The sequence below is a fragment of the Thunnus thynnus genome, chromosome 3, assembly GCF_963924715.1.
Source record: "Thunnus thynnus chromosome 3, fThuThy2.1, whole genome shotgun sequence".
In the NCBI taxonomy this organism is placed as follows: domain Eukaryota; kingdom Metazoa; phylum Chordata; class Actinopteri; order Scombriformes; family Scombridae; genus Thunnus; species Thunnus thynnus.
Genome location: NC_089519.1, coordinates 13727867 through 14016224, shown reverse-complemented (window position 1 = coordinate 14016224; position 288358 = coordinate 13727867). Strand labels below are relative to the sequence as shown.

Genomic DNA, 288358 nt, shown 5'->3' with positions numbered 1-288358 from the left:
GAAATGATGGTTATAAAAGAAGCATACCAGTCCTCTTTAGAAGAGCTAAGAGGGGTGCAGAAGTAGGGGATGATAGTGGTGACATAACATTTCCTACCATGTTGCCATGTCATTCCCTCAAGCTAGAGTCCATGTTCTCATACAGCATCTGGGATCCCCTCAGGATGGGCCTCACCCAGAACAGGTCAAAGTCGTTGATGTAGGGGATCCCAGTGGCAGCACAGTTGTCTTTCAGCCAGGTGGGTAGGGCAAACAGTCTGGACCACCTCTCAGTTTCTCTGTTGTGGGTGGGGATAGGGCCTGAGATGATGGTTTTGTAACCAGTGTCCAGCAGTGAACTGAGAAGATCAAGTCAGTTTTATGCATATTGCTCAAAATCACAGGAAGCAAATTTGCCTGAAATGTCTTTACAATTGATTCCTATCAAAAATAATTGTTTATTTAATATTTGAAACTAATATTGTTCAATACCGTGTCATCAGATTATTTAAAATCTCAAATATCAGTATTGGCATTTACCTTAAAATTCCACTGTTGGTCGCTCATTTTTACACTTTGTGAAAGACTGAATGTGTTTGATAATACAAGTCATGTATTTTTGCACAGGACAACACTCTTCTTCTTTCCTCCATGTCAATGTGCTCACACAATCATGTGTCTCTTAACGAGCCAGAGTGTGGCGCAATGCTGCCCGGGCCAATTAAATATGAATGGGCACTCATCTCCTTATACACAACAACGATACAATATTTAGCACATGATGATCTGTGTCAGGAGTACTCTCTTTTCGCTTGCATCTCACATTGAGAGTCTTGAAGAGCAATTAGGGCCCTTTTTTCATGAAGAGAAGGGACGGCTGGGACTTTAAAGCGCTGTGTTTTAGAGGCAGCAATACTCCAGATCAAAGCTTGGCTGTCAGAGCCTTTTATAAACCATTTTTAGACTCAAGCTTGTGTCTTGTCAATAAAATGTAGGCCATTGGGTCATAGTGCTATTGCAGATATAAGTTTCTATATATCTTCCTATGTTAAGGGAAATATATGGGAGTGGCACACTTTTCCATGGCATGCCTAAAGTACAAACAATAAAATGTCTTTTCTCTATGGCAAAAGTTATAAGAATTTTACAGCGTTGGATCAACAAAATTACAAAAAAATCTTACTTATCTGCAGTGGTATCTACCAGTACGAAGTTCAAGGTGTTTTGCTTATATTTAGCAAAGTTTTGAGGTATCTGTTTCTAAGATTTCTGACTCCATCCCAAAACAATGGCGGTAAATGGAATTTAATTTATTGTGCTCACTGCATTAATAAATGATGCTTAAAAAATTCAACTTTCTTCATAAGAAAGTAGTTCCATTACAAACTGTCAAACTGAGGTCTGTGGATTATCCAGAAATACGGCAGTCAGATCTGAAATTTTCCTTTTCACTTCAGTGTTCAGTTGTTTTCATTTTTTAGCCAATTTCTGTTTGGGAGGGGTTGTTATTATTGTGTACAATCACTGGCGAGTGACATATTGTTCTGTCAACGTCATTTACAGTCGACACAGAAGCAGTTAGCAGTTGCCCAGGAACATCTATAATGTCAATCAAAGAAAAATGTTGATTTACAGTTGTTGGCACAACAAGTTCAGACCTTTGTACTGTTTATAGTCATCTCATCCATGCTTGTAACCATTAATGTGACTATTTGTATTGTGTCCCTATTTTTCTGACCCTGGTGGATGACATCCTCATTCCTATTCCTGCCCAGAAAGTTCTGATTGGCTTGGTCTTGGTTGCTTTTCCTACCGTGCAAACAACCACCGATGAGCAGCTGAACACCAGCTGAAACATTCTTGAAAAGAATGGCAGGAACACTGTTTCTAGATTTTGTTGAATTTCTTAAGTGTCATATTTCAGTGTTATGGCCACCACTAACAAAATTATATTTAAATTCATTATATCAGGCTGGAGGCAGAAATCTCAGAGACAGATATCCCAAAATCAGCACAAATAAAACCAAAACTGTCTGCATGGCTAGATACTGTAACTATAAGTAAAGAGGAACATTTGTTGTGTGTGTGTGTTTTTGTTTGTTTTTCTGTACTTTGGGTGTACTGACCCTTTAATAAAGAATTGTCCACAGTGTTAATACAACATTGATACAGAAAAGAGGTGTTTACAAAGGCTTTACTGCATGTAAATTAAATCTATATGTGTTCCCAGGAAACATATTCAATGCCAAGCAGCTGGATGATATGAAATATGACACATGATGTTGTGCGTGAAATAACATGCCAGGTACGTTCTCTTGTAGTGCAACAGTTACATCATGGAGCTGCAGGAGGTGTGACCTTTACACTGAAACAAGAAGGGTCTTCATATGGGCTCAAACGGGAAGAGGTAAATTGAAGTGACATGCTCATATACCTCACACCGCTAACTTCTGTAGCCTGTGGTGAGGCTCATAGCTTATTCAACATGTCTCCTGGGCCTGCTTCTCTGTCAGCCTCGGCTGTACTTTTGGGGGTTCTCGAGCTTACGCAGGGAGAGTGACAGCAAGTATGTATTGTAGTCAAAACAATTTGGCTTGTGACATTTTGATTTCTACTATTTTTCTTGCATGACGAGGAGTGGAGGTTTAATTTAGTAGCAGGATGTGGGCTATGAAATCTGAAAGAAATCTTACAGTAGTGAGAAAAAGCCTATTATTTTTATGTCTAACAGAAAATGATGAGAGTATACATAACACAAACAATACACAAAGAGCAAGAGAGGAAGGATGCAGTTGAAAGAAGGAGAGAGTAAAAAAGTAATCCTGGATAAAAAAGCAAAGAGATCTAAAGTACGACATCAGATAGATCAAAATAAAGAGATAGAAGGCAGTAAGAAAGTGAGAAACAGAGGCAGAAAAAAAACCAAGCAAGTGATCATGTCTTTGAAAGCAAGAGAGAGACCAATGAACATGGCTAAGTGCATACAGTGTCAGAAAGCATGAGCATCTGGGTTGTCATAAGAAATGGGCATTTCGTGTTCTCCCTTTGGTCGCTGTGCAGTGGATCGTGGCTGTTGACCTCCCTGTCAGATCCTGGGCCCCCATCCATCACCTCCAGGAGACATATTAAGGTGGCAGCATGTTTTTAACTCATCCATCATAACATCAGATGGCCCACACAGTACTCAGGTAAGGACACAGTCTAGTCACTCAGACAATTGATTAAACAGACCTCGTCTGACTCTCTTAAAATGAGACCATGTGCTATTTAGATGGTCTCTAAGCAGCCCAAGTAAGTGAAATTGAAATGTGTTTATTTGTTCTTCGTTAGTTGCTGCACCAAAAGGTTATTTTGAATAAGTGCCATAAAGCTTAAGTTTGAGTCTGATAGGACATAGGTACCAACAGGCGATGTACCGAGGCAATGCATAGAGTGCATAGATTGCATAGAAGCGGATTTTTTAAATTAATATGTTTTTTGATTTTTATCTTTTTGTTTTTTCTCTACCTTCAGTCCATTAAGCGCAGAGGTGTTCACAAAAGAGTTGGGTCTATTCTTAAAGATTGAGAGGGACTCTGCAGATCGAACAGAGTTTGGTAACTCATTCCACCACAGGGGAACTACAGAGGAAATGCACCGATCCGATACTGATATCGGATATTGGGTCCGATACTGACTTGAATTGCTGGGTCGAGTATTGATGACATGGGGCTAGAAAGGAAGACACACCGGCAGGGTCCGTGGTGCCATTAGACGCTTTGTTCTCCCACTGGAGCTGGGTTGCTGCTGTTGTTTCAGCATTGTGAAGCGAAAGGCTTACTGTACAAAATGTATGCTAATTTATAAAACTATGTGAACTTGTTTTGAACACTATCTTTACTAAATATCAGCTATACCAAGGACCTGCTGTAGCGTCAATAAGAGCGGCTATTGTAGCTTATCTTGCTAATAGAAAACCAGTCGCGTGTGGCCTAGAATGTAATGGCAAAACACCTCTGCTACTTAAATCCAGTGCAACACATAACTTAACAATATCCTCAACTATCTACTTTATAACCATGGTGGTTATGTCAAAGCAAGTGGCAAGTTTTCGTTTGATCATTTAGCAATGGCTGGCACAGTTAGCATTAGCTCTGCTCCTCAGGCTCACTTCAGGTGCTTTCCCCTCCAGGATTACTTTCCCGTCTCAGTCGCGTCGTCATCACTGCAGCACCACTGAGCCTTAAAGTAAAAAATATAAGGTCTCGGCATTACTGTCATTTGCCTTAAAGTTGGATTTGGTCATGTTTCTGACAGAGAACCTGCTGCGGTTGGTCAACACCGCCTCTCAGTAGGTTCATGTGACTCAATCAGATACAGATTAGCAGTGACACATACACACACACACACACACTCCATTTAGTGAGTGTGTCCTTATAGCTGCCCTCTTTTCAAAACAGTAATGTTATATGTGTGTGTGTGTGTGTGTGTGTGTGTGTGTGTGTGCGCGTGTGCGTGTGTGTGCATGTGCACGCACTGCATGTAGTAATGTTAAATGTTAACCTATCCATTTTATATCAATCTAGATAATGTCATGTATCTGGATTGCAGTCCAAGACCAATGTTGTTGAATCATTGCAGCTAAATGTTCGCAACCCAAATCAGCTGTATATTTGCTGTCTTGAACACACCCCATTCCTCCGGCGGACAAATTTGAACTTGAATCACTCACTCATCATGAGTATATTATATAGTCTTAAACAAATAAATATATTTATGTTACATTTAAAAAGTTAGGAAAGCAATGTTAGGAAAACAAAGTCAAGCCTGATGTTGCCTTACAAATACTGTAAAACAATGATCCCAGTCTCTTACACACATTGAGGCATACAGCTTATTAATTAAACACTGGTATTGGTACTGATCAATACTCAGGTATTGGTATCAGGCACTGAAAAAGTTGGATTGGTACATTCCTAACCAAGACATACTTACAGGGTGTATAAAGATGCTTTTTTGGTCTTTTTGCAGGTATTGAGTGTGAGTGTTTGTCATCTCACTGATCTGGTGCATTTGTTCTGAAAGGCTGATCGGGACCTCGCTAGAATGAGCTTTTGTTTCCACTGATTGACCTACACCAGGTGGAATAAGGCATTGGCTGAGTCATGGTTAGTAAGCAAGAGCTCATATGGGCTCCCGGGCTTCTTGGAGGTAGTTGGCAGACAGTTGCTCAGCGGATCAGCCCTATGCTCCTTTTCTGCGTCTATGACCTGGACATCCTCAAAGGGCTGTTTGATGTGATTCACAGCCTCTTGAGGACAGTGGTCAGACCCATTCAGTAGGGGCCTGATTTGTGGAATCAAGTGTGGACACCCAAAACAAGGTTGGAGGTATGAAAGTTGTTTTCAGTTGTTTGTAAGAAACATAGTCCCTGTTCATCACGTGCCCAACACAGCTGAGGAACTGAGGATCTTAAACATAGACACACAGTCTAGTCCACAGGGAAGATGGTGGGTATCTATGGCATCCAATACTCACAATACTGTTCAAGGTTTCACGAGGAGGACATGTCCCCGGTAATGTCAGTACTTCATTCTTTGTGTGATGGGGCTTTGTTCTTTTGGTAGACCTTTACATAGTCCTTGAAGTTCCACCAGACTCTACTTTGCACATATCCCAGGTTGCGGAAATAGCTGATCTTTAAATTTAAGAAACCCAGCATCAGCATCTCTGCCATGTCCTGCCTGGTGGAAGTCATAATCAGAAGTGCCCTGGTGAAAGTGTAGGACACTGAAAAGGCTGTCCACAGCAAAGTTCTCAGTACTTCCTGACCCCTTTACACCCCCGCCAGGGTTGATGCTTGCGTCCTGGCCAGGAAAATTCATTTCTTTTGAAACAGGTACCCCAGGATGACTCAAATCACCACCACTACCATGGCAGGGCAACACCCAAGGAGAACAAAGGGACACTAGATCGGTGTGTCGTGGAGCAGATCCACATCCTGTGATGAAGGGGTGGAAGCATGATGCCAGCCCTGGTGATCAAGTAAGGCACCTGACCCATGAACCCCAGTTTGAAGGTAACACTGTTTTCATTGGTCGAGCTGGTACCTAGACTGAGGACTAGGAGGCAGGAGACAGCTGAGCTGAGGAAGTGGTCAAAGAAAAAGAAGTTCAGTGCCTGTTTAGCTTGTAGTTTATCTCCCTACCCCCAGGTGGCAGTCAAACAGTCCACATAGGCTGTCCTTCATGTGGCTAAAGACCTCAACAGTCTCTTTCCAAAGCCATGCTTTTTGTAGGGGAGGTTCACCAGATACAAACGCACATGTGCACACACACACACACACACACATATATATATATATATATATATGTATATGTATATGTATATGTGTATGTGTGTGTGTGTGTGTGTATATATATATATATATATATATATATATATATATATATGTATATATATATATAGCTATAGAGCTTAGTCTAAGAAAATAACCTTGATGATGTCATAGTGATGTCATTACAGTTATCCGCTTGGATTTAGGGACTTTTTTTAACAAAAAGCCAGTGGTACAAACTGGGGTTGTAGGATAGAAAGACATGAGTGTTTTGCAGGCAGGGCAACAAAAACACACTATCAAGTTGCATTATAGGAAGTGTAGGATTAAGTGTTCTTGACACTTGACCAATAATAGGCTCTATTCTTCAACCATTTGTCTTTTTATTTGTTTTTCACAAGTCCCCCAGATTAATGGAAGTGCAATACTAAATTCCTGGAGTGCCCTTTTAATCATGACATCACTGGCTGAGCAACCTATTTGAATTTTTTTCTTTTTCCTATCAGATGTCAGAGAAGCTGTTAGTTGTCAAGACACTTGCGGTCATGACAGGGAGGTATGGACAAGGAACAGAGAGGATGTTAATGTTGTATTAGTCAAGTTTTATGTGTGGAGAAAAATGAGCAGATGATAGAAAATTTGGGTTATCACTCACTTTTTTGGTCTCTCTGGTTGTATTTCATGAGCAACCTCCATTTTCAAGAGGATTTTCTCAAGGAAGGATTTTCTCACCTTATTTTTTGATTTTTGTTTCACCATTCTCCCTTCCTACCCCTATCTCTACATTTTCTCTATTTGATCTCTATCTCTCTATCTTTCTCTTTCTCCTTTTCAGAAATTACTACCTCCACTTCACAGGAAATGACAACAATCCTGCGGCAGCATGAAGGGAGCTACTCATGTTAAATCAGAATGCGTGTCATGTGCCAGCACATCAAAAGCACGCTGTGTTGGCATTCTCCTCCGCCTCACAAGAAACATTTAGGATGCTGGGTTGTATAGCTTTCCAGTGGTTGAAGCATCAAAATAAAATTAAAACTTAAATAGCACATTTTTCATGCTTAAGATTACAAAGGATCTCCCATCTCCTGGTAGTGGAATACAAGTGTTCAGCAGATGTGGTTGTTTTCAAGTCCATTACATGATGAACTGTGTCCAAATAGTGCCCTCTTGTGGCAGCATGTGACAGAAACCTCTCCTCTTGTGACAAATTATTCATTGAAGCGTTTAGATATGTTTCCATTCAAAGGAGGAGAAAATCTGATTTTACCTTGTACACATTTAATCTGAGAATCCACTACCACCCTTATTATTTCTACTTAAAGTAAAGATGATGTGATTTAAATATCCTTGCTCCTGAATGTATGGAAAAGAGGACTTCAGAGTACTCCCTCTAGTCATAATTCTAAAATGAGTGCCATAATTTGAAGACAGTATGTTGGACAAATTTAGCTTGGTGTAAATGTAAAATCAATGGAGGTGGGGGTGGTTGGGTGGGGGGCTGAGGACAGTTAAGCTCCAGCTCAGCATGAATCATACCCTAAAGAGCGGTTATTTTAGAGCTATACATGATATGAGTGTACAGTGCAGCATGGGGATGCAACAAAAGCTCAGAATGCCAAAACAAACCACCCTGTTACTGTGCAAGCAGCGTTGCCTCCAGCTCAAGGAGGCTTTTTTTGATGGAGGTGAGATGAGATTTTCCTTAAGAAGAATAACATTAGAAGCCTCTCCACCTTTCCGAAAAGGTCAAATATCATTCAGTTCTTGCCTAGCTGAGGGCTAAAGGAGAAGCAGCACCTAAAAAAGAAATACTGAACTCCCAGGACTGTTTACTTCCTTCTTCTGGCAGCACCCACTTCCACAGCAAGGAGCACTTTGAGATGAGAGCACTGTGTCTCTCTTTCATATGCACACCTACTGTCAGATCTGCCTCTCCTCCTCCTCTTTCTTTCTCAGGCTTTCACATTCATAAACATGGATGTAAAAGCATACATACACAGTGTGGACATACACATTGCACATGCAGACACACACACAGAGAACATCAGACGCCCGGGGGAGCCAAGGTGCTCCTCTGCTGCTCAGGTGTGTAAGTGCGTTGGCGGCAGAGAGTTTACCTTCAGGTCATTTGCTAACTTTCCAGAGAGAGAGCTTCTCATTGGCCAATACACACCTCTTTCTCTGGCATTGTCTGTTGTATACTAGCTGCTCGCTTTTTGGGTAATTCAAGATCTGTCAGATCCAGACAAGGGCTGCAGTGCAGGAAAGAAACAACATGGGACAAGATGAGATGTCTAAATGGCAGGTTTGTACTACTTGTGTAGTACCCGAGTGCAGCAGCAAAGCAAAAAAGAACCATTTTCAGCAGTGAGCTCAGCAGTAGCCATTTGCAAAATGTCACTAAACACTTCAGGCTATGGCAAACCCAAATGTCAACAAGAAAATCAGCTATGGCAAGCTGACTCAGATTTAGAGCAGCCAAACAATAGAGGTAACAGCTGAGCGTTTATCACTCTCCAAGCCAGCAACACATCCGATTGGCACAGTGGGTAAACCTGGCTCTGCTACACATTGCCACAGCCACAGGAACAGAATGGGAGGAGCGAGAAATGGCAAAAAAGAAGAGTGGGAAAGACTGGGAGACAGGAAAGGATAATAAAGTATGTGTTTGATCGCATGAGTCTGATCATGTTTTTATCTGCTCAAAGTAATTTCCTGTGGTAACAATGTTGATGTGGTAAGCAACACACACTTTGTACTTCCCAGTGCCTCATTTGGTATATTGACCTATTGCCAGTTGAGACGGCCTGAAGGGAAATTACAGTATTTGTCAAACTGTCTTATTCTCATATTTTGTCCAACATAACTATCAGTCATGATAACATTTTACTTTATAAAGAGCACAACTCTCCTACGGCTTTGCAAAAAAACATACATTTAACAGAAATCCTCTCAAACACTTCTCTCAGAGTCTGGCCAAAGGTAAGTATGTCACCATAGCAGACAGCACAGCATACTATATCTACTGGGTCAAGTTGCCAGCTCACTTACCTGCTGTTTTCTTGCACCCATGCTAGACCTCTGCTACCTGACCTTTGTTGTGTGAAGCTTTGGGTTTGGTTATTTTGTAAATAGTAAGACATTTCTATGTTTCTCTCCTTGTCTGTGCCAGTTATCTGTGTCATGTGTTGGGAGGGAAAGAGGCGTTTGGCCAGTTAATGGATGAAATAAAGTAAAAATAAGTCTCAGTTCAGGTTAAGGGCTCCATACTAGGTGTGTTCAGCCTCCTCTTAAGCCATCATTATTTGATGTATTTGGCCACTTTGAGGCAGGGCAAAAAGCTGTAAACACTACCCTGATATGTTATCTCTCTCTACCCTGACATATTAGCGAGTTGTTACAGCAAGTGTGGTAGCAAACAGCTGCCTGTTTACACATCCAGCAGACATGGAGCAATAAATGTTGTGTTTATGGTCACTTGGTGAATGTCAGTCCAAAATTCTCTCTCCTTTTAACCCTGTTTTGATCTTCACCAACTCCTGAGGGAAATATCTGTCTCTTTAGCTTCTAAACTCTCCACTATGTTTACCAGCTAGTTGCTAACTTTCCAGCGTTTAGTGCTGGACACGTAACATAAAGTGGGTTTATTAAAGCTTTTTCTATGCTGTTGCTGGAAATAAAACTGGAGGAGCACAGAGAGAGAAACAAAACTGCGACTGATGTGGGCCATAAAACCAGAACAATGAGCTGAAAGATGCTAAAAAGCTGTGTAGAGCTGAGGGGAACTGCAGAGTAGGATCTGCCACTATGAGTAACCCCTTTCACACTATATATAGTCATTATAATCATGTTAATAAAAAATATCTATTAATGCAACCTGGTTAGGGTCCCAGTTTTAGGCCTGTGCCAAACCCTAATGCATGCCAGGTGGTTGTTTTTTAGCTTTTGCTTTAGCCTGCATGTATACTACAGAAGTAGCAGCAAATGTGCGACGATGGTTTGAGTCTGCAAGTTTCTGAATTACAAAAAAAGGAAGATACATGCAGTTTCATCAATGGAAGTGGATCCACTATACTATGCAGTGCCACAACAGCCTCAGGGATTTCCAGGGGGACTACTTTTTGTATTTACTTTCAGTTGTCACAAGTGTTTGAGATGATTTACGTTAGATTGAGGTTGTTTGGAAAGCTGTTGGAAGCATTGGCTAGACATTCTTCTTTCTGGAGTCCATCTCTCTTAAATCTGAGATGGTGAGTAACATGTTATATTGACAGAATCCAGGGTCTAAGGATAGAGAGTGTTGTATGCTGTATATACTGTAAAATGCTTTGAGTTTGTGAATGTTGGGCTATACAAATAAAATGGGTTTGACTTGACTAATGGTCACAATTTCTTTTTAAAGAACACAGGCCCTGAGAGTTGACCCGTGACTTTCTTCAGCAATGCCTGAGTGCTGCCATGTTTAGAGAAATGACCATCCCTGGATCTGTGCATGTCAGTGTCTAAGTATCAGTGTGTTTGTGTGAGTGGGTGCTTGTAAGCTTCTGCCCTCTTGTCCCTCTCCTTTGTTCACCTTCAGCTCCATCACGGGCTGCTCCAGTATCTTGTGCTCCTTTTCGAACCCTCTTGGCCCTGTAGTGTCAGGGCTTTGATTGCTACCGTCGTGCATGGCCTCCATCCCGGCTCACCTCCCTCTCCAGCTTCTCCTACTCCTCAATTTCTCTGGGGATCTGACAGCACTGGAGGTCCTGCTAGAGCTGAATTTGGAAAAACTAAAGAGCGAAAGGGATGAAAAAGATGCCAAGAGCTGGTGTGCTTCAACTTTTGGAGTGCCTGTATATATGCCACTGACAGCCAGTAACACTATCCTGCTGGGACTTTCTACCTTTCTGACTGCATTCTCTCCAAAGCAAAGTATCCTTTATCAATATTCAGCAGTTACTCACATACATTTCCCTTATTGATTGTGAGCATTTCTTTAGCAGAAAGCCCATTGGCTCTTTCTTTTAGCAACATTTTTTAAAAAGACAGCAAAAGCAAAGTAAAAGCTACTGTAGGTGCAGAGGTATGAGCAGAAAATATGCATGTCTGATTTACCACATATAACATGCAGTTCCAAGGGTTGGCTATGCCAGTGATGTCATGATTAAAACGTACAGCTGAGGACAAAGCGTTCAGTCATATTGCAGTTTTAGAATGTTTTGCCTTTTGTGAAATGTTTGACCTTTAGATTCATCTCTCCACAGATGTCAACAGGTGTCTCCTCTTCTATGCCAACATTTAAATATTTTCAGCATATCATCAAAATAAAATTATGATGTAAATAACAGAGCTTGCTGCATCTAAGCAATCATGTCCTAATGAAAAGATTCTAAGGACTCACCTCTGTATCTAAGCTTATACCGATCATTTCTCCTCAAATGCAGAGAAGACGGGTAATGTTGAGAATAACCTGGAATTTGTCCTCCACCTGATCCAAAGTGTCTTTACCAGGTTTCTGCCTCCTGTGAACTGAGAAATGGAGTCACAAAAAGTCACTGCCAGGATATGTAAAGGCTAATTGTGTAGGAACCGAGAGTTAAATCGCAGGCTTTTAGACTTGGTTCTCGTCCAGATGGAGAAAGAATTTCATGTGAATTCATGCACACCTAAAATTACTACACCAGGAATGTACAGGGGGTCACGATTGCAGTCGAATGAAATGTGATGTGCATCATGAAATATTATTCATCTTTCTCTTCAATGCCAGCAACTTAAAAGACAGTTATTTCGCAACCAAATTATATCTGCTGGAATATCTGCAGTAATGTTTATCTTTGAGCCAACTATATTTAGGACTGTGGTAAAACTGTGATTATAGCAAGACTGTGAATGAATAAGGCAACATCCAAAGGAGAAAGAGACTTTTGATTAGATTGTGGATAGAAGGTGGAGCTGGAAATCAAATCCAAACTGTCAGTGGCTTTCTTTGTTTTGTTGTTTATTGTTGATTTACACTAGATGGCAGCTCTGCACAGTTCATGTTCCATGATAAAGCGCTCATTATGCACTTGTGTTTTGCACATGTTTGTAATTTTTAACAGACTGCACCTTATCAGTTTAGTGGAAATGCAGGTAGTCCAAGCAGAGTTGAAGTCACATTTTTAGCTGTTGGATAGCTAGCCATACAGCCCTGCTTATTACTACTTTCTTTTGTGTTATGTCCAGCTTTTTAAATCCGTAACTGATATATATAATAACAAACTCAATTTTTATTAAAAACGGCTTCATATATAAACATGTTTATAGGCATACTGAACCTTTTTTGTTCTTTTTTGTTGGTGTTGTTTTGGCAATTTAATAAAGCAAAGCAAGAGAATTATCTCAGCTGTTGTCTGCACTTTGGAGCATGCTGAAGAGGATTACTCAGTCGCCAAAAAATCTGCTGATGAAAAGCCAAAAGCTCCTTTCAGGATGCCACATCCTCATATTTTCGCTTCACTCTGACTCCTCACCTGTATGCCTGGAGCCTGTTGCCTCTTCCGCTTTTGTCGTCTTGTGATGATTGGAGGACGTCTCTAAACGCACAATACTCCTGTCTACGAAAAGGAGGAGGGGGGGGAAGTGTTTATTTATCTACTTCAGAGGAAATTGTCTCAGCGCCGGCAGCAATCATCAGTCGTATAAACAGAAGTCATTCAAAGCCGCGGTGAATTCCTCTGTCAGCATCTTGTCATGGGCAATAATGTATCGGGGATATCGACGCTGCAAAGAGGACAACAGCAGGGGTTTCAAAGACTTCGAAACTCACAGAAAGGTCAGTTGCCACCATAAATACACGCAAAACACAATTACGCATATCCAGACGCAGAATTTGGCAAAGATTTATAAATGTATGTGGATAAAAATGAGTAGTTTGTAGGATATCCTCAGGTAGAATACTGAACTGAAATACTGTTTTAGAAGAGAGATTAATATGAAAGGTGCTGAAGCCACGTTTTATTCACTTTGTCCTGTTTCTGATGCTGGTGTATCAGTGTGTGGTGGTGCTGAAGAACAGCTCCTCTCAGCGTGGAGGAGGCGGGCCTGTTGCTTATGGAGATTTAAGGTGGTTGTAATGGTTGGTGCATGTAGGTAAGATGTGACCTGTTGCCACTGACTAATTTATCAAAAGGCAAATACACCCCAATAAAAGCATAAATTCTGTGCGGCTAGATAAGAACATTCGTATCATTCTTTTTTTTATTGAACTTTGGTCATCATACAAAAGAAAAAGAACAGGCCTAATCTTAACTTTTTTAATATGTTTTAATTTTCTTATTAAGTATTCTCTGTCTCCTGCCCACAACCCCATGGCCAGATTAACCTGTTAGAGGGCCCTGGGGCAGAAATAATAAAGGAATTAAAATGAGACAGGAATACAGCATTAGGTGATAATGCAGTATCCTTATAGTGGTGTTGTACTTTAATTCTAATCAATTATTCAACCAAAAATAGACAAAAAGCCATATGACACACAGTGAACCTTTTGGGGCCCCTAGGGACATTAGCCAACTTTACCTGGTTATTAATCTAGTAATGCTTAACCGTATCCAGCCCCTCCCCTATACCCACAACCCTGCTCAGAGGGAATGTCCAAAGTCTTCGAACACAAATCAGGAATGTCTGTGTTCCACTTATTGGAATAAAAAATCTGTCCATAATTGACAACCAAAGTCTCCTTACTAGCTGTTCTAGAGCTTTTGATTTTATCATACAAATATCATCAGCAGATGGAGTTTATCAGTTTGTCCTGGAATTGTAGATTTTACAGAGCACTTTAAAGAGTTCTTGTCCGCATCAACTTAAAATCTGAGCTTCAAAGTTTTAGTCTTTTTTAATGGAAAGTTTAGCGCAAAAATACAGCACGGTACATTCAGAAGTGCGTGCTGGCAAGTTGTGAGATTATGCTAAACATCTTCAGCTGTTTTCAAAGTTTTCTTCATGGGTTGTGTAGGTTTGTTGGTTTTCTGTGGGAAGAAATTGCTGAGAGTTGGATCCTTAAAGTAAAACATATGGATTTGTGCTGTTGTGAGGAGCACAAGACTGGAAACATATACCTTAAACACAATCCAGTTAATGATCATAGTCATTAGCCACAATGTGAGGATGATATTTTCAATGCATATGTTGTTTGGGATTACTTTGCTGCATGCTAAAAATACATTTATACACAGAGGAAGCAAAATAATGAAGTTGGGCAGGTGTTTATAAATACAAAGCCCAACACAAGTAACAAAATCAGTCCGAGCTCTCCAATCAAAAGTTAAACAATAAAATGTGCTTCGTACAGCCAAATGTAATATCCTCACATACCCACTCTAAAGCTCTTTCCAAGACCCTTTGATCCAAGTCTCATGTGTAATACAATCATGTAAAGTACAAAAAGTCCACCTCCACATCCCGCCGTCCTGATCCCACTGTTACATCTGGATTACAGAGGGGGAAATGAGCCTGGGGGAACAATTTAAAATGGAGCTGTCATCGGGATAATCACCATAAGTACACAGTTTGCCCTTTCACATCCTCTTTCCCTATCTCACCCTCAAACGCACTCTCTTAGCATGCACTGCTATTTTCACATCGCAGGAACACAGCACAGAACAAGTGAGTCAGACGGAGAGGCAAGGCGGTGCATGAGAGAAGAGGCACCATTATTCAGCCAGGTTTCCTTGACGACCACCCATAACATGTGCAACAGTTCCCATGGTGATGGTTTCTAGAGTGCGTTATCAGCGGGAGATGATGGCTGATTGCAATGAGGACGTCACTGGCTGCCGTTCAGTAATGAAAGAGCAGGGATGTGTTTGTGCTGCTCTGCATCCGAGTTTATTATGCTGGCGTTTGGACAGCGTGCAGTGATTGGTTGGATATGGAACAGAGATATCTGCAGACACCCACACACACACACACATCCCCCCAACTCACATCTCAGAGACACACTAATATCTTCAATACAGACATGCATTCATTTGTTTTCAGCAGGGATACATGGCCTTGTCTTAGCTCTGCTGAATCAGCTTTGTGGTGACAACTCCACATATATTGTCAGAGCAAACTTCATCTCATTTCCTAGTTAATACCTGTCATACCTGTCATATGCATGCTGTATGCCAGTGGCCCTTTATTGTAGGAGAACTCAGTTGCAATAATCAATTCTTAGAGTATAGTTCAGCTATAGCGTGGGCGATACTGATAAAATCTTTTCCCCATGATATATTCTTTGGAAATTAAGCTGCTAATAGATTTAAAAAACTGACGGCAAGTGAATATGTTCATTAAATACCTGAATAATTGAGGTATTTAATCATATTGACAATATTGCCATAAAGAAGTCCTACTCATTCATTTGCAACATTGCCCACGGTGGCCTAATACAATCATGGATATTGTGATTCTGAGCTATATAAATAAACCTGACTTTAAAGGACAGCTAGCTCTATGTTAATGTAATATTTAAAGTCCCTCTCCACTCAAAAATATGTTTTTCTTCTTGTTGGATGTTTGAGCTTCACTGTGTAGAATGATTCATGTGCAGACTTTGACACTAGAAGGCTGTTTTCACATTCATCTGCTGAAAGTAGGAAAGTAAGTAAAGTAAATCTCATTTAAGGGGACGGGCCTACAAGCATGATTTGTGACATCACAACTAGATTGGAGCCAATCTTGGTCCAATATTCAACTTACACAAGTGTGATGTGGAAACTTGAAGCCTCCAGTGCACAAACACTGAGAATGGACTTTATAGTGAAGTAGGAGACATCTTGTTTCCAGCTGTTAAACTTCTGAAATGAAATATATTTACATATTTATAGATTCTGGAATTTTTAATTAGGGAGAAGGAGGAGATGACATTATATTTAAAAGTGGAAAAAGCATATCAGCCACACATTATTGTTCCGAGCAGATTATTTTTATATGTCTTAATACATGTCTGGAGGGGATCTTTAACATAATTATTACTATAAACATAATCTATGATGGTTGACAAATCTATCATCTATCATCTGATAGTAAATATTAGTGGTGGAAGTTTGAATCTTATGTAAGTCCATGCCATGCCCAAGCCGATGACATATTAAATTATTAATTAATAATTATTAATTTCTGTGATAATTGTGTTGATTCTACTTGTCTATTATTTTTCCAGTAAATATAAAGCATGTAAGATTGAAGTATTTAAATCAATATGTAAATCATCAACACTAAAACGCACATGTCTCACTATCAACCAAACTACAGCAATTAGTCTTGCCAAACTCTGCAGGTAGCAGAATAGTATCCACGGGCTAATGAGCACTGACACAGGTACATGAAGCTACTAGCTAGCTGGTAAACATTAAGTCCTTTTTCATTGGCACTTGTAGTCACGCAGAGTCAAACCATGCCACGTTGATTTGCATTTCCATTACCATTTTGAATGCACCAAGTTGTGCTGAGTCCTGCCCAAGATGAACCATCTCTGAAGTTGGGTCAAAGCCTGACCCGCCTCGAAGTGGGTTGCAGTGACATCGGAAGGGTTTTGTCATCATTCAGTGACAATTCAGTGACAATGGTAGCTTCCTCTTCTTGGTCCATTTCCTCATCCCACCTCCATTTTTCAAGCAGTAAGCAGTAGATGCCAAGCAAAATGCTAACAACAGCCTGAAAATCCATGATGACAATTGGCTACCAACAACTGTTGCACAGTGCAGTAGAAAACCACGCTGAAGAATGTGCTGCTAAACATCATCGACTCAAGACAAGGGTGTCATCAGTTAAGACACACCTTCAAGTGGGCTTACATTCATCAGGTGACCAGAAACGCAACTTCAAATGCATGCTAATGTTGCTGCGTAACTGCTGGATGTGTAAATACGTAATACGTCAACATATCAACAGCTTGATTCAAAAAAATCACTTTGTCACAGCACTCAAGTTTTTATCATTGTTTAAGGTTATCATCTGTTAGCTTGGTTCAGCGCAAGGCTGCAGAAGCAGTACTTACCAGCACAGACCTGGTACTTACCCAACTCGAACAAAACTTTTTTTTCAGTTTTTGTTTTCTCTACAGTAAAATATTATCGAATGAACCTGTATTAATCTGTGACGATTCAAGTGCCACTAAGCATAGCTGGTTGTGTAACAAATAGGTAGTGCGACAACGTTTAGACAAGAGTCATCCTCAGTGATCCTGCAACACCAAATGCATTTGAACATAGCGTTCAGTCGCAGCTGCTGACACAAACATAATGTTGGAAAGTACATGCTGCCTTATGCTCACACTAAGCAGACTGACAAGAAACACTGAGACACAAACAGATGAAGAGGACATGTAGTGTGATAATGTGTGTGTGTGTGTGTGTGTGTGTGTGTATTTGTGTGTATCTCCCTGGAAAAACTGAGTGAGTACAAGACAAAAACAGAGGCAGACATGGGAAATGCAAACACACCATGAACAAGATGTAGTAATGTCTCATGGGTAAACAACAGTTTAGTCTAGCCCATTCCGCCATCTTTTTAGAGATGAACCCCCACCTCACTCATAAAGTCCTGCCTGATTAAGATAATAAATGTGTACAAAGACTGAGCAGGCACGTTCAATTATCCTTGTTAAGTAGGTTATATGAACAGACAATAGTGCTGTATTTATTTCATGAACATTTATCCAAACAAAAAAATTGAGTTACGGCTTGGAAGTTAATTTGATTTCTTGCCCTCAAGGACACTTCAACAGCTGTTGTGGAGAGCAAATCCACTTTTGATGCTTTTGAATGGCAGTGACGTCAAAGTTGTGCAGTTGTTTTTCATCCTGATCATTTCATACGATAGCACCTGTGACAGAACTGAAATCATATCTGTGGAAAGTGTTTTGTTGGTCACTGTGGTTTGCTTCATCAAGCCATGCCACAGTCCATTTTCACAGAGACAAGAGTGAGGAGTTAAACAGCCACTCTGAGCTGTACAGCACTGCTTTTATATTACTGACTTGAGCTCAGCCTGTTCTCCTACATGATATTACTGCAAGGGCACCACAAGGGCATGCTGTTACCTCATACACTCTCTCTCTCTCTCTCTCTCTTTTTCTCTCTCTCACACACACACACACACACACACACATATACCCACAGATGTAGTGTTTGATTCACATACAGCCATATACTGCATATATGTAGACTACTGGAAATCAATGTGGTCCTAAGCCAAAGATTAATGATTTAAGACTTGTCTGTCAGTAAACTGATGGGTGTGGGTGCAAACTCTCACATGTGTGCTGTCTTCCACCTATTTTTCCTCATCACGACTCCCTGTTTCCACATATAACTCAGTTACTATAGTGACAGAGCTGATGTGGATTTGGCTCTTTCTTCTTTTCTGAAATGATAATTGTAACCTGTGATATTGGCTATGCATTCTGCTTAACACTACACTACACTAATCAATAATTTTATATTAACAATGGATCAAATGATTATGTGTAATATGAAGGGGGTCACTTGTAGTAGATAATCTGTAGGTAATTATCAACCAACTCTGTAGACTCATTGAGCTCAAAGCCTTAGCCTCTTTTAGCACATTGTTTTTGGTTTTCCAGCACACATCTGGAGTGTTTGCACATTATTCCAAATTATCCCCCACTGCTAGCCTTATAGCAGTATCCTTTACTAAGAAGTAAAAAGGTAAAGGTTCCAATACAGCAATATAAAAATACTCCATTACATGTAAAAGTCCTGCATAAAAAAGCCTACTTAAGTAAAAGTATTATCAGCTTAATGTAGTTAAAGTATTGCAGTAAAAGTGGTCCCTCTGACTGATATATTATTATATATGACATCATTAGATTATTAATACTGAAGCATCAGTGTGTAAGCAGCATGTCACTGTTGTAGCTGCTGGAGGTGGAGCTAGTTTGAACTACTTTATATGCAATTGGATAGTTTAATCCAGTGGTTCCCAACCTAGGGGTCAAGCCCCTCCAAAGGGTCACCAGATAAATCTGAGGGGTCTTGAGATGATTAATGGGAGAGGAAAGAAGAAAAACAAAGTTCTGATACACAAATCTGTTTTCAGTTTCAGTCAAATCAGTTTTTGGACTTTGGACAGCATTTTTGCTTTGTTTTGTGACATATTGGATATTTTTACCTCTTTCGGCATTGAACAGTTATTTGAATGAAACCATGGTTCCACCATTTGGCGGAACTGCTAACAACTCATAGACATCAGAAATGTAACAAGGCACCCCAACTAGACTCTGCTTTTTTGTGAGAGGCAGCAAGCCACAAACATTGGAACCACTGGCTTAATTGTTAAAAATGTGTTGTATTGTATGTTTAGCGTATTTATTTTCCTTTGTGTAAAATCTTAATTTGAAAAGTAACTAGTAACTAAGGCTGTCAAATTAATGTAATGCAGGAAAAAGTTTCCACAGGAATGTAGTGGAGCAGAAGTATAAAGTTACAAAAAATTTGAAAAGTAACTAGTAACTAAGGCTGTCAAATTAATGTAATGCAGGAAAAGGTTTCCACAGGAATGTAGTGGAGCAGAAGTATAAAGTTACAAAAAAATGGAGTACCTCAAAATTGTACTTAAGTACAGTACTTAAATGTACTTACTTAGTTTCTGCCACTGCCTTGTAGTCACACAATTCAATATGCAAAATTAGCTACCAAGTGACACCAGATAAAAACAAACTGTATACAGGTTTTGATACTGCTGCAAGTTCCTTCCACCAAGTCATATTGTTGCTGTTACAAATATCTTAAACTCAAAATTACAGCTAGGAGGCAAACGTGAACTTTTTCTGACTTGGCTGCTGGTAATTACGCTCTGAGCAATATGACATAAATGTGACGTTAACCTACTGCATGCTACTTGTCCAGCACTAGCAGACAAAGTTAGCAACTTGATTGTGAACAAATTTAATGTATTTGATGTTGAAATTTGATGTTGGTGCATGGCGAGGAAAACAGAGATAAAAAAGAGCATGACTATTGAACATAAATTTGTTAAGGCCAGAAACACAATTCCAAATTAATGCTAATGTTGCTCTGTGTCTGCTGGATGTGGAAATAAGCAATTAGCTAATATGTTCACTATAACAACCATATAAGGAAGGTGATAATATGTCAATGTTGTATTTACAGTTTGTTCAACATAAAAAAACGAATGAATGCAGCTTTGAGTGAATTGTGGTCAGCAACACCTATTTTATGCACAGATGAAGCCTGTATCGCTTTTTTTGCTAGAGTTTGTGCTAATTAGCAACTATTTAGCGGATGAATGTACCAGAGTTTTGCTTTAATTTAGCAATTTGTGCTAAAAAGGGAGCTACATAAGTAGAACTAACTCTTTGTTTGATCTTTGTTTGACAGTATTTCATGACGAAATTAAAGACACAAACTTTGGGTGAAATTAATCAGCTTTGGTGTTCACACATAACAGGAAACTGGCCCTGTCTGCTGTTAGTCTTGTGAACTTAAAATAGCCTAATCAGAACTTTGTGTACTTAATCTGACTTACTCTGGGGAGTGGTCATTAAATAAAATTATACTGCATTTGTTTTGTAATTAGGGGACCTTAGACCATATTTCAAGTACTGTACAGCTGAGTGGAGTCATAAAAGACACCAATAATATAACCCAGGAAATATTTGGAAAACATTTCAACCATTTTCTACACTTCTTGCTATAACAGTGACTTCTCTGTTTTCTTTGTGTGACAGTGTGACCTCGCTTATGTAACATGGCACCAACAGTGCAGTTGCCTGCTCAGAGTGTTTTCGAACATCTTTAACACCTGCCTAAATAAGAAACACATACAGAGAGGTGATACAGGCACACTGTCACTCCTGGGAGTATTCAAGCACCTCCGGCACTGTAATGCAGCGTTCACACTTTGTAAACATTAGTTCTAAAAAGAAAAGACTGCCTGTGTTTTCCATCCCAGACAGTTGCCTGTGCTAGATGAGCTCATCAGGTTAGACGATGTGTCATACTTATATAAGACAATGCAAAGGCAAGGAGCAATCACAAAATTGTTATTAATGTATTTTGAATAGCTAAAGAGTGCCTCAGTGAGAATGATTATTTTGCTCTTGGATATACAAACACCTGTTATATTATAGTATATTTGTGTAAAGTACTGAAAGAATTATTTGTTGAAATTGATACAATTATGCATTCTTTTTCTTAGAAACAGTGGTAATGGTGGTAAATCAATGAAAAATGTACTCATGTAGAGGCTTTATTGTTGCTTTAGTAACATGCTTTGGTGTTATTATTTGTCTTCCTGCCATTGCGCTATGGTAACCATGACAGAATCATGGCACTTTGTTAATCACACGCCTTGTAACTGTTATTCAAGCACACAAATGTATTGACTTCCCCCCTATAAAGACGGGAACATTGGCTGCTTGTACACACAGTGACAGATGTGTGTTTTAATGCTACTTTACATTGATGTGGGGACGAGCTGCTTTCCTTGTGTACTTGGCAGCTCCACAGAGTTTAAATAGGTGGATGTGGAATAATTCATCTTAGCTTGACTCACATATCATGTGCATTCTAAATATGTACAGTTAGTTCTGTATAAACTTGGTGAATCATGGAGATCTCAGAATAGATTGTTTTTCTGAAACAGGAAGCTTTATTTTAATTTTAGGTCAAGGATTCATACAGTACAGTCTTTTGAAAGCAGTGATGACTGCTTTTCATCTCATTGTTTTTCAAAAAGCAGGGTCAAGGTTAATTGTAAACTGCACAGGTCAGCAGCACTGTTTGAGATTGAGATCAGTTCTATAGTGTCTTGATTTTTTGCCCTTGGCACATGGTCCGCATTCAGGTGCAGTGGTGATGTTTTTTGGGAATTGAGCCATAAATGTCAACCTCTTAGTTATGTTTGAAGAACTCTGATGCTATAATGCAAACTCTTTTTGATCTATGAATGTTTATACTTTTTAGAAAGAATCTTTGTGGTGAAATATTTGACATGATAGAAAGTATAACAACTCTATCAGATAATATGTTAATGCTCAAAACCTCCAAACAGCACTCCATTCAGATGGAATTATCTTCCATGTTCATAAAATGTTAATTTTCCTCCTTTTTGCATCAAATGACTTAAATGATTTGTGTAATGGAAATATTTTACACATAACATTTCCAATAAATGAATAGTTTTGTGTGGCACTGATAATAGCTTAATTCATGTGAGATCAAATCTTGTTACTCAACTAGGATCAAATGAAATAGAACATAGAGGAATGTTGTGGTGAGCCACTCTGCAGAGTGGAGCCATTGTGGTTGGAAAATGAACTGACTTGGAGAGGCCAAAACATTGTCCTATTGCGACCTAATGCTTAAAATTTCAATAAAGAGTGTTGTTTTTCTTTCCAAGCAGACCACCAGACAAACAGCTTTTTCAATATGGCACCAGATCAAAAGAAGCATATCAACCACACAACTGGGTTTGATTGCACAATTAAAAAAGAGAAGTTGGAATGGGAGTCTGAAATGGGGAAGTAAATGTTGGCAAAATGACAACTCAATCAGGATGTGAAGTGATGCTTTGTGTTTTTGTTGCATGCTAGCCTTGAGAACATTATGACAGGAAGGTGATTATTTTTAAATTAGGGTGAACAACACTTAATTTAAAATATACTTTCTTTTTTGTTTTGTGCTGTAAAAACAATATAATGTGACTATAGAGTGATCATTTTAAAGAGGAAAATATGAGTGTACTAATGTAAAAACATCTACACAGCATTTGCAGCTGAACAATTTCCATTATGCGCAAATGCAATTAAGGTTGACATGAAATGAAGTGAGATGAGATGAAATGAAAAATGCCTTTTTAAATCTTTAAGATCACATCAGTGCAAGATTTGTGGCGCCACAGATGCTCGGAAAATGTTCTCTGCTTTTAACTCACCCCTCAATCCACCTCCTCCTCCGCCATCCACTCTGCTCACTGCAGACATGTTCACCTTGTTTTTTTACTGATATGGTCTCCCATCAGTAACCAGTTCTCTGAGCCTGGACTCTCATCCCACTACCTGTCCACTGGACCCAATACCATCCAACCTTCTACAGACCATTCCTCCCACACTTAACCCCACAGTCACACACATCATCAACTCCTCACTAACAACAGGTGTGTTTCCCAATGCATTTAAGAAAGCTCAGGTCACCCCACTACTCAAAAAACCTACACTCAACCCAGCCCAGGTTGAAAACTACAGACCGGTTTCACTCTTGCCCTTCCCATCAAAAATACTGGAGGGCACAGTCTTTAATTAAGTCTCTGAATTCCTTTCTGTGAACAACCTGTATGACCAAAATCACTCTGGCATTAAGTGGGGTCACTCTACCCAGATGGCACTCCTGTTGGTTATGGAATCCTTGCGTTCAGCTAGAGCTGCTGGTCAGTCCTCAGCTATATTGCTGCTAGATCTGTCAGCTGCCTTTGACACAGTTAACCACCAAATCCTCCTCTCCACACTCACTGAGCTTGGTATCTCAGGATCCGCCTTACGCTGGTTCATGTCCTGCCTCTAAGGAAGATATTTTAGAGTATATTGGAGGGGAGAAGTGTCCAAACTGCACAGCTTATCCACAGGGGTTCCTCAAGTGTCAGTGATCGGTCCTCTTCTCTTCTCAATATACACCACCTGACTTGGCATCATAATTTGCTCCCATGGTTTCTCATACAATTGCTAAGCTGATGATACCCAGCTCTTCCTGTCATTCCCACCAGGAGACCACACAGTCTCGGCTAGAATCTCGTCATGCCTTGCCGATATATTGGCATGGATGAAAGAACGCCACCTTCAACTCAACCTTTCTAAGACCGAGCTCCTTGTCATCCCAGCCAGTCCCTCTATACAACAAGAGATTAGCATCCAGCTCAAATCAACCCAACTCATGCTCACAAAGTTTGCCCGAAACTTGGGTGTCATGATCAATGACGAACTAACCTTTAAGTTTCACATAGCCTCAATTCCTGGTCATGTTGATTTGCCCCGTACAACATCAGGAAGATTAGACCCTTCCTGTCTGAACATGCAGCACAACTCCTGGTACAGGCTCTCGTAATATCACACATTGACTGCTGCAACTCCTTACTGGCAGGCCTCCCTGCATGTACATTCAAACCTCTGCAGATGATCCAGAATATGGCGGCACGTGTGGTCTTCAATCGCCCAAAACAGCACATCACCCCACTGTTCATATCCCTCCACTGGATCCCAGTTCAAAACCCTGACACTTGCTCACAAAACAGCAACTGAAACAGCTCCCACCTACCTGAACTCCCTCATTCAGGTCTACACTCCCTCCTAGTCACTACGCTCTGCTGATGAAAGGCGCCTGTTACCACCACCACAACAGGCTCTAAGTTGCTAGCTAGACTCTTCTCTTCTGTGGTTCCCCAGTGGTGGAACGAGTTGCCAAGCTCTGTTCGATCAGCAGAGCCCCTCTCAGTCTTTAAGAAAAGACTAAAGACCCAGCTCTTCTGCGAACACCTCTGCGTTTGATGACTGAAAGAAAAGTACTTCTATACATTTTATGCACTCTATGCATTGCCTCTGTTGGCATCCACGTCAGACAGACTCAAACTTAGCTTTATGACTTTACTCATTTCCCTGCTTGTGTTGTATCAGCTTTCAGATGTACGTTGCTTTGGATAAAAGCGTCTGCTAAATGAAACTGTAAATTGTAATTGCAAATTGTAAACATCCCCGGTCATATTATGCACCTATTTAACAATATTTTCCAAAAACAACAAACCAAAATATCAATTTCTTTGTATTCTTATATCAAAATCCAATCACGTTTTCTTCCACTAAAACAAAATATGACGTGTGCCTACGTAGGCTTGAACCAACTGAATTTAGACTAATAATATCATAACATCCACCCATCAATTAATTTTCAACTTTTAGTGGTACAGTGCTAAGATCCATTTTGACACCCTCACATTTCAACATTCAAATCAGTGTCCTCCCAACATTATGTCCCGCCATTCTGCCCTGATTTACTCAGAAATACATCATGATGCAAAAGTTAGATACTCTCGCAATGCTGTTTCATCTGGACTTAAGGTTACAATTCCTGTTAGCTATTTGTTCAGTCCATGAGGAGAGGAGAATAATTTTAGACCACTGCTCTCAACTGACATTGTTTTCTGCAGAGAAGCAGATAATATTGCTTGATGTAAGTAAATGTTTTTGTTTAACTCTTAACTGGCTAAACTCTTTAGTTTACTCCTAACTGGTTAAATTTACTGATTGTAAACATAGTAAGACTACAAAATCTGGCAAAAAGAGTCACTGTTGGGTAAGGTTTTATCAAATCACAGTTTAGTTTAATATTTTGACAAACTCTTCATTAATGCGATCAATACAATACCAGTTTTTAATGAGTATATAATAATACTGTTAACCTCAATACAATTAGGCTTTCTTGCAATTTAAGAATTTTGGTTGTTTCTTTTCTAAGTTATGACCATCATTTTTATCAAAAATAACATTGGCACCAGAAGCTAAAAAGCTACAAGCTAAAAAGAAGTCAGTCTAAGAAAGGAGTGGTCAGAAAACAAACTTCCAGGTTAGCCAAATGTATTTAGAAGAGACAAGAGAAGTGATGAGTAGAATTATTACAAATTATTACTAGCTGTCCGTTGTAAACATTCCTCACAGTTTACACTAGAGTAAAGAGTATGGTTCAGACCTGGTCTACATGTAAAGTACCCTGAGATAACTTCTGTTGTGATTTGGCGCTGATTAAATAAAAACTGATTTGAGTTGAATTGAACTTCTTGCTTCAAGTTTGACCTGTTGCAAGGGTATGTGGAAGCACGCAATGACCACATCAGATGACTGTATGTACCACAGCTATTTTTACATTTCAGACATAATGGAGAGCACATAGGATCATATTTACATCGAATAGCTGGAGTTACATGTAGTCTGTGAATAATCTTATATTGGGTCTCATGGGATTTGTTAGAGCATATCATTTTCTTTGCATACATTAAAATGTTTCACCACATCTCATCATCAAAATGGAACCAAAATCTTTCCCCCAGTATGTTTTACTGTTGATAGTACGGATGTTAACAAACATTTGATCATAAATATAACTTATAACGTTCTTCCTTAGAGAAGAAGCTTTCAACAGTATCTTTTCCAAATGATTCATGTACAGACTACTCTTATATATTGGTATGATTGGATGTAACTCCTATATTGCAGATAGTGGAAAAATTGTACTTGAGGAATTAATTCCTAAGTTGTGATAAATGATATATAGGACCTGTGTGTAGGATTTAGTGGTATCTAGTGGTGAGGTTGCAGATTGCAACCAACTTAATACTTCCCCTCCCCTTCCAAGCATGTAGGAGAGCCTACGGTGGCCACGAAACTCGCCAAAAAAAGACAAAAGGCCCTCTCTAGAGCCAGTGTTTGGTTTGTCCATTCTGGGCTACTGTAGAAACATTTTGGTGCAACATGGCAGGCTCTGTGGAAGAGGACCCACTCCCTATGTAGATATAAATTCTACACCAATGAAAACACAGTGATTCTTATTTTCATGAGATTATACACTAATTAAAACATACTTATGAATAATATATTCCGTTCTGCTAGATACCACTAAATTCTACATACTGCACCTTTAAGAGTGCAAAAGATCTTGTATTTTAGAAATACAATAACAGGTTGTTATTCCACTTCTTCTCTCCTTATAAAATCTGTGGAGTTTAAGCTGTTTATCTCCGCATCACAGAATGGTACCATTAACACACATGTGTCACTGGGCATAAAATCAGTTAATGTTCTTATCTTTATGGAGCAGGAGTCAGTACATTTGTGTGCTTGGACAACAGCTGCAAGGATTGTGGTTATAAAAGTGGCATTCTATCCTGTTTGGCATGCAGGTAGGAAATCCCCAAAATAGCACCAAAAGTGAGGAACTAAAGCACGTATAAATCTTTTACATAAATACATGTTATTGGTGTGTGAGTCTGTCTTATGTGCTGATAGATGGGAACTCTTTATTCCACTTATAGTGACATTATAAAAAAAAGTTCTCATATGATTTTTGAATGCATTTCCATCAAATCTAAAATGTGACACAAGCTGATTTGCCTTGCACCACCTCTGTGACTGGAAAAGCACAAGCTGCCATTCGAACACACACAGGCACTGCTTTCCAATAATTTTATGAACACTCACAAAGAGGGATCTCCCCTCCAGCCTGCTCTGCTGAGCTGCAATAGTGTTTCTGATGGGATAATCTGTGCGTTGTGCTACAGCCCATGTGAGGAAGGGATTACATATTTATTTGGGGAGTTTTCATCCAGCCTTTACCATCTGTCACCAGTAGTGTAGCCACGGGACATTTACTAGAGCTTTAAAGTGGAGTGATAAGGCAAGAGTGGGTGTGACAGAGATTGTGTATGAGTAAGTGTGCACGAGTTATAGAAAAAGAGGAAGCAAGGATGGGAACTACTGTACTGACTATAGCCTACTTGAGAAACAAGCATATCCATCACAGGTCTGAGCTGTAAAGCCTTAGAGCATAAAACCACTTGCATGTTCACAAGTGCCCACAATCCCCCTTGACACCTTCTCTGGAGTTATATTCAGTAATGTGAAAAGTTCTGGACATTCCAGTGAAGTCCAGCAGTAGCATCTGAGCCTTTTCCCTTGTTCTCTGTTATAAGAGGGAAGTCTCGCCATAGATCCTCTTTTTACTCCCATGGTGATTAAGAACCAAGTCAGTGCTGATGTCATAATCCCCATCTCAGTCGCTTACATTATAGCTGCAACTTGATGGGTGGTCTGGCTTGCTTGGCTGGGCCTGCTTACCTCGAGAAGGGGTGAGAGGTTCAAAACAACTGAAATAAGGATCACAAAAAAATGTTGTTATGTTAATTTTAAAAGTTGTCAGCCCTTGTAATATTAATTATGTCAAACTCCATTTTTTACCTTTTTATTTTCAGCATTTTTTGAGCAATAGCATTCAATGTATGAATTTAAATTTTATATACAGTATATATATCTAATTAAATTTTTACCCAGCATTTTTTGAGCAATAGCATTCAATGTATGAATTTAAATTTTATATACAGTATACATATCTAATTAAATTTTCACCCATACACACTGATTCACAGGCAATAATGCGTGCTCATACTATTTATTATTGCATATTGCTAAGAGCAGTAAGACTGAACCAAAACAGTAAAGTTTGGGGGCGTAAAAACAAAACAAAAAGTTGAAAGGTGCTAAAAGTCTCCATCGAGTTTAGGGAAACCTCAGAGTTGCTGATAATTCTACTTTTCTTGAAGCTGACCTGTTATGCCAGCAACAATGGCTTCCTCTACTCTTAGATTCTCTGGCTTATGATTTATCTTATTATTTTGATTGTGAATTTGTGGTTTCTGATATCTTTTGACTAAATCTGAGTTGCCTGGTCTTGAGGGTGCTTGCCTGATATCAACTTTGATCATCTGACCATGGGCCTGGAACCTGCTGCTGGTTGGCAGTTAGAACATAAAAACTCCTGTCAAAGTCGATCAAATGCATTGCCCGTGTCACAGTATTACCAAACTTGCCAGGCATGGCTCCTGCTTTTTAATCTACTCAGAGGAGGGTTTTTTATTTATGGCTTGTGCTAGGTTGCTACATGAGGCGCCGGACAGGACCCTGAATGATTCAAGAGCTTGACAGGGGCCCTGAAACATGCCAGGAATTATAGACTTGAGGCGTCCCAGGATGTCTAGGATCGCCCCTTCCCTGCAGTATGTCTTTGTGATTTTGCAGCTCTTGCAGCATGACTTTTTTTCTTTTTAGCTACAGTTCTTTTCTGGTAGCACACAGCATTTTTTCGGTAAGATCGTCTCCGCACAAAATACTTAAGCAATCACATGTTGTTTGCAAATATTGTTCACACAGTTCACACAACCAGATACATCTCACCAGTGTTTTCTGTTTGCTTTCCCACACAGCCTACATCACAATTGCTAGTGTTATACACAAAGTCCATGTGATAAGATACAATAGACCTCAAATACCAGAGAACTCTACACTAAGAAAACCCACTTCATTGGTGGCTATATTACTGCAAGTAGTTCTGCCTCTGGTGTCTCTCAATGCAGGATTATTCATCAATAAAATTTTTAGATTTTCAATAAATAACTTTCTCAATCTTTTGTACTATGTTTGCAAGTTTAAGCAAGTGTCTGAACTCTCTCAGCCAGACTTTAACTTCTTTAGCTTGTGTGTCACCCCCAGCTACAGTCAGGGATAAACTCACATATTTACTATATTTACACAGTTGCCAGTTGCTCCATGACTCAATTTTTAATCTGTAACTTTTTCAACAGTCTAACTGAGAGATGTCTGCTGTCGAGACTTTATTCAAGACTTCTCCGACACACGTTTACAGTAATATTTACTTTTCTCTGCTATTGTGGTAGTTTGATGTGAATATACTTTTGTCAAAAAGGTTTTTGCACTCCATTAACACTAAAAGTGTCAGTTGATTCTCATAGTTTTTCTCAGCACCTACACTACTGACATCCTCTCATAGTCAAAAATCTTTGACTCTGAAGTTCAGACAGACTGACCCAACGCTCACTCACTGCTCAGACATGCAACTTGGTTTCTTTTGGGAAGAGCTGCAGGAAAGCAGCAGGAAAATGGAAAGAAAATAATCTCATGTGTCTTATGACTGTCCTAGAAACCGTCTGATTAAATACCACCAGGCTAGAACAGCAAAAACAGAGCATCACACTAGTAGTGTATTTGTTTTATCTTGAAATAAGATAATGAAATAAGATGTTAAATGGCAAGTGCTCCACCTGACTCTCATGTATACTGCTCTTTCCATCTCTAAAATCGTTATTTTTATCCAGTGTCCTTCAAAAAGTTTCTTTGCTTTAACCACCTACCTTTTCTGAACCAGAAATGTATAGTCTCCATATTACATAATCTGCTTTTTTAGAGATAACAATCGATTAACTGTTGATGGATTGTGTCAATTATGCAATTTTCGCTGATCTTTTTCAACACTGAGGTGGATTTCAAGGAACAGCCCTGGTGTTAAGAATATTGGGAAGGTATCATCCTGTTTGTGCTGCTCTACATCTTGCATAATGTTTATTATATATGCTCCCCCCAGGGCGTATCATTTAGAAACACAATGTCTCCTTTCATTGCTACACTGATGATGATATAACGCGATGACGTTATTTTTTCTGAAGCCTCTTCTTGAGTGCCTAAGTGATTTAAATGCTGGATGGAGTGACATTTTTAAGATGAATAAAAACTCATTATTTAAGTCTTTCAAAAAACCATGGGTTGTTACAGTCTTAAACTGCATGCCAAAATTACAGTGTGATATTTCAACTCCACCCTCAAATTTGATATAGATGTAAGTGTTGTTTTGAAAAGCGGTTTTGAGAACATTCTTTATGTTCACAGATCATGATGGCGTCTTCTCTTCCCTATTGCATTACCAGATCACTTCTGGCTTCCAAGCAAATCTTATTGTTAGTGTGAGTCACAGCTCTACTAAATTCAAAGTCAACTGTGCTTTATTGTTGGTTCCTCTAAAGAATCAGTTCACCCATTTACAGTATGAAAAAGCTTTAATTCACTTGCTACTTAGCTATGCAGTTTTGATTTAATATGTCCAGGTTTTTGTGACTTCTGCCTCCTTCCTAATACAATGAAGGTGAATAAAATAGTTTCTAGGGCTCACAGCACTGAAAAATATAATTGAAAAAACATCTACAGCAGAAACGGTGTTCTTATCATGCTGGACATTCCACTGTCAACATTTTTCTTTGGCACTATGTTTCTGTAGAAAGTGCTTGTTTTTGAAAATTTGAAAACTGTTCACATTGAAGTCTGTTGATGATTATCCTGAGTTGTTTCTGGAAAGATGTTTCTTTTGAACTTTTTCAATACTTTTCACCTCTGCTGTATTGGATTGGGGATATCTCATATCTAGACAAGTAAAGCCAAAACTATCTGTATGGATAGATATCACTAAAGGTAAGTGAGAAAATATGTGTTTTGTTTTTTGTTCTTTGACCTTTTAAATCTCACATGTAATATCACAGCAGCTTTTTTATCATGCAAGAGGTTTGTCTTTTTTAAACCAGACTCATTGGAAAACTCAAAATTAGTAATTCAACCTGTTTTATTTTTCAGGGACTTTTTGATCATTTGAAATCACCTAATTAACCATAGGAAAGCACAATTACAAAGTGACAATTCCAGGTTACAAACTAATTTATTTGTATTTGTGATTGCCCAATCAGGTTTTTTCTGGCCCCAGTCTCAATCTGACTCCTTTAATATTGGGTATCTGCCAATACTGAGTCCACGGCAATACTTATATTTACAAAGCAGAAGAAAGATATGCAATGTTGATTTAATATGTATCTGGTACACTGAAATAACACATATTGCCCTCTGACTTTGGCACATATATTTCTTGAGTCACTTAGTTTGTTAATCCAAATACTGAAGGTCCTGCTTCAAAACTATTCAATTGAAAAGCTTCAGTTATTAATACAAATGAACATTTAACTGAAATTGAGTTGAAGTTGTTGGAACCACAGAAGCACTCAGGTGTTACAGAGTGGGGCTTTATCCCTCACAAATGATCTTTGGCTGAGTAAAGACACCAGCTAGCAGAGAGCACACAGACGGATGATGATCTGCTGTTGTCAACATTTGTCATTTTAACTGACATATGTGACGGTCAGTACTGTCTAAAAATGAGTAGCTGCTAGTTAAATGTTTTTTACACTGCTATGAGACATCTCTAGTTTTCATCATACACACACAGTATTTACATATCAGATCATGGAAAACAAAATATAATTATCAACCATGTGTTGTTATCAAAGTGTGTCTACAACTACATATTCTCTTTTTTACCTCTTGGAACATGCACCTGGGATCCCAAAGCAATTAAATTTCATATACCATTACACCACAACTGGTAATGTAATCTGACTGGTGATTGTTACAATTTACGTCATCAGGTAACTTTAATCTTGTGTCATGGATGTCCCTCTAACCCTGTATACAGTACATACTGCAAAGCACACATTTAACAAGTCCTACAGCATATCTAGCACCCTGCTACTCATGACCTCCTGATTCCTCTGTACCCTTAAGCTACAACATCTCAGCTGAATCCTGTGACTCCTCTTTCCTCTTCAGTCTTCCATCCTTTTCTCATGCAGGCTTGGAGCAAAGCAGGAGACATCTCCATGTGTTTCTCTGTGTTGCTGAAGAGAGACTGATGCTCAGGTCTGAGCTGTGGGAACAAGTGGAAAAGATGCCCTAAAAACAGTACCTCAATCTGCTTATCTCTGTTATGGTCCCAAATGAGAAGAGGAACAGATTAGCCCCAGGTAATATCTTTGGTGGCCTCTCCTGTGTCTAATTAAAAAGGATATTGTTTTAGTGAGTACGTATAAAGAAGTGATTGAGGTGTTTTTTATTAGGAGCTCTGCCAGCTCTATGGGACAATCACAACACTTTCAAGAACTTCATTTTCTTTTGATCTCGTTTAAGCTCAGCCCAGCTCCTCAAGGATCTAAACGCAGCATAAAAACCTGGAGAGAGAGGACTAACACAGGTTGTAAATGTGATAAATGAGAGGAAATATAATGTGAGGGCCACATAAATGGATAAAAGAAAGCTCTGGCAATGTGTCTCTGAGTCTGGAAGTATCCTTTTGCCAAACGTGACATGAGCCAGTGGGTGTCAAGAAGGATACAGTGCACTGATTCACAGAGGGCATGATTTGGAAATCCCGGCAGGGCCACTGATTGATGGCGCCTGAAATCCATGCAAACGCATTCATATGTTTCCCCATGCAGCAGCTGTCCCATATTAATCTAATGTAATGAACAATAAACACCCCATCATGATCGGAATTGCAATTTAAAAGTGATCTGTTCTGGGAGGAATTACAACCACATGTACTCCTGCCTGTAAGAGTGGGGAGAGCTACAGGAAACAATGAGTTTCATTGTAAAATCTTTTTTTTTTTTGACACATGTTTTTGTGTGGCGCGGCTCTAGGCATGGCAATGTTGGTCTGTCTGTTGATCCAGAGTAAAATATCTCTTGGATGGGTAGCCATGAAATTCTGTAATGAGATTCATGGTTCGAGAGGATGAATCCTTTACTGATTTTGATGATCCCTTTAATTTTCACCTTGTGCCACAATGAGGTTGACTTTTTTGTTTTCAGTGAAATGTTTTGACAACTATTGGATGGATTGTCATGAAAGTATTGTCAGTTTAGTGATCAGTTGATTTTTGAAGCCAATGTGGAAGTACCTTAAAGTGCAATGCCACTGATGGCTGGTAGATGCTGGCTCCAACTGACTCCCATTAAAAAAGCAACATCTCCTCTGTAGAAATAGCCAACTAATTCAATCATTTTTTAGGAGTCATTATGTCTCAGTCACTAAACTCAGATCCTCTGACAAGTGTGCTGGTGTTCATTTCGGAAATTGTTGCTCAGTTAAAAAGATTTGAAGACTTATAGTAGCTTTGATGTCTGCCGTGTGGGTGTTGATTGACAGCTGTGATTGACAGTAGGCTCACCTGCTGTTCTCCCGCTGAGTTGGACTACTGTCGCAATATTTCACTAAGTTTGATGTTACTTGATTATGATACCTGTCCTGTGAGCACAATTTATCTAAAATAGCTAACGTAGATGTTCCCAGTAAGCTAATGTTCCCCTCTGTCCGAGGTAGCGGGGCATGTTTCCAGAGCGGGAAAGGCAACACCCTGCACTCCTTATTTGGAAGGTCCTGGTTCCAAACAGAAAAGACATTTATCTTTATTTACAGTCTATGTATACAGACTGTTAAAAAAAATTTCTTACCCCATGCAATATTTCAACATCTATTTTATGGACTAGTGCAAAGTTTTGTACAGGCATTCATGGTTCTAGATGATATATCATTTCCCTTCCCAGACTTTGAGGTTGAGGTCGACATATACTATGCTGAACATAGTAAACATTATAAATATTAAACATAAAAAATTAGCGTTGTCATTGTGAGCATGTCAGCATGCTGATGTTAGCATTTAGCTCAGATTAACCTTGTGCTTAAGAACAGCCTCACAGAGCTGCTAGCATGGCTGTAGAGTCTTACAATCTGACAATACAGAGAAAATATAGTATACTGTATCAGCACCAGAAAACATATAGACCTTATTTAATTACAAGCTTCACTGATAATTAAAATACTTTCATATTCACAGTGATACCCTACTGAAGCCCATCACTCCGCACCAGCAAATTTTGCTGCAGCATATCAGACATGGAAACGGTATTTTCAGTTCCTAAGCGGCAGAGACAATAAGGCATTTCTTTGCAACAATCCAGCCCAGGGCTGAGTGGGTCTGAGAGATATTAAAGCAGAGTGACAGATCTAATTATCGCCTCCCCACTTCTTCTGCTCTAACTCTGATGAAAAGTACTACATTACAACAGACATCCTATGCCCTCAAACTAACTTTCACCTTTGCTAATAACTAAGAGCGTAGTTATCTGGAATACCTGCTGAGGGCATGTCTCAGAATAGGCAGAAGGGGATTTGCAATAAGGCTGGATTTATGAAAGGAGGAGATCATCATTATTCCAATGCTTGCTGCAGTGAATGTGCAAATGCCCCCTACCTGCTATCTCTCACCTTTCCCCCCTCTCTTTTTCCATGTTTCTCATTTTCTGTTCCTCACATTACATAATGATCCAATGTCACTTCTGCAAAAATCTCTCCCGGTGTCACAGTTTCTCTGTAGTTTCTCCACCTTTCCTCCCTGCCCTGTTTCTGTTTCTGTCTGAGGTTCCACTGTTATTCATATTGCAAATGGCCTTGTGATGGGGCTTTAAAGGCTATGCTGAATAGAAGGTTTTGTTTTCATACACGTGCCGAGCCGCACTCTCAGACAGTACCAACAGTAGGAGACCCACTCTGCTGACCTCCCAGCCGCTCAGCATCTGCTGGCAGATTCCCTTTCACTTCCATACAAATCACTTAGAAAGAGGCAGCAGGCCCCATTCAGCTGGCAGGATGTTATATCGCCCCTGTGGATTTGTACCTCACTGTGCTATTACACCACTTAACTGCTACCTGTTGTGTCTTTTTGTCTCACTGTATAGTTACTGCTCATGGACTTTGTGTTTCACTGGACTAATGGACTCTGTGTGTTTTGTGTGCATACATATGCATCCCTTTGAGATGTATGTAATTCCTTACGCACAGTGGTTGTCGTGGAAACCTCGGTCAGGTTTGGTTTCCAGCTGCTGTCCAAGACTGGAGCATACTGGGACATGTGGTGATGAGGGGGGGTTAATCATCAGCCACCATCTCAGATCCACAGCCACATGATGGCTACAATTTGGAAATATTGAAATCGTGATGCAATGAACACAAAAATATGTAATCAAATTCACTTTTGTCCTGTCTTTACTGTGTACAAACTGAAGATGAATGCCGGTGGGTGTGGAAAACAACACATGCCAGCGACTGTTCAAATAGATGGTAATTTTGAGTAAGGCTAGTAATATTGATTAAATACAGTGAGCCATTAGCTGTAAAATAATGATGAACATAAGACATAAAATGATGATTTTAACCCCTTTGTTCCTTTTGATTTGTCTATTTTTTTTTTTTTTTGTCTCATCCCAATTTGCTTTTATTGTTATCATTTTACCTTTTCACATAAAAGAGTCAGGTATCAGAATCATCTTTACTGGCCAAGTAGTAGCTCTCAACACATTTACATACAGTGTGGAGAACAAATGGAAGATACACATAGATATACACCTGGAACAAAGCTAGACACAGATAAGCAAAAGCAAAGAGATAAGTATTATGTGCAAGAAAGTAGATATGGAAATAGATATATACATATATAAATATTTATAAAACAAGAAATAGACAACAACGTGTTTAAATGCAGGTCATTTTGTAACTGTGAGCTGTGTGTACATGGTAACAAGTAGTGCAGAAGTGTGTGGGAGTGCAAAGAAAGTTGAAATAAATATTGTACGGATAGTGTAATATTTTTTGTAGATAGAGTAGGCAGTTTATGCACAATATATAAGTACATACGTGCATATACACGTATGCATACAGTATACACTCATCAATTACTTTATTAGGAACACCTGTGCAATCTTATGCAATCCAATATAATAGCTCTACCATAAATTCTGCTTTTATGAAGCAACATTTTCAGTTTTTGTTGTCAGAAAAGTGATAATTCTACTGTATGTTTATTATTGAGGTTATAGTGGGTGGTGGTGGTGTACTGGAGTGCAAAGCAAAAAGTGTTCCTAATATTTTGTCCGCTCCATTAACATACATGACAATGTCAACATAAACTGAAAATGTATAAGTTTCGTAAAATTAGAATTTATTGCAGTGCTGCTGTATTTGATTGCACTAGATTGCACAGGTTTTCCTGATAAAGTGCTCGGTGAGTGTATACAGCCTGCTTAGGTTGACCTTTGACATGAAATGAGTGAGAACTCTTTAGCATTAACAGGTAAGATTTAGTTACAATAAATTCTAATGTAACAGAGATGGATGAAACATCAATAAATTACATTAAACCAACAAGTCCTCAAAACGAAATGACAAAGATCGCTGTCTTGGTTAAAAGGGATTTAGGGTTAGGCTCAGTGTTGACTGTTAGTAGGAAACTGGATGTGAACAGTGGCTTCCAGTGGCTTCCAAACTCTCTAGATTTTGTCGCACAGTCATTATTTACATGAACACAAGAGGCTGCTTGACAGGAAAATGCAAACATACTGTAGTTTGATTTAAGTGCATTTTGTGAAACCTGTTCATGTATTAAAAGCATATGCACTGTCAGAAATCTACATTAATATATAGTATTCATCCAAATATCTGCAGCCTTTATTCTTGTGTAAACACCAGATAACTCTAAAGGGATTGTCTGAAATCTTATGCATCCATGGTTCAGCAAAAGCACACCAAGCCTTGACAGAACAGAGCGGAAAAACATCTGGTGATGATGTTTATGGCATTAGCCAGGGGTATCCCCATAAGCCAAGAAATATGGGTGGAATTAACCACTCACATAAAACATGTAAACTGTCAGAAAGGCAGTATATCAGCTGAAGTATGCACAGTCCCCTCTGATACCAGTTGAACTGCAGCGAACCATGAGCCATCCCACATTATCTGAGTAAGTTATGTAATGCAATTTTATTTACAGGCTGTCAGAGATGAATCTCAATCATGTTGCAGAGAGGACTGCAGGCCAAAGGAGGCTTTCTTCTTAAAAGGTTAAGGCCGACAAAGTGGTGGCTGCATTATTTAAACAGGAAGTAAAGGGTACTGTACAATGGAAGGATGTTCTAGAAATGCATTTGTGTACTGCACCAACATCAAGCCAAGCGAGGAAGTCCACCTTACTTCAGGCCTTTCCTCTAGTGTGTATCTGCAAGGTTACATGACATGGCTACAGTAAATCTCAAACTGATGTTACTTCCTGAAAGCTGTCTGGCCACTGTCCAGTCAATGCTCTTCTTAGAGCTGTGTCCCTTGCGTGACAAAAAGCTGTTATACCTCAGTGGGATGATGTCATCCCTGGGGACGCTTTTAACTTGACTTGCTGGTGTTACTTTTATCACAACTTTTGTCAGAATGAAAAAACATTTCCTCTTGACTTTCTATGCTGCTACTTATCATCCAAAATAAAATAGTATCTTTTTTTATGAATATAATAGTTTTGTGTCTCACTGAACTGATTTTTTGATACTGGTGTATGCCATCAGGAGGTTAATTTAAGTTTCCGTTGTTTGTGATGCCTGAAAGTAGTCTTGCATTTTCTTAAGTCAACTGGGCTTCTTTAAATCCTGAATCCAGATTTTCTACAATTGTCTGCAGAGGTGATACATGAAACCAAATGTGGTTACGCTGTTTCAGGCTCTCACTGTGCCATGAGCACTTTCCACCAACTGTCTTCACCTCAAATGTGCGCACCATGTGTGTGTCTACAGTGTCTCATTTAGAAAAACCAAACCTTGAGGTTGTGGTCCTGATTTCATTTTGATCAACATCCCAGGCAGGCTGGAGTATTTGTTGTGGTTACTATGGTCGTAATCAATAAAAGTGATGGGGAAATGGGGGACATGTAAATATTATTAGACTATTAGCTGTTTTACACTCATTCAGCCTTCCTGTCCTGTTCACCAAAGAATTTACACCATTTTATACAATAATCATATTTTGAAATGGATGGAGAATCCTAAATACCAATATTGCAGTATACCAACCATAACCTTATCAAAAGTTTTCAAATAAATAATAAATATAATAAAAATAATAATAAATAAAAAATATTATTTTAATTAACTAAACTACTGTAGGGCTGCAGCTAATGCTTATTTTCATTATCAATCCTCAAATTATTATTTTTTCTATAAAATATCAGGAATTGTGAAACATGATCATTATCATTTCCCAAAGCAACTTTATCAGATTGCTTATTTTGTCCAACTAATAGTCCAAAATCCAAAGATATTCAGTTTAGTATCATGTATGACAAAGAAAATCAGCAAATCTTCACATTTGAGGAGCTGGAACCAGAGAATGTTTGGCATTTTTTCTTGAAAAATAAAAATAGTGGCTGGATTATTATTATCTATTATATTATTTCTATCAATCAACTAATCATTCAATTGACTAATCACTTCACCTCTGAACTAAACATGACACACAAGGTGTAGTAAATTCAGTATAATTAATAATTATGTATCCCAAGCTTTCAACCAGTAGACTTTAGTTCATATTCTATTCATTCATATCTAATTACCTCACCCTGTCCTTTCACAGTGCCATTATCTGAGAGCCTGCAGCTTCAGGCCCAGAGTAAACACACTGGTGTCTGAGAGATTGAGAGCCTGGAGGTCACCATGGATATGTGATGACAGCTCAAGTCAGAGGCCTGACTCTTTAGGGGTCACCCAGTTTGTCTGCCAGGGGCCTGAGGCACATAAGGAAGTATGGGAAGGTGAAAGAGTGAGTGCTGAGAGTAAAGAATGTTACCACTTGCTCTCTGAGGTTCTTGATCCATATTTACCCTCAGACCTCTATCTATTTTATTATTCAACAGCAGTTAAATGTGGAAGAGTAGGATATGTTTCATCAGCTATTTAGCATCTAAAAGTGTACCAACACATCTTTTTAGTATAATGTCACATTATTATAACCTTTCCTGGTCACTTCCCCACCACATGTTCCATAAATACTCCTTGCCGTGGCAGCTCAGTGCGGCAGTGACAGTGTTAAAGCGCTCAGCCAGAGTCTCCACCTTTTATGTAAATGTAAGTGTGAGTGAGTGGGACCCGAGGCGGAGACAGCGTTCAGTGAATGGGGGGGGCGGGGGAGGGGGGGAGTTGCCTTCACGGATGTGTCCCTGCGCTCACAAGGAGGAGGTGTGGATCTCTCTCCAGTGTTGTGCATCTATTCGGGGAGAGAGAAGCGATAGGCTACCTTTGAATGCGAACGTGCAATCATGTCACGAGCCCTGTGCTGTGCAACGAGAGCATCTGAATAATCCATACAGGCGATAAGCGTTCTCTAAAGGAATAAAGCAATGGGTGGCCAGATAACACGAAATGCCTTTTACGGTAAGGAATTAATATTTTTTGGAAGGAATGTATATTAATATGTAGGCTGTATTGTTTAGGCCTATATGTCCAGCTTTGTTCATTTGGTGCTAAAGACTAATTTAGGTTTTCATTCACAGACGACTGTTAGCTAGGCAGTGCTGTCAGGTACCACACTGCCACTATAGCCTATTATTCGGTCATAGTTACGTCACTCCGGCAATTAGAATAGTGCTCTCGAGACGCGCCAGCTGTGTTCACATGTATGTCGATTAATGCCACGCAATAAACAGGATGTCACCACCTCCTCGCGCTCTAATGAAGATCTACATCCATATGATAGTGTTTGAAATTGTTTACATTATGTGGGCTCAGCAGCGCGAACATGTCGGTGAAGGATGGAAAGTTGTGGGGTTTCCCTCTGCTCTGTGCTGTGCTGTTGTTTTCCCTCATTAATAAAGAGACGTAGTGTGCAGCTGTGCTCTAGGAAATCAATGCATTGATTTCTTATTGCGTTATTCTGTATGGTGACAGTGAGTCATCCATCTCATCTCACATGATGGTGTTTGTTGCTAAAAGCCAAACAGCTAACTGTATTGCAAAATATTATGTGGCTTGGTTTGACTTGGTCTTGAAGTAGGGTAGTGTTGATTTATAACAATTTATCTTATTGTGTGTGGAGTGGGTTTATTTAAGTGCTCCCAGGGACAATTTCATGGCTTTGCTGTCAGTTAATGAACAGTGGAAGTAAACAGTGTAGCTACTGTGTGGACAACTTGAAGGCCAGCTTCAGTCCTTATGTGCTCCCCCATGGTGACAAACAGCAATATTCATCATGATTTTTGTTTTGTTTATTTACAATAAAAGTAGTCCTCTCTTCCTGTTTATTACCGAAAAATAAGAATATAAAGGTAGCAACATAAGAAATAAATGATGCCAATAGTATGATTCTGAACTCACGTCATCTATCTAATAAGTATAACAATAGATTTTATCGTAATTTTAGTGAGCTTATATGGCAGTTAAGCCAAGTTCCTGCTCCTGCAGCCTCTACTGGTTTAGACCACCTGATCATTCTAATTAAAGCCCCAAGATTAATCCAATTAGTGAAAGAGGGACAGACTAAGACAGCAGGAAGAGGAGGCTATAGGTCCTCACTGGGATCAAGGTCAAACACCTCCATTAAATTACTTTATGCGCTGTGTGTATGTTCAGTACACATTATTAATTGATTTATGACCTGATAGCTCACTGTGTAAACATTACCATTAAACAGGTGAGTTTTTCAGTTTACTGTTCATGTGTAAGTGCACAGAAGTAATGCTGATTTCACACTGTATTGACAGACCCAAATCACAAAGCGAAGGCACAATTTTGATCATCATTTAATTGTAACCTGTGTCTGTTTTCACATTTAGGTCCATTTTGGACACGAAGCTGGACTTTTGGGCTAGCATTTTTGCTTTTTAGGTATTTTCCTGATTTGTAGATCAGTTATATGCTCCCATTATTTTCAAGCATGTTTCTTTGACAAGACAAGAATCTGAGCTATGTCTTTGTTTTTTGACTTGTTTGATAAATGTGCCTGCTCTTTAGTGGGGCAGGTGGAAGTACAAAATACAAAATCAAGGAAGTCTTGCTAAATATTTGTCCTTAAATGGTGCAGACAATCATGGAAAAAAATACTAAGGCACAGATAAGTAGTGTATACTGTGCTTGTGTACATGCATCTTATCCATGTTTGTAAAGCATAAACATGGTAAAGTTATTTTTCCTGTTTACCAACATGGAATAAACTTACGGTAGACTCAAGCTGTTTCCTTGCAGCACTCATCTGATGAAATTGTTTTCCTCAAAATTACCTTGTAAATGAGATTTCACATTTTATAGTTCGCCATTGCAACCGACTGCCAGTCCTTCATGTGGACAAGTTTGGCTATGTTGTTGTTACATTTATTCATTAGTTTCTCTCTATTTTCTTCCACATGCCAGAGGTCCATGATGTAGATATATCCAATCTTTTTAATTTCCTCCTGCTTCACTTGCTGTGTTCTTCAATAGACAATAGTTTTGGTGTTATGTATGCTGGCTCACTGATATGGCTCCTGAGAATTAATGTCATGAGTTCCACCTGTGCTTTAAGCCAAAATTAATGCTTTGTACTGTACCTTGCCTCAGTGGCAGCTTGACCCACACCTGTGAACGCTCTCTTCATTTCCCAGAACTTCTTTTTGAAGAATTCTGTTCCAGGTGTCACATGACATGATGTCGCCATCACTATAATTGTCAAATAACCTAGTCCTACTTATTCTGTTTGAGGAAATAGCATTTTTTACGATGAGCTGGTTATTTTTGGAAAATGATAACCAGCTTTCTGTACATTATTATGCTTATTACATGACTACTTAGGAAATTATAGATAGATAGATAGATAGATAGATAGATAGATAGATAGATAGATAGATAGATAGATAGATAGATAGATGCTGAGTGATGTAACAGGCATTTCTATGCCCAGCTATGTCTAGCTAAAGGTCTGTTGACAAGTGAATGGAAAGAGAGTGTTAATCCCAATTGGAAGAAGAGAGGGTTAATCTGGATTTAATTTTAAAGTACAAGTGTTGCTATGGCAACGCATGGCCATTGATAGAAAGCATTTGATTGCTCTGACTGCTTGTTTCTGGAACTGAGAAGAGAGAGTAAACTTCAAGAAACCAGAGTGTCATGTTTGAAACTGTCCGGTGATGTTTTCGTCAATACGTTAAGGAAAAGCAGCTGTCAAAGAACTTCATCTTGCTAAACTGAAACTCATTATCCAGAAAAGCATTACTCTAATTATGCACTCACTGTTTACATGTTGGTATGAGAAAGGTATGATTTACTAAGGGACAGATTATCCTTCCTTAAGTTGCACCACTGTAGGCTGTTGTTCTCAGGTGTGAGGCACCAGAGCACATCCAAACAGCGTTTGCTGAGTTGGTTGCATAATTGAGTCTGCCGAGTGTGTGGGAGCTCCACTTCTGTGCTCCCGATTGACTGAAAGTAGGCCAGTGTCTGAGGCTGCACAGGCAGATTTGATAGAGCGTCTGGCTCCATTCAAAGTGAACTGAGTTCAGTATCCAAATGCAAAGTCAAGACTGAGCCGAAGAGATGCAACAGAACAAAGTAAAGTTTCTTCTTGTGTGTGTGTGAGTGTGTGTGTGTGTCTATAGACAGCCCTTTCATCCTCATCCTCATGACAGGTCACCTTCAAGGCCTCGCCCACATAATGACTTCCAGCCAGTACTGAATAGCATCTTGCCTGCTTTCAGTCAATACACGCTGCATATCATTACGCCTCTCCACCAGCCTGCTCTCTTTCACTGCCAAAGAAGCATCATTGGATTACATCGCCCTCCACTGTGTGCGGCCTAACGATATTATTACTTATTGATAACTGTTGTGTCATCCTGCTTGTGAGGAGATTACAGTAACAGTAGCAGGCCGTAGTGGATGACGTCAGCCAGACTTCATCATCTCACGCTGTCTCACCTTTGATGAGACAGCAATGTGAATTATTGATAGTGGAGTGTCCATGCAGTGGGGTAAGCAGATAGAGCACTGGAGTATATTCCTCTTGGTTTTAAAGACTCATTTTCTAATATGCACATACATGTATCCATATAGAGGTCAGAGTGGAATATTACAGTAATGTTGAAAGGATTAGATGGTTGATTTACAGAAAAGAGAACAATTTTGATAATCAATTAATTATTTAAGACATTTATTTTAAGGAAAATGGAACATTTGCTGGTTGCAGCCTCTCAGACATGAGGATTTGCTGCTTCTCTCAGTTTTATATGATTGTAAATTGAATATCTTTTGTGCTAGTGGTCAGTCAAAATTTGATGTCATCTTTGACACAGGGAAACTGTGATGGACATTGTTTTTTATATTTCATGGATTAAACAATGAATTAATCAATCAGAAAAAAACATTTAACAGATTATTTGGGATTAAAATGAATACTTATTTGAAGCCCTACATTACAGCAAACAATAGATAATTTAGCCCGGCTCCAGACCTCTGAGTCACCACCAACATCTCTGATTTATTCAGCAAAACAAAAAGGTCTGGTGTTGTTCTCACTGATGACTGTTTCTGCCAGTTACAGAAACAAATCAACCACAGAGCTTTTAAGGCAGGACTAAGCCATACTTACTCAGATGCCAGCTAGATATCTAACTAGCTATATCCATGAAAAATAGTGACAGAAAAATGGCCACAAAAATGGCAACTTCATGGTGATAAGACTCCAGGAAGTAAGAAATAGTCCAGCACATAACCCCTCATAAAACCACAAATGATAGTTTTTCCACTTCAGTTGTTGTACTGATAAAATAAATGAGATATAACATGCTAAATAGTGAGGTTTATTGGTGGTGGTGAGATTTTGTTACCTTTGACAGAACAGTCAGCTAACAATCAGCTGCTGGTGATAGCTTCATATTTACCATACAGAAATGAGAGCAGTATTAATCTTTTCATGTAATTTTCAGCAAAAAAGTGAATAAGCACATTACCCTAAATGTTTTCCTTTAACTGCTCCTAGCCACCACTATTGCAACTTCTGCGATGGCGGCAAATAACATCGACTGGACAGAGTCATCACTCGCTGCTGACTAGTTAGGGCAAACACACAGTTTTGAATTACAGGATCACCTGATGCAGCTCTGACTGTTGTCATTATGTAAACCCCCCACCATGCTGCATTACCATGGGCACGAGCCATCTTATCATTGCATTAACACTGAACCAGCGGATTTGTCCTGATGTTGCCTAGCAGCACGTCAAGCCCTCTGGTTACTACAAACAAAATGAATGATCCGTAATGAGTTCCTGGTACCTGTGTGTCCAGGTAGGATAGCAGCTACAGTTACTGTCACTGCCACAGAAGTAGTCTCCCTGTCACTGAGCCGTGTGCAGCCTATTAGGTTTCACGCTCTCGGCCTGTGTCTGGCATGTAGAAACGCACATGCAAGGAACTTTGGAGATGAGTAAGATCAGGAAATATAATACCCTGTGAACTTCACTGTGAAAGGCGGTGTACATAAGATGTGGGCTTCTGCTAGTGCATATAGCACATAAAGCCATTTTGCCTCAGCTGTATTTTCAAGCATCTCAAATGATAATGTGTGTGATTAATCGCGGCTATTACTGAATGATTCATTTCACAGTTTGTGTTACATCAGGCTGAAATGCCATTTTGTCATGAGTCAGTGGGATTGAATACATCATCCAGACACTGCTATGTAAACATCATTAAGATGTTGTTTGTCATTGCCCTCTAGGCTTGTTGCCAGTGTTATAAATGACATTGTCAACGGATCTACTGAGAGCAAAATCAAATAAGGAACTTCTGGAAGAGTAACATTTTACACAAGTAACGTTTTTTTAAAGACTTACTGTATGCTTTTATCTGTCCTGTATCACTGCTGACTGCAGTTATTCTAAAGCTACAATGATTAGCTGATTAATCGATTAGTTGCCAATTCATCAAGGAAAATAAGCATGTCAAGCATAACATTTGTGTCTTTTAGACCATACTTCTTGATTTGAAACAGTGCAAAACATGTTTTCTTAATAGTTAATTTTGGAGATGGATTAAAAGCACAGGGGTACATTAAGAATAATTAACTGTAATAGGTAAAATAATAAGCTTCACTGGAAATGTAAATATGTAAGAACTTGTAATTTTACATTCCACCCTACTCCTGTCTACATTCATGCACATTCTCATGTTCCAAAATGACTTAAAGACTGAATATTAGAAGGTATCACAGATCCACACAGTTTGTGTTTGTGTATGTGCCTGCTCGAAAGTCTCCTAGGATAAGTGTTAAGCTGGGCTTTTCATAGCAACAAGTACAGGGAGTGGGTTGGTATGTGGGCTACCTGTGCTTGATAAGCACTGATAGGCTGTTGTGACTGAATGCTACAGACTCATCATGTTTCTATGGTGCTAAAATTAGATATAATGGTTATATATGGTAGGGATCTGGGTAAATGGTATCTGTAATTACTAGTTAAGGTTTGTTTCAGCCTACCTAGGAGACACATGGGTGGGGTATACCACTTAGAACAATATATAAAGTTTAAATCACCGCAGAAAAGGATTCTTTACATACTGTTATTTCAATATAATTTACCTGTATATGAATCAGTATATACCTCCAAACTGGGGATTTGGTATTCTTTTATACAGTAACTCACCAAAGTCTGGAAATGTTACTTGAATTGACAAGTTGCAGACCTTTTGGCACACAATGCAAAAGTACTAAGCATTAATTATTTTCAAATAATATTCAATCTAATTTCATATAGTATAATACGGCTTAACTGTTACCTTTTATTAGAACATTTAATTTTAGAATAGCTTTTACAGTTGCTCCCTGGGACCAGGGAGTAATTTCCCTACCAGATACTGAGCAAATATTTGAATAGTATTCACCCACCTATAAAATTCTATTTGCATGGTAAACCACTTAGCTGATGTTTGGTGAGTAACGACAATACAGTTCAACAGATAAAACACACACACACCCGAACACACTCACACAGCTCACCTCTCACTCACCGTCACCAGCCAAATGAAATGGTGAGAGATTAGCTTACTGCTCCACAGAGATGTTCACCAGTCTATGACAGGTATTAGCCGCGCACAAGCCCGTGTATTGTGATGAGGGATTGGAGCTGTCATGTGTGTGTTGTTATTAGTGGGATAAAGACCTCCACTTCGGGGCAAAGGAATACAAGCTTTTCACCCTGTTTGTTCATAATAAGACATCCTTGACCTTTGACAAAATGGCTCCTGTGAGGCTGTTAAAACTGCTTTTTTCCAGATAACACACGCATAAAGCTGTGTGCACAAACAGAGGTTTATAAGAGGGAGTTGTCAGACTGATGTTAGGAGCCATTTTCAAGCCGTTTACATCAAGGGGTCACATCTCAGGCTCTGTGTACATGAGCCTACACTCCAGGATTTGTGTTACTGAGGTAATTGGAGGACTGAGACCAGCCATTAGCCTTGAGGCTGCCTTTCTCTGTCTAATAACTTAAAACTACAACATGGGATTTCAGAGCACTCACTGAATCTTAAACAGTACAACAACTATGTGGGAGAATAGCTTTCTGACACATGAAAAGACTATTTTGCTCAAATTTCTACAAAGTAAATAGAAAGCTTTACTTGTATTTTTGCAGTCATATACTCCTAGGCCATGATCAGACAGACGGAAGCCCTCAGGCAAAACACCATGTGATAGTGTTGGCGTGTTGCTACAGAGTACCTGTGAGAAGATAAAATACAAACCAGGAAGTCCAATTTGAAGGCTTGTCAGTTTATACTGCTCTCACGCAGGAGGTAACCACTCTAGAAAGTTATCATAAAGCAGTCAGTTTTTCTCCATCTTAATGCTTGTGCACAATGCTACAGACAAGTCTTCTACCTGGTGTGTTTGCTTGAAAGAATTAAATTGGCCAACATGGCCCTGCCCTTATATGAATTGCTCCCTCCAACAATTTCAGAGTAGAAAATAATGATCAAAACAGTCAACATTCTTCAGGCTTCAACAAAACAACTTTTCTCTTGTTCTGGGTTGTCTTAAATTCAATGTCCAACAAAAAAATTGTAAGTTAAAGTAAGAGGAGTGGTGATGAGTTGGTGACAAGAAATCATAACTGAAATGCTAATGCTTCAGTAAGGTCTTACATGTGAGTATATCATGTGCACAGAACACTTAAAGGACACTTGACATTTTGGGAAGTAATGGCTTTCTTGACAAAAAATTAGATGAAAGTTTGATACCACTTTCATGTCTGTATGGAAAATATGAAGCTACAGCCAGAGGCCATTTAGCTTAGTTTAGCATTAAGACTGGAAACAGGGGGAAAAAGGTAGCTTGGTTCTGTCCAGCGGTAAGTTAGCTTCATATTTACCATATAGATATGAGTGGTATTGCTCTACTCATCTAACTCTCTGCAAGAAAATGCAATGTCATACTATTTCTTTAACAATCTGAGTATACTGTGTGCCCATTCACTTTTAGAGTGTTCATTAATAAACAAAAATCACACCTGCTCAATTGAAATTGGATTTGTTCACACAGACATGAGAGGATAGTTTTTTCAATTTTTTTTTTTGTATATTTGTGTCAAATCTGCGTTGTTTCACTTTGGAAGGCGATGACCAATGAAAGCCAAGATTAGATGTTTAAAATTGTTTCTGGTGTGACTAAGGTTACTGAAAGTGTAATGGGACCACACACTTCCTCTTCCACACATTAACAGGAGGGGTCAAATTGTCAACAAAGACAGTTGAAGACACTTAAATACCTAACTAATGCAGTGTAGCTGCTCAGTGGTCAATTTAATTGTTACAGTGTATGAATCATGATATCCTTCAATTGAGTGGAGAAACAAAAACCTGCAAAGTTGTTGAGTCACTAAGGATGTATTCTTTGTCTAGATATTTGGTTAAGTGAAAGATTAAAGCATCTATCAGAATGATGCGGTTTTAATTAACATATTTTTTTACCATATACACTGATCTTTGTTTTAATGGACTTCCAGAAAAAGGACACATGAGAGGAGTGGCAAAAATCTAGAACCTGCTATAAATATCATTTCTGTTGTATCCTAGTTGATAGCTGCAGAGTGAAAGAGTGCACCGATCAAGACCTTTAGATACAAGGGGTTGCTAAGGAACATGAATTCACACTTAGCCTGTTTCCCTCTACAGCAGCTGCGCCTCTTTAGAGCCCGGTAATGCATTCAGCTCAATCTGCCTTGGACCATGTGCGCCACATTCAGCAACTGCTCTCCTGTGGCTCTGTCTGAGACAAAAGGCCACAATGATGCTCTTAGGTTGGGGCCATATTGAACAGTAGACACGCTTGCAGGATGAAAAACGGGAAGGGTCATTACTAGATAAACACAGACGAAAGGGAAAAGAGGGAGACAAAGAAAGAGAGAGAACACAAAGCGTTCTACGACTAGCAGCATGGTCTTATCGGGGCTCCACAGGACATCTGCTGCTGGTACTGTATTCACTTTCATCTGCTTGTTACATGAATGATTGTAGGATCCATTAAAATCACACAGTCCTCTGTGGTCCAAAGCACCATAAACCAAATATTAACTTAAGGTTTATCTTGACATTTTCAATTCTAGTCATTTATTTTTTAGATCAGATAGCAACCATAAAGTGGAATTAAATTTCAATATTCCAACAGAAAACTACTCTCTAAAACACTGTAATACTGTTAGAACAGCCAGCACATTGTACTTTTCATCCTGTTGATTGAAGGAGTCCTTTTTCTTATTACCGTAGATAGATGGTGTTGAATGTTTCCAGGATATCTGTGTGGAGTTTGATTGGAAAAAAATATCTACTAACTGAAGCATCAGTTTTTGCTGATTATTACCTTGATGTGGCTTTCAGATTTGAAGAAATGGGCTTTCTCTCTAGCCAGTAATGTAAGGCAGACATACCAATTTCTCCACTGACAGGAGCCTGAATAGTCTATAACACAACACAGCTGTGCTGCAAGACAGGTAGTGCTATGAGTCAGGAATGGGACTCCATATCTAGCATTATTGCTCCCTGGATGCAAAAAGTCTTTAAGCATTGGCATCTTACTCATGTATAAGTAAGAGAAGACGAATTCAGAGAAGGTGAGCACACCAAAATAATAAACCACAAATACTGCAACCTCTGGAAATCATTTAGCATCCCAGAATAATATAACATATTGAAGGAATATCAGATGGCAGAATTTTTAGGATTCCTTGCTGAAGCCAAGGGTTCAGCCTCAGAATACTAATTAGCAATTTTAATCTGGCACTTACCAGCTCTGGAGAATCTATGAAGTTGCTGCAGTACAGTTTCTAGTAGCTGCTCAAGTACTGTGGTCATACCCCCTCAGACACTCTCTCCCTGCCTCATTCAAAAACATTTACTCTCCATGCATCTAATTATCAAGTCAGTCAAGCCTTCCTCTGCAAGTCTTCTTGACTCTTGGCGAGCAGCCATAGACCTTGTTGGGTTTTGGGATAAATCACATGACAGAGTCTCATATGTAATATTAATTCATTTTATGAACTGATGGAATTATTTGGCTCAAAATCACCCAAAGAAATGAATTATGCATGAATGTGAATTACTCCTTCTTTAGTATTAATCTCAGTTTTAAATTAGCAAAATAATGGATCACGTTATTAGTATGTATGGGTTATGAAGTATGTTGCAAAGGCATAGTAGTATCAGCTTCTGCTAGACTTGTGGTGACAGATACCCAAACAAATGGCTCACAGCATACATGGACCATCTCAGCACATTCACTGGCTTTCAAAAAGTCTGTTTTTCTGGGAACCATGCAGTTTGTGAGTAACCAAAGAGCATAATTTCTGCTTTGGACATGTGTTGCAAACTTGACCCGCATGGAGATTTGCTATTCACCCTGCAGGGCCCAATGTGATTATCGCTGATTAGCTTATTACTCAAGTGCTCACAAATAATCAACAAAGACCCAAATACAAGAATTCAGAAATCTTAGATTGTGCAGTAATATCTGATATCTCTTATTTTCTTTTTTTTTCATCAAATTCAAAACAAAAACATCAGACACTAATTATAGTGACTAAACCTAACCTCCTGTTCCTAATTAGGAAATTTTTGTTTCGCAGTGAAGATCATCTCTCTTTTTGTCTCTTTTTGTTTCAGACTCCCTCGGTGGCCCATTCCCGTCCACGTCACACCGATGTCACCACAAACCCAAGAGGTGCCTGCCTATCCAGTATGGCAGTGTTGGTGGGGCCCTTCCCATCAGCCCACTTCTTTTCCATCCTAATGCGAAGGGTTCCCAAATTGTCATGGACCTCGCTCAGAAGACAGTCAAGAGGCAGGCCAGTTTCTGCAACGCTATCACCTTCAGCAACAGGCCCATAGCCCTGTATGAGCAAGTCCGCCTCAAGGTAATTTTTTTTCAGAGTGGAGCACTTGAGCTCCCCAAACTCTGGGAGCTTTATAACTGTAAAAACTAATGTTGAGTCCCAGGATATAGACTCAACTACACTGTCCACATTGGAATGAAAACCATTTACAATCAATTATGGTGTGAAAGTAGGGATTACAGGGGTTATTTACAGAGATCACAGATTGAAGCTTTACATAACCTCTTGTCAGATGGCAGCATTATAAATGCAATAAAACCACATTTGTTTCCCTTCTCCCCAGATTACTAAAAAACAGTGCTGCTGGAGTGGGGCTCTGCGTCTGGGCTTCACCTGCAAAGACCCCTGCAGGATAAACCCAGACAACCTGCCCAAGTATGCCTGCCCCGACCTGGTTTCCCAGAGCGGCTTCTGGGCTAAGGCCCTGCCTGAGGAGTTTGCTAACGAAGGCAACGTTATCGCCTTTTGGGTTGACAAGAAGGGCCGTGTTTTCTACCGCATAAATGAGTCCAGTCCCATGTTGTTCTTCAGTGGAGTCCGCACAGCTGAACCCCTCTGGGCCCTCATTGATGTTTACGGTCTGACCCGTGGAGTGCAGCTGCTAGGTAAGATGGTTATGGAAGCATAAGATGCAGAGCTGAATTACCAACTGGGCAAAGCAAGCAACTGCCTCGGGGACCCAAACCCTTAGGGGCCCCAAAGGCCCCATGTTCCCTGTGCGGCAATCAGTTTGTGGTAATTTGATTAGAGGACCTAAAAACACTCACAGCGTGCCAGCTTGACTCAAGTCATTGCTTGATGTGACTGCCCCCAAAACAATGGAAAAATGCCATAATGTTAGTGGAGTGGAGCAGTGAACTTGTGCGCTGTGTGTGGAGCAGATGAACATATAAAGAAATCTATCAGGAGCCGATGTCAGCTAGGCCTGAAAGTAGAAAAAACTGTTGGAAACCAAGCGTTCAGAGCAGTCTGAAGCTGGTGCTTTTTGCTCACAGGGATTACTGCAACATACATTTACCTCATTATTTCTCACGTCGGCCACTTTTAACATCTACATCCGGCATTGTAACATTATATATATGACTGAAAATAAGGAAAAGCATAATAGTTCCCCTTTAACTTATTAATATAATGAATGAAATTGAAAGGGATTTCAAGCAATAGTATATAATAGTGTATATAATAGAATAAAACAGTGTTATGTACTGGACTATTCCCTGGCAAGCAAGTCATTGCTCCTGGCCAAGAAATAGTCAGGATACATAACCTTCCATAAAACCACAACTTGTTCTTACACTGTAGTTATTGGACAGATCAAACAAACAACATATACAAGTTAATTAGTGAGCTTAAGAGGTGCTGGCAAGCAGATTTTGGACAGAGCTGGGATAGCTATTTCCTCCTGTTTCCATTCCTTATGCTAAACTAAGCTAACTGGCTGCTGGCTGTAGCTTCACATTTAACATAAAGACATGAGAGTGATAACAATCTTGTCATCTAACCCTCAGCAGGACAGCGAAATAATCAAATTTCCCAAAATGTGGAACTATTCCTTCAAGAAGACATTTGAAGCTAATCTTGAGGTCATATCTTGTAGAGGGGCACTGTGTCAAGATTTACTGTTAATATCTTTACTGTTTCATGTTATATTATGCTTACATGTTGAATTCTGTTAACTTAATTTGTATTTAGCAACTATATCAAACTAAGTTTGGGAAATATAAGGGGCTCAGCAGGGGCCCAACGGGCCCACTGGTGTGTTAATCCAGCTCTGCAAAGGTGTATTTGTAGAGCATAGCAACATGGTGTGCTTGCCTATATGAACCTCTGTTGAAGCACTCTGCCAAGAACCAACTAACCTTCAAAAGTCCATGAAAAAAAGTTGTTTTCAGTTTGATTAAAATTTGGAGTGATGGCCATATTGGGTTCATGCATTCTGCACAATCTTCTATCAAAGCATTCACAATTGTTAGGCTACTCTCTATTGTTACTTCATTATTCACTATTATTTCTTTAATGGGTTTTTTGAAAGTGATGAGATGACCTCAGATTTTGGTGCTTTCACTTTCCACATTTCTGTATATGACAAACCAGATTTTTGTGTCCTTGTGTTTACCGTAAACAGGTGTTTTCTAGCGGTTAACCTCCCTGTCCCTGTTTACAGCAAAGCCTTCCATGAAGCAATGGAATCACAATGAACAAAGGCTATCTTTATCTGACCAATATTTGGCCCCATGTTTACACAAATACAGAGCAGAGGGGAAAAACATGCTGTTGAGCATTATCAAGGTATGCTAGGTAGCTTAGCATACATACCACAAAGGCATAGCACAGGATAGTATGGCCCAGGCTTTGATGTGAGAGAATGTATACACATATTTTTTTCCCCTGGAGATTCACTGCCGTCATCCTCTCAGCTGTTAAAAATAGACCAGGGGTCACATGTCCCGTAGATAGCACATTTGATTGTAATTGTGTGCTGTGTTGATTGACACTGCAGTCTCTAGGCGGGTGGGGGTGGGATGTTTAGTGTCTTGAGTATGAGATGACCCATATTTTATGTTTCCCCTCTCTGTGTTTTCCCCTTTTCTTAATGACAAGAGGCACTTATTGGTCATATTTCAAAGTCTGGTTGCCATATTCAACATACTCTGTCTTAATAAATTACTGTTTGCAGAGAGGGAAAAAAACAATGGCCCTATCAGATAAAGGGAAATGCAGAAAATGGTTCAAATATCAAACTGCAGAGGCCCACTCCATTCTACCACCCCAAGGTTTGGTCTGATTGAAGTCTCTGTAATGCATCTTTTCAAGAGATGTCTAGCTCCTTTGAAACACTGCTCCAAGCACCATTTCAATCAAAAACTGGGCTTCTCCTTAGCCCTGCTTACGTCATTTCTACTGTCTTCTTACCATCAGGCCATACGCAGGGCTGCCTACAGAGCAGAGGCTCCTGTTCCTCAGGGGGCCAGCTGATTGACACCTAACCCCCACAAACAGAGGCCTGTTCAGAGGGGTGGAACACTACTGAAGGTTGAGATAGAAATACATCATCTAGACTTGACACGGCCCTTTGTGACGCTCAATGGCCAATTCTGTCAACTCTGTGCATCACATTTCTGTGCGCAACGCTCCATGAACCTTTCCCCATCCATGGATAAGCCCTTAGGCTTTCACATCTGAGGCCTTTCCCTTGCTTTCACTCCTTATTTTATCTGGCATTTGAGAAGCTGCTGTGTTGGTTTTTTCATTCTTGGATTCTCAATTTAGTGACAACAGATGTAGCAATAAAAGGGGTAATGATGCTGCCTTTTTCACTTTAATGTAGATCTTTTGTCACATTCTCACTGAAAATCTCCACTTCTCCCTAACCTGCACCTCTGTTTCTTTGCTGCTGCAATGACCAAATTTAGCCCTTAGGATCAATAACATTTTTTATTTTCACATTTCAGTATTATTAAGTAGCGAGTGAGATTATTCATTGTGCCTCCTTGGAAATACTATAATCCTTGCTATATAAAGATTGAATTAAAATTCTATAGTGGATTAAGTCTCTAGCGCAAAGACAGTTTGTACAGCTTGTGTATGTAGCCCTATCGTAATGTAAATTAGCAGGAGGCCTCTGGCATTGTCTGTAGTGTCTCCATTCAGCTGGGATACACACTAACACACACAAACATGCACACACCTTCAAAAGCAGCTTCCACTGCCAATTCAAATCAGCCATTCCACCTGTCTTCATATCCTTTTATATACTACTGCTTCCAGCTGCTGCATTATGTTTCTCATTTCATGTCACCCATTTTATTTCATGGGTCCTGTATATTTACTGTACTCACTGTCAGTGTATATTTGGATTAGGTTTTTTTATGAACACCTAGTCCTTTGGTTTATCATGACTAATGGTTAGAAAAGTGGAAGGCGGGTCTTGTCACAGGAGCTCACAGGTTGTTATTCTGCCACTCTCAGTGGCACACATTTGAACACAGTGTAAAAGCTTGAACACCTCAAAGCTGTATTAGTTGATGTTATGGCCACTTGGGGGCAGAGGAAACAAGCTGTAAACACAATATTTTATCACTGATTAAGTTGATATGGCGAGCTTGTTAGCATTCAGTTGCCAATTTACACATCCAACAGGCAATTAGCATTCAATTGAAGTCATGTTTGCGTCCACCTGATGAATGTAATCAATAATAACTCTCCTTTTAACTTTGGTTTGGTCATCTCCAACTCCCAAGAGAAATATCTGACTTTTTAGCCTCTAAATGCTCCACTACGTTGACCAGCTAGTTTCTAACTGTGTCCGCTGTTTGGTGCGGAGCAGGTAGTGTTAAGTGGGTTTATCAGAACTGCCTGCTTTAGCTGGGGGCAAGGCTGATGAGAGCGAGTGAATCAAAACAGTAGAAGTGTGAGCGGGAAAACCAAAACAATTGACTGAAATACACTAAAATGTTCCTTGGAGTTAAGGAGAACTGCTTGTAATAATAGATAATTATCTATTCTTCATCACTATGAGCGACACCATTCACATTACACATTCATTCATTATTTATCTTCACCTCCAACATCAAATTTTGCACAAAATATAAGCTGAAATAACAAACAATAACAGAATACTAAACATAAAAATCACTCATTAAGTTCAAATGGTCAAATTATTTGGTTTCCATACATTTTCTTGAACAAACAGTTGCACAACATTTGAAATAATTTTCAGGATAATTCTGAAGTTTGAATCCACTCACAAAAATACACATATTCTTTAATGTAGTACGTCTATATGAAGCGGAAACCTCAGAGATTGAAAAATGAAGCCAACTCGGAAGTGCTAAAAACTGCAGTTCCTCAAATGGCCACTTGAGGTTAGCTCCAAAAGTGAGTCAGTCCCCATAGACCCTCATGTTAAAATGTTGAACCTTACAGCAGAAATAAACATGTTTATAGCCCAGTACAAAAAATGGTTTTGGTCTCTATTGCTAATTTCCCCTTTCGTGACAACTGTATGGGGGGTGATTTTTTTATAACTCACCTGTTTAAATTTTATGAAGCCTTAAAGTTATGCATAATTTAGGACGTGGCCACTTTGAATGACAAGTCGCTAGCTGCTAGGTGGCTTGTTTCAGCAACCAGGCTTCATTCACCCCACCTCAGCTCCACCTCTCTGCCCATTTTGGATCAGCCAGGATGCATTAGTCAGGAGGCCAGGCACTGCCAAGATGGCGATAGCCGGAGCCGCCCACTTTGAGCTTCAAAACCGCTCTTCAGAAACCAATGGGTGACGTCACTGTGGCTACGTTCATATTTTTTACAGTCTGTGGTCTACACTGTTCATTAAAATTAAATTTCTGTCTGTAATCATCATCACCTGATCCTAACAGAAACAACCTCTGCAAATTTTCAAGCATCAGTCTGCTTTTAGCTCTCAGTTTTTTAGTTCATCTAAATCCTTCAGTTTTATTACCCTTGTCTACACAGTCACCAAAATATGGTAATACGTAAGAAAACATAAACCAATTGTTAATATAAAAATATTGGTTGGTGCAGCTTTAATCAGACTGACTGTATATTGAGCATTTAAAATCAGGTAATAACAGCTGAACATGAAAGACCCCTTTAACTCCTGTTTCAGTCATGTGATCTATCTTTAATTTAGAAATATTTATCACAGCCACTTTAATTTTTAACATTTCTTCGCACATTTTCAGAGTGCCATTTTGGGAGCATCTTGCATGTGCCTTTGTGTCTTGAGATGTATCATCTGTTCAGCATCCCCAGGCTGTTCTGAGGTCAGCACAGAAGTAAAGAGCAAAAGATGACCTTGGGCGACATTTTCAACTCCTTTGATGTAGAAAGATCGAAATAGGAGCTGTATCATGTGATAATCCGCCCTGCAGGAATCACCACAGGGATGCATCATACATGACAGGAACAAGGGGGGCAGGGCTGCTTTCGTGGTTTCAAACCTCTGCAAGCATGATGACAGCAATTCAAGATTTTCCCTTCCCACCTTCCACCAAACTAATTAAGCTGAGATGTAAAAAATGATGGGACGGCTACAGTAACTCTTGCTATACCACAAACATTTGCATATTTTTATGCAAATTGTGTAGGTGAGATGCACGAGTGCATAGAGACACACTGAATTCTTTCTGCTGCTGTCTGCTTTGCTGTGATAAAGCTTGCCTTCGTACCAAATATAACCATGAACATATCCACATTTTTATGCTTCTGCTACAGAGAAAAGGTGTCAGATACGGTGACGTCTCTCCTTAGGCGCCTGAGGTAACAGGTGATTGACAGCACCTGGCCTTGAACTGGGCAAAAACAATATTGCAGAGGTTTAGCAGGGTAATTTTGGGGGCAGACTGGGGCAAGCTGTCCCCATAGGCTTGAAATCCAACAAGCCAGAAAGTATATACCCATGTCGTGCTTCCTAGCTGTCACTCTCATATGAACACACACATACACAGACATGCACACAGCAGGACTTTACTTGACATCAGGAAAGAGGTTGAGTAACTGAGTAATTCCAGCTGTTGTAAAGCCAGCAGGACTCAGATTGTATGAGTCAGTCACAGTGGAGCTTTAATCAAGAGGGGCCCTCTGTGGGACTTCCCTGAAGGACAAGAGAATAAAGTCTGATTGCAAAGCCTTGAGGCTGCTAACACCTTTCAACCAGGCTGACTCAAGGAAGGAGTTGGCCAATCTCGCTGTCACCCCGAAAAAGCAAAACAGTTAATTTAGTTCATACAAAACATAGTGTCCTGGTGAAAACACTAAGGAGCTTCTGATATCTATGGTGCTATGAGAGATTGTTCTCAGGTGATGGATTGAATTACACGGTAGCTCTTGACCAGAGAATGGGGTCCAATTGTGCCTTTGGGAAGCAACATCATTTGTTGTCACTCCAAATGATTGACAGAGCAGCAATAGTAATGAAAGAAAATCAGCCATTTTCAACAAATCAAGCAGAAAGTATAATACAGGTTTCTTACAAGCTTGATCTGATACTCAAAGCTACACACTAAAAGCTCCTCTTTCCGTAATGTGTCCTTTGTATATATGATACCACAATCTCCTCGCCTCTTTTATGTAACCACACATTGTTTATTTTGCAGGACAAATGACAAGTGATTGCAAAAATGTGCTTTTGTGTAAAGATGACAGATGTGGGCTAGGTGAACGGAAAACCAATCCTGGAACCGAAGAGCTTCAGTGAGAGTAAAACAATGTGTGAAGGTTTGATGGATGAAGGCGCGACAGGTCTGACTCTTTGTTTACGTCTGTCACATGATGTGACAGAAAAGCTAGCTTATCTCCCTGACAGCGCGTCAGCTTGCGTCGCGGGGTCATCCCATTTGAACCTTTCGCAGCATGTCAGTGTTTGCAAGGCTAAAATGAAGGATGCCATCTCTGATAGAAATGGTACCCCTCGTGTGTTCTCATGTAGCTTTCCAGCTGGTTTGGTTGAAGGCAGGTGGAGGACTGGCTTCTACACCTACACATGCTCTGACATTTTCTTTCAGAGCATTTTATGGGTGTAGGAAATGGTGATAAAGTGCATTTTTTTTGTTAAAATAAAAAGCAGGCCTTGTCTGGCAGCATTCAGAGCTTAATATGTTTAACCCTGGTGCTGATAAATGTAAGTTTCCTCCAGTTGAACAACTCAGTAATAAGGACAAGTAAAGGGGGGAATGTCAAACACTATTATACTGTATACTGTACATGGGCTTTTTGTAGCAAGCAATATTACAACACTCCCTTTACAAACCCTCACTCAGACTTGATTATTATGCGTGATTTGCAACTCAATCAGAACCGGCTGTAGAGCATTATCGTATTAACGTATTAATGACATATGACATTTGGATTAAACCAGTTGGTCTGGTGTTGGCTCACATGTAACTGTGGTGTTAGCCCTGGCCTGCAGGTGTAAAGTAAGATAAAAGTGGAGTGTGTGAATGACGAGAGACAAGAAAGGGAAATTAATTAACACAACCTTCATCAGTGGTATAATTTAGTTTGCTTTTCCCTTCCCACATCAGTTGAGAATGTTTTCTTTTGCCCACAGCCACACAGAGACTTATTACCATGAAAAACTTACTGAACATCTAATGACAATGAGTAGAATTTAGCAAGGGATGAGATGAGACAAATTTTAGACTGAACCCTAATTATGAAAGTCAAAAACTGTTCAGAGAAACAAACACATTTTAAATGTTACAGGATTGTAAAAATATTTAAATATATATTAAAAAATATAGCAGATTTTTCTTGGGGAATGATATAATTAAGATTTGAAAACTTAAATAACCCAGAAAGAACTTGAAATACTTCTGCAATACCTCTGTTTTTGCACTTTTGGTCACTGACTGTGCTTTGGCTCTCTCTGTACTATGCTCTGGCTCCACTCCGAGGACTCCAGTAACATGAAGTCATCTGGACTGACAGAAGTCTATTAGAAACGTTTGTTGTGTTATCCAACTCAGAGAGAGAGACAGACCAAGGTTACCCTACTTCTGGGAGAAACCGATGACTTTCAGTGAAATGATGATTTGATTATTGCGAGCACTTGACTGGCACTGGTGTTTGACTTGGCTGGACTGATCCTCAGAGTTAATAACAGCTCTTCACAAATCCTGATGCTTCAAACAGACCCTTCAACAAAAAATACACAAGGCAGAAAAGATGGTGTAAATCTGACTTTTTTTTTTTACTTGTTTAGGAAATGTAATGGCTTTAGTGTTGTAAAGACCTCTAAACATCAAGCAAGGAAAATTTAACGATGTTGTGTTTCTTGGCATAAGTGTACTACATATAATTGATGATGGTTGTTGGTCAGAGAGCTCAAAAGGCTAAGAAGAATAAACTGAATTTGTATGATTTGGCATTTAGACTCAGTTTTAAATTACTGTACCTTGGCTGGATATTCCAGTACGCTCATTTCCTCTTCAAAGACACAGATAAAAAGATAACTTAATCAGTAGTGAGAAATTCAACAGGGGGTAAACTAGAGGTAACTTGTCAAGATTGATGTGGAGTTTCCAGTGCGCTAAAGAAGTTATTTACCCATAGTTCAATGCATGATGTCCAGTGAAGAGCCTGTGAATCTGCTCGCCCTCTGAAGCATCGCCAGGGGATTTAACACCATATTTATTGTACCCTGCTTATACACTTTTAGACTGAGACAGAATGACAACAGGAGTCACAGGGTTTATGAATGTTCTTTTATGACACAGTTCAAGCAAGTGGGTGACTGTCAGTGTGCCTGATCACGAATACGATTCTAAAATTAGGCAGCCATGTTTGTCATGTGCTGTGATTACAATCTTATTAAAAGGAAAATTCAATTTCATTATATTCTTTTTTTAGCCATCAATAATAATATTGTAATCAACAGGTTAATTGATGAGATCGGGGAATGGCAGTAACATTAACAACAATTTCAATTGTGCAAGAAAAATGAGCAGCCAGAGGACCAGACAGCTTTTATAAACCCCAGGTTAGATGAGGGCGAAGGATAAAATTATTGCCTAAACTGTCCATTGTTTAGGGATGGAAACTGATAAGATTTAATTTCTACCAATGTCATTATCGATTCTGCTTATCGGTCCAATTCTTTATCAATTCCTTTATTGATTCCTGACAAATTTTCTGCGTGGAAAAAAGGCCCACACAGGTTTTCAGCTTCAACGCAATTGATTTATTATCTCTGAATCTGAACACATTTTAGAAACAGAGTAGAAAAAAGGCATGCATGTGACTCAGGTGTGCAAAAGCTCCACTGTTTAACCACTGTTGAATTTGGAACCGGTTCGAACTTTGTGCAGCATTTTATTTTCATTTTCTTAGTCAAAGAAAAAATCTGCCTGCCTGCGTGGCGCTACTGTTGTTATAACATTGGATATTTACCTTCGGTAACGGACACGTTGCTCAGTTGGGAAACAGTAGTGCTTGTGTGCAGAGTGTCAAATACATGGAATTCCTGGAATTTAAGCCCATGTTGCTGGAAAGATGTTTCAGCTGGTGTTTCCACCCTTACTTGAAATTATCATTTTACAGACATTGCAACTAGCACTGTTGTCATCTATCTTCGTGAAATGAAGCCACGCTTTGGACCGTTTCTTCTTCTCCAACATGACTCCTTTTTGCAAGTTTCCAGCAGCGTAGACAAATGAGTTTGATGTCATTGTTTTTCAATGTGCAACTGTCAGAAAAACATGCCAGCATCAATAAACGGAATTGATAAGCTTGGAGGCATACGATTCCAATGTATCTGACATTTTGGAACCGGTTCTCAGCTGGAACCAGTTCTTGATTCCCATCCCTACCATTATGAATGTTCGGTTTACAGACCCACTTCCTGGTTCAGCTTTGATCCACTGAATATTACAGAAATTTCTGTTATGCATACATTTGGTTTTATCTCCAAATAAATTATTCCCAGAACTCAGCAATTACTTTGATGCTTGTGATGTCATTATAACTGATAGAAATGATGGCCAAAGGCAGGAAAATAAAACCAAGGTTGTAATAAACTGGAATTATGCTTTAAAACTGTATTAATTGAGGTTGGTTTTGCCACTGGTGGGCAGTGCAGCCAGCTGTAACTACAACATTGACATATCAAGTACTTGCAGTGAACAAGTTACCAAACAGTTGCCCATTTACACATCCATCATACAGTGGAGCAACTTAGTGTTCATTTGGAGTCATTCTTGTGTCCACCTGACAAATGTCCAATATTCCTTTTCATATAGCCATGATTTGGTTTTTAACAATTCCTTTCTGGCACTATCCAGTTCTTTAGTTGCTAAATGCACCATGTTCACCAGCTAGTTGCCAGTTTTGTGTGTTTGCTGTCTGGTGCTGGACAGGTAGCACACAGTGGGTATATCAGAGCTGAAAACAGCTTCTCGCTGCGGCTACAAAAAGCTAAATGAGAGTGGTGAGAGTGAACAGAAACAGCAAAGTTGCTGGCTGTGAAATCAAAACATTGAGCTGAAATACACCAAACTGCTTTGTAGAGCTGAGCAAACTGCAAAGTCAGGTGATAGTTCTCTGTGGGTTTCATCAGTATAAGCAGTGTTTCCCCTAGGTTGAGTGGTTTGGCCTGGTGGCCGGGCGGGGGTGGGGGGAATTAGCTGGCAGCTACACATTCCTCCATTTTCTATTTATCTGTTTAGCGTCGTCAGGCTAGGCTAACCTTTTGTTGCTAACTTTGGAGCTATCCACTTCACTTTTCCAGCAGTTGGGGAAACAACAGTGACTTTTCTTGGTCTTGACAAGCTGCAGCATTTATTAAATGACACACTGTAGTCTGTACTGTAAGTTACAGTTACTGCCAGACTGACAACTTATTGCTAACCTTTTCCTCTGTTGCGCTCGCATTCACCATTATTTTTCTGATGCTCGCTCTCTCGCTTAACCACTCACTCGCTTAGGCTCTGCCCTATTCCTTAAAAGGAGTTACACTACCTGCAGTTTCCCAGACAATGACACAGACGTTGACTCGCGTTTCGAGACAGCACTGTTCAGAGGCTCCCAAACGCTATTGATTTGCGAATGAATGGATGTTTGGCGTTATTTTTGACATTTAAAAAAATATTTTTTGGCCTGGCAGGGGTTCTCGTTGGCCTGGGGGCCCTTTTATTGCACGCAGTTTCATGACCCATTGTTATTATATACACTGTATATTGTTTAGTGCAGCTTTAAGAGCTGAACCAGTTTTGTGTAAACATGCATGGTAGTGAAAGGGTGTATGTGCATGTGTCAGTCTTCTTCCAGTAATAAATAATAAGCCTTATATCAGCCTTTCTCCATGCTTGAGCACAGGAATAAAACAGGGGGGCTTTAATGTAAGTACCTTATGATGGAGGTTATTAACACTGAGGTCCTGGCATGCTGATTGGCAGAGAAGGGGTGGCACATGCTTAATTCTGCCGATGACCTAAGGGACAGAGCTTTTGTGACTTACCGGGCGTTTTGCCTGGCTCTTTGTTATGGCCATGTGTCGCCCTGGGAGCCTGCTGCTCTTTCCAAAAGCCCCGGGTTCAAAGCCGCCCAGCTCGATCAGGGACCGAGGATTGGGCCAACGCCAGGGACATCCCAAACACATCTAGCACAAAGACCCTTCTGACTCCATACTTCTCTTGCACCCCTCCCCCACTCCCCACCCCCCACCACCACCACCTCCCTCACTCTCTCAGTCGTTTTATATCTCTGTCTCTCACTTGCTTGGCCGGCCAGTCCACATTTCTTAATCCCCGGGTCGGTCACTGAACTTTACGCTGCCTCTTTCTCCCTCAAAGACCCTGTGTTTTCTCCCTCACTCAGTGCTATATCTGTTCATACCAAAATCTCCCTGGATATCCATCTCTACCGTCTTCCTTCTTAGCTGATCCCAGCTGAAGCGTTTCCTTTACATCTACTCTCCTCATGTCCTCTTGTATCCTCATTTCCTCTCCTCTCCCCTTCAAATCTCTCTGAGATCTCTGTTTTCATTTTCTCTTCCTAGTTCCAGCTCTCTCTTCACCTTTGCTGACATCAGATGAAACCCTCCGGAGACTATGGATAAAGATAAGCCCTGTGAGATAGATTGTGTGCGTGAGAGAGAGTAAATCTCCAGCCCCAGCCCCCACCCCTCTTCAACACTGGCTCAAACCCCTGGCACGTTCCGTCTGCTCAGGCTAGCAAAGCCACTAAGCCAGCCTCTCCCTCTATCCACCTCCCCATGCACAGCATTAGCTAACCTGCTTTGCGGCTATTCCCTAATCAAAAACATTTACAGCGTGAGCCAAAGCCTGTGGGCCAAAATAGACACGCTGCCATTCTCCCTCCATCACCCACCACCCTTGTCCATGTATTTGCGATGGATTAGCCCAACAGGTGCTTAATTATTCTAATCAAAAAACACTCTGAAAAAAAAGCCACGCCAAATGGGTTTCAATTTTGAAAATGTCCAATGAAAGAGCTGACCCATAACTCTCACGCTCCCCTGCATGAATTAATAAATGGTTCAGCCCAACAGGTGCTACATTTGGTTTTAAATTCAATCAAAAGTGAAGAATCAGGTGATGAATCGCCCCCTTCCTCAACCCCTCCAGGCTTACAGTGTCAGCAGCTGCATCTTCCATGGCCCCATTACAGTGTCTTCCTACAAGAGAGAGGAGCAAGTACACACACACGCACACACACCCTGTTTAATGCTGCTTTCAAAGTGCAAAATTCTGGCCTCGGCCAATGGAAGAGAGCATCTGTGAGTGGTGGATTTGAAAGGGACCAATAGGACAAAGGGATTGTATCAGCTAAAAACGCAGGTGCACCACGATTAGCGGGCAGCAGCTGGTGAGGTCACAAACGGACGCAGATATACACATGATGAGTGCACAAACACACCACAGGCTTTTTCAAATGCACAGTAAATGTTCTGCTGTCCTTTCAGCCCTCTCTCCATCCCCCAAGCTAACAACAAGCATGAGGAGCGCATACAGTACAGCAGCGCGACTTTCCTGCCTCGGTCTCACTACCCTTTGATGAGTAAAGCAAAGAGAAGAATACATGGCACACAAGCCAATATGGTCTTGAAATGACTACTCTTTGAAAAGGGAGATAGGAAGAGGAAGAGGGAGAGGATATAAAAAGGAACATAAACCTTTGGAGAAGCTTTTGAAAATAGCTGATAAAAAACTATATTTTTTAGAGGAATCAATTTACCATGTGTATGAGTTTGTGTTCACACATTCTGTGTTTGAGTTAGAGTCGGGGTGACACACACAGAGCGAGATGATTTGCGGCTCTTTGGAAAGCCTCCTCCGAATCCCTTCAACATAAATCCAGCATTGTCACAGGCAGCCATCCCTCCCTTCCTGGCTTTACCTCTCTGCTCTGTTCTCTCTCCATCCACTGTTATCCCCCGAGACATTTCATCATCCTCTCCGCAGCTCCAGTCTTCCTGCATGTCCTAGAGGCCTTGCAACAATGTCTGTCCCAACGTAATCCAATTTAGGATGGCGTGATGGGCAGCAGAGAAATGGCCGCAGAAATGGCAGAAGAATATTGATGTCATCCAAATCCCCCAATAATTTGGGAGTGAGTGGGCTGCCATTGCAATAGGTTTCTGGTTGAGCAGTTAGCATATCTACTACTCACTCTGTGGCCAAAACAGAGACCTTCCCTTATCATCAAACTTTGAGGCTTCAGTCACATTAATGTTTCTCTACTTCATTAAAGGTCTCCCTTCAGCAAATGGTTTTCTGCGTGAGGAAATGACAGAAAATCTAGAAATGGCAGATTGAGCTGTGCAATTACAGTTTAACAGCCATACGTTTGTCAGACTCTGTTCATTTACAGCCTGTCCTCTTAAGTTCTTACCAGGGTTTCTTGGAGGCTGCGAGTCCATCAGGGGGAATTGATAGCAGAGGAAATAGATGAAATCCGAGCTGGCATGCTAGTCGTCTTCAGCTAGCCTCAGGGACTCACAGTTAACTGCTACACACTTCTGAGCAGAGAGGTGTTTAATGGTTGATTAGCAGTCTCTGGGAGCTGCCCTGTGGACCAAAGGCACTGTCCTCTTTATTTTATGCCTCTCTGAAAAATCAATTACCGCAATTACAGGGCCTTCGTTCCATTAAACATTAATCACAAAGCTGGGTGCTCTGGGTTAGGAGCTAACATTAATTGACAGCTGACATGACTTTGAGGGAGCTGCGATACCATCTCAGCTTTACAGTGCACAAGGGCTCATCAGACAGCATTTCAGTGATGATGCATAAAATCCGACGCATCACTCACAGCGGATCAAACACTGAAGAGATCTCTGTTGTCTCCAGTTAAGCTTAACACTTAAGTGGTGTCAGCCACTGTCTTTGTAGATGACTAAAGAATAGTTCTGTACTCTTTGGTGAATTTTATTTCATAGACATAGTTTTAGACCATGACTGTGGAGCTGAAATTGAATTCTTTTTGGGTACTAATCAAAATATGTCTTAGCACCAAGTATCGAAAACCCTCAAACAGTTGTGAAGTGGTAAAAGCTTCTAGTACAGGACATATTTTTCAACACTCTAAATTCCCATTTCTCATTTTATTTTAATAATATCCTCAATGTTCCTCACCATCCAAAAGTAACCAAGAATCTGAAAGTGAACTGATATAGGCTGCTGATTGTATTATGAGGTCTCTACAAAGCATAATCTTTAACTTCTTAACACTGTTAGCACCTCTCAGAACAGAATTTTAAGCTCTGTACCTGGAAGAGTTCTTACACAAATCCAGTTTAGGAGACTTCTCTCCTGACATTTTAATGCACAAAACCTTGTAATTTTGACCAGCTGTCATTGCAGAAAATCAATATGACTTTCTTTACACTCTGGTTTTGGTTTTTGTACTGACAGAATACACATTTCAAACTGTTCCTGTTTCAGCCAGCAATATGTCAGCTTCTTTAGGGCGGTTATAAATCTATCTTCCTTTGGCGTGTGCCTCCATTTGTGGGAGGGCATCATAAGAGGCTTGGCTGGTCTGTTTTCACTGCCGCAGTTTACAGTTAGTGGCGAGCAGCCTGTCCCACAGCCCTGGTAATTGAGGCTAAGAGGTTTATCTGGAGTCAGGCTCTCAGGTCCTGGTCAGATAGAGGCGCCCGAAGCTGACCAAGACTGGAGAGACTCTCCAGAGACAGTCAGTGGCTGGTCGCAGTCTTTCATCCTCCATCTGCCCCTCCAGCCTCTTTTTTCCAGCAATTTCTCTCCTCCACTCTTCACTTTGACTGAGGAGGGTCTCTCAGTATCTTCATAACCTCCTCTGGGGGAAGGAGGGGAGGGTCATCATCTCTATCTGTCTCTTGCTTCCTCTGTCTTGCAGTCCTTTAAATACACATCACACACAAACACAGACACACCATTCTCACCCAAAGTCTGTGTAACAGGGGTTTCAGGGCACCAGGCTAATTTTACCTCCACCGCCAGGCCAGGAGGGGGAGGTGGGAGAGAGAGAGGGAAGGGGCACACATTTAGAGGTGTCATTTTGAGCAACCATGTCAGGGCATTGGATGAGACTGTAAGCAACCTTATCAGAGGTGGAGTAATGCATGTGTGTATTTGTGTGCATGTGACCACTACTCTTGCTATTAGAGACATATTGGCAGATATAAATGGCTCTCTGTAGAGTGATACTGTACTATGGATTGCAAGGAATGTAACCAACACACACATAGACATCCATGCTTGTAGTCAATTTAGTTTCTTTCAAAGTAATTTGTTCTTCGTTAATTGACAGTCTTTAAAAAAAAAAAGGATGATTAAGCTTTGCACAGATACTGGAGCAACCAACTACTTAATTTTTTTTTATCTTAAACCACTTTTTCTGACACTCTCATTTGCTACTGCGTCAAGTAATTAGAGCTTTACACTGCATACATGTTGTGCAACTGAAGTTAAATTGCTCTCTCTTTTTTATCATTATCTTGTTGTCAGACTAGCTGCAGATTCAGCCCTTCTTAGAACTGTTCGTTCACAATTGGGATTCAGCTGACTACAAACTTCATCGCCACAGTTCCTCGGGCAAATTGCTAATCAAAGCAAAACACAGTAAGACTGCTATTAACTGCTCTTCTCTCTCCGTCTCATTCCCACTTCCTTTTCTCTCCCTCCCTTTCCAGAGAGTGAGATTGTTCCTCCCGACTGCCTGCGTCCACGCTCTTTCACCACAGTGCGCTCCTCCTCCCTGCGGCGTGAAGCGGACGACTCCCGCCTGTCCGTCAGCCTGTGTGACCTCAACCTGCAGCAAGAGGACAGAGGCCCCAACCACAATCACTCCCATCGCCACACCCTCCACCTGGCCTCAGCCTCCTCCTCCTCCACTTGCCCCATCCCCCAGAACTCCCTCAACTCCCAGCAGTCCTCTCTCCTGCCGTCCGCCCTGGAGAGTGACCTCCACTTCCACCAGCTGCGCGGTGCCCACATTAAGACTCTAGACGAGCAGACGGTAGCGCGCTCAGAGCATGCACGTGAGGAGCGCACGCTGGTCTTTACCAACCGACCTCTACGCACTGGAGAGACTGTGTTCATCAAAGTTACAAAGTCCAGCCCTGCACGCTCGGGCTCCTTGTCCTACGGTGTGACGTCCTGTGACCCGGCGGTGCTGCGCCCCAGCGACCTGCCCTATAATCCTGAGGCTCTGGTGGACAGGAAGGAGTTTTGGGCCGTGTGTCGGGTGCCGACACCTCTCCAAAGTAGTGACATCCTGGGCTTCTTGGTCAACCAGGAAGGAGAGGTCATCCTCAGCCACAATGGCACCAATGTGGGCATGCAGGTGTGTGTGGACAACTCACGCCCACTCTGGATGTTCTTTGGTCTGCATGGGGCTGTGACTCAGCTGAGGATTCTGGGTAAGTAAGCACCATATGCCATCACATTAGATAATCAGAGGTAGACAAAATAATGTGAAAACCATATGAAAGAGGGGGTATTTGCACTTCCACACAGTTGGGGGTCTCACAAGAGACTAATTTTTAGAGAAATGAAGAAGAAATATCCTGACTTTAAGTTTGGAGTATGGGTGAAACTCCAAAAACACTGGATCCCACACTTCCCATAATGTAGCTGGAGAGTGTCTTTGGTAAATATCTGCACCCTTTAAAACTCAACCCTTGTTTGTTTCAGGCTTTCTTTTAAAATTGTCTCACACCCAAACCTGATGACATCATCAGCATTATTTTCTTAGACTTGTGGTCTTCCAGAGCCGCAGAAGATATTATACAACTGTTTTCACAGGCTGAGTAGCACTCCTCATGATGGGTAACCAACCTTAATGTTTAATATTTGCCTTTGCCTCCTTTAATCTGAAGTAACTCAGGCTGCATTCAGAGCACTGTGTCAGAAAAGCAACCTGCTCATTGATTTCCAAGTGACTGGATGAAAAAAAGGTGAATGTGGCTCAACTTTTGTAATCATCCAGCAAGGAAAACACCTTCATTCTACAGTTTACCTCGCATTCGTGAATAGAGGCGGAAGATGAAATTATCATCACCAAGAAAACTTTCCAGGGTTGTAAAATCCTATTTCCTATTTCAGTGTTGTGGTATCTGATTAGCCCTCAAACTAATCAATAATTCAAACTGGATTTCCTGGATCGTATTTATCTTCTCACTGGTACTTTTAGCAGGACGCCCACATCAGCACAGCCCCTTGTGAACTCAGTGCTATTGTCGTTCTAAATGCAACCCTCCAATCATGCAACACAGGCAGGTCAGATCAGGTTGAACAACACTGCAATACAGCACTTAGATACTGTATGAAAGTTGTATATTTCAGAGCAGATTTAGAAAAACGAAGACCAAAAAAAAAGAGAGAACTCAATCACTAAGTCAGGTGAAACAGTCAAAAAAATCATGGTAACCAATGCCAGACACAGATAACTAGGCAGACAAATAGGGATATGATGGACATAACAAGCAACTTAATGTGACCATATGTTCCAGTGCAGTCTTTGCAACGGTTGTTAAGTTGACTAAAACTCACACTTCATTAAGTGTGAACATTATCCTATCTACCACATGTAAGTGTTCTAAGTGGAGTAATGAGCAGTCTTTGTTCTTCGACCACATGCTTTATCTTGTGAAAAATCTCTCTTGAAAGAGTAATTTATGGTGGAAATAACCACCCTTTTAGCTCAGTGATGTGTCCAAGGTCAGGAACTTACAGATCAGGATATTGATCTTCATTTGGCTGGCACACCACTGGTGAGAACTCCGAGATCCATGCTTAATTCACTTACTCCCTGGGGGTGAAATCTATTTGCGCTAAGTGTTGAATGCTCTGACAGTACGCCAATTCAGCCACACCACGTCTCCCACTTTTGAAAATTACAGCCAAGGGTCATGACCAGCACCAAAAGGTCAAGAGTCAGGGGGGAGCACCTTGTTAAGTTGTTTATCACAATATGTACAACAGATGTCGTGAGGCAGGAAGCGTCCATATACAGTCATAGGGTTACCAAGAAAAGAAGAAGCTCTATCACAACCCGGGAAGATGAAAAACAGGAAGCAAGCGAGCAGAGGTGGAGAGAGGCTGCAGGAGGGAGGGCTGTGACCTGCACACAGCAGGGACGACATGATGTCTCAGCAGGGTGGACACTTTGCCTGCCAGTGGTGTGCAAGGACACCTGAAGTTTGTTTATCCTCTCTAAATGCTGATAATGACAAGGGAGTGTGAAAGGTGTGTGACAGTTTAGGCCCGGCACTTCATTTCATCCTGCCAAGCATATTGCCTTACTGCGAGGTGCAGGCAGCTGTGGGGGGTGGGAGGGGCGCACTCAAGAGTATGAAAAGTGGAAGACAGTTCTGTAACAGTTCATGAATGCCATTCTGGATGACATTTATTCCCACTTCTGCCAAAGAAAATCTGTGAAATCCTATTTAAACTACAGCACCAAACACATTTACACACATGCATATAAGACATTACTGTAATTATGATGTATCAGTTTTTATTGTATATATTCATCCAATTATAGCAGAGGGTTCACATTAAAAAAGTAGCACCTCTGTCAGGTGTATAATGCAGATTAGTGTATGCAGCAGTGGAGGTGGCTCACTGCTCTTAACGCAGCAGTTAAGAGGCCCAGCAGCCCAAACAACACCGGCCTTTCAAAGGTGTCGTAAGTCTTTGTCTGTGGAGGAAGAGGCATTTAAAAATATATCCTGCTTTTCTTCCAGTGACAGCAGCGGAAAAGGAAGGAGAGGTTAAAAGATGTTACAGGGGGGCAGCCTTCGCTTTAACAAGACATGCAAGAGAGAGAAATTGAATATAAGTCTTTAAGCTTTCTCTCATCAAAAACCTTAAAATATGTTATAATAATTGCCCTAAATAACCTCTGCATGTTTAACTATGGGCCCACTATGTTCACTGTGGGCTAATGTTGTCTTAATGTTAGCTTGACCCACTTAACATCATTTGACAGCAAAGTAACCATGACAGTCATGTCAATATAAATCACAGTGAGCTTCAATACAGCTCTGATGTGTTGAGAGGATCAATTCAGGAAATGCTGAAATAGCAGCAATTTAGTTGTCATGTACTTTGTTTCTCCCCTCCACCTTCAGTTCATTTTGGTAGATAATTGTGCTCATGTTTCCCATTGCACAAAAGCACAGTCTTGATGTTACAGTAAGCAGTGTTATCACCCAGAGAAATCACCTACTTTACCATTAAATTCAATTTTGTCTTGACAACTGTGCAAAGCAGACCACCTGGTTTCTCTATGTGCATTTCTAACAATAATTTACTGAAAACCAGAGAGCCCTGGCAGCACAACAAAACAGGAACAGCAGAACAATGAAACAAGTCCGAGGCACCTCTCCTTATCAGCTCAAATCTTGGAATTTCCACTCAGGTGTGAATCATCTTTACATTCCAGCTGCTTTGAATTAGGAAGCATCTCTTATCGCACTGTTGCAACACTTGATCTATTGCTTTGTGTTGACTGGAGACCAATTTAGCTTTCAGTCAGGCTGAGTTTGATGCCTTCTGCTCGGAGTGAGAGATGTTAACTTGAAAGCTTGGCTCCCCCAGTGGACTCCGGCTCTTCAGGACGGCAAGATAAAGCATCAGTCATCACAGAGGACTCTCACTTCAAACAAAGCATGAAGTAATGGACCTTTCTAATAGGACCAGGCATACTCAAACAGAAACATGGTAGCTCCAGTCAGCCAAGAGAGCTTGGACAGGGAAATGACACTGTAGATGAAATCAATACTGCATTAGTTGCAGTGGTAGTACTTACTCCCTGTTTTAAATCAAAGAAAGGTATTGCAAACAATCTACATTCATCTGTCTCAGTATCAGAACATACACCATATTTGGTCACAATTATTTAGAAACAGATTCTGAAGAAGACTAAAAGTTAATAGGGGATCTGTGAGGCCGTCATGCTTGTTGGAGGGAGTAAAAATGAAGAAGCTAATAGATTGTTACTAACATTTGTGCAAAAATGTATTTTCTTCTGAATGTGGAGCCAGACTGAGGAATGGCCATGTTGTTATCTGAATCAAAAGGGGCCGTCCTGTGTACAGTGTTCATTTTGTGACATCTTAGCATGTCAGGCTCAGCTCTACTATGTCTAGTATGTACTATAAACACATCAACTTTAATAAGTCTATGAAGTAACTACTTTGTCAGCCTCAGCTATGCTTTGGCTTAGCTTTGCTTTGAGCTGAATGCTAATTTATTATTGCTATATAGCATAAGCATGTTATCATGCAAGTTAAACATTTTATGTCAACATTCTAACTTTTAGCATGTAACATTAATTATGTTATCATGTTAAAATTCATACTGTTAGCATGGCAACATGCTATTTTTAAAGGAGAAGGCAGGCAATTTTCTATATTTTTCTTATTGTCAGCAAATCTCAAGTCCATGAGTTGATCCAACTTACAAGTTATATCGTATTCCTTTGTGCTGTAGGCCTCCGTTGTTGTCCAAAAGCTATTAAAAACACATCAATGAGCCACACCGTTGCACTGGATGATATGTTCCTTTGCAACAGAGGGTTTCGGTACGTAGTTTGTTTAGAAACGGTTCCAAAAACATATAAAAGCTATCCCATTTTTAGTCTCTGGAAAGTAGTTTTGTGTAAGAGCATGTGCAGGAACGCTGTTCTGTTTACAGAGCTTTGTTGTGCTACATTTAACAACCTTTTGACTTTATACTACATTGTACTTTTTTAAGGAATTTGCCAATCATATCTTTTACGCATGTTTATGCAACTAATATTAGCAGTAACCAGTGTTGGGAAGATCAGGTTACAGATTACTAAAATAAATAAATATGTAATGTCACTATTTTAAGTGCTTAATCAAAGTAATGTAACTAATTACATTTGATTATTTTTTGATTACTTACATGATCAGCTGGTCGCAGGCATGGCAGACTCAGGATGCTTAAGGCAATGCGGATTGATTTGATTGACAGACAAGAGGCAGTGCAAATTCATACAAGAGAACCAATCAAAAACAACGCTCAATATTTGAGTACATACTATCAAATGAATGGAGCCTGTCTAGCAATAGAGACAGCTCCTTGTAAGCCATCCTACCCTTTATGGTGTTGCACTCAAATTTGTCCCAACAGCTTTGCTGACCCACGTTGTCTGGAAATTAGCATGGCAAAAAGATGCAAAGCAACAGAATGAATGTTATACTCTACATATAAGCTTTTTAACAACAAGAATATATTCAGATGTAACCCCTTTGTAATCACCAACATTTTGATTAGTAACTAATTTAATTGCATATTTTTTCTCAGTAATTGTAATGGATTACAATTACATTTATTTTGTAATATAATTACATAACACAGTTACATGTAACATGTAGTTACTCCCCAACACCAGCAGTAACAAGCACAGTAACTTACTGGAGTCTTGTTGTTATAGTGAGGTTTCCAGTCAACCAGCAGGGATACCAGGAAGTTGCTGCATCCGGCAAAGAAAAAGTCCAACACATGTCAACAAGTCCCTGTCAACAAGTACTACAAATTAAACAACCACATAGGTCGTTTGTAGCTGCACTCCAGAATGAGCCATTGGAGCATTTTCAGTGTAATATGCTGCATGACAAAACAACAACTTGTCATTTTATGTTTTTGTACAGATAAAACAAACAAGAGATTAAGTGTTAATTAGTGAACTTTGGATGTGCTGGTATTAGGATTTTGTCACATTTGAACAGAGTCAGGATATCTGTTGTCAACTGTTACCAGCTAAGCTAACCAGCTGCTGGCTGCAGATACATATTTACCGTACAGACATGAAAGTAGTGTCAATCTTCTCATCTGAGTGTTTGACTGACAGATGGACTGACTGACCAGCTGCCCTCCCTTGAGACACACCAGTGGCAGGACTAAAACATATCCAGTATGTGGGTGGATTAGTCTGACATACATACAAACTGACAGAATCTATGTTTTTTTTAAGATCTTCATGCCAAAACCTATCACCTACAGTTTCAGCTGCCGGTATACACCAACTTACAGACTGCATGTCACCACAGTATTTTTCTGTATTGTCCAAATATCTCTTATTAATGTGATTATATCAAACAAAGCTCTAAACAGAACAGCTGAGAGTTGAACTTTGAGAGAGAGATATTGAGGAGACCTTGTGCCTTGTGGCGTGGAAATAGGACACCCATCCAGTGACCCACTTCGCATGTATTATAGATTCCATTAAAATGTCAGCGCGCTCATGCTCAAGTGAGGCGTCTTACCACCCACATCCTCATACACTGCAGCTGCCATGCTCCTCTCTCCTCCTCTTCTCATCTTCTGTCATGTCAGCCAGTCTCTTCTCTCCTTTTCAATTTTTGTTGTTGTCCTCATTATTTTGGTAATTTTTGCACTCCTTATCTTGTTCTCTGTATCCCTTCAATTATCACACATGTTCACGCTCACTGTGGTGTCTGACACACAAACATACAGTATATACTGACATTCACACACATACACACACCACAGTCATCTGTAATAAAGTATAAAGGGCAGCATACAATCACATGATCGTATCATTGTGTGCTATTCTAACAATTGCCTATTCTTTCTTATGTGCATGCTCCACTTAACTTTCTCTCAGTCTATGTGTCCACAGAATTGTAACTGATTATTTTGTTACATATTGATTAAAACAGTGGGCTTGTACCGATATTTAATTTCTTTTATAGTGCAGGAAAACAGTGGCTGTCCTTACAGAAGAGACTACTGAACTGTCAGTTGTTGAATTTGTCAATGATGTTCTTTCATTTGTTACTGCAGTAGTTTTTGAGCAGATGCTGCAAGCTGAGCACTTGTTTCTTTTATTAGAAAACCTAGAATATACTGGAAAGGACCTTTGGTCATAAGCTCCCACAATTTATCCACAATGGATGAACACTGCATACATGCATACTGCACACATATATATGTGTGTTTATACACATGTACAAACGCACACACTACACATGATAAAGAGACAAATCACTCAGGGATGTATGACTGTGTCCTCCCTCCAAACAGCTCTTTTTTTCTCTCTGATAATATCTCCACCACAGACAAAGAGACTATTAACATTTATGCAGCAGGGTAAGCCTTGACCTTAAACTACTACCCTCTGAGCTGCTTTCCTTTCATCTGATCTAAACTCATACAAAAAACATAGCTTGAGTGCACATCTTGTCTTGATGGTGCCTCAGTTTGCCTCTGCAATTAAATTAACGGCCACCCATTTGGAAACAGTCTGTTTGAGGATAGCTTTTCACCGAGAAAATGTTAACATAAACTATTTGCAAGGGTCCTTTCCCTCTCTTCTTCTTTCTTCTTCTTTCTTCTTTTCTACTCCCTTCTATTGCTCTTTCTCCTGTAAACACGTCTGAAGAGTTTTTATTTGAACCCCCTCCCTCCTCTCAGGTTGGATTCTAAAATGTGACCAAAAGCTGTGACTCTCACAAGAAGGCTGTCAAGGGTGATCCTTACACACACAAACACATGCTGGCACACTCGCACTTAAGCCCCCAACTCTCGTCCTGCACCCTTCACCCCCAACCCCACCCACCTCCCTCATCACATACTCCGCATACCTCCCATGCTTTAAAGGAAGAGGCTCGCTCCATAGATGTACTCATATGTGCTAAAGACGGATTGATGGATGGTTGGATGATTAGATGGATGGAAGAGGATAGCAGTAGAGAGAGATGTGGACACAGAGCAGCAGCCTGCCTCTCACAGCTGTTCACACAGGTCGCTTTAATCTAGTAGTGAACAGGCGGGATCAGGGATGGGCACCACAGATCCTGCCTCAGCTGCCCTTGATGGGAGGTGCCCGCCTGCCAGGGGGATTAACAGGGGGAGATGGGCAGAGGGAGGGAGGGAGGGACACAGAGAGAAAGAGGATTCCGTCCCACAGGGGAACCACTCGTGCTACAAGGCCTGAGGGTGAGTAATCCGATAAAAGGTGAAACATGATGAGTGCAGCAGCACCTTGTAGGGTTGGCACAGTAGTTTACTGATCAACACTCACCTCACAGCATTATGGTTTTGTTGTCAGCCTATCTAACCCTCCAGGTCAGTCATATTTATTAGGATGAGAAAAAAGGAGTCAAACAGTCAAAGTGTCCATTGTAAACATCCACCACAGTTTACAGCCAGGCTTCCTGGTTTATCTCTGACCTGCCTTACTTGCCATAATTGCGCCCATTCATGGTTTTCCTAAGTAATAACAGATTATTTGCGACATTATAGGTGCACTCACTTCTGGTTTTACCTCCAAATAAAGTAGTAGGCAGGAGTTACTTTTGTGAATACAATGTTATCAAATCCGATATGAAAGTAAAACACAAGTTTTAACACTCAAGTTTTCCTTTAAGCTATAAACATGATACTAAGACAATGGGCCCTATTTTAACCGCGCAAGTGCAACGACAAGCTCAAGGTGGTAGGTGTTAGGCACACGGACAGTCTGGGCGTTTCTATGTGCTGCTGCTATTTTGGTTCATGTCTGTGCAGCAGTGCAACGTGCAAAAGGGCTGGGTGAAGGTGAATATAGATCAGCGGGTGTGGTGATTATTAAATACTCTCTCAGTCAGTCACATCACTGCTCTCATAGCTCTGGAACAGCTGTGCCAATCACAGTTACACGTGATAAGGACGGCTCAGCAAACAGAGAGCTTTTCTTCAGGAAATGTCTGGATGGTTCAGAGCGTCACAACATGAACACACATCACCACAAATCTGCACCCAAAGACAGATGGAGTAGTTTTTCCATAAGTTAGTTACTATAATAGAAGTTTAAAAAAATAAAGAAATTGATTTGGTGAAACAGTTTATATCATTATATCAGTCTGATGCTATTTCAGCAATAATTCTAATATATCTCACTTTGTACATGGTCACATAGTTTAGTAATTAAAGTTACACAACAGCATTTGCGCCGCAATATGTTTCAAGGATAAGACATGAGACGCTACTCTTGTTAAAAAAAAGAGTTGGAAAAAAGAGGCTGATGAGCTACTAACATGACGTCTCTTCATAAAAAAACAGAATATCAAGTTATAAGCAACCAGTCTGATGTGTTTAGAGGTGTGTATGGTTATACTGCAGCAGCCTGGTGTCATCAGGTGATTTAATGAATGTAAACACAGTGAACAGCTGTGCGTAACGGCACTGCGCTCTGGCGCAGCTCTTCTCAGAGGCTGCAGATTTATCAACATATCAACATGCCTTCAGATCCTGCAGGGATTTAATGAACTGAGTTTCTTCATACAGCTTTCATACAGTTTAAAGCAGCTATGGACAGCAGATACAGTAAGAATCACCCACATTCATTTATAGATCAATGCAGACTGATTTACTGACTTTCCTGCTTTAACAACATTAAACGTTATTTTCTGTGCTGATTTTGGTTGGAGAGTGTTTAATTGAAATAAATTATTCATATTTAAAGCATTAATCCGTTGTTGCAACACGTCTACAGCAAGTATTTAGTATGATCGTGTTGATAAAATCACCAAAGCATCAATGGATTGACGTTGCACCACAAGACTAGACGTGGTTCTGAGATGTCTGAGATGTTTTTAGCGCTATGTCCAGGACCAAACTTCAACCAAAATACAACAACTGTCTTTGCACTGCTTCATTTGAATGAACCTCCCACCTGTCTGCACCTCTCCCCCCACCTGTGCACTGTATGGTCTGCGCTGGTCACCAAAATACCAAACAGACGCACAAAGTGAGTTTCAAGGTCAGGAAAAACACCAAACAGTTGGAGCATTGCTTGCTCTGGTCATTGCACATCCACGAAAATACGGCCCATTGTTTTGTCTCGCCAGGTTGCCAGGAGGGTTTAAAATTTTCCAAGACAGGCGAGTTGATGACAATAAATTGTGTTTTTCTTTGATGAAGTAGCAATCTGTCAGTGGTGTTTCCCTGTCTTATGCCCAGTGTATGCTTGCACTTGTGGCTGTTGTCTCGTATCTATACATAGACAGGGTATATCTCAGTGGGTAGAGCATCTCACACTCACTGCCTGGATAAGGAGTGTCATTCTGTCTGGGGCCTCCCTTTCTAAAAATGTATTCACTCACAGTGCTCCAAATGACCCCTTACATCATTTTAAGCACTGTACATACAGTACAAATCACACACACATATACACATCGAGGTACCAAGGGGCTTGGCGGCACCAGGTCAACCCCCGGTATGCAAACAAAAGAGATTCTTTGACGACCCCCCGTGACCCTCACCCACCCCAACATGCCATTTCAAACAGATCCTGATATAGAGTCATGAGCAGCAGTGACATGATTACACACCAGCAGTGACAAACACACTAGTGCAGTTTATGACCTCCCAGTTATGGGACCGTTTCTCTAAATTCTAATGAGCCATTATTGTCTGGGCCCTACACTGAAACATGCCTCTGTCTGTTGCCTTGGGCATCAGTTGGATTGATCAGACTGCTGGTACAGATGGCAACTGATGCAGGCTGGCAGACTGCTGGGACATTCGTTAGTGTGGGGCTGTCATCATGATGTTACTGGTCAGTGTTGACAGTGACTCTGCCACACCAGATGACTCTGGTTTCACATTTTTTCCTGTCAGCTGTCCAGGAGAACAGACACACCATGAAATGTCCTCAGTTAGAGTCATCACAGTGGAGTGATGGTTTTAAAAAACACACCCTGAAATAGGATGGTTAAATATCTAATGTGCACACAGCAGCTGATTTCTGATGCAGTTGTTAGTGTGCTATTTCTTGACAGCAAGCTACAGGGAAGGTAATTAAAGTAATCTGCATTTGCGTTGAGAAGCAGCAAAGCATTTGATGGGAATTCTATGTGGATGATTACATGCTTGCTCTGCAAGACAGCTAATTTGCATCTTAATTTATTGAGTATTTTTATGTCTCTCCAATACCTATTATGGTAAACTATTAAAGTTATTTTAAATTACAGATACCATAAGATTAGTGTGACATCGCCTGTGGGAAACACTTGCTTGTATTTTTTATATATTTATGAAACACCAAGTATTGCATATCCCTGCTGATACTGCCTTTTTTGGGTAGTTTTGGGCAGTTTACGGCCACTTGGGGGGAATGGAACAAGCTGATAACATATTTGATGTTAGCTCCCTGTAAAGCTGCTATGACTAATATGTTAGTAAATTTCTTTCACATCCAACAGAAACTGAGCAACTTTAGCATTCATTTGTTTCTGGTCATCTGACAAATTTAGGTCCAATATTCACTTTTCTTTTAGCTCCATTTTGGTTTCCACCAACTGCTCAACTTTTCTTCACAAGCTAGTCGCTGACTTTTTCTCTCTGCTGTTTTGGTGCACAGCAGGTAACATACAATAGGTTTACCAGAGCTTTTTTTTTTTTTTTTTTTTTACTGAAAACAGCTACCTGTTGCGTCTGGAAATTAATCTGATGAAAGCTGATTTTTTTTACAGCAAAAACAATGCACTTAAAGAGGCTAAAAGGCTCTGTAGAACTGCAGTTATTGCTCTGTGAGTTTGTCACTAAAAGCAACCACATTTCACATAGTCATTTGATCAAATGTTCAGGGCAGTTTCTCGACATCTCTCCATCATAAAACTTTGTTTATACTTTATTCTATAATATTTTTATCTTTTACTGTTTATTCCAACCTCATCTGTCAATCAATATGTTCACATGCACACTAGTTCTTGTTATGTCTTATCATGGTTTCATGTTCAAGATATGATATGGAACTTAACCTGACTATTATAGTAATAGATATGATATGATATAGATGATATACAGCTGAATACAGTGGGTCTGCATCAAAAAAATATAACTTGCTTGGCTTCCGTTAATTTTGTAGAATGTCCTATAGTATTGTATATAATATCCATTTTGACAGACACTAAGTTAATCTAAGCAGTAACCAGATATTGAAATTTTCAACAATCTGCAGCTCTGTAGCAGTTTGGTTCAACTGTAAAACGTCACTGGAACAGACACAAAACAGCTGCTCTGCTTGCATTGTCCACAACTGGAGCTGTCATAAAACTGAAAGTGATGTTTTCATATATTTTGTGACTCAGTGGGTCACTTGCTCTCAACACTGTCAGAGTTCTATCGGAGCATAGTTGGCTCATTTAAAGCCTATACCTATTAATCAAAATTCTTGGGTTTCAGCTCAGGGCGTCCTTATATTCATTCTAATCTCAGGGTGTAATTCTTTATCATTTTTGTTAGACCTACTGACTAACTGGTTACTGACTGGAGTTACCTGCACACATATTATTCATATCCTGGTTATGAGTCTTAGTAAAAAAGGATTGAGAAAATAAGTTTGCAGGGCCTTTAAGGTCTCATGTTCAACTTGTGTGATATTAATGACTTTGAGTCCAGTTTGTCGTGACAATCACACGGGAGCCTCTAAAAGCCTGACCCCTCTTTCTAGGCATTATTGGCATTCCAACATGTGTTCCCTAAACCTGTCCTTGGAATTCCTATTTGTTTCCCCGGCCATCATGTAAAGACAAGACGTGAAAAGAATGGAGGACACCTACTCTCTTTTCAAATACTCTTTTCTAAAAGAGTAGAGAGAGAAGAGCTCTCCTCTTCAGTGATGAATATGTGCACGCTTCCAAAATGACTGTACTATCACAAATTGGAGTGCTCTCTCTGCGCTCTCATGACTATAAATGTAACGCCTGGAAAGTGAAAAAGGAATTGAGGAAATCTACTCTAGTTCATTGTCTGCACTGCTGCAGGCCAAAGAAGAAACATAAGATAAAAGAAAAGGTGAAAAAAAGAACATTCCTCCATGAGAAGACCTATTTGCTGTAATGTCTGGTGCTCTTTTATCTCTGATGCTGTGCTCTAACCATTAAAAGTCATTTTTAAGAGAATGGATTGGATTTTTAATTCATATTTGGTCCACAGTATTCTAGACCAAGGCAGCTTCCTCGTCTTTGCTATTTAATTTAAACTTCTTACTTTTTACACCAGAACATTTATTGTATCTGGCTACCGAAGTAATTCTAGTTCTGACATAAATATCTAATCCCCATCCTTTTTATCTGCTCTGACTAGGCTCCACTCATCTTGGGGATCCACGGGCCACGTCAAACCCCAGTTCGCCCTCCTCCTCGCCACACACCCCCAGTGCCCTGGGCAGCGGCAGCTCTGATCCGGTCCTGAACGGAGGCCTGTGCTCCGCCGCTTACTGCAGCTCAGCAGGGGGTAGGTATACCCAGATAGGGAGCTACCACTACGGAAGCAGAGAATCAATCACCCCACAGGGGATTGAGTGGAAGCCATTATGGGATAGTGAGCAGATGTCATCCTGCAGTAGTTAGAAACAATGGCCAGCACTTCATGGTCTCACCGCTGCTGCATGTGTAGCTGGATGTAGGAAAATGTTTGGCACATGTTATGTCACATAGCGCTGTTATGTAACTGGGCCTGTTGCAACAAGGCGTCTTTTGAGAATTTGCAAAACATAAATCTGATACAAACTTCCTGACTGAAATGCCTTTTCCTTTCAGCTCGATGTCATTTTCATATTAGCCAATTTCTTGCTGGGAGGAGGGTATTTTGTACCTTTTAAATGTACTGACATTGTCCGAGAAATGTAATGAAATTTACTGAAAATGATATTTGTGGAACCAGTTACTCGCAAATGACTATCCTTTGTGCCAACATTATTTTCAATTGATATATTAGCTGACCGCAATGTTAGCTAGCAGCAGTTAACTCTTTGAAAAGCACAGAAATATGTTGATTTAACTTTTGTTATTTGTGTAAGTTAATTTACAACAACCTGCATAGCTGCATCAATCACATCCATGCTTCTTGCCACTTAAGTTGGTATTTTTCTGTCGAATGTAGTTAGGTGGCTAGCTCACCATGTAGAAAGCTTACAGAACTCAGATTGGTCAATTGTTTCCTCAGCCGAAGAAATAGCATCAACAAGCACAACATAGTATCTCTACTCCTGGTTAGAGAGTAATTTATTGAAAAATATATCTTACAGTAGCTGAGATAAAGACCATTTTTCTCTACCATTTCATTTCAAGTGCATCTACCTGTGATATCAAGTTTTTGCTACTTTACTTTTCCCATTTTTCCTTATTTAACATATATATATATATATTTTTTTTTTTTTTTTTAATTTTACAACAGGAACAACCCCGAATTCACCAGTCAGCCTCCCTAAGTCACCTACGTTCCCATCAGGCAGTGGGCCTTGGTCTGACGAGTGCTCCATCTGTTACGAGAACATGGTGGACACAGTCATCTACGCCTGTGGACACATGTGTCTCTGCTACACCTGTGGCCTCAAACTCAAGAAAATGTCCAACGCCTGCTGTCCCATCTGCAGAAGGCAGATCAAAGACATCATCAAGACCTACCGGAGCACGTAAGGGGACCACAGCAAACAGGCGGCCTCCCTATGAACAGCAAAATCCCAGAGTCAAATCCCAAAGTCAGGGAAAGAGATGTCTAAATTCAAGGAATATTCCTCTGGTACTTTGATTTGGTATTTTCGTAGAATTATTGTCGGTTGACCTTTTCCGAAGCTGGTACCGCTTCATTGGGATGGTCTCTTTCACTTTAGAGTTGCTGTCAGAGCCAACCTGCGGAGGCAGCACTTGAAGTGACAATGAGAACTTAATTCTTGCCAGAGGTGTTTGCTCTTTCCTGGGATCTTGGAAGACTTTGAAGGAGAGGGAAAAACTGAACCAATTCGAAAATGATTTCATTTGTTGAGCCATGTTGTACAGTCACCCATTTGCACCGAAGCAAATGAGTCACTTTGGGGCTGAATGTCTCAGTAATAACTTTTTTAGAGGATGACTGAAGCTCTGAAAAATGACGTGTATTTCTGACTTAACCAGTCAAAAAAGCACACCCACAACAGGTAAATATCTCAGTATGTCACAACTTGTGTCTGTGTGTTACTGAGCTGCACTGCGTTGGAAACGAGAAGTCAGCCTGGCGTCGCAAAGATGAAGTGATGGATCTCTGTTATCGTCGTGGTGATTATCAGTGAGTGATGTATTTAGAGATGCAAGTCGGTGAGTATATTAAGTAGGATTGTAACACCTCTTGTACTCGTATAATCTAATGTACCTTTATGGTAGTTCTATTGCAAATGTTGGTGGTAGCTATATTGTTGTGCTAGCTAGCTGCTTGCTCTGCAATGTGGTATGTTGCACTGAAATCTGCATCATCCTCTCAGAAATGCCCCATTACTGACAGAGAGGATGAAGACATTCATTGGTTAAAACAATCAAACCTGCATCCAGCAGACTCAGCAGCTCAGAATTCTCGAAAGGAAACAGGAAGTGTTAAAAAAAAAACAACAGTTATTTGGATTCTCCTCAGGGCCAGCCAGCAATGTTTTTTTTAAGAAGATGTGAACTATTTTCCCAAACTCTACCTATAACCATGCCTAATACACTGTGAGTGCTCATGACGAATTGACAGGTCCTCAAAAATAGCTCCCATAACAACATATAAAGTCAAAGGATTGTTGCCATGGTATCAGAAGCCACCACAGATACAACACAGCCTCCTGCCTTAACCCACAGAAGGTTCATTTGTTACATGCCAATGTATCATATTCTGAGCTTTCTGCCGCTCTCCAAAAAAAAACAAAAAAAACCCTGGCAAATTACCAAATAATGCTGTTGTGTGACACAAATCGTCACAAAATGTTCACTCAGAGGAGAAAAAGCACACAAAATTCAAAATTATTTTTGTAAATCTATGACATTTCTGATATTTAACTATTAAAATGTTTCATAACCTTTGTGACGAGCTTTTCACCAGCAGCAAAGATCCTTTACAGAAATCAGTTCAGGGGCAGGGGTATAAAAAGCTCGTATTTTGAATATCTATATGATTCCTATTTCATTACAATATGCCCTGATATCCCCCCAAATTTCACCTACGATTACAATGACTCAACAATAGCTTATTACAAGAGATACATAAGTTGAGAGGCGGTTTTTTAAATGACATTGTTCTTCATTTTGTAGATAATCAACAAACTGGGCTCAAACCTATGCTGCTGCTATGGTATTTGCCAGCTGTCCTTTACCGGCAAATGCTGACAGTGATGTTTCACACATCCATCCTCCCACATTACAGTTTGATTACGCTACTGCTTGAAGTGTTAACTCACATTGAATGTTAATTTATGTATTTAGAGAGATTAATGATTTTTATCAGTGTGCTTGAATTGAAAAAGAAAACAAAGAAAAAAAGTTTTGTCTGTTTTTTTTGTTTGTTTTTTTAAGTTTGTTTGGATTGATGATTATGATTCTAATATTTGCTTTCTTGTTTATCCAAAACCATGATAATCTAAATTTATTCTTGTTTTCTAATAGACAACTTAAGTCAGAATATAGAGGTTTTCTTGTACCTTGCAGCAATAAGAGATATTGCAGTACACAATCAAAACCTGATTGCTTTGGGGTGCAAGATATAAACTCTTGGTTTTATTACAATCCCTGAATTTCAGGCGTTCTTTTTGTGTAATTTATCTTCTTGTGTGTAAGCCTATGTTAGGGAGCCCTACTACCCACTTCTGTATTTATAGCGCTTATCATTATAGTCTGAAAGCCATCACTGTATGTGTATGGTGATGATAAATGTCACTTTATAAAGCTACTGATTGTAATCTTGTAAATGTTTAGGCCAGCGTTGCTCTCTGAGATTCAACCATGGCATGTTTTATTTTGTGCAGACACTCAGACCAAATCTCAAAATCTTTTTTTTTCTTTTTTAAAATAGATTGTAAAAATGTAATTCCCTTGGTGCAAAACCTTGTATTCAGGTGTTTTTTTGTTTTTTTTAACATTTACATTCATCAATTTTTGGACCACACCAAACATACTAAATCACCGTTCATACTAAGCTAAATAATTGGCTGAAGATTTTCATCTGTTAATTTTATATGCTCCTTTGAACGGACACCATGCCATTTCAATTTTTTGTCTTTTTATTTTTGCATCCAGGATACTCCACAGGCTCCTTGAATGTTATTGATCCTGTAATGTGCTATTTATTTGTCCATCACTGATGTGTGGACTTATTCCTCTGATTCTGCTTTTCTTGTGTGTTTGCTTTCTTCTACATTGCCACTATACCGATATGACTCCTCTGTGTCTGGCCAATCACACAGCAGCACACGTAGAGATTCTTTCTGTAGATCTTACTACTTTTTGTCATGCATGAGTTATCTGTTCACCCTGCGTGAACATCGGGACCAACAGTAGATGAGCATCGGAGTGGAACGCTGTTAGTGTTCATGTAGACTGGAAACAGTGTGTAATGCTAGAAATACTATATAGCGCTCTGTTTGGCTGTTGTGACACAGCAGCTGAAGTACTTTGCAAACCTGTATTTTCTTTCTTTTTGATTTGAAATTATGTGAGCTGTTCAGTGTGAGTCGGATGACTGTGGTTAATAAACTTTCCAGATGTGTTTGAGCAAACATTTCTGTCTCATATTTGAAATAAGAGAAAGGAAAGAGAATATAATACTAAACCACATTTGTAGGTTGTGTACCTTAAAGCTGCATTACTCTTTTTGGCCACTTGGAGGCAGCAAAACAAGCTGTAAACAAAACGGTCATAAAGTTGTTATAGCTGTTATACTTTTTATGTGCAAACCATTAATTTCTCTAATTAAACCTCCAACAGACACAGAGCAACACTGACATTCATTCAAGTCATGTTTCTGGCCACTTGATGAATTTAAGTCCAATATTCACTCTCCGTTTAGCTCTGTTTGGTCTCCTCCAACTCCCTCTTTAGCTTAAATGCTTCAGAATGTTCACTTACTTTGCGAAGGTAGTGTACAGTTTATCAGATTTTTTTTGCAGACAGGAAAACCCACAAAATGAGCTAAAAGAGGCTAAAAGCCCTGTAGCGCTAAGGGGAACTCCAGAGTTAGATGACAGTTACATCACATTACACATCATCATTTCATCCATTAATAACATAAAAATATTGATTAATGCAGCTTTAACTGAAGGTTGTCCATTTATTTTTAAGTCCTAACATCAACCAATAAGGTTTGTGCAATGATTCACTGCAAATTGCCTGTCACTGAAGTGGTCATTAAGTGCAATTGTAGCTAACAAGGTCCAGCTGGAACTAATCAAGTTATCTTTAAAACCATCAATTTAAAGATCAGGTCACTGCAAAAAAAGAATGAAAAAAAATACTGATGGGCTTCTGGTGTTGTTGCACACATGACACTGTGGCGACTGTTGCAAAACTGCTACCAATTTACATTCCTTTACGTTCCATACTCTTTCGTCAGTGCTGGTGTAATACTGGACTTCTCAAATAAAGTGTTTGTGTGCATCTGACCTTTGACACTGAGACTTAAAGAAACTGAAATGTGAGTTAGCCTATGACACAGATGTAGCCAGCCATGCCCTTTGAGGTCCGGGTGAAACACAATGCTAAGTCATCTGGGGGCCCCGGCCCCCCCGTTACATCATGTGCCACAGCCTCTGTCTCAGCCACAGCTGCTGGGGGGCTTCACGGTGACAGGTAGGGGAGAGGGGATCAAGATTACTGGAAATACTCAACAGTACTACTGTATCAACCTTCTTTAAAACTGCTGCTACTAAAATGACTGCATTAGAATGAAGCACCTCATCCAGACATCTCTTGAGAGCTCCTCCATAATCTCATGAAAACCGTAATCCAGACGAGGATATCCAACACTGGTCATTGTTCAACTGAACATCACTTCAGAGTTAAAATCCAATATTATTAGTATGCTGTTTGAAAAGCTAAAAGGACCAATCATAATAGAATTTAATCTCAAGACTCGATGTCAGCGTACATATTGAGTTTGTAATGTGCAGGTCTATTCATATGAAAATTTCTTCCTATTAGCACTGATGCAGTCAGGAGGAGAGCTGCAACCAAGGCTGGTTCAAGAGAGCCATCTAGTGGAGATAAGGTAGTATGGAAGCCTGTATGTTAAATATGTAAGGGGTTTTATTCAAAAATGTTAGTGTTGTCTAAAAACATTGCAACTACCTCTTTCAGAAAAAATCTAAACTAGTAAATTGGGTCCACTTTTTTTAGAAGCTTTAGAACTGCATCTCATGGTCTTCCTCTGTAGATGGAGTTTATACAACTGTCATCACAAATACAAAAAGAACAAAGGCCATCTTTAAACAGAGGTCATGTTTGCCCCACATATGACTACCTGTTATTACATGACCAAATGCTATACTTAAGCCATTATCCCCATGATAACACCTGTTGGAGAACGCTGTGAGAAGTGTCTGAAAGTCCCAAAGAAAGCTAATAAGTGGACCTTTTAAAAAAATCAAACTACTGTTTTTAAGGACAAGAACAAACTTTCATGCTCAGCTATAATAACACAATGTCGCACATAGTGACAAACCCACAGAGAATTATTAACCAACTCATTTACCTTAAGGTCTACAGAAAATTTTAGCATCTCGCTTTTACAGCTCCAACTTTACTGTTTTGGTTCAGTCTCACCACTCTTATCCTTTTTTCCAGCAGCAGGCAGCCATTTCAGTGAAAAAACTCACAATAGACAAAGTTAGCAACTAGCTGGAGAATATAGTGAAGTATTTACCAGCTAAAGAACCAGGTAGTTTTCTCAAGTGGTGGATATCAGGACAGAGCCAAGAGAGTGAATATTAAACTTTACTTAAAGGACCAGTGTGTAGGATTTAGTGGCATCTAGTGGTGAGATCGCAGATTGCAACCAACTGAATACCCCCCCCTCCTCCCAAGTGTGTAGAAGAACCAACGGTGGCTGTGAAACTTGTGAAAAATGCGAAAGGCCCTCTCTAGAGCCAGTGTTTGGTTTGTCCATTCTGGGCTACTGTAGAAACATGGCAGTGCAACTGGTGGGCTCTATGGAAGAGGACCCACTCCCTTTGTACATATAAAGGGCTCATTCCTTAACGATAACGAAAGGTAACAAAAACATGACTCTTATTTCCAGGTGATTATACACTAATGAAAAGATACGTGTGAATATTATATTCCATTTCTGCCAAGTCTGTTCTGCTAGACACTACTTAATTCTACACACTGCACCTTTAATACTAAACAGAAACATGACTCCAAATGAATACTAGTGTTGCTCCGTGTCTGCTGGATGTCTAAATAGGCAATTGTTAGCTAACACCTTCGCCTGAATATCTTTATATTGTGATATGTTAGTGTTAGTATACAAGTAGAAATGTTCAATATTTATGAATTGCAACTGATAAAATCAGCTATAGTTATTTATATATAGAGGGAAATCTGGAAATGTTTATACAGTACACATGGTATTTCTTGTTTCCATATTTTGTATTTCTGTCTCAGAAAAGCATGAATGATAGCACGACCTGCGGAAACCTGAAAAGCTAAAAGGTGAAGATTTGTGGTCCTGCTTGGGGACTGAAGGGTATTCATATATTTTATGTTCCTTTTGACATAAGTGATACATCTCTCCACACAGGTTTGGATACAGGAGAGCAAAAATTCTTGTCTCTCCTCTTTAGTGGAGGAATGGGGCTCCGAGAGCTCGTTCGTCTTCATTCATCGCTCTCAACCTCCTCACACTTTTCTCTCATAACTCATGCCTCCCTATTTATAACCAGCTACATTGTTCTGCTCTTCCACATCTAAACTCACTTAATCTGGCCCGAACAATGAGGTGAATAAAGATAAATGTCTCAATCTGTAATATTACTGTCAAATACTATCTAGATATATCATAGACAGGAAGGGTTTGCTGCTCTTTATCTGCTTTAGAACATGTGACTGGAAGTGTGAGACAAATAAAAAGGAGCCAGTTTAAAACAACAAAGATAATACATTTAATATTGTTTCTCTTTTTTGGGCAATGCGAGATACAATGTAAACATGTACAAGATACAAAAAAAAGGAACAAGACTCGTCAAAATGAAACGGTAGATAAGAAAATGTCCTGTTTTCAAAAGGAATGCACATGTGCAGAATGTTTCCAATCAGAAAGGAATTTGGACAGTATTTTCTTCCTTTGTATTCATCCTTATGTACTAGTGTACAGTGTGAAGATGTTTTGAACAGATTGGTTTGTGTCACTATGTAAGATGTTGTCTGATCAGTCATCACTGGATGATTCACTGACATGTACCGTGGAATAAAGCCTCCTTAGCTTCCTCATGGCATATCTTTTGAAAACAAGGAGTTTGCAAGAGTTCAACACAATTTGCATAACAATGGTAGCCTATTAAAAAAGAAAATTATAAGAGAGAAAAAAAAGTAAGATTAGCACCTCCTTTGGTCCAACGCCAGGCCTGTAGTTGTTGTTGTATTTTTTCATGTGGTTGACATGCTGGTAACGGATTCTTTTTGAAGATGGCGTTATCAGAATTTACACATCAAGAGTTTGATGGCATCGGGCTTCCAAGTTTTTTTGGCACACTGCTCTCCACAGCAGGGTGGTGACAAATTCTGTTCTATAAATGCAACACTGAGGCTAAACAGGCTCCACCTTACAATGAATCTACCTCAGCTGTCACTCAACATCAATCACTTTGACAGCTCGCCTCCACCACAAAAACCATGGCTGAGTGAGCTCCAACCAGCACCAGAGGCAGAAGGCAGTCACAATATCCTTGATTAGGAAGCTGTTAGTGCTGGAATATCATCAGACTGGCTAAGGTTAATTAAGACACACTGTTGTGCTAATTAGAAACGGGGATTCAAACAGAGACAAAGAAAAGAGCAATAGAGACACAGCAGCGTGCCTCGTTCCTCGACACAGCCTCTTTTCTGGAGCTCAGAGACAGCTCCCGCTGATGCCCGCTGCGATTCTGTGAGGAAGTTTTCAGAATGACATAAATAATCAGTATTTCCTGATTCGAAGGCTGGGGATTTTGTTTTCTTTTTCTTTTTTTTTCTTTTTTTGTATCCAACTGCTTGAGAAAAAGCCCCGCAGCTTCACTTGTTCTTTTATTTCTTCTCTCACATTTAAACAACTAGATATTGATTAAAAACCTACAAAATCATCCCCCTAAATACCTCCAACCTGCTACCACACACTTACTGAAACTTTCTTATCAAACCTACCCCTCCTTCTATCAAACAACTCCCTTTATTAACTCAGCAATCCCTCCATTGCAGAGCTGGGTGCTGTTGACTTTTGATTCCATTTCAACACACTTTTTAAAATTTCTTTCCATTATAAATTAAAGCTTGTTTCATTAGACGGGAATAAACCCCTCAACTCATGTTACACTTTCAACAACATTCAATTATTTTCTCAACAAACACACAAAGGAATAAGAGATAACTGACAAGGACTACACCATTTGAAGCCCTTTTGGTCTTATTCCAAAAAAGTTTTTTTGTAATTCAGCACCCAGCTCAACTCTCAACACCCTCAGGGCTACATCTGAAGACATTGACAGTAAAAGCTAAAATCAGATGTAAGATCAGTTGTAAAGTTATTCTATAGACAGAGAATGAGGCTGAGAGGAGCTACTGTAGTGTGAACTCGTTTGTCTCTCTCTGACTTACAGTTTCTTGCGAGCAGCTTCAGACACTTCAAGTGCTGCAATTAAAACATTGTTTGGAGTAATGAGATTTCACAGCTCAGGTTCGGGAGCCGAGTGCTCATTAGGACTGAAGGTGGGTAGAAGAGTTTGATAAAACGGGCTCCCTGTTGGAAGGAATCAGTTTTCATGGTGATGGTTTTTAAGAGCACAGAACAGTACCCACTAACCTTTCATCTCCTCTCAAAGCACGGCTCCTCTCATCTCGTCTCCTCCAATCCACTATCTGATCCATCTTGTGTCTCCCTGCATCCTACTCTCACAAATCTCCTCCTTGACCTCTAACTTCTCTTCTCCAGAGTGCACCTACAAACAATCCATCTCATCATGCAAGACACACACAAATACTCCCCCAAACCCTCCTAGATATCTCAATCATTCTGCAGCGGGAACAGACTACTCGGCCATGTCGAGGAAGAAGAGAGATGGATATATAGGCGCTTTTGGACCAAACAGTTCTGGGGACTCCCTGAGAGGAACTACCCTCTGGGGAGCTCCCCCAAGATCTACATACCTTCAAAGGTATTTTTTTTTTCTTGTTTGCATTTGCACCGCCAATAGGAATGCTGAAGTAACGGAAACCAGCGATTGGTAGCAACGTTACTTCTGCGTGAGATACAACAACAACAACAAAATCATGCTGTATTTCCTCCATCACGTTGTATTTCCTCCATCGCATATAGGCTCAATAAAGCCTGGACTTCATTGTCAGTCCATTTGTCCATGTTTTGTTCCATTTTTTAGGGCTAACATTAGGAGCTGTTATTTACGTGACTAATATTTTACACAGGTTTTTAAAAATGGTTGTTGCCAGTGCTGCATTGGCTCATGTGTTCGACCAATCAACATACACTTACATCACTAAAGGTTTCTCTTGTGCTGGGAGAGTACCTACCATGGTAGGAGCTAAAAAAAGTCCCTTAAAACAGCGGCCTAAGAACTATGATCATTCCCAGATCTTCCAGTGCAGAAACAATAAAAAGGGGGTAGTTCCTCCAACAGTTCTTAGAACTATAAAAAAGTTCCTCTGGTCCGAAAGCGCCTCATGTGGCAAGGGGAGAAAAGAAGAGAACTGGGGAGTAGAAAGGTTGTGTAGCCAGGAGTTATATGCTATGGCAGCAGCAGCTAGTGTTTGGGATTACAGAGTTTAAGGTGCTTCACGCCTGAGAGGTTGCCTGGCCATTTGTTAAAATAAAAAGAGAGCGGGGAGGGACACAGGGTAGAAGTGTAGCGGAGCTGTCTCACCTGGCTGGCCTTCGGGAATATGTCGAGAAACTCATATATTTCCTCTGGCTTGAATGACTATTCCTCATCATAGAGTGTGTGCTGGTATGTGCACACAAACTCCATTGCGCAGGTGGAAAGCAAAAATACTGCCTCCACCAATTCCATTTCCATTCTGCCGTGTGGATGCACACAGGTTCAAGAGCAGTGTAGCTGAGACAGGCTGAACTGGTGGGCCATGATTGAAAAAGGAAACTGTAACTTAAAGGGCAATTCTGTTTTGTTTTGGGTTTATTTTTAACATGGTTCTTATTCTCATAATTGTGATCTGAGGTGGTGAGTGCTAACTTAGCACTCACCACCTCAGTTATAGAGATTTGGGAAACACAATTCCAGCAAAACAACATGTATCTGGACAAGCCGAGAGAGCCTACTAAAACTTTCCAAATAAACTTTAGTTTTACATAAATCATTTAAATACTTGTCTCTGAGTCTGACTGAAATTAGCTCCCTGGATTAGCTTTTGTACTTCAAGGGCAACATGCCGCCTAAAAAGCATACCCCGGTTTGTTTACATGTAAGTCACTCTTGATTAAGCATGAGTTCATGCTAGAGAAGTAGTAGCAAACAAGAGAAGATTTGTTGAAATTCACTTTGGTGGCTGACTATAATTATTCAAATCAAGTGAGGAGCTAAATCAAATGGAGACAAACAATGGAGGCAAATGCGGGATGTCAGCAAGAGTACCATGCCGTAAGACAGCATAACGTAGGAAAATGGAGCTTTAACCCCCTCTATAAAGATGTCAAAGCTTCTCAGGACTTATTTGTAGTATGTGTTTACCTCTGTTGAAATACAATAATGCTATAAATGAAACAATAAGAAAAGTTAGTTTGTTAGTTAGCTAACCAAACAGCTAGCTTGGTTAGCCAGCTGGTTGGAGCTTCAGCACATGCTTGCCCTTGCTATATGTTGTTTTGCTGCAGTCACGTGTCAAACCTTTACAAAGGAGGTGATGAGTACCACGTTAGCATGACCAGTAGTCAGAAACTAGAAGTCACAATCATGAGAATGTGAACCAAGTTGAGAAATATCATAATTTTCCTTTAAGGTGGAGTTTAACTACAAACTATCCAAACAAAATGCACACAAGCCCTCCCTGACAAGACAGAGAACTCTGTGTGTTGTACATACAGGGAGTCTTTAGCACAATGACGTATTCACCTGCAGCTCACACCAATAAGGCCTGCCTGGGGCTCAGGAAAAAAAAAAGGTTTTTCTATTTTTGGCGTACATCCTGGAAGTTGAAGGATTGAACTGATATGGCCTGAAGGAGCGTTCATCTCCCCGGTCTCTTGTTTACTGCCGACACTCTCCTGTTGACGTTTCCTTGCCCGCCGTCACAAATGGTTCCAAATGTCACCTTTTGCTGTGGTGATTCGTGAGGAAAAAGTCTGACTTGGTTTGACAACAGTGGGATAAATGTCAAGAGAGGCATCCACGTAGGTGGAGAGAGGACACACTCCGGAGGGAAAACAAAAAGAAAACAACAACACAAAAACAAGAAACTATCAAAATTCCATTCAGGCACGAATGTGACAGCTCAGAGCAGGGCTGCTGAGGCCCCTGATGATGGGCCCAAGGCTCTCCATCTGTGAAGAAGACCCAGATGGCTGTAATGTCAGTACAGAATGGGTCAGTGGGTTTATGCCATGCCATTCATAAATCACTGTCCACTGTTGATCCGGGGCAGGAGGAGGAGAGATTCTCATGTTGGTTAGTATAAAAGTCCATCACGTTAGGAGATAATGAGGTGTCACATATGACTGCTTTGGTCCAATGACTGTGGTTCATAGTTTTCTGATGCTTTTAGGACCTTTCACATCTGCTCTTTTAGACGGACTGAAATATGACACGCTTGAAATGATGGTAGAAGCTCATGACTGGCAGTTTGATCAGGGATATCTACTCCCAACAGATGTAATGGCATTGTTTATGTTTTGCTAGACCTGCAATATTTTTCCTCTTGTTGAAGCATGTTGCATTTTTTTCTATTGCACATTTCCTCGTGGGTACAGAATTTGACAAAAAGGGCAAAATTAGGTAATAAGAAAAAAGGGAAAAGCATGAATAAAGATAGATGCAACACAGCTAAATAATAGGCTTGACACAAAATGATTCCCTTGCAATTTCAGCCAAGTAAATTTAGCTCAATCAAACAAAGCAACATACAATAATAATATGTGCTGAAGCGAAATGTTAAAGAGTGATTCAACACATTTACATAATGCCTTCGTCTGGATGGGAAGGGGTGGGGGGGGGGGGGTGGGGGGGGTGGCCTTACAGCAAGTATCAGCATCCTAATTGTTTAATTTTCATTAATGTTAACGTAACATATTAAAAATTGTATCTATTAAAATAAATGCGTATACCTCATATTCTCATCAACTAAATGAGGATTTTTTTGTTGTTGTTTTTGACAGCTGAGTCTGCATTTTGCATATTAAGCTGACTGAAGTCCAATTTGTGTAACAATAATAATCTGTATAATGACATACAGTCATATTTTGAAGGGGGAATAAGCTGATTGTCAAACCATAATAAAATATATAACTAATCATAATAAATATACTTAAAATCAGGCATTATGTAAAGCACAATAAAGATGAAGGAAGTGCCCATGATTTGCTAAAGTTGCAGCACACAGCATAGAGAAAAAAAGAAACGTTTTAAATTTTCACAAATAAATTATTGCCCAATACAAAACATGCGCTACAAAAATATTTTTAGCTGCACTGAGATTTTAAAAAATGAAGAAAAAAAAAAAAACATCAAATTTCTGTACAGTTTTTGGGCAGACTCACTGACCAGCAGTGCATTTCTTATTGCACTGAGGTAGGATGGCTGGTAAGCCTTGTGGATGGAATAAATAATCACATAATCATGTCGTAGTACCTTTTAACATCCACAAGAGGTCTCTGTTCCTCCAATTCTACTCAAAGAGACTTTGGTATGTTTATTGTCACTAAGAGAACTCTTGTATTAAAGAGTTAAATTTCTCATTTGAGGTGAGCAAAGAAAGAATTGAGAAATTAAATAATACCAAAAAACAATACCATAAATAATATGCTGGGTATTTACTGCATCTTTACATTAATGCACTATAAAAACAGTTTTAAAGTGCACTAATTCACAAAACAGAACCACTTCATTCCTCATTATTGTCACTGTGCGATCACAGACAATTTAACAAACAAAAAAAAGTCAAATATGATTTTGCTAAAATAGATAACTGCGATCTAGCAGGTACTGTACTTTGTTTAATAATATGATACTGTCCAGCAGAAACATAATGAAAAGTTAAGTGTTCAGTCTCCTATGGAGAGCTCACACTGTTCATTAGAAAATGTATTTCAGCAGTCTTGAACATCAGCCATTTGAATCTTGAAAATTGAAAATGAGCTCTGAATATTTCACTTCTGCATTTTTGGAGTTATTTCTAACTTGTTTTCTACCTCAATTTTTAGATGATTGCTACATTTTATTTATATGATCTTTGTTTTATATTAAATCCCACCTAACTATAAAAAAATGTAAAGAAATATCTAAACAACTTTCGAATAAGATAACAACTCAGTTATCTTACCTTAAATTTAACGGTGTAACTAATACTGCACAGCAATATCTAATGTTAAAATTTGCTTCTTGCTTCAATGGATCTGTAGTTGTTATAAAATGTCTCAAGTGATTCCAGGTATTGATAGGAAAAGGTTTTTTTTCAGTTCAGAAACCTCGTTTTAGGCATTTTGTTGAATACACTGCATTACTTGTACCATAAATAAATAGCAAAATATCAAAAAACAGCCAATGAATGATATTCCTCTTTGGTTTGATCACATTTTGGGCTATGCAAGTATGTCCCTGGGATTCAATTATTTCACCGCATTTCCAGTACTTATTTAATACATCTCCGCAACAGCGGTATTATTATATGAATACAAAACAAAATATATACAAAATCAATTGTTCCTGGAAATAAAAACACTACAGTATACCTAAACATTTGTAAACTAATTGTTTCCAACTTTTGAGTTATTCAGCTACCCAAATAAGGTGGTTTTGTTCTGGAGAGCACTCAAGTTATAAGTTGTTTCTTTGATTTTCCAGAAAAATAAAATATCTGACTGGTATTTTCAAGCTTCACAGGTTATATCATGTATTTGTTATCCCAGATATCTGAGATCAAAAACATGAATATTAATGTTTTCTGTGGGGCTCTGAGAGGACGAATTACAAAAACACTATGCCAATTTATGAAACCTGAGCACCTACAGTATATTTTGCCAATGTCACTTCAGATGGTACAAGACATGAGCCAGGAGCTTTCACTTTTCCAATTCTTGGCTGTCGGTGGAAAATAGATGTCACAAGAAAGCAGAAATAATTCTCTAAGGAAGACTTGCATCAACACAAGACATTATAACATGAACAATGAAACTAAACAAAACCACTAATAAAGAGATTTAAATGTTGGTTTGTTTTCTTGATGACTGTGGCTTAAGATGAGTAAATTCTCTGGTGACTTGAGTCCCTTAAATCTCTATTTTTCTATCTTCTTTAACTGTGTATTGGATCAATTCCAAATCGAAACTTTCCATTTTGTTTGCACTCTATAGTAGAGCACTTAATTGGTTATGGAAATACTCTTGGTGGTGTTCATAGGCCTATGGCACATTTAAAAGATTTGGTTGATTTAATGTTTTGCCATCCACCATTTAGGATTTCCATTTAGGTGATCAAATACAAAAGGCACTTATTGGCCATCATAGTCAGTGATGGGCAGGAATAAGCAAAGCCATTACCCTGCTCAACTTCTGTATTACATGATGCAACACCTCTTTTAGAGGTTATCATACCATTTCATATCTCAAAGACATTGTCCTTCGTAAATGTGGTCAATCCCACATTTGTCTCTCATTCCCAGGCAAAATACTTAAAATCTTTACACTCCTCTTTGTATACATTTTAGTAAACCAGCACTAAAAGTGTCCTTCCTTATCAGATTAAAACATCTTTCTTTTCACACACAGTCTTTTCATAAATGTACATTTTCAAGGACATATTGCTTATGGGAGATTGTGGGTAACATTCTTAAGGAGTGATGCCACCCATGTCCTTGGAGACATCAAAAAGGGGAGCTATGGTGAAGGGTAGGGGAAAGATGTAGATTGGTTTTATTTTTTCCGCTCTAGGTAGTTGGATGGGACCCAGCCCTTGCGGGGAAGCAGGCTGTCCTGCACCTGGCAGTACCACCATCCATTGGGGTTTCTCTCCAAGACCTCTAGACAGGTGCCCTCAGTAAAACCCATAGTCTCCTCATCGCCACGATAGTCAGCAATGGACACGTACACATCCCTGCCAAGGTTGTTGTGGATCAGTTGGTTCTTCTCTATGGGCTTGGGCCGGACTGTGGACACAGGGATACCATTGCGTTGACTAACTCTAAGAGCGTCCTGGACATTGCTTGTGCTGAATCCACTTCCTGAGGACCCCAGGCTAGAGTGCTCAGCAGGCCTTGTCTGACTTTCAACAACCACATGTGGCCGCACGGTGCTGAAGGAGGCATTTCGACGGACACCAAGAGTGGCAGAACCAGAACCGTAGTGATCACTCCTGCCAAGTGAGTCATTTCGCCTAAGGGACCCTGTCATGTAATGTGTGTCCTTAGCTGGCTGTGTTGTGGTCACAAATACAGACTGAGGCCTCACTGCCACCTGGCGTACCCCATTCCTCATCCGTACACCTCCATTAACCATCCCAGATGGCTTTGAGAAGCCACCAGGAGGCTTGGAAGGAATCGGTGGAGTGTTCCTCCTCAAGCCTTGATGCTGTGTGGTCAGACTCTGAATATTGATGTTATTGAGGGCCAAAACATGCTGCTCGTTTTTCTCCAGGCTATTGGACTTACTTCCACTACTCCCATGTCCGTCTGATTCTAAACCACCAGCATCACCCACTTGTCTGACAGGTTCCAGGTAATATGAGGGAGCCCAGCCCTCCTCAGAACCCCAACGGATGTACCACCAACCGCTTTCCTGCTTCTCCAGAACCTCGACCTCAACCCCAGCTGGAAAGCTGACCTCGGAGTCCTGGGCCTTCTTGTAGGCATCAAGGGAGCGGTAGATACTGGGGCCTTCCAAATCGGAGTCACCACGGCTCCCTTTAGAGTAAACAGAGGAGAGATCGGAAGTACTGCGCGAACACATTGAGTCCTCTGACGAGATAACAGAGGCTGTTTCAGAGTCGTCCCCACGAGAAGGTTTGAGGCCATGTCGAAACTGACCTGTGGGCCTCAGCTGGCGTCTCAGAGAACTGATGTCCATCCTCTCAGGACTCTGGGGCTCTGATTTGGTCAGGAGTGGTTTAGGTCTGACAGAGGGCTTGGGCCTGGTAGAGGGGCTCTGACCTATTCTCTGCTCCACATCCCGGCTAAAGCCTGAGCCTTTCTTGGGGCCTCTGTTCAGTTCATCTGATGATGAGTGGGGACTGTTGTCTTGGGACCTGAGGCTGATATCTATGTGCCTGCCCAAAGTCTGGCTTCGCCGATTCATCTCTGGCGTCATGGTTTTCATGGGTCTACCGGCTAAAGGTGAAGATCCAGAGGGTTTGCGCGGGACTGTAGAGGAATGATAGCTCCTTGGGGAGTTGGGCTCACTGGAACCTTTGGCTTTGGTTCCTTCAATGCCACTGCTTGGCCTAAAACCATCGTTCTCATAGATACACTCCTCTTTAGCAACCTCTTCTACAGATCTAAAGGAGGTCCTTCGATGGCTAAAAACTGGAGATGCCTTGCAGACAGGAGGAGAGGCTTTGCTGGAAGGAGGGGAACTGCGGTACTTGTTGCTGACTACACTGCTGATCTTCACATCCAGGGAGCGCTCATCCTTCAGAGAATCTGTGTCCGATTCACCTTCACATCCAATTGCAGGAACATCATACTCGGGTTCTTCGTACACAGGTCTGCTGGGTGACTCTGAGACTTTGGAGGCAGAGTTAGGGGGAGGGGGAGCCTCCTCAGAGTCTTGTTTTTTGACAGGTGGAGCTGGGGGTGGGACTTTGGGTCGGGTCAGGGTACTGGTTCGACGGCTGAGGTTGGGCTTCTTGCGTTTGTCGATGTAGGAACAGGGGGCCCAGCCCTCCATCTCTCCAATCTGCACGTACCACCAGCCTCCGGGGTTCTTCTCTATCACCTGCACAACAAAAGGAAGATAAAAACTATTTAAGGGAATATTTTTCATTTATATTTGTCAAACACTAGAATGGGTTATGGTTAGGGGGTTAGATGATTGGACAATCAAAGACGTGCTGTTCTTACATGTGCTATACATCTACTTGCACAAACGTTAATGACAAAAGTAAACACACTATACAGAATTGTCAGCTCAACATAACTTAGAAAAAAAACCCTGAAGGAATTTATGTCATCTTCATCTTATGCTCTCCGTAGAGCAAATTCTGTCTACATCATCGTATTCCAACACAAATATCAAGGTCGTATCTCTATTGCCTCAGCTTTCCTGTCTATCTGGGGAGCACTCAGTTGACATACATATTCAATGAGCCCTGACTGTCTTCATCTCAGTGACAACAATGTGGCTCTGGCCTCTTACATCAGCCTTTTGTCCTCCACGGAAACTGATGCCATCAGAGATCGAGGACTGGAAATCTGCTATAGTGTAATACTCTGCTTCCACAGCAGGGGGCTCTGGTGGTTTGGGTAACTGGAATCCCTGTACAGCAAAGGGGGAGAGATGTGAGCAGCTGACATATCTAGCCATCATTATATTCTATCTGACAATGACTTTAGAACGAATAGGAATAAAAACTAAACAGTCAATCATTTCAAGATAAGATTTATGACTGCATATTATTATAATATATACATATCACAGTATGTGTAATATTTAAAGTGATCGATTCAGATTATCAAAAACATAGAGGAGCTAATTAATAGTCTTTTTCTTTTCTGTTGTTAGGAAGTAGTAGTTTGTGAAAATATCTTACCAAGTTGGTGTCTCTTCTTGGTGGAGGTTTTTGTCTCAGATTTGGAGACCCTGATAAACAAAGAAACATCTTATTAAATTGTCTTTGCAATGTACTCAACCTTCATCCAACAGGAACACAAGCTAGTAAACATAAACCGTTCTTAGTATGTGAGTAAAATGGAAATCCACACGCCAAACATTTTAAAATCCCATGTTAAGTTAGTGTGACAGACATGTTTTCAGATTACACCAACAGAAATGGCATCCATGAGGCTTACCTATTGCATCAAAGCCTATACAAAAGGAAAATGACAATCTTAATTTCTCATACACACACTACAAATCCTCCTCCACTCAGGTTCAATGCATTTACTGATTTATTCACAGATACAGAAGGCTTGTCTCCTAAAAAACCACAAATACCCACCAATTTCCACTCTATGCGGTGCCACGCGTGCAACAGCTGGGGACCCCGGCTCACCTCTCCCTTTATTTTCATTTAGGGCAGCACTCGCTGCTATTCCCAGACATGGACTGTTGGTGTCACGGCCTGCACTCAGCCTCCTGCCCGTTTCAGCATTGATTTCAGAGTTATAGGGCATGGGCAAGCTGATTTCATTCTTGGAGATGTGGCGCTCCGGTGTGGTGCTACCCTCGCCGTCTGTCTGGATGTCCTTCTCGCTGACTGACTTCTTTTGCAACAGGTTGCTGATCTCCATGATGTTGCCAATGATCTCCACAGGGCCCGTCAAGGTCTTCTTGCGGGGGGAGAAGTCCTCTTTCACCTTTTTCAAGTAGGAGGCAGGGGCCCAGCCCTCTTTCCCTAAATGTCTGGGGGAAGAATACAGAATAAATAAATACAGTCCCCATAGTAGCCATTTAATTGTAGTGAGACCATTTTTTGAAACTTGACCTCAGTATAAAATGACGTATTGTGACCTCTGGGATAATCACAGTCTCATGAAAATTAGGTACATTGACAATATGGGGGTTTCTGAGCAAGTTCCAGAACAAAAAGTGCTCAAAAAATCCCTGAAAAATGCAATTCTTTCAGAAATCTTACAGAAATCTTTGTCAAAAGTTTTTGATGACAAATCATAGCATGGATTTTTCTATGGTGTTCCTCAAGGTCTTGGTGTCTTAATGAGATATTTTGGAGGGATTTTTGACCATTTTTATCAGTTCTCAAGTGGTCAAAATTGCACCAAATCTGTATAACAAATGGTATCAACCCAAAATTGCTGCAACAACTTGTGAGACATGAGCATGGGAATGGCCATCATATACTTCATAACGTTCCAAGTACTTATACATACAATGCTGAGCTGCATCACAAATTAATATTCACATTCCCAGCTTTCAGATGATGTATACCACTTCTATGACACATACTGTTGACCTGCTACCTCCCTAAAGATCCCCTGTCTCCCCCTAAAAAATGGGTCTGTAGTAAAGGGGGGGGGGGGGGGGGTGGAAGAGGTTAAAAAAAGACACAATTTTAATTCTAGTAATGTAGGGGTAGCCAAAGGCTTGTAAACAGCCTACATAATATATGCAAAAAGAGACTGCTTCTCCACATTTCAACATTCATTGTTATGCGAAAAGAGTCATTTTAGAGTGCTTTGTGAAACAATAGGCAATGTTCTTACTTTTAAGTAACTGCTTCCCTGTTGCATGATTCCAACTGCAACCACAAGGAGTCTCCATAACTAAAAAAGCAGCATGCAGCACTGAGAGCAGCATGACTAAGATGTACATCTGGAGGATTATTTCTTATTGGACAACATGCTCTAAAATGACTCGTTGTGCATTGCAATGAGGGCTGAGCAGTGAACAAGCTGTTTGAAGAAGCAGTTTGTGAATACATATTAGCCATATACCACACATATCACACCAGCACACTCGCTACACGCAAGCACTGTTTGTTACAGGGACTCTGTGTGTATGTTTGTGTTGTATATAAGCACGCACACTCTTAACATATATTTGTATGTGTATGTGAGATGCCACAAGGCAGCATGTGATAGTAATCAGCTGTGCAGTGGAGCTCCACTCCAATGCTCTCTGGGATACAAGGAAACAAACAACTGGCAGGAAATACACACTGGCTGAATAAACAACACACACACACTGTATGTGTACACACGCAGACATACACATACAGATTAGGTATCCTGGGCAGGACACCCAGTTGATCTGTGGAGAGCGCCATATGTTAATGGTTTCTCCTCAATACCATTACGCAAATGAGAGCTGCAGGAGACCATTGCCTTGATCACAGCACTAAGCAATGACGACTACCAGAAATCTCATTGCTCTCTGAGGACTCGTTCCTTTTGAGATTGGATGACAATAAACATTTTCGATTGATTGTCTTACAGTTGTTGAAGTTCTCTTAGCTGACGCACAATTTACTCATGATGGGAGGCAGTTCTCACCTGATGTACCACCAGCCCTCCAGGTTTTTTTGGATGACCTCCACGGTGACCCCTTTCTCAAAGCTGACCTCATCCTTTCCTTGACTGGTGTACGGCTGTATCGTCACATATTTCTCCTCTGGAGGTGAAGAGAGGTAAAGGAACGAAGGAAGAGAGAGGAAAAGGAACAAAGTGAGTGAAATGTTATCATTTAACAGTCTTACATTAAGGGGTTAAACCACTGTGTAGTTTAAGTCTTCTCAGAGGGCCTTATGAGGAGGAAAAAAATGGGGAGGGTGACCTACTTAAAATGCTCTGACTATTTCCATACCAACACAAACACAACCCTCTCCCCCCTTGTCCTACACAATAATAACATACGGCTCCCTCTACAGGCTGAACCTACTGTTTCCTATCCATGCTATCTGGACTCTGATACAGTATTTGTTCTCTCTCCATAGGGAGATTCCTGTTCTAGCAGTAGGCCTACATTAGGGCCTCCCTCAAGGAGATAAGATATTTGGACCAACATCTCTCTACTCAGATCCCTATTTGACCGCCACTCCTCTCTCACGCTCTTCTAGGCTTCCAAGACCCTGTAGGGAAGGAAATCTTACAATGGGCTTAGTGGGGAGCAGTATAAGGTTAGGAGATTTATAGACAACAAGGCAAAAGAAGAGAAAAGAGCAGGGGCAAAAGTCTGGCAGATTGCTGGACATCACATTGTTTTTCAGTGGCTAATGAGTTATTATGATATGCAGAGGAAGAAAGGTCACCTAAATATGTAATATGATGACCTCAGTGACAGAAAAGGGTATAAGAAACTAAATATGTATTGAATAAATGAGAGTAATAAATGAATAAATGACAGACAGGAGAGAATACGACCTTAGATGGCTGAGGGGAATCTCAGACGTACGTATGTGTGTGCGTATTCATCTGAATGCATGCTTTTAATAGGTGGGGTATGTCCAGACAGTAGGGATTCATATTCCTCTCCTGCCTGTCATTTCAGAGCAGCTGAGGTCAATAATGTGGAGCAGAGTGGAATGTCTGGCACTGAACTCAGGCATGTTGTGTGTGTGAACGTGTAGAGGTTGGGGTGAGTACTTGCAGATGGACAGGGAATAACAACTGGGGTGGTTTACAGAGCAATCTGGAACATCTACCTGAATGTATGTGCTTGTTATGTGTGTGTTGATGTACTACAAACAAAATCTTTCACACTGCTTGTAACTTTGTGTGTGTGTGTGTGTATGTGTATGTGTTGTGGATTATCATGTCATCACAGTTATAACTTTTAATTCCCCCAAGGATTGGAATGAAAGATGAAAGATTAAATTAATCACATCTATTAATCACATTTGTGTGTGTCTTTCATGAGCTGTACATGTGCCTCAGTGTCCATCTCTATTTGTGTGTGTTGGCGCTGGCGTCACACCGCAGGAACAGAACAGTGAGTTGAGTGGGCGGTCAGCAGAACTCTATAAATCAGATTAGGGACCTGCTGTAAGTGATAGCACTCTCTGAAAGCACAGATGACTGCCAGCAGGGTGAAGGGAGGACGGTTCGTATTGAATCTCGGAGTGCAAGACGCCTCCCCTGCCGAGTACCTGACGAGGTTCACCGTCAATAGCCAATCAACACCCCAAGAGAGGTCAAGACACGCTGACCTGGCTTTGTGTCAGAGCACAGGAGAGTCAACAAAGAGATGTTCGGTAATTTAATTAGAGTCCTGAGCATGCCCTTGTTTTACTGTCAAGATCTGTGGATCATGTCTTCATCTTCGTTATGATGCGTCACATAAAAGGCAAAGAAATCTGTCAGCAAACAGGCAAGAGAGTATACGACTGCTTGCCTCCATTAGCAAATTACACCCTCCAAACACATAAATCCTACATGATTGGTCTTTGTTTTTGTTCTTTGCCAGTGCTACTAAATCAAACTGTATATCAAGTGTCTGTGCAGAGCTGTAAAACCTCATTCACCCGTTTCTTATCGCTTACTCAGCAATGCATTATCAGGCAGGGACAGTGGTGCCTCCACTCACAAAGCAGAGACGGGGAACAGGGATGGTAAGAGAGTTGGGAGGATAAGGATGTCAGAAAGGTGGGACAAATACTAGCTGCAAATACTTCTTATTTTCTTAAATGCACAAGAACATTCGAGAGAACACATGTTTATTTATGAATGTGTTCTACACTTTCTCGTACTTGTCTTAACTTTCTGCTTATCATATTATTCCTCATTGTAAACCCAAAGCCAGCAGTTCAACACAAAATCAAACCACTACCTACACATAGAGTAGTGGTATTTGATCCAGGTCTGGCTAAAGCAGAGTTGAACTGAGTTGAGGCAGAGACAGACAGTGTACAGTAATTGGGCAGCTTGTCGACAGACAGTGATGTAGTTACAAATTGAAGAGAGGTGGTGAATGAATAAGTTAAAATCTAGAAAAACTGAGTTTGACATGACTCCAGTCAGCAGGAGCTGCAGCTTTCATGATGAGGCTATTTTCTATGGTGGAAAAAGAGCTACTGGTCCAGGAGCTATTAGCTTGTTTGCAGTGAAGCCAATAACACTCACTGCCATGTGAAACTCCTCTGTCCTCAGTTTTCCTCAAGTCCTCTGTAACCTTACATGTGGCTTTATCAATATAATGCAATTCTTACAACCAATAAATCATAACAGTCACACAGCAATGCTTCAAATTCTCTATCTAAGTTAAACCAAGGCTGTCTTACTGAATATGTTAGGCAGCAATATACTACAAGAAGAGGTCTGACAAAACTAAGAACTCCAACGCCTGCAGGGTACAGCATTGTCAATCCAACCAACCTTCATATTTTTGGACCAACTGAGAGCCAGTGGTGAACAAATCTGGATAACCAGTGATGTATTTCATATACAGTACAGCTGCCTCTGATTTCAGATCACATGCCTTTCAACTGAAAACATAAAAGCATATGCATCAAACTGTGTATGTGCAGATTAGGCTAAAGGTTTCTGGATTTGATCCCCAGTATTTCACGTTTGGTTGCCTGTAATGAAATCAGTAATGCATTAGTTATAATGTCTTACTAATGGGCAAAGAGAGCAACTGGAAGCACGTCTGGTCTGCATGTTTGCCCTGACATGATGAGAGAGACATTTTTACATGGCAGCATGGCCAGATTAACTTGTCAGTGGACCCTGGGGTAAAAATGAGCTGTTGGTCCCCCATTACCCCCCTGCTCCTCCCACTCTCAGTCTAGTTTGTAAAGGTTCTCGAATGGTGGTCCCAGATCTGATATGTGGTAATATGCAACATATAAGCACAAAACTTTCTTATGATGAGCTTCAGATTTTGAAATCCCATTTCATGTCAGTTAATTCTGTGCTTCAGTGGTGCAATTTTCAGTTAAATCAGCAAAAACCAGTTGATACACAGTAAACCTAGAGTTTAGCTGCCCAGCCCTAAAATTCTGGGGCTGGGCAGCTGGCTACCTTTGAGGAAAGTGATATGTTTCTAAATGTAAGTGTGTGAGTGTACAGAAATGTGGCTTAAAAAACAAAGAGCCATCACACAAGATAGTGTACAAAACAAAATGAAATAGTACCAAGACAGTAAAAAGCTAGGTGTCTAAAAAAGTAAGTGGTCTATGGTGGAATTTAAGAACATGGCCTCCAAAAGTGTTTCATGCCCTCATTCTCTGGTGGCGACAGCTAGCCGGGTGACTCATCTATGCGCTATAGAGGTCTGTGTGATTAAAACCAGTCTGCAGATTGGGCTGCTGTCCCACTTTCACACTTCCTACTGGCTCATTCAGGCCAGGCTTCACTGTTCGGTGAGACATATCCAATCAGGTAACACTCCTGACCAGCTATATGATTCCTATGAGTCCATGATTGATGGTATACTGTAAACGGTAATCCTCTAATATTTCTACTTTAGTCATTTCGACTTGTGAGTAGAATGTTGTAGGTTTCAATCCCTAAATCAGCTGTGAAGTAAAGTAAATGAATCCCTGTCTCTTAACTGCTACCACTATATTCTGCCTAACAAAACCAGAGGATTAACAACATGAGTGCAGTATGTCAGCATGTGTGTAACTTACCCTGTATCAACTGCCTCAAGCTGTTATATAGAATAGAATATTCCCTGTATGTTAGCATGTGTGTTTTTAGGAGAAGCAGGGGCCCGAGCTGTTTTTACACCAAAATATTTCTGTCCTGTACAGTATAAGTCACTTAGCGCTGTCTGGACTAGAAGCACACACCATTTGACCTGAGTTTGCCATGCATTCAATCTCCTCTGAGAATTACTAATCTATGTCTTGTTGCCTGCTGGACTGGGGGAAGGTGGTAACACAAGCCAGTCCAGCCAGGCTATATTATGATAATGGGAAACAATGAGTGTTTTTAAAGGTTTTACGGAGGCTGCGCAGGTCCATGAACAGCTTCCATAAACAAAGTAAAACTACAAGGCGTCTGTTAGAAGCCCTGACTAATCCTGGAACCAGACAAGTGCATAACTGACAGTCTGAGAAAAATTTGGATTAGAAAGTGCCGACTCACACCAAAGAGAGGTGGCTGTGTTTTTTCAGACACGCTCATGTTTCTCTTTCAGCATTAAAAAAATAATGATTCAACAAAACCGCCGGTAACATGCGGAATACAAAAATTAAAAGTGTGTAAGAATATTTTCATGTTGTGTGTTTTGTTTTGTTTTTTTAGAATTAAGAAGAAGAATTAAGAACAGCATTTTAAACCTAAGAGAGCTTGTTTTAATTGAGCAGCAGTCCTGCTATACAATCATTTCACAGAGCTCAGTGGCCGTCAAGGTTGTTGTATCTGTAATGTGGAAGCTGAAGAGCCTTAATCATACAAATCTGTTTGATGCAGTCCAATTATTTTATTGTTTGGTGTGAGATGAAGAGCGTTCCAAGTTTGATGGAGTGAGATTTGAAATTTTACTGTCAGAGCTGACTCATGGCCACCCAATATGCTGCTCCCGCTAGATACTTGAAGCCAGTTGTTGTTGGCAGTCTAATGAGGATGTAAATGAGGTTGTTTACCATGTGGCCACATAATATGTGGAACTACATGAGGAAGGGGCCACTGAAAGGGCTCAGCGGTTGTGCTGTACATTTGTTTCTATAGTGTGTGGGGAGGGTGTGTACGGTATATGTGTTTCAAATGAAGACTCAAAGTCTTCATCAGTGGATGGAATTGGCTCAGGTGTTATTATGTGACCTTATGTTAGGTACTTCGTACGCTAATTCTGTCTTGAAAAATGCAACAATTCTGGAACGGTATGTAAAAGGCACTAACAAATGATTATTATGTTGTTATAATAACATACATCAGAACAATTGTTCTCAATCTTCAGATAAAACTTCTTCAAATTAACTGTCTATTTTAAACTAGAAGCATTTTATCCAGGGCTGCCATCTCACACGCATTGACCATGAGACTCATGCAACTGACACTTTTTACATGCTCTCACACCACACGTCCATTTTCTTACAAAGTGAAAAACAAATTCATAACTGATAACGTTGGGGCACAAAGAGAGGACACTGAGAGCACAGGTACAGATAAGACAGAGCAGCACAGCACAACAGCAGCACCGTGCAGCAGTGAGTTGTTCAACGAGAAATATACACAAATCTCTTATATTGTATTTTATTCCCATGCATGCTGCTCAGAGTAATCTCAGTCAGTGGCTCTTCTGGCAGCAGTACAGCGTCTCTCCCTCTCCCAGTAAGGTCTGCGCCATGCACACGCAGGCAGGAGTGAGCGTGAGTTACTATGGTTACAGGACGCTCTGTGTCTCTGCCACTCTGAAGCTATCTTGTGAGTCCCAAAAATAGGTTTTTAGGTTAGTTGTGAGGCCATTTCATTCATTCAGATTGTTTCTACTTTGTTGCAATTGTTAGACTTTGAAGATGCCTTGTGAGGATTGAGAATATCAACCCTCAGGTTTAACACTGTTTAACCAGGTTTAATTATCCAAATCATATTGTGATGTGTTGTAAGACTATTTCATTTCTATAAATTGTTTGTCCTTGTTTGGCCTTGAAGATGGCCTAGTAGCCTGCGACCTTTTACCATATTACGGTACATAATGTTTTTTATATAAATATAATTTCAAATATGAAATAGCCATTCTTCTGATAATCTTTCTTATAATAATTATTTGTTTTCATAGCAACCTCAATCTTAAAAAGAAAACATCTTATGAAAAAGGTGCTGGTTCATAAGGCCAGAGAGAGGTCGAGTGGGTCAATTAACCATGCTCATTTTATCATGAACTAAAACAAATACTACTAAAGTATCCTCCTGCCGCCCCCAAATCTCACAGATCTCACTCCAAGCTGAAGTCAAAACTTGGCAGCCCTATTTTATCATTAGGTATGCAAACATTTTATTCTGGCAAACCATTAGCTTACCACAGCTGATTGAGTTTTATTAAAATGTGCAACATTTCTGCAAAGTATATAAAGGGCCCTAACAAAAGATAAATTTGTATCAGAGAATAACTGCTATGAATCTTCCGTTAAAATTTCCTCAAATGAGAGGTGTATTTTAAGCTTGCATGCACGCACGCACACGCCTGTCAATTTAGAATGATTCTGATTCATTAACATACACACAGTGGTAAGAACCAAATTGGCCGGTGTGCACGTGTCATGAATCCTATGGTAATTTTGCGCACTTATTTTCTACGCCAAGTAAGAATAGCATATTAGTAAATGAGGCCCATTATCTTTTGTCGACAGAGGACTAAGGAAACAATGATTTGATCATCATGCCAATGAAGCATTTATATACTGAATTAAAAGGGAAAGAAAGATGGAGAGAGACGGAATAAGATACAGTGTGTGTTTGTACAACTGAAAGTGTTTTGAATGCATTTGTTGTAATTGTATACTATGTTGACAATTGTGTATTATGTGTCCACGTCCATGTACGTATGTATACATTTACTCTCACTGTGTATTCTGTGTGTGAGTGTGTGTGTATCAGCTGTTTCCATGTTCACCTCTGCTCTGCTGGCGGTTGACTATACCCCCGAGAGTCCAGCGGCGGTCCAGCCTCTTCAGATGGGCCTTGCGTCTCTTAGTAACTGATGAGGATGAGGAGCAACCAAAAGGGAAAACAAAGAAACAAGCATGGAGTTAGTATAGGAAGCATGAATTAGCAAAATTAACAAAGGCAAAAAAAAGCTGTTGTTGTTAGAACAGAGAAGTTTTCCAAGGGATGATGTCAAATAAACAACTTCTTACTATGAAGCCAGTAGATCATATCTTGCAAGGGTAACAAGAATTTTAGCCAAGTACAGTAAATGTTAAAAAGTTAGCTGCTGTCCCATAAAAACATCCAAACCTTTATTGACATTTCTTCACTGTTTAAGTAAACTGTGAGTTCAGAACTTTTAATTACTGAAAAGTGTGTATAGTCACTGTGTAAACGTAGAAAGAAGCAAAAAACAAAATGGCATATGTGAGATTAACTTGAGGAGAGGGTTAGAGGGAGCACCATCCTGGTTCACAGGCATACAGGGTTCCCCAGACAGAACGGGCAGAATTGGCTGCCCGATTGTATTTTGACCCATTCTATTTATCATTCGGAAATAACACTGTGTCTTTGTGTTTCTGTGGACAGTGTTACCTCGCTGAGTTGCAGTGGTGAGACAGAGACGTAATGGGAATTTTGTAGTAAAAAAAGACTGTAACTTTGTAAGACACCCACTTGACTTGACTAACTCAGAGAGCTGAAGCCTCATGTTAGCCTCAGCTGAACTGAAGAATGCACTTTTGCATTGAAAGAGGACTGTGGATTGTGTCCCTTATATCTTACATTGGAGTTTATTTGGGCAAAAAGCTCTTTCAGTTGTATCAAGATATACATAAAATCCAAACATCCAATACAACAACCCTGCAATAAGTCCTACATTTAGCTTCAGAGGTGTTAATTTAACTCACGTTTAACCCTATTCATATATTTAAACCCCACTTTCAACATCATCATGAATGTGAAACATGCGGACAATGGTCATCAGCAAATCTTTCAATTTTAATATCTGCGCACATACTGTATCATAAGTCAGCTAGTCAGAGAGCATCTTGTTCCAGTGTATTGACCGTATATGAATATGGACAATGCATCTCCACTTCCTACTGCAACAGATTTATGACCTATACTGCAGCCAGCCACCAGGGGACAATCGGTGGTTTTGGATTCGCTTTTGGGGAACTGTCATGACGTCCATATTTATATACAGTCAATGATCCAGTGTTTGGTTTCACTCTGATAGGAAGGTAAGAAGACAGCTACTGTGGAACTATCATGATAAACATCTATGTAAGCACTGAAAACAATAATATTATAATTATTATTTTAATGGTGGTGACATTTTAGTGTCAACAGTGTTGACAGTGTTGGGAGTACCACTGCACATGTAAAACAGACTGTGTAAAGCCTTTTGTGGCTCCAGAGGAAGCTACGTGAAATTTGATCAATTGCCTAGAGTGATGTCACTTGAGTCAGCGTCAGTTGGGGCTGAAAACTACAAGTTTGAAAATGAAACAAATCTAGAGTTGTGGACTTAGAAAGAACGGAGGTTATCAGACCTTTGTACCCTGTTCCTCATCTCTACTTGACGTTTGCAGTTTGAGGCTACATTAGACACAACTAGCATAACACACTCAAATCTTCAACCAAACCATCTGCAGCCAAGTTGCATTGTGGGTAATGTGGGCATTATGTTTTGACAAGGAAGAAGAGTGCGTGGAGTAAAAAAAGATGATATCTCTGGTTCTGCGGAGTTGATTTTGTTAATTTTTTAGACTGTCTATCATGAGTCCAACAATGTTATAGGAGTGCAATGCTACATCAGCAGAGTGCTCTTTTAATTGACTTTCATGCTTTCATGACACCAACATGATGAAAACTGACATGAGATGATGATGATGATAACATTACTATATTCTCCACTCATGAGTTTAGATCATCTGATCGACTAGGAAGAAATTAAAGAGGTCTACATCCAGTGTCTCTATGGGACTGTACACAATCTGTAGCTAATGTGTGCTGAACTCTCAACCTCTTTCACTCCTTGTTAGTTAAAAGCCTGTATGATAAAGCAGCAGTCATAACATGATGGGTCATTTTCCTATCTTCATGCATTCTGTGAGGCCACATGAAGAGCAAACACATTAATTAGGGGAAGGAAAGATGGAAACAGCATTTGTCTTCTATCTGTCTTTCTACTATGGTAATCTAATTCTCTGCCACTCAGTTTCTCCATCTTCTGTCTGTTCATTCGCTTCCTCTCTTCACCTTCTTATCTCTCCATCGTTCCTTCGGCTTGACATCCGTCCTCTCTCCCTTTGTGTGCTTCTGCTACTTGTCATTTCCTCTCCATTTTGATTCCCCTCCACTCTCTGCCTTTCATTCATCCCACTGAGCACCACCCTACTGCTGTTGACCTCCTAATTGAAATATCAGCTATGGGAAGGCACAAAGGGAAATGTTATTTCGAGGTAATTTCACCAGGGCCAGGCTGTGCCTGTCTGTTCCTCACCAGCGAGCTGAGCTGTCAGTGGAATTAGGTTACAGACCACGCAGAGATAATGAGATGTAAGAAACGACAGGAAGCAGGAAGAGGGAGATCAGGAATAAGAAGTGACGATGTGTGCAAACACAAAGACACCAGGTCTAATGGGAAAATGAGGGCCGCTGACAGAGGATGGGGATGGGTGGAGGGGGAGAGTGTGTGTACTTGTGTGTAGCTGTGAGCTCAGGCACTTACTAATAAATTGGTTAAGAGAGAAAGAAGACAGTAAGAAAGTCAAATGTGATGCAACCCACAGGCTTCAAGGAAAATTCAGGTTTATTGCAACTTATTGTGTTGGTTTTGGCATAATTCCTACCAAAAATAAGACAATTTTAATTGCCTTATTGTACCTGCGTTAGTAGTAACCCTGTTGGGCTTTGTTGTAGCAAAGTTTCTGTATTCCAAGATCTCAGCAACTAAGGCCCTTAGTTGCCTTAGACCATATCAGAAATAAGCAGCCAAAAATGCTGGTTATTTCAATAAAGTTCTGCACCATGAAAGGAAGAGATGACAGGTAGACAGTTCAAGCTCTGCATTTGAGAAAAGCTACTCTGACATCAGCTGTGCCTGTTATGGCAGGTAAATTAACTTGTGTCAGTGGACAGGGGAGAGACTAGCCCAGACCCACTGTCAGAGGGCTCTGTAGCCTCTGCCTGCTCAGATGAATCTAGTCTACACTCATAAAATCCACAAAAGGCTGTGATAAACCAACAGCTGTTTCAGTTTTTTATCATATAAATAGTTAAACAACTTGCTGCCATGCCATGTATGTTATTTCATTTATTATCCCTCAAAAGATGGAACTGAATGTAGTTGTTTGATATCCTACTGCACACAAAATTCAACTTTTGTATATCTGAACAATGAAGAAATACAAAAGAAAACAAGAAGGCCAAACCCTAAAAACATTGAATCCATCAGTTTGTTATTTTATCACTTGGATACACAATTGTAAGAGACTTCACAATTACAGGCACTGGCATTATCTATTAAGGCTGTGTCAGTGTGTATGAGGGGGAAGAAATCCATGAAAGGAATGAGAACAGCAAATAACAATGACAGTGTCAGCTGTGCACGAGCTGTCATCATTTTAGCAAAGTGTGTTTTTGTGTGTGTGTGTGTGTGTGTGTGTCTCTCACAGAATGTGCACAGTTCAATGAAGCACAGAGGCTGGCATGTCTTAATGAGAAACAGAAAATGTTTGTCGGATAATCCAGTGGCACACTACAGAACAATTAACTATTGCCCCATCCTTTTTTCATTACCAAACACTACTGCAGATAGAGAACTGTGTGCATGTACCAAAGAGTTTCATAAGCATCTCTGTGCATGCATGTGTGCATACTTGTGTGTTTGCACGTTATTTATCTCTATTGGATTTCCCTTGGTCTAAAAGCAGAAAGGGGCTTATGACAGTGATGAAATGCTCCATCCCGGCATTCAGACTAAACATTAAGGAGGAAAGGGTCACAAAAAAATGAGGCTCCTGCAAGAGTTGCAGCCTCCCGGGGGAGTTGAAAGGAATTTTCTGTGGTGCCAAAATATTGCAAACCCTTTGGCTGCGGTCTGGTACCATTTCACCATGGTGTTGCGACTGTGGTCTTCAAGGTTCCTAATGTGTGACTGGAAGTGTGTAAGTGTATGTGCTTGTGTGTTTAGTAGTAAGCTCTCTATGTTGCTTTCAGTCTTAGATTGAGATGTGAACAAAGAAAAAAACGGCCACAAAAACCATTATTGAGAAATCATGGCCTGTTCCACGCAGACATTTCTCAAATAACAACAGCCAGGATGACGTTTATGTCTTTCTGTGTTTTATGAATCTAATAATGTTTTGTTTGTGTGTGTCTGGGTTAACCTTCTCCAGTCCTGGAAGTGCCCAGATCCAAGTCGTCTCTAGTTCCATTCTGGGAGTCCAGGTATGTGGCCGGCACCCAGCCCTGCTCCTCTGCTGTGCTGACAAACCACCAACCTAGAGAGAAACATAGATGAAAGAGAGATGGAAAAAGACAGAGATGAACATATTAGTTCTGCTAACAATCATTAAGGCCTTCAGGATGGCAGGGAGGATCGTTCCCACATGATGATTTACACCAAACAATGGAAATTACACGTCATTGTTGCCTATCATTCAACTGTAGCACAATTTAGTATGACTGCATTTGAGCCAGCAATGGCACTATGGTGCATTCAGCATGGGTATGGAAGGTAACGTTGGGCTTGTCTGTATCAGAATGACAGACAGATCTGAGGCAGAGTCATGGCGGTTGGAGGTTTCACCTACTTGGAAAGCTGTCTTCATTACTAAACCAGACACTGAAAGAGACGGAGGACACTGGAGAGAGGACAGTTGGAGTGGAGCTTGAAACAAAACAGATCAACACAGGTTCAGAAAGCACTTGTTCTGTTTAAGATGAATCTGGTGAGACCAGTAGGTGCTTTCAGTGATTAAATCACTGCTGCTGCCCAGGCCAGACCTCCCAAACATCCTCAAACTTCAATGGCTCAAAGTTCGACAAATCAAGGTTAAAGTATAAAAAAGGGAAAATAATGCTAGCCAATAATGCTAGATTAAGCACAGTGGTGTTTTGAATGAAATGCTAATGTTAAGATGCTTACAATGACAATGTTAACATGCTGATGTTTACTATGTTCACCATCTTAGTTCAGCATGTTAAATGGTAAATGGACTGTACTTGTATAGTGCCTTTCTAGTCTTCCAACCACTCAAAGTGCTTTTTACACTATGAGTTACATTCACCCATTCACACACATTCATACGCTGAATGGGTACAGGGGCTACCATGCAAGGTCCCAACCTGCCCATCAGACAGACTCTAATCATTTACACACATTCACGCACTGGACTGTAAGAGCCAGGAATTAAAGCACCGATCTTCCGATTAGTGGACAACCCGTTCTACCTCCTGAGCCACAGCTGCCCCTGTTGTAGCATGTTGTAGCCCAAATGTAGCATGCTAACATTTTCTAATTAGCACTTAACACAAAGTACAGCTGAGGTTGCCATAGTTTTGCAGGTATTTGGTCATAAAGTATTTTGACCCAATGATGGTGCTACAGAATAGTCAGGGAATCATCAAAGTAAGTAAGATTATATGGGATTATATGGGAAATATGAACGTCTGTACCAAATTTTGTGCCTATCCATTGAGCAGATGGAGATAAATTTCACCTGCTGGTGGCGCCCAATGAAAAGTCAGGAAAACACCAAAGTCTTCAGGATTCATTCTCTGGGGACCCTGAATATCTGTGCAAAATGGCGACTCATCAAATAGTTGCAACATCGCAGTCTGGAACAAAGTGGTGAACCAACCATCATACATCACGCCTGACCAACATTGCCCTAGAACTGCCCTGCTAGTGTGGCTAAAAATGGCTGGGAGAAGTGCAACTTAGTTACCATGTTGACTTGCTGCAATTACAGATTTTCAAGGTATTCTCAAAGTACAGTGTTCATAAAAGACACAAATCTGACTAATCTTGTGTCTGTAGGGAGTCTGATGGAGCTGGAAAGGTTCAGAAATTGATTGAATATCATGGTCTAATGTCATGGTGTTGCTATGCATTTTAATTAAACTTTACTTTCTTCATTCATAGCCTGACCAAAGTTGTAGAGAGATCATGTACTGAGTACTACTGACTAATGAAAAGTTTGTGGTCACATCCATGCTATTCTGTTACAGTGCTCACAGCGCTAACTTGAAACAAATACAAAAACACATCACTTTGGATGACAACCAAAACCAAAAGAACCGAGAGGCAAGTCATTTTACATCGATCATGTTTTGACAACCAGTGTGTGTGATTCTGTAGTGAATAATGCCTTTACAAAATTCAGAGGTGTGCCGAGTAGTTTGGGATCATACTGTATCTGGTGCTGAAAAAAGCTGAGCATGTCACTTGTGTTCATGTGGGGAGATGTGGCTTCATTAGTGTAGTTGCTCAGACCTCTGGCTAGAAGCCACTGAATGACACATTCTTCCAATATATACAGTACAAGTTGGCATGATGGCTCACCCTGACCAGCAAAAGAGTGAGATTATGAATCACAGCACTTACTTTTTACTGCATAAGGTTTCTATTGACAACAACAGCATGAAAGAACATTTTAAGAGGGCACTGTAGCTCCACTAAAAAAGTGAGTGGTTCAATGCCTTTATTGTGGGCACTTCACAGTTACTGTGTGCTATGCTTTTGCTACACACAGACTGACTTTCACAACCATTCCAGGGAATTAAACTGGCAACCAGCTGGTCCTTTTGTAGGCCAGTGTGATTGAATGTGTAAGTACAGTAGAAGTGACAGAATAAGAGAGATTGGTGGGGATAGACAGAAAAGTAGAACAAAAAAGGCAACAAACTTCTTTTTCATTTCTCCAAAATGAGTCCAACAATTAGGTCATCAGAGTGCTCCAATGTATTTACAGCCATATGGCTCAGCTCTCTAGTGTGGTTGGAGAAGCCTGGGTGAATCAACCCATCACGCCCTTTTTTATTACCCGGCACGACACCAATCACGTTAACACATATTATGAATGATGTGGAAAATATGCCGGTAACATAAAGCAGTATCTCAGGGAAAATAACAGTAATGGTAACAAGGAGAAAATGTGTTCCTACTGTATAAAGCAGCCACAGTATAAGTTATCACTGTATATGTACGGCCTCAAAGAATACAGAATGCTATTTTCAGACAGCTGCATGACATAGCAGCCCCATAGCCAAAAGGCTACTTGTATCAGCTGTTTCTAAGTAAATAGTCAAGCAACATTTATTTCAAGGCAATGTCAATTTCCATCTATTGATAAACAATACTTGAACAATATTTTTGATCGCTGTTGAGAGGCCATATTACCATATTCATGGTATTAGCAGGATAATCCAGTCTGAACAGTGATGTTAATTTCCCCTCATTTCAGGCTGAGGGATTATTTTTTGATAACTGCACAGCCTCTTGTAGATTACACATATTTTACATATTTAGACATACAGCTAATGATTATTTTGATTATTGAATAATTGATTAATTAGTGAAAAATGCCTATCATAAGTTGTCCAAAACCAAAAGATATTCAATTAACAATGAAACAGAGAAAAAAACTGAGAAACTGAAAACACAGAAAAAAGTCAATCTTCATATTTGAGGAGTGGGACCAGTATGTAATTGGCAGTTTTTTGCTTGACAAATGACTTAATTGAATAATTGCTTTTTAAAGTTATTGTTGATTAATTTTATGTTGATCAACTTATTAATTAAATGACTAATTGTTTCAATAATACGTATATTCAAACTTTATTTTGGTGCAATGTTTGACGTGGGGTAAACTTTCTCACCATTCACCAAAAAAAAAGTTAGTTTGATCAGTTGGCTGCAAACTATCCGTTGAAGAAGACGATGAGATGGGGATAAAAGCTCCATAAAAAGATAAGTGGACTGAATTTTTTTTTTCACAAACTATTGCTCAAAGGTCAAGAAATAACATAAATGCTCAATTTCTCTCATGTAAATTTTCTTGACACCAGAATAAAAATTTATTTGCATAATGCGTGAAAATCAAAAATATCAACCTACTCTCTTTTTACAGGTAATTTACAGATAGTTTACAGGTAATTCAAACATATCTAAGGAGCATTTGCAGCTACAGTAGCACTACAGAAAGCTGAATGCTCCTCCTAGAAAAGTAGCGTTGAGCTTCATTAATGTCAGACTATAACAACAACAACTACACTAACAGGCATTAAAATATTGCTGGGTTGACACTTGACAGACCACAGTAGAGGAGCTTGCCCACCCCCCCTGCATGTGACCTCTTCCCTCCTTATACGCATGTAAGCAAAATCAGGCCTGAGCCCCCCTGAATTGACAGTTTATTTGCAGCATAAAAACACACACAAAATCATAGTGAAATACTGTCTAAATTTCACCACGGCGGGTCATGTCTCGCAGTCAACACAGGAGTTAATTCAACCTGAGGGCCTACAGACACATGGGGGCTATGCACAGTAGCTACAGTGTAGCCCATCCTGCCTGAACTTCCTCACAATCACACTAGTTTTCTGTAGACGCTCTGTACTCGCCTGCTTTCGGACTCCTGCAGAGACGTTACAGCACAGTCTGGCTTCAAGAGAGGTCAGTGTAGTTCATTTTGGATCTGTCAGGATCCATTTAGGACCCCTGTTGGCCATGACTAGAGAAGGTATTGGTTTCATAAGAAATTATATTTGACATCCCAATAGTTATACTGTACTAATTAAATCTTACACCATAGCTCCTGGTTTGTGAAGCCCAGTGTTATAATGAACAGTGCTTGCCATAGTTGAGAGCTGTAAAGTGAGGAGGGGTATCTAGAAGGTCTAAAGGTTAGAGAGGCAGGCTATGACCATACAGTGGCTTTAAACTGTGTCAATAAGAATTTATTTCTTTTGTGTCTGTGTGTGTGTGTGTGTTCATATATGAACTGTAGCAGTCTTGTGGGCATCAGACTGCACTTTGAAAACTACTAGTTAAGAGTTTATGTTTTGATTCCTGGAGCTTCCAATCTACTTTCTGTTTTGCTGTAGTGTGAAAGGTCCGCCCAGCAGTAAGAATAGCTGGGACCATATGAAACACATTAGGGCTTTCATAGGCTGATTCATTGCAACTACTCAAAAAGCTAGAGCAGAATTGGAGCCACCTGCATGCAGGAGAGCACTACATCTGCACAGAGATAAATGCAGGAGCTCTTCCTCTCTTCAGCCCACCTGGTACTTGGTGGAAAAACAGAACAATAAATCTGTGCTGATAGAGGCTTGAGGTGACTGTTAGCCATCAACAGTGGCAAGTGTGAACTTCCCAGCTGCAGCATATTTCATCCTACCTTCAGTAGCTAAAACTGATAGGAGTGTGTGTGTTGTACAGAGACTGAGAGACTGTCCTAACAATATTGTTAATGAGTCACTATCTAAAATTTGATAGTTAAGACGTTAAAAAGTGAACATAAGACAAAAGATATGGAGAGTGTAAGAGACAGGACAGCAACTCTACTACATGTTTTTTAAAGGAATCCTAAAGTGGTGGGAGTTCAACACCCGCTAATTTAGAGACATGCATAATCATACTTAACCATGCACAAACTCTAAATCAGGAATGATGTGATTTCATCTGTTTGTGCTGATTAAAATCACAGCTGCGGTACTGACCACAATGAAGACATTGTGGAAAGTTATGATTGATGCCAGAATGATCATGGTTTCAGAAGTCCAAATGTGGAGAATTAAAAGCATGAATGGCTTTCTCCAGACCACTAAATAGTAAAAATTGGATCTGTACTTAGAGTTGTACTTGATTGAAGAAAGACAGACTACATGACTCTTTTTAGCCTTATGTTAATCAAAGCTGTCATCAGAATAAAAGATTATTCAATAGGTGTTTCGGAGGAATACGAAAACTACTTCTGATATTTCATTTCACTTCAGGAGATGCAGAGGTAGATGTAATATGTATTTTGGGTGTAGAAGGATATACAGTACTAGTTGGTACACAGCATAAAACAATTTGCAAGGAATTTTGTGTGAAGAAAAATGAACAATATCACTTGGCCACCCCAAAGTTGGCAGATCATTTTGGGTTTTCTATCTTCTTCACATTTGCACACAGAAACAAAAAATCCCTAAAGTCAGAAACAGTTGAGCAGTCTCTCCATATTATTCACACACGCCAAGCTTCAGGCTCCATCGTGTGCACACATGGTAGTGCGAGGCAAGGTTTTTGACAGGACCCAGTTCCCCTATAAATCCAGCTCTGGAGAAAGTGAGCACAGTAAAAGCAGATAAATGAGGACCAGAAAAATTGCTGGCCCCCCTCAAATCTACACATACACTCCACTCTCGCAGAGGGTAGAATAGACTGTAGGCAAAAGGGGAAAGAAAACAACGTGGAGATGCAGATGCTGATATAAAAAACAGAGACAGATACAGTGAAAGAGATAGGAAAGCACTCAATCTCTCAGTGTAATAGCCAGTTGGCAGCATGGCAAACCTGGGCCCTGAGAGAAGTGGGCTGACCCTCATATGTGTGAAGCCCATGGACAGACTACAGTTTTTACAGAAAATCTGTCCGGTAGAAAGAGATCTGGGCCAAAGATTGGCAGAAGATTGGAGAAGAATTACTCTGAGTCAATTAAAGCAAAGCATAACTTGGCTCAGCATATGCATGGAATGATGCATAAACTGACCAGTGAAGTTGAGTGAGGGCATGTATATACTCACTTGCAAGGAGAATGACTATGGACAGTAACAGATATTTCTATGATATTTTTGTTCTGTTAGTGGAAAGGCCTAATGGCTTGAGCTTGAACCATATTAGCTTGTACAATGTATCATCAGAAGACGCTGTCAAAGAGGTGCAAGACGTGACAATTGTTCAAAGAGGATACTGAAAACAAATGGAACCTGGCAACGTTTTGCACAGTGCAATGCAATGTCATCTAGCAACACATTGTAATGGCCAATCAAATATGTGCAAGTGCACTTTCCTAGTAGATTACTTTGCATCAAGTGATCATCGAGAAGAGGGATAGTGTAACTGTCATTGTAGAACTTTTTAAAGCTGTAAATCCTTCCTCACAGGATTATTAACCTCTGTGCACTGTTTTGGCATCTGGTAAGCCTTCAAACTCATGGATCTACAACTCAAACAGGCATTCTTGGGTTGTATTTCATTATCTTACATGAAGCAACATGCCACAGCCAACACAGCCTGTTTTTTAACGCAGTGCTGTTTAGTTAGTCTTATCTCGCAGTAAGAATGGTGATGTCACTTGGTCACTCAGTGTGCTGCTTCATTTGTCTGTCTCTTCATTGGTCGAGACTAAGATATCTCAACAACTACCAGCCAAATTCTCAAGAAATAAGACATTCATACTCATAAAACCCAATGTTTCTTGTGAAAACAGGGCATAAGGCCAATATTTATACTCAAAAGTATTAAAACTCATAGCTTTTAAAATAAGTTTTAGAGGTATCTCTTTATGTGACAGGTACATTGTTCTGACCTTTGCTAAGCACATTCATGCTCCCAAGAGGATATACCCTTGCATTTACATGGTTACAGGAAAGACAAAATTGCTGGTATTTTGTTCATTCTGCACAGCACTTTTAAAGTGAAGAATGTAAAAAGTATCCGCTAGGAACTGATTACAATGCCTTTTTATGTAAGTAAAAATACAGACAGTACATATATATACCTTGGAGATGAAAGAAATCTTGAACTGTTGCTCTCTAGACTTCCAACATATGATCAAAAAGTGAACCCTTTATGATAATCATGTTTATCATGGACTCTGAGGAGGCTTAAAAAAATCCAGTGTGCCTTGGAGGCTGTTGAAGTTGTGATCAGGGACCTCCTTATATAACAGCAAACATATCACTTTTTCTCTGAGACATGACACATAACTACACATGTACGTGCACATGGCCCGACATGTAAAAACAAGAGTCACACTGGCCAAAGCCAGTTGGTGGGGTGGGTGGTTTAGGCAGCAGTGGCAGCTGTGAAAATGAAGCAGCACAGAACAGAGACAAATAAAAGATGTCCAGGTAATGACGTGCATACTGTGGAGCCATCTGTACATACAGCAGAACAGAGGGGTAGACTGTTGTTTTAACGGGTCGAAATCATCATACCTTGTTATTGGTGGCTGTGTCCACTCTGTGTGTGTGTGTTTGAGTCACACTGATGAGCAAAACAATCCCAGAGCTCTGTGAGTCCTCTCAACTTCAACCAGAGCTATATTGCCTGGAGTTCAATAGGATGAGAACATGAGTGCTCACTTCCCATAACAGTAGGTGTCAGGTCTTTATTAATGTCCAGGCATTTGGTGAAGTGGAACCTGACCTACTTCTTTACCTAAAGCAAACACTAGGATAGAAGCAGTCCAACAATCGTGTTTTTTCTTCTCAATTGATTTACATGCTCCCGCTAGTTTGTCTGACATAACAGACCCAACCGAGCTTGTTTTGGAGGATTTATGAGGCGCTCAACAACTAATGACTAATATTCAGAAAGGTTGTGCAGCAACACCTGCTGCCTCCCACACTTGTACACACATGCACAGCACAAAATATGAATATGTAAGACAGTGGAAGGGCTGTAATTAGCATTTCTTATAGCGTTGAGCTCTAATTGGAGTTTTTAGCTACACCATGTCTTGGCAGGCAATAATTGCCTGCTATCTCCCACAGAGGGAAAGTGGAGGTCACAGTGAGCACAGTAAATGAGCAGAGTGTGCTTATTATTGACCGTCATAAGCCTGGCCCCTTGGGAGAGGTTTGGAGGAATGGGAGATGCATGAAGTGATGTGAGATCTGAAAAGAGAGGGCGATACAAATAAGACAGAGGTGGGAAAGAGAGCAAGACAGTGAGGGGCAGAAACAGATTAAAAGAGCGGTGTGGGGCAAGACAGAAAAAAACAAAGGAGGGAGAGCCAGCAGATGTTTGGCTGGGGCTTAAAAGCCGTAGTATTCCATGCTAATTCCCTGTCCAAAAACAACAACGCACACTTTGCCTTTGGTTTCTCATTTTGGGATCGTCAATGTGGTCATCAGACAGTTTTGACAATGATGTCTGTTAGACACAGGACCCACAAGGTGACTGTCATACTTGTTTCCCCCCTTTAAGCTTCTAATTAGGAACAGATCCCTTGGAAAGCAGCGAGTACTGGAACGCAGTGCTGCTTTTCAGAGCAACGTACTGAATTGCCTGCTTATCTTTCTGCAGAGTAAGCAGAAGGGGAGATTCAAAGAATATGCTTAAAATAGCAGCACAACAATTGTTACTGCCTGTAACCAGCTGTGAAATCAGCCACTGTTTTCACTAACATGAACTGTACCAGCTTCATTAATGGGATTAGATTGCAACTTTCTTCTGACCTAGATCATCATCTAAAAATATGCTTTTGGTCCATCCAGTAAATGCGCTAAAGATGAAAATGTTAGTGACTGAACCACATTCCAACTAAGAACCAGGCACAATCCCCAGCAATTACATCTGTATTTCAACTCTATTTAACCAGCTATAAAGCCTTAAAACACATCATATCTCATGGTGAAAGTACAGCCATGTAAATTGGTTGTGTCAAAAGAAATCCTTTACTTTGATACTCCACATAAAGTCTATAGAGTAGCGAAGTTGGAAAAGTTATTTCAAGTTCTCAAGGTTCATTAAGTGAATGTCTCATTCATTTCCTGCAGTGACAAGAATTGCATTGGCATGAGACTCTCCTGGCTGAATCATCACTGCAAAAGATAAGAAACTTGTGTTAGAAAATACCTGGTCTTTTGATTAAAAAAAGTTAAACATCCTAGTCTCTGTACATTAAAACTTGAGAGAAGTCAACTGTGTCTTCCTATCAGCTTTTTGTAAGATAAATACAACAAATCCTGTTTCCTGCACTGCGAATGGTGAGCTGAAGCTAAATATGACTGATAATAATTCAGTGGTTAAAATAAATTCACTTTTAGACTTCTTACTTCTTAAGACTTCTTACTCAATGTACATTTCATGTTTAGTCATAGCTTGATTGCTATAACTATTTCAGTATTTATAAATGAGCAGCCTTAACTATATTATCCAGGGGCTTCCCATGGGAGTAACATAAAAGTTATCATGATGACTTATAAATGTCAACTTACAGGTAAAAATACTTGAAAAATTGCACCTCCACCCACTTCACTACTCTCTGAGCGTGAGAAGTTTGAATGCACTAAAACTGCTGTGAAAACTTGTCACTGTTCCAATGCACTTAAACTGCTGTGAATCCAAGCTGACCACAACCTCCGTTCACCATGAAGAAGGAACCAAACTTTTATTACAGCCACCTTTCAAACCTACAAAGGGTGAGCGTTCTGTTCTCAAAACATCCATTTTTGTGTGGAGTATCACTTTAAGACACTTCAAAGCTTGTCTCAGAGTTAAAAATAGGGTATATGAGGGGGCACCCAACCCCTTTCATGCTGTTTCTTCCTAGAAAGTCAGAGCCAATTTCAAGGTTCTGGTCTTTATTGACACTGTAAGATGGAGGCATTACATCCCAGTTTGAAGCTCACGTTACCTGGTTGAAGTTTTCATAAAACTAGGGTCTTGTTACTGAGGTACACTTGTTACAAGTGAAAGTGGATAGCCAGCGGTGGGGCTTTCAATAACCAGTGTTGACTAAACATCACGCTCAGCGGGGTAAGGCTAAATCCCTGCATTGATCCTCCATATGGTGTATGTCTCTGTGTTAGCCTGTGCTACAACCCTGTAGCTAAGACTGCTAACACTATCATCATGCTCATTAAAGACAAAAGACTTTTTCTTAACACAGACAGGAGGTCTACAGCAGCCTATCTTGAAGAATCTGTTCACATCTCTTTGCTATGCTTACTGAAATATGCTGTTTTGTACCTGAGCCCCTGCAGGCAACTCTTTGGTCAGCTTTAAGTACAGTCTCCTCCAAGCCTCTGCTATCCCCAGATTTTCTGAGCTCAGCTCTAAGAATGAAATGACTGAAGCAGTTTAGCGCTTTTTTACTGCCTGAGGGCGAAGCTAGCTAACACAGCTACGATAGGATGTTGTGAGAATGATACTAGGCCATCTCTTGGCTCAAGACATAGCACCCTGATTGATGCTGGCTGTCTGTTTTATAGCCTGAAGGAAATGCTAATGCTTGCCTCCAGTCTCCCATGTGAACCATGTCAAAAACAGCCTTCCCTGGTCCAGAGCATTCTTTAAGCTATCCCTCATTACACCTTAATTAAAGACGTAGGCTACATTTGACATCCTAAGCTAGCTTCTTTGTAAAACTTTTTAAAGCTCCCTCCAAACAAGGGAAGAGAAAGAAAGTGTGAGAGAGTGGTGGTCAAGTGAGCTTAGAGAGCGAACTGGCAAGAACAAAGCTGTGAACCAGAGTAATAAAACGTTATTTTCTGATTGTTTCACAGTGGTTATGTTCTACAGCACAAATAAACACACCCACTCTCTGCTCTGCATGTGTGTGTGTCGGTCAAACAGACACACCCACAGCAGAGGAGCAGCACACAGCAGCTCTCTGCACACAACAGAGGAGGGAGATGGAGAAACAGGGGAAACACTGAATCATGTAAAAACACAGTAACCTGGTCACTATGCTACAAGTCCAGACCTCATACCCTATGCATTGTTATTAGCTGGAGGCTACACACCCACTGCCCAAAGGTTGACACCCAGAGGCATCCCAAACATAGCAAAATCATAGGAAAACAAAATACAAGCAGAGGACAGGGTCTTTGCAGATACATACATCTGTATGAGTCCATACATTGTTTTTTAGTAAAATCCTCAAGGGTAGTCTGGTGTGTTGGTAATTATAGAAAAACTGAATTCATCAATGCTGGGATACAGAGTATTTTCTTAATTTTCCAGCAACTACAGCCGACAAAAGCTACAATTATTTCATAGCCTTAAGGTAAGACTTACCCTAAGCTAACTGGAGCTTGTAGTGCAAATGGCCTAATACAATGCAAGGTTCTGACATAAAGTTTTAGCTCAATGCTTTCTGGTTATGAAACTGGTCTGCACAGGAAACAGTCTCGAGCCAGACCAAGTAAAACACTGAGGACAAACGTTTGGAAAGGTGTTGTGGGTTAGATTGAGTGCTGCCAGCCTCACCAGATCCCCTGGGTACTGGGAGAGGTGTGGTGGGAAAATGTTGCCAAAACTCTTGGCATTGACTCTTCCTCAAACAGCAGTTTACCTGCTGACAAAAATGACACGTACAGTAACTGATTTATTTTCCATGTAGCAATTATGGCTGAAGTCCACAAAAACATAACTATTATCATTTTCCAAAGTAGAGAATTAGTTTAATATGGCAACACAGCAGGAGGTGGTGGACTGTATGCTAGGTGTAGAGTCAAGTCCGGTGAGGAGTAGGCAAATCTGTCTAATCTCTTTAAATCAACTGTGACAAAATGCCCCTGAAACCTGGCAGCAAGGCGGGCCAAGATATTTGGGCAAATGGCTTCTCCGGCTGGTGTTGTGGCTTGGGCGGCACACTAACCCAAAGGATCCTGTTTGTAGTTTAAAGTGAAGGTCCTCCTGGCAGATCCATTAGTCTCGGCTGATGAAACAAGGAAAAAGGGGGTATTATCCCCCCTCCTCTGTCAAAGACTAAAGTAGTTTCTTAAATTTACCATTCATTGTCTTATGTGATATCAGATATCAAAAAAGAAAACATCTGTTGGATCACAACTCATGAGTGTTCTTCAAACATTAATGGACATTACAGATTTGTGAAGTAATTGTTTGGGTTTTTGTGCCTTTATCAGGTAGCAGACAGTAGAGAGCTAAAAGAAAATGAAGGGAAAAAATAGGTATGACATGCAGCAAACATACCTTGCTGAACTCAAACTGGGGACATTGCAAATACAAGGTCAAAGTTTTAGACCCCAAGGTCACCTGAACACCTAAAAGTTACCAAATTTAATATAAATACATGTATCCAAGTGCACCACTTACTGTCAGTGCTCACTCTGCTTGCAAGATTAGTTAATCCTGGCAGTAGAGGTCCTGAGCTTGAACAGAAGCATAAATTATTATTTGACACCAGATCCAAAAGAGATCCGAGGGTAGTCAGACCTGATCCAAACAGATCCAACGATAATTAGACCTGACCTTAGACCTCGCAGCTGAAGACTTTTCTGTTTGCCGCTGCCTTTCATTAAACCACATTAAGGGTTAATATTCTACACTGCACTGTTACTTTTATTCTCTTGTTTTATCTGTCTTATTCCCTTTTTAGCTTCTTTTTTATTTCCAAATTTAACACTTTTTAATTGTTTTTATATGTCTTTTTACATGTGTTGCTTTTATATCCTGTTTTAATGCCTTTTATGCTCTATGTAAAGCACTTTGAATTGCCTTGTTGTTGAAATGTGCTATACAAATAAACTTGCCATGCCTTGCCTTGCCTTGCCTTGCCTGATTAGGCCTAATTACGCCTAATTACGCCTGAAAATATGGACAACCTGTAGACTGACAAGACATAGTAATTGCTTTTTCTATATAATGCATAAAATTGACCATAACAGGACAAATCCAGATTTTATCCGGTGAACTGTCAATCACAGAAAATAAAATAAATATGCATTCAAAAAGCTTTCGCCCCATCTGGCTCTCCAAGAGGGATCTCAAAATTCTCATCAAGTACTATCTGACACAGGTCTGTGACTTTTGAACTCCTTCACATCGCTGCCTCCCCTTAGCCTGAAACACAATATCATTTAACTAGTCACATTATGCAGATTTATTTTCTCCAGCTGGGACATTCCTCTCACCAGACACTCTATGGTTCCCATGTCCGAGGAGGAACCAGAGGGAGAAAACCAGGACAGTGTCCCAGATGAGGCCCCTGCTCCTCTCTGAGGAACGATTCCAGCCTGTCCAACCCCCCACTCCCTGGGTGCTTCATAAATCTTTACTTTACTAAATAGCAACTCCTAAATTGTAAGATGCTTGTGCAACAATACGTAGACACAGAATTCCCACACACACACAGGGGGATAACCACCCACGCATATCCATCCACATATCCAGCAACCCCTCGGTCTCACACAGTGCTTATGATTTAACCAGTTTTCATGATGATATTGGGTCTTGTTGACACAGTACAGTGAAACAGCTGGGACTAGACTCGCAAGGCCAATAACTTCTCACAACAACAACATCCGACTCCAGAGCTGAACCCATAATTATATCAGGTTAAGCCTGCAGACACTGGTTGGAATATTCTGTGCTAGGAATAGGGAACAGTGTATTAATGCATGATACCGTCTGTGCTCAATATGTGGATTACAGAAAAATGCATTTAAAGAAAAGCAGGTAAAACATTGGTTTCAGCACTGCCTGAAGAAGATTAAAAGATATTATGGTACTCCAATGACACATGGTGACTAGATGCTAAAGAAAATAATCTCTAACTAACGGCTGGACTGTCAGTGTCTCTGCATTGAAAACTTCAAAGGAAATAAGCACGCGCAGACCAGGAGGCTACAGTAAAGCCTTGAAAGCGGGAAGGGGGTTGTGGGATATTATACGAGTTCTCAGATGTGTTTGTCTTGGCATCGGCTTCCAGTGATGTCATCATCATCGTCGTCATGGCAGTTGCTCCACTTCTTTGGCCTAGTAAATGACGACAGCACTAACATCCAGTTCTTGGGCAAGAGTTCCTCAGAGTTCAGAATTTGCAGTTGATGCCTGTAAGTGCTTCAATTGATGTTCAATGTTAACATTCAGAATGGAGCTCTCAAATGTGTCTGGCGAGCAGATGCTGTGAGGCCGGATATAAAGAAATGGGATCACTGGAGAAAATTACTGCACGCCTAGGCACACTTATGAATATTCATTAAACAAAAACATTCAATGATGTATGCACCTAACTCCAAAGAGATTCTGGCAATCAAAGTTGCATGAGTAAAATGAATTTCCTCTCAAGTCAAGAGTTAACGGGAACACTTGACATTTCAAAATCTCACAAGCCGGAAATTAAGACATTCACATCCTTGAAGTCATTCTTGAGAAGACATCAACTTCTTTGAGTACAAGTTTGACCAAAAGCCACATCACACAAGAGATCGCTTCCCATGCATCTGCTTTGCTCTGTCAAAACTTCATTCCACAATTATCTCATTTATGCTGAGTGGGTGATGGGTAGTGCGATAAAATGCTATTTGACTCATACTCAGAGATGTAGAAATGACAAGCCGGTTTGACGCTAAAACTGACTAATTAAGGCACATAATCACTCAAAGATGTGCTAGCACAAACACTGAATTCACATGTGTAATCAGTGTATAGATAAGAACGGAAGGAATGACGGGACATGGTGTGTTTGTGCCAAACTTTCTGCTGAGTTCTCCTGAGTTGTGCAAGCTGCTGGCTGTCAGTGTATGGAAAATGAGAGCCAGCTCTGGGACTGCTTAACAGTGCTAAAAAAGTGCTACATCTCTAGGTGATGAAAACACTACCAGTGTTCAAATATTGTCACTATAATTCTCTGCATGCATAGTACATATGACTTTATTTTCTTCATTTGCAGCCCAATTCAACCAATCAAATAATCACTTTTAGAAGGCTGGACAATTATTTTTGAATTTACTTGACATTCTTGTTTTAAAAGTCAAGAGACTGGCCTCTAGCTGTAATACTGCAATACTGCCTTCCATCCTCACACCCACAACACACACATACACACACACACACACACACACACACACACCGCTGCCAGCCAAACAGCACCTCCAGGTGGTGCCAAGCCCCAGCTAGGAGATTGGGAGACGAGAGGAGAGACTGACAGAGAGCGGAGCAGCGGGAGGAAGGCTGGAGGGGGGGGGGGGACTCTTGTGGACAAAGGAGTTAGAGAAAGAGAGAGTAAACTGAGGAGAGGAAAGAGAGAGAGGTGCTGAGTGAAAATGCTTCTCTGTGTATATGAGGAGTTTGTTTATGCTACTAATGTGTACTCAGAGGGAGAGAGATACAAACAGGAAGAAACAAACAAAATGTCAGGCAGTTCTGAAAACATGCCATTTTAAGAAATCCACTACTTTTCAAAACAACATGTGTTAATAATAATGTTCTGTTATGGATCAAAACCTACATTCTTATGTGTGCAGATGGTGGTCAGAGTTCAACACACAGAAACTTGGCATATAAACAAAGACAAAAAAAAGAAACACTCACCACTTTCACTCTTCTCGATCACGTCCACCGTCTCGCCAGCCTTGAGACTGATCTCCGAGTTCTCCTGCCTCTCGTAGTTGGCCACCGCCACGTACTGCTCCAGCACCATAGGTTCCAAGTTGTCAATCCCTGAGGGGAAGAAACAGGCTGTCAGCCACCTGCCTGCCGTGGCACCCCGCGAACGCCCGCTGCAACCAACTACACCACTGCTGCTGTGCACCCGGTGCGCTGCCATCGGCCGACCCCCGCACCCCGCCGCCGCTGTTCCTCCCTGAATCAGAACGCAAGCTCACGACTTGGCTGCATAGTCCCAAACTTCTGGCCATATAGCTGAGGAGACCCCCGGCCCACAGTGAAGGACTGAGGACCATCGGAAGGGATCAAAACAAAAAAAGGGGACGTGTAGAATTTGTTTGTAGGGGCTGCATTTCGCGCCTAAAGTAGATCCATGACCTGAAGCAAACTTTAAGGAAAAGATAGAGGGGGTAAAAGAAAGGAGGAGAACTACAGGAGCTGCTGACGGTTTAAGGGGAAGACGGGGGAGCGAATGAGTGGAAGAATGGTGAAGTTTCCCTGTGGAAAATCAACAGTGCGGTTGAGAGGAAAGGCCTCCCCTCCACTGCCTTTGGGAGCCAGCCGTTGGACAGGGAGTCAGGAAGGGGGGGTGAACACACCAATCATGGTAGTCGGCACTGCTGGCCTTAAATAGAAACATATGAGTGGACTAGAGGAGAGAGAGCGAGAGAGAGAGAGAAACAGGGCAGGAGGCTGAGTCCATGTTTATGTGAAACAAAAGAAGAAAGCATTTCAGTTGGGTTAGGCCACTCTGTTTTCTCTCTCTCCTTCTCTCTCTGATGTTTTAACCTTTTCAATGCCAGCAGTCCTTTCATTCACCAAGTTCACATCTGATCGAATTGCAGACATGCTTATTTGCTTGTTTGGCCACAGAGAGATGGTCCAAGCAGATTCAGAGGGAGTCTTCGGCAGATTACGATTCACATCCTGTTGTGTTCTCTGTTGTTTAAGTATCTCAGTATGTCTGTATCAGTGATGTGGTCAGGAACAGAAAAAGTCAGGGATGAAATGGTAATATAGCAATAATGAAAAAAAAAAAGTCCTGAGTGTGTTTGTTAAAAGTGTGAATCCACCTTTAAATATAATTCATGACATGAGGCAGGTCAGAGAGGTGTGACCCAAAGCTGACAACAAATTATTAACTGATTGCAGCCTATTCAGTAAATTGAACATTGATATCAGACAGTTTTGCAAAAAGCTTTAATCCTGCAACTCAATGATGATATTATTGAACATCCAATGACAACAGTTTTCTTAATTACTCTTACTACATCCATGCATGACAGCTACCGTATAGTTAGGGCATGGTTAAGTTTTGGCAATTAAAAGGTGGTTAGGGACAAGATTATCATCAATCTTAAATTAAAGACTGTTAGAGCTGCATTGATTGGTCAATTAATCAATTACTTGGTTAGCAGAAAATTAATTGGAAACTATTTTGATAACTGATTAGTCCATTAAGTCATTTTCCATGCAAAAATGTGAAAACTTTGGCAGTTCCAGCTTCTCAAATCAGAGAATTGGCTGCTTTTCCTTGTCTTGAATCATAGAAAAATTCAATAAACCAAGCCCTAACCCTGATGTTTTACAGACAATTGATTAATTCATTAATTGTTTAAATAATTGGCAGATTAATCAATTAGTCTGAGTCACGATGTGAATCCAGTCGGCTTGTGCCAATTGGCAATCGGATCATATATGAAGGATCATGAAGGGATGAGTGTTTTTTCCTTGCCGAGGCTATCGTCAGAACCAGAAAAAGGAGAAATGAGCTGCGGTAGCACATGGAGAGGGAAGAGACCAAGTTTTTAATTGAAATATGGTCCAACAACGTTATAAAATGTAAACTGGGAAAAACTAAAAATGCTGACACTTCCAGGTATTTTCAGAGAGGATGAGAGAGAGAGGATATGAGCAGACAGGATGAAGATAAAGAAACTGTATAATAATATAATATAGTGGCAATACAATGAATCTGTTAATTAATTTTTCTCTATTTAATCAATTGGCGATAGAAGGCTACCCACTGAAATGACAACACCCCGACGTCAGACGCACGCCTGTCTACAAACCAATCAATGTCAAGTATAGGGAGATGCAGCCCACGTAGGTGATGACGACAGGACGTAGGTATGTCATGTAACGTTCTTCTGGCATCGGGCATGGCGATTTCACAGGGTGACGATCCACTAGCTGGACCCCAAAAATCTTTAAGGATAGGTTCTCATTTTTGCCTCACCTGCCAAGACTGGTAGATGAAAGAATCCACCGGCCAAAATAATAAATTGCCTTTTTGTGTCACATATACATTTGTTTCAGTATTTTTCATTGAAATAATAAGATATTATGTTGAAGCAATATTTCCAAAAAAATTACCTAATAAACATGCATTATCAAAGCATGTTAGTACAGTCCAGTATTTTATATTTATCAATGTGGTACACAATGTTGTATGAAGAGATTTTGTTTTTGGTATAATAAAGACAGATTTCATGATGCCAAAATGAGCAACAAAAATATTAGTTACAAAAAACTCAATATGCAAGACAGTTTGTATATATTACAGGTGAATCAGGGGAGTTAGCCAACAAAAACAAACATCTGCAGGGATTAAAGTTCTCTGTCACTACGACAGATTGCTGTTATTTGGGTTGAGAGAGAGAGAAAGAGAGGTCACTTCCAGTTCATTCTCTATTTTGTTTGTGGACTTAGATGTTGTGTTACAGTGTGTGTGCGTGTGACACAGACCAGCGTCGAATATCTAAACACAGAGAATCGCTGAACTTGGAGGTTTTCAAGTTGTATGAAATTTGCACCTTCGATAATTATGGTCATTTTTTTGTCTGCTCAAAGGCACTTGTCTTTGTTGTTCTTAACTTGTACTGACACATTGATAGTACTAATGGAAGGAAACAACATATCTGTGTCTTTCCTCAGCAATGTCTCAATTACAGTTAAACGTTTCAAAGAACATTTGCTAAATGTTCACCAGATGGGCAAAGCTGTGATTGTATTTGTGTTAAAATGTCTGTTTATTTCTGCAGGAAAAAAAATATCTTTGCTGAGATGTTTATTTGCAGAAGAGACTTTGATTCCAGTTCTTCTTTCTTGACTCATCACTTTTATACACCAAAAGTTGAATGGGGTCACAGCCAGCCATCTGAAGCCATGTGGAAGTGTAATGTTAATGTAAAGAACCTGGCTTGACACCTCATTTAAGTCTAAGCTGCTTCACCACATGCAGACCACATTCTGGCCCTCATGGCTCTGTGCCCAGCTGATGTGTTGGCCAAGCAGATCTGCAGAGATGGATGGATAGATTGCAGAGGGAGAGAGGCTGAATATGACCAGATGGATGGAAGGAGAGGCTGGTGACAGTGCATGCAAAGCAGGTGTCAAGAGAAAGCTAAAGTGTGAAAAGAAATAAACTGAAAAACCAAAAGGGATGCAGCTGGCACGTCTCTCTCACACGAGCACAGTAGTGCATGCATATTAACATGTTGACGTAGACACACAAGGCTACCTGAGGCCTCTTTCCTCGGGCTGTCTGTAAAGCCGTACATCCATACTGCAGACATAGAGAAGGAAAGAGAGAAGCAGAGGAAGATTATTCAGTTTGACAGCATGCAGAAAGCAACAGTATGGCAGAGCACACCTTTATCACACCCACTGAAGACAGAGATAGAGTCCTGCAAATTTAGTTTGGGCCTTCTCATCTTGGAATGATACTCAAGAGATGGAAGGCACAAACTCCAAGTCAAAGAGCACAAGCCTGTGTTCTTAATTCCAGTGTTTTCTTCATGCTGAAGTGAATAAATTGCATCTGATGGCACGAAAAAATCCAAAGTAATTGGCCAATGTTGTGGTGCTGTATATCACCAACACCCCATTCTTAATCCGTTACTCAACCCCTCTCTCACTCAGACTGCAAGATACTCGCTCCACCCTTCCCATGATCCCATTTCCTCCATCTCTTCATATCTTTCTCTATTTCTTCCATCCCTATGTCTGGACATCCTGGAATACCTGAGATAGGCGTCATCTACTTCTGAAGTGATTCCTTACTCCCCACCTCCATTCTTCAAAAAACATCTCAGCCTCCAACAAGGAAATTAAACGCCATGCATCAGAGAAGACAGGGACAGAGGAGGTGATGACCAAGAGTGGAATGCTGATTATTAAGCAGGAAAGCCCTGATCTAAAAGCATGATTTAAGATTTTCAGACCAAAAGAATCACTTTAGTGTATGGACCTGTCATCTCTTCCTGGAAGTGATCCAGCATTAGGGCTGCCGGTCTCCTAGAGAAACAGGCCATAACAATATTAAGGAACTGTAACCAGGATTGGGGCCGGGCAAGCTACTGACAATAAGCAGATATGTCCTCTAAAAATACTATAAGCAATGTCCATCCTCATGTATGCTTGTTTTTTGTCTTAAAATTGTGTAGTTTTCTTCAAGTAATAATACTTCACATTTCAAAGCAACTGTTGTCTGAAATTATGAAAGAGCATTGTTTTAAGAAGAATTCAACTTTATTTCATGTATGGAAATCAGTGACAATGTCTCAGCCCACTAGCATTTAAATGTAAGAGAAATAAGAGCAGGAGCTTAAATGTCTGCAGATGTATATGGACTTTTGTAGTATAAACAAGCCAAATGGGAAGTTCTCTTTCAAATAAGTTTCAAACTGAATGCCCCAGAGGCAGCCAGGCTAAATACACGAAAACTACCTCATCTCAAAATATTTATTTGTAAAATACTGTAGAATTTAAGAACCCATTAATGCTGCAGCTGCAGAGTAGCATTAAACTAAAAGTAATTACATGAAAAAAGGGTCAATTTCAAGAAAATTAAGTGTCATGCAACCCTCTATTTCACTGTCACCCCCAGATATACAGTATTCACCCTCACATCATACTCTAATGCCATTTATTTTCTGCAATATATGGAGCAGCGAAGGTTCATACCATAGCAGTGAATTTTAGTAGATTTTGCATGCTGACTGAAAATGTGTCCCTAGCGCTGCATATGGAAAAGTGTCAAGTAATCAAAGTTGGCATTGAATGCTTGGTAAGATTCTTAGGCTTGTGAACTTATTCTTGGATCATATATTTTCTGATTTAAATTGTGAAACATTTCTAACTTTAGATTTTAGCAGTTTGACATTATTTGTAGGATTAAAGCAGGCTGTATTTAGGCACAATGGTGCTTTGAGCCAAATGCTAACTTAGCATTCTAACATGCTCACAATGACAATGCTAACGTGTTAATGTTTACCAAATACAGCATAATGTACACCATGTTCACCATCTTAGTATGGCAATGAAAACAGCTGAGGCTGAAGGAAATGTCATTAGCTTTGCAGGTGTATTTGGTAGGAAACCAAAATATTCGACAAAGTAAAGTTTTGACCTGATGATGGTGCTAGAAGAGAGAAGTCAGAACATCATGAATTCATTAGGATTCATCCTCCGAGGATCATGAATGAGTGTATAAAATCTCATGGCAATCTGGCATCCAGTGATTGTTGAGATATTACAGTCTGGAAGTGGAGGACCGTTTGACATGTCCATTCCTAGAGCCACACTTCCAGCAAAGCTTTAAATTCCTCAAACTAGGGTATCAAAAAAGTCATGTTTTGGTATGAGTATTGAGGTATTATATTAACACCAGTATTTACAAATGACTTTGCAAATGAGGAAAAAGCCAGCTTTCCTAAAATATATAAATATCTTAAATGGTAACAAAAAGCCTTTTGGTCAACTTTTATTTTCTTTTGTTTAACTCCAGGTTCTTTTTGCCTTTGCTTTTTTTTGGTTTATGCACTGAGAACACATGTATCATTCTGAACAAACATATCTTCTTTTTTCTCCCCAGATTATTGCTCTTGTTCCATTATTGCCCACTTCAAAATATCACAATGACATCTTTACTAAGTGTAACTGAATGTTGTCTACAACAACTTTTCTCTGCACCTACCATGAGCCTTAACTAAACACATCTATGTACTGTACAGTACATAATAATATCGACACAGTCAAACAGATGTGGTTGAGGCGTATACATAATGTTTCTGATAAGTTTTGTTTTCACTCAGATTGAACATTTATGGCCTTTAACAAGCACATCTCGTTGTATCCCTCTAGGGTCTTTGCAAACATTCAAAACCCATTTTTAACCTCAAAGTACAGCTGTTCCCTAAATAATCAAATACGCTTTTTTTATAGTTCATGAGCAGAATGTTGTACTGGATCCTGGTGAGTGCTGCCCCTGTTGCGAAGCCAACAGCTCCTCTCCTTTGACTCACGTGAGATAATAAAAGCCAAATCCCCTCTCGCTATCCACCAGAGCCTCAGGAGCTTTGGTGGATTGATGTTGGCCCCAAAGGGAGGGATATGGGCTGGTCCCAGGTCAGCCAGGGTCAAATCCCACTCACTAACGCCCTACCGTGATTATTACCCACCCGGCTGCTCTCAATGTAGTGCTCAACATCTGACTGATATTAACTCTCCCCCACCGACCATACAAATACACACACATAGATGCTTAATTCCTTTCAGGTTGGGTGATGACGCCACAAACCAGCAGAGCCCAGTGTTTTCTCTGTCCCTTTGCTGCTGTGGGTAATTTTCCTAGAATTCTGACCCCAAACGTCTGCATTACCCTGCAATTAAGGGCCTAGGGACAGTGAAAAATGGATGAAAAAAAATCTCTGAAGTCCTTGTTTCTAGGTTTGGATTGGAGGGCCTTATTAGCCATCTATCTTGTTTTTCTGTCGACTTAGTAGATTGTGTTTTGAATGAAAAGCTCCTGTTGCTGACATCACCACACATCCCCCACCCTGACAAACCACAGTCCACTAATAGGCTTAAAACTGTGGCCTAACGACTACAAAGAGTAGAGCATCTGTCCAGACTTTACAGCAAAGTGTCTATATGGCCTTTCTAATAGGATATCTCATAAACTAATTGATGCAGAAACCTTGAAGATACGCTCTCCGATTTTGTTACAAATGTTCTCAAATCCCACAAACTTCTTCCAGCTCGGTGTTGATGTTTTGAAAACTAACTGTGAGTTGCATTGAGTCTCTACTAAGCCTAGGTTGTTCCTTAAAGTTAATAATTCAAGTCGTAAATCGCTAAATTGTGCTCTCAAGCTTTTCCCCCCCAACATTCTTTCATGTGAATGGTAGCAAAACACCTTCACCATGTTTAGTCAAGGGATGTTTAAGTGATGTCAAAGATAACACTACATTGTGTTTAACAGCCCAAACCTGACATATTTTCATATCTCAGAGCAAATTAAAAAACAAAAATATATATAAATGTATTAAATATAGGCGAATCAGAGCAATGAAGGTGAAAGCTTAATGCTATCAATTTTAGGGAATTAGCAGTTTGAAAGAATGTTGTATTAATTCAAGAAGTGCACAAATAACTAATCTGAGGAAACAATCAAAGTAATTTAAAGGTGCAGCATGTAGTATTTTGTGGCATCTAGCGGAATGGACTTGGCAGAAATGGAATATAATATTCATAAGTATGTTTTCATTAGTGTATAATCACCTGAAAATAAGAATCATTGTGTTTTCATTACCTTAGAATGAGCCCTTTATATCTATATAGGGAGCGGGTCCTCTTCCATGGAGCCCACCATGTTTCTACAGTAGCCAAGAACAGACAAACTAAACATGTTTTCAAGGGGACCTTTCACATTTTTCGTGAGATTCGCAGCCACTGTAGGTTCTCCTACATGCATGGAAGGGGAGGGGGGGGGGCGATATCAGTTATCTGCAACCTAACCCCTAGATGCAGCCAAAGGGTGCATCATAAATAATGAAAGTGTGGAAATTTGTCACATCATACAAATATTTAGTGTCTATTTTTGATGAGCATCTCAAATTTGACACAGAGAATATTGTGAAGCGGGGGCAACAGGGAATTCACCTTCTCCGCAAACTAAATTCCTTTTCTGTCAGGCCTGTCAACCTTTGTCGTTTTTATCATTCTTTTATTGAGAGTCTTCTAAGTTTTTCTTTTATCTGCTGGTTTCACAGCCTCACAGTAAAGGATAGAAACAGCCTGAACAGCAATGTTAAAATCTGTTCTAAAATCATCGGAGTTAAATAAAGAGACCTGAATTCTTTCTGCAATCAACAAATCCTCCGGAAAGCAACAAGTATTTTGGCTTCTTCTGGACATGTTCTTGCAAGTGAATTTTCTGTTACCATCAGGGTGTCGTTATGTTTTACCTGCTTGCAAAACTAACCGCCATTTAAAATTGTTTATCCCCTCTGCAATCCAACTTTTAAATGCTACGTAGGTTTGATCTGATCTTTTATTGTGTTTATCAAGTTTATTTATCATTTACAGATCTCATTTCCACATTTTAGCTCCTTGGTGTATTTATTTGTTTGTATGTTGTTGTATGTTACTGTGTTTTTTTCTTCTGTATACAACAAACTGCCCGTAACTAACTGCCCCTTGTGGGATTAATAAAGTTGTTTTGAGTTCGAGTTAAATCCTACACACCACTCCTTTAAGAGCACAAATAAGTGTTTTGAGGGAGCGCTTTGCAATTTGAGGGCACAAATGACTGACTGTAGCTAAAGATTTGTTAGAGTCTACAGCCACTCTAGCAGCTCTCTGAGGCTGTACTTATGCTGTCAACATGCTAACATGCTCACAATGACAATGTCAACACCCTGAAGTTTAATAGATATAATGTTGATGGTTAATCATTATTTCCTTATTTCACCATGTTAGTATGCTAACATTTTCTAATAAGCACTGAACAGTACGGCTGAGTCTGATGGGAAAGTCATTCGTTTTGTAGGTATTTGGTCATAACTAATTAGACATTTAATATGATGATGCTACTAGGGAAGCAGTCAGGGATCACAAAAGTCATAACAATGGATATCTGAACTATTTTTGTCACCCACATAGTTGTGTCAAATGAAAATCAGGGGTCTGACCAAAGTCATTAAGATTCATCTGGGAACCAAGAATGTCTGAACCAAATTTCACAATAATTAATATCTGTTGAGACCGAAATGGTGAAAAGAAAGATAAACAGTGTAAGAAAAAAGGACCAGAGACGTCTGTCAGTCCAAACTTCTAATTAAACGGTTTAATCTGGGTGGAGTACATTTATGCGATATTAAGAATCAACATAATGTACTTTCTGTGTACTTTTAAATATTTAATCTCAGAGCCTTCTCTATAAAAAAAGAAGATTCTAACCTTATAAATAGGTAAACAAAGTCAATTATAGAAAAGTCAGACTGAACCTCCAACCTTATGCAGACAGTTAGCTATAGCTGCTGCTATCACACAGTAAGACACACAGACAGGAGCTTAAATGATAGAACCTTGTCACCTGACACCAAGACAAAGGCAACCAATGACAAATTACAGCTAACCAGTATTGATCCAACACTTGTGAAAAAGCACAGCCGCCGAGAGTGACACCAACGCTAACAATGTCAAACCACAGACAGAAGCGAACCAGTATTGATACAATGTTTAGCAGGAAGGAGAACGAAACCAGCGACAAAACAATGTATCCCTGACTGTGACACAAATGTTTGCAGTGACAAATAACATCTGAGGTGCAAACAGAGGGGGCAGGCGGAGTGACGGCTGACTGGCTCTCTGCGTTAGACACTAACAATGACAGACTCCCAGCTGGAAGAGTGACACAGTGTGGGTGCTCGCTTCAGGGTGAGGTCAAATCACATCACAGGCTACATCTGTTCAACAGAGAGCACTGTCACTTCTGGGCTGAACAAACTCTCTTCTTCCTGTTCTCTCGCTCTGTGCTTCACTCTTTACTCTGACTCATCTCGCTCACTAGTTTTTTTTTTTGTTTTAAACACCACCTCCTTCAGATTTAATGGAGAGGAGCTGCTGAGATACAACACACATGCTCAATGCCGTCACTCCCCGGGGAATAACTCATGCTGCTCTGTGATATTGAGATTGCTAAGCCTCGTGGCTAAAAAGCTGGAAAAGACAATTATCTTTTTTTTTCTGCCTAAATCAATACTCATTTTACTGTATCTTCAACATTGGTGTTAAATGTGTGCTGGCATTATTATTGTTGTAATTAAGTGCTCAATGTGATGTTAAATGTGCAAATGTCAACACAGAGAACTGTTTTATTCTTATGGGTTCTTATATAGAGGCAGGAAATGAAGGGTGTAAATGTCATATAAATGTGTCTGTTGACAGAAGAGGTCCTGATGGTACAAACAACAGCCTGGTCCTAACATCCTAATTAGCACTGACAGCTTAACAGATATGTGCACACACACAAACTACCCCCCTGTCCACTAAACCTACACTTGTAAAAACACAATCACACATATAAACATGCGGATGAAGACACAACCCTCCTCCCTCCTCCGAGTAAATAGGACTGGCCATTCCAACCTCAGTCTGCAATCATATCCACTGTGCCACGTAAACAAACTAGCGCCTGACTGACAACCTCAGCCTCTCTAGCCCAAACAGCACCCTCCTCCTTTCCCGCTGAATCTGGCCCTCACATGGAGGAATACGAGCTCCATCTGCACTCTGCGAGCAGGGGAGGAGCACAGAGTCGTGACCCCAGAAACTCTCTGGACCTGACCCTACTTTTAAAAAAACATGTCTGACATCTATGCCCCCCATTAACACAAGGTAAGATGAATCAGTGTTTGGATTCTATTGAGATGAACTGAAAAAAAAAAAGTAATTTAATCTATTGGGTGAACTGATCCCAATTTTTTTTAACTGCACAGGGTTCAACATTACTGATGGCCCAATGGCCCAGGGACAGTAACAGTTTATGCAGGGCAAATTGATTGGCCAGGGCCCGTGATAGCCAATCAAAGTAATGGGTAAGTCCCTTGTAAAAAACAAACAGTAACCCAGCCACAGAGAAGCACCAACAGCATGTCACAGAATGCATGGCAGAGAAGCGTTGTGGGCAGCTCAAGCCTCAGCCCAGTGGAGGAAGAGGTAGCTCACATGCCTGCTAACGTTAGCCTGCCCACTCTGGGGGATAACAAAAAATATAGTTGGTGTATGTAACATAACCGACACTATATGGTCACCTCAGCTTGTGTTATTTTCTGTTGCTGTATCAGCTGTGAGAGCTACTGTACTATGCGCATAATAGCAATTTAATTGCTGTGTGTAGCTCTGTGTAGCTTTCTGTTGCTGCTCTGAATAACTCCATCGAATTTTGGAAAGTAACGGCGCTTTTTGTCCCCAGCTCATATACACTCAGCTAGATTTAACCTTTTCTTATTACCTATACCTACCTATTCTTGCATTACCTTATCTGTCTGTGTTGCCACTGGACAGCAAGCTGTGAGGCTGTTTGAAAACACTTGTGCTAAAAACACAAGTTTTTAGCTCATGTCAAGCCCGTTGTTTTTGTCCCTCTATTGTTTTTTCAAACACAATGTCTCTGCCTTAGTGCATTTCAAATGCTTTTTACAGTATTGACAGATTTACTGAAATGTAATTCCTTGTTGATGCAGTTATAACAAGCAGCAACCTCCAGGGCCGAAAAATGAAGCCAGCACGGAAGTGCCAAAAACTGCAGTTCCTTGAATGGCCACTTGAGGCTGACTCCAAAAGCGAGTCATTCCCCATAGACCCCCATGTTAAAATGCCCAACTTTACAGCAGAAATAAACATGTTTACAGCCTGGTATGAAAAGTAGTTTTGGTCTTTATAGGCAATTTCCCTGCCCATGACAACTGTAAGGGGGTGAATTTTTATATAACTCACCCATTAATTTTATTAAGGCTTAAGTTATGCATAATTAAGGGATTGACAGGGTATAGCCGTAGCCGTCGCTATTTCAGTGTGTTTTCAGTTCATGAAAATTAATTGTAACATTTTGGTGGCCTTAAAAATTCTTCTTCATTTACTGATCCAATATGTGCCTAATTTTATATTTTGCACATTTGTGTAAATGGTAAATGGACTGTACTTGTATAGTGCCTTTCTAGTCTTCCGACCATTCAAAGCGCTTTTTACACTACGAATCACATTCACCCATTCACACACATTCATACACTGAATGGGTACAGCTACCATGCAAGGTCCCAACCTGCCCATCAGAGAAAGCTAACCATTCACACACATTCATGCACTGATGGTACAGCCATCAGGAGCAATTTGGGGTTAAGTGTCTTGCCCAAGGACACATCGGCATGTGGACTGGAGGAGCCGGGAATCGAACCGCCGATCTTCCGATTAGTGGACGACCCGCTCTACCTCCTGAGCCACAGCCGCTGTAATATATAAACATTGCATATCCATAACTTAAGGAAAACAACTAAATCTAAAGGGAACTTCACCGTTGTACATATTATGTATACAATGAATAAATCCCCAAAATAATGGAAAAAAAAGTTATTTTAATATTTTTGGCTGCTGGGCCAGTGAAAATATACAGTAAAACTCTGATCTACTGGCCAAGTGGGCCAGTGGGGAAAAAATGGAACAGAAATGGAAATGGAACAAAACATTGGACTCTGCTGCAGCTCCAATGTGATGCAAATCATCATGCCACTACATGTGAAATGGCCTGCAACAGAGATTACTTGCAACAAATGACCCTGGAAGGACTTGAACCAGAAACACTGCAGTAACATGGCGTGCATATCGGACTGCTCATCCACCAAGACATACCACTTCACTTCAATAGCACTTCAGTAATCTCTTTTACTGATCTAATATTGCACAATAGTCAATACAGTTTACATTTGCTTTTCAAAACACCCTCTGTTTCTTGAGAAAAATAGTCTAGTGCTGAGGAGGCATGATGCATTTAACATCTCCAGCAACAACAACAATTTCTTTAGAAGAAATCAGCAGGGTAGCTGTTGAAATGAGTAGTAACAAAGATCACTGCTCCCAATTAAGAGTGGTTGGGAAATAGTTTTCTTACTGAGAATTGGATGGGAAGATTGATATCAACCTCATGTCTGTGCATGAGCCAGCTTGAGCCAGATGGGGTCAAGATATATTTAGCCTAGCTTAGCATAGAGACCGCTAACCTGGCTCTGTCTAAACTTCAAAACTATACCTAACAACTCCTAAAAAGCTCACTAAGAAACAAGTTGTCCCTCATCTGCCTAATCCATACACAGATATCTAAAAACAACAGTTTGTGGTTTTAGAAGGAGTTCAATCTTTCGTGACAAACAGCAGTTACCTGTCCAGCCAGCATTCTGTGCAGCACTTCTGGCTACAGCAAGGGTCGACAGATACGGTCTATGAGCACACAATTTGGTTTTGGGCTCTCTACCGGTACAATGATACCAAACCTGACAACCTCATTGTAATGTCAAGACTCTGGGAGAGTCCCTGCACCTGGATGTTGTTTGTTCAATACAGCATGCAACTCCAAAAGTCACAAATTGTAATTTTTAGATTACAGTTTACAACATATACAGATTAAACAAGCATGTAAATGAGTGATGGTTGTAGGTACCGCTAGGCAAGGTTTTTTTTAACTTTGAACAGAGCCAAGCTAGCTAGTATTTCCTATAAAATTGAACTATTCCTTTAAACTTCAAAAAGGACAGCAATATAAAGTATATATAGAAAGTATAGAGAAGTATATAGAGGAGATGCCACAGTACTGGAGTCGGCACACAGTTTGAAGAACAGTGAAAAGTGAAAGGAAAAAGATTGATCTCTGCACTTACAATTATGATTATATGGTAGCAAATGAAAAGGAGCAACCACAACTAGTGTATATTCTATTTTCTGTGAATAGTGAAACTTTTTGTAACAGTCATCACCACTGAATGTATATAAAAAACACTGACATATCTGGGGTATGAAAAATTTAGATATGGATCTTAATGTTCATATGCTGTAAGCGATTTCAAGCTCTTCATATTAAACTACCTACAGGAGAAATAAAGTGCAGAGAGCATATCACTGAGAGAATGTGACACCTTCCCTTAATTAAGGGAACAGACCTGATTCAGTTTCCAGAGCACAGACACACTGCAGATGTTATGTAACTGTCTAAAGGTCTAAAAATAGACATTCAGACAACCTCTTGACACACAGACTGACTTCATGTCACTTGAGGTCGTAGCAGAGATCACTGGGTCAGTGGAATGGCCTCCAACCAGGCAACAGCCCAAACATTTAGGTTGGCTGACAAAAAGGGTATGAAAGCCTACTGTTGCAAAGCATAATGTGACACACTAAGGGGATGTAGAAAAAAAAAAAACACAAGCCTGCTTATCTGCAGAAGCAATCAGCTTCCAAGAAATCAAATCACTTTGAGGAATGTGGATGTAATTGAATTGGTAGTGAGCTCTCTCTGGGGCTACAACAAACCGATTCGTTGCAGGGTGGTTGTAGAGTTCCTGTGCTTTTAGTCCAAAAATAAAACACTATCGTTTTCAAGAGTGGTTTACTTGGAGGAGATGAGATGACATGAACTTACGATGCAACATGTGAACTACTGTTTTTGCATCGCTGTACGCCTAGTCATTACAAAGCTATCTCAGGATATTTCCATTCACAAACACATGCTTTAAGCTACTCAAATATCAAGACAAAGTAGACTTTAATGGCATCTCTAGCAATAGTCATATTCTCCATTAACCACAAACTATTTCCTGCATTTTGTCTTCAATAAGTCATAAGAGGTATGACTGATATTTCCCAACATTACCTCACTCTACCTTGCCTTAAACACACAGGGATTCCAAGATGCATATATATTAGCGACTCACATGTACCAATGCTTTCTGTAAGCAGCTATACTGTAGCTAATACCCTCTAAGAGCCATACATTTGCTAAGACGGCTAATGAGGCTAAAAATCCTTGACAGTAAAGAATGGATGAATAGTCTTATAGTCAAACAAGCCAGTTGTTTTGTGTTTCATTGGCCTGTGTCACGGAATTCACATGTTTGACAGAGTGGAACAAGTCCAGGATCTTTCAATGATTGGATGTTTTATACTATTTCCTCTACTGAATTGCATGTGTGTCATCCAAAAGAAGTATTACAGCTTTTGTTTACCTCTTGAAACCCAAGAAATTCACCATACAAAAGACCTTCTGTTATTGAATTATTAAGAATACTAGACACAGAAGGGGAATGCTCTGGGCCTTCAAGGTATTCAGTGAAGGCCTAAGAAAAAATACTGAAAGAATATTTGTACTCCTAATAATTATTTTTTTTCACTGAAATAATAATAATAATTTCTAGATCATTGTTAGGAGCGTCACTACTTTCTGTATCCGTTGTTTCAACTTTAAATCCCTCTAGCGTTTCATATAGGGTTATGGTTGTAATTTGTAGTCGTACAGTGTGCAAGTAAATTAATTCTCCACTTCACACATATCTATTTTTAGGGGCAAATGAGAGTGAAATACTCACACTGTAGAGCCCAGTGACAGTACACATTTCAATCAAACTTTGACCAGATCATGTGGGTGAAAAGTGTTTACTTTTCTAAAAATAGACGATGAAATATAGAAAATTAATTTGTTTTACACACAAACTCATCAAGACTTTTCAATTTACTAATTGAAATTCCTGTGATCAGGCTCAAAACTTGCACAATTTTGATGACACAGCCTTAAATGACAAACATCATCTGAGAAATTTTCAAGGTGTGCTCTACAGTTGATATACAGCGACATGATGTTCACTTAATGGGTGTTTTCTAGCACCATATAGTGGACTCAGGAGATGATATTTAACTCCTTCATGCAATGTTAGATAACAGTGAAAAACTAAAGTTACACGTCTTTGTCCAGCAAGTACTCGTAACAATGTACAATTAAACGTACGCTACTTAGAAGTGCAATCAAACTGGCTGAATAGCGCCCCCTTCAACTGCGCCGCAGCCCGACGTGCGCAAAGGCACAAGGGCCCGTTCAATGCTGCTTGCAGCTTTAATTTTTTTAAATTTTTTTTATTCACTGAAATAATAATAATAATTTCTAGATCATTGTTAGAAGCCTGGACTAATATTTCTTGGCAAACAGTGGGTTAATATAACAGGACAGGAAATGAACCAATCACAATTTTTCTTCTGATGGTATCTGGGTGAATCAGCAACTCCTCCCTGCCAGGACCTTCAGTAGCTGTAACTAATGCCTGTGTAATTCAAGTCAATGTGGGTATGAATTTGATTTTGACAGTTGTCTTAACCAATAATATTTTGTTGAGTTGTAGGCGGGACAATATTCCGACATCTTCCGGGCATTCGTGAATACCCACAAAGTAGTCAGTGAGTGAGCGAGGGAAAAAAGAGACGACAGAACAACAACGAACGTTAACTCACTAACCCATTTCTCTGCTGAATGGGGGCAAAATTGGACAAGAACACTGCAGCATATGTTTCTGAAAATATGTGCTAACTCCAAACTTTCCATTATAGCTTCACTTGCCATAAGGAGGCAGAAAGTTGTTGATTGCTTCATGGGCACAGGTTGCTGGTTGTTAACTGGTCTCACTGTGAGCTTTATCAATCTGGGGGCATTTATTTTCATAGTTAAAACTTCTGATTTTAGCTTGACTTTTATTCTATTTCGTGTCTTAATTTTTGCTGTGTTTGAATTTATGCTAGGTATTGCAGTGTCCAGGCACAGAAGTCAGTATGAAATGTATAAATTCATCACTTTCATATAACCAGCCTGTAGTCAAGTAACAGTTTAGTGAAAATAAACAAATTCGTTTCTTTTATCATTTTTATCATTTGATAATCACAGTTTTCTATGCAAGTTGTAAGAAGTATACTATAAGCCTACAATTTGCATCTCTAGTTTTATTGCCATGGACATGAAATAGCAATAAATGGTTTCATTCAGGATAGTGAAAAATGGCTGAGCATAGCGTACAAAGAGCTTGTGCCTTTTCCCATTTCACCTCAGGAGGTGTTGGCTGGTCAGTATGAGACATTTGATATCTGCATGTAACTGTTTGTATGGCATTGCTGCCTTTACTTCTGGCAGAGAGATATTAAATCTACATTGAAATTCAAGTACGTCTAAGCCCAAACAAACAAAAACATTGGATTAGCATTGGATCCATCTTTAGTTGTTGAACAGTAGCTAATGAGTATTCTAGATGTTTTACTTTCATTCCAGCTAAACAAATAAATGAAATAAGTCAATGCAATTTGCTTGTTTCATTTATTTTCACAAAATAAAATGGGCTTAGTCATTTACATGTCATATTTAAATTTAGTGATGTCATGATGGTTTTCCAGAATCACCTTTGTGTGTTGTGATGCCAGTTAGGGCAAAGAAACCTTTAATATGCTGAGCTTCCATGTGACAGGGCTCTGGCTATTATTTTTATTGCTATATTTGTTTTTTTATTTCCACATGTGGTCCTATTGAAGGTCCAGGGTCACAGTTCGCCACTGCTAGACATGTCATAGAAAAAGCTCTGCCTTGGACTTCAGCTGGAGGCAAAGAATCCTTTTAAATGTCCCGACTGCCACAACAGAGAATAACGCTTTCCCGACAAGATGTGCGTTAATGACTATTTTGACATCTCAAGGAACTAGCAGGAAATTCTCAAACCCCACCCTGGGCTGCAAATAAATTAACCACCTGAAGGAGAGAGCTTGACAGCTTTTTGAACCCACCCCAATACACAGCTGACAGTAAGTCAGCGTCCCGCAGCAGGACAAATACACAAACCACACACTGACATCACATGGATAACAGAGAAGTCACACAGAGGGTTTCAGAGTCATCCGTCACAAAGCATAACGTCCCCCCTTAGATCTTAAGGAGCAGTTTTATTAAGAGCAACAAGTTGAGGCAGTAAGGAGGGTGAAGTTAGCTTTAGGGAAGGATAGTGAAGAAAAACAGGTGACTTACCCGACTTGCGCTTGGAGCCATAGTCCCTGAGGGAAAAGCAACACAAGAGGGACATGGTTAGTGACAGAAGATGCCGCTCAGTCAACAACAAAGCATACAGTCACCGCTTATGGATCCTGGTACTCCCAAGCAGCAAAAACTGGCAACTGCACTCACGCATTAATGCGTGCATGCAATCGGCTTTAGCACGCTAACAAATGCATGTGTTGAGGGAGAAAGAGAGAAAGACAGAGAGCGAAGGATGGAGAGAGAGGGAGGGATGACTTTGGCCAGCTGCCCGTACTCCCTGCAACAGACACAAATTAGTCATGTGACTCCAAAGCGGCACCACCATCCTCTTCCTATACTCCTTCTCTTCCTCCCTCCCTCCCTCCCTCCCTTTTGCCCCGTCAGAGAAGTCAACCTCTCTCCACATTTGAAAGAAGGAGGATCAGTTTAAGATGCCTTGCTTAATGGATTGTAATGGGATTATGCCACAAGGCTAAGCTATACATGGAGGAGGGGTTGGGGCAAAAGAGCATGTGTGAGGTTTGTTGTGCTGATTGTGTCTGCCCTTGTCAATAGTGACTCTCGGACTCAGGCAGCGTGGCGATTGGTTTAAGAGAGATAGACGGAGCTGCTAGAGATCAGGTAGAGACAGAATGTGCTATTTATAGAAATGCAGACCTGACAACCTGTCCATCGTCACTCTGCATTCTCCCTCCGTTTCTTCCTTCATCCTCCTGTTCTTTTTCTCTCTTGCTACTTCAAAATCAATTTGTCCTTCCAGTTTTCCCAAGGGCTAATCAAAACCCTCATCTCACCTCAAATTTAGCTTCGTCATCCCACTGCAGTACAGTTGAAAATCAGACACAGGGTGAGTAATGAAACTGAAGCCAAATGATTGTGTAGCGAAGATGTGAATACCACTAAAACCTGCAGTCCCATGTGAAATACTCACTCACATTTAAAAATATCTCCACCATATAGGCACTAATATCAACCCCCAGACAGCATCAAGGGATATAGAGACCAGAAGGTGAAGTGGTTTGTGGATGACTGATTACAACATGACTCTCGTTTCAAGAGGAGCACCAGATTGCAGCTGATAGCTGTCGGTACATCTCTGTATAGCAGAGGGATGTGTGTGAGGTATGTAGGTGTATGTAGGCATGATTGAGTGGATGTAAAGTCAGTGAATGATGCCCACCAGTGGGCCTTGTCTGTAAATGATCCTGGTTGTTCCCCTAAGATTCAGAGCATCCTTGATTGGGACAGTTGACCCGGCTGGCCCCTGTGAAACAGCCCATTTCATTAATGAGCGACCTCTCATCTTGTCAGTTATGATGCAGAGCAAATAGGCCCGTAATATTACACTGCAGTGCCAGAAGAGCAGAAAACTGCTCAGGACAGCATGGTCGGCAGTCAGGGTAGTGCCCTTTCTCTGCATGAGGTTAATGAAAAACCTCCTCTTGGATCTCACTGCAGCTGCACTCAAGCTAATAAAGGGACATGCCGGTGCGTATGCTGACAGTTCAGCAGTCCAAATGAACACACAGAAACACATGTGCTCGAAAGTGAGAGGGCAGGCAGACAAGATATCACATGCATGAACACAAGCCATGTTTCATTTGCAATACAACAGCTCAGGCTTCTTTAGTGTCACTATTCTTGTCCTCGCTCTCTTTATCTCTTTCCCTTCATCCATCCCCGTGTGATCTGATGTATCTATCTGTGACTGGCTACAGCAGATGAATGAAGCCTTTATACCGATCTCTCCACCAAGATCCCTGTGTGCTAGCAACCAGAATATGCTTCATTGTCATCAAAGTGGGACAGAGAGAGAGCAGGACTTGACCCCTCGCCTCATCCCATCCATCTCAAGCCATGCTGGACAACGACTTTAAATGAGTTGTACTAAAAGTATCTAGATGTGTTTCGATGGAAAGTATGCTGTGGACAGACTGAGCCTCAGAGTTGGCAAGATATTTGCCAGGATGTTTGCCCTTTTCGCTCTAGGCTTGCCACAGTGGGATTACAGATGCTGATATCCTCTGTTCGAATACAAGGGAATGGTTTATATTTCCAGGGAATGTTAACTGCTGTGTTCACATTTCCATTTGCCCAATACTCTTCTCTTACCAAACGATTGCTAGCTGCAATGCATTGTCAAACATATGCAAGACCACTCAACATTTGCTTGGTTTCTACTGTCAAAAAGTATTATATAAGAATGTTAGGAATTACCATAAATCTAACACAAAGCAACTCTTACTTTCATGCCAAAACACAAATACTTATTTTAGATGCTGGAGGTCTAATTTTGAAGCATAACACAATGGTTCTTGGGTCAGAAAAGCCTCCCATAACCAGAAAACTCTATTCTATTTCATTTGTTTCATTCCTCAATATAAAAAATAATACTGTGCATTGTAGCCTTCATCCTTTTGTCCTGGTTGACTCCATCTAAAACTTCACAGGGCAGCAGATATTCAGGTAAGCTGGTCAAGAGGCCTCTGACACAGCCTTTACAGCTGCTAGTAGACTCAGCAGCTAGGACCATTTGTCCCTTTATAAACCTGGCTGTCTGGTTTACTAACACCAAAAAGGCAAAAGTTGTATGTTCGTTTTTTCAACGTTACAGAAGTGGTACAGAATCTGGTAAAGAGTTCAGCAACCTGACAGTAAACCTGACAGTGTTGCCCACTGATAAGCGGGAAGAGAGACAGAGCGTAGCCAATGTGTTGTATTAGCCTAGTGAGCTAGCGGTCAGTAATGGATGAAATAAAGCAAAAGGTTGCAAAAATTGAACTTTATTTTGACCTTGTTGTGACAATAGATAAAAATCTCCAACCTTCCTTTACAACTCTCTCTCTTAGACAGCATTGCGATTGTGTCTCTACAAAGTTCTGTTCTGGATTATACCAGTTTGGACTGTTGATTCAGATGGGAAAGATGTTTTGAGTTTACCAACCATGTGGCTCATATTGGGAAAAGTCAAAGTTGATCTACTAGCCAGCAAGGCAGATAATTCATTATTTTGAGATGCTATAGTCCTATATGCTGGTGGTTGACTTCAATTTGTTTATTGTGACCAAACCTATGGCTAATCAGATACTAGAAGTTATAATGTTATATGTTTTGTGCTGGTGGGCCACCATGTCGTGACCTATTTACATTGTCATTACATTGTCAGATTTGTTATTTTTTTATGTGTGAGAAAGCCTTTCCAAAGCAAGCGTATGACTTTGTTTTTGAAGAAGAAGTAACAAAAATAAAGCCTTTGTCCTAGGTTGGGTTCTGGTCTCAAATTCAGCAATACCAGACGGGTCTCAGTTTTAGGCCTATGCAGAACTCTAAAAATGGAAAAGCCTGCTCAGAGTGACCTTAATATGTAAAATGATTGCCCCTCCGTCAGCCAAACTGCAATTGTACTTTAATATGCATGCCAGATTCCTGCTGGGTTAATTGAACAAGCTAACGGTAAATGATCTACGCAGAGTGACAATACAATAGGTGTAAGTGTGGGACCTGGAAACTGCTGGTTGTAACTTATCAAGGAGGTGAGGACAGGGGCCAATGAATGAGTTTTGTTTGGTGGAAAACAGCAGCAGCATGAAAAGTACTTTGCTGTAGCCAACTCCCAGAGAGCCTGTTAAGCTATTCATGCTGTGCATGGTTTGAAAGGCAAACACGACCTCGAAGCTCTATAAACAAGTCCCAATCAGGAGAAAGGCAGAGGCGTAAGCAGTTTCTGGTCCAGCTGTAGATGTCTGCACAAATCACTCAGCCTTGAGGTGCAGGCCTAAACTGAAGCTGAGATGTATTTGATTCCATAGGGTTAATTCTTCTTGATAAATGATCAGATGCAGTCACAAAAGGTACAGCTGCTGAAGCCCTTTGTTAATCCTAACGCATAGAATGACTACTGATTGGATCAATAGCATGTTTGTTTCACTGTTGTCATGGAGAGCAGGTCAAAGTAAAGGTTAGATTGTATCACATGTAAGTGGTTGTTGGCATTAAACATTCACAAAGGGCTTTAGAAAAACGTGACTGCATGACATCCAAGCATTAGCCTACTAACACAGCCCAGAGAGAAGGTTTTAGTAAACACAAAGGCACATTAGCCATGCTAGCAACTAGCAGCTAATTAGCATCAAAATTAACCTAGTTTTGAGCAAGAGGAGATGTAATTTCTGTAACAAAGTTAAGGCAAAGAAAGATGTTTAGCTTGTAAGCTAAGCAGCTAACATTCAACATTACATTATCACATGCCAGTGGGAGTGCAGCTGGCTGTTTTTGGCTTTATTTTTAGAGGTATGGTTTTGGAGGCATCTGCAAAGCATTAGGGCACAAATGAGGGGCAGAGTGGGGCAAAATACAGAGGGAAGGTGGGAGGAGGTGGGAGGATGAAGAGGGAGTGCAGAAACACGGGGTCCAGACTCTATCCAGTGACCCGAGTCCCTGAGGCTGAAAACAAACTCTTCCCTTGAGAACTGAGCAACCAGCTCCGGCTGCCAGTTCTTTCCCTACGTCTCCTAGAGATATGGAAAGGAGGAAGCAAGGGGTGAAAGGCGACATACAGAATACATACTGCAGTGGTGGAGAAAGGGGTGTTTTATGTGGCTAGGTGGAATCTGAAGGACATTTTTTGCAGCCAGTAAAGAAAAAATTGTGATTCTTGTGACAGTATGTATTTGCTGAAAAAGCACAAAGATGTTTATAAGTATACTCTACAATGCATGAAGAAAATAGATTTGCTGTTAGAGAAGTAAGACATTCATCAGTACCATCCAATTCAAGATCTGGTGAACTACTAACAGTCCAGGTATCTGCAGCAATGCTACAAACATTGATAAATTGACATTAAAGTAAAAAAATATATATACCTCAGACAGAGGAGTACTTTTTTTTGCAAATCAGAAATAAAGTGAAGAAGTATTTGTGCTGACAAATTATTACATGACAGGTCTTGATGTTGACTATTCATGTAAAAACAAAGGAAATTAAAAATGGATGTTATTTTGACAACTCAGTCTAAAGGCTGTACTAAGTGACGTGTGTGTACGAAGCTGTCAGACATAGTAAAGAAGGCATGCATATCCTGAGCAAAAACATCAACAGATGGGCCTGTTGCATACATAAACACACACACACACGTACACGTTTCGTCACACTTTTCATCACATACTGACATTTCGTCACAGTGTATTCACGGACCACAGTTCCATGAAGAAGGGGCACTTCCATGTACGTCTTATCAGTTCCAGAGCTCCAAATTCTAGACATTGATTGTCAAGTCAAAACAGATGTGAGTGGGTATCCTGAGGTAGACCATGTGGTGTAAGGGTCAGACAAGTCAGCTCAGTGGTCAACTGACTACATGAATGTTCTGAACTGTTTGTATACAGCACACTTAGGAATCTGTGTATTCCAGCAAATTCTTCAAATTTACACAATTACATACATTTAGACAATGAGTAAATCCTGTCTTTCATACTGTCTAGATTCACCTATTCCACTCCCATATGTCTACAGCACATAGGAGTGCTGCTGAACTAGGATAAAATTGGATTTTAAGTCTGAACAAAATGAGGTTGTTAGCAATATTAAGCCTCTTGAAGAAAATCACTGACCCTGATTAAATGGTACACAATTCTGTTCCTATCCACATACAGAAATGTGTTGTGTTGTGTTTTCACACATATCCCTTTTGTAAAGTGAAATTCCTTAGATCTGCTTGGATGGGAAACATCTCTACAAAGAATTTTGAGAGACCCATCTTCTTGAAAAAAGAAAAGCCATGAACATTACAAATATTTAATAGTGCAAAATGATGATAAAAACTAATTACTTCGCTTCTGAAGGATTTAGAGACACCAACATGAGTAGCATTAATAATATTATCAATATCAGTTTTGTTCTGTAGACAATTGTAATGTTTTTTTTGACTATATTCTTTATATAAATGTCTTTCAGTGGCTTAAAATTATGAATGGAACACTGGTCTATGTCCATGAAAGCAATGGATTTATTCATTAAGAGTATATGAGTGGGTTGGTAGATAAAGGGCTAATCAATGTGTTTACAAGTATTAGCATAATGGCTGCAAGTTAATGACTCTCAATGGCCCCCTGCTAGGCCAGCCTGCAAGACCGGTAAATAAATACTTCCTTAGATTATTGCCTTAGTCTCTCTCTCTCTCTCTAACTCCCTCCCTTCCTCCCTCCCTCAGCTTGTCGCTGCACCTCACATCCCAGTTCATCCCTAAGCGTTGCCAAATCCAGACCTTAGCCCTAACCTTCCCATCCATAGGCCCACCTCCTCTAAGCCCCTCAGGAGCCCCAAATTCCCCTTAGCCTTCCCCTATCTGTTAGTCCTCATGGCCGTGACAAGGCTAAAGCCCATTGTGGGCATTAACGCTCCAGATGGGGTTCAAAGAATCAATTAACCTCCGCACTATGCTGTACACATAAGTGCAAACACACTTCTTGTACATACAGAGGCACATACAGGTTTCAGATAAGAAAAAGAAATTGCAGATGAATGTTTACATATTACTTTTGTCTTAGCCAATTACAAAATTAACTTAAATATAAGTGAGCAGTTGAAAAATGTACCTGTACCCTACCTCAAAGGTGCAGGGAAAAGCATTTTGTAACATAGAGGAAGATGAAGACGCGATAATCATTTAAATGTAGTGTCGTTTCTTAGTGTTGCATTCGTTTGTACACACAAAAAGGGGCAGAAGTAATTGCATAAAGAATGAAAAGACAGAGCTTGAGTTTAAGTTCAAATCCTGGATACACTTTCTCACCTCCAAACACCTTGCCAATTGCTGCATAAAATGGTTGTGAATGTTGGATTGTCAGTTTTGAAAATTCCAAAAATTGTCGGATTTGGCCCCCAAATTCCAATATCCAAATGGTGTGGGTTGTTTCAGACACTGCATGATGATCCAAGAGCACTTTGTTTGAAGCATACTTACCTCTTAAACCTACATGCAGATCCTTATACATATACTAACGTACTGTTCAGCTCTAGATGACATCACTGGGTAATTAAAATAGGTGAATGTAGCCTTTCTCATACAGTACTGACAAATGTAAGTGGTTTGTAAAGGCACGTCAACATATAATACGTACAAAAAGATAAAGGTTTTAAATGGTTTTTAAAGGTGAAATATAGGCCTTTTGTCAATATCAGTGACAGAAGTGGACACACTTATGCTCCCGTACTCGCAACACAAACACATTATCACCCACTTATTCCTAATTAGCCCAAAAACACCAAATCTGTCTTCATCCCATCACCAGGGACGACCCCGCTACTTAAGCAATCTCCTGTCGAGAGCCCAAAAGCTGACCAATCACACAAGTTCACAACTTATCCTGGTAATAATCTGATAATCTTACAGCATCTCTCTCCTCGAGGCACAAGCCAAGGTCGATCCCTATTGTTATTCATGGCGAGGGTTGTGAGGGGGCATGATGAATGATGATAACATCACCCGTATCTAACAGTACGGTAGCCTATGGGGGGGCAGTGGCCACTATTTTCATCACGGCTGAAATGCGGTATGTGCATATTAATGGAGAAATTTGTCAATGTTATGGTCTGCAGAGGAAAGATAATGCCATTTAGGCTGATAGTTATATGATTGCCTACCACAGGCCCAGACAGATAAAACAAATCACGGCCCACATGCTGTGCAAATTGACTCAATAAAAATGCAAGATGCCAGAAAAAATGCTAAGAGAAGAAAAAAACTGTGTCTCACAAAAAGAGACAAGACGGGGAGGAGGGGGGGGGGAGAAGGGGGGCTGTCTAGTAAGCTTTGGAGAGGCGAGAAATTCCATCCAGTGGAAATACATCTCACACAGGAAGAGAGAGGGGCCAAAATGGTCATAAATACAGTAAGAAAGAAAGAAAAAGAGACAGAGAAAAGCCTGAGTATGTGACCAGACAGTGGATATTTTTATAGAGGAAGGGAAGCCCTGGGGAGGGGGACAAGAGATCGCACCAGTGGATGAGGTGGATACAGCAGCTGAGGGTAAACTGAGAGAAAGCCTGAACTCCATTTGTATCTGTTTGTATTGTGAAGTACGCCACCATGTGGAGACTTATTACAGAATGACATAAGAGCTCATGTAGCTGGGCGGAAAACTGTGATTGCTTATATTTCTGTCTTTAGTTTGATACAGATATTCCTACCTTTTTTTCCTTGAGGCTCTTTAAAGGATAGGATTCACATTTTTTTCAAGTCTGTCTTTAAACAACACTCACGTGACGATATGCACACTGAAAGAGTTATTGGTTGCTGTAACTGGCTTTGAAAGATAGTGACTCCAATGTAAAAGACAGGGTACAAACATACTGTGCTAAAATATGAGGCTTCAGCAGTCTGAGTTACCCAAATCAAGTGGGAATGTTCCAAAGTTACAGTCTTTTTAGTATGAAATTCCCTTTTTGGGTGTACCCGAAGAGCCAAAACTACACAGTTTTTCAAAAGAAAGAAGCTAAGATTAGAGAAAAGTCTTAAAAAATACACACAGTGGAGCTTTTTTTTTATTTATTTTACACCATGCAGTTATCATCCTGTGACCCCTTAGTTTCATCTCGCGACCTCTTTTAGGGGCCCCATCCCATGGATTGAGAACCACTGATCTAGATAGTATGACACCCAAAGTTAGCTGCATTTTTACTGAAGGGTTCCCTTGTGTGTGAATGTGCCTTAAACATCTATAAACTGGAGGGCTCTGGTAACTGAATGATTACGGTGCATGCCATTCAACTGCAACCTCCCTGGTTCAACTCCAGCTTGGGACCCTTATTGCATGTCTCTCTCTCTCCCCTTGTTTCCTGTCTGCTTCTCCACCATCAGCTCTCCATTAAAGGCAAAAAATGCCCAAAAATATATCTTCAAAAAAAACCAAAACTCTACAAGCTGTTTAAATGTGTGCGCAGTGAGTACATGTTTTGACACATGTCATGTCTTGACAAATGTCCTAACACTTTTTATGATCAAGTCTGTTCTTTCATGTCAGACTCGTGTGCCCCAGGAGAGAAATATCCATGTTTTTGTAGTTTTTATTCTGCAGGACATTTGAACGCATCAAAAGGCAAACAAAAAGACCAGGGATCCGGCTGAAGGTACATTTAAAATACATCAAACATCAAGGGCACTTGGCTTCAAAAAGGACCAAAGTGATTGCACAAGAGTGACATCAGCTTGGAGTCCCACTTCCCCCTGAGCTGTAGGACTTCTCTCTGCAGACAGGGGTCGGTATCACTCAAACATGGGCAGAGAGAAGAGGAAACTGTGGCTGCTGAAGGGATCTGTGTGCTTTTCTGCGATTTGATTGGCATGGGATTGAGTCCTGTGCTGCTCTGCGAGGCACGTGACTCCTTTTTCTAATCAGATCACAGTCAGAAAATTCAATATTACATTCCAGGGTAGGAGACGGCTGGCTGTTGTCAAAGCATGACTCCTTTAATAAGATTTTATGGACAGAGTATAAAAAAATAAGAGTTCAATCTGGTCATAAAAATGTCTCTGAGGTCAGAAAGTACACATCTTTTCACCTAAACGCCAATATATCCTTGTATATTGCTAATTTTCAAGTCAGTGCACTGTTGGCCTTGCACTCCCCTGTTTTTGACCTCCTCACCTCCCTAGGGATCCACTTCCTCCTCCTCTCCTTCCTCCTTCTCCAGGAAGTGATGAAGTGGACACATTTCATCACCCTGGTAGCTACAGCTGTCCCGGCCTGCTCTATTCATCACGCTCATGTACAGTCTGGCCCTCCCAAAGCTATTACTGTAGCAGGCCGAGCCCCCCTACACACCCCACCTCGACAACACCCTGTGAGTAAGTATGTGAGAGTACAAGTGAGTCAGACGCCGCATCTGGTGGGTGGGTGAATGAGTGCATCCATGTAAGATGGTGAGAGAAAAAATAGCACCGAAATAACCTGACAACAACAAACAAAACCGCACACAACAGCTCAACTGCACAGCTGCAACACCGAGGGAGACCAATTTAGTCCTCTTTCTCTTTGGGTATGAACACAAACAAAACCATTTTGAAATATAACTGCGTGAAACGTACAACTGCTCTCTTTGAGATGGATCGATAAATGCTAACACATGAGCGCACATACATGCATACATACACACACACACACATGCACAAAACCTCCCAAAGGCCGCATGCCCAACTGACCACTCCTCAAAACTCTGACACGCTTTAAGTGTTTAACCCCATCCGCACCATGCTGTACACTCCTCGTGTTGTGCTGTGTGGCCTCCAGTGAGTGCTATTGATCCTTATTGTGAAAGGAATGGAGTGGCTTATCCATTAAGGTTGAGTGAGTCTGTCGCCTGTCTCCTTCTAGCAGCAGACGGAGTGGAACGGACAGATGACTGGGAGGAGAAAGAAGGAGGTGGGAGACTGGAGGAGGGAAGGAGCAGAGAGGGAGAGATGCTTCAAAGCTGCTGGATAATAGAGAGGAGAGGATGAGTGCAAGGTGAGAAGAGAAAGGAAAAAGTCAGGAGAGAGAAAGGAGAGAAATTGAAGGAGGCAGTAGCAGAGGAGAGGATGCAGGTTTACAGAAGGAAGATTCTCATATTCTGTTACTTATTCAAATTGCGGGTAACACAATCAAGTCACCAAAGTCCATTCATTTCTTACGGAGTTGAACAATCCGGCAAAGTAGACAGTCAAGACGATGAGAATACTTAGCCACAGCTGGACTTTTTACACTTACTAGCAATTTTCCACACTTTCTTGCTCTGCTTGCAGGAACTGAAAGTGGATGAGAATTTGATGTCATTCCACTGCTTTCTAATTAGCACTTGCCAGCAAATGATGTTGACTCATCAAAATGATGCTCCATTATGTGGGGTAAGAGGAAAAGCTTTGATAAAGGACAGACTTTGACTGTTTAGAATATTCAGATATTATCAGCATCTGTTGGCAGCATGTCATACATTTTTAACAAGCAGCTAGAGCTACATTGTCTGCTGTGTGAAATCATTTCAATTTGGATAAGGAAAGCGGAGCATCAAGCACTTTTAATGTCGGAAAAGTCTTTCCAAAAAGGGGGTAGTGACAGCTACTTTCAACAAAAGGAAAATTATGAAAAGACACTACTTTTAGGGGAATCGTGACCTCATCTCGTCTTCATCACACTGTCTTTTCACTCTCTGGTGAGTGTTTATGATTTGTGCGCCCAATTTATGATCTACAATTTTTGCATTGAAAATTGTTTGCATTGATATTTTCAGAAAAACTAATTGAGGCAGTGATTAAAGCTATTTTGATTAAAAGGTGAAGCTGTGATTAAGGCTATTTTTTCTTTAAAGGTACCCTGTGGAGTTTTCGTGTCAACGCAGAGTAAAGGTGGCTGTATAGTCCTTCAGAAATGCTTGTCGGACGGTGGAAAAGCCCATTAAAATCCCTCCCCTCACACCTTCCAACAGCAAGGGACTGTGCACGGCCATTTCTGTAAACGGACAAGCCAACATTCTCACCCACTTCAGGCAGTGATTGGCCAGCTGTGTGGACTTGAGACAGGAATCAGGGTTTCAACTTCTCTCTCTAGCTCTCTGTTTTCATGGCCAACTATATCTGTCACTTTTCATGTGGAGAGAGAGGAGGAGAGACTGTCTGAAAATATGCGCCGTTATCGCCATACTTGAAACAACATTGCATCTCTCCTCTGCTCCGCTCTACTCTCTGTGTCATGGATGTATAAAGAGCTGCGAGTCAGTGTGTCTGCTTGACTGAGGGCGGGGCTGAGCTACACACAGGCAGAGCGGAAAGGCCAAAGCTCAGTGTGGCACCTTCCCACAGGGTTGTGTGGAGGTGTGGGCGTGTTTATTTGTGCTTTAGAACGTAACCGCCGTGAAACAATCAGAAAATAATGTTTTATTTATCTGATTCACGGCTTTGTTCTCGCCAATGTCGCTGGATCTTCTCAGTCACTCTCTAGATCACTTGACCACCACTTCTCTAGTATACTTTTAATGTTTACATTCAGTGTTGTGTGTATCCTTGGCGTATTGCTAGGTTTCTTGGTGCGTTACTGCCACCAATTGTAAATCAGTGGAATACATTGGCTTGTGCAGTTGTGATACAAAAGTCTGTCAACTATAGAATTTTGTCACCACTGTGTGTACATACATGTGCATCCTAAAGGTTGTGCTAGTGGAGCACGAGATGCAAACATAATGGGGACCCACTCATCAAAATATTAGCACCACTAGTGGTCAAAAACTTAACAGTGTACCTTTAATGCAAGATATTCCATTGAAAATTTTGCAGCTGTATAATGTAGGGATCAAAATTAAATAACTCCTTTGGAGGTTAAAATACGTGATCTCTACACACACACACACACACACACACAAAGTTCTACTTACAGTTTTACACATAAAACACATAAGGAGAAAACAGGAGATATTAGGGAAGAAGTCAATATCAGATCACTTGGATGTAATAGATGGTCTGACAGGACACACATGCACACACACACACACACACACAAACACCATGATGGATTAATATTATTCTCCAGCAGTCCATCCTTCTCAAGGTTTCAAATCACTTTTCTTCCCCCACAGCACTTATGCACACGTGTGCTTGAACATTAAGAAACCCACACACGACTATAACACACACTCTCTAATTATGGCTTTAAATCAATGGCCAATCTCATTCTTGAACACATTCCCCCATGATTCATTTTCATTAAGCAGATGCATTATGGGTAAGGAATGAAGGCAACCGATCCAATTTAGCCCTGACACAAGTCGAGTCCTCTGGATCATGACATCTTACTAACCATTAACTGAGCTTTTTTCTTTTTTTTTTTTTTTTAAACAGAGAGCGGGCACTTCACCCCCCTGAGTATTTTCTCCTTTTATTGAGACAGAGTGAAAGCCTGCAGGGATACAGTGAAGCCAGAAAAAAGTTCTGCTCCAGTCGGCTCCATTTCATCTGAAGGCGACTGGGGTACAGTGCTTCCTGAGGATGAGGTCTCCACGACTACTCCATCTGTGGCTTCAAATTACAACTGCTACACTGCTTTAAGGTGGAGAACAGCTTTAGTGTATTCTTTGTGTCTTTTTATGATTTAGTTAGAAAAGCACTTGACAAATATGAGCATCAGGAATGAGAATTTGTCATTTTAAGTGTAGTGAATAATAGTGGAAGACAACTGACTGCTACTAGCATGTCAAAGGATTTTTGCCTTCTCTCACCTAGTCTGATAATGTTTACAATATGCTCCTTAATGCTACAGTTTGTTTCTAGTCCTTTGCACAACATGCGTTTGTGGAAGACTGCATGATGTGATTGGTTGGGGTTCAGTGCATAGTGTCAAACTTATAGTCTTCACCCTAACCAATGCTGCCTCAAGTTCACCTCTAAATATGTTGTTTATTTTCAACTGAAGCATTTCCGATTAATGCAAAGCTAATTTGGTCTCTTCAGAACTCTGTTACTTGTCTCATGTTGTTGTGAAAACTCATATCAATGTGCCAGATTTGTCACTATTTTGCACTCAACCTAATATGACCCAATGGTTTTGCAGTATTTCTAATTGCAATGGTGTAAGAAAAAACATACTCATTAGGCAGAACAATGCCTTTCATATATAAATATACATTGCATTTTATTATTACTGATGCATTAAAGTGTAAATTTCTTTAATACTGCAGCTTGTCAAGATGGTGCTAGTTGTATCTACTTTACATATTTCTGTGCATATTAGTCTACATTTATAGCAGACCAGTATCTATTCCCATTTATTTTGATGTCTCTCAAGTTGCAAGTTAAAAGTTGCCTCTTTTAAAAAATCCTCAAATTTGTGTTTAATTTCTAAAATTTTAGAATTAGCTTTCCAGATGTTACTTTTTGAACTTGTAGAGAAAATGCACTTATTTGATAAATTCCTCTCCTTATAACATCCTACTGCAGTTCGATTGTAGCAGTTTTTAAAGTTGTAGTTTGGTTCTTCTGGATTAAAAGTGCTACTTAATTCAAGTGCAGCTAGTCTGAGGGAGTGGGTTCGGATATCTGGTATAGCACTTGAAATGTTTTCCTCCAATTTATCCAAACACAAGTTCTTCGTATCCCTTGGTGACAAAGTATTTGATGGTGCTCCTGTGTGGAGTTCCTCAGGGGTCAAACCTTGGACCTGTCTTATTCGGTGGCTGTGCCTCTTTTCATTTTCATGTAGTGATCCCTCAACATCCTGAACTTCTGAGTAAACATCAGTGTAATTTCAGTGGATGAAAATAAAGTGCATAAAATGAGCGTGTGCACTACTGTGTGTGTCACAGATGGGGGCTAACAGACTGAATAGTGAGAGCAGCGTGTGCACACATTATTGATGCTCTACATATATAGTTTCATCTCCCACAACTCCTGACAACAAAACATTAATGCAATTTCTTTATGCACCAAAATACACTGGCATATACAAGACAGAGAGAAGGAGAAAGAAAAGAGAAAATGATGTTCATAGAGAGAAAGAAAAAAAGGATTGGAAGAGATGAAGGCTGTATGTCAAATGCCCGGCAGAAAGACAGTGAAAGAGGGATGTGAATGAAGCAAGATGGAGAGCTGTATGGACAGCGAGGAAATGAAAGCTGTTGATCAAAGAATGATTGCATGGCGGTGGGGTTTGTAACCTTGAGCTGTCGCATCAATTAAACGTACTTGAATTTATGAGGCTGAGTTAGATACAAAGAATTAAGATGGGGGAGGAAGATGGGGAGAGATATGTGCTGAAAAACACCGGCAGGCAGAGGTCACTAAATCCTGCCTGGCTCGCTTCTTTCCTCTCATTCAAGAGACAGAGGCGAGGACAAAACTCTAAACTACAGATGAGAGAGGAGAGGAGAGGAGAGGAGAGGAGAGGAGAGGAGAGGAGAGGGGAGGAGAGGAGAGGGGAGGAGAGGAGAGGAGAGGAGAGGAGAAAGGCAGAGAAAAGTAATTAAAATACAAAAAAAAAGACATAGCCTGGGTCAAACAAGAGTATCGGTTGCAGCACCCCGGGTGCAGCTATCTTGGTGCATACAGGAACGCATTACAAATGAACAGTGCGATACTGGCATTTGAGGTTTGGAGAGGAGAGTGTGTTCTCTAATTAAAAACTACCCAAAGGGGCTATCTCCTGCTATGAAACAAGTCATTCTCCTCCTCCCGCGCTCACAACTCACAACTCCTCTCTCTCTGCCGCCCCCTCCCCCCACAACCCCTTCGCCTGGCCAGGCCTAGCATGGTAGGAGGTTTTAACGAACTCGGAGAGAAAAAGCTGATTTGGGAATAGACTAGAAAGTGAGAACAGAAAGAGAGTTACTGAGCTTAGCTGCTGTACAATCATGCAGCATTTTTGGAGGCTCAACATGACACAATGACATGTGAGAGATGCTGAAATTCATGAGATGATGCACAGGTGCATAGGTGTGGGTGCTGCAAGTTTGCGTGTATTTGTGTGTGCTTTCATAAGCCTGTATAACCTAATCTAGGTCATAGGCAGAGGTAAACAAGCCTCCATTACTGCAGAGGCATCTCACACATTAGTGCTGCTGTATTTGTAAAGGATTTCACTTTTTAACCACTTTTGCACAGCTTTTGACAAGAAACAAAACGGAATCCTGTCAAACCTTGCTACATGTTGAAATATATCAAAATGCTGTTGAAACAATGTTTATAGATAGATATCTAAAATACTTTTCAACCAAATTGATTCCAATTTTGTTGAACACCTAGAAGTCTTTTCACCTGCAAATCACCAAAATGTACTTCCTAAGCACTGCTGCTACCAGCTGCTCAAACACAAAACGTCCCCTTTGGAAAAGATTCAAAGCAAAATCCACTAGCCTCTGCTCCATGAAGTCCTTTTCATTTTAATGCATCTCCATGAAATCCATACAATTCACCAGACTTCTTGCACCTTTTCTGGTCGCTTCTACAAATTCATGTTTTAGTGTTTTAATGAATTGTATATTTCTTCTGATTAAGATGTACAAAATCATGGATTTCAGGTTTGTTTGTTTATAATCACAAGCTAGCAAATCCTGAAAAGTAATGCCGGCTAGGGCTTAAAGCGTGTGATAAAGAGAGTATTGAATTGAGCATTGGTGCATTTTATTGCTCATGAATTTAACCTTTTCATTTGTAAGAGGAAGATCATTTCCTCTTACAAAAGAAAAAAAAGAAAGAAAGTTGTGTAGGCTCACTTTAATTACAAGAAAGCACTTTCATTTCCACCTTGTGGAGGTCAGATAAAGGTGGTATCATTCATTTTATTTTTCTCCCAATGCTGATGTCAAAACCAATTTCAGTCTAGTGTTTTGAGACTGAGTAACACCCAAATTTACATTGGCTTATCCGTCAGAGGGGGCAGCCACAATCAAGCCAGCATCCATACTTTCAGAGCCGGTGAAGATGCATTCAGTTCTACTGTGCCACCACAGTAATAACAGTCTCACTAGACAGTGCCAGGTATAAACTTTTTCAAAGTGTGTCCAAACTTTTGACTGATACTGTATATATACGTGTGTGGTGTTTGTGTGAATGTACAGCATGTGACACTCACTCCACTGGGGGGTTGATGTCCTCAGTTTTCGTCTCAAAGAAGCGCAGCACCTCCTCGCTCTGAGAAATCTGAGGGGGGAGTCGCACCAGCGCCTAGACAGAGACAGAGTAGGAACTTAAAAAGATGACAGACTTTGATGAAATAAGTCATCCTTATTACTTGAATATATCATTATGTGAATGTCTAACTTCCAAGTATCTTAAAGCTGCAGTCATAAATATTTTTGTACTCTCTACTCAGTTTTTTGGCCTCTTTTAGCTCATTGTTTTGGTTTTCTGTTCTAATCAAAACCATTTCACCTGTCAAAAAAAAGCTCTGAAACCTATGATGCACTACCTGTGACATGTATTAAGACATATAAAAATATTCTGCTTGGAACAATAATGTGTGTCTGATATGGTTTTTCCACAAAAAGGATAATTACCATGTTAAAATCCTTAAAATGATATCTACTCCTTTTCCTTCATTAAAAATTCCAGAATCTATGAATATGCAAATATATTTTATTTCAGAAGTTTAACTGCTGGACACAAGGTCTCCCCCTTCACTGTTAAGTCCATTCACAGTGTTTGTGCATTGGAGGCTCATCATACTTGTGTAAGTTGAATATTGGAGCTGTGATGTCACAAATCAAGCTCGTAGGTCCACCCCTTAAGATTGGATTTTCAATGAACACAAAGAAACTTTCCACTCTCAGCAGGTGAATGTGAAAACAGCCTTCTAGTGTCAAACTCTGCACATCCATCATTCTACACAGCGAAGCTCCAACATCCAACGGTAGGAACAAGAAGAAACATATTTTTGAGTGGAGGGGGACTTGGTTTTATTCTTGGTTGTATGCGCATTGGGAATTGTATGATGCCCAATATACTAATTAAGGTAAATCAAACAAATGTACAGGTTTTTGGGAGAATAATTGCTCCTTTGTGTGTATAATTTGTTTAATATCTGCCATGTAAAAATTAATCACAAAAAATAGGTTTTTCACACCTTTTCAGCCATCCTCCCTCCACTGTTCTCTCCCTGTATGTTCATTGACAAAGCCACACTACGGTCAAAGACCGTATCAGACCGGATCATATGTCTGACTAACCATCTATATTTGATGATCTGGCCGGCTCCCACCAAAGGCATAGCTCATGTACGGGGGTGCCGGACCATGAAGCTATGCAATGACATATGTACAGTGTAGGCCTTTCATTTAAATTTGCACAGTCCCAGCTACCTTCATATTTCATTCATCAGATGCTATATTATAGAAAGAGCCTTGTGGTTGTGATTGAAGAGGCCATATCTCACTGGGTGCCCACAGCTGGCTGGACGCAGCATCCCACGATCTCTAGAGAGCAGATCCTTTGAGAATGCTGGGTAATTACTTTTCCTCTCTGTTGTTTTCCTCCTAAACAGGATGTAGGAAGTAAACAGTGCGGCACACTCCAGTGCTGGGCAAAAAAAAAACCGGCTTGCTAAAGCAACTGTAAACACTAGAGCGCTTCAGGATATTTGGGTAATGAGGAAGCCAGTTCTCTCTTAATAAGGCTTTGCTCGTGTTGAGCTAAGGATCAGGTTCATTTCAGATTTGGTTTTTTAAATTCTTTCGGTCCCAATTACTGAGCTGTTACTATGACTAACCTTTTCTAATGCAGGCCAATGATACTGCTCCCTAATTGTGTGTATAGGGAAAAAATCTCAAGAGCCCAAATCTGGTGTAATGTACCCACTCTCTACTGCTAATGTGGCTATGTGCCAAGAGGAAGGAAGGAAAAGGGGAGGGCATGATGGAGGAAAGGATCTAAATATGGGATACATTTTAAAAAACGAATAAGAAGAGGAACAGGAAGGAACATTAGGCAAGTCTCAAACGACAAAAGGCCATCACTCTCACAGTTTCTTCTGTCTTTTGGAGAAAGGGCATGGTAATTTGGAGAACTTCTTTCTTTCCTAGTGAGATGTGCATTAAATGATGGGATGCGCTTGTTAGTGAGTGAGACTTTGAAATAAAGTGATGTAAAGTCTGTTTCATGTAGTGCAGTGACTGAGAAGTTTCGTGCACAACTACGTCGCCCCACTTTACTGACTGTAGCACACGTGCAAATAAATAACCCTTCATCTGTAGTAACAAAAGATCATAACATCTCCCCACCAAGAGAAGTCCTTCATAGACTCGGAAAAGTGCAGCAGAATAGCACTGATAAGTTGTTCATTGTGAACACTCTCTGTAAATTTTTCAATGTCTACAACTGTATCTGCGCCATATGTCCCATGTCTAAAGCATGTGAGAGGACAGTATAGGCCGTGACCTTTGACCCCTCACAGGCTGGGGACATTCTCCAGAGTCAGATGGGGAACTGAAGGATGTTTACAATAAGGCCTCTTTACCCTGCAGTAGTCGTCGATGAAACGCAGCCGCTTCATGGCCACGTCTCGAACATGACTCCTCCGGAACAAGATTTTGCCTGCAGAGGAGGAGTGGAAGAATGAAAAAAAAAAATTAAATTGGAGGAGAGTGAGAAGATGAAAGAAAACAGAAAAAAGGTGTGATGATAAATAGAAAGGAGGAGGCAGAAAAGAGTAAATATTACACACATGCACATACAGCTCACCCCAAAACACAGCAAATTTATGCTGATTTTGCAGAGCAGCCAGTGCAGACTGCTGCATGTAATACCCCAGCCCACCAGGAGATGTCAGTAATACATGACAGTGATCCTTCATGGCCAAAGCACTCTCAGTCCCACACTCAAGGCTCCAGCTGTCCCCCTATGGATTTCATGACCTCAACCTGTGACATGACTTTCTAAATAACAAATAGGATTTGTGCACACATGGGTCTCACATTTTAGCCCTCCTCTCATCTCACTCATAGTGAACACTAAAGTCACAGACCCCATCCCCCACAATCATGCTATGTGCCCTGCATCCTGTTAGAGAAGTGTAAAATAATGAGCGATTATTGCATAATCATCTCTTCTGGAGGCACTATTTAGAGAGATGTACTTGTGCAAAAATAATAATTTTACATACGATACATACAAAATGGTTTCCAAAATATTCATTTTTAACGACCATCAGGGCTTCCAGACAAGCACAAGTCTGCATTATATCACCCATGCTCCATTATTAGCACATTAGCATCACTGCTCCTCACTACTACTGCTGCACACTTCTCTCTTTTGACTAAAGATGTAGAGTAGAATCAAAGTCAGACAGGGCGGAAACATTTGGCTGAAAGAGACGGCTCAATCGCTCGGTTTAAAGGTCAACTTATGGGAAGCGGTGCTTACGACATCCACTGACCAATTTGCTGTGGGAACCTTAAATATTGTCCTGCAGTTTGTTGTAGCCTGTAAGAGTCATGCAACAAGGGCAGAGGACTTTATCCTGAAACAAACATCCTCAAACAGATAGTCAATATTGTTTGCATTGGGCCACTGGCTTCATAGAAAAGAGGTAGGTGGAAGTTTGGTTGGATTCCAAATTGGTTTTGTTTGTAAGTGTGTGTCAACAAGAGAAAAAGATTCACAGAAGGAGGAGGGCTTGAGGGGAGACAGAAAGCATTTACAGTTGATGCTCGGGACCATGTGCTGGCCGCGTGGGCTTAAACAGAGAGTTTACCAAAATAAACTAAACAGACAGAAGCATTTCATTCCCTCAACACAAATTCATCTACAGAAATCAACATGACAAACATACAGGTGTACACAGAGACCCATAACAAAAAGAGAGAGAGAGACACACACACACACACATCAGTATGATTAGCAGAATAACTGTCAGCTCTTCTGCCCCGGACACTGAACTGCCACAAACACCATCATCGATCACTGCCACTGCTCTGTAGGTCGCCATGAGCCTGAATGTCAGGCGACGACTTACAGCAGGAGAGACGAGCATGCATGGCATGACTCCAGTCAATACCAGGACACGCACACACACATACCCATGTAATAAAACACATGCATAACCATGACCTTAGTTAGAATCCCATTCAACCTAAATGAATCAAAAACTGTCTCACCACCCAAAAAAGGTCAGACATACAGGCATGCACAGTTAAGATGTGAAAGTCACAGATAGCGCCTTGTCAGCAGTACTACGGTGACACATACATCTATACATCATACATACACACACATGCACACACATGCAGCACAGGCAGGCATCAGTAACCAGCTCATATTGACGCCCTGCGAGTGCCAGTCATACATTATTAATATGGAAGCCTGTTCAGATAACTGGAGCTCAGGGGCAGGCTATTACCTGGGAGAAACGGGATGATCCTCTTCTTTGGGTCTTTCTGCCCTCCCTCAATTGGGAACTTGTCAAGTATCTGCATCTATGGTAGCAAGAGGAGAAAAAGACAGTTTTAGTGTTATACTGTAGCATTTTGGGAAAGAAAGTTACCTGCTTTGTTTCCAAGAGTGAGATAAGAAGTTTGTAGCAATCTCATGCCTTTGTGTTAAGTATAGAGCTAAAGCCAAGAGGCAATCAGCTTAGTTCAGCATGAGCACAGCTAGCCTGGCTCACTACAAAGGTAAAAAAAATATGCCTACCAGCACTTCTAAAGTTCACATTACATAAATATGCTAATAATATGTTATTTGTTTAATGCGTACACAAAGGGAAATATAAAGCAACAATTTGTTGTTAATTTTTTGTTAGTTACCACCTGTAACAATTTCTTTAACTTTGGCGGGAGCCAGGCTAGCTGTTTCCTTCTGCTTCCAGTTTGTAGCTAAGCTAAATGCCTCCAGGCTTCAGAACCATACTTAACGTACAGACATGAGAGTGGTATCGATCTTTTCATCTGATTCTCTGCAAGAAAGAGAAGGTGTTTTCCCATAATGTTGAAATATTCATTTCAAACGTAGAAATAAAAAGTGAGACATTGTGGTTTAACAAGCTGGTAGCCTACGGTTTGGAGGCAGACTATTTACTGACCATCGACAGCTAGCTTAGTCTCAGCACAGTCCTCAGAGTAAAGCCACAGGGTTTACACAAGCTCCAACTCTGAACAAAACCATGTGATAACAGAACGTAGGCTTTCAAGTGGCTAGGTACCCAGCTAAGAGGACACAAAATATAAATAAACAACAACTTAGCAGTTAAGAGAGGCACACTTCTTCTCACTTGGAAGAGACTTGCCACCTCCCCTCACCTAGTTAGCTTGGTGCTATCACGTCCTGGACCAGTCTATCCACTGAATGCACAAAGACGAAATTGATACATACCCCCTTTCAAAGACAGCAAACATGCCATGTATTTTTTCTTTCTGTCTAACATATTCCAGTTGGTTTAACAAACAAAGGAGCTTTGGCAAAGGAGGCTTGACTTTTTATTTTGACTAGGAGACATCAGGTAACATATTTTCCATTCAGAGTGGATGTGCAGCATTTTGGGGGTGAGCCCCTTCATATCCGCTTAATCCCAGACCGTCATGACTATATCACACATATTCTGAAAATCAAAGCCTGTCAACATGTCTTTGGTCCCAAGGGCACAGAGCAGCGGTGGCACAGTGAGCTGCTGGGGTTTGCGGGAGTCAAACAAGCTCCGATTTATTCATAAAGCATGGCAACACGAACATGGTGGGAGGAGAAGTGCTGACACTGGTGCTGGAGGTACAGGCATGAAGAGAGAGAGAATGAGGGAGGATGGAGAGAAACAGAGAAACTGAGAGAAGGTAGAATCAAAGCAGGGAAAGAGGCACAGAGAGAAAGAGAGAGATGCAGCAGAGGTCAGGGGGTGGAGATGAGTGTGTCAGCCCTATTGTGTTTACCCAGTTTCACCCTTCAAATAAATCATTCAAGAGAGGGATTAGAGAGAAAGTAAAAGCAAAGCAGAGAGACACAGACGTACTGTACAGCACTGCAGCAAACAGTTTCCGACAGTAATCAGAGATGGAGAGAAGGTGAAGAAGAGCGTGAATGCATGCTTTTGTATGTATGTGTGTGTGTGTGTGCAGAATGCATGCGTAGGGGGATGGAAGGGTTTCTGAAGTCCAGTAGGAAATATAATTTAAAAGGAGAAGAGAAGAGAAGAAAAGAGAGGAGAAGAGCAGATACGTCAGTTGTGTTTGTATCTGATGGTCAAGGGCTGTTAAATAAAAACACGGGCTCTAAGTGAACAAACAGCCTATAGGGGACCAGTATATGTGGAGACATCTACACACACACACACAGTCCCCTTGAGACACATCCGACCCGGATCCAGTTCTCTCTGTCCATCTGTCAATACACTTCCATGATGTCATTGAACTCTTGTCTTTCTTTTACCAGGTTCCACTTGGTCAGAGAGTTAGAGGACACCAGGAAAGAGAGAGTCAATGCTACAAACCTCATGATCCAGATCTATTGTCTGTATCTTACCCCATCCCCACTCCCCCCTTGTTGTATTCTCTGCATTTTATCAAATGTTTCTCTAAAGCTGCTGGGTTACTGCATCCATACTATAACTTCTACTAATGCGACATTTGCAGCAGACCGAGCTGTTTGGACCCCCCCACCGATGCTGCTAGGCACAAAAAAAAAAAATGCTGCTGAATCTCCAACCCGCTCTGAGAGACACACAGGCATGGATGGATAATGGACCAGTTAGCAGAGGAGCGGGTGCTGAATTTGCAAGCCGAAGTTTAAAATGAGACTGTACCTTTTTTTTTTCCTGCTGTCTTAACAAAAGTGAATGATGAGGTGGAATGTGAGGTTAGGAAAAGCCAAAGAGTGTGTGTAGTGTGTAAGAAGCATATATGTGTCTGTGTGTTTGTGGGAGTGCAGGTGCAAGAGCTGAAAAGGACAGAAGCACCTCCAAGGCCTGACATGTCAGCTCACAGCCCATGTCATCTTTACTCAGCTGACTTTTTCATCGGCTTCCTTTTTCCTGGAGTTCACAGGGTTTCCTCATTCAACGATTTGAGCGAGTCCAGCCCTCCCCCTCACCCCTTTTCCTGTGTTTCTTATAAAAGTATTGCTCCAGCCCGGACTGGCCCACTTGGATCAAGGTCAACTCATTATTAAGCTCGCTCCAAAATGCACGCTTTCCTGTCGCTGCTGACAGATTCCTGGCAAGAGCAAGCGTGCTCACATCCCGCCAGGAATTGTGGGATCACAGAGAGAGAAAATGGTGAGAACAGGTGGGCCGATGGGGATCAGGTGACGGAGGCTGTAACACAACTGCTCTTTTACATGCATGGATACATACTGTACACTTTATAGGAAGCACACAGCACTTGTGTCTTGCTTCCTTAACTTGTGACCTGACGCACACAATTATTAGTCCAGATGGTAATATACCATTCCTAAGATCGGGCCAGAGAAAGAAAAGAAATATATAATGAAAAATAAAAAATAAAACACTCATGCCAAACCATTGCTCCACTTCCCAGACTTCACTTCACTGTCTCCTTGGTAACCAGCACAGAGAGAGTGTGAAGAAGAGTTGTGAAGGGACGTGATTGGATGATGCTGTGCAGTTCTGGACCACTGGTGTAAATGTTGGGAGTCAGGTAAAAAAAAGAAAAAAAAGCAAGAGCATGATGATGTAATATTTACTCTACTGTCAAATTCATACTTTACCTTTCCTGCAATGCTCTTGCACATTATGCCTTCTTAGTATTTTTGTTTGCTTTTTCTTTTAACATTTCATTTAAGATGATTCAAATTCTTACTCTAAAAACTGTTAATGTAAGATTGCAAGGGTCAAATAGTAATTCATAAAAGGAAGTAAAATCGCTCTTCTTTTGTGTGAATGACTGATACTAATTGACTCTAAAATCATTTAGACATGTAGTAATCATAAATCTGGTCACAGTCAAGGGTCTAAGGTAGTGGTCTTTACATTTCGGACTGTCAACTGGTCAGAGGATATTTATCACCATGGACAACGAGGGGTTCATTTTGGAAGTGTAAAATCACAAGATTTTATATGACACCACTGCTGCCATGACTGCCCCGGTCCCTGGCTTCCTCTCCAGGTACAAAGGTGGCTCTCTTCTTTCTGGCACTCCCAGTGGGGTATGACGCTGTGCGGAGGATGGAACAAAACTGCATTGCAGCCAGAACACATCACAGCTGTGCCTGGTGGAATCAAGGCATTAATCAGTAAGTCCGCTCAGATCCATTCAGGTATTGACAAAAACCTGAGATCCGTGGCAATAAAAAATGACCCTATATGACCCAGTTAGACTAAATATGATCTGGACTCAACCTGTCTTGAAAGGAACCAAGTAGACCCCTGAAGAACTCTAGACTTGGGCAATTGCAACTAAAAATAGTCTATTTTCAATCTGTTGGCAAATTTTCAGATTAATCAATTACTTCTTTGGTTTATAAAAGTCAGAGCAACAGTCCACAACCCAAAGGTATTCATTTTATAATGATGTAAAACAAAGAAAAGCAGCAAATCTTCAAAAGCTGGAACCAGAAAACAGCATTTTGCTTCACAAATGACTTCAATTCTCTTTTCTCTAGATGTAAACCTATTCTGAATAGACCAAGCCATCAAGATCCAATGCTCATTTCCAAAATGAAACATTAATTAACATAACATCCATTTGAGGAAGAATGTTTCTCTCTTGAAACTACAATATACAGTAAGTACAGTATACTTGAACAGAGCCTTTGGGCACAGACAGAGGAACAACTGACAACAGGGCCAGTGTTGGATAGTGCTCAGAATGACACTAACAGCAGCTCCTTCTTCAACTCATGCACATGTGCTAAGAATAGAGCCACCATATAAGGAACGGCGAGAGTCAGTTGGCATAAACTTCAGGGATGCCATACTGTTATTGTGCAGTGGATTGATGCCTCACTTCCTGTTGGTGGTCATGTGACGACGAGGGTTTACCCTGGGCTTAGCAGTAGTGGAACAGAATGGAATGGAAATAAACACACACATTCAACCTCTGGAACAACTCATGACCGGCATGACAAGACAGCCATGTGATCTTCGCGCCATTTCCACAGCAACGTGGTGATAGTGAGCGAGGCCACAGACTCAGCATGCTTGTTCTCACCGGTCTCAGGGCATGATATGATAAGGTCAATGCTCTTGCTGTTCCGCTCATTTCAGTGAGCAAACATACAATTAATGATAAAGCCTGCGATTATCCTGTCTCCATGATGTAAACATGTTGTTTCCTCTCACTTTTACACCCGAAATCAATCAAACCCCTTTTTCTTTTGAGGGAATACAGGTTCCAAGAAGGACAATTAGCTCAAATTTTTGACATGTGAGGAGATGCCAGAAATCAATCTAGACCAACCTTTACTTCAAAGTACAGCCTCAGTTCCTAGAGACAGAAGGATAGAAACTAATGGAGCACATGAATCACAAGTCTGAACATGCATTAGCGCCCGGCAGTATTCAGTTTCAGAGAGACAGATGTCTGAGATGGGCTTGAGGGGGGGACGGCGTTCCTTTCCAGCTACAATCACTCACAGTTGTGCCTCTAAATATAAACTGGCACCCTGGCACCAGATCTGGACAAATCACTGCCCATGACTGGCACATTATATTAGGATGGAACATGATACCCTGGTATTCTGCATGCTTTTATGCCGTGAATGAATAAAATGTGAATGGCTGAATGAATGTGGGAGTGACGCGGGGGTTGGATTTGTCTAAAAAATTTGAGCTCCGTTCTAGAGATGTCAACACTGCGGGTGTTATTCCCCATGTGGAAACTCAGGCTCCCCTTAGTTTCAATGAGACAACAGGTGCAGAGATGTGGTAAGTTCTGTCTGTCTGCAGTCCCTCATTCGTCACCCCCCCAATCTCAACCTGTAGAGCCTGCTGTGGCCTTTGGAGCAAGGATTGGGGATGGGCTTTAACTGGGAGAGACCCTTCATGGGATCCTGTTTTCTCCAGGGGCTGAAATCCAGTTTGTCAAAACCTGGTGGCATCTGTAGCCTTATGGGTGATAAGAATTGGACAGGTTTGTATTACAGTGATAGGAACACCTCCTTTCAGAGTTGTAGTGAAGACGGTTGGGGTTGTTTGATTGTTTTTCACACAATTATTTTCATTATTGATTAATGTAACAATTATTTTATGACAAATCAAACCATTTAATCTACAAATTGCGTGAAAAAGGCTCAATACAATTTCCCTGAATCCAAAGTGAGTTGGACATGCTCTTCAAATTGTTTTTTTTGTCCAACCAACAATCCAAAACCGCCCAAGAATTTAATTTACAAAGATATGAAACAAAGAAAAGCAGACTTCACATTTGAGAAACTGTGAACCAGAAAATGTTTTGCTTGATAAATGAAAATTGCTTCACTCATTAAATACATGGCCTTTGCTGTATGATGTAGCACCTCTGCTTGTTTTCCCTGAAGCCAAATATGCCTGATATTGTACGACGTTATTATTCTGAAATTAAGGGAGGTGCTCTTTATTTCAGGCAAGGCAGGTCACCTCCGCTATGATGCTACAGGAAAACCTTGAATTTATTTCTTCATTATTTAATGGGCTAATCTTTTCAGCATCATTATTTTTTATTACCAATTTGATATTACACTTCTATCTTTAGGATAAGAGTGAGAAATGGCAGTGGAAGGTGTTGATTAATGATTTTCTGAGAAACTGCATAATCCAATTTCATCCAAGCGCTCACACTAAAACAAATTAAAGACTTGTGAGCCAGTTTGCCAGTTGTATGAACTGTGTTAACACTGTGCCTAAGCAAAACATCGCCTGCTGGAGGAGAACCATGGCAATGAAATGCAGAGATTTCAAACCACTGAAACAATCCCTACATATCTCTGTGTCTCCATCTCCAGGTTCAGCAGGGGCAGTGGTGGTGAAGTTCAGACAACCGGGTGTTTTACGCACACACAGTCGTTAAAAATACATTAATCAAAGAGATAAAACAGCATAAGCTGTGAGAAAACCTTGAAGACACAACTAAGTCCAGTGTGCAAACATGGGTAAAAGAGAATGTGAAAGGCGCAGGCGTTTGCTTTTCAACTCACATACTGTAATTTACTGGCATTAGGCCAGAGATGACTATTTATTTTTAGTTCAAAGTAAATTGCAGTATTGAAGGGATGAGAAACAAGAACAGGGTCAACCACGATTAATTTAAACAAAGAATCAGTTGGTTCATTCTATTTGCCCTTCATTTGTGCCCAAAGTTTAACCTCCCTTAACATTTAATGGACGCATCAGCTAAATGTTCCAGTGGCATTTTCAGGCCATTTACCACCTCAGCTGCTTGGGTGAGTTCTGCCTGAGCGAGCAAACAACAGTTTCACTTTCCAGAGCAGCCACAACCTAAATCTGTGGAAAAGAACAGTGTCGGCTTACACATGGACTGCTTTACTTTGGGTTAAGTATGTAGGCCAGCCAACTTACAGTTCACGAAAAGCAAAGGCAGAGAGGAAGGGCTCTCACCTGTGCCAGGGTTCAGCACCAACAGTGTAGCAAAGGACCTAATTTAGCCATGCTGACAGTCTCAAGAGTTTCCATACTGACAGCCAGGACAAACCTTGGGCAGTGTGGACAAACCAAAACCTCTCCCAAGAGGGGTGAATTGGATGGCAATGCCCTCCCTGTGCATGTGTAAGTTGGTACTCCATGCACTCCACGGCCCACATTTATAGGGGTGTGGATGGGAAATGAGAAGTGAGGTTTGGAATATAACCACGAGTGGGCTGAGAGATGTGAGGAAAAAATGAAAGAGAAAGACAAAAAAAAAAATATTTGAAAGAAACTGAATTTGCTTTAGCTGCTTTTTCTTGACATGTTACGTTATTAAATGACAAGAAAACTAGGTGAAGGTTAAAAGCTCTGTAGTTTGAAAGACCAGGGTTGTGTCCAAAATCACTCCCTTGCTCACTCATTCACTACTCCCTATACTGTCTAATAGACACTCAATAGAGACCAGTAAATTGAGATTTAGAACACCATGAATCATCACCATTTTTTAATCATCACTCACAGGTGTAGTGTCACACAACTGTAACTTTTACATCCATAAAATATTCTGGGTCATGTTCTAAAGGTAAGAAAACTGCATTCAAAATCCCTTAGACATTTGTAATAATGCAAATACCTAAAAATCTAGCCTTGGTACCTTGGTGTATCAACAGTATTTTGTGTGTTTCACTCCATACGTTTAGATGAGGGTAGTATTTTTATACTGGTGTCTATGTCTTTTATTATCTCTTAACAAACACTATTTCACAACCCAACAGAAGACTCCATGAACAAGTGGAGGGGCCACAGTTAGTTCAGACATGTCTGTAACAGGACAGAGAGGACAGAATGCTCACAGCTAAAAAGTTGAAAAAATTACTTTAAAATCGATTATTGGTGAACATAATGGATACTGACTAAACCAAGTTACAATGACAGAAGTACCCACGCTGCTATGCTGGCTAATTTTCATGAGTCGTTGTGGTTGGAGTTCGACTTGTTGTGGTTTTGTATACTCACAAAGTAATTATTGCTTAAGGTTTCAGTGGTGCCAATTCAAGCAGGACCAATTTGTCCTAAAATATAGGTTAGACAGTAAACTCCAGGAGCATGCTTCATTTTTTCAGAAATACTGATGAAAGAAATGCTGAAGGAGAGTTTTAATCGAGTTACAAAAGCGTAACAAGGGTAGCCTCGACATGACCTCAGGGCTTCAGATCTCTATAGTGAATTTACAGTCACAATTTTAACACTCACTTAATGTTATTTGAGTGTCAGACAGTAAATATAGTACACAATATAGTTCAGTTCAGTTCAGTTCTCCCTATTCCCTAGATTTGTCCTAATTTCCCAATTTTCCTGGAAGAATATGACTGGAATTTATCTCATTGGTAGAAAGGCAGCCACACTACACAGAATCCCTGCCCCAAAAACATTTTTCACAATAAACACTTGACTCAGAAAAGCAAACCAAAACTCAGAAATGCTGCATCTGTGATGTCAGATGTACATTCCCTTGCATTTCACATTTTAGCTATTTTTCATATTTTATAGTGATAATACTTTTGGGTTCCTCTTATTTTTGTTTTTTTTATTTAGACAAAATTGATTCCATATGAATCATCCCCTAGAGACCAACTTTCCAACTGTAAATGGTATTGCTTGCTGAAGGGTTTTAATTTAAGGGTCTTTTATTTCCTTTACATCTCCCCCTGTGTCTTATAGTATAAAACATAATCAGGCTGAGATGGAGAGACACCAATAGAGGAAAATTGGATCATCAAATAATAGCCTGAATAACCAGAATAGACACAAGTAATACCGTTCACACATACACATGCGCACACATGACCGAAAATACACTAACAAGTAGAACACATGCATGCAAAGCAGCCTTCATAGAAACCCATGACAGAAACCTCTGTAGCCTGTAGCTCTGTAAGCTAATGCACTTGACCCGGGGAACGTGCAGGTCATGGCAGATTAGTCAGGGAAAACCACCTCAGAAGAGACCAGAGGGGGTGTTGAAGAGGGGGTGAGGGTGGGAGACAGGGAAGGGTTTCTGAAGAGAGACAGAGACAGATGGAGGAGAGGAGAGAGATATGCAAGCAGCGGGGGAGAGAGATAGGGTTAGAAGTTGTAGGAATGAGATATGAACGAAGCGGGTGCAGCAGTGGGAAGATGTGAGCCGGGTGTACAAAGGGAAGCAAAGACAAATAGGAAAAAAGACAGCAGAACTAGAGGAGATAGACACCTGGGTTTCAGTTTGAATTCTAGTGGGAACTCTCATCTCTTATCGCAGCATGTCTCTATCTCAGTTTCGTCTTTTTCTCTTTCTCTACCTGACCAGTTGGAATTAAAAGCCTGCCTCCCATGTGTCGTGTCTGGCCCGCTATTTACCCAATCACTGTTCATTAACTTACAGACAGAGGAGCGAGGCAGTGCATTGGCTGAACTGTGAGTGACCATTGCCACCGATACTGCAGATAAGCAGAGGTAGTCTATGGATTTCAGTCCTGGATTCTGCACTATCAGCAAAGAACCTGAAAGGAAGTTTGTTTTAACCTGTTTGGAATGCCAGACAGGTGGGGTATGGGCATCTGAAGAGCAAATGATAGTGTCAGGATAAACTTTCAAATACATTCTTGGGATTACCTTTTGTACATTTATTGTATCAAGTGTTCAGAAACAATGAACAAAAATGGTAGCACTTGATAAAAATTATGTCTTTGATGGACAATTACTTAAAAAAAAAAAAATTGCATTTGGACGTGGCCGGATGTCTGTATGTGCATGCAATAAATGACAAATTAATGTTATTATTGTTGATATGACATATGTTATATTCAGCTATTTCTACTGTATAGGAGAGAACAATGTAATAAGAACATATAAAGCATTCTCTTGGCTTGCCCTTCACACCTGAGGATGACAAATGATTGAATTCACTCCATAGTTTCATATTCCTTTTATCACATGTTGCTGATAACATTTGTCCTTGAGTCACTCAGCAGTGCAAGTTGGTCTGTGCTCAACAATATCGGGACATTCAGAAAACATAACCCTGCCATTTCTGAACAAAGATACGCAGCAGAAGTATAAAATAAATACTGTGCAATTTATCAAGTGGCGAACAAAGGCTTAGCTGGAAATGTAATGAAAAAGAAGAAACCTTGAGCAACCTCTCTGTTCAAGGCTCAGCATGAGACAGAGCTCCCATAGATTTCTAGGAGCACAAAGCGCTCGAAAGTTTTCATTGACTCTGCTCCCCATCCCATTCGGGTGGAGAAGACCTTGAGCTGAACGGAAACATGAGGGCTATCCAACCGAGGACAGAGAAGAGAGAGAGAAAGAAAACGAGACAGAGACAGATAGAGAGCAATGGTGAAAGTCTGTCAGCTGCCACATACATCTCCAGATAGCGTGCAGCAAAGTAATCAGAGGAAGCAAACAGAGGGAGTGGGGAGAGGCTTTATACATATATTCTCTATGTAATCAAATATGGTAATCGCCACTAATCCAGATACAGGACAAGAAGAATCAGAGATGGATGTAAGAGGAGAAGTATATAGAGACATACAGAACTATACAGTAAAAAAATACATGCTTAAACATGCAGTGAATTTCTTCATGAACTTTCTGATTCTTGCTCTCTGCTCATGCCCTTACTTGCAGAGGCTGTCAGTCATTGGGAGGGCCTCTCTACCTCGACACAAGCCAAGAGAGGAACACTACCTCCCCTCTTCTCCACACACTTAAAGGGACCATATTTTGAAAAACTCACTTTTTCAGTGTTTGTGCATATATATTTGGGTCTCTGATGTGCCTACTAACACACAAACTGTGGAATAAAACCACCCAGTCAGTTTGGGGAGGGCTGGCTTGCTCTGAACTCGTGTGATTCAACAAGCCATTCATTTGGTTTAATGCCCCCTCTTACGTCACTTGGGGCTTCATTGAGATTGTGCCCGCCCCTGCATCTTTGTTTCTCCACCCAGGATTTCCGGACAAGGGTAGCCATTTTTATTTTCACAAGCGACCAGACCGGTAGCAAACATAATAGGTCTAAGCTAAGAGCTAAATATGCAAAATGCTCTGTTGTTGGCTGTAAACACCGGCACCAATTGCTGCATCAGCCCCCAGCTGACATGCTGTGAGTGATTTTCCATTACGCAGCACAGCAAAGTAAAATAGGTTGTTTACCTGTTGGAGGTGTGCAGGTCGTCTGCAGCTCTTCATCAAACATCATCATCACTGTGGCCGTTTCTGCTTGTACTATTCCTTCCTGCATTATTTCTAACTGATCTGCTGAAAAAAGAGCTCTAAATATCTCCATATCTTGTTGTCTCAACCTTATTTTAATTAAGAATAGTGCCGCTAACAAAGCACCACTAATTCTGTGGTGAACATGTTTAATTTCCTATAAATTCTTCACAATAAAAGTCATTTAGTCATTTAAATATTTTAATATGAAGCAGCAAAAGCAGGAAATGTCGGGTTTTCATCAGGAGTAACTTAACACAACTCTGATGCAGCTGCCCCTCACTAGGCTTCGTGAATATGCCCAATCAGAACATAGTGAGCTCATCGGGAGGGGGGTCTTAAAGAGACAGGAGCTAAGACTGCTTGTTAAGAGACAGAAGCTGCACTGAGGGGCTGCATGAAGGGCCAGTATAAGATAATTAAGGGTACAAAATTAACTTTTTTGCCCACCGGCCAAATGGCTAATGAATAATTTTGTGCCCTGCTGTGAATCATACAAAGTTACTCTAGTGGAGTCCCAGAATAAAAATATAGAGTTGGAAATAAGCATAATAGGTCCCCTTTAAAGAGACCACCCTAAACACTACATATAAACATATGGGATCAGTGTAGCAAAGGCCTGAACTTCTAGCGTAAGAGTGATCACTGTATCTACTACAACCCACCGTAGCTATGACCCATGCTGTTTTTAATGTTGACTGCTTATTATGTTGGTGATCTACAACCTGAAATCAAGTCTACATCTTCTCTCAGTGTAAATAATCATGAATAGAAGACTATTAGATTGAGATGTTCTTTTGGGCCAAATAATAGACAAATCTGCATTAATTATGGGTGTCAATGTCAGACAAACATCTTCTTCAGGTGGTTCAAATGTGATTGGCTAATTAGATTTGTCACCAGGAGATGCTGCAATTTTTTCTCGGCACAATGCATAGCATTGTTGACTGCATTGCATGAAATAAGCCATAGATGAGCCTAACTGGAGTACATCCATGGGAATACATCCTTTCTTTTCTGCATAGCAAATTTAAATCTTACAGTCATCTGAAAATGTCTGCTAAATGACTTAACTGAAAAAAAAATTCTCCAAGAGCCTAACTTTACCTTCATCAATTTTGTTACAAGGACATTCAAAAACATGTCAGACATTTGGCAGAAAGTTAGATATTTATAGCCATTTTTGGTGCTTATCTAGGACACTTTTTTGACTTTTTCTTAAAAGTTTGCACTTTTTGTTTTGCACAAATTTTTGCCATTTTTTCTTTAACTATTGCCCAAAATCTGGTGCATTGTCTTTTCTTTTAATGTAGATCCAAATCTAGATGAAGATTCAAAATTTGTTTTCACTATTAAATTAACAAATTGAATATTAGTATTGAGATTAGTGATTTGTTTGGCATCCACTTTGGTTTTGCAAGCAACTCCAAAATATGATCTATCAACACTTATCTTCTATAGTCCACAATGCTGTATTTAGCAAGTATGGTTTCATTCATTTCAATTAAAAACTCCTAACTAAGCTAGGCTTACTTGCTAAACCACTCTCTAGTTTTAAGCTATTTTTCCAGATTTCCTGTTTGCGTCTTCCCATGCAGAAATTCCATTTACCTATCTTCCATTCCATCCCTCCTGTTAATTGTCTACCTGCTGTCTCTCTTTGATCCCCTGAATGTGGCCCAGTCACCTCCCAGTCACACTGGTGAATTTTCTGAGGCATGGAAATGTCCCACAAATGGCTGAACTGTGCTCATTCATCCTAAATTTAGCCCACTCTCCTGATCCCTTCACCACGGCTGTGGGAAACTCTGCATACTTTCCCCCCTCTGCTCCCAGTCCAGCGAGGACCGATCCTGGGCCTTCCTGTCAAGTGCCCGATTGTAACTCACAGAACAGGTCTTGTGTTTGGCATGTAGGTGTCCTTCCTCTGCCTCTCAGCAGGGGCTAAAAAGTATGTTTCCCGCTCTTTCCTCTCTTTCACACACACCCATAAATAAAATAAAACAGCCCTTTATCCTCAAACCGAAACAATGGGCTCCCTCATTCAGTTGAGTTACAGTATGTCCACAGAACACCTCAAGGACAAAGAGGCTGAGTTAGTGGCCTAGCTATTCAGCAATTTATCCTCGAGGATGGCATACCGATAATGCCTTGTGGTCTAGACATATGTTTCCACCAAACAACCCACTTAGAGGTTAGAGATTCCCAATTCAGTGACCTTCCTTTTAAGCGCTTTGACCACAGCTACCGTATAATTTGCTACTATGAATATAAGCTGCTGTTTGCCGAAAGCCTGCTGCTAGCATCTGTAAAGCTATTTCCAAAAAGATTGAATATCAACCTTGAGACTGCATATATTTGAGCAAAACAGACTAATATAGTGTGTTGGATCTTCAATGGTACTCTGAACACTGAAAAAGGGAAGTTAGAGAAATGTAGCGATGAAATCTTCTCAAACTAAATATTCAATTACTGTAGGAAGGCTCGTACGAGTGCAGACTTGGAAACAGAAAAGAGGGGTTTACTGTGTGCATGCATGCAGAGAGAATACAAACCAAAGGCCCTCGTAAAAAGAATGAGTCAGAGCGTGTCTTTATTTCCACACCGCAGATTTAAACATACCAACTTCGCTCTGGGCACAAGGACATGGTCGATCACCCATCCCACTCCTCAGAGTTTGTTGAAACATGCTTATAAAGCCCTCTTTGATATAAGTGACCCTGACGAAACCCACAATATATTTTATTTCTTCCATCTGCATCATCAGTGTTGTCAGCATCAAAAGCCTGTATCTTAATCATTATCGCCACTAGTATTGCCGTCATTCTCATTATCATCATCGCTTTCATATCTTTCATCACTGTCCTCCTTTGCTTCTTTATCATCACTACCATTATTATCATCATCCTACTCTAAATCCTCGCCGCTCCTTTTCTACCCAGCCCACCAGCTGACTCGTTCCTCTCCTTGTCCCAGTTTCCTCCCTTCTGATGAGTAACTTGGGCAGCCTACTTCTGACAGAAGGACACACTGTTTGACTCACTAGTCACAAAACCACATCAGTGCACAGCAGAGCAGCCAGGGAGAGGCAGTCATATCCTGAGGAAGATGAGCTGTTCTTTACTAGACAAACTGAAAAACGCGGTATGTGTAAGGGTGTGGAGATGGGTAATCGCAAATGCATGTAAACCATTTCTCACTTTTGATGACACATAGGTGACACATATTAGTGATAATGTGGCAGGTATGTGGATGTACAAGCCTCTGTTTGTTTTGATCTGCTGTTGTCTTTTTTGTTTGCTGTCTGTAATTGGAGTTTGTCGATTGCTCAAGTAATACTGATGACGGACCACCACTGAAAAGAATCAAACCTCCATTCCAGCAGGGCAGCTTTAGCACCCAAAACAACCACCAAATAGACAACTAATGGCAGTGAGAAGGTGCCACTTTCTCCCCAAAGAAGTGGACAGCGAGGGATCCAACCCACTATTAACTGAATGAAAAAGCAAAGACAAAACAGCTCCCTGCAAGGCAATTCTGGCAGCATTTTGGATTAATATAGTCATTCTATTAGCCATGAATGGCTTCTTTTTTCACAAAGGGCCACCAAATGTGTGTGTCTACATCAAAGCTTTGAGAGTTTAATTGTCCCTGCATTCTAGTACATAAAGACTTGTTTTTTTGGATAAAACCAAAGTCAGTCAAAGCAACATCCATGGCCCCTCTCATTTTGACACCAGCCCAGAACCATGGCCAGTAGATTTCCAGGAAGACAGCCTGCTCTGGGTATTATTAGGAAACAGTCTTGGAATCCCCAGTGGTCTTTGCCAAAGCTTTGGTTAAAGTGCCCTCCAACAGTTTCAGAGCAGCCAACCATGTTTCTCTCCCCTAGGGTTAGCAGGGCTGCTGAGAGCAGCAGGGTCTCTGCACCAGATAAATGTTTGGACAGCAGAGGCTCCAGGTTGCTCTGAAAACAATGGGATCAAACAGGACCGTCAAAGGCATCTAGCAAGATCAAACGTTGGCAGAGGGAACTTTACTTACGGTCCATATACCAGCAGAGATAGAGGATTACTGAGTATTAGAGAGCTGGTCTGTCAGTATTGCCATTGGTAGTTTTATTCATGAGTGTCACAGTGCAAATGGAAACATCAAGGAACCAGGCAAAGTAGGATGTGAAAAGTGAAGTGCTTATGGTGATATATTGAAGTGTGTTTAAAAAGGGACATCTGGTAAATCCCTGAAATACTGTATGTAGTAAGGGATTTTCACAATAGAACTCATTTAACAGCAGCGTGGCCAGACTCTGCCAAACTTTGGCTATGAGAGAGCCACTTGATAAGTCAATATAGTGTCGACCAAGTTGGCCGACCTTTGCCCCACGCCATCTGACAAAGCTAACAAAATCAATCTTTCCTCTGCTGACTAGGAGTGATTTTGTGCCAAGCCATCCATGAACCATTAAGGTTCATTAGTTTCCTCCTGGACAATTTGAGGACTACGCTTGCATATGTGAGGTTGAATATCAGAAGGAAGACACACATCCACTTCACTCACCTATGTCTCTGACTTTTCCAGAACGGAGGAATATTCAGGCATGCATGCTTGCTTGCTTTTCCAAGTTTATTATTCTACCTGTGTCTTTTATTCCACTTTGGGGTAATCAGTTGCAGGGGGGAGTCTTTTTTCCATCTCACACTGCCCCACTGCTTATCAATGGGACCTTTCAGAAAGGACCTTCCCTCCACTGATTGAAACATCATTTCCTGCTGGACTAGCACACTGGGGCTATTGAGATGTGCCCCCTGTAACTCTCTCACTACGGCCCTTTCATATTTACTAGTGACCCAGAGACCTCTGGTGCAATATACATATGGTATCAGCTTGCAGCGGGCCGAGGGTTCAAGGGGCATAAATGTGTGCACACAAACACTCTCAGTGTGGAATAGTCAATCTGAGAGACACAGGGCAGGATTTTTACTGCAACTCCTGCTCTGTTCCAAAATAAATAAAGTCCTGAAGAGAGAACTTGACACTTTAAACATAAGAGGAATGCATCTGAGCCAAGTCATGAAGACAGAAAGACAAAGACCTCCTCCATATAAGACTATATTTAAAGAAACCACCAATCAGAGAAGCCTGCACAAGAGAATCTAAAGGCGACCCACTATAAAGCATGGTACATTAAATTGACTTCCATGTGGATTTCTTGCTTGTACTATAAAAAAGGCCTGTCAGCTCCCTGACGTTTTGAGGGCAACGCAGAGATGAGATGAGAGAGGGAGAGAGAGAGAGAGAGACAGAGAGAGAGAGGGGAAGAAAGAGGATAGAAGGAAAGAGGGGTGCAGATATAGAGAGAGCAGTGCATTGCTGAGTCTCTACAAGGCAAAGGGATACAAACCATGTCTCCCCTGCTCCCCGACCAATTACTAACACACACATTGATTCATTGAGGTGACGAGGTGTGGAGAACACGGGCAGAGACACAGTGAACAGTCACAAGGCTTACACATTAATCTATACAAAACAATTCTGCCAGTTCACAGGGTTGACATGTTCAAAATAGATCAGAGGCAATGGAATTAGGGACTTCAATACTAACACACCCCACATGGGGTATGCAGGGGAGTTTCTGAGTGATGGAAGATTACCTGTAGGTCAAAGAATTTGCTGTATCTTCTGTAGATGATGTGGGAGGTGTTGTCAGAGTAGGTGACATTGATGAGATATACCTGCCAAGAGAAGAAAGCCAAAGTTAAAGGGCTGCAACTAATATTTAAATGGTTAACTAACTTGTTTTGTTCAACCAACAGCTAGAACCTAAAGATTTTACAATTGACAAATGATTAACTGTTTACATTGTAAATAATTTCCCGTCAATCATCAAATCAATTACTCTTCTAATCTTTTCAGCAGTCAATGGAAGAATAGATGGTAATGGCAAACACATGTGCTTGTATTAACAATAAACAATAAACTCACAGGCAACATGCTCACACAGCCATAGACCAATACCCCCAACATGTTTACACATATTCATAAATCTGTCAGTGGTTGATACTTCAGGGTTGATGGTGACATCATCCATCCTTTGTCAGCACAGTGACCTGCTGGCCTTTACCCTTGGATGCAGCAATACAGCAGCTCTGAGAGGCCTGATAAGATTGAGATAGAGTCCATTTATCTGTCAAGAAGAGTTAAGTGATGCCGCAATCATCTCTAAACTAATGAAACATAGATAACCAAGGTAACAGATCCAGAGGCCAGGAAATTTTCATCAGAGACATTAAGAGCAGGTGGGATCTCTCAACTGCTGATATAGAGATGTTCAGAAAAGGGCTCTGGATGTGAAATTACTCAAGTGGATGAGTTGTTACATAACATTAGGCTACAGCTTTTGAGGGGGAAATTACACTCAGTTACCAGTTTACTGGGTACATCACTAACAACTAATGCAATCCAATACAAAGGCAAAGCAAATGAATCCTAACTTTTTAAAGCTTATATTGTTCGAATATTCTGCCCCCTATGATGTGACCCAGAACAAAATCAACACTGACTACAGCCTAGAAAATTACCCATCAAGTCCTAAACATCCAAATAGGTGGTTTGCTTTTTTGACCTAACACTGCTATTGTTAAGGTCAGGTTAAGTTTAGGTCAGAGAAAAGTTGTGGTCATGGTAAAAAGCAACCAGCATTGATTGTTGGTAGGAGACAGGATGTGAACAACACATGACCACAGGAGGTCACTTAGGAAAACATATCCAATATTTGAGTCTTTCTGCCGAGGAAAGTCAAACTCAAATTACCACCAAATTCAAAGATCTCAGTATCAACAAATAGTGAATATTAAAAGTTTTAGAAAAATTGGATTTATTACTTTAAAAACAGGTGTACCAAATAACCCGCAAACCCTGTATATATTGAAGGTTTTATTTATTCTTAGTGTTCCTTCTTTGTGCTATTCAATAAGAAATCATTCATTTTATATAGAGTTTTAGAGGAAAAGCCATGAATAGTGACAAAGATTTGCCTTTTTTTCATTGCTGTTGATCACAACAACCTATACAAAAAGCATTTGTGGTGCTTCCGTCTATTTTGTTCCCACTAAGCACTTCAAAGCTGTATACATCTGGCATGTACTCAACATACAGCTAAAATAGCCATTATCAAGTGATTTGCAATAAAACAAGATGTTGTCACCCAGCCAAGGCATTCCAGCTAAGTGGCCCAAACCCAGCGCAAAATAGAAATCCACTTAGAATCAAGCCGCCGTGAACACAGAAACGATTGACTTTGCCTCATGTATAGCATTCAGATTAAATAAAGGCAATGTGTTTCCCTGGTGAGCCATTCCTGCTCCGTACTCCAGCAGGCTCCATCTTTCTGACTGATCTTACACTGTCACTCCAAGCCTCTGTACCTGCCAAGAGCCTCCAGAGCTGAGTTGAGATGAATGAGGTCAAGTGAAAGACCCTGACGTTGACGTAAGAAGGGCAACAGCCCGAAACAAAAGAGGTTCCACAACAAAGCTGAGGGTTAAAAGGCCTTGTTGCTGCTGTAAGGGGCTCAGCTGCTGCTGGCAAGGAGCCACCACAGAATGTTCACTCTCATGCAAACACAGCTACTGGCATCTAGAAGCTGTGACTGTCACACTACACTGGCAAACTTGTTCATAGCACGGTAGGGTGTCACCACAGCGATCAGCTTTGGCATTTAATGCTATGAAAATGTGCTCCCTAGGGTGCTACTGAGTTACAAAATCACAAAAGTCAAAAACTGGCTTATGCAGCCACAGTCAGCTATGTTTTCAAGTGTCTTTTTGACTTTTTTTAGCAACAAGGAGCTCTTTTTTGCTGCTCATTAACAAAGCATCTAAAGAAAAGAGAGTATATTTAAGAAAACTGAAAGGGCAGACATGGAAAACTGAGTCAGGTGGCTATGGTGCCCTCATGTCACGTAGGGCTTCATCTCAGCTTTTAAAGCTTTTTGTACAGGCTAGACTTGACTTCAATGGCACAAATACCCAAAATATCTCCATAGTGTTATTGCATACCAGGCCACACTGATATGGACTTATCTAAATGACAAGATATGCCTCAGGGTGGATGGAGAGGCTGCCCCAGCACTTGTCAGAGCTTGTTTGCGTGTACGTGGTAATGTCATGTGGCACTGAGTGTATAGTATAGGCCTACCTACTGGATTTTTTGAGGCTGCAAAAAATGTCTTTCTGACAGTCGGTTGGTCGGTCCACCAATTTAGTCCAGACTGAAATATTTCAACAACTGTTAGATTGAAAATTGGTACAGACATGCATGGTCACCAGAGGATGAATCCTATGGGTTTTGGTGATCCTGTGACTTTTCCTCCTTTCAACAATGGCTACCAGCAGGTAAACGTTTTTAGTAAATAAATCAACGTCTACTGGATGAAATGGCCCAATTTTTTTTTTTTACAGACATACTGTATGGTGCCCACAAGATGAATCCTAATGACTTTGATGATCATTTGACTTTTACATGCAGGTCAAAATTTTAATTTCTCCAAAACCTACCTGCAGCCTCTCAGAGCCACTAGAGAGGCTGTAAACTCTTAACCTTGTTCAAATATATTTTTGGCATTTCTGTACATCAATGACTTGTCACTTATAAGCCAATATAAACGTCCATGTAGATAGATCTGCGATAAAATATCACTGGTCAAGTTATCTAGTTGGGCTCTAGTGTGTATGCACGGATTAGTGCACAAATCTATGTGGAACTTACTCCAATACTACTATGTGGGTGTGTCTGTTCTATAAACTCCTCTGACTTTAATGGTATGCCAGAGTATCGTCCTCCCATCAGGCCTCTTGGCCACTCTAATTTGACTCAGAAGCAAATCTGGGTTGAGCTTAGGTATAAGATAGGAGCCAGGCTGGAAGATGTGGACTCCAAACTCCAGAAGCAGATGGGTATGTGATGGCAACCGCAGTGGAAAACACAACCAACAACCATCCATGGTCTGCCAATGCCCAAAATATCAAGCTTAAACTTAATGCCCTCCCAGTCCCCAAAATAGACTATTCACTCGACACAGCCAGTAAATTATAACAGTCGGAGCTGCTGCCTCTCAAGATAAATGAATAAACATCTAACAGTAGACATTTTCTGATTTGCCCATAATGAAATCTGAACATTTCACTTTGCATATTTCATGGAAGCTGCTCTTTCTTCACATTTTCATGAGGAATGGCACATACTCATGCATCAACTAAAATAAGCCAACATGCTATGGGCTGACTCAGAGCTCAAGTACATCCAGTCATGAGTGCTAAGTACAGCCAAATGCCCTTAATCAAGCATTCATGGAACAAAAAATGACTCACTGAAATGTCATTTTGGAAATAATCTGTCTGCCAAGTATATCATTCCATATTATAAGATGGAAGATGAGCAATTTTCACAGCAGTGACACAGACTAATTTAGTTATTCACAACCTTAACAACAACATTTAACAACAGGTCTCCAATTTCTCTTCCATGTTCATGTGGGGATTTGTGAACCACAGAAATCAAGATAAAAAGTCAAACATTATCTTGTGATTGCTGCAAGACATTCTTGCACAGCAGGCATGTCTAGACCAATAAGACATTGCTGCAATTCCAAAATGAAGGCTGAAATTTGGGTGAGGAGGCAACACAAAAGCTTTGTTGCCTCATGTGGAGATCTGCAAGAATTCTTAATTTCAAATACATTCAGCTGTTAATAACCACGCCTACATTTAGAGACAGGAAGATGTTCGAAACTAAGAGGAATATTGAGGGATTAGGAAAGAATGACAAGGCTGAATCATAATTCACTGCACAGTGGATGACTGTAAAGAGCCTAACTTGAGTAAGTTTGACTAGAGGTACTATCATTTTAGTATGTCTTCTAGTAGTTGCTAATGGGTAAAAGTTATTTCTTTAAATGATAAATGTTTCTCAAAATCAATCAAGAGATATTCTATAGTTCCATGACAAAATAAAAGCCTTTTCTTGATTACAAATGAATTGAGTTTTTCTTCAGAATCTACAGCAGTCATGTGTCAATACTCCATTTATGACTTGACAACTGTCTTTTCAAAGAGTCTAAAAATTGAATCATAAGCAGGGAAAACACAAACGAGGGGGAAAAAATGAGGCTCTGGGGGCTTCAATGTCCCAGATAGCAAGAAAAGGCCTTGTACATCTGTTTTTCCCAAGGAGGATGCGGGACTTGAAGACAAAAGTTTTATTCATGCTCAGGAGCAAAGAGAAAAACATGAATTCTTATGACAGAACAAATTAGACTTCTGATTATTTCATCATGTTAATCTGCAATGGCTTTGAATATTCATGTCAAGATTACAGCTTTCTTTTTCTCCCCTGACTCTCCTGAGGGAATCATTTCTTTAATAATATGCATATTACCATAATGCAATGACCATAGGAGATACCATACTGTAGATAGTTGATGAATAAACAGAATAACTTACAGTTTCGAAGGAAAGCCAGGACCCAGTCTCACAGTTTTCAAGTGAAGAAGGCAAAAGAGCAGAGTGCTTGGTGGGGCAGAGAATGTGGGCCTAGCCACTAAATGCTGTGAACCCCGCCTAAACTACTATATTTAAAGTAACATATAAAACAGACACGCATCATACTTTCAGACCATGAAAGCGCAAATGATCTGACTACAAAAAGCCAGGTTGGAAAAAATTCTCTTTGCATGGGAGTGAAGTCTTTCCACATGGAACCACAACCGGCCTAAAAGTACTCACTTGTCTAATACGCTCAGTTATTCTTTCTGTTTAGCCAGAGAGGTTAACAAATGACAATGAAGCTTGACAAATTCTTCTAAGCGTCTCCTCAGCAAGCCAACAATAATGTCACAAGGGTGAAATAAACTGTATGGCTATTCCATTCATAAGCTTTGGCAGGGGGTCTGTGGAAACCCCCCCCAAAGACAGACTTTTTGTGTTTGCTGCCAAAACAGTGCCCTTTATTAACCACACACCAGGCCAACGCCTCGACTTTCCTTGACTGTGGTCACTTTCACTTTAAAACGGACCATTTGCACTTTCCTTGCTTTTGTGGTGGGCACAGAAAGTCCTTGTCAGGGGTTACTCAGGAAAATGGCTATTCAGCAGTCACATCCTGTGCACCTCTGGTGCCTCCTTGATACCACTTCAACTTGTATTCAACAAAAGAACAATTCTAATGTGCTTGTGTCATAAAGCCTGAGAAAACGCGGGGGTAGACAAGGTCATGTACTTCATGGAAAAATAACTTTTTCTATAATAAACATTGCTACTAAGGTAGGTTGTATTAGGATGGATTTCATTTAGTTAAGCTAGTTAGTAAGCTCGAGCTATCAGCACTTGGATATGCGATTTTTCAAAGAGTTGAATAGACTAACGAACAGAGCTCAACGGGGGCCAAAGCTGTGCCCATATTTTAGGTGCATCAGTGAAAGGTATTTAATATCCTTTAACATACAGTATGCCAAACACAGGTTATCTCCATCAACAGAGGCACACCGCTAGTCATAAGTTGAAACTAACAAATAAGGACATTACACACATATAGTAGCTGTTTTTAAGTCTTCTGAGGCAAGTCTAAGTTAAATCATAGGTAATTCGAGACTTGACAAGTCAAGTCATGTCTTCATATTCTAATTGTGAGTCAAGATGCAGGTTTCATGTTCTGAATGCTAAATACTACCATGACAAGGAATTTGAAATTTTTCCTTTCAAAGTTTTTACATTGCTGGGACCATGTTTATTCAATGCATACTCCCATCTCATGCATATCTACCATACTGTATTTATTAAAAAATACAGTATAGGAGATATGTGGCTTTGCAGTATCTGCTTGCTGCTGTCTTATTTATTTTTTTTACTGTTTTAAGACTTTACCAGGTTACAACTTGAGACTTGAATGTTTTTGCATTCAAGCCTCAAGTCAAAATGTCTTCAGGAAGTTAAGTCCTGGCTTAAACCTACATTAAAGCCAAGTGTGTAGGATTTAGTGGCATCTAGCAGTGAGGTTTCAGATTGCAACCAACCGAATACCTCTCCCCCTCACCATCCCCTTCCAAGCATGTAGGAGAGGCTTCCAAAAATTCCCAAAAAACACAAAAAGCCCTCTCTAGAGTCAGTGTTTGGTTTGTCCGCTCTGGGCTACTGTAGAAACATGGTAGTGCAACATGACAGGCTCTGTGGAAGAGGACCCGCTCCATTGTCATTGCCCTGACAAATGAAAGTACCATCTATATTCTCTTTTGCTTTGTTTGGGTTTCCTGACTCCTGAGGAAAATATCTAACTTCACTACGTTCACCAGCTAGTCACTAACTTTATCTGTTCACCGTTGGGCAGGTCATGCACAATAGGTTTGTCAGAGCGTATTGCTCAAAACAACTGCCTGCTGCATCTGGAAACAGGATTGATGAGGGCTGCAAAACCAAAATAAATGAGCTGAAAGATGCTAAAACGCTCCATAAAGCTGAGGGGAACACTGTGAGCGACCCCTTTCATATTACATTAGGCCAATTATACATGTACAAAATATTAGAGATTAGAGCAGTGTTAACACACAGAATAATAGTGAAACAATCTCTTGTGCCTTCTGAAAGGATTTTGTTGTTGTGCAAGTGACTTTAATTTATTTTGTTTAGAGGGGCACTCTGCCAATTTTACACACCAAGATCAAGTTTAATAGTCATACTGAGTCTAACACAATCTGGAAAAACAATTGTATAATGTCTTCTGCTGCTCTGAGGGAGCTTAACAAGTCTGAGAAAATAACCCCTGATGATGTCATTGTGATGTCAGAGTTATCGCGTCTTGGGCTTTAAGACTACAAATTTGTAACAAACAGTTTGAATTACAAACTGAAGGGTGTGGAGTATGAAAGACATGGGTATTTATCACACATGGACGGTCTAACGAAAGGCACTATCAAGTTTCACTGTGGGAAGTTTAGAATTTAGTGATTTTTGATCTTGAGCAATACTTGGGACTAAAAGTCAGAATATCTCAGCCTCTGTAACACCAATTTTGACCATTCTTTTTGGACTCTATGGAAGTGTGATACTTAATCACCGGCAAACCCCTTCAAGTGGAAGTATGTCTGTAAATATTCTGAGAATGGCTTACAGCACTTTCTAGAAGATACTGTATGTTATTAACCAGATCATAAATTTCCTATCCATCAGTGGTTCGGTAGTTAAAGAATATATCTTCATGCTAATCAGCCAGTCGGATTCTAATAACTTTTTAGTCAATTTCCCTGACTATCTAGTAATCTCACAAAAAAGGGCTGCAAGCAAGACAACTCCATCTCTCTTTCTCTTCCCATTTCTTCCTTCTTCCTCCTCTGTCACTCAGTCTTTCTCCCTCTTGCATAAAAACAGAACAGACTAAAACGGCCTGACCACACATCCAGTGATGTTAGAAATGATCAGTTCAGATCATTTTCCCATGAAAACAAGACCAGAACCGGCACAGTTGAGGCAACACATGTCGCCCACACATGCTATCTGTCTCTCCAGAGAGCATCGCCATTCTTGGGTGACGTAATCATAAGTCAAGCTATTGACAAGAATACCAGGGGGCTGCAGGCCATGTTCAAGTACTCCAACATGTATTTTGACCTTGAATCTAAACAAAACAGTGAAGGAAATGTCATAGAAGTGTTGTTTTGCATTTAAGACTTCTGTAAGAGACAAATTAACCCTCCCACAAACACAACCAGCATCTAACACTTGAAAACAACCCATAGCATGTGTGTGAGGTCCCAGCAAGGATGACAACATCCGCTGCTTTTGTCAACCAATCGTGTCACTGCATGCAACACAGATTCACACTCTTGTCAGTATCAGTGTCTGAGTTGGGACCTCACAAACTGAGCATCAAGCACATCGACTTTACTAACAGACGTCAGCAAAGCCCCTGACTCACTCTCTTGTCTCTCGAACACACACACACAGTCCTTGACCACTTCCAGCTAGTCGTCAAACTCTCCCAAACAATAGCCAATCCGAAACAAAAGCCGGTCTCATAAACCTCTCCCCCACCCAGCATGCGTCTCGGGGTGAGCATCTGAAAACAGGGACCCTTTTCACCACGATATCACTCTGTGTTTGATAGGCCAATAAATATTTGAGTGGGGAACAGCTCTCTGAAGAGATGTTTTATGGTGCCAAATAACAACACCATCTTCCAGTCTAGGTCTTTGTGCGGCACAGGAGTCTCTAGAAAATGAAATGTTATGGGACTGGGACTTGTAGGGGAAACAGAAGCTTAAAGTAAACATGGCCGTGCCAAATCTTGCATTCTCTTTTATCACCTTCTCCTGCAAACATACAGACACACACACACACACACAAACTGTTCACAGGAGGAGAAAGCGTGTACATGTGTGATGCGTGTATACGACTCGGTGGTCCGGCTTTCCCCACGGTCCGACGAGCACTTCCCTTTGACAAAGCCCCGAGTCTCATCTCCCCCTCCTCTCACAGGATAAGCATTTCCAGCTGGTTTCACAAACATTACAAATGAGATTCAATGGGCGCCACAGATTGTGTCTTTCTCCTGTTTTCTCCCCTTCCCTCTCTCCCTCCCTCTTTCTCTTTTTGCTTCTCACAGTGACTAGCCTTGTCTCATGAGACAGGGTAGCTAGGGAAACTAGGCCACAGACCGGCCTGCTGAGACAGAAGAGCCCAAAACACAGCACAGCTCAGCTCGGCTCAGCTCTGAGAAGCTCCTGTTACACACTACTTGCTACACTTAACTGCACATATAGTGCTCTGAAAACTGCTCAGCAAGCCTTCTTGTAGATTTTGGGAAGCTCATGTTACACTAAACTACTCCATGGAAGCAATAACTGTGCATTAACAGTCCAAGTAAAACATTAAAACATATAACAGTGTATATCATCACCAGTAGACCATTAATTCACTGTGCTTAAGCACTAGAGAGTCCACCCTGTGAGTGTATTTTGTCACATTAGTGCTCATGTAACCTGCAAAGCACAATAGTTTCTCTTCATTGTTTGTGTTTTAAAGTAATCGTTTGGCTTTTAGATAAATATGCTCATTCATTTTCTTTCTGAGCGTGAGATAAGAACATCAATACCACTCTCATGTCTAGGTGTTAAGTATGGAGCTAGAGGAAGGAGGTGATTAGCTTTGCTTAGCAGGAGCAAACAGCTAGCATGGCGCGGTCCAAATGACAAATTGTTAAACCACAACTTGACTTTTTTACATTTCTCTTTGTGTGCACATTAAACAAACAAGATATAACGTGTTATTTAGTGAGCTTTAGAGGTGCTGATAGGCATATTTTTTAACATTGGACAGAGCCATGCTAGCTGTTTCCCCCTGCTTCCGGTCTTGACGCTAAGCTAAATTACACGAAGACATGAGAGTGGTATTGATCTTTTCATCTAACACTCCACAAGAAAGTGAATGAACATATTTCCTAAAATGTCAAATTATCATCACCTGGAACGAGGCTCTGTCAGATACAGTGCTTATATTACAGGTATGAAGAATATAAGTAAGGTCACATTTTCTCACTGGTTAGTCTACTTAGGCTACGCTAGGCACGCAGATAGTTTTGGTATCATTTGTCAAGGTTTTGAGATGTATTACAAGATTATTGTTTATTATGTTTATGTGGCAGAAGCTTTTGTCCAAAGCAAATTACAATAAATGCATCCATCAAGAGCTAGATGCCATTAAAGATTGCTGTTCAGCTTTTTAAATTAAATTTTCTTACTGCTGCGAGCACTGCAAACAGAATTCTGTTCACCTCCACTGTATTGGAGCGGAGGCAAAACCTTGCAAGACATCTCAACTTGACAAATTAAACCATTAAATCAGAATCTACAGGTAAGAGAAAAAAAAGGTTTTTGGTGGAATTTGGGTGAACCACAGCGGTAAATGGTTAAGTGAACAACTATGACACCATACCAACCCTGAACTGGTTTCAAGTATTATGCACCTTACTACTGGAATGAAGTAAAAACTGAATATTCACTAATCGCTCTATGGGAATTTAAAGTTGTATTTGCAGATCATTTTAATATTTGTGATTGTTTTGATTAGTTTGACTGAATTGTCTTGTTGTGATGTTGATGTTGTAAATTATGTCAAATAGATCTTGATCTCAGTTAAACTAAATAAATAAAGCTTCATTAACTGACCCATTAAGCACTTCCGAAACAAAGCAAGCATCTGAATAGGTTTTCTTCTCAACATTTGATGTTACGTCATGCATAAAGGTTAGATCACCAACCAGGTAAATTGGACAACTTCCACAGGGCCCACGCCCAACAGGAGCTCTCATACCAAACTGTCTATTTAATTTTAGTAATTTCAAGCATATATTTGTTTGGGAATATGCACCACTAAAACACAGTGTTAACTGAAATGGTGAGTGCCTTGAGGCGCATCTTGCATGACTTCCTAATTTTGAAGCCATGTCTTATAGAGGAACCTTGCGTCAACATCTAGTTTTAAGACCTTTATTATTTCATTGGTATTGTGCTTACATGAGGCATATATAAATTAATGTTTAATCAAATAAACATGAACTAATTGTCGCGCAGCCAACCTGGGGGCAAATAGTATTCCTGCATAGGAGAACTGGTTGGTTTCAAGGGCTGGAGGCAAACTATAATTAAGCTGCCATATTGAGTCTGCTGTGTGCACTGTACTTGATGGGTACTTGAAGGCATACACAATGCACAGAGAGTGGGAGGAAGAGGGGGGTAGAGTATGTCAATCAGGACCCACATCTCATTTTTGCCCCGGGGCCCTGTACAGTGATTCTTCAACAGTGTCAGAGTTTAGGAATTAGTTTCACATGAGGCTACCCCATGTTTGAAATATATGCACACATGGTACAGTGTGGTGCTTTGGATATTATAAGTCAAGTTCATAGATGCAGTTGTGTCCAAAATCCATTTTATGTCTTGTAATGAAGGGACGATTTGACTGATAAAGGCATACACGTGTATGGCAAGAGCCCTGTGAATTCCTCCTTTCTAAAGAGAATAAGTGTGCTAATTGTGTCCACATATCATTAGGCCCAAGGCCCGCAGGTCTGTAATTGCATATGAGCAAGATCATGTTCTTTTCATGGTGGTCATTTATTATGACTTGTTTATGAGCTCGAAATAGGATCTGAAATGGGGCCATGGAGTGCAGAGCTCCAACACAGACTCTCACTTATAACAAGTGTGGTATTGATGAATAAGGCCACAGGAGGCAAGGATCAGGAAGGTAATGATAGTTTCTGAATTTGGTTTGTTTGGTCCAAAGTGGAGCAGAAAATGACCTACAGTGATGATGATGACACATGATTGACACATGATTGATGACACTAGATTAAAAAAGAATATCAGATTAAGTTAAAAATATTTTAAAACTCAGAAAATAGCAACTAAATGGACCTTGTGGTGAGATTATTTAGCATCTGCTGATGAAGATCATATGATATGATTCAAAGCTTCAAAACAACAACTAAATGGACCTTGTGGTCACATTATATTGTCACCTGGTTACCAGATCATTTTGGATTTTTGCACCAAATCATTTCAGGATCCAGTCATTCCACAAACAGGGTTATCTTGATTTTTGACATGAAAATAATCAAATGCTCATTTTATGGAGATATAAACAGTATACATTGTACTGTCTACTTTCAGATGTTTTGAGGTGTACTGCTGAATCGTGAGGAGGTGTGACAGCCTGTAAGTGCAGTATAATTGAATAATTTGATATCATATCCCGTTTATGTTTTGTTGTTTTTTGAGTTTGTGACATTTACAAGACGTTAGAGGTTATACTGTAGCTTTAGTTTCACATAAATGAAATGTTCTATGTAGAAATTCACTAGAAGAAATGCTGTGAGGCTGGAATGAGTGTCTGGCTGTGGAAGTTTTGCTTCCACCTTACAATCCAATGCAAAAAATACTGGTTGGCTGGCATTGCATGAGCCTGGTCATTCGGTGAAAATAATGAAATCCCTCTAATGTTTGATGGCTTTACCCTAAACACAACTACTGCATGCAAATAAGCCACAAAGGTGCAACAAAGCATTGACTTCAAACATGACTGCTTCATCAATATCTGAAGATAACCTGCATTTAGCAGGTTACAGTGCTTTGATTGGAACACAGTTATGACAGCTCACCTATGATAATGAACTATGTCTGTTAAAATGCTGTGCAAGTTGGCTAATACTGCTGTAGGATTGCTGTTTAAAGGCTGGTACATTACAGAACAAGAGTCCAACTGATCTTCGTTTAGCTGTGGTCTTAACACAGCAGCTAGGCTACATTTAGTGAACAAAATGCAGCGTTTAGATGTCACGCTGTGACTGTGAACAGGCCAGAGAGAGACCCCGCTGACACATCTGAATGGGACAAGGTGGGAATAAAGGTGACATGGATGAAGATGAGCCAGGCAACTCACGTAGTGTTTAGACGGATTGCGCCTCTTCTCCACGTCCACGACTTTCACGTCCAGCACAGTCCGAAACTGCATCTTGACCCTGCAAAGGCTATGCATAAAAGCGACAGGCAGGCAGCTGCTGCAGCTCCGGATAAGCTATCTTGTATCACGGGAGAGAAATCACAACATTCATCGCCGTGTCATTTAACAATTCAGCGGTCCATTAAGAGATCAGCTCGATCGCGGCCAATTTGGCAGCTCCGACTTCCCTCCGTTGACGCAACGACCATCAATCTGATTAAAAACTTATCAATAGTCCATCTGAGCCTGTGTTGGCCGCTCTCAATGAAATACACACAGCCGAATATCCAGGAAAAGAGCGATGTTCACGCTGCCTACAGCCACACAGGCTGGCCAGCGGCGGGGGACGCGCTGGTGAAGGCGGTCACCTTAAAATAGAAAAAAAAGTGAAGCGAGTTCCTTTGTGTCTGCAGCGGTACGCCTACATAAAGGGCATCTGCATACCTGGATTTCACAGAGGCTGGCTGAATGTTAGGTAGCCGGCAAATCCAGCGCCAAACGCCTCCTGTGTTACAGCAGGCGCAGTGGATTTAGGGGGAAGGAGTGGGATGGGCTTCACACACGTCCTCAGGGCCACTTGGAATAAAGCTCTCAAGAAAAAAATATTTTGCTTTGCCTTCTTCGACAAGACATGTGCTTCTTTGTGACATAATACGTTTGTAACCAACCGACAGTCAGTGCATTCACAGGGTTAATCAATGTGCTCATTCATTCGTCTTCCTTTGGGGCCCCATAACTTTTCCTCCTTGCTTTAAAAGAATGTGGCATCTAATATACTGTATGTTTCAAATATCTAGCACGACATAGGCCTGAGTTCAGCACAAGCTGTGGGTGATTCATTTAAATGGTCTCTGGACTATGGGGGGCAGCGTGACAGTGGAGCTTCTTATCAGTTTGTTCACACTCTGCAGGCACTCACATGAGTCATGCAGTCATGAGCAGCTTTCTGGCCGGAGACGCGATCAACTAGAACTATGGATACAGATGTTTCACAGGCGACCAATCAGCTGCAGCCTGTTCTATGCGAGAGGGCCAATTAACGACTAAACACTGCCCCCCTGTGCACACAGCAACACATGCATCACTGTAAACATGCCCATATAGAGGGGAGACTTTTTCCTTTTCTCCTTTTTATTTATTTCATAAAATGGATCCGATTAGAGGCACAGAGAGTCCTTTTTTTCACAGCATCAAGACAATCTTTTAAATTACTTGTGAAAACCTTTTATACTACTGACTTTACTATAACCATGAGCTCAAGGCTAGAGTTCAAACAGGGCAGCTGCCCCTGGGGCCCCAGAACTCCAGGGGCCCTGAAAGCTCTAGGATTAGTGTGTCAACTGCTTTGTGATCATTTAATTGAATATTCACATGTGAACATAGGAGGCTGAATTACTAGCTGAATAAAGCAGGCAACTGGCCTGGAGCTCCAGACCATTAGGGTCCCCCTTAAACAGCTGCCCCAGGGCAGCAAACCTCTGGTTGGTTTAATTAATATAAACTGAAGTGGAAAGAGCTTTATGTTGACCCCTGCATTTGCACTTAAAAATAGTATTTTATCAAGTTATAACCAAACTAAGTTGGGGATCATTGGGGGGTTACTTTTTGCCCCTGGCCCTCCTAGCAAGTTAACCCTGTCCTTCTTATATCAGCTGGTATTTAAAGCCTTTCAGGGGTGATCTTAAGTCAGGGTTTTAAATGTGTATGTATGTATCTATGTGTCCTATATACATATATGTATGTGTATGTGTGTGTGTGTATATGTAAATGTTATATCTGGATATACATGTCACATACCTGGCATGAGTAAGGTCAAATATTTGTGTATATGTGATGCATTCAGGCTTTTATTCATGTATTTTAACATTATAACCACATATGAATGTGACATATTGGTCTATGTTGTGTATTGAAATCATACAGTATGTTCTTAAAACGGCCCTTTTTTTTTAAGACAGATGACACATTAAAATGTATTTCAAAATTAAAATATTTATCATTACTTGACACAATTTGTCTTGCATGATTGTCTCACGTAGTTTTTGTTTGTCTGGCCAGCTGAGTAGGGGCATCAGTTTGATAAAGATGAAATGTGCTTTGGGTAGAGGTGGATAAAGGGATAAGGGGGAAATGTCGTATATTGCTGTTTCTTGGCTTTTTTTTGTTTTGTTTTAATTTTCCTGAGGTAAATGTCATTAAAAGATATAAAAAGAAAACAGGAAGGCTGCACACATTGGACAAGGAGTAAGAGTAACGGGAGGGGTAAGGGGGCCCCAGCAGCTCATTTTTGTCTCCTAGCAGGTTAATCCAGCAGTCCTTTGTTGCCTGGTCTGTTATTTATTTACAGCTACGGTCAAGCAGAGCAATTGCTGACGACTGACAACATATAATTTTGCCAATTTAATTAATGACTTGAAAAAAGTTATCAAACTATCACACATATTTATAAGAGTGGAATGCACAGTGGTTTTAAAAGCTTCCTTGATGTCTATCTTCTTAGACATGGCTTTCAAATACATTTAAATTAAACTTAATATTTAACCTTAGCACGCTTACATACAGTAGTAAAATAAAATACAACAGCAAATGTGGTGTTCGGGTAAGGTTGGCAAGTGCAATATTTAACAATATTCATGATGAACAAAAAAAATAGAAAAGCATGATTTACTCAAACTAACTGGACGCTCACATTGTGGAGCAAAAAGCCATAGTACACACAGTACTGTATGTACAGTGGTGCTGCATTCCCCAACCCCACTGCGCTCATGTTAAAACACAGTATAATGGTTGTCACTGGTGCTGACGATGTCACTGTTACACTCCAGTGATTTGAGGACGAGCTCCAGCGCTGCTTTGCTCACGTTGAGGCTGTAGTGCTGTCTCACTGCAGACAGGATGTGCAGGATATGACAACCCCTCTCTGCATCTACAGACGCAGGAGGAAATAGCTGTCAGCACACAGGTATGTGGTCATGCAAAGCAAGGTTAGATCATCAGAAGCAAGGAGGGTTTGAGAAAACACCCTTTATTAAATGTAACATCTTACAGTAGTATCACAAAAAGGATTAGGCATACGATAGAAATTAAGCCCCTAAATGAAGAGGTGATTAACAAGAAACATGTAATTGTTGTGCTAATTTGATCTTTGACAAGCAACTGAATAATTACTGCCATACTTCACACACAGTGTCTCAAAGAAGAATATCCCTCAGATCAAACTGCAGTAGTTCAAAATTAGAAATCTTAATACTTGATTTAGAGCCAACATAAAGTCTACTTACACTTCTCTCTCTTTGAGTCCTCCCTGATAATGTCTTTTACAGCTATAAGTAGGTCTTTATCCTGCGCAGTCACCTAATGAGACAACAGCATCCAACAGACACACATCCGCAATGAATCCCCACAATAATCCCCTGCAGAAGTGGGAAGAATACATTCGAAATATCTTTGCTGTTTCTTACATAATAGACTTCATCCTGCGACTTGACCTTGCGGTACACCATGCCGTCGTCCTGTAAAATTTGCAGGGCTTCTTTAAGAAGCTGGCGTAGCTGCTGGCATGCAGATGGACCTGCCACAGGCTCCTAAACAGCAACAGAGGGCCATGATACAAACGTTTTTTTAAAATGACACACGCATTAGCTAAATATTTTTTGAAGACACACACCCCAAAAATCAAGATGTACCAAGAAATGTAGGTAGCATTTCCAACAGCTTTAATAGTTAAATCATCTCTGTTAATATTGTCAATAACTCCAACGGTATTAAATAATACACGTCTTTTAGACTATAACTCAAATCCTCACTGTATTCATTTTGTTCATTCATCATCTATATCTGATAGGGACAATTCAAACAAAGTCCGTCGTTTGATTTTCATTTCTTCCAAACACAATACCTTCAAAAAGAAATGGTTCCCATATTAAAATAATGTGGCGTTACCTGGTCTGCTGAAGCTGTTTGAGGCTGGCTGGAGATCAGAGGCTGCAGGAGGTCCTGCACATCGTAGGGTCTGAACCTAGTCACTGACCTCTGCTTAAAGAAATCCTTGATGATATTTGTTGCCTTGCAGAGGGAACTGACGGCTGAGTCACTGAAAAGCAGACAAAAAATTAGCAACTACACTTTATACTGTGATATTGCTGTCAATGATATGATAATGATATAGTTTATTACTATTCCTTTATTTCATAATTTATCCAGGATGCAAATTAGATTGTTTGCTTAGTTGTTGCTTTCCCCTTATGTATGTATATTAAAAACTGCAGATTCATGGTTATTCCATGTTAAAATAAAAACTGTAAATCTACACGTGCACAGCACTTCAATACAGTATTGCATATACTCCACTACCTGGAGTATATGTTTTACCTCATCTTGCAATACAAATAAAGAATGAAATTCTATAAGGGCAACACATATCACTATAGGTGTCAGGTGGCACTCGTCAAATTACATAATGCTATTGTAAGTGACGCAGCCAGTGTGTGTTGCACTTAAGTTTCCAATATGTCACTTGAACAGTTTTTTTTAATGTATATACTACTGTACTTCACTGAGAGTTGTTTCCTGTCAAGTGCATTCTGTGACCAGGTGCTATTAAACAAGACTAAACATCTGCCACACTAGAGGCTCTGTCTGGCTAAATGCTCAAATGTCAGCTTACTAATATGTATATGTAAATTCAGCATCTTAGTGTAGCATATTAGCATGCTAGCATTTGCTAATAGGCACTACACACAAAGTGCAGTACAGCTGAGGCTGATGGTAATGTTTTGCAGGTATTAGGTCTTAACCAAATTATTGGAAAAATTAAAACTTAGATGAAATGTCTGTACCCAATTAGACAGCAATCAGATTATTTAATTAAACAGTGAGATTAATTAATTAAATAATAATATTTCACTGCATAAGTGAAAAGTTTGACCTGCTGAAGGCACTATATGAAAAGTAAGAGGGTCACCAAAGTCAGTAGAACTCACTGTCTTGGCACCACACATGTCTGTATAACATTTCATGGCAATCCATCCAGTAGTTGTTGAGATGTTTCAGTCTGGACTTAAGTGATGGACAGACTGAATGACCAACCAACATTGGCATAACTGCTATTGTGGCAAAAAAAAAAAAAAATCGTTTATTTATCACTATTTATTGTACTTGGAAATTCATGCATCTTTTAAATATGATTGACTTCTGTTTCTAACTTTACAACCTGTCAACATCCACACAATCACTACTGAATCAGTCCTGTTGTTGCGCGTGACGAGACATGTACACACAACTGGGACAAACCCCAGACTTAAGTGTTTCTATCTACAACAAGGATGAGCATTAACAGGCAAGAATTTTCATCGGTTTCAGTGAAAGGTTTTAGTGTCATGACCTCTAAATGCTGTTTCAGGGCCATTTCCACCCCACAAAAAAATAGATTTTGGGATAAACCCTGGACTCCTTGAACACACTGGTTGTTTGGATTAGGGTTTGTTGTAATCTGCTGTGATGAGGGATGAATCGCTGTACCTTGTGGCATTAGGTTGCAGCTGGAGTGGTTTGTCATAGCACTGTCTGTAGAGCTGAGGAACTTCCATCATCCATGCTATCTGGACCGCCATCACTGGGTCATTCACTTTATCTGGGAACACACACCGACACAGATACGCACATGATGAATGGCCAGAGGATGGAGCTGGCATGTACTCTCGTATAAAGAATGTGCGGTTTGTGGTTGTGTACGTGTGTGAAATAGAGAGACCTGTGGGGCATCATGAAATGAGACTGCATTGCTAGGATAAAGAATGTCCTTGCTAGGCATTTCAAGTGTGTGTGGGCAGTGGACTGTGTGAAATAATGCATGCAGCCATCAGTTAACGCTTGGATATTTGTTTTATCCTATTTTTTTTTTTTTTAATGTAACTGCTTGGTGAAACTATAAAAGTAGACAGTGAATTTTAGGATCAAGCTGCCACTGTGGGCTGCAGAAAAAAGAGGGAGCTCTGCACTCACAGTAGGTGGAGGCCATGATTTCTCTCTGTTGTCTCGACGTCTTCACTGGTCCTCTGACTCGGAGCAGCTCTCCGATCTCCAGGCGGCAGCGACTCTGCTGGGCCTGTTTCAGCTTTTTCAGCTCAGCAACGGGGTTGAAGCCTCCTTGAGCTCCATCACTGAGTTTCCCCCCCGCTGGAGATAACAAAATAACAGAGGGTATTACACAGTGGTTTTCTGTGATTAATAATCAATTACAGATCAACCTTTCAAAATGTTTACAAATCTCTTTACGGAAAAAAACTAAATAATCAATGAAAGATGTGCATTGTGAAAGGTGTTGCTTATAGTAACAAACTCAATTCTGCAGTTCCTTTCATTCATTCAAATCATTCTTCAGCTAATTGTTTTGGTTTTCCAGCTTACAAACTGATGCTCTCATGTACTTCATCTTCAGTGAAAAAGCTCAGATAAACTCGCTGTACGCTACCTAGCAAAGTTAGCAACAGGTGAGCATGTAAAAGAAACTGTGGAGCATCTAGCAAGTAAAACAAGCTCATAACTTTCCCAGGAGTGATGAAGCGAAAAATTGAGCTGTAAGGAGAGTGAATATTGGACTTAAAATCATCAGGTGGCCAGTAATATAATCAAATTCATGCTAATGTAGTTACATGTCCATTGGATGTGTCAAGAGGCACTTATTTGCTAACATGTTCACCATTAAAACTTGTTAAGGTGATTATATATCAGATGTTGTATCATGTTACACTGCCCCCAAATGGCCAAAAAATATATTAATTCAGGTTTAACAGAACACAGGGATGTGGGGATGTTTGGGTGGGTGTTGTGACCCACCCAAACATCTTGCTTCAAACCACAGTATGCAGAATTCCAGCATCTAGGCACCAATGAAATGTTGCTGCAAATAACATTAGAAAGATGATTCATTGTATGAGTTTAAGTTCAGAAGAAGTAAAAGGGTTTTTTTTAACTGTATGTTAATAGTTACCCTGTGACGTTTTTGACAACCAGTGGCCTGAGATAACTTTTGTTATAAATTGATGCTATATAAATAAAAAGTGAATTGAAGAGTGGCACTGTGAAGCAATGACTTAATTGGCGGGTCTCTGTTTTGTGTGTATTTCATGCCTACTACCACTTGCTCAAGAACGCTAGTAGAGCATACTATTGCATTGATTGATGACTGGAGACAATAATGTGCCAAGAAACTTAGCCAGAAGATTGCTGGCTATGCTAGCCAATGTAAACATGGATGTAAACCATGGTTTCAAAATATTTAAAAAAGGCTTTATAAAGAAATGCATTTAACAGGCTTCAGGGAAACACACAAAAAGTTTGGGTGAGAAACACTGAATGTTAACATAAGTGTGCATGTTCACAAGAAAACTCCACTGGGTACCTTTAAGACAAAAAACTATATAGCAGTACAATAGTTATGGGACGCCCCAGGGAGTCACAAAATAGATCTGAGGGTCATGAGATGATAAGTTAAGAAAGATGAAAAATAACATTTCTGTTACAAAAGATTAGTTTGCTTTTTCAGATATTTGTCTAATTTTGTTGTGGGATACTGGATAGTTTTACCTCTTCAGGTTTATAAAAAGATTCACAATAAAAATCTGACATGGTATAAATCATTCTTTGCTTCAAGTGCTCATAGCACATAAAATATATAATCTTTGACAAGGGGTCACAAGTTTACTCTCATTCATTAGAAAGTGCCATATATATAGCACAAACATTAGGCAACATTGCAGTAGTAAAACTTCATTCAGCAATACTGACAAGATGCCTGTCTGTTACTTACATGACAACTTAAGTTAGAAGGATGCCATAAGGCTCAAACTATTTAATATGTAATAATATATTGGAAGAGCATCTGCTACATAGTGCTCTGACAAACTAAGCAGCAAGCCAAGATAGTCAACGCTGTGACTGAACTCATGTTAATTAGTATCAGTGCACATATCATTGTTCTTTCAGTCAGTGTGCAGTGATCTGGCAAACTCAATGTATTTCTGTAACTTCTGGTGCCTAATGCAGAGATTATATACAACCATGCTAATACTGAGATTCATACACACGCAAACTCACATTTATCAGGATCCGCCTCCTCTTTCATTAGGTCATTTTTCCAACACAGACAGTTTATAACACCAGTGCCATCATCCACTGTGAACAGAAGGAAAGATCAGACAGATGAAAGATCAGAAGATGTATTTGCTTGTGAGGAGATTGGGAAGTCAAAGCTATGTTATATTTAGGCCTGAAAAACAAAAACTGGGATATTGTCACAGATGAAGACATTCCTAATGTTTAATCCATAATATGCAATGACATCACTGTTCTGCCATAGTGCAGCATTCACAGTGATACCACACTTATTATTTACATGAGTACGTAACTGATACAATACTTGCCAGTGGTTGTTGACATATAAGAAAACATATTTTTGTTACACACAGGGGCACAGCAAGATTACCTCCATAACAGAAGAAGTCATCTCTTTCCCTCTTGTACACCACAGTCCCAAGCACATCAACTTTGTAGATCGGGTGCAAGTTGTAGAAGTAAATACCTGTGAGACATTTGTGGGTACAGAACAAAACAAATATTCTCAAAGCATCAACTGATTTTGGTAGGGATGCACGATATTATCGGCTCGTCATCGGTATCGGCCGATAAAAGCTCTAAAATGGAATATCGGCATCGGGGAATTCTGCCGATTATAAGAGGCCAATATGTCGCCTTCTCCTCCACCGCCTGACTGTGCTTCCCTCCACGGACTGTTTCACCCCGAAGGTCCCGGTACCCCGTCCGAATAACAAACCGGAGCTCGCTGCTCCGATTGGATCCACATGGAGAGCCGGGGCTAACGTCAGCTGGCAGGCTAGCAGAGGCTAGCTGACTGTGCTTCCCTCCAGTCATGCTGCAGCTAACGCTCCGCTAGCCTCTCAGCTAACGTTAGCCCGTTAGCCCCGGCTCTCCATGTGGATCCAACCGGAGCACCGAGCCCCGGTTTGTTATTCAGGTTAAAGTGGGAATAAGCAGCGAGTCTGACGGGCAGCTTGAGTGAAGTGAAGCCTGTGGATTAAGCGCTGGGACCGTCGAGGTGCTGCGGCGTTCGGCTGCACAGATAGGAAACATCTCGGCTGACAGGATATACTACTCTGTTTGGGGCATGGATGTATAAAGAGAACTGGATACGGCGTCGGAGGCGGGGCCCCGTTCACTCCAATGAAAGTTGCTCAGTGGCGCATGAAGCCAAAAAAGTTTGACTTTAAAATTACCCGGATCTTCCGAGATCATTGGGCCCATAGAGCTAGCGCACTAGTGGCTTTCGCCGGCCGAGCCGGCTACTTCCGGTTTAGCCCTCCGGCTAACTTGAATGGGGATAAAAACAATTCAATCGTGCTGCTCTTTTAGGCTTTCGAAATGTGATCGGACCGAATGAATCAAATCCTGACAGTGAGACGAGTCATTTCACGGGGGTTGTGATGCTCAGAAAAAATTATGCGCTGATTTACGGAGGTCTCTTTCACAATTTAAGTCTATGGAAAAAAGTCTTTTTGGGCCCGATAGCGTCAAGTGACATTGTAATTACACGGTTTGGCCACTATGTCAAATTGGCCTCACATTGGCGCTGTTCCTGGGGGCTTGGTTTGGGGGCATGGATGTATAAATAGAACTCTATACATTTTATATATATATATATATATATATATATATATATATATATATATATATATATATATATATATATATATATATATATATATATATATATATATATATATATATATATATGCTCTTTTTACTGAACTCCAGTCTTCCTAAATTCTTCCTTCATATATTGTCTTTCTTGATCATACTTAGTACAATCTATGCTTGCATGCATAATAGTCTCCTCAGCCAGCTGGAAAAAAAAATGTGCATATATCGGTATCGGCAATCGGCCACAATTGGTATCGGCATATTGGATATCGGCAAAAACTCCAATATCATGCATCCCTAGGTTTTGGTGTCAACATCAGGCATCAGTCACCAGGTCAAAACATTTGAGTCAATTTTTCAGTCAGGATGCATGACAGGGCACCACATGGTTTATCCTGAGATGAGTCATATATAATCAAAATCTGATTGATAGATTTATTTTCCTTCTTTGTTATTATCTCCTTTCTGTGCAAAATATGTTTGTTTCCCTGGACAGAAAGGCACATGCTCATCAATTCTTATCTTTGTGAGCCTCACGATTAGAGGTTAAGAAATGGATATAACGTTATATCTACCTGATGATATAACATTTATCAAGTTAAAAAAAAAACACTAATTTCCTATCCAATCCATGTTTTAAAGATTAACAGTATGAAATACAACAAAAACAGCATATAAGTTATAGCCACACCATGACAGATAAAAAAAACATCAAGACGTCTAGTTATGCTTTGCTAAGTAAAAGTATGAGCATACAAAATATGGAATAAAATTAGGGTCATAAGTATTGTAGCTGTTTATCGCCATATCTGAATGTGTGAAAACATTATGTAGTACATTTTTGGAGTACATTCAAATGTGTGAATGTGTAAAAATGTTTTGATCAAATTAATTCAAATGTTTGAATGTGTAAAAAATATCTGAACAAATAGATTTAATCTTTGAATCTATCAGGAGATCTGTAGCTGTGCATCACATTTTGTGAACAAATGAAAAAGATTTGCAAGAATAATTTCCAGGTTTGCAGTTACACATCTATGTTTGTGGGTGAAAAAAGTTCATACAGAATTCAATTGTATGTGTGAATCCCAAGTTTACAGCTATGAATCAAATCTACAAATTCAAATCAAACCTACATGTCCCAGACAAAGGAAGAGCATTTGCTGGTGAGCACTTCACCAAAAAGCACAGCATGAGAGACTTTTGCTCCAAGGGTGTCAGTGAAAATGAAGCTGTCAGCAGACTCTTTAACAGAGATACTGAATACTAAACTCAATTGGAAAAAAAACAACAATTTACCATAATGACGATTGGTGATGGATCACTTGTTAACTATAAACTAAAGTATTTGTTCTGGTAGGTTCGATTTGCACTTGCAGATTTGATTCACGGCTGTAAACTTGGGATTTACACATACAGTTAAGTTCTGTGTGAACCTTTTCCACCCACAAACAGATAGATGTGCAACTGCAAACCTTTTTTGTAACTGCAAAACTTTGTGCAAATCTTCTTTATGCACTCACACATTGTAAAGTATCTGTGCGAATCTTTTTCATTTGTTCCTAAAATGCCATGCACAGCTACAGATCTACTTACAGATTCAAAAATTAAATCAAAGCGTTTTTACACACTCACACATTTGAATGTATTCATACAAGATGTTTTCACACATTCAGATATGGTGATATACAGCTACAATACATATGACCCTAATTTTATTCCATAACAAAGAGAGTTTACTAGCTAACATCAAACTTGCTACAGTTTGTAAGCCAGTTTTAAGTTTGGTAATACTATATCTAATGTTTAGTTAATGCTAGCTGTTGGTGTAATGTTACTTGTGAATGTTCAAAAGTAAAGACCAAGCATACTGTTGTATTTCTACAAGTTAGGTATCATTAACGTTACCTGGCACCTGGATGGACTCTGTCATCTGTAGGATGTCTCTGACATACAGCCTGGCGAAAGCAGAAAAGATCGGGTCCAGTCCCCACAACATGGATGGGGGCTCTTCCACGGGATCCATCGTAGCTGCCTGCATGTCATCATGAAAGCAAAGGTAGACTTCTTACCCTTTTGTGTTTGCCTTTGTGTGGCTGACAAGAAAGTAAGCTAGCTGCTGCGGAGTGTCATGAGAACACAAGTATTGGTCACGTGACGCCCTATTATCACTTATTAAACATTTATGTGTAGTTGACGGTGACTGGGCAAAGTCTGTATACTTTTAGAATGGTTACAGTTGCGTTAAAATATTTCTACGTTTAGCGTTAATAAAAGTTGTATTTGCATTTTTACTGTCTGTACGGCGCGTCCATGTTTCGCAATGGTATATGGGATATGTAGTTTGACGGACACAAAGGACTCTGACGATTCTGTTTACTGAGGCAACGGTGCTGGATGGAAACAATGCCGCAACACCAAACAAGTAATACACAGTATGGTAGCCCGTTTACTCGTTCAAAATATGTTGCAGTTTCAACACGAATAGTTTGAACGTCTCCTACATGAGTTGTGTTTGGTCTCCCATACAGACGAGGGCAGCAGAAGACTGAAATTACCCCGCCGACTGTCAAACACGAGGAGCACGGAGAGAGAAAGAAGTGCAGCCGCGCGCACGCGTGAACGCGCGGCGACACTAAATCCGCTAGATTACTAAAGCCGTCCACACACTAAGGAAAGATGACTGTTTTTACTGTTTTGGCGAATGTTAATGTACCGACGAGCTGTAGCGGTACCAGTTTTTATCCTCAGGGAAACTAATGAATTTATTCTGCGGAATACAACTATTTGGAAGGACGCCTTACTCATCTTTTTTTTCTTTTGGTTGAGGAAAACCCTACAGGGTTGTCGGGCCAGTGGGTCGTCAGGAGTTGGAACAACGACGGTCTTCCCGTACTACTTTTCCTTAAAATAAAGTATCGTTTGGACGGATTTTCGATGCTAGGACACATCTAGGGTAACATTTAGTTATTAGTTTAGGGGTTAATAATGACTCATGATGTGCGAAAGAGCTATTCTGTGGACTGGTCAGAACAGTGTCAAAGGCTAAGCTAGGTTTTGATCCTGACTGTTACTAAAGCTAACGTTACATTGTGTGCTGACCAAACGGATATTTATAACTAACGTCAACGTTTTGCCTCGGGATATATGTTATTCCTAAGACTTAAAGTAAACTACACAAGGAAATAGATACTACTTTCAATTCCATTGTCAACTTTCTAAGTTGAATGACACAGGATTCAGTATGTCATTTTTTAATTTCCGTAAAATATTTAAATTGGGAGCTGAGAAGAAGAAGAAACAATATGAACACGTCCGCAGAGATGAAAATCCAGAAGAAATATGGGACATTGTTGGTGAATTGGGAGATGGAGCCTTTGGGAAAGTGTACAAGGTAGGTAATGTCTCATTCAGAGCTGTCTTTCTTCTCTTTTCAATATTGTACCTGCCTTGTGTTTTCTTAATGTGGGCTAGTCTTTTGTAACCTCTTCATATGCAGCAACCCTCTTTTGAAGCCTGACACAACGTGCCAGCAGTGTCACATCAGTGTTGTATTGCTCTGACCCACCCACCATCTTTAACCAATACACCAGTTCTGTGACAGAGGCGGTGTCAAATATGACTGTTGAGGTCCCTCTCCATGGTCATCCAATGCTTGTCTAACCCCTCTGCCTATGAGGTGGGTCTACATGTGACAGACTACTAAATATCAGCAGACCCACACAGAGCAGGAAAGTGATTTCTTCACCAACTGGTCTTATTGGCAAGCAAAGCTGTGAATTTACCAACGTTAACATTTCCCTGGTCATATTACCCACAAATGTAAGCAATCTCTGATCTGCCGGATATTCCAAGCAGGAGCAAAATTAACTATTATTATACAGGTGGATGATGTTTTTATACTGTCTGCTCCTGAACAAACCAGCCAAATCATTTTCCCTTTATGTTTTCAGAAAGCTGGCGCAGTATCAAAGCAGCCTCGTCGTCATCATTTTAATAGTGACATTGTTTAGCTTGACCCTAATGAATAGCCAGAGCCAGAAGCTTCATTTGCATGAGTGACAGTAAATTTTATCACACAGGAGGGCTCCACCAAAACTAATACCAGGAAGTCTGTTGCTAATGAAAGCAGTTTACATGTTCTATTTTGTTCTTTGTTGCCAAGTCCTATTTTTGGACACTTTGAAATAGTCCGACTTACCCAAGATTTCATCCTGGTGTTACTTTGTATGATACTTACATTAAGCCTAATCTTGTTGCACAATGATTTAGTCACAGGTTGCCAGTCTCCCAGCGTTCCAAACGAGTGATGGGTCACGTCAGCTAGACTTACTGTTCAAGAAAGAGAGATGTACCGAAACAGATCCTTCTTTACCCTCATTATTCCATTGAAGGAGTTCATGTTTGTGCTACTGGTAGTGGCACTCCAGCATCAAGCAAAACTTGCTCTATAAATATTAAATTGCAGTGTTATGTTCATACGTCTGGGCTTTGAGCCATACCAGTTGTAATACCCTACAGCAGAGATGCATTACTGGGATAGTCCCCACACTTTATTGATTCATACTAAACCACAATCTGTCTGCTTTAGTACTAAGGAACAGATTATGTTTGGGGGGTTTTTGAAATGTAGTGTATGTCTGACTACGGAACAAGGGCAGGTCACCAGGAAGTGGCTGCATCCCATATCGAAGTGGCAACTTCATTGAGCACATCCTGCCTGCAGAGAAGCCAAAACAAACAGGAGAAATTTCCATTTTAACAAGACATGCCTCGTGTTCTGCTGTCTTATTCAGACCTACAGCAAAGCAGAGAGTGTTTATTTCTTGTTTTTAGATCCTCTTAATGGCAATGTGAGGTGTTTGTTGCAGGTCTGAGGTCAAGACAACTTTCCAACATAAGCTGAATAACTTCATGAGTTCTTTGCTCATACAACCTCCTAACAACATTTTTATCCTATAGGCTCAGAACAAACAGACGGGCATCCTAGCTGCCGCCAAAGTTATTGACACAAAGACTGAGGAGGAGCTGGAGGACTACATGGTGGAGATTGATATCCTGGCCTCCTGCGACCACCAAAACATTGTCAAACTGCTTGATGCTTTCTATTATGATGGCAAACTCTGGGTGAGTAGAAGGAAGAGCTCTCTTGAGTGACAGTGTCATCAGTGTTTTCTTTGTGTTTGTTAAGCTCAACAAGAAAACGACTACCCGAGCAAGGAAAAAATATGGGCCTAAGTAGAGCTGCAACGATCAATTGATTAGTCGACTGACAGAAAATGAATCGGCAACTATTTTTGGCAGCTGCAACTAATGATTATTTTCATTATCAAATAATCTGTAAGTTATTTTCTCAATTAACTGATTTATTGGTCCATAAAATGTCAGAAAATGGTGAAAAATGCCAATCACAGTTTCCCAAAGCCTAAGGTGAAGTCTTCAAATGTCTTGTTTTGTCCACAACCCTGAGACTAAAGACGTGCTCTTAAAAAATGACTTAAAACGATTAGTTGATTATCAAAATAGTTGACAACTGAACGATTAATCAACCAATTGTTGCAGCTCTAAATCAATTAGTTGTTCTGAGTAATGTTTTAAATGTGAATACTTTCTGGTGTCTTTGGTCCTCCGTGATAGTAAACCGAATGTCTTTTGGTTGTGAATTGTTGGCCGGAACAACATCAAATTTTAGATCCTTCTTGGGCCATTTTCTGACATTTTACAGACCAAACGACTACAGTAATTGATTAATCATGAAAATAATTGAAAAATTAATTGAAAATGAAAACAAAGTAGTTGCATCCCGAGACTTGATTAAACAGTTTGATTTAGTTATTATTATTATTATTATTATTATTATTATTATTATTATTATTTATTATGCATTATTTTATTTTCTTAGAAAACACAAATTGGGACCAATCGTAACATTATGGACTATTCAGTCAATAATGTGTTTAGCAGTTCAGCTTTCACAGACCAAAACTTGGACAAAACCAACAATGGATGTGATACTAAAAGTTAAAATTCTCCCACAGCATAGCAGCTATATAAAATCATGGTTTTCCCCTGCAGTTGTTTCTGCAGGGGAAAACCTAAAACAGTGTCAGCTCTGTATTCTAGTTGTTACATTATGGGCTCACATGAGCCCTCATAATTTCATCAATGCTGTTATCCTGCATAACTTAACTATAATTGTAAGGGTTTTGCAGCAAATGCAAGTCCCTTGCTTGCTGTAGTACTATCAAAATTTGAGGCCAAAGTTCACAAGCAGCTTTTAGAGCTGTTAATCATCTTACCAGTTCAAAATCCATCCGCTATTGATATGAGTTCATTTTTAAAGGCCTTTGTTTTCACTGTAGCCTGCACAGAAATGTGTTTTTATATCTGAAAAATACAGCAAGTTTGTCTGTTCCTCTTCAACTCAAAGTCAGAATTTTATATGTATTTCACACCAATGGAGTATCAGTGATGGTCTACTGTGAATACTGGCTGGTCGTTTAGATACAGTGTAGTGGCCATTACCCTGGCCCTGGGGCTGTGACAGTAGATGTGGATTATATCCAAGGCCTAAACATGAAGGAAATGTTCATGATTTAATAAACAGTGTGTGTGTGGGGAACTCACAGTGACTGACATAGAGAACAGGTTGATCCAACCAGTAATTCAGGGTTATTTTCTTTCATATCATACACACTGTAGAATATTTACGCATGCTAAGCAAATTAAATATTCAACATGGTAGAAGTCATGGAGAGGACCAAAAAATTGCATCACAGTATTTTTTAAGATTCAGGCAGTTTCAAGGTATGTCATGTTTTTTGTTTGTTTTGTTTTGTTTTTGTTTGTTTTTTTGTTTGTTTTTTGTTCTGTTTGTTTTTTTGCATGGCTGGGCCTTTACATAGGTTTATAATAGCTTATAATACTGTCAAGAGTATATAGAATTTACATGAATCACTTCAAAAGTTTGTTTCTGAGTCTGAATGAAAGTAAACACAGGAGCTAGCCACCTGTAGCAGCATTGTGGTTAACTGCATAGAGATCTATATCCAGGGCAGTTTACCAGCTAACCAAACCACCCACATATTCATCCGCGCAGTTTGTTTATATGTATGAGGCTGACTTTCACCAAGGTTAGGCTGTAAGGAAACTAAAAAAACGAAGTACAATGACAGATTATCCCGTGGACTATTATGAGGACGATCATGAGTTATTTCCCATTGAATGGCCAACCATAATTATTTGAGCTGGAGTACACAGAGAGGAGATAAAACAACTAAAAGAAGAAAAACTAGGCATGGAGGCAGATGGATTTACAACATTTATCAACAATGTCGTCCTGGAGACTGTTTCACCTCCACAAAATCAACTGTTTAGCTCTCTATGCAGTTAGCCATAATGCTGCTACAGGCAGCTAGTTCCTGGGTTTACTTAAATTCAGACTCACAAACAAACTTTTGAAGCGATTCATGTAAAAATCATATTTATTTGTAAAGCAGTAGGAGGCTGACGGAGGTTGGTTCAATAATCGTCATTATACGCAAGGCCTCATTTGCCCGAATCTCAATCTGAATCTCCAGAATCTCAATAACAGAGCTACCTGGCTAGCTAGCGAGCTGTACCGAACATGCTGTTAGGTAGTGTAATTTTGTAAATGTACAATTATTAGTGTTACAAATTGTTTATGTGTCACAAATTGTTGTGCACCATGGTATTATGCCCTCTTATTGAGAGTTAGTTGTAGGTTATTAATTGTTGTGTTATAACCGTTAGTAAGAAGTTAATGCAGTTAATAGAGGTCCCCTTTCAATATACTATACACAGTTTGCCCTGACCGTAGCGCTCTTCAAGGCCATTATGTATTTTGCATCCTATTGAAAGGTTACCACAATTATGTCAGCTATGCACCATATGTATGGTGGTATATGAAAAATTCATATTGTATGGGAAATTAAAAGCAGTGTACCAGATGAATTGGTATACTGCCCAGGACTAACAGCAGAGTATATGCACTGCGCACTACTTCATCCTACCTCCCTCCCAAAAACCAAAGAGATTTATAAAAGGAGGACAGATTTAGAAGTAGAGCATGTACATTAAGAGACGGGAACACGATTGGGAGTATCATGCATTGACTCATGTGAGTCAATACACAAGCATCCTTCCACAAAGGTACATTGTAGTTAGGTCATTATAAACTCTCATGATTACCTGAGTACTTGATTTCAGTGCATTACGTTAAGCACTCGGCCCTTTTCCTCCCCATTGTCCTCTGAACAATGGGCCTGATCACAGCCTGATGGAGGTTGTCTGTTGATTTTTATCTTAGCTTGTGTGGCACCTGTTCGTGCAAAGAGGAGAGAGTGTCCAGGACATTTCCTCCTGGAGATGAAAAGCATGATTCCACATAATCCCAGGAGAGTCTGGGAGGTGACTTACTTAATAACTGCATAGCAAAGTCGTGAGACCCATTGAGCTTTGTTTCCTTTTTTGCTGTTACGCTACAATATCTAGCTGCACACAGACAGTTCAGAGGCTCTCATTTCATGTTTTTTATTATGAAGTTGCTGGAATTTTCCCCCTCTCAGGCCCTTAAACCTTTAGGTGAGATAATTTACGGTCTCACATCCTCCCCTTCTGCACCACATAAATGGATTTGATAATATACGGGTGCTTACTTCTCCACGCATTTGCATTTGTGTCAAATAAACAAGTGGGAGAGGAAGCCACAACCCTGGCCCATGGTTCCTCTCTGCCTGCTGCCACTCTGAAAAACCAAACTGTGGGGGCCATTGTACAACAGCAGAGTCACTAAAACAACAGCACGCCTACAGAGAAACACTAGAATGGTGTGTATGTTGAATAGCCAAGATTGTTCAGAGACTTGAGGCATTGTATGTCTTGTAAGGGCTTTGTTGTTGGAAGTGGAACAGTCTTGAAAAGCTCCACTGAATCATAGAATGCCATTGAACCTCGGTGGAAAAATTAGAGTTGGTCGTTTTTATTTATAGGTGCTTAAGATATTTTGTCACTTGTCATTTTAAATGCAGGATGACCCCATAACAAGCTAGGGCCTCAACCAATGTGTCAACCACAATTAGTTTCTCAATTGTTACAAAACTGCAGAAGTGTGTCTTTACTTCCTCTTCCTTGGGAGTGACTTTTAACCAAATGTTTCCCAAATCTCAGTGTAGAGGAAAGAGTTGGCTTCATGCTATAAGACTAGCTTTGTCCTTAAGCTCAGTAAAGACACTCCAGATGCTTTGCCTACTCACTGCCATAACCATATTTACCTCTCCCTGAGGTGCTGTGTCCATAGAAACTGTAATCCTATTTACAGAATAAGACCTAAGGTCTGGCAATATAGCTAGCAAGCTAGCTAGCAGCTGTGGTAAACCATTTCCACAATGTTGCCCCAACTGGGCCAATCCTCTTACATCAACAGCCATATTGAAGGCTCCTAAATGCCTTTAAGGGCTCAGAGTGTTTCATTCATGCAGGCTGGGTGGAGGTTCATTCTCAAATTGTCTCAGCTAACGCAGTAGTTTGGATACATGATGATGTGGTCCCTTTGAGTGTTGTGTTGATGTTCCAGCAGACTAAATACATGTAGTCATGTATTCTCTCTGAACTTGAGAACCTTCCAGAGCCTCACAATAGATTTGAGAGGGCACCGGGTTCAACCAGAGCATTACTGCCTCTCATGAATGACCTGCACTTACCTCTGTTTGAAATGCATTAGGGCTGTGCCATATGACTAAAATCATATATCCCGATATAGGTCATTTCATATCAAGATAATAGTACACATCATGATGTAGCGCATTTTCTGTAAATTCAATGAATACATAGTTTCTATAAAATGACCACATGGAAAGGCCTATTTCCTATTACATTACAATTATATACTCGACAGATAAAAGGTACTCATATTTGATTATTTTTCTCCTTTTATTTAGAACCTTTGTGCAAATTTTCAATTAAGCATGTAACAAAATATAAAATAATGTATAAAATACATTATCATATGGCACAGCCCTAGCTCACTGCAAATCTCTCAGTAATGAAACTTAATAAAGACAAACACGTTTGATGTGATGCATCTCTGCTTTCCGTAAACAAATACATGTTGCAAGGTTTGTACAACATATTGATTGTTCGTGCCTTTTTTCCCCTCGTTGGCAGATTCTCATTGAGTTCTGCGCAGGAGGGGCTGTGGACGCTATCATGCTCGGTGAGTCAGCATTTCCAGCTCACATACAGATTGTAACATCAAAAAAGAATCTGTTCAGATATCAGCACTTAACAGCATATTTAAGAAGGCAAATTTAAGACATCAGAAGGTCTCTGTAGACCACCTACATGTTACATTCTTCATTCATCAATACACTGAATGTATTTTAGTCCTTAGCACCATCTATGATATGAGTCTGCATTAGTGTATTCCCGGGTAAGGAATTCTGAGCGTGTGTTTGTGTGTCCTTCGCCCCCCCCTGTAGAACTGGAGAGAGCCCTCACAGAGCCTCAGATCAGGGTGGTGTGTAAGCAGACTCTGCAGGCCCTCGTCTACCTCCATGACAACAAAATCATCCACAGAGACCTGAAGGCCGGCAACATCCTCCTCACACTGGACGGTGATGTTAAGCTGGGTAAGAACCAGTTATGCCCTGCTGTTTATGCTAGAGAGTACATAGTTTTACCAAGGAGGGTAACTAGACACCCTGTGTCATTTCTTAGTTGTCACAGGATTGATCCTTGTGACAGTTGGTATTTGAATCATTATAAATCTATTCATATTCAATTAAGGATTGTTGTTGGATGGAAGGAGAAAATGTTTAATCTGTGTAATGCATAGAAGGAAAAGGAGAAAGTTGAGAACTTTGGTAAATGCCTTGCCTTACAAGTATATTTTCCCCATTTTAGTCATGATTTTTTTTTTTACTTTTCAAGGGGAAGAATAATAAATGAGTTCACAGTCTGGCAATATAGACAAGGCTGTGTGCTTTTGGCCATAATCACCATGTATTTAGCTCAAGTGCTCTGTGATTTAACTGCTGAAAATGACACAGGAATGTACAGTGATACCAATCATTTTTCCTTTTTGATACAAGCAGCCCAAATACATTGTTGGGTTCAGATATCTAGGTAAGGTATTGGTTTTCATCGTTCACTCACAGGTCTCTCTAACAGAAAAACAGTGTTGAGTCGAGGTATCATGTGGTGTCGTATAGATCAGAAAAACAACTACTTTGAAGTTTTCCACACTTATTTTCAAAGCTCAAAGTTTTTAATGCAAGAAGCTTACAAGTTCACATGATCCTTCCCATGACATATACTGCTTAGTGTTACACTACATGCATGTAAAACAAGTCATAAGTAAGAATAATGACTGTTTGTGTGCTTTACTCAGAATGGTGCTGCTATTGTTCCTACTATAGCAGGACATTTTCATGTTTCATTGATAAGTTTGGTTTGTCACAACTTGGGTCTCAGTCGTGTATTTGGATCATTATTCCATCCAGTAATAAATAATAAATAGTAGAGCGGGGGGAGCAAGGGGTGAGGAGCAGGGGCCTCCTCTTTTCCGCCCACCAGTGTTTTCTGTTCTGCATCCAGCTCGAGCTGAATCTGCTGGTGCTTCTTCTGGTGCGTCCCCGTGCCACGCACCTGCTACCCTGTTCTCCCCAATCTGTTGCGGCTTACAACTCCCTCTGTCTGTCTGTCTGACAGAGTGCAAGCTGATGCACTGTGAGACTCATCCTCCGTTGTCGTCTCCCTCTCTCTCTTCGCTGTCTTCACCCCTCTTCCTATGGGACCGCCGCCACCAGGGAAAAAATATATATGTATACGTATATTCAAATACTGATTTTACCGTTCGAATACTATGGCAATGACCAAAGATTTGAGGCTTTGAAGCTTTGGGTACAGCCCTAATAAATAGTAAATAAATATTAAATAAACTAGTAAAAAAGAATTGAAACAGCAGAGCTTGAGATTTTGTCCTTTAGTCTCAAGTATAGTTCAAGTCACCAAAACACTGGATCCCACATTTCCTGTTATGCATTTCAATAGCGTCTTTTCTTAATGCCTCCCTTTCTGGTATATGCCCATTTTGAAACGATGACATCATCAAGGTTACTTTATAATAATTAGTAAAAGTAATTTAAAAAAAAATAAGTGTAAAAGAAATGTACTGTGACTTATGTTGCACACGCTTACTGTTGCTTAACAGCGATTGTTTGTCCCTGCTGCTCAATGTGTTCACGCGCACACACATGCATCCACAGCAGATGCAGTAATGTAGCTTACTTAGAGCAGTATGAGTCACTGCTGGTGGAAGGAACAGGCTCAGTGAAATAACACACAAGCATTTTGTCCAGTGACATAACACACACAGAGGTGCCTGTGCAACTGCCTGCCAGGGCTCTGATGAGCTGTTACTCACACACAATACAAATAAGGCAAGATGTCATCATGCAAATGTGTGACTGGTGTCATAACAGCATATGTTTTGTGGGCCTGTGTTATTTCGTGTTCATTTTACGCTCTGATTGGTTTAGCAGTTCCACTGCTAAAGGGTACAGTTTTTCGTTTTGGATGTGTTTGGTTTTTGTGGCTACATCTGAAACATAAATGATGACAGTGCAGTTCCTCTGGCTAATTTCTGGTTTGTCTTGAATCACATGTCTTCCAGCTGACTTTGGCGTGTCTGCCAAAAACACCAAAACGCTGCAGAGGAGAGACTCCTTCATTGGAACACCTTACTGGTGAGTGTAATATAAAACAAAAGAATATCATCATAGTCATTAAAAATTCATCTTTGTCCAGTTTTTTCTTTTTGCACAAAACCTCCATGGACTCAAAGTTTCCTTTCAACAACTCCTCTTCTCTCTCATTGGTATACATTTCCTTCCAGGATGGCTCCAGAAGTGGTTATGTGCGAGACGTCAAAGGACCGTCCATACGACTTCAAGGCAGATATCTGGTCCCTCGGGGTCACCTTGATTGAGCTGGCACAGATTGAGCCGCCGAATCATGAGATGAACCCTATGAGAGTCCTGCTGAAAATAGCCAAGTCCGATCCTCCAACCCTGATGCAGCCGTCACGCTGGTGAGTCACCATTTGAAGCTCTGTGTCTAGCCAGGGACAAGAAGAAGCAACTTTGAGGATGTTCTTTTGAATAGCCATGTTTTGCATAATCCCACTGAATGTCTTACACATTTGCCTTAATGTAAATCAGTTTTCATGATACTTAAGCCATGCAGACATCCCTGGGGTGGTAGATAATACATTTTTATTTATTTATTATTATTTTACAAGACCAAACGGGCTATGTTCAAGTCTATTTTTACCACTTTGGCCTTTCAGGTCCCCAGAATTCAGTGATTTCTTAAAGCGGTGTCTGGACAAGAATGTAGACAACAGGTGGACTGCAATACAACTCCTACAGGTACCTTTCTCTTGAACATTCACACAGTTTTTTTTACACAAGTGTGGAACCCCTATGTCAGGATCAGTCAGCTCCTCCAGCCTCTTAAATGAAGTGATAATCCTTGTTCCCCACACCTACATGAATACTCCCCCCATCCCATACCCATGTAGCACCTGCCATTCACAGCATAAGCAGCAGAGTCCTAGACGACATCTGTTTACCTGCTTGGGGTCAGGTGTGTGTCAGGCACCATGTGTGCTGGCAAGACTGACACTCATCCCCTTGTGCCCAAGCTGACGTCAGAGGAGCAGGCTTTTCTTTTTCCGTAGGGTTTAAGGTGCTTGCGAAGTCCCAGCCACTTACTCGCAGAGAGACTAGAAGCAGTAAGGATACATTCATACACACACACACGGGAAATACTTGACAACACAGCAGCTAAAGGATTCAAAGGAAGACTCAATGGGCTTGAAAATACAGAATAGCGATCTGCCACCAATGAAGGTTTTGATATCGAAGAAGCTGCATATACTCAGGCCGGCAATAGAATACGTGCAGCAGATTTCAAAGCCGAAGAAGGTGAGGTCGACGAGATGTAGATGTTGTGTTTGTAATCCTATCAGGGTTTTGCATTAAATATGTTTACTGATGTATTTATTTATTTATTTGTTTGTTTGTTTGTTTGTTTGTTATAAAGGTCACTCAGTAAGACATGTACAGATCCCAGGGGGAGACAGAGCGAGAGAGAGAGGGATAGAGACATGAAAGTCTGCAATAGTCAGACAGTATTTTTTAATGTGTATTTTTAAATGTACTGTGTCTCATATACTGTAAGCCAATTTTATCTCAAACTCTGTGGGATTAATTGTCAGTGGGGTGTCAAGTATTACGTCTTTACTGCTCGTGTCTTAGTTGCTGCAAACTGCAGTGTCGTGCTTTTTGCAATGACTTTGATGTCGAGTTCCCCAAAACAAAACTAAAATTAAATCTTGATTTCTCATGTCATTTTTCTGGGTCTTGTGCACAGCATTCGTTTGTGTCCAGTGTGACGGACAACAAACCACTGAGGGAGATAATAGCTGAGGCGAAGGCTGAGGTCACCGAGGAGATAGAAGAGCACAAAGAGGAGGAAGAGGAGGAAGACACAGAAGCACATCTGGTGGGTAAACCTTACCAAAATCAGTCTGCAAGAAGGATTCGTACTGTAGCGAGAAAATGCTAGCAGTTGGGTTTTTTTTATGAATGAATGAATAGTTTATTTCAGTTATACATGATAAGGGACAAAACAACAATTTGTGTGGCTATGCAACTGACAAAAACATCATCATCATGTTTATACCAATCCATTTCACACAATAAATCTTTATCACACACAATTTCAACTGCTCACTAAGACCATTTCATAGTTTGACTCCCAAAACTGAAACACATCTGTTTTTAAGTACGCAGGACACACTGGTCTTTCAAAGAAATGCAATACGCTTCAATTGTTATTTGTTTTACAAATCTGTTACTTTTTCTTTTCTTCATTTTAGCAGTATATATCATGTTTTGTGTTTAATACAGTACATCGGTTCTACTATGCAGCTATCTGTGGTGAAATTTAGTAAAACGCCAGAAATTAACTTACAGATGTACCATTCAGTGATTTGGTATAAAATTACCATGGTTGCAGTTAGTGTTTATTTTTACTATCAACTAATCCACCAATTATTTTCTCAATTAATCAATAGATATTCAAAGATATTCAGTTTACGACATTGAAAACAAAGAAAAGCAGCAATTCTGTCCGTTTTGCTTGAGAGAGGATTTAGCAAGATTAATCGATTATTGAAATAGAGAATTTTCTGTCAATCAACTAATTGATTAATTAACTAATTGTTTCAGCTGTAGTGATGAGTCTTAACACCAAATGACCCCTATTGTTTTCTCCTTTTTGGAGAAACCAGAACTCTCTGACATTTCATCCTCTGCTGCAGGGCCACAAACGCGCTCCATCTGATGTCAGCGTTGCCAGCTCTGAGGATGAGAAGATCCCCCTCTCTCCCTCAATATTGGAATCAGTCCCTGAGAAGGTTGAGCCAGCTCTACCCGTGCCCACACCCAGTGAGCTCCCTGTGGACAACCATGTGGTGGACACTAGCTTTGTAGAGGAACCCTCTGCCCCAGCAGCAGAAGAGCAGACAGAGGAGACTTCAAACACTCCAGTGGAGGATGAAGAGAAAGAAGAGAAACCGGTGGAAGATAAGCTTCCAGAGGTAGATGTTGCCTCACCAGAACCAGAGACTGAACCACAGGCACCTGTTAAAGACATGGAGCAGCTGGAGATATCTGTTGAGGATGAAAAGGAAGTGGACACAGCCGAGGTTCCAGCCAATTCAGAGACCACCACAGAGAGTTCAGAGATCACCGAGGCTCCTCAGGAGGAAAAGACGCCCGTTGAGGAGGAATCAAAAGCACCAGAGGAGGAGGAGGAGGAAGAGGAGGAAGAGGAGCCATACAAACATCTCAAGATGACTCTGACACTACCAGGGAAGGATGAAGTCGTCTCAAAAGAGCAGAATGGAGAGAAGCCCAAAGAAAAGGATGAAACAAATGCAGATGAGAAGACTGTTCCAGATAAGGCTAAGGATGACAAAGAGAAAGATTCAGATTCGGGAAGCGGCTCTGCTGCAGATAATAGCAGTGCAGACCTGAATCTGTCCATCTCAAGCTTTCTGTCCAAAACAAAAGAGCCTGGATCTGTTTCCGTACAGGTAACACATACACACACACACACATATACACACTCAGCTGCAGAGATGTTCTCCTTTTCATGAACAGTTTAGTTTGTTTAATTGTTGTAGCTGAATAGTGCATCTCTATAAATCCTCCTTTCTTTTTTTCCCAGGACACCAGGCGTCAGAAGAAGACACTGAAAAAGACACGCAAGTTCATCGTGGATGGAGTAGAAGTTAGCGTGACTACATCAAAGATCATCACTGACAATGATACCAAGAACGAGGAGATGAGATTCCTGAGGTAACCATCCACCTGCCTTCATTTACATACACCCCAGGCATCAGTTTTATGCAAATATTATGAAAATGAGTTGCAGAGGGAGCTTAGTGTACAATCTGACTGTGTGGAGTTAAGCACTTCAGTCTTTTTTTTTTATATTTGCCCAGTGCTTCACGTTACCGTTTTAAAACATAATACAGTGTTTCACTACAGGTCATGCTTGTTCATTGTGACCTGCTTTCTTTTGGAAAAAATATAGATGCTTATAATTAACATAATTTGTCCTTCTTTCTTCCCTCCACCACCTTCCCATCTCCACTCTCTCCCTCCCCCACTGCAGGCGCCAGGAGCTGAGGGAGCTGCGTCTCCTGCAGAAAGAGGAGCAGAGGGCCCAGCAGCAGCTCAGCAACAAGCTGCAGCAGCAAAAAGAACAGATCTACCGGCGCTTTGAACAGGAGACCACGGTCAGTCACCCAACTCACAGCTTTCAAGGCTGAGACTGACTTACTTACTTTTAAGAGCTGTGATGAAAAACCTCAGCTGCATTCAGCAAGACTGCAGTTGTTTCTTTATACTCTGCAAAGGACAAGGGCTATCTGCAGTCTGCCCAGCAACAGGGTTGGAAAATTTGAGGTTTGAAAAAGTAGAGAGCGAATTGTTGAGAAACTAGAAATATCTCTAGAAATATAGTAATATGTGTTATGTGAGTAATAGGTAGCTGATTAGATATTAAGCTCCCTCTGGCTGTCAGAGCACCTCCTCAATCATTCTTCAGGAAGTAAAAGATGTAACTCAGTTTGGCACTCCGCAATAAAAAACCTCCTCACTTATGTTCAGGGTTAGTTTATTGAGCGGTGCTTCAACACTTTTCACTTCATCCTGAGGTCTTTAAGACCCCTACTGAAGTTGCATAATGTGTAAGAAACGTGAAGAAATTTGGGAATGCTGTAGTGGAACAGCTGTGCACCACAGGGTGCACCTGGTTCTTTAAAACAAAACTCATTCCGTGGTTGTTAAACAAAGGTTTGCTTTGACCTTCTGGGAACGTAAATCCATCCAGATGTAGGAAAAAGTCCAGAAGATGATGACTCATCTGAGTGTCTTACTTTTTCCTCTGCATACATATCCAGATTGTGTGGTTCTTACCCCAGGCAGGCAGTTTGTGAATGGCAAAAATGGAGGGACAACTTGATTCACTTCAGATCCAGTACAGTTCCTCATATTATATTGATAATTAGAAGTTTTCTTGAGGGTGCCTGGGTTTATCAACAGTTCATGCAATCTATTACTCTGTCTCATATTCCTTTGAAAACTTTCCTAACAAAAGCTATTGTCAGATCTCTTTTCATAGTGACACGTACTGCTAAAAGCCTCTCAATGTTGGCTTTGGTGTAATTCTGGATTTTGTATCATTTACTCATTTGGGAATTTCATGGTTTGACCCACTGTGTCCATCAGAGTAAGAAGCGTCAGTACGACCAGGAGGTGGAGAACCTGGAGCGGCAGCAGAAGCAGACCATCGAGAGGCTGGAGCAGGAACACACCAACCGGCTGCGAGACGAGGCCAAACGCATCAAAGCTGAGCAGGACAAAGAGCTGTCCAAGTACCAGAACATGCTGAAAAACCGCAAGAAGGAGGTTAGCATGTTGACTACATCACTCTGCTACCCTTCATTTCCTCTCACTGCCCTTGTCTACATGTTAGCCCCTTAGGAGGACTGGATAGCTTGTAATGTTCCTATTTATAGCAGCTTGTTTTGGTACTTAGACATACACACGCCTCTCAGATCTGTCTGTTAAGTGTTTACATAACCGCCATTTATCAGGGTCTAAATCAGTCTGCCCTGCCACTTCTCATTTATTTTCTCACATAGAGCTAATCTATCAACAGCTTTTGTCTCATTTTATTTCCATCTATTGCTCATGGCTGCCCCGACACAGGGCAAACAAGAAGTGGGACTTTCTTCAAAGCATGTGAGAAACGCTATCATGAAACGTATTAAAGAGGATATTATCCAAGCCCCGCCAGAGGAGGTAATGAGGGCTCAGTTTGCGGTGGATTTTGAACTTTACTACACACTGCCTCTTCCCCTCAGTTCTTCTACAGTTTTGTGTGCACAGTCTTTCTTTAATTTGACAAAAAACCAGACCAGAAAGCTGATGAACGGTTATTTATTTACAGCTGTTTTTATGACCTCTCTTCAGTTTTACAAGCTTTCCACCTACGTGAGTTTGCAGTGATAGTGTCAGTGCGCGCGTGTGTGTGTGTGCAGTGCTAAGTGCAATGTGAAGAAGGGTAATGTACTGTGATCTGCAGGGAGTGGCTCATGTTATGATTCAGTCCTTTCAGTTGTCCTCCTGCACCCTGTGCAACGCTCCCATGCAGGATGTAAGTGAAACCCCTCCGTGTGTGCTTTGATGCCTCATCTGATTTGGAATCTGGCCTCTTTCTTGTGTCTCTTAAAGCATGACTCATTGCTTTTAATGACTACACACACTGTCTTCTCTATACATAAGTATGTGCCAAAGGGCCAACAGCAAGCTATCAACAAATCCTTAATGTTGTTGCAAGATTAATATTACCTTCTGAAAATGAAATGCTGCACATTTTTCTGTTTTTGTGTGTTTTTCTAATGGATCAGAGCAGTATTAGGAAGTGGCTCACACTTAAAAGTTTAGTAGTTGGCATTGTTAAAGTTTTATAAGTCGGTTGCTTTGCTCTCTCTGTTTCTAAACAACATAAAGAGCCACTTCTGGAAAATTGGAAATGCTGACTGTACATCACTGAGAATATATTAGCATGTGAAATGTCAGGTTCTTATGTGTTCACTGAGCCAAGTAGGTTGGATTAATGTGACTGACAAGCAGGTGAAATAGTCTTTATTGTTTACTGTCTGGTTCATCGGCTCAAGCCATGCTTAGCCTGAAGTAAACTTGGCAGAAAGCCTCTAGCCCTGCAAACACACTCAAAGACTCACACTACACTACCAACTCAGAGCTGGCCTCATTAAGTTCTATCCTGCTTAATGGATTGATGAAGGTTTTTGTTGCAGGAGATTATGCTTCCTGTCTGCTCAGTATAGAAATAGCTGTTGTTAATTATTGAGGATGGACGTTCAGTTATATTCTGATTGTGCGTTCTCATATTTTAACATCTGGATTCTGTGTATTGTTGAAAACTCTAAAGGCAAAAACGTATTTTGTGTCATATATGATGTGTATCATCCTTTGCTCAGGAACAAGAGTTTCTTCAGAAGCAGCAGCAGGATCTAGACAGCGCTCTGAAGAAGATCATCCAGCAACACAAGCATGAGCTCGCCACCATCGAGAGAGACTGCCTCAACCACAAGCAGCAGCTTCTCAGAGGTGATTATAATAACAAACTATAGCCCCTTTCACACTTGCACTGCAACCCTGAAGTTATCCGCACATTACCAGGAGGAGCTGTATGTGTGAACACAAATGTCCGATTCAGTCAGACCAGACATTAGAAAGACTTTATCCTGCCAGCTCCCTAGCACAAAGCCCATGTAATGTCCGACTGAGCTCATGTGTGAATACAGCAGTGAATTCTCCAGAGAATTCACAGTGAGCGAGTGGGCTACAACTGCTCACTGCCGTAAATGCAACAAAATCCGGCAGTAGGGGAGACGGTACAAGCAATTTATCAAACAACTGTTGAAGAAGAAGAACGTAAACTTAAACATGACGTCTTTGACTTCCAGCAGTCAACTCCCTTCTCATCCACAGCTGTTATTTTACACAGTGACTGGCGCTGGATAAACACAGCCTGCTAAGCTACGTTGTTTTGACAGGATCTGAATTCTCCGCTGTGAAGCTAGCGCAAACAGGAGAGAGGACTTCCTGTGATTTCTCATAAAATAAAAGCCATTTTATTTCTGGTAAAAATCATAAAAATGTTGAATTACAACCACAGCATACTTTATGCATCCTGTCCTGCCTCCTGCACCCCTGCCCAAACCAAACAGAGTATTTCCAGTAGGTGAGAACGTGTCTGACACGGACAATCTTCTGCTGATATCAGGTCATAAGATAAAATCTTATGTGAAATAAGTTTGACTAAAATGACAAAAATGTATTGTTTTCGGCGAGACTAGAATGACTAAAATGTTCCATATAATCTGATGGCTTAAAAAGACTAAAATGTCAACAGTTTTCATTGTCTAAAACTATACTAAAATAGTTGTGGTTTTCTTTGACTAAGACAGGATTAAAATGCCCAGACTTTTAGTCAACTAAAACTTGACTTTAAAAAACAGGATGAGGTTGACTGAATATGATTAAAAACTAACAATGACATTTAACGCAGGACTAAGACTATAAATATATATGTAGCTGACAAAATAAACACTAGCAGGTGATCATGTCTTTCCCAAAGACACTTAAAGCTGCACCAATCAGTATTTTTTTATATATATATATATGAACAATAGATTAAATGATTATCTGTAATGTGATGATTATGATTATCTGTGCAGTTCCCCACAGCTCTACAGAACTTTTAGCTTCTTTCAGCTCAATGTTTTGGTTTTATATTCCACAAACTCCACTGCCATCAGTCACATTTTGAGGAGCAGGCAGGCGTTTACAACAAAACAACTCTGATAAACTTATTGTACGCTACCTGCACTGCCTGCCCAGCAACAAACAGCAGCTGGAATGAAGTTGTTTTCTTCCCGTAGTGGCACAAAAAAATGTATCGATTCAGCTTTAAAGAATGTTGCAACATCAAGCCTTCCAAATGAAGGTCATTTTACTTAATACACAACCTGAATGCTTTGTAGCATTTCTCTTTTAAAAAAAAAAAAAAAAAAAAAGCATTTCATTTTTTGTTGTATCTCAAGCAAATCAGCACTTATCCACACCTCACTTAACAACATCTTCTAATTTTAGGAAAACATATTTACAGCAAGCGACATTGCTTGAATTTTAACCAACCAAAGATGGGGTATTAAAAATCTTTTGATTGGCAGTGTGTCATCGCTCCAAGCAAAAGGATCAAACAGCATTTGCAAACATAACTTAGTATTTGTTTTAACCCTGGATTATCCATAATGCTAATTCAGGTGCTAGAAAAAAAAAAACTAAAATGACGTCCACTTTTCTGCCACTGTCCTGTGCAGTGAACTCCATTCATCTCTTGTAGGTCAATGAAAACATAACATTCAAATCCTCTTTGACTCGTAGCAGCAAGTTTTTTTTTTTTACTTTCCAGTCAATATCTGCAGCCAAAAGCTAAAACAGGACTCGCTGCACACTGGACTCTTTCAACACTGAGACATTTTATTTCCTTTAGTGATGTTTTATTTCATCTAAGAAACTTAGACTTTTAACCTGTGTTTTAAATCTGTTCTTAACTTGTGTTTTAGCTTATAATAAATTAATTTGTTGTTAACCTCAGTTTCTGTCTGCATGTTCTGGGTCAGCACACGGTAGCAAATATTGGATTTTTCTTTAAAGTCACACTTTTGTTTTTTAATACATTTAAATTGAATGCATTTTGTATATTTTTTTCCTCTTTTAATTAGAGGTGCTGTGTGGTTTACTACAGCCTCATGTAACCTTACACATAATACCAACAACAACAATAGTAATAATAATGATAATAATAATAATATCCACAAAAAGAGAGCTCTGGTATCAGTATCTGTAGATATCCAAACAGGTATTGAAATCGGATCAGAACTGAAAAAAAGTGGATCAGTGTGTCTCTAATTGTAACTTGTTCCTGCGTTCAACCTAACAGTCACATCTACAGCAAGTCAGATCAGCAGTAATCACGCTCTCTGTGGATGCAGCTTAGATTTCTCAGACCACAGTCCTGCTAACCTCAACTGCAGCAGTGAACAGCAGCCTGTTAGCACTGCCTGGGACTTAATCCCACACTTAATATACCAAGATCTGCACAAACAGCACTTCTTAGAAATGCTCACTGAACCAAGTCACGGGAGGTTGTCACTGTGCTTTAGAATCTCATAAAGAGCTTTGACTGGGAATAGAAATTGTTACATAGTTCAAAGCTTAAAAGCTGAAACCTCATTAGTAAAGTTGATGTTGGTTGACATACGTGTCTCAAGCTTTCAGCCATTTGCCTCTAATGAGATAACCTCAGCCCACAAGTCGTCTTCTCCATCTCGTTTCTCACCACTGCGTTCCATCTAATTAAGCGGAATGGTCTTAAAACTAGACATAATGTTGAAAAGATGGTTCCCTCCAGTAAGCCTGTGAATGGTTCTTCTGTGCCTTCATTTAGCTTTGTCTTTTGTTCACTTGTGTGTCTGCGTGCAGCTCGGGAAGCTGCCATGTGGGAGCTGGAAGAGCGCCATCTGCAGGAGAAACACCAGCTGTTCAAACAGCAACTTAAAGACCAGTACTTCATGCAGAGACATCAGCTGCTGAAAAGACACGAGAAGGTATGTATGGAGGACTTATTTTAGCTCTCTTACATGGTTAAACATCAGATTAACCCTTTACTTGTTTTGTTTCTGTCAAAAACTGGCATAAATAAATCTTTTTCAGCATTAACAAACCATGTTCTCTGATCATGTCCACCCTGTGCAGGAGATGGAGCAGATGCAGCGCTATAACCAGCGTCTGATTGAGGAGATGAAGAACAAACAGACACAGGAGAGAACCAGACTGCCAAAGATCCAGCGCAGCGAGGCCAAGACCCGCATGGCCATGTTCAAGAAGAGCCTTCGCATCACCGGAGCTGCCATCACCCCCGAACAGGAGAGGGAGAAAGTCAAACAGGTGATGAAATATATGCAATACGATGGTAGAAATTAAATCATTTTTTCAAATATTTCTTGAAAGTATAATAACCTGGAAATCCTAATTGTGTCTGTGCTTTTCAGTTTGCTGCTCAGGAAGACAAGAGACAGAAGAACGAGAGGCTCCACCAGCATCAGAAACATGAAAACCAGATGAGAGACCTGCAGCTGCAGTGTGACGCCAACATTCGAGAGCTTCAGCAGCTGCAGGTAAAGATTTTAAATGCTTTTTTTAAAAATTAAACTAAATTCATATATTTCTTAAACATGTTTTCTGAATATGAACATAAGCTTCACTATTTGTTACACATAGTCTTGTTTTTAGTTCACCATTCCAGCCAAAAAGACAACTTTGAACACAGTGACATGTAAGATCCCTCAGTTGTTAAACACTTCCTCCCTGTATGTGTTAATAGAACGAGAAATGCCACCTGCTAATCGAACATGAGACCCAGAAGCTGAAGGAGCTGGACGAGGAGCACAGCCTGGAGCTGAAGGAGTGGAGGGAGAAACTACGACCCAGGAAGAAGGTATCTGTCATATACTGGATGATAATATCAACCTGTTTGTCATAAAGGGAGTTTCCACAATGTGATTAACAAGATCAGCTCAAAGCAAGAAAAAAGAATCAACCTGCCACTTGACATTAACCTGCATCCAAAAGTCTTGGAATTTGTGGACAAAGTGTAACAAATGTGTTAATTTGGTCACATCAACAATCTGATTGACAATCTGAGTGGACAGAGACTCATCTGACCACATTTAGGACCGTTGTCTTGTTCATACTCAGGCTGTGTCCACATTAATGCCAATGAGAACACATTTTTAGCCTTGTTAGCTAGCCCTGGCTGTACGTGGTAATGTCAGTCCTCCAGTTTGATCCAGACTGAAACATCTCCACAACTATTTGATGGATTACCATGAAATTTGATACATATTTGGTAATAATTTAGTGATCCCTTGACCTTTCATCTAGCGCCACCCTTCAAGGTCAAAATATTTTTGTTTCATCCACATACTAAGCTACCTTGTATAAAGGGAACATGATTAACACGCCGTAACAGGCTCCTCAGATATTTCAACATGTAAAAGCAGCATGTTTTCATGTGTGCCCTGCAGGCCCTGGAGGAGGAGTTTGCCAGGAAGCTTCAGGAACAGGAAGTGTTCTTTAAGATGAGCGGAGAGTCGGAGTGCCTTAACCCCTCCACCCAGAGCCGCATCTCCAAGTTCTACCCGATCCCCAGCGTCCACTCCACTGGTTTCTAGAAGAAACCTGCACACTTACAGACACACAAACACACACACACACACACACACACACACACAGTCTGGACTGTAAAGACTGAGCCTGTGCTGCCTTCCCTTCATGCTCTGACTTCTATCAGAGGATGTAAGAGGCTTCTATGTCTCTGGACTCCAGTGTTTGTTCCTCAGTCTGCAACAACAAGACCCTCACTCTAATATATACTCGCAATGTCAGTCATTATGAAGGAGATTTTCAGATTGAGTGTTTCGGTCATAACCTCAAAACCACTAAAGTGAAGTAGCTCTCTGTCCGACCTTCATTTATCCTTGAATTATTTTATAAAGAATCCAGTGCCTGTAAAATTTGATGTTTTGGGCTTTTAAATCCAAGCAATTTCTGATAATTATTTGCTGCTCAATTTTTCTCTGGTTTAGACATTTGCACTAAAGAAAGCATTTTTATACCACTTAAACATAATGTTGTTAACTTAATTTGGTTAAATCTCCAATAGCAACTGTTTCATTTCTAGTTGATCATAAAATAGAATGTATTTCTCATAAAGGAGATGGAGCACATTTTTAATATTGCTCTTGTTGAAGGTTTGATGATACTATATATTTTTATGAAATCATACATATGTGTTAGAATTTTAGGTTTAGATGCATTTTGAAATAAAATGTCTAGTTTAGGAAGTTTTTCCTGCAGAAAATGATTCCTTCCATCCTTCAGGGTTTTTCTTCAGAATGCCTTTCTGTCTCAAGACTTGAGACTCAAGCAGTAAATGGTGGAAACCATTATTTTCTTTGTTGCAAACAGTGCAGGAGGTGTAGAGATGGTGTTTACATTCAGAGACAAAGAATCACTGTTAATTGACACTAAGGAATTACTGTGGTGTCACAGGAAAAAGACTGCCACTGTTTTTACCACTGAACAAGCATTTATGTACCTGTTTGTTGGTCTGGTCTGTCACACCGCTATCCATTACTGTCATGTCTCTATAGGAGCATTATTCAGGGATGGAGAAAGGATGCAACATTTTTTCATTGGAAAATATATAATTATATGAAAAAAATTCCAACTACAAACAGCTTTCTTTTCAGCTGGGTTGTGATGCATCTTTGTATTTTCTTTGGTTTTCTTCATCTGCCACCTCATAAGGTATTTTGCTACCAGATGTATCATGGGTAGGCCTGCATGGCTTTCATTTTCTCTTTTTTATTGAAATGATAATACTGTTTTCATTGTCATGCTAGCTAATAGCCTTAATACTTCAGAAAAGCTGAATGGACATACTGTATACCTGTTAAAGATGTTGGTCTTTGCTCTTTGTTTTATGAAGAATATTAACACTTTCAGAATGATTTCATTCAACAGACTTTATTGCATCTGTATTCATAGAAACAAAAAGAGAACCTGAGCTCTTAGCATGTGTTTTTTATTATTTAGGCTGATCTATTATGAATTTAGCATAAAGTTTGATGCAGTTGATGCAAAACAAAATGGACCTGACTGGTTTAGGCCATCTTGACTTCTGATTGGTTCATTTTATCATCTCATTTTCTTTGTAATTGGCTAGTGAGAGTTACGGTTAGTAAAAGGTATTTAATAACGGAGCTGTTATGTACAAAAACACAATGAAGGAGTGCTGTGCACCTTTTTACAAAATGATACTCAGTAGCTATTTATATGAAAAGCTGTCGTGCACACTGCAGCGTCTGTGCTGCTGCTCATTCTGCTTATTCAGAGGTCTGCCGCAGTCTTTAAAACAATGAAAAATATAATCACAAAATCAGTCCTGTCAGCTAGATTCTTAGACAAATTTAGTAAAATGATTCAATTCTGAATGTTGACTGAAAAAAACATATCCATATCAAAGCATTATGCATTTTTTAAAAACAAATGTATAGTTTTTAGGATGCCTGTGTAATGTAGATTTTCATTTTGCTGTAAATAAACAATTTTCTCTTTACAACAGATGTGTTTTGTTATTGATTTGATTCAATTATTAATACATTTGTAATTATCTGACGATGATGGAAAGCTAAACTCAGTTATTTAAAAATTCATTCAGAGTAAGATTATCACATAAAACATGGTCAGAGTAGAAAATGCCCACTACTATGAAAAGAGAAAGTCAACTCATCATTTAGTCCCACAAAATGTAAGAAGTCACACTGATGAATAACCCTCAATAAAGTGTATAAAACTATATATAATTCAGTGCTATACATGATCTCTGATTTCACAAATACAACTCAGCATAGTAGATAATGTTCATTAATATAAAAGTGACAATATGTCACTTACAAAAACATAAACTGGTGAAAAACATCCATTGTGTGTTTGAGTACATGTACCATCCTTATACATATTAGACACAACTCCTCATGAAGCAGATTTCACTTAAAAGGTCTGTATATTCAGTGATGTGGCTCTCACACACCAACATTCCTCCTCCTCCTTTTAGTCATCAGTGTGAATTCTCCTGAAAAACAACACAGAGAGAAGCATAATTTAAAAGGTAATAGTACACCATAATTCAGAATGGCGCCTTACAAAGTGTTATATTGTTATATATAGTATTTATTGTTGGATAATATTACTGATGCATTCATGTGTATGCAGCATTTTAATGTTGTAGGTAATCTTAACAGTTTGACATATAGTGCTGCTTGAAAGTTTGTGAACTTTTTGTGAATTTTCTGTATTTCTGCATAAATATGACCTAAAATGTGATCAGATATTTACACAAGTCCTAAAACTATATAAAGGCAACCCAATTAAACCCAATTAAACAAATAATACAAAAAGAAAAACTTTTTCATTTATTTATTGAGGAAAATTATCCAATCTTACATATTTGTATGAGGCAAAAGTATGTGAACCCTTGCTTTCAGTTACTGGTGTGACCCCCTTTGCAGCAATAACTTCAACCAAATGTTTCCAGTAACTGTTTATCAGCTCTGCACATCAGCTTGGAGGAATTTTAGTCCATTCCTCCTTACAGAACAGTCTCAACTCAGGGATGTTGGTTGGTTTCTTTGCATAAACTGCCTGCTTCAGGTCCTTCCACAACATTACTATAGGATTAGGGTCAGGACTTTGACTCAGCCATTCCAAAACATTATCTTTCTTCTGCTCTAACCATGCTTTGGTAGAACGACTTGTGTGTTTAGGGTCGTTGTCTGACTGCATGACACACTTTCTGTTGAGCTTCAGTTCACAGATGGATATCTTGACATTTTCCAATAGAATGTGCTGGTACAACTCAGAACTCAAAGCTTCTTCAATGATTGCAAGCTGTCCTGGTTCAGAGGCAGCAAAGCAGTCCAAACCATGATACTACCACCACCATGTTTCACAGATAAGTTAAGGTTCTTATGCTGGAATGCAGTGTTTGCTCATCACCAAACATGACGTTTCTCATTAAAGCCAAAAAGTTCGATTTCAGTCTCATCCATCCACAAAACATTGTTCCAATCACCTTCTGGCTTATCCATGTGGTCTTGAGCAAACCGTAGACAGCAGCAATGTTCTTTTTGGAGAGAATTGGCTTTCTCCTTGCAACTCTGCCATATACACCATTGATGTTCATTGTTTCCTAATGGTGGACTCATGAACATTGACTGTAGCCACTGCAAGAGAGGCCTTTAGTTTCCTAGACGTTACCCTAGGGTCCATTGTGGCCTCCCGGGCTATTACATGCCTGCTCTTGGTGTGATCACTGTTGTTCAACCACTCATGGGGAGCGTAACAATTGTGTTGACAATCAACTGGTGGAGTCCAAACTCTTAAGAAATGGTTTTGTAATACTTTCCAGCTTGGTGAGCATCAACAACTCTTTTTTGAAGTCCTCAGAAATCTCCTTTGTTTGAGCCATGACACACTTCCACAAACCTGTGTTGTGAAGCTCAGACTTTGATAGTGAAGACCCAGATTTCTCTTCTTTAAATAAGGCAGGGCCTCACAGACTCACACTTGATTGTCATCCAATTGATTGAAACACCCAACTCCAATTTCCCCTTCAAATGGATTGATAACCCTAGAGGTTCACATACTTTTGCCACGCACAAATATGTAACATTGGATCATTTTTCCTCAGTAAATAAAGGAACAAGTTTAAGATTTTTCTCTCATTTGTTTTACTGATGTCTCTTTATCTAGTTTTAGGACTTCTGATCCAGCTGATGGAAATCTGATCACATTTTAGGTCATATTTATGCAGAAATAGAGCAAATTCTAAAGGGTTCACAAACTTTCAAGCAGCACTGTATTTTGTAAGAAGATCATGAGTTTTGTAACTTAAATCTTCAAAGTACATGTAATGAAATCAAAAATTACAATATTCGCATCTGAAATGTAGTACAGTATTAATCAGAGAATGGAAAGGCTCAAGTAAAAGTACCTCAAAATTGTACTTCAGTACAGTATTTGAGTAAATACACTTAGTTAGGAACTACCTTAAATGCATTCTAAATACGCAATTAAACTTGCCAAAATCTCTCATAAAGTGGAATAGATTTTGCAGATTAAATTGTAGTCTAACAGTTCAGTATTCAGTCTCACATATAATTTATTAAACTGACTCAAATTTAACCAAAATTAGTTGTTTCAGACCCAATGTACAGTGTATATACAGTATATGATTAAAGTAACTTATATACATTTTAGTGTTAAAATAACAAATTCCTATCAAATGCCATAATTAAATGTCATTCCGTTGCTTTTGGTTCCATTGATAATAGTCAGATACTTTTATAATACTTTTAGTTTAATTGATCTCCTTTGCTCAGAGTATCCCAAACTACATTTAAATCAATATATTTTAAGTATAAAGATTTTATTTTTTATCATCTATCTAATTTTTATCAATTTTAAACCCAGTTTAGAGATCTGAAAAATCCAGGCCTGTGTCAAATCAGCAACAATCACATCAGCCTGACATCTGACCTCTGTCAACTTTGTGTCCCATACGTCCTTCTAGTCCAGGAAGGCCTCGTTCACCTGTGTCCAGAAAGACAGAGTAGATTATATACTAGAAATTAGGGCTGCTCATTAAGAGCAGACAGCTAAAGTCATAATAAACTAGTAATGGAAGAAAAAGCTGCCAAAACGAGTGGGTTGTTAACAGGGAACCTCCCATTTTTCATCTTTTTCAAGCAGAACCCCTATGGTCTGATTTCAATGAGAAAAGCAAATAACACACTCCAATATTTTTAAAAAAGTTTCCATTATCAGATTGAAACATGGTAACATGTTCAACGTCACCGTTAAATATGAAGCGTTGTAAGCACTATGAAAACAATTATTAGCTTTACTTTCCAATACTAGATTTCCCTTCCAGACTCCACTTTTTTCTTTAAGGATTTTAAGATATACCTCTCTCTCCTTTTGGTCCTTGGAAACCCATGTCCCCTTTCTGTCCTTGCCTCCCAGGTGGTCCTACAATGGCTCCATGTGCTGTGAAGGACAAATTCACTTGTTAACAGAAATCATGCACTCAACTATCCTTGAACTATTTCATCCTTTTCTTCTTAACCCCTTAACATCCACCCTTTTTATAGAATTTTTGCCTATTTGGCACACCCAAATGGAGAAGCTTATAACAGAAGAACTGTAAGGCCACGATGCATGTATTAGGCCTCATATGGCAAGTGAGATCCTCTAGTTTCCGGAAATGTGCTTGTTTAGCATGTGGCTAAAACACAAACAAAACTACATCAGTTCAAATAAGGCTCAAAAAAGTGTTTTTCGTCCTCGTCTATCATGAGTCATATTTGGATAACAATAATTAAGACATGCTTTATGCCAGAACTATGCAAAACACCATGAACCTTTTACATCTTGTCAACCTGTATAAAATTCCAGACCTCCAGGCCTAACCTTATGGGAGCTAGGGAATTTTTAGTTTGTGGTGTCACTGGTGTCCCTGAACCTCTCCAATCATCTCCAATTGGCCAAATTGTGCCAATTGCTTTTACTCATTACAGTGTGATGCTACCACTTACAACTGGCTTAAGCGGGTCACCGGCAACCCGGTGGATTTTGAGAGGTTAACTGAACAAATGGTGAGTGCAATATTGTATTGGTAAATGCGTCTTTACTTTTTATGTATTCCACTAAATCTGTGACGTTTGCCTGGGAGCCGAACAGTCGGCTGTATCCAGGGGGCCCTGGAGGGCCTGGTGGTCCCGGGGGTCCTTGGAAGACGTGACTGTTGTACTCCCTCAAAATGTCTTGCAGCACACCATGGGCTGCAAATGAGAGAAATGATGCATGTTGAAGTGTTCGCCTCCACTGGTCTTTGAAATTTGACTATGTAACTTTATTTGATCACTAAATTTAAATACATATGGGGGGATATGCAAAATGTACATTTTTGTTTACTAATAGTTTTGGTCATAAATTTCTTTTCTGTCCTTTAGGTCACAGTTTGGATTAAGAATTCATTGCTGAGACACTTCTTTGTGATAAATTTAAATCTCTTACATCTGATGTATTCCACCAGGTCCGTTGCGTTTCCTTGAGAACCAAACCATCGGGTGTACCCTGGGGGTCCTGGAGGTCCAGGTGGTCCTTGGGGTCCTTGGACGGCCTGCTCGTAGTGGCCCCTCACAGAGTCACGTAGCAGACCCTGGGCTGGAGATGACATGGTCAGGGTTAGCAAAAATACAGCTTTTAAAAGCCCTTCGATCATAAAAGCACATTCGATCATGAAGCTCATATCAACGTACATTTGATGTATTCCATCACATCCGCAACATTTTCACGGGAACCAACCCATCGGGTGTGTCCAGGCGTCCCTGGAGGACCAGGAGGTCCTGGAGGTCCTTGGGCAACTCGCTCAGAGTCCCTCACAACATCACGTAGCAGACCGTGGGCTGCATGTGGAGCAAAGAAGAGTCAAGAATTATTGACATTAATGATCAAAATGACATGCAGCAGATAGAATGTAGTAAGCATTGACAAGCTCAAGCTCCTTTTGATGTGTTTCTTGATTAATTGCCACCTACATTTGATGTAATCAGTTACTCTGACAGCCATACTAGAGTAGTCTCCAGTATTCAGGTTCCATTCTCTGGCACCTGGTTCTCCCTTGTGTCCTGGGGGTCCAGGAGGGCCTGGTGGACCAGGAAGTCCAAACATAGCTCCTCTTATACCATCACCTGGAGACAATATAACATAACGTGACTTCAAAAGAAGCAATGACTTCATTGACAGAAGGCTGGTCATATGTGACTATAATGCACACAGATAATGTATATGATAATATAATAATATATAATAATATGATATTTTTGTGAAGATTTATGTTTAGATATTATTGACTGATCGTTAATGGTAAGTCTAGTACATGTCAAGGTCTTATGTGTATATCACAAGTCCACCTTGTATGCAGTAACAAAAGTATATAATAGCAAGAAAAACGTATTCCTTGTTATCTTTGTATACACAGTTTTTTAGTTTAAATGCTTAAATGTCGCGTAAAATACAGGACACTAACAACACTAACACTAACAAGAATATTTTTTCCCCAAAACTTATCAATTTTAGGACTATGACTTAGCTCAAGCTGAGTCACAAGTCATACACTTATAACTTAATGCATATTGTCAGAGTAGTAGGCCCAGATATTATTACCAAATCTTTGGTATGACTTCACTGTATCAGAAATTGCTGCTCTGTAGTAGTCAAGTGTTTCTTTAAACTCACCTTTGACGTAATCCTGTAGTTCAGCTTTGAGTATCTCTCTGTTGGCACGCTCAGTATAGGACACCACTCCACGGATTGGACCAGGGGGGCCCTCAGGTCCAGGGGGACCAGGAGGGCCTGGAGGACCTCTAAAGGCAACACCTTTGGGAAGGCAATGAAACAGATGCAGCATCAAATAAAATGTAAATTCTCTGATTATTTTCCATAAAGCAATGAAGCAAACGTCCTCTGTCAAACTCACTTTGCAGGTAGTCTCGGATGTCTGAGTTAATGTAGTTCCCAAGTCCTGCTGTGCCATGTGGACCTGCTGTGCCAGGTGGGCCTGCTGGTCCAGGTGGACCTGCTGGTCCAGGTGCACCTTGTGGACCAGGGACACCTGGGAGACCAGGAGGCCCCTGAGGGCCAACACGTGCTTGGTATCCAGCTAGTTGGACAATGAAAATGAACATCTGTTAGCTTAAGAATGCTACTAGATGGAATTACTTTTAAATAGATACTTTACATTAACATAAACTATGAGCTCTAAAACCTGATTTTACTGGGGGGCTTATTGTCTGTGTTGTTGGTTCTTACTTGATAATGAGTTTCCAGGAGGCCCAGGAGGCCCAGGAGGTCCAGGAACACCTACCATCCCCCTCTCTGGTGACAGTTAGGACCCACAGTCAATAACTATCATGTTCACTCAACAGAACACTTTTTTAATAGATAACCAGTGGGTCCATCTGTAGCACTTACCATTCATCAGACTGAGGACACGTTCAGCCACCTCCTGGGTGTTAAATCTGTAGCTGCCCTGGCCTGGAGCTGCAGGAGGTCCTGGTGGACCCGGAGGACCAGCAACGTGTCTCCTCACGTCCTCTCCTGGACACAAATAATTAGAAGTCTTATCTTGCTGTCTGACTTGTTTCTGTTAGTGCCATCTGTCAGACATGTGTGGGTTTTTAAACAATATCAAATAAGACTTACGTTGTAATAGGCTGATGATGTCACTGACAGAGATGGAGCCAGGTGGACCTGGAGGACCAGGAGGACCAGGAAGGCCAGGAGTCCTGCCATATCCTCTACCTGGACCTGAACCTGTAAATATTTTAGATATAAGGGGGTTTCACCACTGTTACAATGGCAGTAGTTTGTGGTAATGGATGCAATATTATTATATATTTGGTCCTACTCTGGATGTAGGCGATGACTCTGTTGGCCACATCATCCACCAGCCCATCCATCTGCCTGTCCACCTGCCTGTCCACCTGCCTGCCCTCTGAAGGCCCTGGAGCCCCAGGAGCCCCAGGAGCCCCTGGAGGACCTGGAGGCCCTGGTGACCCAGCCAGGTATTCCCTGATGCTGCCACCTGTGTGTCAAGACAATGTTGTCTCAAAGCTTACCACCCGACTTAGCTCATTTCATTCATCGACCTGTAGTGTTACATAATTTTCAATTTCAAGGACTTCAAGGTTCTTTTTATTGTCATTCCAACACATTGTACTTGTAAAGGAACAAAATTAACATTACTCAGATCCCGGTGCAATAAGATATTAAAAAAAAACATGTTAAAACACACAAAGTATGGGAATAAAATACTGGAAATACCAGATAATAATAATGAATACTATTAATAATTAAAAAGCATAAAAGTACAAAAAGTATGAAAGTATCATCATGTCATTAACCAAAGTAATAAAATACATAGCTTACTTTGAAGGTACTCTGCAATGTACTGGCCCACATCAGTTGATTCAGACCCACTCCCATCTCTTCCAGGTGCACCAGGTGGTCCAGGAGGGCCCGGGGGGCCTGAGGGTCCAGGTCTGGATGAGCCACCTGGTACAACACAAAGTCTCAAATAAAATGTCATGTACATGTACTAAAAGTATGCCACACTCAAACGTTGTTTTCAAAGATGAAATATCTACTATTATTACTACTGATAAAAGTATTAACAAGTATAATTTGACCAAGCAGTAATGACCATGGCTGAGTGGTGAAACAAATGCAGCTTTGAGCTGCAGTTCCTCTAATGCTCACAAGATACTGACTCCAAGAACAGCCCCAGGGGAAAAAACTACACTTTCTCTTTTGAATGCAAAGTTAAAGGGGACCTATTATGATTTTCCTTATTTTCAGTCATATACATGATGTTACAATGTCGAATGTTTATATTAAATGTGGCCAAGGGGTCAAATAATAAACATATGTAGAAGTAATCCCTGTGAACAAAAAGCACCGGCTTCAGGCTGCTCTAAACGCTTGGTTTTCAACGTTTTTTTTCTACCCAATGTCAGATTTCTTTACATGGTTTGCATTGGCAGTAACTTAACATGACTCTGATATGGCTTCTCCTCACTAGACTTCCAGAGTGGGCTCATTGGGAGGGGGGGCCTTAAAGAGACAGACTGCCTGTTAAGAGACAGAGGCTGAACTAAGGGGATGCATAAAGGGCCAGTATAAGATAAATAAGGAGTTTTTTGAACTGTGAGTCAAAAATATAGAGCTGGAAATGAGCATAATAAGTCCCCTTTAATGGAATTCTTCTACAAGAGGTTAAGATCTTAATCTTTGACTATAATTTAATCAAATGTGATTTGGAGGCATTTTTTTAATATTCATGGTTTGATTAAAATTATATTAAACCTCCATTAGGCAATAGGTATAGGTGACAGGGTATAGGTGCTAGTCCCAATGTGAATCAACCTCCTAATTTTTGCAGCTTCCACCCTGGTTCTTATTTGTACTGATCAATATGGTTGAGTCCATCCAGCTCTCACTGAGAGTTACCCCTAGTGGTCAAAAACTTCTTAATGAATTAATAAAAAGAGATATCTGTGGGGGCGTGTTTGCATGATTGACAGAGGTCTTAATGTATTTGTCAGCCCTAGTGGTTAGCTAGCAACCCTGCAGGTCTTCTCAAAGAAAGAAGGAATGCATTAATGAAGATTATGATTAAGACACGGTTTTAGTACATACTATGATGTTTAGGATGGTCTTACCAATAGAGACTCCAGGGATTCCTGGGGCACCAGGGACTCCTGCATCACCTGTGAGGAACACATAAATAGAGTGAGTGTGTGCTGTATTCGTAATACAAGAAAAATATTGCAAGGGGAAGACAGGATATTCAAGTGTTTATGTGTAATCATTTACTAGGATTAAGTCCTCTTTTGTTAAGTTATATGATAAAACATGAAAAAAGGAGGAGAATTTATAACAGGTCTGCACAAGAGGATTTGAAGAAGGTTACACAGAACATTTGACTTGGTTTACCCTTAGGTCCTTGTGGCCCTCCTGGGCCCTCTTGGCCTGGTGGACCCTGAGGGCCACTCGGGCCTTCTGGGCCCTGAGGTCCAGGGGCCCCCCTAGAACCAGGCTGACCTGGGAAACCTGAAATGAAAACCAAAATACTGATACAGCATCTGGTAAAAAAGGTGACCCTGGAAACAATTGAGCAAACTCCATCTACTGATGAAGGCCATAAGATGTGGTTGACAGCACTGGAAATTATTTAGTCATTGGACCTTGTGTTAAGAAGTTTTGTCAAACTAACTTTTTATTGTTATACCATAATGAACAGTCTTCAATTTTTACTTTTCAACAAATGTACAATAGATAAAGCATAACAACTTTTCATACCAACACCTGGTTCCCCTGGACTTCCCGGAAGACCTGGTTGACCTGGTTCGCCTGAAACAATCATCATTACATTCAGCTATAGATTGTGTCTTTTTTTTAAATGCCTTTACTTCTGAACACTATGATGCATGTAAATCCATGTAGGCCTGGCAGTGCTATAGTGTTTTTACTTTGTTTATTTTCTCACCTTGGTAACCTTGTGATCCTCGCTCACCTTAGGAGAATGAATGATAAAATGTATGAGCATCTCTCAACTTTTGTTATGCAATAATCCATTAAAAATAGTTCTATGAGCTGTTTTGTAATCAACACACTGTCTCAGAAGCCTCTAATTTGTCAAACCTACCAACTGGACCCTGCCGGCCAGGAGGTCCAGGAGGTCCTGGTGGTCCAGCAAAGAAGGTTTCTAGGACAAAAAAGGGAAAAGATGCATCAATCATGCCAAGGAGAGAGAGTAGACAGTAGAAGCTGAACATGATGTGTGTACAGTTTTCAACCTACAATACATCTGAAATGTGTATCCTTTCACCAACCTGAGGTAGGCACAAAGCTGCCAGGTTCTCCTTTTTCTCCTGGGATTCCGGGTACCCCAACACCTGTTCAGATTAAAATCAAATGCATGAGAAATATCTTCCTTTTTCCCCAAAACTTCTTAAATCATCCTGTATGTAGATGATCTATCTATCTATTTATCTGTCTTTGTCTGTCTGTTTGTCTGTCTTCTTTACCTGGCTCTCCAGGAGGACCTCTGCGTCCTGGGGGACCGTATTTACCCTCACCTATACAAGAGTGACAGCAGAATTTTAATAATCATTAATTTGATTGAAGCACCAATCCAAATTGGTTGGGAATGCCCTTGGTATCTTCTAAATAGCTTTGAACATACCAGGAGGACCTTGACGACCAGGTGCTCCAGGAGGCCCTGGAGGTCCCGGGGGGCCAGGAAGTCCAGCCACTGAAGAAAGTCCTGTTAGAAATTAAATCATAGACAATAAAGCTGTGTGCATTACTGTCTAACACAGTGTTATTCCTGATACGGCAACCAGATGGTATTGAGAGGTACTTACTACCAGTTCGAGTTGCACTGACAGTTTCTGAACTTGTGACACTGATACCAGGCTCTCCAGGTTTTCCTTGCTCTCCCTTCTCCCCCTTTTCTCCTTGTTCTCCTTTTTCTCCTCGTTCTCCCTTAGGACCTTAATGATTATATCAATGTACCGTTACAGGAAAAAACTGTTACACAGTATACAGTAATGTATCTACAGTCCTCACACCCATCTGTCATCTTTGGACTTATCTCAGATGCGTAACTTTTGTCAAGATTTTGGATTTACCAGGTTGTCCTGGGACACCAGCAGGGCCAATGGGACCAGACAAACCAGGGGATCCAGCGGGACCTGGAGGCCCAGCTGGCCCTGGTGGTCCAGGGATGGTAACAGTATCGGAGCCAACTAGAAACAAAATGAGAAAGACAAACACCACTTAAAAACAAATGCACAGAACACGCTATTTGTTCATGTGTAAATAGTACAAGTATCGCTGAATAGTTGTTCATACTTGGAGCGGTGACTTTGCCAGGTGATCCTGGTTCACCTGAAAGACAGAGTTACATTAGATTACACAATGAAACTTTGTTGTTGTTGTTGTTTTTTGCAGTGTCTTATCTATACTTCAGTTATCTCAATGTTTGCATGTTTTTATGTCTTTTGCTGTTTATTCACCTGCATTCATGTCCTGTTAACTTTCAACATTACAATATTATGGACATACAGTATATCAATAATTTGATTAGATATTGCCAAATCAAAAATATCTTTAGTGTGTCCTTTGTTGGAGAGTTTTAGTATCAAATCATAGCATTACTTAAGGTTAAAAGAGAATTAAAGAGTAAATAGTAAACATCATCAAGTCCTTTGGAAAACTTTGGCAAGAAAAGTTTTCTACCATTTACACAAGTGATATTAACTCTTCATCATTCTGACGTAGCCTAGCAGTCACAAGCACACATCTTTAGAATTAAAGTGTGAATGCAAGCTTTTTATAGCCATGCATGCTAGTGGTACCCGTCACTAGTAATGGCAGACTTTTTAAAGCTAATTTAAACTCAACTGTACTTTTTGTTAACTGCTAATTAGAAAATGTTAGCATACTAGCACACTAAACTAGGATGGCAGCCATGTTGAACATTACACCTGTTAAGCATCAGAATGTTAATAGCATTGTCATTTTAAGCATGTTAGCATGCTGACATTAGCCTTGAAGTCAGTGCTCTGCTGTTCCTACAGTAAATATGGCCTCACAGAGGCTGAAGACTCCTGGTCTTGCTGTTTTACTATGTGCTTGCATTGTTTCACCAGTTTGAATTATGAAATTAACAGCCCCTCATACAAAACATATGGATGCTGACTGACATTTAATTATGTTTCATTAGAAAGGAAATGAGACAATACCTTTAGCACCAGGCTGTCCTGGATTTCCAGCAATACCTGTGGCAATGTAAGAAGTATTACAAAAAGCAAACTGGAATCTGTAAGGTGAGTGAAATAATGCATTTTGGTAAATTCCTCATACCTTGGGGTCCTTGAATTCCAGAAGTACCTGTAGAAAAACAATTTCTTGGTGAGGCTTGCAGTCAGTTAAAAATAAATAATGTCTCAAGCAATTGATTACATCACAAGTGATTATGTATACTGCCCTGTCTGACAGTGTGGTGGTACCTGGGGGGCCAACATCTCCAGGAAGCCCAGGTGGTCCTCTAACACCAGGAAGTCCCATTGAACCAGTTTCACCTGCAATTTATACAGAGATTTGTATATGTCAGTCTATGTCTGTTCTAGTGTCATCACACCCCAGGGTCTTCTCATACTCTTTATTTTCATCTTGTTGTCTTGATGACATATCCCATTATTGTACTCTTTGTACTCACATTGTCTCTATTGTACTTGCATGGTCTCAGTACATATTTCTATATGAGCTATATTATCATATGACTAATTATCCAAGAATGTAACTCTCTTTCAGGGCATAAACTAATCTGAGATATGAGACAGCTGCCCTCAGCAGTCTTGACATTTTATTAATTTAATTTTATTCTCACCTCCAATTCCTTTAGATCCCTTTGGTCCAGCAGGTCCTTGTGGTCCAGATTGTCCTGGTTCACCTTTAACCATGAAAACAGCAATCGTCAAAATCAAAACACTTTTATTCTAATTTATAACTTAGTTTTGAGGGTTTGCTGTTATCCTCCTTTAAAAAATATTTGTGACACTTTAAAGTCAGTACAATACTTTAAGACTATATAACATTTGCTGAAAGTGTTGCCTCTTGTGGCAGTTACAAGATAATGGTGCATGCTAAAATGTAATGTAGAAGTAGCACAAGTGGAGAAGAGTCACAAAGTCAGTGAACTAACTCAGTAATGTCCGTTACACCACAATATCTATCTTAAGTTTACTAACATTAGCTAACATTGATCATCATAGTGCTCTGTGGGCCTAAGTAGAGTAGAGTCTCAGTAGAGACTTCCGCCAACTGCTAAGTCTCTACTGACGGCTAACTTCCGGTTTCTAGCTAACTTGAATGGGGATAAAACGATTCAATCATGCAGATCTTCTAGACTTTCGAAATGTGATCGGACAGAAAGGATCAAATTCTGATAGTGAAATGAATCATTTCATGGGGGTTGTGACGCTAAAAAAATGTATCCACTGATTTATAGTAAGTCTATGGAAAAAAGTCTTTTTTGGGTCCAACAGCATCACTTGATGTTGTTATTACATGGCCACTATGTCAAATTGGCTTCAAAGCCTGGCACTGTTCCTGGGGGCTTGGTCATATCAGACCAAACAGGCTGTACCAGCAAAACCACTGAATATTTTGAATTGAGTAAGGGTGCGTTTTATTGATTATGAATTGAACTTCTCATTTATAAGACAATGAATCTGCTATTTATTCTTTCAAAAGTTATATAGTAATGCTTTAATACTGATGCCACCAATCTTTTTTATGCCTGTGAGCATCTAACAAGTTCATATATTTTGCTGACACTAGAGGCATAACGTCAAAATTAGTGGCTAACATCATTAATAATTTTAATGTACTGTGTAATGTTTTAGCCACATTAATGGCTTTACTCTACTGCGTTTTACTGTACCTGAATAGACAGTTTGGAAAAGAAGTGAAGCATCTTTACCACTTTCAAACGTAATCACTGCTGTGATAGCAACTGTGTTATTGTTCATGTTGAGAATGATATAGAGAGTGCATGATATTCTGGGACACACCTGTCGGTCCACGTGGTCCCCGCTCTCCCTGGTCTCCTTTGATTCCTGGCAGGCCTGGTGTTCCTCGGTCACCTGCACAAAGTACAATCAAAAGTGTCAATTGAGTGACTAGAGAGCTGGTCTACGCTGATAAAAGCTATCCTTACTTATATGAGCGACCAATTCTGTAGTTAACTTATCAATCACTGTTCTGCAAAGACATAGTAACAGAATCATTTTTGAAGTATTTCAGTTTCATTGCCACATATTTGCTCTGACCACTTTTCTTTTTTTTTGACAATTTCAGAGGACTTACTTTATATGTGGGTTTATGAAAAAAGCCTAAAAGGTACCTTTTGCTCCTGGAGTTCCTGCTTCACCCTGGAAACCCTTTGAACCAGGAGCACCTGCACACAAATTATAACAGATTTAATACACAACTGCCAGCCAGTAGGAAATAACAGAAACACTATGAAATTGATGTGGAGTCTTTACCAGGGTTTCCTGAGGCACCCTGCTCTCCCATTGCACCTAAACCAAACAAGAAAAACATTGATAATTAGCATTATTGGTATCCCATTACTAAAAATCACTTATACCTTACACTACTGTCCACCACAGGATCTAATGTGTTCTCCTTCACTGATAATGGTTTCCATTCAGTTTAATAGTGAAAATCTATTTCCTTAAGTCACTTGCAACTTGTTCTGGAAATGAATATTCTTAATTGTGTAAAGGTTTAAGTGATTTGTAAATGGGCTAAACATGCAAAAACACTGGTATGGTCCTTTAATCTAATTCCATGATGACCTTTGACCTCACCTTTTGGCCCCATAGGTCCAGTAGCACCAGCAGGACCAGAATGTCCTGGCTCACCTTGAGATCCTGTGAAAATGAGTTTCCATGATTAGAATAACTTCCCATAGATTCAACGTGGGTGACATAAACATGTTAATTTTGACCTTTGTCTCCTTTCTCTCCAAAACCAGGTGGTCCAGCCTCTCCGCGAGGGCCCATCGGTCCCTCCCGGCCCCTCTGGCCTGGTGGTCCCTCAGCACCTGATTCACCTGTTCAGAAAGAAGACCCAGCTGTGTTTTCTCTTTCCTTTTGTCCTTGCTCATCCTCAAATAACAGTAAAAATAAACTAAAGCAAACATTACCTGCACTTCCCTTTGGACCCCTTGGACCATCTACTCCTGGGTGACCAGTCTGCCCAGGAGGACCTTAAGAAATAAGATATATACGAGGAGAAGGAGGAGGTAGTGAGTTTTTGTCTCTTCTCTGCGAGGGAAAAATTTTGAAAAAGCTTCAACACAAGAGGAACATTGCACTCAGTCTTACCTGGCAGACCAGGGAAACCACTATCACCTGTAAAACACACACATTTATAGCACTTGATTTCAGTTTATATGATCTGATTATAATATGTGACACTTTTGAAACCTGGATTTATGAATTTAAGTAGACATACAGTAAATTCTAACCTTTTGATCCTAGTTGCCCTGGATCACCTGTGAATGAACAGTCAACATAGTGATGGATGTCAAAAAATATTAATTTCCAAATTATTCTATGATCTGTGCAAACATACCTTTAATTCCTGGCTCTCCCTTTGCCCCTTTCAGCGAGTATGCAAGTGTTTCTAAAAAAATACAAATTAACACAGCTGTTTCATGACCACCACCTTATTTCAGCTAAATATAACTGATCAGTGTGTGTTATATTTCAGTACCTCTTACAGCGTCCGAGTGGAGTTCAGCCCTGACCAGCTGCTGAACGGCTCTCTGCAGGGCAGCGCTGTCCTGTCCTGATCTGCCCCCGACACCCCCTCCTGCCCCGGCAGCCCCAAGGCTGATGCCATTATCAGAATGGGTCAGGGTGGAACCAGAAGAACTCCTGTCAATATATGTCGAGTCCAGCGGGTTGATGACATTGATGCCAGAGGAGGTGGCGAGGCGGCTGGACCTAGCTGATGCAGTGCCGGTGATGGCTTCCAAAGCATCAACACGGTTCTTGAGACGTTTCACTTCTTCACCTATGAGGTCAGAGAGAAGATGACTGAGATATGCAGGACACCTTCACTGCCACCTATGAAGGTGAATAACAAGCTGATGGAGACATCTTGGGACCTTTTCCTGTCCTACCCAATGCTATGAGTCCAAAGAGGAGACCAAGGAGGAGGAGCAGGCTGAGCAGGAGGCCCAGCAGCCACTTCCACCAGCTGCAGCAGGAGCAGAAGCCAAAGCCTGATTCATCTTTACGGATCTCTGACAAACAAAAGAATTCAATGACAGGTTTTTAAGTTTTTTTGCCCTGTTTGTATTTTTTCCTTCTTAGACAATAAGAAAACAGAAGAAACATGAGCAGATTCACAAAACCTTCTTAGGACGAAGCCTCTCATGTACTATTCACTTATTAAGGTTTAAGTACTTTTTACATATATTTCTGAGCTACACGCTGGTGACAAATTAAAGGAAAAACTGGTGCAGGTCTGAATGCTTGACCCCTACAGTGAGGGGATCTGTTGGCTCAGTTATGCTATAGGGGGCATTTTGCTGGCATGGTTTGGGTCCACTTGTCCCTTAAGAGGGAAGCGTCACTGCAAATCAATACAAAGTTGTTGTGAGTCATCACCTTCATCCTATGATGAAACATTTCTATCCTGATGGGAGTGGTCTCTTCCAGGATGACAATGCCCCAATTCACAGGGCACGAGGAGTCACTGAATGGTTTGATCAGTATGAAAATGATGTCAATCATATACTACGGCCTTCACAGTCACCAGATCTCAACCCAGTTGAACACCTATGGGAGATTTTGGACTGACGTGTTAGACAGCGCTCTCCATCATCAAAACACCAAATGAGGGAATATCTTTTTGAACAATGGTGTTCATCCCTCCAGTAGAGTTCAGAGACTTATAGAATCAATACCAAGGCTGGTTTTTCCTTTAATTTGTTACCTTCTGTATGTTCTTAATTTAAGCCTTGTTTTTATTGTTTTTTATTTTTCTTAATTGCTCACATTTGTCTTAAAGGAATAATTTGACATTTTTGAAAATCAACGTGTTCATTGTCTTACCAAGAGTTAGATGAGAAGATTGATACCACTCTCTTTTACAGGGGGTGCCGGACTTTTTCTCGGTCACTAATATAATCCCACCCAACCCTCTGTACAATCAGAGGGTTGTCCTTTTACAAGTAATCTCCCAAAATGTTCTATCCTTTAACTTTTCACTTATTTCTAAACCTTCCACTTGTCTTTAAAATTTCTCTAAATTAATTGATTTTTCAACACATTTTAACTAATGAAGTAGAAAATTTTAAAGGGTGAAAGGGTTTGCCTCCTTTATTCGAAAGCTAAGCTGAATACCATTTAAAATATCAGTTTACACTAACATGCCATCCCCCTCCCTCTCCTAGTCCATCTTGTTTCTCCCTTGAAAAAGTTATAATGGATATATAGAAGAATAGCTCTTAACCTCACAAAAATTCAATCTTTAAAGTCCCATTTCAGCACTTTAGTGAATCTAATTCCTGGCAAGGGGTCTGGCAGCAGTTGATCATAAAGGTAAAAATGGAAGTTTACAGTACCTGCATAGGTGGCTTTGTCTTTTGTGGCAACTCTCAGGGTTGCAACTATGAAAGAAAAATCACCAATTAATCATATGCTAAACAAGAAACAGAATGAATCTGGTGAATTTTAGAACCTATAAGATTTGTCGTATAAAAGCATACAATTAGCATCTGTTCCTTCGTCCACCGTGCTGGCTGATAGCTTCTGTTTCTCTCTCTTCAGTGAGTCCTCAGAGTAGGAAGCTAGAGGACAGGACAGATATCAATAATCATGACTAGATAATAGTAAATATGAGAGATTTTTGATGATATGAGAACTAGAAGACACACAGTATATGCAGTGAATGTTAAAAGTATTCCAACCAAAAATCACCACACTGATGCTGAAAAAAAGCAAATTTCAAGCAGTAGCTGTACAGTTGTAGTAGCAGTGCTAGCAGTTATAGGAATAGTAGTATTTAGTAGTACCAGCAGAAGTAGAAGGTGCAGCAGACATGAACTGCTTCCCTGTGTCTTTGGTCATGACCAGCCGTTCTGTCTCCTTCTTGACAGGAGCATTCTCCTTCTCGATCAGGATGAACTTAAAGTCTTTGCTTGAGGCCTCATCATTGATGGGACTGCTGGGTCCCACTGCAAGAAACAAACATGACATATAACCTCAAATGTGCTTGAGAGTGACTGAATGTGACTATTATGTAGCATCCAGTGTTTCTACAGTAAAAAAAACTGTCTTAATTTATTCATTTTCAGGAATTAGGACATTATCACATGCATCGATGCCAGGACATTTCTTTAGTTGCAATACCAAATTACTGTAAACATGGTGAAGATTTGGATTGTCTAACAAAGTTTGGTAAAAAATCATTCTCGTAAATGACAGGGTAAGTGAATCTAATCAATGTGTTTTTATCCACCCATGTGTTTTAATCACGTCCTCTCTCAGGTCTCACCTGTGGTGGTGCCGATTCCAGTGCTAGAGACATTTTTCTGCACACCATAAACTGTAAGAGACAAAAACACATTATCAAAAAGTGATTCAGGAAGTAAAGATTATACAACATTCAGATTTTTTTCACACTTTAGTTCCTCATCATATCCTGAAATTATTTTGAGTGAAACTGATCTTTTGTTTGATTCAATACTGATGACTCTCAAAAAGTCATTTGAGCAACATAACTAGTGATAACAGTGAGACACGTAATCAAATATGTATGTATTCTAGTTTAGTACAGTGTTCCTGGCAGCAACATACAGTACTGTACAGTCATGGGATTAAATTGATTAAAAGTTTTTAATATTGCCTGCACATCATACATGTAGCTTTACCTATTTGTGTGCTGGGTCCAGTGGGAGAGAGGATAGCGGGACTGGTACTGGCCAGGTTATTCTGGACACCGTACACTGGCACTGAGACAGAGGGGGAAAACAACATGGTTATCTCATGTTAGTGCCAAGCTAAGGATCTGAAATCCCAGTGGGCTGTGACTTGACAGGAGGAGGCTCACCGGTGCTGCTGGCAGATAGTCCACTGGTCACAGAGGGAGAGCCGAGTGTCAGGTTGTTCTGAACTCCTGTTCATGACAGAACAGAACAGAGTCTTATTTGTCTGTCTATCACAATTTACAAGAAAAAATTAAAATGTCTGCTCTCCCATAAATAACATCTCACAAAACAAATTAAAAAAATACATTTTCAAAAACAGTACATCAGTCGGGGTCAAGTCTAATGTCAAGGGTGCATCATAGTAAAGACTAAGATGGCACTGAGTTAACTGACTTACCCCAAAAACAATATGTTTGACTGTAAACAACTTTTGCTACTCTTGTTGCTCCTATAAATACTATTAGGCATTAAGCCATCTAAATGTCATGCATCTCTAAATATACCCGCATTTTCCTATAATTTATAGCAGGAGCTTACATTGCAGAGTATGTGGATAGTGTGTTCTTCAATTTAAAAAATACCCCTTCTGAGAGTGTCCTATATGGCTACGAACTGCAGGTGAAGATATTTAGTCCTGGAAGCTTTTGACCAGGGGAAACTGGTTCCTTCAGCTATAACTAAATGAAATCTTTGGATCTTGTTTTGTTTTCTTTACTAAAGTGAACAAAATCTTTGGAACTTATTAAATTTTCTTAACCAAAATAAACAAAATCTTTGGATCTTGTTAGTCTTCTTCACCAAAGTGAACAAAATCTTTCGAACTTGTTTAGTTTTCTTTGATAAAGAAAAAGACACACTGCCCAACTGCCAAGATGTCTACGATGATGCAACAGTGAATTGAGGATGGTTAGATACAATAGTGTATTATATTACTTGGCCACAATCTGCAATAATCTGCAGTTAATTCCCTTTGAATACACACAAAAACAGTTTTTATGAGTTGTTATACATATTTGACTGACCTGACTGGTACAGAGTGGAGATAGTGGACAAGTTGTTGGGGTTTGTATTGTAACCATAGCTACTGCTCACACCTCCAGACCAAATGCTGCCATAGTGGTCTAAAAGCAAAGACAGACAAATGAAAGATTAAAAACTGAAGGCACATAAAATGTAGATAATATGCTGTCCATCATCTGAAAATAAAATAAAATCATGCATCAGACCAACATGCTAAAGGATAAGAATGACAACACTGCAAATCATAATTACTGAAATTATAATTACTGCTATAGTATAGGATAACCCAATCAATAATTTTGCAAACATAAACCACTCACAGGACCAAAAACAGAACTAAAACCTTGCTTTTTAAATCAAATACTATCTTATTTCTTGCTGACAACTGGGCAGCTTCTTTGGAGCAGAGATGGATAACTGCCTTGCTCAAAGTCATCTTGAAAAAAGTAGTGTTGAGGGAGAAAAGCAACCCTCCAGATACAAACTGCATCTCTAGCTTTTAGATTTTCACAGCCTCCCAGACCACAGGAGCAATATTTAAATCCTGAAATTGCACTGTATCACCTCTGAGGATGAATGACTGTTTGAACCTGTGCTGGAGCTCTCAGACATGGTCCTAGTTTCCACGCTGGCCTTCTTGGGGATGGGTAGTGTATTGTTAGGGGACTGAACAGGGCTGCTGCTGTTTGAGTGGTTTCCTCTCAGCAGACGCTTCACGTCATCCAGCTCCGTCCCTGTGCAGCAGATGAATCAGTGGAGAGGACCATTCTGTCTATGGTTACTATCTATCAAACCATCAAACTGGCTCTATTTCATGATTTCGGTTTATAGCAGTCTAACAGGATTAAATACATAATGTGGCTATGCATGGACCTGAAGAGTCATACTCACAGCTTGCTGAAGGAGAAGCACTCTGAAGCCTGGCTCTGATCTCACTCTCTAAAAGCAGATTTTGAAACAGAAATTGTGCTGTAATCAACTGTCTCAGTTTTTCTAATCCATGATAACAACCTACAAAGTAAAGGTTAAACTTGTATTGATATTACATGGACTGTTTATGCACTATCTCTTTAGTATACAAGTATACAAGTTTCAGAGATGTTAGTGTACCTCTGCTCTGACTTCTCCCTCTGGTGGCAGAACTTGAAATTGCATTTGAAATGCCTGGAAGAAAACATATTCATTGACAATTTGAATGCATAAACAAATTTCAGAGTATAACCTGAGATTCGGGTAACACTTACTGTACTCCTTCCTGTTGTATTCTGGAGAAGAGTTTGTGCTTGAACTTTCTGGAACATGGTGAAAAGATAAAAATCATGTTAGCTTTCAGTGTATTGTCTCTCCACCACATCCTATAAAGTTATGCTGCTGGCACCTCTTTCAAAACTACAAAAAATGTGAAAAACAAGACAGATGGTGAAGCAACGTGAAACCCTTGACCTATGACTAACCATCAAAGACTTCTGAGAAACCTGAAGCCATGGTGGACATGGCCTTTCTCTCCTTTAGACTAGGTGAATGAGTGGCCACAGAGGACGATCCCCTTTTTGCTTCCCCAGAAGTGTAGCTGGTCTTGGTCACTGTGGAAACTGTCACAGCACCCAGACCGCCCTCTCTTCTTCCTTCTCCACCAGCGCTGACAAACCCAGAGGACATGCTAGAGGACCCCCCTCCAGCCCTAAAATCTTCCCCTGCCCCAGAGCCCCCTGAAGCTGCTAAACTCCTTCCACCTGAGGATACAGCCGAGGAAGCTCCTAGAGTAGAGACGCTGATACCTCCACCGGAGCTGGTGGCATGAGAGCTGCTCGATGTGATCAGAACTGAGCTGCTTGTGCCAGAGCCTCCTGATGCAGCTCTTCCACCTGACCCACCTGCACTCAGAGAAAAATCACCTAAAGGGCAGAAAAGGATGCGTCATTATGATAAGACTCATTAACTCATTAAAATTATCTTTAAAATACATTTCTCCCTCAAGCTTTCCATCTAATTTAATCTCTGGAAGGCAGATCTTATCAAAGTTGTCAAGTTATCAAGTCAACCAACTTCGAGATGACACTGCCTGCTGGGGCTGAGGATATCTAACTGCCTAAATCCAGTTTCTACCACAAGACAGCACTGGAAAAGTAAATATTTGTACTGTTATGAGAACAATCATTTTTTGGCATCATTCCCTCAGATAAGCCTCTGCCTGCCTGGTACTGTGCCTGAACATGTTGTATTCATCCATACTATTGAGTGTCTCCACTCTATGAGGTTGATTTATGACATGGATATATAATATAGCAGCTGCTGGCAGTGCTGCCTGGGGTAATGACTTTTTGTCTAATGAAAATGTAGTCATGACATGATAGTGGAGCATGTAGCAACTAAAGGACTAGATATTTCCCTCGGGAGCTGATGGGGGTAAAATGGAGATAAAAAGACAGTAAATAATAGAATTTGCTTTGTCAGGTGGATACAAACACAACTCCAAGTAAATGTTAATGTTGATTTATGTCTGCTGAATGTCTAAAAAGACAGCTGTCCACTAACACGTTCATCATAACTCATAATAATGTCAATGTTGTGTTTATAGCTTGTTAAACTGCCCTCAGGGGGTCAAAGAATCAATAATGCAGCTTAAAGTTCAAAATCTACAGTCCAAGATGTGTGTAATCCTACAGCAAAATGATCACCAATATACATGTGTGTACTATCACTAGGTGTAAAGGTGACTGATAGCACAATTTATTCTGTGATGTCAGTCCAGTTGTCGTTATCAATGACCAGTGACCACTGTAAAGGCAAATGCGTTCATTGAGTACAAATAAATAATCTTGTCTATATTGATGTTCTTATTTTCTACCATGCGATTTTAAAGATTCTGGTAGGCTATAAATACTTTTCATTGGAGCTACTTTATACCGAAGACAAAGTCCTAATAAACAACAATAAAACTGTGTTCTGGGAATTATTCCATTCCCCAACATTGTATAAGGTGACAGTAGAAATCTCACAGACAGATACTTCAAATAAAACCGTAACTATCTGTACAGCCAGATATCAAAAGAGGGAAGTAAGAAATATGTTTGGAAGTTCTTTGGAATTTTAGTGAAGAGACCTTTAAATGCTGTCATTCAGCCAATTCCATATATTGTCGTCATTGAGAATATGCAGCATTTCACAGCTTTTAAAAAAAAAAAAAAAAAACGTGTGTTGTTTGAATTAAAATACTATGTTTACTAAAATACATGCGTTTCACTGCAGCCACATTTACAGACCAAGCCTCACCTCTGCTATTCTCTCCAGCACCTCCCACACAACTGACAGTCTTGATTGTAGTTAGATTGTCCATCCACTGCTAGCTGTTACAAAAAAACAGAATATGCACTGTTATTAGATCAATGTTCCCGCTCAAGGAATTCATGAGAAAAGGTCTATTATATTGTGTGAAATATGAAAGACTAAAACTCTGTGAAAAAGCAGATTTTCATTACATTGAACTGGAATGTTAGTATACCCAAAGGCAGTATTTTCACACAGTCCTTTTGAACTGGTCATATTTTTGCGTGGTCATATTTCTTCCCTTTTGTAGCCATGTCTCCTGTGGAAAAGGCTCTTTAGAATCCAACATGCCATTGATATAAAGGGTTCACCTGAAGCTATAAAGAAAGGGTGTAGCTCTTTGTCCACTTAATAAATGTGTCTGTCCTTTCAACACAAAGGGACATTTTTGTTTATAAGGTAATTATAAGGTAAGTCACTGTAGAGACTCTGCTGAAACAGGTCTGAGGTTTCAGTCACACCTGGAAGAAATTACATAAAATCTTTGTCAGCAGTCATCCAGATAGACTGAAAACATAATATTTCAGCAGGCAGTGGCATGTGATATCTACCATCTGAAAATGTGAGGTCTAGAAAAAAAAAAGTAAAATTGCTAGTTATTTCTTCATATTGCAGGGATTCAGGTCAATCAGGTAATGGTTTTCAAAAATCATATCAAGGTTTCAGGACACTTTTTACACATAGGTTATTTGTTTTTTTCATTTTAAAGCTATGATGTATAAAAAGTTTATGTGGTTATAGCATTTTCAAGTAATTCTGATTATATATGCTTTTCTTTGTAGAAAAATGAGACAACTCTGGTGCAGTTTATGTGTTGTTTTCAACCCATTTATCTCAATGTCCCTGCAGTGGATATGTGGGTGATTGGTTGAGGTAGTGGCGTGCATCAATGTCCGCTACAGTGTCTTTTTCATACAACCACTGGAGGGTGCCAGAGGCCAGAGACAACTTTTCAAATTCTACACATGGTGGCTTTAAATAATCAGATTGTTGTTTTTCTGCTGAAACTAAAGACCTCAATGGTCAAAAAGAAGATAGAAAACAGCAGAGAGGATTCAGTCTGTAGCCACAGATTGTGGTATTCATACTAAAACAACATGCCTGTTGGAGTGTAACCACAAAAACACACTCCTCATGCAAGATTTGTGACTGTTACACTCACACAGGTAACTCTCTCCAACATCTACAGTAATGTGTCAATTACACACTGTCACACACTGGCAAGATTAAATACACAAACTTGGAATTCAAAGATATTTTATGACCCCTCGAGTATAAGCAACCTTCTCATAACCCTGACACTCAGAAATATGTCTTCATAAAGCTAAAATACAGGCTTTTTGATAGATTGTGGAAAGTTGACTTGTTTGCAATACAAGTTTGTTTATTGAAAGCAACAATTTGCTGGAGGGTCTTTTTGGAAACATTAGCCTGATCTAACAGGGGGAGCCTGTGCAATGTCACCCACATACTGCACATCCCCAACACCCCCAAACCAGCTATACAGCCTGCACCTCCATGAAGGTACAGGCATGAAAAACTGAAATATCTAATACATGTAAATAGAATTATGTTAAATGACTGGACGCAATTTTTTACTTACATTTCAGACATCTATTTGGCCGATCTGAAAAAACACTTCAGTTTCTAAATCACTTGCGTAACTGACAGTTATAAAACATCAAAACTTGACTGAGCAGACAGTAGATGTTAGCTGTAGATTAAGACATTAATGGAGTATAAATACTGAGCAATTTGTTTGTGAGAGACAAATTAAATGCCACGCCCTCAACTTCTTTGTGTCTTGACCACATTTTTTTCAGTCTGTGGGGTCATAATTGACTATTAACATCATCATTAGTATAAAGCAGTTGTTTTGCCCTCAGAAGTGATGGAAATATTAACACTAAGTTACAATGTCATTAGCCAATTTCTAACAAAACCTCAGTTATAGACTTTGCTTTGCTCCAAGGTTTGCATTGTCAAGTGCAGATATTAGACCGTGAACAACTAACAGTATACATGTAGCAGACTATGGAAAGGAGCAATAAATACCACCGATAAACACTATAATTATTGGCATTACAGCTATTACACCTAAACTATGATTATATATTAAATCACTGTGTTTAAGTGGGAGTCAGTTTTTGAGTCTGCATATAATATAATGCATAACTGCTTTATATATATTACTTTTTTTGTATATTCAGAAAAGGTTTCCATCCTTAAAAACTGTGAAGAGTTTTGCTTACCTTTTAGATGATTTGTACAAAAATAATCCCTCCCCCCCTTATGCCCCCAACAGAAAAAGGCTTCAACTTATTCAGGTTATCCTATTCACCACATTGCTGTGCATTAAGTCCATGTGCTGCAGGAAAATGCTATGCAGTGCCATAGACTTGCATGTGCCTGGAGCGCTTATGTATAAGCTTTGTCTGACTCATAGCTTCAGCCAACAAGTTCCAACAAAGTGGAAGGGGCCGTTACTTCAGCCCTTGACAGGCACACTGTTAAGACAGAACAGGAAAAATAGCCCTGGGCTCTGTGAATAAAAGAGTAAAACACAAGTATAAAGATAAATGTGGTTTAACAATGTGTGGCACTACTGTTTTGCTAATTTTTTCTTTTCGTCTCTTTGATAACATGATCGTTTAAGGTGTGAAGACAACAAATTATTGAACATGTCTGTGAGCAATATGACCTTGAACCTTAACAACCTGAAAAAATCTTTGAAAAGGGAAAACATTTCCTTGAGGCATGGAAAGTGAAACGCCCCGTTTTCTTCTATCTGTTTTTAGAAAATGTGGCAGTGCTTTCATTTGTGAGGATCATGGTTCCACACAGTAATGTATATCCAAATATCTCTTTGTTTTTTGTAATTGGTATCAGACTTGAGCAGACTACAGTACAAATTATATACAAATACTAATTATAATTATGAATTATATTCAAAGGTACTATGTAAAAAACCAAAGTTGTTATGTTGGGATTTGCTGATTTGTTTACATGCTTTTAGCCTCACAGTGGCAGTGAGGCCTGACTCGTACACTGAGCTTGGCACCACACTACCACCTGAACCATGACTGCACTTTTATTTACTCTCAGTGGAGCTGAGAAATGCATTCATTACAACATCACAGGTACATGCCCCCACGGGCTGAATTAAAACAAATATATTGCAGTTCATCCTCTTGTATTCTATTTTTTTGAATTATATAGATTAATAGACTTAAACAGAGAATTTTATTATTGAGTAGAAGCTGGAGGTGGAGGTTATATGTTATGAGAAGGGAAAACACTGAACAACAACAACTAACCAGTGACAAAGGTAACAACTTTAAGCTGTGTCAATTGATTTTTGGTCACTTGGGGGAAGAGGAACAAGTTGAAAACATGGCATTGGCATACAGTATTAGCTATGCCAAATGTACAGCATGAGCAAATAATAGCATGGCATTGTCATATTACTTCATAAAATTGTTATGTTGATTGTGTTAGCAAACAATAGCCTATTTACACATCCAGCAACCATGGAGCAGCATTAGCATTAATTTAGAGTTGTGTGTTTTTCTGTCCTTTAGTGCAAAAACAGCTGTTTGCAGCAGCTGGAAATGAGATTGGTGAGACTAGAATTTGTGGGCTGGAAAATCAAAACTATGTGCAAAAAGTGCTCCAAATTAAACAACAAAATACATTGTTGGTCCGTACACTCTAGAACAGCACACAGAAGTGTTTTCTCATCTGACGCCCCTATTGGCAGTAATCAGCAGGATGACATCATACGTCTGGGCCTTCCAAAACTGTGACAAATCCCTGTTGACAAATAAATAAGATTTACGATGTGACAACACTATGGTTAACATCTGAGTAGGTTTAGGTAAATAAACTACTTGGTTAGGGGTTAGGGAAACAAATTGGTTTGGGTTAAAGGGACTTATTCCTTAAGGTTAGGAGACCTTTGTCTACATGGTTACAATACATGATTTTTAAAAAACGTGTAATTGACACCTTTCACATAGTTATTTGATCCATTGTTAATCTAAGAATAATGATCAGTGCAGCTTTAAACTGATACAGCTAGATTCATTTTGGGGTTAACAATTCATGTATGTTGGTTTACATTCTGGATTCTGGAGGAGGATTATTGAGCAACCCTCACTGAAAATCATAAAAATCTGTCATTATTAAACTCATGGCAGGATTTCGTTTTATGCTTAACTTGTTTGGATGTGATCATACTCCAGAACCCAAAGGTCAGATACAAGACTAACATATTCAGTGTAACCACCATGAAACTACATAAAAGTTAACATGGAGTAACCTTTAGAGACAAAGTAAACAGAAATGATGTGTGATGGATGTGTGATCATTTGGTGCAATTATATCTGCTTGAACAAGTCAGAAACCATCTTGGAAGAAACTTGTGAGGAACAAATTCTTTAGTGACACAGATGCTTCTAATATGACACGCTCAAAATGTCCATTCACAAGTCCACCACAATGTTTTTTCTTTTCTCTCTTAAAATGTGGGATTTCCTGCTCATTCACCTGACCTACAACTTCAAACTAGCAAGGGAGGGGCTTTGTTTTGATTTTGGCCAGGCTAAAATAAGATAAGATGCCGCTTCAAGATAAGATAAGATATATTTTAATGTCCCTGGAGGGAAATTTTTTTCTGGATTCTGTCTTGCAATTCCACAGAAGATAAAATCATACATACTGCATAGTAAAATGAAAAAAACAGCCTCAAGTATTTATGAGTCTTCAAAGGTGCAGTTCAGGGAGAGATGAATGACTGGCATTTAAAATTGTTCACCCAACGGCTAAATGCTATTAATCAGGTATATGTTTCAGTAGCTGCAAGTATGGGTCTTGATCTACATGCTTCAGGGCCTCCAGGAGTTTGAGATAAAAAATGATAATAGTTTCACATAAACCAAAGCTGCATGCATATGTAGATACCTGTAGATAAATATTTTGGACATACAACAGGTTAGTTAATGGGTAATAGAATACAATATGAGGGAATGTTTTGGTGATTCATTCAAAGTCAAAACAGCAGCCATTTTAAAAGCTGAAGGTTTTTGTGATACAAGGACTATTTTTTAATATAAAAGATAAAAGATAAAATACATTTGACACCATTTAACACTGACTAGTTCATCAAAATGCTAAAGTTGTAATGAAAATAGTAGTGAAAGTGCACAAGCCCCCACATATTTTTTCTATGAATCATTTCTTCAGAGACAGCCACAGGTGTTTCATAGCCTCTGTGCACCTGAAACTTTTTTTTGTATGACACATTTTCAAAAAGGGTTGTGTGTGACTCATCCTTTGCAGTGCTATAAATTTTCCCCTCAAGTAATTGTGGTTTGTAATATTCCTCATAGGTCACACAGATGTCTCAGAAATCACCTGTTTTAAGAGGATAAGTCTGGTAATATTGTCAACAAATCCCATGAAAAAACCAAAACCAACATGGGCCCTGTTGTTTATTTTGAGTGGATCACACATACGCCATCTGGTTGCAGAAAATACTCAAGTAGTGTATTAATCCACAACAGAAAACAGTCTCTTACAAATTCACTAATTACAGCAGCTTCAGTAATGTTTGCTAAAAACTACAGTGCCCAGCCCAGCTGTTTTAGGAAAATCCTAAGCCTTCAAATATACGTATATTCTTAATTTAAATATATATTTGACTGTTTTTCAAGATGTCCGTCTTCAGTAGGAGTAAATGAGTGAAAAAAGTATTGAGAGATGGACTAACATATTGTTGGTTTTGTTCTTTTTATGCAATTTGTTGTCAGTAAGAAAAATATAGAATATCGCCAGCTTTTTCTAAGCATGTCCAAGTCAAGTTTCAAGTGCATAAGATTATAATTTAATATTCAAGATATGAGGTAGGCCTGTCTGTAGCTATATTAGAGCTCGTCCTCCTAAGAAAAACGACACAATAGATGGTAATGTCAGTTGCCAAAAATGACCTATAGTTATGTTTGACATCTATACACAGAGGCAGGTTGGGTGGCTTGTTAGATCCTAATTTGCAAAATGGGGACTTAGTGCTGCAGGAGATGCTGTTCGCTTCCCATTTCCAACCGTGAGTGTTATGTCTCCAACCACAAATTTGGACAGTTTTTTAAAAAACTGTAATGACAATTGTGGTTTTTATGGTTGTCATGACAACAAAGGTTAACTTTAAAGAAGTAGCATAGTAGTTACCATACCTTAACATCATAAAATATTATTTTTAACAGTGGTGTGTAATGGTTTTGAAAAGTACAAACAAATGATGTTGTCCTGCCAATTACTGCTGATAGAATCGCTCTGAACAAATTCACTATGCCCAACATGCAAAAGATTTTAGGGGCATCTACAAAAATATTACATTTTTCCCATGTTATCTTACTCGACTGTACTTTTATACTTGTTTAAAGATTTTTTTATCAATGAAAAACTGTTGTATGTCCCAAAGTTTTCTTTATGATGTTCTTATATATTTATATTTCATTTTTTGTCCTGAAAAGACTGAACCGTAATGGCAATGAATCAAAAAAATATGGCAACTGCACTTCAAGTCCCCAAAGCCAGAAAAAAAAATACTGTGACCTCTGTGACCGTGGTGTCCTCAATTGTTGCTACGTCTCAATTAATCATTTCAGTGATTGAAGTCTGACTGAAGACCAAGTCTCAAGTCTACAGCTGCTCTTTTCTGTGTAAATAAATCAAATCTGTTGTTTGTGTTAATTAAATGGTTTGTGAGGACGGTCTCCTGTTTTCACATGACGATAACATACCTGTATATCTTAGCTAGCATGGAGGGAGGAGAAAGATTGCATACAATTTTCAGTATAGAGTTGCCACAAGGCATGTCAGATGACAGCTCTGACCTTTATTCTACGTATCATTAGCAGTAGGATAATAAATCAGGGAAATACATGTGGTGTTATTCATTTTCTAATACTTGAACAGTCATTGGCAAGAGCTCCAGTAAGAACAAGGACATCTCCTCAGCTCCTTTCCTCTTTACAAAGATCTTACCCCCCCATTCTTTAAATCTGTAGATTTTATTTAGTTGTATTTAACAGAACATTTAACATGCACTCATCAAACAAACATAACTGATCATATGAGATATAACTGTTGAGATTAGAAAAATAAAATGAATATAATTTATTAAAAATAAACATAATTATTGCATTCACACATTTCTTGTTTTTAAAGCGGACCTATTATGCTTTTCCTTATTTTCAGTTTTATATATATAATGTCACAATGTTGGATGTTCATGTTAAACATGGCTGAAGTGTCAAATAATGAGGAAAATGTATGCAGAAGTAATCCCCGTGACCAAAAAGTACCGGCTTCAGACTGCTCTAAATGCTCAGTTTCCATTGTTTTTTCCACTTTCAGCACTAGCTGACATCACCTCATGACGGATTTCTTTATATGGGCATCTGCTCCATGCACAGAATGCAAGCTCACTGCTCCGCTCCACTAACATTACAAAGCCATTACACAGTAGGGCAAAGTAAAATAAGTTGTTTTCCTGTTGGTGGTGTGCTGGTTGTCTGCAGCTCTTCATCAAACGTCATCATCACTGTGGCTGTTTGTGCTTGTACTATTCCTCCCTGCATTACTTCTAACTGTTCCGATCAACAAATAGCTCCAAATATCTCCATATGTTGTTGTGTCGACCAGTTTTTAGTGCTGCTAATGAAGCGCTGCTAATTCAGTGATGAACATGTTTCAGTCCTTCACAATAAAAGTCTTCTGTTATTTAGTCATTTAAAAAGCTTTTAATTTGAAGCAGTAAAGCAGAAAATGTTGGGTTTGCGTCAGCAGTAACTTAACATGACTTGGCTGCATAAAGGGGCAGTATAAGATAAATAAGGAGTTTTTTGAACTGTGAATCATGCCAATCTACTCAAGTGGAGTCTCAGAATAAAAATATAGAGCTGGCAATGAGCATAATAGGTCCCCTTTAACATGTGTAATTGTGGTGCCATATTCAAATATTTTAGCTACTTTAGCTGAATTATGCTAACACGTAATCAAGTAAGTCATGAAACTTACCGTAATATAGCAACAATAGTCCAAATCAGTGTGAATCCCGGAGCAGTATGTGAGCCGACTGTCAATCACAGCTGTCAATCAATACCCACACAGCTTCACCAATTTTCAAGTTTATTCCTATGGTTCTAATGTGGGTAGTAGCTATACATGAATGACATTAAACATTCCTCTCTCTTCCGTGTAATAAAATCTCTTCATCCACCTGCAAAATATCGAAGATACAAACTACTTTTCCTTATTTTTCAGTGGTACCTTCAAGGACTGTCAAAGAGGGGTCTCCCAAAACACTCCACTCGCCAAGTTGTTTTCTCGCTAGCAATAGAGAAAAGCAAATGCTAAAATGTCAGTATATTCGAGGGAAAAGTAGTTTCATGATATAATATTGGATCAGAAATGCAACACTACTGTTATGATATCATGCTGTGGAATCAGACACAACGGAGTGTGGAGAAGGAAGCATAGACTGTAAAAAAATATGGACGTACTCTCTTTGACCTCACCCATTGATTTGTTGACTGCCCCCCATGCTCCAGTTACCACTGGCACCACTGTTGCCTTTACTCCCAACATTACATCCCAACTTTGGCACTAAAAAGACTGTAACATTGAAAGATATCTACTTGATTGGACTCATTTGGATGACTAAAGCTTCATATTATCTTCAGATAAACTTTTAAATGGAATTTAGCACAGAAGGACTGTGGATTTTGTCCCCCATTATTTACATTGTAAGTGCATTATGAAGGAATCTTCTAATGGTCAGTATGAACAGGAGGAATGATTACAGCAAGAAAAACCTGTTTCAATGTTCATTTGGGCTCCTGACTGTTGTTTTAAGACAGATTTGAAAAATTGTGAACCCGTCCTTTAAAGCACTTCACAAATATACATATAGTGTCTTGTTTGTACCAACACTGATATAATACATCTATGCCTAAAGCTTCACGGGGAGTCACAAGACCCTCTTGATTTTAAGGTGTGGAAGAAAACTTTTCCTAAATATATGTTGCAGAATTTAATTAATTTCTGTGAAGAAAACAACAGAAAGTAATTGTTATTTTTTTTAAAAAACAAACTATATTAGGTATGTATGACAGTTAATAATGATGATGATGATGATAAAATATAAAGATCATCTGTAATGTATTGCAATATTCACATATTTCACCCAAACTGCGAGTTTTACACAACCTTACTGCAGGTGTTAAGTTCACTCATTGTAAAGTTATGAAATGTTCTGCACTGTTATTGTTATACATTCAATATAATATGAAACATCGATAAATATGTCAGTTCATCAGGGGTCTTCAGTTTACTCATTGGTAAATCTGTAGGGGCCTCAGTCCATGGAGATGTGGCATTGATGTGGCCACCCTCCCTCTTAATAACTCTGGTCCACACCACACCGGAGGTGTTTTTAATGCACTTCCGGGTTGACTGTCATGGCTGCACCCTGATCGCTGTAGTTGAGGATATCCCGACACATTTCTATCAAGAGACAAACAAAACAAACCAACCAACAAACAAAGGCGTTTGTCAGAGCAGACTACAGCCATGGCGTTCAAAGATCTGGCGAAGTGGAACACAAGAGTGTCTGCAGTCTACGCTGTCGGCATCTGGACCATGATCGGCTCATATGCGTACTACAGTTACACAGGTCGTTATGAGGACAAGTCAGGTGAGTGACAACACACACACACACACACACACACACACACACACACACACACACACACACACACACACACACACACACACACACGTTTATTCTGTTTATTATTATTACTCTATAATAGACGGCTGTTTTAGTGACATTGTGTATCCTGCTGTCTCATGTAGTTGTTAGCAGTTATTATATATTCCAGTTCATGTTAAATTAGCATTAGTAAACTAGCCTTCAGATGAATCTGTTACCCCACATCACTGCTCCCATCATCCATCAGTTATCAATAAACACTGATAGTGTTGTGTGCTTAGAGGCACTTGTATTTCCGTTTGCTGCCACTTTATACTTCCACTTTACTTCACACTGTCAGCGGGAATAAAGTATCTTTTACACCACTATATTTTGTGACAGTTACTTTGTTTTGAGAGATTAAGATAAACAATAATGCATTGTATTAAAGTACATCAAATTACTGAACAATATCCCTCTTCTGTGGCTCTTCCATAGGTTTCTTACATTTTTTCCCTGTTAAAGTTTTTTTTTGTAAGGGGAGTTTTTCATTATTCCAATCAAGGGTCTAAGGACAGAGGATGTTGTATTGCTGTACAGACTGTAAAGCCCTCTGGCGTAAATTTGTAAATTATGATATATAATATATATATTATATTTGTGAAATCCTCAGTTAGCCCCACCAGCTACAACATAGAAATGTTGCTTACATGTTAAGGTATCAGTAGTAGTAATCCAATAATATGTTAGCTTATAATATAACACTAACAAGTGTATGAGTACTTATTTTGGTTACCATAATAAAATAGACAACATTAAAGTAATTTTATAAAAGTACCTTTTTGGGTGCAGGACTTTTAATGGAGTATTTTTACATTATGGTATTTCAATTTAAGTAAATCTGAATGCTTACTCTGGTTGTGTTGAAGTCTGTGTCCCTATTGATTTGTGTTTTTCCTTGTCTTAACCTGAAACTACACTATATTATTTTGAGAACGAAGCAACAGATCCAATTCCAAATTGAGTATCTGAAGATTTGTGAAGGTTAAACTTGTCAAATGAAATGATAAGTTAATCAGAGGTAGATGATGACCATACATTTAAAGGTTTGCTGTGTTTTTTATACTAAATGGAAAAAGTCAATACAAAACAACAAATCCCTCTTTAATAAAAACTAATCCTGTCACATTCATTTAGACTTTGCTCTATTCTCTTAACCCAGTGTATGTAGGTATGATAACAGTAGTATCTGATGCAAAATCACTCTTTTCTTTCCCTCTCCAACTCAGAGAAAAAAGAGGAAGTGGTGCAAGAGCCGGAGGATCCAAATCAAGTCGTCCACCAGACTGCTCACACCAAAACTGTCATCATCTACAAGAAAGACTTTGTCCCGTACACTACAAGGATCCAGAATTTCATCAAATCCTTCAGCAGTGGACCTGAAACTGGAGGCAGTGAAAAATAGCTGCATCAGTGCAAAAGGAAGATGGACACTGTGGACTTGTATAGAGCAAATATTTATGATGCACTATGAATTTATGCGTGTGTGTGAGGACGTTGTCATGACTTGTAAAGGAAATTCCAGTGTGGTATCCACCTGTGCGGTTCTGAGGGGGCCGTCACTTGTGTTTGGATGCTAATGGACTGTCACAGGCCAATTTTTATTATTAATAAACTGTAAACAATATCCAAAAGTATTCCCGTCATCCACAGTATTGTTGACTGTATGAAGTTGCCAAATCCACACAAAATGCTGAAATAAACCCATTTGAACATACTGTATTTATGGTCAGATTCCATTTACATTTATGGCCATAGCATACATTTAAAGGGCCTGTATGTTGAATTTATCTCTTCATTATGTTGAAAGCATTATTAAGAAAATTACATTACATTACATTACATTTCACACAAGGTAGGATGTAATACAGGGTTGTTGAAATATATTTTTTGTTTTACTGGTAAGCCAGTGCAAGCAGTATTCATCTATGAAACCCAAACGTAGCGGCGTTATATTGTAATATTGTTGTATTTTATAGCATAAATTCACAATTTCTTTCAATCACTGTATGGGTATCTCCTATGCCTGCTTATGAAGGGAAAGTGAACACTGTTATTCCCTACACACATTATTTTCATTTTGAGGGGTTGCTATTAAGTAATAAGAAGTAAGTGAAGGAAGTATTTCTATCCTTTACTTAAGTAAATTCTGAATGCAGTACTTGTAATGAAATATTTTTACAGAGTTGTATCTTTACTTTTAAAAGTTTGCATGTAGTAGCCTATCAGGAAAATATAATCAAATTGCTAAAGTTAAAGTGCTCACTGTGTGGGAAAAATTGCCTGCATGAAATTGTATAATTATATATTATTGAAATGCTATCAGAATATTATATTGTTGCATTAACAATTTTAATTCATTCTATAACAATACACCATATGTTATATGCTAGTTTTCTTAAAGCTTAGTAACCAGTATAGCTGTAAATGTAGTAGAGAAAAAAGCAAGTATAAAATTAAAAACCCAATTAAAATACAAGTACCTCAGAACAGTACTTACTTACTACTTAAGTCTACTTAGTTATTTTTAGCACCACTGTAAAATATTGTTGTTTTAGCAAACCTCCGGAAGAAGCAGAGGATGTGTGTTGTGACATTCAGCCGCCAGAGGGCGACAACATCCCGTCCACACTGTGGGTAGTGTCGGAAGTTGGTTTTACTCTACATGCGTGGTTCTGACCAACACAACTACAACAATGAGGGCTATCATTCAGAGGGTGAACAGGGCGTCTGTGACAGGTAAGCGGCTATTTTAAACAGGGCGAAGCTTCCATGCTTAGACACCTTTGATAGTGTCGCTTAACCGAAGCTTGTAGCTTTCTTATCTTACTGACGTGTGCCATGCATGTTAGCTAACCTAGCTAGGTTAGGTTAGCATTAGAGTCCAGGCACAACACTGCTAGCAGGACGTTCAAGCTCGGGGGATGAAACCAGTAAATATTATATCACTGCAGTCAGAATGAATGTGTCCTTTGGAAGTCGGTGGTACTGACAGCTGAATGACAGTCCTATCTGCTGGCTGCTCTCTACACACACAGTGATGTCATTCAGTCTGTCACCTGTCAGCATTGGCTGCTTATCACTGAATGACAGCAGCAGCAGTGTTTCACTCACTCAACATTTTCCTGTTTTCCTGCAGTGGGAGAAGAGCAGATCAGTTCAATAGGACGAGGACTGTGTGTGCTGCTGGGTATATCTATGGAGGACACCCAGAGGGATGCTGACTACATGTGAGTGTGTGTAGGAGGGACCTTCAGCATCAGAAACACCACTCTGACTGGATTTGAACAATTGTGTCAGAAAAATGAGCTTGTGTTATGGATGTTTAACTGAAAAATAGTATACCAACAATTTTCCAAAACATAATGCGTTTCTACTTTCAAACCATCATGTACCGTAAGAGGGTTTGTATGTTTTATCCTAATAACATAAACCATCCAGGACCATAGCTACCATGAGGACACTGTGGTCATTCAGTCTACAATTAGAAACTTGCGTATGGTGGTTATTCTTTGAGCTGATTCTAGTATTTTTAGACTCAAAGGGTTTAAATATAACTACTCGTCAGACAGCAAAGTGAAAAGGCCTCAGCATTTCCCTGCTGAGTGTTATTTCTAGCAGTCTGGCGAGGGCTTTGAAAAAGTATTTAGACCTTTTGTATTAGGAAATACAATTTACAAAAACTGTAAGTGAACAGTTAAATGAATAGATCAACTACAGGCAATCCGCATAATTAAAAAAAACCTAATATTTGCATTTTTATCATCTTTAATTTTTATCTTTTATATTTCTTTGTCTAGTCAAATTTTTACTCTTATTCAAATTATTATTCTCTATTGCGTGCCAGCCTTTTTAGCACAGCCTCACGAGTACGCCACCCTGCATTAGTCTGAACATATTGTGTGAGCATGTAACAAATAAAACCTTCAAATCTTGAATCTGAAATAATGCATACCACACAATTCAAGCAACTGAAATCAATAGATTGCTTGGACTAGTTGGAAAAATACACCAAAACATGATAAGACTTTATTGCATGCATTTGAAAATCACCAGCATAAGTGTAAATTACACATCATTTGTAGGGATAAAATGCAAAACTCCAGTGTTGTCCTTTCAAATAAGGCTAATAAGCTCTCTGCCAGTATTGACCAGATTGATCAGTGATTGTCATGAGCCTGGTACAGACAGAAGGCTGATTCCTTGAAGTTCAGGCTCACAGATCTGAGTTCTCTCTGCTTTTACCCCCGTGTTTTCAGAGTACGCAAGATCCTGAACCTGAGGCTGTTCGAAGACGAGAACGGACGAGCATGGAGCAAAAGTGTCATGGACCGGGAATTTGAGGTGCTGTGTGTGAGCCAGTTCACCCTGCAGTGCATACTGAAGGGCAACAAGCCAGACTTTCACGCAGCCATGCCTGCGGAGTTGGCCCAGCCTTTCTATAACAGCATCCTGGAGAACATGAGGAGTGCCTACAAGCCTGAGCTCATTAAAGGTGGGTGAACTGATGATACAGCCGTCTTCACTGTGTGATTTGTAGTCCTATAGTGATATGTTTTTACTGCTGTTGCACCTTAGGCTGTATTTAGACCAAATCAGGCGGTGCGGCGAAAACGCCAGTCCTCCCATTCATTTGAATGGGGATAGTGTGTTTCGGCTGCGGCTGTTTTGGCCGCTGCGGCACCGCACTGGACCGCGGCCGGAAAGTTGAACCAGAGTCAACTTTTGGAAAAACGCAAGCTGATGTCACTGCGGCTGAAGGCTACGGTGGCCAATCACAGCTGGAGATCAGACTGATCAGAGTAGTAAACTCTGCCATGAGGGAGTACAAAGACGTTACAAGGATGAGGGGAGTGCATTTATCTTCATATGATAACGTTAAAAATAAAGTTAGACTTTGCTGTCAGGTTCTTGACTCATTTTAAAAAAGCTGTGGTCGAGCTGGCTAGAGAGTGAATGAAGAGAGGGGGTGCTGGTAACAAGAAAGCCGGTGAATCAGATCAATAAAATGTTATTTTGTGATTGTTTCACAGGGTTACGTTCTAGAGCACAAATAAACATGCCCACAACCCCCCACCACACCTCCGCTCGACCCTGCGGCTGAACGTCGCACTGCCTGATTTGGTCTGAATACAGCCTTAGAGTCAGTGTCAATAAAACGCTTTATTCATGTAGCTTTTTGTCAGAATTTCCTTTTTGCAGTTATTACTAAAAAAAATTCTAATGTCAGACAGGTCAGATACACTAGCTGACAGTTATTTTTTGTTCTTGAGAAGATGACAGATTTTGTGAAATAAGAGAAGAAAAATAATCAGAATATGTGGAAGTCAAACTGAGGCCAGTTTGAATAGAATCCCAGGAGGCCACAGGACAAGATGATGGGTAGTTCACAGCTACTTGTTTCCAAGCTAATTAAAAAGAAAAGTGTTGAGGCTCACTGTTATCGCCACTTACTTATAAGTTTGGATCAGTGGGCCTGTCCCCCTGCTATTTAATTGCCTGTACTCCCATCTCAGTGTAAGGTTATGGCAGTTTTGCGGGTGGGAGTTGTGGATTATCAGTGCTGTGACGCCGTGGCGGTGACGGTGGCAGTGAATTGGGTCAGCCCACCGGGGAGCAGGTGCGGAGAACACCTTGTCCCAGCAAGGGAGGCATAAGGCTTCTTAATTAGTCCCCCCCTCCAGAGAGGAAAATGATGATGCAGCGCTTTTCCACCACGGCCCATAGCTTCATTGTGCAGATGGTGTCATTAATCTCGCAGACCCAGTGGAAGAAAGGAGAACATTTAAGTTGAAACTTCCTGTCCTCCTACAGCCCCTTCATCTTTTGTCCCCAATGTCTCAAGACTCTACATTATCCTACATCCTCATAAACATCTAATGCCAATGCCGAAGAAATTCTGTTTACTGGTTTTTAATATTAAAATGTGGTGTCATTTAGATGGGTCGATCTAATTTCTTTGGGTTTTGATTTGAGTGCTAATTCTTTATGTTTTGTAAAGCGTCTTTTTGTTTTGTCTTGTGTTTCTAGATGGGGAGTTTGGAGCCTACATGCAGGTCCAGATTCAAAACGACGGACCTGTTACCATTGAACTGTCATCACCTACAGGTCCCACAGACCCCAAACAGGTACTGGAGAGTATCAAGCTATACTTCAAAGCTAGTGTGTGAAATTCTGTACTTTCTTACAAACATGAGAAATTAGCTGCAGCTCTCTGCCTGATTATTATATGCTGTATGAATTGTCATTCTGATCCCACTTTTCAAGGAGTCATTTTATTACTGATTTTTAGCCACTAGATGGTGATATTTGCTCTTCTGTTGTGTTAAAAAAATATTGTGCTTTCTGCCATCTCTGACCTCAATTGTGTAATGTCTATTTAGGTGTAAATGATACTGTAAGTTACAGAGTGGACAAATGGTGGATTTACCATTATTGAAATTTCATAGTTTAATAAGACTTTCTTTTCATTTGATTATCAAAGAGTTATCCCCAAGATGTGTACAGAGCAGGATGTTTCACAGATGAAAAATAAGTCTAAAATACTACTTTATTAGGAACACCTGTGCAATCAATGCTATCCAATATAACAGTAACATAAATTTTACTTTTATGAAGCTAATACATTTTCAGTCTTTGTTGACATCGTCAGAAAGGTGATAATTCTACCTTATGTTTATTATTGAGGTCGCAGTGGGTGGTGGTGGTGAACTGGAGTGCATTATATTGAAAAGTGTTCCTACTATTTTGCCCTCCTCATGTATGTTAATGGAGTGGACAAACTATTAGGAACACTTTTCATTATAATGCACCCCAGTACACCACCACCACCTACTGTTTTCACAGAAAAACCTCTGATACACCTGCTGTACATTACCTGCCCAGCTTCAAACAGCAAACAGACACAGTTAGCAACTAGCTGCTTAACAGCCAGATATTTTTCTCAGAAGTTGATAGAGACCAAAACAGAACTAAAAGAAGAGTGAATACTTGACTTTGTCAGATGGACAGAAACACAACTCCAAAGTAATGTCGCTCCTTATCTGTTGGATATGTAAATAGGCAATAACAGTATTTACTAAAATGTTTTCCATACCAACATTATAAGGTCATAATTTGTTAATGTTGTCTTGAACAGCTTGTTCTGCTGCCCCCAAGTGACCAAAAAGCAATTAATGCAGCTTTAAAAGAATTTCAAGACCACTCCTTACATTTCCTGGAAATACTAACTTAACTGCGTTAGATTTGAAATGATAAGTTAAGTTAACAGGGGAGGTTGTTGGGTGGAACATGCTTATTTAAGTATCTCTTCAACTGTACATACAGTGCTCAGTACTGTCAAACTACTTCTTAGCAAGTGCACACACACACACACACACCACTTGTATATTTAACCCTTAGATCATAAACTACTACATGCTAAATATTGTGATGATACAATGACTTTCTTAAGTTGTACGTGGAAACTTAGATAAAAAATAACTTGAAAAACCCAGACATCAACAATCACATCCTTGCCAGGATTGACATCTGCCATTGTCACCTCTTCTATGGCCTTGTGGAGCGCAACTGATTCACAGTGTTCTCACTCAGACACCCCCATGGCGAAGCTGAAAGCACCCAGATTTGGCTTTGTCAAGTGTTTGTCTATATGTGTGTGCGTGACAGGGTGTTGTGTGTGGGCTTCAGATGATTGGCAGCACAAGCCCACATGCACAGGCTTTGGGAAGCTCACTGTTGCCACTTGATGCTCACCCTCTGCAGTACCTGTCCCTGTGGGAGCCAGTCAGGCCTCTACCAGCATGGTTTTTTTGCTCTCTGCTCCCTTCATAATGCTGTATGTCACAGAAAACCAGGGTCAAACCAGGACGCCTCCTTCCTAATGGATTTCTCCATACTAAAGCTGTACTATAAGGTCAGAAAGGGTTAATATCTCAATTGCGGTACATGCTGAGTGGCAGCTTTGACTACGAGACAGGTTTTTATGTTCTTGGTTCTTTTGGGGTAAAGAATATCTGTGTGTGTTGCTGAAATGAATAGTCAATTAACAGATTAGGTGATTTGATGTCATTGTGGGCTTTAGGAAGTTATGATAGACAGGGTTGGAAATCAAATGTTTTGTATGTTGGAGTTGGCATTGACTGTCTGTTCAGATTTGTATGTAGACTTAGACATTTCCTTATTTAAGCAAAATTTTGAGAATTTTCGACTATTTACATTGAAGTAACGTTCTTGTACAGCAGTTTTAGAAGTTTGGCTTCCTTTGTTAAATGTAAAGGTTTATATTATATTACCCAACAGTAATGATGGGTATCTTTATCTATTTTTTTCCATTTTATAAAATCAAACCATTAATTAATGAATTTAAAAAAAAATATTGATAGATTTATTCAGTGGTTCCCAAAATTTTTCCAGTCATTATGTCCTTTGGAAGCCAAAAAAACTGCTTTTTAATCAACGAGTAACCGCATTAGTTTAATTAGTTTCTGTTGTGCAAATGAAAAACATTAACCAAACTGCCAGGTTTTAGACTCAAGACAGAAGGCTCTCCTGCTACACTCACAGTGAACTCAAGAGCAAGACTGGCGTCTTCATACAGTTTGAACTCAACTGTTTTTCATTGTTTTTCCTTTTCTTCCCTATCATACTTTATATTTTGTTTGCTTTCTGCATGAATCCATTGCTAACCTGAATCTTGATAGCTTTAGGGCTAGATAAACAGGAGAACCACAGGTGGAAATAACATTAATGATGGCCTTTTTCCAGAAATGAATGCAATGCAAAACAGGAATGAATAATGTTATTAGTTTCACCTGTTTGACAAGTCAAAACATCAGTTGTAAAAAAGATCTATTAAAATTAAAGCAGCTATAATCAACATTTTATCTAATAACAGTGTATCAAATGACAGTATGTAATGTGAGACGTGTCGCTTGTAGTAATGAAGCTACAGAGAATCATCAGCAACTCTGCAGCTCCACTCGGCTTTACGGAGCTTTATAGCGAGTTTCAGCTCATTGTTTAGCTGTCTGGCTACAACTTTACTGTTTTGGTTCACTCTCAGCACTCTCATAGCATCATTTTCAGCTGAAAAACTCTAAAAACCCACTGTGCACTAGCTGCTCAGCACCAAACAGCAAACAGACACAGTTAGCGACTAGCTGGTGAACATAGTGGAGCATTTAGCAGATAAAGAGACAGATATTGTTCTCAGGAGTTTGTAGAGAGCAAAAACAGAGGTAGAAGAGAGTGAATATAGGATTTATATTCATCAGGTTGCCAGAAACATGTCTCCAAATGGATGATAATTTGGAGTAACTGCTGTTCGCTAACAAGTTCTCCATATCAACTTAAAAGGTGCTAATATGTCAGTGTTGTGTTCACAACTTGTTTCTGCTGCCCCCTAGTGGCCAAAATCTGTCATTGCAGGTGTAAGCTTCACGCAATATTTTTTCCCTTGGTCGTGTGTGCTTGGCTTGCTACGGCTCTGCCTCCCCCCTGCTCCTTCATGTGGGACCTTCTGGATTAATCAATGATGAAAATCTGCATTCTCTGTTTGTTTAGTTTGGTGATTTGGTTATATTTTTGCAAGTATCTGATATGTTTGTTGATTCATTAGAAATACCAAACCAAAATAATGTGATTAGTTGCAGCCCTACATATGTTTTTGAATAAACCATCATAAATACCTGAATTTTAGTAACACTGAACAACAGTATAAAAGCCATAAGCTAAGTAATAGAGATATTAAACCATGCAAACGAAATATAAATACTTGTGACCCTCTGATACACCTCTCTCACCCTCTTATTCCACACATTTGAAAGAAGTTACTCTATCCGTCTTCCTGAATCAATTCTGGCCACTTCTGTGGAAGCCGGCCAACGTCCTTATGCTTTGGCTATGGGCCGGCTTTGGCTGCTCTCCCCTTGGTGGGCTTGGCTCTCTGGCCCAAAGGGAGGGATATTAAGCAGTCCTCAGAATTTTAATCTTGTCTGTTTGGGATGTTTTGCTGTGGGGGCTGAGGAGCCAAAGCCAAGGCTGAACATGAGGGATAAAAGGCCAGCCAATAGGCTAAGCTTGGCACGGGGGGAAATGAAGCAATGGCCAACAGACACTGTTCCTTTCTTTCCATGAATCAGGGATTTAGTCCACCACAGGGTCAAGCGGCCAGCAAACAATGGTGTTATCCAGAGCAATGAAAATCATCCCGTTTGGATGTTCTTTTTGGGATGCTGAACGGCTGGGGTCGATAGCACAGGGGCGCTGAGTTTTTTTCTGTTTGTTCACCTGACTGTTTGTGCATTTTGTTTTGTTGTTTTGGGCTCTGGGCTGAAACCCAGTATATGTAATGTTTGATCATGTTAGGTCAGGTTTTTATCTGGTTGTAGTTTGCTGTTTTGGGTTTGAATGTGGTCTTAATATCAGAGTTTGAAGTGATGATTGCTTTATGGCAAAGAAAGAAACTGTCAAGTATGATGTTGAAGGTATGTGACTCCCCCGGGCTTTTATGTGCCAGATTTTATATCAACAACATCAACAAGACGGTAGGCCTAGTTTGATACTACAGCATGTTAATGGGTTCAAATGGGAATAACACAGATTTTTTTTTTATATCTTTGACTCACTCTTTGAATAATGTAATGTGTTATGCAATGCTTTGGATTTTTAACATGACATTTAGTTCATAAATATTTCCCCGGCAGTCATAAAAGTTTTAACATCTGGTGTTTACAGGCCTTTTTCAGATGACGGGTAGCATACTTACTTCATCTTTACTGTTGTGGTGTTTTATGGACTGTGAAGAATACAATGAGAAAGAAGGAGGGGGAGTGGGTTCGATAGGAGTAGTGACTAGTCGTGCTGAGTGGCACTGTGATGGCAGTGCAGGCCATCACAACAATAGACTCATTGAAGTGGTCATATGACATCTCGGAATAGCTCCAAATGAGAATGGAATAGAAGTGGTCGTGTCAGATGTAGAGTGCTTGTCTTTGACGTTGAAGCGTTCTTGCTTCTTCATTTAATTAATTGTACTAATTTGCATGCATGTTGGGAGCTGTGAGTGAATACTGAACATACTGCAAAGGTCATGATCTGCAAGTCATGATGCAGCATGGTCATGGTTTTGCGCCTCAGCCCACTGAGCCACCAGAGACCTAAACTGTTAACGTTTCAGCTGTAGCTCAGTCATAGATGATGTTTCTTGTAATATATATTGAACAGATTAACTTGAAGAAAAAGCAAAGACTCACACTGAAAATGTGAATGTCGCACACATTATTTTTTATAGTTAAAGCCCCTGAAAACTGGATTTCAAATCTTAAACATTTTTCAAAGCATTAAATATTCATGATTAAACAAGCAACAATTTAAGTTTACGTTCGTAAAAAATATACATAGATATTATTTATTAAGAGTCTAACACTCAAAAACTCAACTAATCTGATTCACCAGGACTGTGTGTGTGTGGTTTGCATGGACATTTGTGACATCACCTTTTTCCAACTGAACCCTGCCCACCTCAAACCAGTGAGGAGAGCACAGAGAAAAACACAAATACAGAAACCCCTCAAGGACAATTTCCAAAACCCTTCTAACTTTGGCAGGAAATGTTGTGCTCATCTAGCACAACATCGCTCATAGTAAGTGGCTGTTGAACTAGATTTTCAGGGCCTTTAAGAGAATACTCCACTGATTTTAGCGTTGTGCTCCCATAAAATTGTTAGACTCACAATGGACAGTTTAAAAAATATGTCAAATTGGACGCAGCAGAACTAAGGATGTCTTCATTTTTATTCCAAGCATTCTTTTCTCTTTTCAAAATCTGGCGCTTTCATTACCCACGGTGCAACTCGACTCAATTCACTGGACTGGGTGTGTTGTGCTAGTGGCAGCTAAATTAGCCTTGAGCTCCTAGCCTGAAGCAGAGATGAGGAGCGGGGCTACAGACGTATGGTAGCCTCACTTCTTTCTAACTCCACACCCCCAGTTTTTTTTTCAATTTCAAACTTGTAGTTTTCAGCCCCAACCGAGGCTGACAAGTGACATCACTTGAGGTAATTTATCAGATTTCACGCAGCTCCCTGTGGAGCCTCAAAAGGCTTTATACTACTTTTTTCACATATGTAGTAGTACTCCCCAACACCTGTAAACAGACTTTGATGTGTAATATCGTTGGAGCTCCCCTTTAGATACCTGTTATGTATATGATGAGTAGGAAATGGACATCAGACCTTTCTCTTCACAGTTCTCTTTTTCTCTTTCAGTGCAACCAATATAAATTATGTTAAAGCCAAAAACATGAATGGCTATGAAAGTATTTCTGAGATATATTGGTGCTTCCAAAGGGGTCTTAGGTAACAGGGATCGTTTTGGCAACATCAGTGTCGAATATCATTTTTTTGGTGGCACTCACAATCAAAGAGCAGGGGCTTCTTTCTAGGCCCACCATTTTTCAGAGATGACACATAAAACTCACAGCTGGATGCATCATGTTCAGGCATGCTCTCAGGAAAAAAAAAGGACTCGTTGAAGTAGAAGAGGCATGTTGAATGTAAACTGGGGCACTTTCTGAAGGGCAATTTTAGGGCAGAAACCAATCTTTTCTATGTATTATTCACAACATGTGTCCTTTAGATAACTGTTTTTGTCATTTCCTTTGACATGGTTATACATGTTAAGGGCCCATAAAAGAAACCGTAGATGAAGAATTTATTCATGAGCCAAATCTTCCTTTTTCTTGTGTTTCCTCAGCTGTCAAAGCAGGAGAAGCAGCAGCAGAGGAAGGAGAAGACTCGCTCCAAGGGCCCCTCGGAGTCGGGCAGGGAGAAAGGCACCCTACGTTCCCGACAGGACCCCAACGCTAGCAGTGGGGCAGAGGGTGATGTGTCTTCAGAAAGGGAGCCCTAGGTCAGTGGGGTGAGGGAACCTTGGAGACGGACACACAAAAACAGAAACGCATGCAATCACTTACAGTACACTGTCATACACATAGCAGGTGTCTGCAGGGCCATAAAACATCAGACATCTTTAATTTTGTAGACCTGAGGCTTGTCTTAACAAGTGTAATTTGAGGTCTTGAATCATTCACTGTGTTTTAAAGGTTAATCATCCCTTAAGCTAAACTTTTTGAGCAACTTTAAATGTAGTTTTATTGAGACTCATGATATCTGAGGATATCTAAAGTCAATGCAAAATACCAGCTATGTTTTTCTTTTTTTCATCATTTCTGTGTTACTAACCTAAAGTGAACATCATGTTTCTTTAGCCCCTTTCAGACCTGCACTCTGTTATGTAAATGTATTGTTGGCCATCTACAATGTTACTCTCATGTTTGAATAAGCAGCTGTGTCACTTCTCTGTATAACAACAGCGGTCTTAATAGGTTGGAACAGCTAATATTACTGTAACATTTACAGCGCAGACCCATTCTGAATTGAATATGGTAACAATAATAGAAAGGCTTCAGCATGCACAAGGTCAGTGTTCAAAAAGAGTTATTAAATGTGCATATTATTCCCACTTCGTAAGAATGATGTAAAAAATGTGTACACTTCTTCTTATACAAAATATATGCATCATAAATCTACATTAATGATTTTTTAAAATATCTAAATATCTGGCCCTTTAGCTGCTATATGCTCCACTAAGTTCTCCAGCTAGTTGTTGTTGCTTGCTGCTTGGCAGGTAGTGTACAGTAGGTTTATCAGTGTTTTTTTGTTGGGAACAGCTGCTGAAAACAAGGTTGATGAGAGCAGCTGTAAAACCATAACAATAAGCTGAGCGTATGCTCCATAGAGCTGAGGTTAACTGCAAAGTATGGTTATAATTTTCTGTGGGTTCAACACTATGACCAACATCTTTCACATTACGCATAGTCATTTTTTCCATTGTTGATATGAAAATATTGATTAGTGCAGCTTTAATAAAACACAGAATAGTGCGAGTGAGCCAATTACACCATAATTGTCAAGGAGTTCCTTTCTCACGTCAAACCTGGTCTCATTCACTTTTCAAAGCGCGGGGCAAAACAAACAAAAACAATCTCGGAAAAACCACATTATCAACAGACCATCAATCTCCCTAAATTTTCAATTTTCATCCATGCCTACATGCGCACAGTATGACTACAGTATCTAGGAAACTGTTGCATACAGCATGTGAGCAAATAGGAATTAAATGAGAGTCCTAACCTAATGTCTTGTCATTTTTAAGTCTTGACAAGCGCATCAGCCATTATAAAGGAGGCATCAGAATTCTCTAATAAATGATGACATTAATGAGGAAAATGATTCCCTGCGATAAGAGAGGTTATTAATTAAGGCTTCATCTACAAAATAAGTTTTAAGATGCATCTTGCAGCCTGTAATAGAAGTGAAAAGACTCCTTTTCCCTTCATATCATCATTTTTTCAGCTCCCTGCTGTTTTTTAGCAGTGCCGCTGCTCCCTGTTGCGCCCCAAGTGCCAAATATTGCACAGGACTTACAGTTTTATCCGTAATGATCCTGTCATGTCTGAATAAAGCCATTACAAAACATTTATGTAATGGCGACCCATGCTTGAAAGCCCAAAAACCTTACATTTTCTGTTCTTTTTCTTGTAATTGGAAGTAGCTACATTCAATTTAAAAGATTGTACGTTTGTATTAGCCAGCATTTTTGGGTTCCTAAAACCAATGCCAGATGTTATAACAAGGTATTTAAGTTCAATTTGACTCTTAAATTTGCAGAAACGCTGAGAGACATGAAACAGAAAATATACAGCTGTGCTTCTTTGCAGGAAATTGCACAGTTGTTTTTTTCTTTTTCTTTTGCACTGTCAACAAATATCGCTGCCCCAAAAATATGTTCCTGTTCCTCCCATTTATTATATTAGTGTATTTGTGTCATGTACAATATGGCAGCTTTAAATGTGTGGTGAGAGGGGGGAAAAAAGCAGTTACAGTCCCCTCTACCTATCGTTTACATTCACCTCAGCGTCTCTGTTTTCCACGTCTCCCTCTCCCGTCTGTGCCTGCTCTCTTTGTTATTGTTGACATAGCGGTGAAACTCGGCAACGCTCATGAGAGACAGACCTGTTTGTTTCTTATTCTGTGGTTCATATTGCAGGGCTGAGAAGTGGGGGAGGAGGGGGTTGGGGTTGCTCTTATTTGCCCTCAGTATTTGTTTACGAGTGCAAAAACAGACGAGTTCTGGGAGAATAGAGACGGGGAGGCATTGAGTCAGCTCCCTCCATGTCCCCTCTGCTCTCCCTGCTGAGGCTGCTGCTGCTGCTGCTGCTGCTGGCTCCTGTGGCACAGCTCCTCTCCCCGTGTGAACTCTCTGGCAAGCGTGCACATAAACGGATATGCCGTCAAACTGGCAGTGCAGCCGGACTTTTAACAGCAGCCGTACTTACCGCTCCTCAGTTTATTTGTACAGTTAGTTATATGAACATGTCTGACACCAGGACAAAATATTCACCAGTGAGGTGTGGAGCGTTATTTGTATCTACTGATACATCTGTTCTATAACCCTCTATAAACACACACACACACCTCTGTCCCATGCGGGACTTTGAAAGCCTGTACTCCTATCCCAGACTCTTCTACAGCAGGGGGCCTTGCACTGTAATCCTCAAGTGCATGTTGGGTAAATATGTGCCCGAAGACATGGAGGCTTCAGCACCTTTTTACATAAGGCCTTTTTGTTTGACAGCAAGAGCAAGTGAGATTGGAGAAAGAGGAGTAAATGAGAAAGAAGAAGCAGAAAAAAAATTGGTCTGATAAGTCGAGAGAGTTATTTGGTTTTTCATTTCTGGGTGTGCGAGCAGGGGAGTGCACACACAGCACTTTTGGAAATGTGCGCTGTGGTGGGAGGAGAGGGAAATTTTGGATGTAAGAGAGATGTCAGACAAGGGGCTTGCTTGCTTGGCTCTGTCGCTGCATATTTTAAAGAGGGAATTGGTGTTCCCGAGGTTTGCTTTGCATGACTTAAACATGAGCAGTGTGCGCTTTCCTCCGAATGAGTAGTTTGTGTCAGTCCTCCGTTATCTTCTCTCATCTTCCTTCCTTCCCGTCTGCAATGTTCTAATTCTGATATAAACAGCTTACAAGAAGGTTTCTGTTGCTCATCAGGCTTCTACAGTTTCAAACCCACATCAACAATTTCTGTTCTAATTGTTTTCAAATCACATATCACAGACCTGTCAGAGATGTATTCAGAGAGTAGATGTAACCTCTATTTTTAATTTATATCTGCTTTCACAATGTTGCACCCTATTTATTTTTAATAACAGCTACAGGGACACACTCCATGTAGAATTTCTTGTATGCTCAAATCTTCCAATAAAACTGGAAGCTGAGTTCAGCTTTCAGCTTCCCTTTTGATCACTTCTCTTTTGCTGAATTCATATCTATTCACCGAAGAGATCTCTGGATAAGAAGTGGACTAATCAGGATTAAAAGTGGACTAAGCGATAGTGACGGAAAACTAAAAACGAGGTTGCTATGTATGTTTTCCATTGCATTTTGCTAATAAAAATAGAAGGGAGAGATAAAAAAGGTTTGAGAAGATATTTTTTTTGTTGGAGTTTAACGAATCTGGGCCTGGATCCAACATGAACAGGCTATCAGAACCCTTGCCTAGTTGCTAGTAGTGGTGAACCCACAGAGAATTATCCCGACTCATCAGTTCCCCTCACCTCCACAGAGCGTTTTAGCATCTTTCAGCTCCCACAGCATGGCCCACAACTCCGCTCTAATCAACCTGATTTTCAGCTACAGCAAGCAGCTGTTTACGGTGGATAAAAATATTCACAACAGAGAGACAAAGTTAGTGACTAGCTGGTGAACATAGTGGAGCATTTAGCAGCTGAAGGGCCAGATATTTTCCTCAGGAGTAGATGGAGACCAAACAGATATATATATATATATATATATATATATATATATATATATATATATATATATATAAAAATATAAAATGCTGAAGTTGCTTTGTGTCTTCTTGATGTGTGAACAAGCCACTTTTTGCTGACATGTTAGCCGTAACAACTTTACAAGGTGATAAAATGTTGGTGTCATCTTTTCAGCTAGTTCAGCTTATGCCCTGAAGTGGCCAAAAAACGAATTAATGCAGTTTTAATGCGAGACTGTATAACTTTCAAAAGAAGCCATAACACATTATTCTTCTTACAAATGAAAAGTTCACCTTCGTTTCATTGTGCTCAGGGGTGTTGTTGCTGCAGCCTTACCTGGTCTGGTATGACCTTTAGCATACAAGGCTAATGTTAATATAAGCAAACTGCTGTGTTGCTGTGTAACCAACATTACTGAGTCATTTTGCTGACTATTTGGTATGTCACAGAAATAATGAAGGAAAATTCATTGTGCCATTATCCTGTAATTGCCACTTGTGGACACAGTAGCTGCTGTTTAGCAACAGTTACATACTCACTATTTAAACTGTTTAATACTTAATCTATGCCAGTATTGATTAATGATAGGCTAACACTGATGAAAGGACACAGAGACCAAAATGTTGTGTTGTGTTTTCTCTCATGCAGATGTTATATCGGGGACATGATGGTGAGCTCTGTTTCCTCAGGAAGGCCTTAATCTTCAGTGACTCTTAACACCTGATTGTGGACTGTCCTTCCTGTTTGGAAATCAGCAGGATTCTCATGGCCTGTCACAGATCATCGTCCCCTTTGCTGGTGTCCTTGGCCTCTCTCCTCCAGAATCAGATAGGACCGGCTAGGTGTAAACAAAGTAGCAAAGAAAATGTATATCTGCAAAGCAGTGCCCAGTTTTCTTAGATTTACGAAGGGACATTGAGCAAGGGCGCACAGGAGGCATGGGACCCAACAGCAACACTGTATTGTGTGGCCCAGTCACTTTCTGTGCTCTCTTACTTTGTCTTTTTCCCACTGCCTGTATACTCAGGTTTCTACCTCCTTCTGTCTGTCTCTCTCTTTCAGATTCTTCCTGCCTGTCCCGCTCTCAGTCCACTGTTTCCACTTAATCTCTGCTAAGAGACATGACACTGACCCTGAAGTATAACTCAGCTTCAAGTTCTTGGCTTGCAGTACAGGCACATGAACATAGTTACATGTGTGAAGTCTATTTTGAAAGGTTAAAGATTACCTGGATGAAAACACTGGAGGATATTTACTAAACTTGTCACAATTATCATCAGGGGAGCAAAATTCACAGCCGTTTTTCAATTTTACAATGTATTTACTAAGACTAAAGATGTAAATGAGCCCATCTGAGTTGAGGTGCAACAAAGTAAGATCTGATACTGGACTGCTTTGACATGCAAAAAGTGTTTCTGCAGCTGAACATGGAATACTAAATATGAGTTAAATAGCCTGATGTCAGTTCAACAAAAAGGTCAGTGATTGAGTTATGAAAATCCATGCGGATCTTTACAAGGAAAAATATTGGGGTTATTTTAGGATTCAGATTAGTGCCAAAAAAAGCGTTGCAATTCCTTAGTAAAATATCCCCTTGTGTGTTTTAAAGTCTAACTGAAATTAAATTGCTTTTTTTCCTGCTACAGCATACAGATCCACTCTGTAAATGTAGCACATAGACAGCTTACCTACAAACGTCAACATTAGTGGGTTTAGATCCTTATTCTTCAATACTACTGCAACGAAACACTATCTGTCCTTTGCTTGTAAGCTACAATTAGCAATGCAGGTTTGTTTACATTGTCTCTGGATACCCCTGCCTGTTCAGCTGCCAATCAAAAACACACCGGCATGCCTGCTTAGAGGCTAACAGCGCATTTCAGATGTATTTGTAAAGACTTATTATTCTCCAATTATAAAAAAAAAAAAAAAAAGATATTGCCAATTAATTTAAAAACACTCCAGCATGATTTTGAAAGCTAAAATAGGAAAATATGACAATGTGATTTCAGTTGGACTTTAAATCCTAAGGGTTACCTGTGTGTCTCTCCAACCTTGAATCATTTTATTGCCCCACCAGACCCACTCAGAGAAAATAACAGTTCTGCCTGCAGGGAGGGATAGTGCTATACCGCTCGCTTCAGCTGTAGTCGATTTTGTGTCTAGGATCGAGTAGTCTCTTCTTAGTGACTATGAGTCAGTTTGTCTCAATTACCTGTACTTTACCTCTGTGGAGAGGGGCTAGCTGTGCTTCAATATCAGTGAACACTGACACCAGTGTGGTTTGGCCGACTGCGGCCCCACAAAGATATACCTACTATTTATAAATGTTTTGATTATTACAATGTCTGCTGCCACTTAACAGATCTGAATGTATAATTTGTTGTCATTTTATAAAGATGTAAATAGAAAAAGTGATGCATGGTGTGTTTGTGTGTGTAAATTTTTCCACAGTTATATTCAGCATGTTTTATGTGACGCAAAAGCAGGGATACTTGTCCTTGTTTCTCCTTACAGCATTACCACCTGGACTGTCTATACTGTCCCTGCTTTACCTCTTTAGCTCTTTTTTAGTTCAGAAAGCTATTCCTGGCCGACCATACCATATACTACCCCCCTCCCCCCTGCTTCTTTTTCTCTAGTGATGCTCAGCTGAGGTTTCTCCGTATTGTGGTGGAGAGCAGCAGAAGGAGAGGTAAAGGAGCTGCTGTAGCCTAGACTTGGGAGCTCTCGAAGAGGGAAGACATGACCCAAATATGTCTGATAGCTAGCTAGCCTTAGCCTTACAAATTGGGCTAGAACTGCAGCTTTCCTCTGCAATGACTGCATTGTGATCCCAATGCCAGGTTTTACAGTGAGAGAAGAGGAAGGAGACTGTGTGGCATTGGATTATTGATGCACTATACCAAACATCTGAGAAGGCTGCAGTTGATCACAGCTGTAACAGGGGAAGAGAAAAGGAAGTGTTGAAAGAGACAGATGTTTGTCTATCTGAGGAATCACCTGTGTGTTTCAAACCAAGGTGGCTGTTTGTGTGTGGACATCCTGGGCTGCAGGGCAGGGCAGTGGGCGCGGTGTCAGTTGGACATGGGAAAGTGGGTTAAATTCCAGGCATTCTCTTACATCTGAAGCCACACTGTTTCTGGTTTGTCTTTACAACTTATCTTACATCTTGTGTGTGTGAGAGAGTCCTTTGCCAAGCCCACTGGCTATGGAAAAACAATTTAACTGGATTTAATTTGTTGCCCCCCTCCTCCTTCCTCTTCCCTCCTTCCCCTCACGTTTTTTTTTCTTTTGTGTGCCTCTGAGAGGTTGGGAATTCATCTTGTTTAGTAACTCGATGCCCAGTCTGAGCTTGCTTTGCAAGTTAGACAGGCTGAGTTTCTTGGCAGCTTTAAGACCTCCAGTCATGTCTGGATTGTCCCTGGAGTTTGCTTGCCATATGTGATGCTAAAAAAACAGGTAGTGTGTTCATCTTATTTGGAAAAAGTTTTATGTGGACACATAAACATGGATTACTTTTATTTAAATTATGATTTGCAGCTCTCAATCACTTCTTTCTTTCCTTCCCTGCCAGCCTTGTCTTTTATTTTATCTGTCTCAGCTCCATGCTCCAAAGGGTTAAAAAGGCACAATGAAACCAGTTGCCTAGAGCCCTGACCACTTTTTCCATTCTTGCTGGAAAGTTTCCAGCGCTATTTATATGAAACCTCAGGCCTGACAATCAAGAAACCCACTTGGCCAGGATAAAGTATTATCATTAAGTTCTGTTTCATTCAAATCAGTGCTTAAAAACATCTGAAATGGCAGACACACAGTGGAATCTGTGGTCCATCTCTGTTCTGTAGGCAACATGTACAAGCAGGCGGAGGCGTACACAAGTGAAATCAATCCATATGACCTAACTACTGTTGTGTAGCCAAAGAAAATACTACATCTAATCTGTGCGGGGCTTGATGAATGATTTGCTGCAGTGAATGTTCCAACTCTTATTTTAGACCAAATGTCTGAAGAGAAACAGAAACTTGTCTTTTATCCATTTTCAGAGGGAATGGCATTCACTCTTGGCTGAGATATTGACATATTTTAGAATGATAACATTATTACTGTTATTATTTGTAGAAGAAGTAGTTG

At 40.1% G+C, this 288358-nt stretch overlaps 7 protein-coding genes across 16 annotated transcripts; 4 read left to right on the top strand and 3 right to left on the bottom strand.

Annotated features, from left to right (window-relative positions):
- The first annotated feature begins 39811 nt into the window (after positions 1-39811).
- Positions 39812-85485, top strand: neurl1aa (neuralized E3 ubiquitin protein ligase 1Aa). The gene is made up of 6 exons (XM_067584385.1): positions 39812-40012; positions 50754-51004; positions 51267-51588; positions 67644-68372; positions 81082-81231; positions 82174-85485. Exons 1-6 carry the CDS (start codon positions 39979-39981, stop codon positions 82413-82415), a joined length of 1728 nt encoding a protein of 575 aa, XP_067440486.1. The 5' UTR covers positions 39812-39978; the 3' UTR covers positions 82416-85485.
- A 3367-nt stretch (positions 85486-88852) lies between these two features.
- sh3pxd2aa (SH3 and PX domains 2Aa) lies at positions 88853-199278 on the bottom strand. Of its 6 annotated transcripts, XR_010927837.1 has the most exons (17): positions 198360-199278; positions 185526-185606; positions 168451-168526; positions 166570-166646; positions 164191-164282; positions 147596-147621; positions 133238-133282; positions 129640-129768; positions 113744-113857; positions 109312-109395; positions 102306-102423; positions 100295-100698; positions 100146-100160; positions 99887-99936; positions 99493-99612; positions 92185-99072; positions 88853-92150 (listed from the first exon to the last, which is right to left on the bottom strand). XR_010927837.1 is itself a non-coding variant. In XM_067584380.1 (16 exons), exons 1-16 carry the CDS (start codon positions 198453-198455, stop codon positions 97057-97059), a joined length of 3543 nt encoding a protein of 1180 aa, XP_067440481.1. In that variant the 5' UTR covers positions 198456-199278; the 3' UTR covers positions 88853-97056. The 6 variants fall into 6 exon arrangements, 5 of the variants coding, with proteins under 5 accessions (XP_067440481.1, XP_067440485.1, XP_067440483.1 ...); XM_067584380.1 differs by having other exon boundaries at positions 88853-99072; XM_067584384.1 differs by having other exon boundaries at positions 88853-99072; positions 198864-199278.
- A 1528-nt stretch (positions 199279-200806) lies between these two features.
- On the bottom strand, positions 200807-210733 carry stn1 (STN1 subunit of CST complex). Of its 4 annotated transcripts, none has more exons than XM_067584376.1 (10): positions 210641-210733; positions 210045-210171; positions 206905-207000; positions 206517-206594; positions 204423-204596; positions 203940-204051; positions 202362-202512; positions 201881-202003; positions 201701-201773; positions 200807-201345 (listed from the first exon to the last, which is right to left on the bottom strand). In XM_067584376.1, the coding sequence occupies exons 2-10, from the start codon at positions 210160-210162 to the stop codon at positions 201188-201190; spliced, it is 1083 nt and encodes a 360-aa protein (XP_067440477.1). In that variant the 5' UTR covers positions 210163-210171; positions 210641-210733; the 3' UTR covers positions 200807-201187. The 4 variants fall into 4 exon arrangements, with proteins under 4 accessions (XP_067440477.1, XP_067440478.1, XP_067440476.1 ...); XM_067584377.1 differs by having other exon boundaries at positions 210695-210713; XM_067584375.1 differs by lacking the exon at positions 210641-210733 and having other exon boundaries at positions 210045-210565.
- Positions 210734-210832: 99 nt separating this feature from the next.
- Positions 210833-234578, top strand: LOC137179581 (STE20-like serine/threonine-protein kinase). Its single transcript, XM_067584374.1, has 18 exons — positions 210833-211530; positions 213099-213263; positions 218322-218370; positions 218636-218785; positions 220831-220903; positions 221053-221247; positions 221506-221587; positions 222594-222725; positions 223546-224322; positions 224457-224587; positions 224907-225030; positions 226025-226204; positions 227803-227932; positions 230876-231000; positions 231149-231340; positions 231445-231570; positions 231777-231890; positions 232480-234578. Exons 1-18 carry the CDS (start codon positions 211381-211383, stop codon positions 232624-232626), a joined length of 3042 nt encoding a protein of 1013 aa, XP_067440475.1. The 5' UTR covers positions 210833-211380; the 3' UTR covers positions 232627-234578.
- Positions 234579-234653: 75 nt separating this feature from the next.
- On the bottom strand, positions 234654-259886 carry LOC137179579 (collagen alpha-1(XVII) chain-like). The gene is made up of 54 exons (XM_067584373.1): positions 259763-259886; positions 257457-257530; positions 255638-256078; positions 255428-255475; positions 255294-255347; positions 255075-255122; positions 254774-254917; positions 254186-254284; positions 253286-253351; positions 253107-253187; positions 252731-252781; positions 252249-252410; positions 251943-252023; positions 251799-251843; positions 250350-250472; positions 249938-250240; positions 249797-249847; positions 249690-249716; positions 249547-249573; positions 249366-249428; positions 249168-249272; positions 249028-249090; positions 248701-248736; positions 248559-248612; positions 248227-248298; positions 247041-247103; positions 246661-246732; positions 246515-246541; positions 246394-246429; positions 245501-245536; positions 245278-245394; positions 245011-245139; positions 244830-244910; positions 244672-244722; positions 244477-244539; positions 244290-244349; positions 244131-244157; positions 243944-243994; positions 243578-243694; positions 243304-243351; positions 242012-242137; positions 241491-241667; positions 241286-241396; positions 241055-241180; positions 240893-240958; positions 240561-240743; positions 240320-240460; positions 239620-239772; positions 239341-239487; positions 239096-239245; positions 238711-238860; positions 237986-238066; positions 237557-237610; positions 234654-235091 (listed from the first exon to the last, which is right to left on the bottom strand). Exons 2-54 carry the CDS (start codon positions 257518-257520, stop codon positions 235042-235044), a joined length of 5001 nt encoding a protein of 1666 aa, XP_067440474.1. The 5' UTR covers positions 257521-257530; positions 259763-259886; the 3' UTR covers positions 234654-235041.
- A 7115-nt stretch (positions 259887-267001) lies between these two features.
- Positions 267002-269046, top strand: LOC137179578 (small integral membrane protein 26-like). The gene is made up of 2 exons (XM_067584372.1): positions 267002-267267; positions 268554-269046. Exons 1-2 carry the CDS (start codon positions 267144-267146, stop codon positions 268727-268729), a joined length of 300 nt encoding a protein of 99 aa, XP_067440473.1. The 5' UTR covers positions 267002-267143; the 3' UTR covers positions 268730-269046.
- Positions 269047-269933: 887 nt separating this feature from the next.
- On the top strand, positions 269934-286642 carry dtd1 (D-aminoacyl-tRNA deacylase 1). Of its 2 annotated transcripts, none has more exons than XM_067584370.1 (6): positions 269934-270063; positions 270464-270554; positions 271584-271819; positions 273355-273452; positions 280081-280236; positions 284873-286642. In XM_067584370.1, the coding sequence occupies exons 1-5, from the start codon at positions 270021-270023 to the stop codon at positions 280234-280236; spliced, it is 624 nt and encodes a 207-aa protein (XP_067440471.1). In that variant the 5' UTR covers positions 269934-270020; the 3' UTR covers positions 284873-286642. The 2 variants fall into 2 exon arrangements, with proteins under 2 accessions (XP_067440471.1, XP_067440472.1); XM_067584371.1 differs by having other exon boundaries at positions 280081-280245.
- Positions 286643-288358: the final 1716 nt, after the last annotated feature.

Bases quoted from the DNA above. Each gene is read 5' to 3' on its own strand.
- neurl1aa (XM_067584385.1), top strand. From the start codon at position 39,979: ATGGGTGGCCAGATAACACGAAATGCCTTTTACG. The intron at 40,013-50,753 runs GTAAGGAATTAA...TTTTTGTTTCAG, and splicing joins AACACGAAATGCCTTTTACG to ACTCCCTCGGTGGCCCATTC. The intron at 51,589-67,643 runs GTAAGATGGTTA...CTCCCTTTCCAG, and splicing joins CCGTGGAGTGCAGCTGCTAG to AGAGTGAGATTGTTCCTCCC.
- sh3pxd2aa (XM_067584380.1), bottom strand. From the start codon at position 198,455: ATGCATAGCCTTTGCAGGGTCAAGATGCAGTTTCGGACTGTGCTGGAC. The intron at 185,607-198,359 runs GTGAGTTGCCTG...TTCTCTTGGCAG, and splicing joins GCAATCCGTCTAAACACTAC to GTATATCTCATCAATGTCAC. The intron at 102,424-109,311 runs GTGAACATGGAA...CTTCACCTCCAG, and splicing joins CAACCGCCAGCAGAGCAGAG to AGGAGAAATATGTGACGATA.
- stn1 (XM_067584375.1), bottom strand. From the start codon at position 210,177: ATGCAGGCAGCTACGATGGATCCCGTGGAAGAGCCCCCATCCATGTTG. The intron at 206,595-206,904 runs GTAATCTTGCTG...TTCTGTTCACAG, and splicing joins TGACTTCTTCTGTTATGGAG to TGGATGATGGCACTGGTGTT. The intron at 202,513-203,939 runs GTACAGCGATTC...TCTGCTTTTCAG, and splicing joins CTGCAACCTAATGCCACAAG to TGACTCAGCCGTCAGTTCCC.
- LOC137179581 (XM_067584374.1), top strand. From the start codon at position 211,381: ATGTCATTTTTTAATTTCCGTAAAATATTTAAATTGGGAGCTGAGAAG. The intron at 220,904-221,052 runs GTGAGTGTAATA...ATTTCCTTCCAG, and splicing joins TTCATTGGAACACCTTACTG to GATGGCTCCAGAAGTGGTTA. The intron at 224,588-224,906 runs GTAACCATCCAC...CCCCCACTGCAG, and splicing joins GAGGAGATGAGATTCCTGAG to GCGCCAGGAGCTGAGGGAGC.
- LOC137179579 (XM_067584373.1), bottom strand. From the start codon at position 257,520: ATGGACAATCTAACTACAATCAAGACTGTCAGTTGTGTGGGAGGTGCT. The intron at 245,395-245,500 runs GTATGAACAACT...TTTTGTTTCTAG, and splicing joins TGGCAAAGTCACCGCTCCAA to TTGGCTCCGATACTGTTACC. The intron at 240,461-240,560 runs GTGAGTTTGACA...GCCTTCCCAAAG, and splicing joins CATCCGAGACTACCTGCAAA to GTGTTGCCTTTAGAGGTCCT.
- LOC137179578 (XM_067584372.1), top strand. From the start codon at position 267,144: ATGGCGTTCAAAGATCTGGCGAAGTGGAACACAAGAGTGTCTGCAGTC. The intron at 267,268-268,553 runs GTGAGTGACAAC...TCTCCAACTCAG, and splicing joins TCGTTATGAGGACAAGTCAG to AGAAAAAAGAGGAAGTGGTG.
- dtd1 (XM_067584370.1), top strand. From the start codon at position 270,021: ATGAGGGCTATCATTCAGAGGGTGAACAGGGCGTCTGTGACAG. The intron at 270,064-270,463 runs GTAAGCGGCTAT...GTTTTCCTGCAG, and splicing joins GAACAGGGCGTCTGTGACAG to TGGGAGAAGAGCAGATCAGT. The intron at 270,555-271,583 runs GTGAGTGTGTGT...CCGTGTTTTCAG, and splicing joins CAGAGGGATGCTGACTACAT to AGTACGCAAGATCCTGAACC.